Source organism: Cydia pomonella, chromosome 11 (assembly GCF_033807575.1).
Source record: "Cydia pomonella isolate Wapato2018A chromosome 11, ilCydPomo1, whole genome shotgun sequence".
Taxonomy (NCBI): domain Eukaryota; kingdom Metazoa; phylum Arthropoda; class Insecta; order Lepidoptera; family Tortricidae; genus Cydia; species Cydia pomonella.
In genome coordinates, this window is record NC_084713.1 from 6,396,969 (window position 1) to 6,660,160 (window position 263,192).

Consider the following 263,192-nt stretch of genomic DNA (forward strand, 5'->3'; position numbering starts at 1 on the left):
ACAACTATTAAAAAAGAAAAGCTCATTAATAAACACCCACCTTAACACAGGCGAAACTAAAAGCACACTAAAGTGTAATTGAAAAAAAAAAATACTTTGAATTAAGTCAGGTATTTTATTTTATTTTTAGTAACTATAAGACATTAATGAGCAATACACAATTCAATGTGTTTATGTACAAAAAATACTTGTATTTCTGAATGCGACAAAGTGTACAATAATGACCCTAGCCGCCAAAACGGGCCAAAAAATCAGTTCTTTTATCGAAAAGAGCCGGTCTGCGGCAGTGCCGCTCCGTCAGACGCCGCATGGCCGAGCGCGGCAAACACCGCGTCGCGCCCGCCCCGGCGCCGACCAAGAAACAATACGCGTACGTGCCGTGCCCCCGGTCCGAGGAGGTCGGCACCGAGTTCGCCCTACAGCTCCGCAGGGAGCCCGCGCCGCAGCCCTTGCCCGAAACACCACAGAAATCCGGTGAGTTGGCCAGATTGACTCGTATAAAGGGTTTTAAAAAAAATTCGGCGGGAAAAGTTTCAGTGCAGTGAAAAAGTTTGGTTGTAAAAGTGCGGAGTAAGCTTTCATTGCCATTTTCGGTAAAAGCAGGTAAGTGATTTTTTTCTTAACCGGACGTACAAATTGTGCTGAACAAAGCTAAAATAATCTAGCGGATATTAACATTCGCGACTGTTGGGTATTTTTATAACGCTGGGATGCGTAATGTAAACAAAATAAAACCGGTAATTAATTTGGTTGGAGATTGTTATGACAGCACTGAAAGACCCCTCCAAGATGGCGTCAGTGTCATCAGCTGTCACGTCTTTTCCCGCCATCGAACGTGTGCACTTAAAATATCTGCGTTCAACATTGCAAAGTATTAATTTATAACATCGGCAATGAGTGAAAATAATGAAATAAAGATTATTTTAAAGTAACAGATGCACGAGTAGTTTGCTCTGGAAAAAACTTTGATATTTTAATTTTCATGAAAACTTGAGATGAAGATGAGTTTCAAGAAAACTACCTACAAGAATTATCTACGGCTTCAAAGCGTATTTAAACTTTAATAATCTGTTGTTTAATTATTATGGTCCATATAGTTTTAGAAATATTCTGTCCTGCATAAAATAGACGTGAAAGATACACTGGAAATATTTAGGATAAATAGTTCAAAAGTCATGCCATGTAATTTTATCAGATGTTTTACAAAATATCAAAGACAAATAGAAAATTCATTATTAAATAGAAAAGATAATAAGATAAATAAATTTATTTTGAGATAATCCCAAAAGTGAACAGTTTATAAATTCACTGCATCACCCTTTGCCGATGCCTTCCTTGATTTACTTTCCCTTAGATTGCTTAGATGTTCAATAAAAATGAAAAAAATATGATTTACGTATAATATAGAGAAAGTTCCGATTGTAATCAATGTACACACAATTCATAAGAAATCTTATTTAATCAATCGAACCCGTTGACTAATAATAGCATGCTCTTACGCACGCACAGTGACCCCAATAAAATTAGTTGTCGTTTGGCACAGCGCTGTGCTGCTTGTTGCACTATTAATGCATTTCAATAGAACTAATTAGGTAATATATGCATATCCTACATTTACTTAAGAATGGCCGGTAAATAGAAATCTGCTACTGAGCAGATGGTTTAGAACTTGAATGATTTCTATTTCTAATCGTGTTTAGGTAAATTTAGTTTAGTTTAGTAAATTTAATTTAGACGCCTTTTCTAAGAATTTAATATGCCTAGAAAATTGATAACCAAATAGTTATTTCGTAGATTAGGCGCTATAAAAACTTTTTACAAAAAAAGTAACCGACCTCAAAAAGGAAAAAATAAAAATATTATCCTTTTTAAGTATATGCGTTACCAACTGATATGTTTGAAGTCGGTGCCAAGCCAAATTTATAAGCATACCATGATTTTGGTGCGATTCGATAAAGATGCGGCCATAGATTTATAATTAGCCTAGATGCCTAGTCTGTACATCCCTAGTGAAGCCATTTCGAGTACGACATTATGTCGCCCTCGTGTCATCGTATCCGAACGGCCCTCGCAGTACTCAAGGTCGAGTTGGTTTGTGTACACCTCCCGGTTATAAATTAAAAAATACAAGAAAGATGGTTGTTTGTGCGGTGAATGGGTGTCACAACACATCAGTGAATAAAAACAAACCGCCTGATATAACATTTCACGCGTAAGTATCCAGTTTAATGTGATATTTTTACGTAATTGTAAATACAAAAATCCAAATTTTCGTCAGCCGCCATTACTTATAAATGTTGCCAGGTGATATAAATCTTTTTTCCTCCAAATGAGGCATGACGATTACTTTGATAAAATAAAATTAATATGCTTACTATACGTTCCTTGTATGACTATAGAAAATATTCTTTTTTAGTTTTTCATTCTTTTATTTCAAATTATGTTTTGTCTTTTATAAAATTACAGTTTAAATTCATATTTTTATTTTGTGTGATATTCGTTTTAGATTTCCGACTGATCCGCTTCTGTCTGCGAGATGGAAGGAAAAAATTAGATTAAATTGGAACGATGCAATATGGAAACCGACTAAACATAGTCGAATATGCTCTCGCCATTTTGATGAGCAAGTAAAGTAAATTGTATTTGTGGAACACAGGTGTTACAGTTAAGGTCTGTAAAAACGAAACGCAACTGTCACTGTCGCACTTATATGGAAGACTGATAGAGAGAAACAAAGCGTTTCGTTGTCGAAGCAATAGCGATTGCAACCTTGGCTAGGCCGGCAGGTACAATTACTAGTACTGACGATAAATAGTTATTTGTTTTACAAGAGGGAAAGTTGTTGTTTAACCGCTCGTGCTAATTAGCAATATTATCGAGCTAAGTAGATAAAGATCCCAAAATTTCTAAAAATGGAATCTTGAGCGTTGCGAGGGTTTCAAGTTACGAGAGTTAAACAAATTTTGCCCCAAGTGAAACACAAAACTTTTCACCACACCAACCCGAAGAAAATATTAAATGTAAGATATCAAATAAAATCAAACCAAATCGAATCCAAATGATCGTCATTAAATATTTATCATTTAAAATCATCATTCCAAAGTCAATTCTACCAGCTATTATCTGTGCACATTTGTAAAATAAAAAAATAAACATTTTTTATTAAAACATTATTTCACAAAGTACAGAAATGCAAAGTCCTTAAAAGAAACATTGAAAGCTTTTGCTATAAATTTAATATTTACTTACACACTCCCAAATGATTGATAGCCAAGTATAAGGATGTGGTTAAAATCCATCTACTTTAAGGGGAATAAATGAACTCTGGCAACCCGTTTTTGTATATATGTGTGTGTGTCGCTGAGCGTAAGACACGAGCGTCGCACGCACACATCGATCGTGTTTCTATGTGTGACTAACTGTCTATGTGTGATAGGTCAGTGGATGCGGCTATATAAATATGTACAATACGTTGGATTGCCTTACTACGACATCAATGAACATACTTTCTATAGGTAGGCCTTACACACGGTCGAACCTTCTTAGCGCAGCGCGCAGTCCGTACCATGTTTGCCGGTATATTAGTATAGTATAAATCCAATGCATTTATTTGCCGTCGCAATTTTTAAAGAGCTATTTTCGAACTGTCTATAGTACTCAAGTGTGGAATTGAGATTGAGTTCTTCATTTGAGTGACAGATTGAGAACTTCATTTCTAAATATAAAACAATTCAAAGACTGTCTTCAGGACTTAAACTTTTTACCTTCATGCCAAATTTCACCTAAATCGATTCAGATGTTTAGCCGTGAAAAGGTAACAAAGACACAGATATAATTTATTCCACGTTTAAATACGCATTACTATACAGTTGTAATGTGATTTATTGACATAAAGCTATTATTATTATTTTTATTTTTGACCGATATTGTTACTATTTGGCTTGGCACCGACTTCAAACATATACTTAAAAGAGGATAATATTTTATTTTATTCTTTTTGAAGTTGGTTTACTTTTTTTGTACAAAGTTTTTATTTTTCCATTTATAGTTTTAAGGCATTGTTAAGAGCTAAGAGTGACGCGTGACGCATGAATGAAAAACACAATCAAGTTTAACACTAAATTCGTTAACTTTAATATATAATCAAGATTTTTCTCAAGTCCATCTGATCATTCCTGCCACTTCTCTAAATCTAGCCTCCGCCCCGCCACTGACCCAATGCCTCGCAACCTTCCGATCAAATAAAAAAAGAAATACTCAAATCGGACCACGGGTGTCGGAGTAATCGGTGAACATACTACATAAAATCATCATCATTATTATCATCATCAGATTCACTTCATCAAATTGATAGTTTTTGAGAGAAAATGCTCGATGCTCGATTTGCAACTGAATATAGCTAGTCTGAAATGTGACGAGTGGTCATATATGGTCAGGTGTGATCCTACGGTTAAGTCGGACACTCACGAAACGACGTACTCGTAACATGCGTCTCTGAAAGACTATTAGTATGCCGTGCGTGTAAAGGGTAGTGAGTGGGCGCCTTTAAAATATATTCACCTGTAGGATATATACTATCGTTAGGTACTATAAATAAATCAGAGTACGATGGACTAGGCCTTTCTAAGTGTCTATTATGTCGATGGGCACGTAGTGCCGTTGAAATTACCTTAAAAACTTTCTTATCTTGTTCTGTTTAGTTATTATAAATGAACGGCTCAAGGAATGAAAACGCTATATGTTTTTGTAGGACCTTTGACGAAAAGCGCTCTAAATATTGGATGAAAACTTTATAACTAACTGCCTATTTATAGGAGTTTACTATTTTATTTATATATTTATTTTTTATTTTCACCTCACAAAGGATACATTTAACAATTACTATTATATAGAGCAAAGGCAAATTCGATTTATACCCTTTGTGACAGACTGGAGTCTGAACTAGGCGTAAACCTGTAATACAGATCTCCAGGCCCTCACCCCGGAATAAATTCCGGGGGGGGGGAGTAAGATTTACTCTTAAGAAATAATTTGCAATGTATTAGAATTACATTAGTGAGGTTATTAACAAGTGAGGTTATGATGTGAATAACAAAAACATCTAATTGGTATAAAAAAGAAGAAGAAAAAGTTAACTAGAAGGAATTTGAATTTGCATGCTAATGTATGTTGTGTGTGTGTGTGTGTGTGTATGTGTGTTTGTGTGTGTGTGTGTGTGTGTATAATTATATGTGTGTATGTAGGTGACGATAAATATGGCATATTTAATTTCATTTTACAAGATCCCCCAATTCATCTATGGTTTACTAATACAAGCAATTTATCAATTACATTCCGGGATTTGGTTTCTTTTTATTTTCACACAGAAATAAAAAAGTGCCTATATGAAGTGTATTTTTCGATAAGGATTTTCATAATACAACCTCATTAACACCTATCGCATCTCACTTGCCGTTTTCGCTGGCATGTCAAAGTCGTCTCAACGTCGAAGAAGAAATATTTAAACTTTAAAATATATGTCACATCAAATGTTCATCATAGATGTCAAATAATAAAGAATCATAGATAAGTATATATACTTAGATGTCAAGCAAAATAAATATCCTATGTTTTTGTATAGAATACTGAATAGATAGTGAGTGTGGTAAGAAACAAAGCTGAAAGAAAATCTAGTTAGCAGCAGCTACAGAAGAACTTGACCACGAGTTCCAGGTAGGTCGTACCCATAGTACAGATGCATTTTCCTTCACATCTAGTCTAAGTCTAAATATTATCATCATAGCAGCCTTTTATCGCCCATTGCTGAGCATAGGCCTCTCCTCCAGTACGTCACGTATCCCGGTCCTGATCCAATCTCACCTAGAAGTGACCCACAATCTTCCGAATGTCGTGGGCGACGCCAGGCACTCCTTTCGTCTGAAAGCGGCCACTATTCCGTTGACATTTTGGCCCACCTGCCATCACTCTGCTTGGCAACATGTCCTGTCCAGCTCCATTTTAATTTGGTTATGTCTAAATACAACCTTTGATTTCCAGGAGCTACAGATTTAAGATAGTCTAAACAGATGTAGGCTAGACTGAGCTTTTCATCCTTTATAGAGTTCTTTTAATAGGTATTCTTCTTCAACCTAGCATTTTCCCGGCTTAGTGCCAGGGTCCGCTTTCCTACTCAATCTTCTCCACTTTGCCCAGTCTTCGGCATCCTCAGGTGTGAGATTGTTCTCTTCCATGTCCGCTATCACGACGCCCAGCCAGCGCTTCTTAGGCTTACCGCGTGATCTAGGACCTTGGACAGTGAGATCGAGCCATCTATTTGCAAACGAGCAGACGAATCGACTGTTAAGAAGCGATTACCGTCGCCCATAGACACCCGCAACATCAGAGGGGTTGTAAGTTGTACCTACGCAGGTATTTATGTATGTGTCGAATGACGTGGTGTATAGCGAATGTGTGGACTCGGGAAAAATAAACCTCTCGTCAGGTTGCCTTTGAGAGGAGACGAGCGGGAACCAACCAATAGCATAGGTTGTCTTCAACGCTTCGCTGGATTTTGATCCTCCTCTCATTTCCGCCTCAATGAAAAAGCTTCAGCAGCCGTAGGTGTAACCCCTATTATCCTAGGGTTAAACAAAACAATGCAAAAACAACAATCTTTTAATACGAGTGTTTTTTTAATAAAAGCATACCTAGTGCTTGATGCATATCAAAGTTCAATACTTAGATATTTTACTCAATCACAGTCATTTGATTCCATGATTGAAAGTAATGAAATACCAGTAATGATGACAAAAACCGATGTCGCAAGTCAAACTCCACGAACGTTTTAAAAGCGCTTGGTATTATGAAATGAGCCCGAAGGGGAATCCGCATTGCGTCGCAGGCTTTGTTATCTTTGCGCTAACTACCACAAATACATCGGTCTACATATACTAAATTTTATGGAGCCTATTTCTCTACTGAGCAGAATGTTAGGTAGTGCCGTGGACACCATAATTATGCTAAATTTCTAATTGGCTTACCAATTACTATTAAACTTAATTAAGTTACATTATAAGTAGGTACAGTCAACCAATTTGAATCCTAGGCCACTATAGAACCTTGTCGCTTTAACTACTCTATACATGACATGCATCCCTCAATAAGCACTGTCGTAGAAGTCATTATGACATGGTTCTATAGTGGCCTAGGAATCAAATTGGTTGACCGTACACACGTAAATTTTGAACAAATAATTGCCGCGATTGATACCTTGCCAAAGTGACAAAATTCTTCAGGTAATATAATTCTTAAGTAACCACATAAAGTGAATTCTGGTAAATTCGAATGCTTCAGAATGTCAGTGATTCCGAAAATTGACTCTAATATGACGGAATTAGGGCTGATTTTTGTAAATACCGGACGTTCTCAAGCATTACTCTACAAAGTTATCGGTAGTACTAAAATTAGTATAATGTTAGTTGAAATTCAGACTATTGAATAGTAAAATCCGTACTTAAATATGCATGTCTACATTATATTCTTTTATAGGAGTCTACATTATATTTTTATATTTTTATATTCTTTTATTAGAATATTCGATTATATCCTTATCTAGTCTTGGGACCTGAAAGTTTAATAGGAACGGTCCCCGTGGGTCGTGTCAGATTCGATGGTTTAAAAGGCTACTTGAACTTTCAAAGTAACAGTTTGCTTGATGGGTTGTTTTTGAGGCGCGCACAAAAATATGCACACCTAGATACGTAGATAAATATCAGGCTAAGTCCGATGCCGGTAGTCATGAATATATTATCTGGAAGAATAACAGCTTGCATAAAGTTAAATCTCAGTCAATCAGGCTGTGTAGCAAACATGCCAATCGTTTACGCTCCGTAGCGAAGCGAACGAAACGCAACTGTCACTGTCGTACTAATAAGGAAGAGTAATAGAGAGACACAAAGGGTTTCGTTGTCGTAGCGCTAGCGATTGTCATCTTGGCTAATAGGCACCCTAATATCTGCGGGCTATCTAACGGTATAGGATGACTTTTCAACGTTTAAGTAGCCGTACCTACTTGACTACTACAACCTGCTCTCCAACCCCTAAAATGGCGAAAATAGCAAAAAAAAAAACGGTGATCTCAGGAGTATTGAACTTACTAATAGAACATATACAAACAAAATGTTTTCACCACACTAACTTGTAAAGGCCCTAATGATTGTTCAAAAACGAATGAGAAAGTTGCATTTTATCCACATGTGGGGCAAAGTAATCAGATGCAAATTTTGAGTTGTTTCCTTATGTTAGCTGGTAGAATTGACTTTAGATGAAGAAATTGAATGATTTTTTTTAAATACGTTCATCTAGATTTGATTTGGTTTGTTTTTATTTTTTGGTATTTTATTTTTTTTTTTATTTTTTTTTATTTTATTTATTTGGAGATCCAACAGCTGTGACATTAACATAGAAAAATATAGTAGATACAGGAAGCCAATTATAGGAACTCACAGGTAGTGACATAATACTAAACTAAGATTACGCACTATTGCAACCACATATGTGAACAAAGCGAATACAAATGATACTTAATAAGGATAATGTGGGAGTTCAAAATACTAATTAACTTAGTAACATAATGAGGTCTAAGGTAAAAGTATAAATAGTAAATACGTAATTATAGGTATTCAAGAAGGCGACAACACGCTCACTCAAAAGACTCAAAGTATTTCTTATTTTATAGTAAATATTTTCCTCGCGTTGGTGTGGTGAAAATTTTGTGTTTCACTCGGAGTCAAAGTTTGTTTAACCTTCGCAACGCTCAAGATTCCACTTCTCGAACCACTCGCTACGCTTGTGGTTAAATTTTGGAATCTTTCCCTTGCTCGAGTTTCAATATTAGCACTAGCGGTTAAACAACAACTTTGCCCCCTTGTAAAACAAATATCTCATTACAAACCCTTATTATGCACATACCCAACAATTTCCTACGCTACTTGTTAACACAATATCATCCTAGGACGGAATATGTATAATATTATGACGTCATTGCAGTAAATGGCATCTGGCGCCTCATATCAGTTAACCGGAAGTGGACTATTCCAGGATGTAATGAAACTTCCCCGTTTCCGTTTCCTGATTCCTATTATGTAATATATAGTATAGTATTATGTGTAAGAGAATATAACCACTGAAGCTTTGTCTGTGTGATAATAGGTTTTGTATTGTTTTCAAGAGAGTGAGAATAATGCTTTCTGAAGCTGACTTTGGTTTAGCATGTAGGATAGAGTACCCTTTTGTTGGCACCTCACCAGTGTGGTAGGCGATGTAAATCTTATTTTAAGACTGAGGTCTAAATTTCTACGAAAATAGGCACCAAGTGCCAATCATTGGATGTTTTATCTTATGGAGGGTTTAAAATACAAAGTTGGTTCCGCGTAAATCAAATTAGTGTTAGATTTTTTTTTTATTTAGCCTCTAAATTTCTACGAAAATAGGCACCTAGAAAGGTTCAATTTCAATCATTGGTTACTTTATCTTATTAATTGTTTAAGATACAAAGTTGGTCCCGCGTATATCAAATTAGTGTTAGAAACATTATTTTATTTTATTTTTATTTAGCCTCCAAATTTCTATGGAAATAGGCACCAAGAAAGTTTCAGTGCCAATCATTGGTTAGTTTATCTTATGAAGAGTATAAGATACAAAGTTGGTCGCGCGCTCCCGCGTATATCAAATTAGTGTTAGGAAATTTTTTTATTTTTTTATTTAGCCCGTAAGAGTGTCCCGCGGCAAAGGCCTCCCCTCTTTCTCGCCATTTGGTCCTATCACTGTCGCACTAATATGGAAGAGTGATAGAGATGACTATTACTACGCTACGCTACGAAGCGTTAACGATTGGCACGTTGGCTAAGCACCCTGTAGTATCCGAGACTGAATTCGAACCTGCATCTTTAGATTTGCGGCTAAAACGCCTTAACATCTACTTAATAGAAGACTTGATCTCCTTTCCTTCAGCATATATTTTAGTTGGTAACTACTCTCTGCGGGGGCAGCATGATTGCGTTTTTATCACCTGTCACTATGCTATGTCACTTTTGCACTTACATACTTGTTAGAACGTGATAGGGTCAGCAACCCCGCTGGTTAGTAAAATGTATTATATTTGAAGCCCAATGTTCAACACCTTTCACTTAACAATGATGAAGCGCTTCTGAGATTAACACATTTTTCAAGCAAGGCTAGGCAAGAAAAGGTCTAACTCCAAGTGGGTAATTTATTTGGCGTCAACACCTCGCAAAATACGTGGCCGTTTATAAACTTAATACCCGTTATAACTTTGTAAGAGTTGCTGTTACTCATATCGTAACGATACTATTTTTTTGGTACATATAGTTAGATGTTTTTAGATTATCGTATTCCTTAGTAACAACCGGACCCATAAAAAATTCTAAATTAAGATACTTAGTAATTTTTCTATGTATAGGTAAATGTAGTGAAAGCAAATTGAAATCAAGCGAAACACGTAGTCGTTCAATGTCACTTTGAATTTGAATATGTAATTTTCTCATTGACGACATAAAACTAGGTAAAAATTAAATACCTAATGAATGAATTTCCCCATGCACAAAAGTGCAAAACACACGGATGCAAATTAATATGTTGATGTTATCCCTTTGACCTCTTTAAAAATGTAATCCAATTTGCGTAACTTAATTACACTTAAGGTTCGCGACTAGTCTTATGTCAAAGTTATAGTGTAATTGCGTTAAATATGTCATGATAGGGGTTTTGCGACCTACTGACCCTTATTTAATCGACAATTCAATGTAAATTGCCGGGTCGGTAAGTAGAGCGAAGATCAAAGACACTGCCGTAAGTATTGTGCCGAGAAAACAATAAGTACTGTGGCAGTTGCTTAAGAGGGAAGGTCGTTCGATTTGAAGCTGGCCCGAAGCGGCTAATCTTTTGTCTATTGTTAACTAAAATCGCGCGTGCCACTACCTGCAAAAAAACAGTCCGCCGGAAAATAATAATAAGCGGTTGCAAACCAAACAAAAAGAGGCTAATTCAGCAGCACAACGGCCGTAAAGTCTTCATGTACCTACCTACGCAGATGAGCTTTTTCATTGTGACCCCCGCGGGCCGTGGACGTTATGTAACTACGCCGCTTTGATGAAAACGTGTACTATGTCGTACTAGTACACAGACGGGCAATGAAATGGGGCAATTGGTAAGGAAAATCATAAACAAAGTGAACCCTTTTAATTGCTCTTGTGTGTTACCAAAGGGACAGTTACGGTTGGTTGTCAACTCAGCTTTATAAAACGTTATGACTCCACTAATAGTCTTTCATGCATTGATAACTATGACTATAAAAAAAAACTTTAGTTGCTTACGCAAACATTGAGTTGACATCCCGAGCTATTGAGGCTCACTGCAGTGCAGTGTGCATGTTCGCTGAGTTGCGAATAACTTATACTTTTGTACGGTTTTAAATAAAAACGGTCACACAGCAACGAAACATAGCAATAGTCCCGAAATATTGGGAGCTCATTGAAAAAATATACTTTATAAATATCCCGTTTTTAGGGTTACGTATTATTAGTGGATATTATTTTGTACCCTTGGATCAATCTTTGTTTTACCGCAAATGCAGTTGATTGCATTTGATCATCACAACAAACAGAATAGTTTAACCAAAGAGAATAGATTGTAATAGAGAGGCAGAGGTAAAGTCAAAGGAATATAACGTGCCCCTTAGTTTGAGATCCAAAACAGATGGCGCTGTACTGCGCCATATGTTTTGCGGTCACTGAATTGTCAAACGTCAACGTTTTACAATCAGAGTTACCGTAAAATGTGTGGAGCCGTACAGCGCCATCTCGTTTACCCGTCAAATTCGAAGCACGAAATTGTCTTAGATTTTACACATCTTATTAAATCAATGTTTCTTTGGTTTAACTAGGTACTTATGAGACCTACCTACCTACGAACTATTTCAATGTGTATAAACACTTTAGTCCACTACTAGAAGCAAGAAGTAACAAGAAAAAGCTGCCGAGGGAAACGTTTCAGTCCGTGTATATCTAGTAGATGAACCAGCTGATTTATGTGTTAATGTTGCTGCGAAGCTTATGTTGACACAGAATAGAAAAAGGTACAGTACAGTACAAAGGTGCAGATCTAGTTGGGAGTTGGAATGTCATTTAGCCAATGTAAACAACTCTAGATAAATCTTCTCGTTACGGAGCGAAATACATCGAGCTATGTCTCATCTAAAAACTTTAGCTCATCTAAACTTAATTAGTTATAAATGTTATAATATAAAGTAATGATAATTATTTTTTACGGCGCAACTTGTTTAGAATTCAAAAAGCTACACGTTTTGAAGCCCTTTTAATACTATTTAACCTCATAAGTCCCAGTGTACTTTTAAAAGGACAAATTAAAAGCTAATTGTCAACTATAATGGATTAAAGGAAAATTCCAAATTCAAAATTGCAAAAATGACACTTTGACTTTAGCGAGTAAAATGACAATCAGCAGCGCTGAAGTTGCGAAGCGAGCAATGTGTTCAATGATCTGACACCACATGCTGTTACCTCATCATCCTCTTATCTACTTCGGTTGCTTTTTGTACTTGAAATTTCGTTTTTTGCTTCTCTATCGCTAAATATCCAAGAGTCATAGAGGCAGCTAACGAAATTTGGATTTTCGTGTGTGGCGCTAGGCCCTCTGATGTCGTGTCGTAGACTTTGAGAGAGTGTACCCATGGTGTAGTGTACGATTTTAAATTATCTACTCTGTGACGCAAGATATATCACACGACAAATGTAAATAAGCTGAGTTTCACTTGCGTTTACTTTAGTTTAAATTAACGGTAATGTCAAGGCTGCGTTACTTTTTGTCCCTCATTAATTTTGCACGTGCAAAAGTTGCTCGGGGCACTTTCGTGGCTTTGCTTAGGTTACTAAATTTTCTTGAATTTACCCATCCCGAACATGGCGGGGCGTTTGTGTATAGAGCGACTACGATAGTGATTTTGAATTTAATTATTATTGGCATTTAAATATAATTTTATTAAATACCGGTAAAACGGGGTGACCTTAGAAATATTGTTACTTTAATCGATCTTTAATGAAACGGCCACAAAATTGCCATTATTCATTACAAATATTTACTGAAACTGTTCGTGTAACTAGTTAGATAACTATACTATTGATACTATTGAATTCAAGAGGTTAATAACTATGTAACTATTAAACTCTTGATTTCAAAGTAGCAATAGTCGAAGCCATGCACAAATAGGAATCGGAAGTAGCATGTTTTAAAAAAATCGTAAGATTACAACCGGTTGCCCAATGATTTGAAACTAATTGAAATGTCTGACACCATATTCCTAACCAAGCTCAAGTAGAGTACTTATTAGAAAAAGCTTTTTACTCGGTAGATGAATTTATAAGTAAATCGAATAGATAAACACGAGTATAATATTCCCAATACCTGTGACATATGCCCAATATTATAATATTAATGATGCCCAATAATTTAATTTGATAATGTAAGTTGATTCATGAATGAATAATGATATAAGTAATTCTTAACAGAAAATGTTAAATGACGTGTAACACTTGTTATCAATAAACGATTGATTGATTGATTGATACGACACACAAAGATGAAGAGTGACAAAAACTATAGATGCTTTCAACCAAGCTCACAAGTTAAAATGCGATGAGCCGGACATGTGGCACGATTTAAAAGCCGCAGATGGACGAAAATCGTCACACTATCGAAATGCCCTTATGGAAGCGACGCACTGGAAGACCACCGTCACGCTGGGACGAGGACATCATAAAAATAGCTGGACCAAACTGGCATCAAACCGCACTAGACCGATTAAAATGGCAAAGTTTGGAGGAGGCCTTCACCTGAGAGGGGTTCCTGATACATAGAAATTATTTAGTAAATATTTATAAACAGACTAACAATTACAAAATAAATAAATTAATTTACTAACCTTCATAAAGTATGAAATCGTTATCTGTAACAATTTATAGGGAAATAAAAGGCTTTTTATTTATATTATATATTAAGTATACGATTGATGTTGACCTATTGAAAAAATCCCGCATAAAAATATACATATTATGGGTTCAAAATTGAAATGACAAACTTGCCCCTGCATTTCAAAGCCACCCCGTTTTACGGTAATCCTTTTTGTTGAGAATAAAAGGGTAACAATTAAACGACATTGGTCCGGTCACTAAAGTGATTAACACTAACTGTATAACCCGTCTGACAGCCTTCCCAATGCTTCAATCGGCATCACCTGTATCGCTACCTATACTAATCCAGAAGGTCATATCTATTAACAATTTCTTATAGACATACGACGTTTTTGCCCTCGATATGAATATGGCTTTACTAATCCGAAAAGTCATAACTCCCAACATGCTTCATAGACATACGACGTTTTAGATTGGAATATGAATGTGGCAGTCCCATGCGATATCGCACTGTCTGTTTGTGTCAGTTATATACGGCGTAATTGTTCGTGGTCGCAACCCTTGGGGTAGATAATTGGTTTAATCTCGTAAAGCGTGAAAAAACGTTTCATTAACGGTTATGGAACGTTATATTGTAACATTGTGACATGACTGTTATTACTGCAATAATTATATACTTAGACTCTGACCGCGCTAACTTTGCACATTGGCGGTAAGAATGCATACATAAGCTCCATACTCGACGTAGCACTCGGCATGAAAACTTAACGTGGTCCTAGTCCGGCTCTATCTCTAAGTAAATAAGTTTTCTCTGATAGATAGATGATAGTGTGATGATTGACTGTCAGCCAAAACTCTTAAGCTAGAAAATTACAATTTGTAGAATAGGTTACTTTTACTTTTATATCACTAGGTTTGGTAGAGATAAGCATTAACAAGTGAATTTGCTAATTTTCACGTCGAGAAGCACCTCTTTTTATCGGAACAAAATAAAATAATATAAGTGTTAAGTGCTTGGTTAGGGCATAGAAAAATTTGAAGTGATTTACATTTTAAACTAAACTAAAATACATTAAAATTAAATAAATAGTACCTACTTATTTATTTAATCACGACACGTTGTCATATTGCCTCTACGAAGCATTTCCGCTACGTACCGGGACATCCATGTTATCGTCTACGACTTAGCACTACAACCGTAGCTGAGCGGTGAATATGTTAGCTGTTAACTTAAGGGACACAAAGGCTAACTGCCAAAGATGAACTGGAAGAGATCCTTTGAAGGCATAAGTTCGCCTTTGTTTTGTACTAATTGATGAGTGTTTTTTCCTGTTTTGTTTTCTATTGTGTACTATAAAGTGTTTTCATAATCCTACTATTAAAGAGACTGCTTCCGTGCGTGCTTTCTCTAGCTGCGGTTTGCAAAAGCAAAGTCACCGATCCTCTTTGTGCTACGCTTGGAATATTTTAATTTATCCACACTAAAATTTAATACATTAAATTAATATTTAAACTTGATGCCTCTGGCGGAAAGCAAAAAGTGAAAAGTTCAGTCTTTAATCATAACGCGGACGACAAGCAGAAACAAGTGACTTCGGAGATCAAAGCTATCATAACAAGCTGCTCGTGTATTGCCATTGACGGCGTGGGCGCGGGTTTGAGCTTTTATGCGGACCAGCATAAAGTGATCTCAAGTTTACTTGGCGGCTAGTACCCAACTCATTTGCAGTGCATCTCGCTTGTACTGACAAACTGACATATTGGTGCAAGTGAGATGCAGAAAAAGTGAACTTACGCAGTCGCTAGCGCATTCATTTTGAGTTTGCACATACTGTTAAATGTCCGTTTATATTTTATATCAACAGACATTGAGCGTACCAGACAGTTACAGACGTGAGCAGTTACAGACAAAATAATAACATTTTTACAGTGTAACACGGCCGCGCAGACGCCGACGGACACATAGTTGACGGACTAGTGGCTCTGTGAGCTGTAGACCTCGGGAGAAGCTTAAACAAAAAAAAACTTATTCTTTTCGTTGAACCATTATACAGCGAAATCACAATAGTCTTAAGTGCCATAAATGCTGGCGCTTAAGCTCTTTAGGCCAATTTCCGCCATTTAGAACATTTTCAAAAAAACGTAACGACAGAAAAATTCTATCTACTTAACTATCGAACTTGCTCTGAGTAAGTTGCTCATGAAATTTCATGAGAAGCGGTTAAGAAATGCGACATGCAGAGGAGAAAATCCGGACATACGAATGCATTTTTGCCCAAGCTGAAACGGAGACCTGCGCTAACGCTCGTTCAAAAAAATATTTTGTCGGCCACGGCACGTGTTGGCAGGCTCAATGTCTATAGACATAAACTGACCTTGAAACTTTTAATACGCGACTCACGCTATTTGCTCTGTGCATGCGAGTATGCGCAAAAATGAACATGCATGCAATACAAAAAATATTTTGTCTGCCACGGCACGTGTCAGCACGCTCAATGTCTATAGATATAAACTAACCTTGAAACTTTGAATATGCGCGGCTCACGCTATTCGCTCTGACATGCGAGTATGTGCAAAAATTAGCGTGCATTGCAGGCTCGAAAGCGCTAACTGGGTTAATTCGAGCGTAACGAGGGGTTTGTTCGAGACAGCGCGAGCGTAAACCTGTTTGATTTATATTGTGCCCGGACAGCTGAGAACATGATCAATGGCTATTGGTTTATTTACTACCAATATATTACCTACATACTAGGAAGTGGAAAAGGAAACCTAGTGAGACTGGGTAAATATCGGGGAAAGACAAACTCTGGAAACTCGTAGGTGTCGTCTGTTTGTAATACCAACCCCTATATACTCCAGAAAATAAATGATGTTTGTCTATTATTATTAATGTGGATTGGATTGGGTTTCAATTGTTATTGTTATTTTCAAAAATAACGGAACTTTTATATATTCTATTTAGATACTTTTTTTAGGAATATTTAAATTAAAGGTCAACACGAACCCAAAACGCTGTTCTAAACAGGTCTTCCCTGCTTTTATAAGGAGATCCGTAGTTTAATTCAGAACACGGAAGCTTTCTTGCACTGCGCTTTAGTTTCACTTGACTTTAAAACTAAAATTGGTTTTGAAGATAATTATGTTAAGTGATATTAGTTTGATTTTTCCTCATTCTTAATATATTTATTAGGGTCAATGAAGTAGTATGTCAAGTATGTGGTTGAAAAGAATTCTACACATGCATTTAGTGAATCTCTCATACTTAGCTTGTATACTAACTAATATTAATATTAAGTACTGGTTAGGCTCAGTTGGTGGAATCACACCTGTTCTATTACCGAAATATTGTGCAGGTAATTTACGCGCGCAAGTGTTTGAAAATGTTACCCTACTATTAAAAAGTTGGGGATAGACAAACATGCCTTCCCTAAAATTCTGACATCTTAAAAAATCTAACCATACCTATTTCATAGTTTATAAAGCCTTTTTAAGATGTTGTTAGCAGGTGCTAACACTAATATTGCTGGTAAAGCATCGAAGGCTCGCTCAGTGATCTCTCTCACTCTTAGCAGCAGCAGTACTGCTGATATTGATCTAATACTGATTTAAACTTTTTAGATTTATACGTACTACAATTTATCAACATCTTTCAGATTTTGCAATTAGGTTGATGTTGATCTACCTATAATATTTTATGAATGAATGACTGATAATGCCGGTTAAGCATTGAAGTATCAGGCTGCAGGACTGATATTTAATAGAGTTAGACCAAGCTAAGTTGGCAGCGATTTTAATAGCCCAGTTTCTAAGATTCTAAGAAGGCCCAACTGCTGGACTGGCACCTGGTTGCTATCCGTTACTAAAGCATTATAGGTGGGTAATATCCCCATTAATAGTTGCAGTGTTACAAGGCACAGACGTCCTATACTTTATAAGCAGCTTGTGTGCTAACATTATTAGCTGGTTAAGCATCGAAGGCTCAGCTGCTGGACTGACACCTGGGAGCCATCCGTTATCGGGGCACTCTGGCCCGGTAACATATTACTGTGTATGTGTTCAGGCTAATTTAAGCACACGGTAATGGCGGTAATGGATGCCTAGGAGATTTGGTTGCATTGAATGCATCTACTTATATGATATGTCTTGGACTAATTCATTATTTCAGATATTTAATGGTATTAGTTCGTGTCGTTACAATTATTAATGTGGTACCAATGAATTACACAAAAATCGCATAATGCTATCCATGAATCTCGCTGCAAGATAAAATGCGTGTAGGTAATATTATGTGAAATCAATATAAAATCATTGATAGCCAGGCCCTCTTCAGCCACAACAATTGTCACCTATTAATGACAATTTATGGATCGACAAATAATGCAGTCATTCCATTTTCTACATTGGACAAATGTATAGCGTAGCAGCTGAGGCAGCTCATGTTAAGTGCTCTCGCTTCTTCGTAGAATTTATCCATCCCCAGCCTGATCGAAGCCTAGAGAATTCTCGTTAAATATAAAAGGCACTTCTAAAGACCTCACGCGAACCTCGAAAATCGATTTGGAATATATATTATTCAACAGCCCAATTGTTTCGAATCAGAAAGCAAACTACGATAAAAGACAAGTAAGTAGTAAAGACTGGTGACAATTTTGTATATTTTAAGAAGAACGAGTCACAGTCTGTCTTTAAAACTGGACACCGTTTTAGCGAACAGGCGTTCTATACTTACATAGTTAGTTCATCCCCATCAATAGCCAAGTAAATTTAATACACCACTCAGCATTAATAGCTTTTACACTCTGGCTGCTTCCTACATGCATCCGCTCGATGTTCTCCATACCTATATTTCGTTAAATTGTCTAAAGCCTGTATGTAGATTTTGGAGTTGTCTTCATTAAACCTTCCAATTGTCTGAGAAACAATTACCCAGTGAAAACGATTAGATATGTAGGTTTCACGTGTTCGTATATTTTGTAAAACATTTTGACTATAAATTAAATTTTTTGCAAATAAACTGGAAAAAAATAATGGGCCCTGGAAATAAAATGCCTTAAAACCTTGGTTAGCTTAGGAAAAAACTTAAAGCAAACATTTTATTTTATTATTTTCGAAATGAAACAACATTAATTTTTTTTAAATTTATTTGTCTCGCCCGGGAATAGAACCGACTAAAATTCCAAAAAATAAACATCGCTATTTTATTCCGCTAGCCGATTCAGTTAATGTTAATATTTAAATTTCTCTAAGAAACATTAGGTCTTACTGTTTAAGAATATTTCTTAGACAAGCGAATTGTAAATTAATCTAAGAAATAATATAATTTTATTTCTTTTTAAAAACATCTAACGTTTCTTTTGATTCAAATGAGCTAGCTTAAGGTTTTAAGGCACTTTTCCTCCGGGGCCCATAATTTTTTTCCATCATGTATACTCAAAATATAGTTTGCTCACTAAATGGCGCTTCAGTATTAAGTGTGACCTGTTGGCAGAAATTGATAGTCTTTATTAATAAATTGTAATGGCAAATTGCGATGGAGCCTATTATGCGACTATCACAAGACGGTGCGAAGTGCAAGTGAATCTGGCTGCAAATAAAATGCAGTGCCGCAAGGTCGAGTATGTATGTAAATAAATGAAGATTCAAGTCAAGTGCATTATTCTTATTGCGACGTTGTAATTGTTTGGGTAACCTACCTTGGCCTGAATTTTGACAATTATGCAGGCATAATCTTTATTAAGATATTAACAACATTGATATATATCTAAGGACGAGCCTTACGGGCACGAATTCGAGCCAATCATGCAGTCTAACGCTACAACGCGATTGGTTGATGAGTTGGCATCACGCGCGTGATTGGTTGTAACTAGTTGCGATTGGCTCGAATTCGTGAATGACGCCGCTGAACTAGCACCATTCTTAGTGCCCGTTTTTATATATATGACAATGATTAACAAATCTCGCTTCTGACGTAGAGTTTGATGATTGGCTTCTATTTTTTATGGTACTTTTATCTGGCTGCTCTTTCTCTATAGCTGGCACTGTTATACGTTTATTTATGTATGTGTATTTTAATTTTGTTTATTTCTATTTGCATGGTTTTTGTGTATTTCGTGAAAGATTTCGTTCATTGTATTTGCAACACCTACTTACATATATAAATTTATTCATTTCCGCTTCCCAAAGGTTGTCTGGAAGAGATCGCTTTAGCGATAAGACCGCCCTGTTGTTTACCTCTGCTTCTGTTTCTGTTTCCTTTTATTGAGGTGTGCAACAAAGAGATTTGCACCTCCTTACTTTTGGAAACATTCTTTCAACCCTTAGCCATGAAATGTGAATTTATAGGACTACTGAATAGACTTTTACTATAGGAATGAGATGTGACCAACTTCAAAATCGCGAATAAAAATTGTCAAATTCATGCATTTTCGCCGGTTCACGCCAAAACAAATAAAAGACGCACAAAGCAAACAAAAGTACTGTCGTTCGAAGATTACCTAGCAAATACGTAAAGTGTCGGCGTAAGTGCCTCGGAAAACAAGCGTACTCTTTCAAAATGGTATATCTATAAACAGTTTTATTTTGTCAAAAGTATGATTTACAGAATTATTTTCCGTTTTATAAGTTATTACTAAAATCTAACAGTCAATTGAGTCAGTTCATCATTTCCAGCCAGTATTGTCTAATCGATTTATAATTGCCTTGGCAGGCATTGTCTGTACGTCGACAAATTGCCCGCTAACAATGCCTGCGATGAATTTTTAAATTTCATTCCGTGAATTTTTACTGCTTCTTTTATACGCTTCCGAATTAAGAAAGTTCGGTTCCGGGGTTTGCGATGGAATATTCAAAGCTTAAAGCTTGCTTGAGTAGGAGAATTGGAAAAACTACACATTCACTGGGAGTTAATATCGTTTCGAAACTTTTAATTAGATCAAATAGATGGAAAGGAAAAAAAATAGACAATGCTGTAGGGCTAAGATGGACGGCTCCTTATTATTTGTCACCATGCCTGTCACGTTCTAACAAGTATGTACGAGCGAAAGTGACGGACATAGTGACAAGTGATAATGGCTCCTCTACACGATGGACCATCTTAGTGGACCACTAAGCTGGGCCAGCGTGTAGAGAGGGTAGTGCTCAAACGCGGTCGAGTGTGGACGTTCGTGCTGTGTATTATTTTGATTAAAAATGACGAGTACGTGGCTGCATCACGAAACGATAAAATTTTTAGAATTATATTGGGAAGAAAGCGTAACATGGAACCCCAAACAAACATAAAGACCACAACTATAGTAGGGTTTTAAATTATTAAACTACTGCACAATAATTAAGTAAATAATATACTTATTTACTTAATTATTGTGCAGATTAAGAAAATGTTGGTACGTGGCGTATAAATAAATTGATGCAGCGGCTAATGCTTCCATATCCATCATGGAAGACGAATAGATCGCAACTGAATGTTGCCATCGTGTAGTTGTGTTTCAACCATCGCATGGCCATCTCGCTGGGCCAGCGCTGGGCCATCATGTAGAGGAGCCATAAAAATGGAACCGTGCCGTCACCGCTAATGTAGGTAGAACTTTGTGAGAACTCTACGAATTAAGGCTGCGGTGACTGCTTACTATCAGGCGGGCCGTATGCTTGATTGCCGCCGTCGTGGTATTAAAAAAATAGTCCGTTTGCAAAGCAATAGAATGTAGTAAATAAGGTAGGTAATTCCAGGCTTCTCCATATGCATAGCAGTACAAACAAGAGAAGAAAATTAAGCATTACACGAACCTAACCACATATTACGCGCTTATTTACATAAAAAAAATCGAATCGAATTTTCTTAATATAACATTTTTTGCAACAAAAACTATTACCAAACATATATGTTACTGATAGTCTGTGAAGCCATCAGTAGAAAAAAGCGGCCAAGTGCGAGTCGGACTTGCCCATGAAGGGTTCCTTTATGACGTATTAAAAAAAACTACTTACTAGATCTCGTTCAACATTTTACCACTTTGGACACACATTTTATCACTTTGGTAGTGTCTCTGGCGCAAACTATTCAGTTTAGAAAAAAATGATATTAGAAACCTAGATATCATTTATGAAGACCTATCCATAGATACCCCACACGTATGGGTTTGACGAAAAAAATTTTTTTTTTAAATTTTATGACGTATTACAAAAACTACTCACTAGATCTCGTTCAAACCAATTTTCGTTGAAGTTTGCATCGTAATGTATATCATATATTTTTTTTAGATTTTTCATTCTGTTATTTTAGAAGTTACGGGGGGGGGGGGGGGGACACATTTTACCACTTTGGAAGTGTCTCTCGCGCAAACTATTCATTTTAGAAAAAAATGATATTAGAAACCTTAATATCATTTTTGAAGACCTATCCATAGATACCCCACACGTATGGGTTTGATGAAAAAATATTTTTTGAGTTTCAGTTCTAAGTATGGTGAACCCCCAAAATTTATTGTTTTTTTTTCTATTTTTGTGTGAAAATCTTAATGCGGTTCATAGAATACATCCACTTACTAAGTTTGAACAGTACAGCTCTTATAGTTTCGGAAAAAGGTGGCTGTGACAGAATCGGACAGACAGACGGACATGACGAATCTATAAGGGTTCCGTTTTTTGCCATTTGGCTACGGAACCCTAAAAAGCGGCAAATGTAAGCGCGAAGAGTTTGAAATTTTAAAAATTTGAAATTCGCGCCTTTTTCTACTGACAAACTTGTTTGGCCGACTATAAATGTTAATGCTGAGTTAAGAGCGTAACTTTGATTGTATGGAAGCACTTTATGGCGGGGGTTTTTGTGATTTTTACATTCGTCAAGAAAAGCAAAAATACGTAGTAAACAAAGTAGGTAAAATCAAAATAAATCGTGATTAAGTTCATAATCATAAACATCGAATTGATTTGTTCCTGTCTGCTGTGTGTTTACATTTTTACAAGCCATATCAAACATCAGGATCTTTGGTACTACTGACTGTCCTTAATTGATTTGCCTCGCAGCGGTGCCAGGCGCGCGCTCGACTTACCATTGGATTTATTACGTACTTACTAATTCCTTAGTATGTTTACTTTAGGTATCAATTCGACATCGATTTTAGGCTCAGTTAAGATATTAATTTCTACTTAAATTGTCTCAGTAAGTCTGGTTAAACCACAAACTACTTTCGCGGTTTGGCTTCAGAACTTGTGTGCCTGCCCCGAATCAACTAGCAAAGCGGCCGTTCTAAACATCAAGACATGTGAATCTGTATGTTTTGCTTATAGCACAATCGAATTAAGACCAACTTCGAAATCTCTAGAATAGTCATGAAATTTGGTATGTATATTAAAGGCCCCTCGAGGAATCGCAGCCATCTTCGAAAATGTGTACCATCCAGGAGAAATTCGCGTTTTACTCTAAATCTTCATTCTTTATGAAAATATAGTATAAGGCAACATTAAAGCTTATTAAATTCTGCACAAATCGTAAAACAAAAGCTTAATAAATACTATCAATGATAAATATGATCGGTCCAGCCGGTTTTGGGTTATTACAAAAAGTCTTCTCTTCTTAGAAGCGAAGGTATTACTTACTCCCTTATGCTTGTAATGTAGGTACAGTTGGGTTCAAAAGTGCATGGACAAGTTATGAATGAAATCATTCATAAATTATCCATGCAAATTTGAACTTGATGGCACTTTAATGATATTTACCCCGTTTAGCGTATTCTGACGGAGTGGTAACTACGGAACCCTATACTGAGTATGGCCCGACTTACTTTTGGCCGATTTTTTAAGATACATAAATTACTAACAGAGCCGCGGGTCAATGCACGCGCCAGACTCAAATACTCAAATACGTACACAGTTGCGTTTGTGAATGTGCGCGAGCATTTGTCAATATTTGCAAAGGTCGAGCACACATAACAGAACATCAGTGGGGCGCTGCTCGTCAATTCGAACGCTTGTGCGTGTGTTGACGACAAAATGGATTGGACGACTGAAAACATCATAGAATTCCTCGAGCTACTACAGACCGAACCCTCTATATGGAACCACAGGGCAAGGACTCATAGAAATAGAACACTAGTGAGTGAAGCATGGAATCGAATTCAAAATAACTTCTCTTTGTCGTGTCCGGTGGAAGAATTGAAGAGAAAAAGGAACAGTCTGTTAACGCAGTACAGAGACATTTTGAGGAGAATCAAGGAATCGCAGCGGAAAGCGTCCGAGGGCGACGGACACGAGATATATAAGCCATCTTGGTTTGCTTTTGATGTCATGAACAGTTATTTAAGCCATTTGTACGAAAGTCCTGTCACCGTAAAACCAGAGGTAAGTACAAACCAATAACGACTATTTGTTTTAATTTATTTACTTAATTGATTTAATTATGAACAAACCAAATTACAACGACAAGTACCGTTATACATAAACTTGCGAGTTTAAGTTGTTATCGGTAATTCGACAAAACATCCGACCCTCTCTTATCAAGGCTATTCACACATGTGTACATAACATACATTTACACAGGAATGTGCACAAGTGTGTGCAATCCGCGCGCAGTTGGTGGGCGTCTGACGCATTTATGAAGTCGCGTCATCTTCAAAGAAGAATAATTTTGAACTCTCAGTGCATAACGGGTTGGCTAATTTCGATATCTAGGAAAATCGATTTCTAATTTTAGGAATACTTCATTGTTATCAATGCTTATAGAGCCCAGCAAATTATTGTTTGATTGTGTAACTTTAGTATTACCTCTCTAAACCCAGCAAAACTATTTTTTGCAGGAATTGGCATCATATGACGAAGATCCGCTGTCAAATGATTCTGACACATACAACGAATTCGATAAATCACACATTCACATAGGTGTAGAGAGAATAAACCCAAACAAACGGTCTGTGGCATGGGAGCCAAGAATTTTGCATACTCGCCGTTTGTCCCATGATTCTACCCCTAGCGAGCAGGATTATTGCATTACTAAGAAACAAAGAGCAATGCACGAATTAAGAGTCCCTGCTCAAGACCGGGAGTTTCCCAATGTCAACGAGAGACATCGTGAACAAGACAACGTAAGAGAATGTGACTTATACGGTCAACTATTAGCCGAGAAGTTGAAACCACTGGAGCAAGATGATAGACTGCAGTTGATGAATGAGATTGATAACCTTGTTTTCAACTACTTGATGAGAATAAGGAAACGGAAAGCGTCTCAAAATAATTTGTCAGGTGACCAACCCATGCATTTGCCTGGACCGTCTAGTAAGATGCCTACCCTGAATTTAGTAAACAATCTTTCAAACGAGTGATCGGGTTTTTGTCGAGGTAAATCTGTTCCATGGTAGATTGTTCATAGTACCTAACCTTTTTAAGTCAAAAATAAAATTATTATAATTAAACGGCATTTTGTTTCTTTACTATTCTCCCTTACAAGTACAATCCCACAGTTGAATGATGATCCCTATGAAAGGTACAAAAGGAACCCTTATGGTGCAACTCTGTCCGTTTGTCAGTCTGTCTGTGACATTGCTAAATATCGCGAGACATTTTTTTTAAGTTTAGAACAATCCCTTATTTAGAAATGTAACATTTAAATATTCAAAATAGAGTAAAACATATTTTGAACTATTTTTTAAATGAAGCCCCACTAAAAGATACGAACTGTTAGATTTATTATAATAATAACTAAATCAACGTTTCGTGTTAGCTATTTGGCTTGCACAATCAACCATTTGATGTTCCAAATCAACCAAATGTAAATATACATATTTGAGGGTCTACCGCGAACACCGAATTCGCTAACTGCGGGTATCTTTCGCTGTCGCTCTAATTACGCCTTAGCTCATTAACAAGGGCGTCGCCAAGGGGGCAGCTGCCCCCTGCCCTCCCCTAGAGAATGAAATCTGTAACTAAATGTATGCCCCCTTAGCCCATCAGCTGGCGACGCCCTTGATGATTGATAAAAACTATCTATGTCCTTCCCCGGGCCTCATACTATCTCCATGGCAAATTTCATCTAAATTGGTTCGGTGGTTTACGCGTGAAGCATAACAGACGGACAGAGTTTATCTCATTAACAATATTAGGAGGCACTGTTATGCTCCGTAGACTATAATGATCCTGCATGTTGCTTACTATTATGTAACAATAAAATAAATTATAAATATATTATGAAACAATTTTACATAAATTGAGCTAGTCCCGTAGTAAGGTCAATGAGGCTTTTGTGAGGGTTGTGGCTACTATGTACTATCTGGAGTCGCTTTATAATTTTCGGTTTACACTCATTAACTGTTTAGAATTCTGAGAGTTTTATATTTACACCTGTGATATATTTTATGCCACACTCAAGCCTGCTACAGAAAAACGTCGGACACGTATGTGATGAGGGTTAACCCCGTTGCTCAATAATACTTTTAGACCGCGGGCCAGGAGCATATATCGTCAGTCATTGCATCCCGCCTGATATTTTGTCAGATGATAGTTTAGATACTATCTTAAATAAATAAAAAACCAACAGCCGGTTTATCGCGGTGGAAAGACCGTCAGCGGGTCACATGAACATGTAAAAACTACGCGCCTTACCACGTATGTCCGCAAAGTATGCGTAATGCGTGATCCGTTCCGAACTGTTTATTTGAAACGCCTGATGGAATGCTACATGCAAAGTTTCATATTTTCATATATACTACTGACGCTGACGTTCTGACGTTTTTTTTAATTAACAATACTACTATATAAACTATCATCTGATAAGGTATCAAACGGGAGGCGATGACCATTTTTTTTACGTATTTCTGTGGCTGTTATTCCTCAACCCACCAACAGAGCGGCAGCTGATGTCCACGAGAGTTCATCATACATAGCCCGTTAGTTAAAATCTGTTCCTGGCTTGCGGACTATTTCCATTTATTCCTATTCTTCGTGTTGTTGCTAGGTGTTGGCACATTTGCGTTTTTGAGGATATATGTACCTACTACTTACCTATAACGTATCACGGCTGTATATTCAGGGATACATTTTTCAGGACTCGTAATAATTGTTACACTGCAATAAAAAATGTATGTGATTGCCATTGCTAAATTACGTAGGTATATGTTTTTGTATTACTAAATAATAAAAGGTAAAAGCTATAAATGTTTACCTACTGACAATACTGACATATATCATCAATTTCCGATTCTTGCATGACGTCAAGACGCTGACTCCGGATCTGCATGACACATGTTAAAATTAGGCGGAAATTATCGCATATCCGGTAGGTAGACATGTTTACCCATTGACCTCTTTTTGGCGTCGTATTTATAATTTAGGGTATTTACATTTAGACGAATTTATATAATGATTTAGATCTCAAAAAAGAGCAACACCTTTCACAAGTTTGTCATATTACTACTCGCATACAAGTATCTATATCAAGACCAGTTCTGAAATCTGGATGCTTTTTCTATTTTCGATCGATTTCAATATGGAAGGTGGATGTCAATTCGTTGTTATCTTTATGGTATTTATTTAGGTGCTCTCTTTCTAACAATCAAATACTATTAGTAAATAAATGATCATCTTCTTAGCATTTTCTCGCCTGTTTGCCACGGCTCATGGGAGCTTGGTGTCCGCTCGGCAACTAAAAGTGACATTCGAATGGCAACTGAATCTGCATTACTGTTGTGATATCACTGCGGCGGCAGCGGCGAACGTCACGCATTTTATAAAGGAACTTGACACACAACGGCGGTATCAACGCCGCTACAGTAATTCGCAACATAAATGCAGCTGCAGATGCCATCAGAAGGTTAACTTAAACCCATGAACTGGCTGGAATACAAGCAAGGAATTTAATTACCTACCCATTTCGTTGAAATGTCGTTAGACTTTCCCAATGCATTAAGGTCGAAAATTGCAACATGACAAAGCAACATCGTGCTATAGCTAGCTCTTATGGTGACAGTTTGCAGTACGATATTAAACCTTACGTGGATTGGAAATTAAATTCCTTGACTGTACGTATGAAAATTAGTTTCTACGAAAGCTACTGCCATCTGTACCCCTAGTGTAATAAAATTCGATTTCCAAACGTGACGTACGCGTTTGCGTTTAGTCTCATTTTGTATTGGATTTCGAAAGAGCGCGCCAAGCGGGACGTTTTGGAACCTCAAAATCCTATACAAAATGGGACTTAACGCAAACGCGTTCGTCACGTTATGATGTCGATCAAAGTTACACTAGGGGTACTGATCTACAAACCCAGACGATAAATTAGGCTTTGTTATACCTATCAAACAAAATATAGTTCCAAACTTTTGCTGCAATTATTAATTAACCTTTCTTCGTTATCTACGGTCTACACGTTACATTCCGTTTTATATCGCTAAAAGTTAAACGTTGATAGTTTCCTCATCTAATCTATGTACTTACTTTATCACTCGCATTTAAATAAAGCGGTAACTATCGCGCGCTACTGAAACTTTAATGTCTGGTATTAATGCATTAACAAGTTGCGGGCGAAAAGTCGATAGTTTGCTTAACTACGCGAAAAGGAAACATTAACCTGCAACGGTTGCCAGCAATCAATTACGAACCTGTTGCCAGTGTTGCCGCTATTTGCCTCTCATCGGTAAATAAGGGGTGGTTGTTTGGGTGTAATGTAGTTTGTCTGATTTAGGACTTACACACCGGTATTTTTTTACAGGTATTCGAGTAGAAATTACAGAAATATTTATACTCATGTGGGCTCTCTTGTTTATGGCGTCAATTAATCCTATCACGAGAGTCGAAGTACCTACTCACTGCTAGAGATGTATTCAGATTTTAAAAATATGCTATCACAACACAATATATTAATGTGTGAGAGCCAAGGAAACATACATTCACACCATATCTTTTAGTTAGACATTAGATGTTAGACATTTATAGTTTTTAAATCTCACCGTGCTTGCATCTCCAGTATCGTAAGGTACGAGTACTTGCGCTAATTTTTAATATAAACTATCAGTTTTGTCTATGGTATTGCATTGTATTCTACCTATTTATTTACTGCAATGCACATGTAAATTACAGGTATTAGAAGTATTTAATAAGAGTATAGGTACATGGATGGAACGAACGAAGCGAACATGGACACAAAATAATTATGAACCCATTCACACTTAGGTATAAGTATGAAATTTTGAAGGTAAGCAGCAAGATTAAGAATCGGGAGTCATCGCAAGTACCGTACTTACTTAATGATACAGAGAAGTGACGTCGTTACGACATGGTGCCGTACGTTGTTACGATTTGGGTGAGAATTTACCAACACGTTTTGATTTGAATAGGAGTTCGTAAATAAATTCTGACACATTCTTCGAATAAAAATATGTTTATTAAACGTTAGTCAAAGCCAGCAGAATGTTCTCATACCTACACTTGTATTTCCTCGACAAAAACCTGCAGCGGGCCTCATTGGTCTGATGAGGTGGTGGTGGCACTCGCCTCATAGGTGAGACTTTGAGCGTTGGGTAGTGTACACACATGAACTGCATATCTGTAGCTAATTTAGATTTTCTGTAATGTTCTCGTTCACTTGTATGCCCCGACGAAGACTTGAAGCAGTAAACGCTCTTCGCATTGATGAGACAGTGTCTACTCTTCTCATAGGTGAGAAGTTGACAACTTTAATAGGTGAATAGGAAAATAACACACATTATGTTTGGATAAAATACGTTTATTAAACGTTAGCCACAGCCAGAAGAATATTCTCGTACACTAGTATGCCCTCGACGAAAACCTGCAGCGGTAGACGTTCGTCACTCTGATGTGGCATTGGTGGCACTCGTCTCATAGGGGAGAAGTTGAGCGCTGGGCAGTGTGCGCGCAGGAACCGCGCGTCTGTCGTGGCCGGCATTGTGCGTTCAATAATCGGGATGCTCCTGGGAAATAGCAAAATTTATAAATGAGGAAACAAGTTAAGTATATTTCTCGAAGAACCGATAGCCGCTGCGATAGAAAAGTTTTGTTTAGAGTAGGTACCTACATAATTACTAAGCACCGGAAACCGCAGCGCGGGAAGGTTACGAAACAAAGAACAGTCATTGGATTCCAACGCAGTGGCAAAACTGTAGGGGAGTCAAAATCATCTAATTTAACTATTAATGCTTTAAGATTAAGTACCTAGAACAAGCAATTAGGGGGTCCTTTAAATAACTATTGTTTTGTCCCCTGTAAAAATCTCTAAGTAATTAAATGGGCGTGATGCCTATTAGGACTAGCACAATTAGCCTACAAATAATGAAGAATCGTTACTTATGTTACTTACATGCTCTCGATGGCTCTTTTCATGGCGATCCAGTAGGCGTTACTCTCATCCATTCTGGTGGGCGGTACGTGTGGGTCCTTGGACTCAAACTCGGCGGTTACTCCGATGCCAGCTTCATTGCACCATCGGTTTATCTTTCAATGAAAAAATGTTTCAGTCAAATTCGTCTGTGTGTTACTCAGCATTATTGTCATATAAAACGCACGCGTATGCATGCGGCCATTAAAAGAGCGGCAGTATTCATTTTCAGCAGTCAAAAGAAGATGAAGCTCTGTATTTAACAGTTGGCAGAAATAAATTCGACTATAGAATACAGATTAATATATCACACAGACGACGTATTTAACCTCTTAAATGCCTCCTTTTACTAGTCGTGCCTAGAGCGCCATGGATTCCTATAGGTGTTATGGCGGACGCTGTCAAAAGTAACCGTCACACTTTCGAGTAAGGTTTACATTAGTTCCTTTGCGCCCGGGAGCTTGGCGTTTGAGTGATGTTTGTGTTTATGATATAAAACTTTCAAAGAGTTAATTGGCCCTAAAATATTCACAAGTTTACCATCTTTTCAAATAATTCATGGTTGACTGATGTGGCCAGCCGGACGTCGAAGGTGGCTGTAAACTTCTCTGGCACTATGTTGGTGAGAGTTCCTCCCTAAAAGATAATAAATAATAATAACATTATGGATTACCCCTTATTCTACCTATTGCAAAGAAGTCCGTGAATTCGGGAACTGGGGAAAGTGGGGAAGCGGGAAGGTGTGTGCTTCGGTTGGGTATGGCTAAGCGGAGGTTCATTTCGCTTCCAAGGACCTCGTGTTCGTCATGTTTGATATTTTTATACTATTAAAAGCACTAATAGATATAAAAGTTGTTAAATTTGAACTTATTGTCTTGTGTAACAGCCCTAACAGCGTTGTAAAGACTGTCGACAGAAAATGAGCATTGTTAGAATTGTCTCGATGAGTATTACTTGGCTTTGGAAAGTACAGTCAGCTAGAAAAGCTTGTACCAAAAATGATGTTTTTGCTAATTGTTTTTATTCAACACTAATTTAATTGTAAGTAGACTCTACATTTTCTGTTAATTTTAGTTTCTGACCACATTATATTTAGACGTTCGATAATTACCGTCCATGGAATGAAGTTGAAAACTGGATATTCACAACAGTAAGTACTATTGGAAAGCTCAATTTTCTCCGAAGTAAATGTTTAACATGAATATCTTTATCATAAACTTTCAACCATTCAGTTCCTCGCGAAGTTCACCTATTATCCAGGTACTAAAACAGCTCCGCGTAGATGCTATAACTTAACCGCAATTATCTGAAACGTGCCTGGAGCACCCACTGCCACCCATTCCTCAGTAAAAACTAAGACCGATATGCATTCAGATTTAATTGCAGACTGAACGTGAAGTGCCTTTCAAGGGAATTTCACTCAGTTTTGTTTTCGGTAAAGCTTTGGGTTTTAAGTGTTCTGGACAAGTCGACCTGTTAATTGAAACCTCGATGAAAACTGAAGAAATTCAACAATTAAAGAGATAAATATTATAAAAGGACAATATTTTATGTTATCTCGATAGCTCGTTTTAAGGCTCGAGTTGTTCAACTTTTGGCGATGCTTGTAAGCGTAGTATTAATTGACGTAGCTCCATGAACCTGTCGCAGTGTCGTAGATACAAAGCTACACGCTACACATACCTAGTTTGAGTTTGGCAAGGTTGATGGTAGTGATGTCACCGATGGTAAGGCTCGAGCCGTTCATCTTTTGGCAGTATTTGTTAGCGTAGTAGTTGTTGTCGCAGCTCTATGAACCTGTTGCAGTGTCGCAGATACAAAGCTACACATATTTATATTGGTTTTGGCGATGTTGATGGTAGTGACGTCAACGATGGTAAGGCTTGAGCCTTTCAACTTTTGGCGGTACTTATAATCGTAGTAGTAGTTGTCGTAGGTCCATCAACCTATTGGCTACGTGTCGCAGATAAAAAACTACACATACTTCGAGCTTAGTGAGGTTAATGGTGGTAATGTCGCCGATGGTAAGGCTCGAGTCGTCCACTAATTGATGGCGGTATTTGTCCCGTAGCTCCATGAACTTATTGATAATGTGTCGCACCTGAGAACAGTATAAAATTACAGATGTCATACTAGTTAGGAGTATGTGTAAACTCACGACAAGTGCGTGGTGAGGGAAACGATAGAGAAGATTACGCTATCGTGGCAAAGTACTACGTGGGCTCAATTTTTTTATACAAGTTTATTCATTTTGTCGTATACCTTAAGTGGACGCCACTGATTTGCACAAATAAATTGTGGAGATACTACCTAGATAGATATGTTACTGTAAAAGCCCGAAGTACGGTAAAACCTAGGATATACCGGTAAGACCTAGGTTTTACCGATGCCGATCGGTAAAACCCCGAAATGTGAAATAATTATTGTTCACTTCGGGCTTTTACCGACATGGATTTGGTAAATCCTAGGTCTTACCACGGCGACCGGTAAAGGTTGAATCATGCACAGGTTTTTGACATTATTAGATGAAAATCTTGTATCAGTGTAAGGGCGTTACATGTAGCGCCATTTAGAGTGATGCTTCGTATTGTTTCGGCTATTTTACTAGTCATATAGATCTAGGTCTTTCGGTTTTGCTGAAGGTGAGAGTGAACTCTACTCACTGCAAATTCGAACGCCGTGAGTAGGGATGTAGAAATCCTGAGAGCAGAGTAATGTACAGTGTGTCACATACCCTCTGTAAGCAATATGCCCAGTTGGTGGGTATTTTCGGGCTGTAGCTAGCCGCTGTAATGGGTAACAGAAACGCGTTCCGTATGTGCTTCACTTTCCAGATGACTAGGGTGCACTGCATAATGCAGAGATTATGGTATTGCGAACGATTGGCATCTTAACTAGGTACCAAGGTTTAGGTATAGTTTACAGTAAAAACAAATTAGGTATCTATTAATAGTTCTCGCTTGTTGAAGCGATCAAATAACACCCAGACGCTTTTAATTAAATCAATCAATCTTGAGGATGCTGTTGCGGCTGTCGAAGCACTGCAGCGCGTCCGGCATGTTCGCTGAGGCGCGAGTAGATGACTTTTTTGCCATTAGGCGGAAAAGAATCGCCTCCATGCTGAGACGGGTGCACGGCAGCAGCAACAGTCTACACAAGGTATTGGCCGAGCGCCTCGAGTGCCCCGTTATAAAGTTTTGGGTGGAGGTGACAATTGGGGCAGCGAAATAGAGTATGGCAACCTGCGCCCCTACTCTCCACACATCTTAGTTTTTAGTTAAGTATAAGTTCTTATTTTTATTATTCTCTAAGTACCTAATTAGCATAGTTTTAAGTTTATACTAATAGTCGTTATGGATCAGTGATCTGAAATAAACGGTTTCTTTTGTTTTTTTTTATACCCAGGGTACGACACGAAACTTAAATACGTCCTTTTCTACATATTAAAGGTTGTGCTAAACTATTTCTTTTATACCTAACATTTTATTCTGTAAGAAAAGGAGACACACTTGACCTGTCCGACGCGTCGCGTGTGATGTCGCGGTGCGAAGCTCATGAACACGACCGCACAGGACCGTACCCTAAAGGCAGCAGTACATCAGTGCTAGAGTACTCTGAACGTACCGCACGAAAGAAAAGTACGGTAAGCGATAAAAACTTGTACAAACAATGTTTTTTGTTTCCAAAAAAATACTAAATCGTACTTTTCTTCCGATTTACATAAACCAAAATTCAAGTGTCAAGTTTAGCTCCCAAGATTAAGTGTTATAAAAGCTTGTAAAAATTCAAGTATCCGAAAACTTGATAAAAATAATAAATAGTTTGTATTCAAAATACTACGGACGCCTTATAAAGAAATGTGTCGGAGAACTTTCCGGAGAATATTCTTAGGAGTAATGAGAAATTTGCTCTATTAAGTTTAAAATATTGTTTCGAGACCAAGTCGCTTTACTAATAGCAATAAAACACACATACGCATTTAATTTGAGCAAAAAAAGGAACATTATCCTAATACATAGGTACCGAGGGACCGCGCTGGAGTTCAGGCAGTACTGAGCGAGGCCATCGCCTCTTGGAACTCCAGCTTGAGTAATAATTAATGCCCTTTGCATTTTCGGGGGTCGGTGTGGGTGGTGCAACTAACACCTCTTGAACAGATGGACACATGATTCTTCGGGGCATACTTGGATCGCCATTTAGAGGCGACGGGGTTACGTCAGGGTCACGCGGGGTAGTTATTCTGGGAAGCAACAGCATGAATGATAAGCGTGTTCTCCCTGTCCTCTTTTTTTTTTGACGCAGGGGTAAATGCATTTACGCATCTCACCTCGGGCTGGGGAAGCCCATTGGGGGGTGCGCGGTGGGCTACGCGCCAAGGGAAGGCGGCCATAACTAATATTTTATGATTTTTCCTGATTTCTTCTACTTTTTCTTTAAATACAATTATTAAGTAGGTAGTATATTTAAAAAAAAACGTGTTAGGGTATATTGCATGCAAAATATATTCATAAATTCTAACAAAAAAGTCATTCTCTTACCACCCGGGTGGTATGTGGGACTCGCTCCTCCCGTAACTCCCTCTGTTAGCCAGAGGAAGGGGAAGAGAATACCCACTAACATCCCCTGCGGTGTCATCCTCTTTGCCGTTAGGGGAGCGTCATGGGATCGCTTGCGGCATTCTATCCGCGACGCCCCTCGGCAGCCCGACCGACCTGTGTTGGACACCCGCGCCAATGAGGAAGAACACCAGGACGCTTGGCTCTCCTCCCACACGTGCAGAGCCGTTCCGTGTGGGCCCCCCAATCCACTGGCTCTACGAAGGGGAGGACCTAGCTGTTGGCTAGGGCACATTGCCTACCTAGGGAGGAGACCCTCCCTCTCCGCCTACGCCGGAGCGGTAGCGCATCTGCACTATCTTCGCGCAACCGCTCCGCTGCTTCCTTTAGGGAAATCACGGTTTCGCAAAAGACCTCAACTTCCTTCCATGCCCTCTTGCTGCGCAACATGGGCGACACGACGTCGTGCAGCGAGAGGTCCCCACTCGTGATTTCCGCTGCCACCCACACCCCACACCACCCACAGTCTCTTGACAGCCTGTCGTTGCTCTCTCTTCGCCTCCTCTGGGTCGAGGCGTTCTCCACGCGCTCTGGCCTCTGCTCTCATACGGTAATTTCCAGCTATCATTTTAGCTTCCAGCTACCAGGGTGGAGTGCCTGCCAGGGCTCATGCCACCGCGAAATACACCGTATGGTATGCCTTTATTATGCGCAAGGCCACCACCCTCAGCGGAGAGGCTTGGCTTTAGCCAAGAGCCTGTCTGCCCAAATTCGTGCCCCGTATAAGACCATGCTCCGAACAACGCCCACGTACAGGCACCGACAAGCGGCTATCGGCCCACCCACGTTTGGTAATAGCCGGCTAAGGGCTGAGGCAGCACCCACGATTCGGGGCGCTAACCTAAGGAAATACTGTTCAAAATTCCACCTCCGGTCAAGAACAAGACCCAGGTACTTCATGTGTGAATTGACCGGAACCCTCTCACCTGCAACAGCTATAGTTAAGTCCTCAGGTAGCGCCCTTCCAGGTCCCCCGAAGACAATTGCTTGAGTCTTCGAGAGGGACACTTTCAATCCTAGGCGTTCGATGCGACCCACTGACATCTCTGTCGCTACCGCCGCTCTGAAAAAGTTATCGTCCATGTGCCTTCCCCGCACAGCCACCATGGTGTCGTCAGCATAGCAGATGGTGATCATGCAGGGAAGCTGGGCCCCCCTTATGGCCCAGTCATACCATATATTCCACATCAGGGGGGTGTTCTCCCTGTCCCACCTTCCGTACTCCAGAGAGAGCTGCCGCGGCAACGGCATGTTGTTGAAAAATTGTAACTAAACCTACAGCAAAACCAGAACATTAACAGTCAGCACTATGACTATTTTTATGAAATACGAGTGTTAAATATATTATCAGTGGGAGCGGGACAGCAATAAACGTAACGATGCACTACGTTATTATAATCAAAGTAAGATTAGTTTATACTGTGCGCGACTGCAGCGCGAGAGTAGTTTCAGCGTAGCAACAACGTTAGCAGTTTTGATCGCGCGGTACGTTCAAAGTACTCTGGCGCTGATGCCTTTAGGGTCCGGTCCTGTGCGGTCGCGTTCATGAGCTTCGCGCGGTGACATCACACGCGACGCGTCGGATAGGTCAAGTGTCTCCTTTTCTTACAGAATAAAATGTTAGGTATATAAGTAAATAGTTTAGCACAACCTTTAATATGTAGAAAAGGACGTATTTAAGTTTTGTCTCGTACCCTGAGTATAAATTAAAAAAAACCGTTTATTTCAGATCACTGATCCATAACGACTATTAGTATAAACTTAAAACTATGCTAATTAGGTACTAAGAGGAAAAACAAAAATAAGAACTTATAACTAAACACTAAGATGTGTGGAGAGTAGGGGCGCAGGTTGCCATACTCTATTTCGATCTCCCAATTGCCACCTCCACCCAAAACTTTATAATGGGGCACTCGAGGCGCTCGGCCAACACCTTGAGTAGACTGTTGCTGCTGCCGCGCACCCGTCTCAGCATGGAGGCGATTCTTTTCCGCCTAATGGCAAAAAAGTCATCTACTCGCTCCTCAGCGAACATGACGGACGCGCTGCAGTGCTTCGGCAGCCGCAACAGCATCCTCAATATTTTATTATATTGAACGCGCAATGCGTTATAGGCTCGTTGTGTAAACTTCACCCACTGGCTGCATGTGTAGAAAGTCTGACAGTAAGCTCTAAAGAGCGTCAATTTAACTGATGTATTACACCGTGGGAACCTGCGGGCAAGCATATTGCCTCTCACTGCTGTCGCTCTTTTTTCCCTTTCCAGATCCAGATTGTCATTCAATTCAGTTGTAAGCTATGCCCCAGATCCTTAAAGCGATCTACAACTTCGAGGGATACGCCACACAACATGATCCTCGGTTCCGTAGACGGGTTATACTTACGAGCTTTGAATATAACAAACTGACTTTGGGCCGTGTTGTATTTTAGACCATGCTGTCCGGCGTATTCCTCACAAATATTGATGAGCTGTCGTACCGCGTCAGCCGAAGGCCTCAGCAACGCCATGTCGTCAGCGTAACTTATATTGTTAAAACACACATCACCTGTATGGCAACCGACATGTGCCCTGCTGAGTGCCTCGATCAACTCGTTTACGTAGACGTTGAAAAGGAGAAGGGATGTTAGCCCTCCCTGTCTCGGTCCACTTTGTAGTTTGTACTCGTCAGACTCCTCTCCCGCCCATCTCATTTGGTTGACCTGGCTGTTGTACCAATGTTTAAGCAACGCGACATATTCAATGGAATCTCCCGTTTTTGTAAGCTTGTACTATAGCTTGTCTTACACAACCAGGTCAAACGCCTTTGACACGTCCAGAAAGGACGCATAGATCGGCGTGTTCCTGTCTTTGTAGTACCTGACAGCTTGCTTAAGACACAAAATCGCATTTTCGGTCGACAGCAGTCTTACAGAATAGAGCTGTAAGATTCCGGTTCAAATAACCCTTTAGCGGCGCGGTTCCTTTGTTCCGACCGGCCGTACTAATAGTTCCTAGGGACGCGGAGGCCTCCTTTCGCATCCACATCAGCTGTCCACGGCGCTTAAAGACGTTCCTGGCTAACCAGGAGCGGCCCTCGTTACGACCAACTAGCATGACAGGGGAGTACCAACATACCACGGAACCAGACAGGCTTATTTCTCTCCCTTACGAACGACTACCATAACCCACGTTTGGCAAAAGGTTTTTTAATTGAAAGCATCTGGGTGTCATTTGATCACCCATCCATAGTCGCTTCAACAGGCGGGAACTATTAATAGATATTCATAGACTATTTTTTTTTTACTGTAAACTATACCTAAACCTTGGTACCTAGTCAAGATGCTAATCGTTCGCGACTTGCACCCTAGTCATCTGGAAAACGAACCACATACGGAACGCGTTTCTGTTACCCATTACAGCGGCTAGCTACAGCCCGAAAATTCCCACCAACTGGGCATATTGCTTACAAAGGGTATGTGACACACTGTAAATTACTCTGCTCTCAGGACTTCTACATCTCTACTCACCGCGTTCGAATTTGCAGTGAGTAGAGTTCACTCTCATCTTCAGCAAAACCGAAAAACCTAGATCTATATGACTAGTAAAATAGCCGAAACAATACGAAGCATCACTCTAAATGGCGCTACATGTAACGCGCCTTACACTGATACAAGATTTTCATCTAATAATGTCAAGAACTAGTGGATGATTCAACCTTTACCGGTCGACGTGGTAAGACCTAGGATTTACCAAATCCATGTCGGTAAAAGCCCGAAGTGAACAATAATTATTTCACATTTCGGGGTTTTACCGATCGGCATCGGTAAAACCTAGGTCTTACCGGTATATCCTAGGTTTTACCGTACTTCGGGCTTTTACAGTAACAGATACATGAATTAGATTGATATATAAAAGATGACACACGCGAAATAATACTTATTTTATCCACATAGCAAGCTTTAATAATATCGTATTTATTTTTTATTTTTTTAGGAAACAAACCGTCACATATTAATATACATAAGCTTAGGTGATAACAAACACATTTTTAGTTCCATTGAAAAAAATAAAACATAGTTAATAAACAGATCAAAAACAGGGAAGGTGTTAAGCATCTTCTTTAAGAAAAAGACTTAACGAAAAAGAAGTGAGATCTTACGTGAACTCAAGCCTGCTACAAATATTATTTTTTATTCATATTACACACCGTCCCAACAAATTTTTAAATAACGGAATTTATTCCAGGCAAAATCTTTATTTTCTAATGCTTCTTAATGGTTATGGTCATGATTGCGTATGCTGTTAGTACAGTCTGATTCAATTTTTTCAAAGACAAAAGAACGAAAAGATTTTATAAATAAGTAAATTGCAGTGTTTTACCAGAAAAATGAATAAGGTATTCAATTTCAAGCTGTGATTGTCCTTTGTTGTGGAAACTTTGTCTTTGTGTTTGTTTATCTATGTTTTTTATTAAGTACTAACGTAGGCTAGGAATTAGGATCAACTTACACTGATTGGACCATTTGTTGTCTTTAATAGAATAATAATAAATAAATAAAATTGTTAACGAGAAGTAACCTACCATATATATCATATGACCTACATAGTCACATACTAAAAACATCTTTTACTCTAGGGAATTTACTTTGCTATTACTCCCGCTAAGCCTGCACTAAATATTACCCTTTATGAGCAAGTGTGATAAAATAGTCCATTGTGCAACGAGGGGGGTGAGTGAAATTTTGGATACGAGGGTGGTAATTCCCGACAGTCGGAGGCTGGAGGGAATTAAAAGCCCGAGTTTGCAATATTCTTACCCCCGGTAGCCATGTCTAATGTAGAAGAGTATGATCCATACCCCGGCGCCGGAAGCCTTCAGTAAGAAATGCATATACTTGGAAAAATTCGACCAATGCTGCCGTGACCCCGGTGGCCGAGTGGCTCAGGCACCTGCCGCGATAGCAGAGGACGCTGGTTCGATTCCAGCCTGGGGCACTGGAGGCCTTGGTCACTTTTTCTTGGTATATAACATTTATTTCAGCTTATAATTTATATAGTAGTGTTTCTACTTGAAATATAAACAAATTAAAATATTTTCTAAAAATAATTTAATTTGTTCTAATACTTCTAATAGATATCAGATTAGTTCATTGTATATATAGATATCAGATTAGTACCTAAATACATAAATGATCATCGGTATAAAAAAGGAAAATAACCTGCGCGACTGTACTACAAAGTACCAAATGGACGCAAAGCTTCGGATAATAATATAATTTTGGGGTATAAACCCGGCCTTAAAGATACCGTTATTAGCAAGGTAAGGTTGCATACATAATTTACTCGGAATTACTAGTAACTTTCTGGTCATTGCAGATGTTGAGATTCGGTGTTGTACCGAATGTAGGTTTGCCGCTAACTCGGCGGAGTAAACCCGGGGTGAAATGTACTGGTAACTCCGGGTTTTACCGGTTAACACCCATTTTGTGGCTAACACTGGATGGCGCAAGTGGCCCTTAGTAAAGTATGTAGGGTCACAGACTTTAATTGTTGAGACATCTAGGGTTCACGCTAATTTGGTTGTCAATACTCACTGCATGAAATGCCCAATGTAAAGTAAACCATAATTTAAATGGGTCCACAATTAACGGCCGTGACTGCACAAAGGGTTTACTCGTACGGGTGTACTGAAGCCCATTTCACTAACTCTAGTAATTTGGGATGACTTAAAAGTCTATTTCTACGTTGGTCAAATATTATTATTTAAGATTATCTTTAAAAGCCCAATACGTTCGTGTTCTTCACTCACTCTCTCTGAGCGTAAGCGTGAGTGGGAGGATGTGTGTGCTCGGGACCGCAGATATCATGTTTTTTAATTTTAAATTGTTGTTAGTATTAACAAAAAAGATCGATCGATCGATGAATTCCCTCAAAAATAAGTTAAGTTACAAATTTTAAAAGTGCGTTTTAGACCTATGTTCGTGATTTTTTTCTATTAAGCACATTATTTGAATTTTTTAAATTTTCGAATCGATGAAGTCACCAGATGAATCGATGAAGCAACCGTATTGTGAGCTAGAACAGCGCTACGATTTTTCAAAATCGCCGTTTTCTGAAGCGCACCTTAAAGACAGCTTGTGATATTCAGCGGGTGGGTAATGTCATTGGCGTTTTTGTAACTAAATCAAGTCGCATAGTACTAATCACGAGTTTATTTCGTGGTGTCAAAGATGTCACAATGGAGGCAGAATTATCACAAGCTGTTATTTGAAACTTGTGGAACGAAGCTCGTAGAAGATATTAAATGTTATGACGACTCAGTCATAAATTGGCAGGTTTTTAAAGGGTCAGCAACGCGCATGTTCTCAGGCATGTGTCATTAAATAGGGCTGCAAATCTTGTCTCTTCTCTTAGGAAGAACCGTCCATCAAGCGTTATCTCGAGATAATCGTGTCAAGAACTAAGCCCTTGAGGCCAGTGCTTAGCGGTTAGCCTTCTTCCGCTGCAGCCGTCTTTGATTAATGTGCCATGTCCATAACTAATAAACATTTACATATTTCTCATTCTCAATCCCTCCTCACAAACACGTATTATAAAACATAATATTACTCGTACCAACAATAAATAACCTTTTTCAGAATCGAAATTCGAAATTGAAATTAAACAATGTAAACTTTGAAGGAAAAACACGAATACTTACTATCAAAATAGTTATCCGTACATAGTTGTCTATATAACTACTGCACCTGTCTAAAATGTAGACAGACATACAAATGTACAGAAGTGAATTGAACATGGACACGAGAGTTTTTAGAAAATGGAACGAACCATCTGAAAGGCACAATTGACACGAAGGCACACGGCACCAACGCGCTCTTATTAGGATTGCATTCGTATCTAAGTAAGTAAATAAGTAAACATATTATTGTACGAGAAAAAATAAATATTGATTACATCAGATAGAATAAACTCGTAAAGTAGGTATCTACCAACCTGCCTACATCATCCAATTAAAATTTTATCTGTGATCTATCTGTGTCTGTGTAATTTTATTCGTTTGTTAGAAATACATGGCTTAGTAGATTTGAAATATAATGAGCGTAAAAGTACGTATAAGTATTCAAATTAATTAACTATTACCAGATGTAGATACTTTAATCGTAATGGCTAAATTTAATTGTCTTCATTGGCGCAATAAACACAAACCCAACTGGCTGCGCGCCAGTTTTATTAACTGCGCTTCAGACTCTATTACTTAGTATATTACATGAGTGTTACTACTTTCTTGTAAATAACACGCATAAGAGCATACTAGCTTTTGCCCACTACTTAATCTGCGTAGAACGATGATTTTAGTGACGAAAATTATCTTATGTCCCTCCACGGTACTCAAACTACTTGAATACCTACCAAATTCCATCTAAAGCGCTTCAGCGGTTTAGATAATCGTGAAGGTCCGGACTGGTCGACTGGACGCACGCGGCGCGCGGTGCGGTGAACCTGTTTTGGACGACAGCGGCGGCAGCTTGCCGCCCGCTGCCACGCTCGCCGCGCCACGCGCCGCGTACGTCCAGTCCGCGGCCGAAGTGATAACAGGCAGGCAGACAGAGCTTTGTATTTCTCTACTCTCTATGTGTCTAAACTGCCTTACTTTGTTTTATCATTTGGGATGTTTTAATATGGCAACTAGTTGAGGTGCATTATAGAACCAGACAACTAACTAGTAAAACAGCGGGTAACTAAGTAATCGAATAAGTAAAACTGAAGTTTTGATACTGAAAGGTTAAAATAAATTAAAAATAAAAACTTAATCTGACTCTAAATCACTTTTTGCGAAATTCCGCTGCACACAGTAGAAACACGTACCTTTTCGCCGCTATTTTCTGGGAGGAGCATAGAACCATGTCCTGCCTTTCCAGTGCACACTATCTTAATTTCTGAAAATAAAACAAAAGTACTTCAAGTTATACAAACAAAATATCAGTGATATGCATTTATATTTATACCCAAATGATTAATGTGATTATTATATTAATCGTTAAAATCACGTCAACATGTATAATCTTAATCAAAACGATGAGAATCGCATGTAATATGAAGTGCATATTGACTAATTCATTTATTGATAATTTTATTGCACGGAAAAAGGTACAAAAGGCGGACTTAATGCCTCCTGGTGTTTTCTACCCCACAGTCTGTTTCGTTTCTACAAATATTTGTATTAAGGTATCTAAAAATTTAATACCTAATTAAATTACTGCCTAATTTAATACCTAATTAAAAATTTAATACCTAAATAATTACGGCGATAGGTGTCTCCATAAACGCCTACCCTATATATGTAACAGCCTGCCCTCTGACATCAGACAGGAAGCCAACAAAGTTAAGTTTGGTAAAAAGCTGCACCTTGTAAACTGCATAAAATAATTATTAAGCATATAGATATAGAAACGAATTTCATTGTAATATAAATATAAATATAAGAGAGTAGAGACTGCACGATCCTACAGTCAAACCGTGTAAACTGTTTTGTGGGACTCTGTATCTGTTTGAGATGTATAATTTTATGTTAATAATAAATTATAATAAATAAAAAAACTAACAGCATGTTATGTTGAAATAAAACGTGGTATTATAAAAGCACATGGTCATTAAGATTTAATACCTACCCTAAGATTTACCTGTATTGGCAACAACTATTTCTTGTTTCGAAGTTTTGTTTAGAAGGTTTTGGGGTCAGCCTCGCAACAAGTTTGTCTAATTAGAATTGGATTCAGGTCCCCAGGCGCAAGAAAACGTTTCTACATGGTCTTTCCTTCCAATAATTTAATTATTTCAGTACTCAGTCAAAAAGTTCACAACAGACAAACAAAATACATATAGATCTTGTATGCTTACTTACAACATTTTGCGATTCAATTAAAGCAATATTATTTTCCGAGTACCTATAACTATATCAAGGTCGAACATCATCAACAAAAGAATCATAGCCAAGCCACTGGCACACTATTAATAATAAATCGTCAATAAACAGAAAATAATGTTACCAAGGTCTATTCAGACTAAGTGCTGATTGCTTTTAACTCTAAATAAATTTTGAACATGTTGTCGAAGTTTATCTGGCAATCATTTTTGGGAATCCATTATTTTAATAACTTTCGGAAAACAACTTTGTTCAAAGTCGATACTTTATGCTATCCCAGTCTCAAGTTGGGCCAATAAATTCAAGTATTTTATACCTAACGCCATTTTATAGCGGGCCTGGCTCGTAAAAACTCTTGTCTTTACTTGCTATAAAATAAATAAATGGCCAACTGTGAGTGATAGCTCACAAACCAGGACTACTGAAACCCTTTATTTTATTCGATAACTTCCACTACCCTCGTCGCATTTATTTAAGACAAAATCAAGCATCCTATTTTTACTACAATATTTTCTGTACAGCCGAGGACACAGGTGTCTTCAGATTTTATTTATTTTTCCGCGTTTACTAGACGAAGGTGTATATAACACCAAGTCCAAACAATCTATCATACCTTTTAAAAAACAGTGGACCAATATATAATATATTTCAGGTGTTCAAGTATACAAGTTGCCCTCGTAAGGAATGTTACTTGGCGCAGCCGGTAGGATGAATATGTAATGTAATGCGCTCCTCTTCATTGCGCTGCATACTGCGGGCCGTTCCGCATTGCTCCTTACTTTAGCTCAATCACATATTTATACATATAATTGCTTTTTCTCTGATTCATAGTAGTAGTTATCTGGTTAACAATTTACATAGAATTTAAATTGCACTGGTTGAAACTTTAATCGTTATTCCACATTAATGTTTATTGTGGTCGTAATATTTCGAAAGTAATCCAGATGGAACCTGAAAATAATGAAAAAGTTTTATCTATATTTGTTATTGAATTTCCCACATAACAAAAAATTAAAAGGAGAACAAAAAATATGAAAGAATGACTTTTTTTGTACCCATAATAATTATACATAAATTGGTAGGAAACCTAGGAAAAAAATTGGAATGTTATTTTTACGAGTATCAGAGCCCATATAAGTTTTAATTTTCAAAATTTAGTTACTATGCCCCGTTTTCTATTTCCTTCTTAGCAATAATAATTTCTCCATGAGCTAATCTCCCGGATTAGGTGTCGAGAACACCTATATTCTTGGAAAGTTCTACATGTGCCAGCGTAAAGTAAATTATTGCCTGAAACCCGACGAAAGGTGTACTTTCCAATAAGAACTTTGTGAAACTTGATGGGTTAGAAATACGTTAATAAAATAAACTGCAGAAGAAAATCACCTTCACAAAGTTTACCAGTTTAATTACTCTTGCGTTGGTATGAAATCGACTTAAACGTTTTGACGTTAGTTTGTTGATCGCTTTTATGTTTTTAAATTTTTACTGTTTTTATTAAGTGTCGCGTTGGACATAAATAGTGTAGCTCGATTTTAGTTGAATTACATAATTGGATTCAAAAGTATGTCGCGTGCATTATGTGTTTGTTATAAATCTCTAACATTCTACTAGAAAAACACGTTAATAAAACCTAAAACATTGGAATCATGCATTTGCATTAGGGTCCCCAATAAAATCTGCCGGCACCATTCCACAATAACAATATTTCAGAAAAAATAACTTATGAGATCTAGTATTCTGGGTCCGTAACAGAAGACGTGAGATTGCTTAAGAAAATATCGAAAATACAATGTTATTCATCTGATTTCGATTTTTCATAAGAGTCCTTATTCCTACAGACGAGCGTATTTTGTAAAATGCTTCCTTTTTCATTCAAGATTACGACGTAACTATTAGTATTTATTCAAAAACTGGTAACGTACTTAAATAATCGTTTCCTAAACTAGCGGCTCCAACAGTTCAAATTTTCATTTTCTCTTTTAAACCTCTTTTTTAATGAGTTTTTTTGGGAGTCTTTTCCAAATTTTGCAGTGAGATGTGGCGTTTCGGTTCTCAATTTTGCTGTAAACAAGAATCATTTGGTACATGAATGACTACAATTTGATTCAACATATCTCGTACGAGGGGCTGGAATGATTAACAATCGAAGATTCATTTGAAAAAACTGATAAAATACCTTCCGAGTTTTCTTCATTTTTTGGGCGTAAACAGGGTTTTATTATATTTTTTTTCCGCAAATTGTACGCATATTTTGCTTTAAAAATAATATAATAGCAAACTGTAACTTTATGTTAACCTATAAAAAAAAAATCATAACTATGGGACCTACATTGCCGTAAATTTATATTTTTTTAAAACACGTATAAATCACGCAGCAGCGACGCCCCGCTCTCAGTCCGCGCGGAGCGCGCTGAGAGGACGGACCTGTGCTCGATTGTCAGGCATTCGTTGCGATCGTAATCAGCTACGGAGTTCCGAGAAGTGCTATATACTGCGATTAGAAAATCTTAATAAAAGTTCATTTTTTACACTATGCTTAACAGACTCTCGCTTATTGATGGATTTTCAGTGGTCCTTTTTTTTATACTACGTCGGTGGCAAACAAGCTTACGGCCCGCCTGATGGTAAGCAGTATCCGTAGCCTATGTACGCCTGCAACTCCAGAGGAGTCACATGCGCGTTGCCGACTCGAACCCCCTCCCGCCCCTCGTTGAGCTCTGGCAACCTTACTCACCGGCAGGAACACAACACTATGAGTAGGGTCTAGTGTTATTTGGCTGCGATTTTCTGAAAAACGCATTTTTACTTGAAATTACGTTAGGGTTTGCATTTGCATTATTATTTTTGACCCGGATGAAGTCCAAGTTCTCATGATGGAGTCAGGAGTTGGTCACCAGAACTCCTAATCTACTCATCATAACTCCATCGTGTTTGGGCTCAATAGATTTGCCCTGACGAACACCATCGACCTAGATGAGGTCCAGGGTCTCATGATGGAGTCAGGAGTTGGTCACCAGAACTCCTAATCTACTGATCATAACTCCATCGTGTTTGGGCTCAATAGATTTGCCCTGATGAACACCATCGATCTAGATGAGGTCCAGGGTCTCATGATGGAGTCAGGAGTTGGTCACCAGAACTCCTAAACTACTCATCATAACCTCGTCGTATTTGGGCTCAATAGATTTGCCCTGACGAGCATCATCAATCTAGATAAAGTCCAGGGTCTCATGATGGAGTCAGGAGTTGGTCACTAGAACTCCTAATCTACTCATTATAATTCCAACGTGTTTGGGCTCATGAGATTTGCCATGACGAGCACCATCGACCTAGATGAGGTCCAGGGTCTCATGATGGAGTCAGGAGTTGGTCACCAGAACTCCTAATCTACTCATCATAACTCCATCGTGTTTGGGCTCAATAGAGTTGCCCTGACGAGCACCATCAATCTAGATCAGGTCCAGGGTATCATGATGGACTCAGGAGTTGGTCACCAGAACTCCTAGTCTATTCATCATAACTCCATCGTGTTTGGGCTCAAAAGATTTGCCCTGACGAGTACCATCGATCTAGATTAAGTCGAGGGTCTCATGATGGACTCAGGAGTTGGTCACCAGAACTCCTAATCTATTCATCATAATGGTAATTTGATGGTGCTTGTCGGGGTAAATCTATTGAGCCCAAACACGATGGAGTTATGATAAATAGATTACGAGTTCTGGTGACCAACTCCTGACTCCATCATGAGACCCTGGACTTCATCTAGATCGATGGTACTCGTCAGGGCAAATCTTTTGAGCCCAAACACGATGGAATTATAATGAGTAGATTAGGAGTTCTAGTGACCAACTCCTGACTCCATCATGAGACCCTGAACATCATCTAGATTGATGGTGCTCGTGAGGGCAAATCTATTGAGCCCAAACACGATGGAGTTATGATGAGTAGATTAGGAATTATGGTGACCAACTCCTGACTCCATCATGAGACCCTGGACTTCATCTAGATCGATGGTACTCGTCAGGGCAAATCTTTTGAGCCCAAACACGATGGAATTATAATGAGTAGATTAGGAGTTCTAGTGACCTACTCCTGACTCCATCATGAGACCCTGGACTTCATCTAGATTGATGGTGCTCATCAGGGTAAATCTATTGAGCCCAAACTCGATGGAGTTATGATGAGTAGATTGGGAGTTCTGGGGAGTTCTGGTGACCAACTCCTGACTCCGTCATGAGACCCTGGACCTCATCTAGATCGATGGTGTTCGTCAGGGCAAATCGTTTGAGCCCAAGCACGATGGAATTATAATGAGTAGATTAGGAGTTCTGGTGACCAATCCTGACTCCATCATAAGAACCTGGATGGACTTCATTCGGGTCATAAATAATAATACAAACCCTAACGTGATTTCAAATAACACTGAAACTCTATAGCACTAATGTGCGCAAACGATTGGCATCTTGACTAGGCAGCATGGGTGCGTAGCCACCATGCCAATCGATACGACAACGAAACACTATCTGTCTCTCTCTCGTACTAATATGCACAAACGATTGGCATCTTGGCTGGGCAGCATGGGTGCGTAGCCAACATGCCAAACGTTTACGATACGACAAGGAAACACTATCTGTCTCTCTATCGCACTAATATGCGCAATCGATTGGCTTCTTGGCTAGGTATCATGGGTGCGTAGCCAACATGCCAATCGTTTACGATACGACAACCAAACACTACTGTCTCTCTATCGCACTAATATACGCAAACGATTGGTATTTTGGCTAGGCACCAAGCAAGTGTGTGGCCAACATGCCAATCGTTTACGATACGACAACGAAACACTATCTGTCTCTCTATCGCACTAATATACTTTATTTATACCTGCAGTCATTTACTAACTTCTTCATTTTCCATTGGTGTGAAAGAGACAGAATAAAGAGCAAGGGTTATAGTACACTCTGTAGTCTCTACGCTTAGTAGTAGTGTACATAAAAAAAACTACTGTGCATATAAAATAAAATAAAGAGTGCCCATATGATATCATATAACACTAAAATTAATGTTGCTTGAAATTATATTGAAAACCAAGGCCTGTCGACTTCCTTAGAAAGATATGACGCTTCATAATTGCGCATGTGTGGTCTGACGCTCTGGACATAGATACCAGTTATTAATAAAAAAATATTTTGCTACAGCAACATTGCTCCTATCTGACTTTGTCTATTCAACTTTGGGAACAAATAAAATCATTTTTATCAAATATTTTGATTTATGTCACACTACCATATGTAAATTATTATTATTTTATATAAATTATTACCTATTTCAGTTTGTCTTTGTCTATGTTCATAAAATCTATGGAGGTCAGAGGCACATATACCCTCCATAAAGCCTTGCACTTGGGTCTGGCCGGTTAGAACATAGACAAAAGTCTGCAATGTCAATGCTGTCAAAGTCATTGACGCAAAACTATTTTCATTTTCAAAACTATCAGTTTTCATATAAAATGATTAAATAACGATTTATGTTGTTGAAATAGATTTATTGATTAATTTTTAAAATTAAAAATCCACCGCACAGTATCTCCGCTCAAACTCGGTTAAAGTTTAATCCTTGTACTAAACTAAGAAACAACAATTATTTCAAGGTAAGAAATATTTTAATCTATAAATAAAATAAGTGTACTATTGCCAAATTCAAATATATAAATTTAACCTTACCACCCTCTTAAGTCGCACGGCCGCCCTATCGCGTCCAAAATTACAATCTAAATTCATCATAGATGTAAATTCTAACATTGTTTTAGCTGGCAATTTAGAACTCTGGTAGCTATTAGCAAGGTTAGTATTTAGGGACATAGGTTATAGTATTGTTTAAAATGTGACTGTTTTGTTTTAGAGGGTGAACGTGAGCAAAAAATCCTTGGGCGTCATATCATTTCCTTGGAAAGGCTCAAAATCAAAAGGCACGGATCCGCCACATAATTGTGACTAGTTGTAGTTTCCCGGTGACCATCAACAAGACCGCTGCACTGAGCTGTGGAGCAGAAAGTGTCCGACAATCGGATAGATGTAATAACAACTTTGTCTGTCATATATTCATGTAATTTTTAGTTTTTTGGGCTGATATATGTGATATGATTACAAGTTACACTAATTGCAATTGTAGAGTAAAATCAGATGTGCCAAAGATCATGTTTTAGATATATAAAAATCTATATTAAATGCAATAAATAGTATATGTATATATATAAAATTGTTTTTATCATGAAAATTTTAATGACTTCTATTTATTGTTATGAAGGTGATCTGGGAATTAAAACATGCGCTAAAAATAGACGACCTAAACAAAAATAACTCCTTAAAAAAATCAAAAGATAATCACACGCACAGGATAGGTTAACTATTTGGTACCCACATCAATAATGAACCGAAATTACCGACCTGTGGTCTCATTGAATAAAATTCATATAGGTATGTAGATATTATATGGAAGTGTCACAGTTAGTTTAACAAGGCCCCGTCCGATACATAAATTTGTATAAAAAATGACTTTTTTCCTGCCTATTGTATGTTTTTCGAACGAATTAAGCTCTTTTGATCCTAATATATAGGAATAAAAATATTTATAACTTGATAATAAACTGTATTGTTACCTTTTATATTGAATAAACTTCAAAATATAGATATCATTATCTCTTAGGACAAAAGATGCCTGTGATTTTGATTAATATGTAACATAATATTTTTTTATTTGATAAATACTAATTTAAAAACCTCACCCCAACAAAAACAAAAAATGAAAAAATACAAAAAGAAATTCCGTCGCCGGGATTCGAACCCAGAACCACTAGCTAGAACTGGATCAATACCTACCAAAACCCGCCAGGCTAAACCGGTTGTCAATTTTAGTACTGAGATACAAAGAGAGCGCCACTAGTATAAACGAACTTTTGAAAGGGGCATTTTTTTGTATGTAGTTAGCGTTCTTCTCCTAGTGAGTATTATATTCTTTGTTGAAAACTATCAAGATTATTCTAGTCTGCATTGAAACGCGCGTCGCGTTGCCGGCGCTCGCGTACCGAGCGCCAACGCCATCTATCGAGCGTTATTTCGTGAAATCGGAGAACGCTCCAAGGATTAAGGGCTCTTAACTATTATTTTACTTGGTTTATATGTGAGTGAAACGTGGATTTGTAAGCTGCCGGCAATGTTGCAGTGTATTTGTGTGAGCTTGGTTTTGTAGGTGGCTTAGGGTGGTTTCAGATTAGCGTTTTATACGAGCGTATAAGCTCGTTTTTAGGAGCGCGCGTAGGAACATATACGCTCGCGTACCATTCGTACGAGTTCCTGCCGTCCGAGCTGACACGCACCGGTTCAAGCGCACACGCCGGTGTAAGCTCGTATACGAGCGTCCAGAGTTTTGAAGCGCGCGTATACGGTCGGTAAAAATACGCTAGTCTGAAACGCTAGTTGAAAATTCTTCAAAAAATAAGAATTTGACGGTTCAAGTAATTTTTACAAGGCACGTTCGATATTGGTGTTTTAAGAAAAATTGTTAATGAAGATTCTTCTAAACCTAAAACAATAAAAATACAAAGCTTGAACATAAAGTAACAAGAGAAGAAATTAACAAGCAAAAAGCACTTACTTTATAGATATTTACATAAGTACAGCGGAAAGTTGTTAGCAAAAGCAAATAATAACGGCTTAGTAACTCGCAAGGCCAAGAAGGTGTAAACGGGTGACAGTCACGGACTTGAAGGTCATAATACTAAGGGCTGTGTTGTGGTTGCGCGTAATGCTTAGGAAATGGATTGTCTGCACGTGTTATTATAACTTTCATAATTAAGTCAAATACTACCTATGCAGGTAGAGAAGCTTCATAAAATAATACCTCTGATAAATATAATAATACTCGTAGGTATCTGTATACTTATGTCGCGTAGACAAGCCTGGTATTGTGATCAGATGATAAATCAGGTCGACGTCAGATTAGTCAGCTACGTCACGGGTAATTATTTCAAAATTTCCTCGTGGCCTATCGTGTGTTAAGGATTTGTTTACGCACCAAAGAAAAGACAATAATTAGTTTAGAGTATGTACTAAAAAATGTTTAGGAAAACATCATTACTTTTATAAAATCTCTAGGAACTAGCAATTTAATTTATGAAAATAAAATATTCTTCCCTTAGTTTTAGTTTATAGTTAAGTTACCCTTGAGGAGTCATTGAGATTCAGCTCGTTATTGCAGTTGGTATTGGTACCTAAATACAACTATTCAATACTTGATTGCTGACTTTTTCCATACTTTTCTCTTTGGTCTCTGCTGTAGAAAATAAAAAGTCGTAAAAACAGCTTTACTAATAAATTCTAACTAAAGCGTTAATTGACAAATGAAAATAAATTCCAGCACCGATTTGCTCGGTACAACTTTAAGCCATATATTATTGGAACCGAAGTTCAAAGGGAACAAACTTTGCTCATCAGACTTCTACGAGTGATAATATAACTAAGTATCGGTTAAAACGTTATGGTTTATACTCTCCTAATAATATAAGTGCGAATGTGATGCTGTCCATTTGTTTATTTTCTCCCAACTACAGCAAAGCAAAAAAAGATAACGGTGATAGGAATCTACAAGGTGTAACACAAATAGTGGGGATCAGTTTAAGGGCATATTTGGAAAAATAGAAGCAACATTTTTTTGACGTTAAAAGTTTTTAGTCTTTGCATGGAGGGTTGGATGACTTGGACGAACTGTCCCATAGAAAAAAAAGTACGTGTCAATTTATTTTTTCTTATACCTAATCAGAACACGATACAGAATATGCCCGATCACTTATCCCCGATTATGCTGAACTTATAATGATTCTTGCAAAAGACAAGAAAAAGTTTATTACCCATTTGAATGATCTATTTAAATGTTTGCTCACAATACGAGGCATGAAACAACTTTTAAAATGTAATAAGACTCTAAATATGGGTCACAAAGTCATACCATTAACTGCCCCTTACAAGACAAAGAGGCACCTCTAAACGGACGGTTATTTCACTTTAGGGAATAAATTGTTCCGTTATCTGTAGTGAAAACAATGCTCTTTTGCACTACTTGGCACTTTTATAGCAGTCGCCTTAAAATAATGGGATGTTTACCAACTTTTTTAAACTTTCGTTGGCAAAGTTCTTATGCTAAGGATTTATTTTTTCGTAATCAATCACTCTTCCGCAATCATTGTATTATTTTCAACATCATTTATGGAAAGCTCTTAATAGACAATTACACAGTATTGGTATTTGTGTATCTCAACACTTTAACTGTCCCTCACTTTCACCGTTGACATTAATCGACTCGTCTGTGCATTACAGGTATGCATAAGTCTATTTCTGATGTCACCCAGGCGTGACAGCTAGTTTGACAGTGCAGTTTATAAATAAGTCAGAAATTTACTTAATCTACGTAATACGTCACGAGAAGGTAATCTTTGCCTGAGCGCTGACCCTGATGGTTCACTGATCGTAATTAAGTGACTCCTTCTTTTAAGCTTATAAACAGATCTAATTATAAACAAAACTAATGTTCTGACAGCCTCTCGCTTAGTAAGAACCTCGCATTCAGGCAGTAGTAGACCTCGCTTAGGGCCTGGCCACATGTCCATAGCGCGACGCCGTCATATTCATATATTCACGCCACTTATTTTTCTTCCCGTTGAACACCAGGAACTCTTCAGTTGTGTTGGCCAGTCCTTCATCCATTGCAAAATCACGGTCACATGCTAGGCCTTGATCTTCCAGAACACAGTAGGTACTCACCTCACTTGATCTTCTCCCCGTTGAAGGCTAGGAACTCTTCGCCGGCGTTGGACAGTCCCCCGTCCATTGCAAAATCTTGTTTACATGCCAGAAGGCCTTGGTCTTGCAGAACACAGTAAGTACTCAAGCCACTTCTCCTCGTTGAAGACCAGCCCGCGTAGCCAACGTGCATATATCGCTCACGCTCCGTGGCGAACGAAACGCAACTATCACAGTCGCACCAATACGGAAGAGTGATAGAGAGAGATGGCTACGCTACGGAGCGTTAACCATTGTAACGTTGGCTACGCGGCCAGGAGCTCTTCGTCAGCGTTGGACAGTCCTCGTCCATTGCAAAATCACGTTCACATGCCAGTAGACCTTGGTCTTCCAGAACACAATAGGTACTCACGCCACTTGGTTTTCTCTCCGTTGAAGACCAGGAACTCTTCCCCGGCGTTGGACAGTCCCTCGTCTAGCACGAAACCCACGTTTAGGCGGCGGTAAGCCTCGGTCTTAACAAACTCTCGCATCCCGTGTTCGCCACCTTTTTCTTCATCTTAAACAAGCAAAAACATAATTTATTTAGCGAGTTCTGCTGCTGACTGTACTCCAAGTTGGAAAAGTGCATGATCACTTTTTTGAATTAGATCCATTCATAATGTGGCCATGCAATTTTGCAACTCGCTGTATCTTCTTTACATTACATGAAAGCAAATGTATAACGATATCTCGTAAATGATAAAACAAGTGTATTTTACAATGTACCTCTGCAATAAAAGTGTACAGTAATCCGAAGCATTGATCAACGGGATCCATAAAAGATACCTACTTTAAATTTCTTGTCTAAAATTTGGGATCTATCAATTAAAATATACAATTGTATTTCTTCCCACAAACTTAGTCATTTTCCTCTCTATTATAATAATTAATATAACGAATTGAAAAACGGCGAACATAGCTGTAGTTAGTATACATCAAATTGTGTAATAACATTTTCTATAATGTCTTCAACTTTTCTCTTAAGATCTACTTTTTCTGAAGCAGAACTGCTTCACAATTACAGTGTTGTACACCTGCATTAGGAAGATCAAAGCACTTATGCCGGCCCGTTCCAAGTCGTTACAAGTCCTTTACAACCTTTATAAAATTTCCCTACTAGTTTATTAGATTCTTTTGAAATCTTATTTTACCTACTTCTATTTTGAGTTTGCTTTTTTATGTAAAAAAATGTATTGCTAATTTTAATTACCAATAGGTACGTTTTTGCATATTTCTCGAGTTTTATATTAACTTAATTATGTAACGGGAGATACCTAAGTGCATGCCTAAAGTAAAGCAATAACTTTCCCTACCTTAATTTATTTTATGTAATAAAACCCACTTAATACCGTACTTAATTTTGTCCTTTAAAATGAATGGATCTTTTATCAGATTATCAGAGCGACAGATTTAAAAGATTCTTTCTCCTATTAAAAATATGTTATATTTTCATACGTTAACGTAATAATATTGCCCGACTTACATTATACACGCTTGACTCGCGGAAATCCGGGTATATTCTGCCGGAACCACATTTTGTGTATTAAAACATCCGGATTTGCATATTTTCAAAAGATCGCCTAAATATGTACAGGTACAAGAACCTGATGCGAAAACTCTAGACTCTAGGCCACTGTTCTGTCTATTTCGCTAAATAATTTATTTCCTCGGGGACACGCGATTTCTGTATTACAGCACAGCCGTGAGCGCTGAGCTCGGAATTTAAAATACAATGCTGGAACAGTAAGAAGACGCTGTTTGCTTACAATTGAATCTTGGTAACCATTTTTCTATCTCGTGAGATACCTAACTAAATAGAGAAGAATATAATACTAATGGCTAATGAAAGTACTTAACGATGTACTATGGCAAGCCGATTAATATACCTCTTCTTCCTGTCCCAGCATTTTGTCACGGCTCATGAGAGCACTGACATCAAATGATATTTCGTACATAAGTTCCGAATAACTCATTGGTAGGAGCCTCCCGATTACAATTCGCACGCTCTTACCGCTAGGCCACCAGCGCTTCGTTCGATTAATATACCTAATGAAATGAACAAATATTCTTTTGTCCGATTAAGTGTAGCCTCTAGATGCTGTGACTCAGACTTTATTTGCTTTAGCATGTAACAGACTTGGCATAAAGGAAAGATGCATGGCCCTCTTCAGCCGCGTGCCCTTGTTGAATGAAGGCAATCTAAATCCTCTGCTCAGATCAGTATTAACTATAATCATCTACTTAGATCAGTATTAACTTAACAAACCTGGCACGAATGAAAGATGAACAGTTCTCTTCAGACGCTTGCCCTTGGCTATGAGCCCCCGAATTGCCTCCAGGTGTTGAATGGAGGCAGACTTCATGTCCTGCGCGCCGCGTCCGTAGATCATACCATCTTCTATCTCTGCTGCGAATGGAGGGTGCCTCCAATTTCCCTAAAATTTTCACAATAAAAACTATATTGTTTAACCAATTAAAAAAAAGGAGGTTATTATTTAGAAAAAAGTAATTAGTTTAAGATTGTTAAAAGCGTTGTGCTTGTTGATCGTATATTATTTGAAACAAGATTGATACCATTCGCTTTTAGTAGTGATGTTCATATTAAATGTATCTTCTTAGTATTCTGATATTTCAAGCGATATTTTAATTCTAAGAATATCTTATGAATACTAAATCTGACAGTGCCGCTGCAGATAATTAAAGACCCGTTTTCTGTAATTCAATCTCGTCGTGTTTGCATTTTTCTGGCATCTCCTTTCAAAGCCGTAAAATTAGTTTGAAGGAAGAAAATTACGAGTAGATTCTTAATTTAAAAGGAAGTTACATTTAAATAAAATGAAGCTCTGGAACCGAAATTTATTTGAGACAGGAGCCTGGAATAATCATTAGGGAATTATACTATTCGTTGAATATACTTGTTACGGTATTCTTGCATATTTATCTCGAAACTACACTGGTCATACTTGAGGCAAAGCGCTTATTAAGTACATCGACCCTTTTTCAAGTCACTTTCGAAAGGGAAAGGTACACCGGCGTACCACAGACTTTTTCGGTGGTTGGGTTGAGTTTTCCGTTTCACGAAATATCGTTAAGAATTATTGCAATGTAAAAAATACTTTATCGCGAAATGCAAAAAACATTCATTGCTACACTTAATTTATATTTTACACTTAAATTCAACTAGACTTTTGACGAAACCTGAGGTGGATGAGCTTTCTGTAATGTGACTTGAAATGTCGATCGTGGGAGTTATTTTTATTTTGACGAATATTGGCAACGGTGTGCTGAAACTACGTCGAACAGAAAACTGCCGTTGACCGGCTTACAGTAAGTGTTCGGCAACCGTATAGATGCAATAAGCGATATACCCGTCACTTAGCTCGATTTATAGTTAAACAACAAAGAACTGCACATCTACCAAGAGCTGGCATTTGACATTTACATAGGTTAGCTTCTGCGTGAACTCGATCGCATTCCCTCTCTATCGAACCAATTCATCAGTGCGAACGAGATGGACTAACTTACTTACCTTTACCGGCACATGGTTGGCAGCTCAGGCTTTCCCTAGTTACTACCACTACGAGGTTGTTTGGTGACGCTATGTGCAGGCAATCCTATAGCAGTCACCTGTGCCTTGAGGAAGAAGTAATTGGGTGGGACAATTTTTGTCTGATCTTACCTCTACCGGCACGGTGTCCATATGGGAGTTGAGCAGTATAGCTGGTAGCTCAGGTTGCAGGCCCTCCCAGGAATGGTGGCGCTAGTGAGCCAACGTTTACATCGTTTCCGTGCTATTTACGATCGTAAAATTAAATATTGTGCTATAAACTCAGTGAAATATAAAAAAAGTGGTGAACAAACAATGAAATCATAACATACAGTGTGGATAAAACCTAACAACGTCTAGAAAGTACAAAAAAACAGTGAAATACGGCGGTTGTGTTTTTTACTTTTACAGTGCGTTTTACGCATATACACCGAAGAAACAGAGACCAAGGAGAAAAAGACAAGTACCAGAAAGGCGAAACGTGAACATTAACTTAATCGTAGATTATTTTACATAAAATTTAGTGAAAATATCAAATTATCAAAAAATAATTTTCAAGACTACCCCAAGAAACTAACGCCATCTGTTGAAAATCTTTGGAAGCAAATTGACAACTATCGAACTAATTGATATAAGGTAACGGCTAGTATCAGCCACAAACAGCTAGTTCAATAAAAATCCACGAGAGGGCACCTGTAATATCAAAACAAACCTGAGATTATATTTAAAACCATGGAAGACATTATGGATGCACTCCGTAAAATCCAGAGCGAGCTCAACGAACAGAAGATCACAATCAAAGAAAGCGGAGAAAAAGTAACAGCAGCAGTAACACAAAATATTAACGGTATATTAGATGAAAAGTTTAAAATTTTAGATGAAAAATACGAAAACCTAAAAGAAAAACTGGAAAATCAAGAAAAACGGATTTACTACCTGGAAAAACAGGCACGAAAAAATAATATTGTAATTTTTGGTCTCGAAGAAACCGAAACATCATATGAAACGTTGGAAAACATCATAATCAACTTTGCAAGGGAATATTTTTCTTTAGAGCTAGATCACAGAGATATCCAAGAAATCAAGAGAATTGGCAATAAGGGAGAAAGATCTCGACCAATAATTGCTACATTTACCACACTTGGAACCAAAATTAAAATATTTAAACAAAGAAAAGAGGCCCTAAAGGATACTACGTACTATATAACGGAAGATTATCCGAAGCAAATACTAGAGAAGAGAAAAGAGCTGCAAGAGCAGGCCAAACTTGAGAGAGAAAAAGGCAATATAGTTAAGATTAAATATGATAAACTTGTGGTACAAGTCAAAAACAAAACTACGAGCAACAATAAGAGACAGCTAACATTATCGCCCGAAATACCCATACACGACGGAACAAAAGTTCAGGCCAACAAGAAAAATAAGCACCATACATCAATTAAAAGAACTTCCAGCCTGACTGAAGGAATTGTGAAGCCAAGCATGCTTAACTTTCTAGTAAACAAAAATCAAAACAACATGCCTAGCTCACAGCATAATACTAACGACAACTTATAGCAACTAACGCCCCCCTCCGACATAGATAACATTAAAAAAATAACAATTAAAACCAAACCACATCTTCCAACCCGGCTGGTCACCGTGGAAGATCAAGACCATAACCCTCTAAAGAAGAGTTCCCAATATATATCAACAATACAAGAAGTAACAGAAACACAAGAAAAAACGAATTCTACGAAAATAACAACAAATGAGATCTATTTACTAACTTATAACGTCCGAACATTATCTACTCACGAACGTTTAATTGAACTGAGCGAAGCAATTAAATTTATAAAATACGACATAATCGGTTTATCCGAAATTAGACGTATGGGCACCCAAATAGAAGACCATAATAATTTTATATTATGCCACACGGGCCAGACACCCGGTAAATATGGAGTCGGATTCATAATAAACAAATCTCGCAAGGAATGGATTGAAAGCTTCTCGGGTATGAGTGATAGAGTAGCATTATTAAACTTAAACATTCAAGGAAGAGTCATATCTATCATACAGGTGTATGCACCAACTGAAGCAGCTTGCGAGGAGGAGATAAACACCTTCTATACGAATGTTAACAAGGCCATCGACCAAGCATATAAGGACTACTTAATTATGGGTGATCTAAATGCAAAAATAGGACAACCACGAAAAGAAGAACGCTTAATAATGAAACCAAACGGCTACGGCGAAAGAAACCAGCGAGGCCAGATGTTAATTGACTTTGCCCTTGAACATAAACTTGCAATTTTAAATACTTTCTTTCCTAAAAAACCCAACCGAAGATGGACCTGGCGATCACCGAACGGTAAACATAAAAATGAAATAGATTACATACTGTCAAGTCAACCTTACCTTATTAGAAATATCGAAGTTTTGAACCTAAACTTTCCATCGGATCACAGAGCAGTCAGAGCAACCTTAATCTTCTCGAAACAAAAGCTAAAGCGAACAGGTTACCATAATAATAGACATTCAACACTTAAAACTGAACAAGAAATAGCAAATTATAAACAAAATATTTTATCTCACTTACAAGATTTAAGTAATTGTCAAGGGAACACATCAGTACAAAATTATTATAACATTCTTACAAACGCTATATCCCAGAGCTTACAGAATGCTCGAGTATCTAACGAATCTTCAATAAGCACTCATAAAGTTTTAAATGAGCGCACACTGGCACTTATCAAGAGAAGACAAGAACTACATCGAACTAAGACCAAGACTCGGGCCACAAGAAACGAACTATCAGCTCTCTACAAGCTAATAAGCAAATACATAAAACAAGACTATAAAACTTACAGATCGCAGATGATCGAAAATCACTTAAAACGAGCGGGAAGCACGAAAAAAGCTTTTAAAGAATTAAAAACGCATAAATGCTGGATAGACAGTTTAAACCGAGAAGGTAAAGCCGTAAATAATCGAAAAGAAATAATAGAGGTAGCAACTGATTTTTATAAATCCCTATACAGTGACCAGGTAAAAGAGAGTACTAGCCACATTGATGTAAACTCTACCATACTAAAAAAGAGTGGACATATAACACCAATATGTGAAAACGAAGTCACACAGGCAATAAAAAGGTTAAAAGCAGATAAAAGTCCAGGACCAGATGGCATTACGAATGAAGCCATAAAGATCGCCCACTCATTACTGACTCTACCCTTAACATATTTATTTAATCACATATTAGAAACTGCTGAAATACCATCACAATGGAAAGAGTCTGAAATAATTTTAATTTACAAAAAAGGAGATTCCAAGGATATTACGAACTACAGACCTATAAGTTTACTGTCCTGTATCTACAAACTATTCTCTACCATCATAAACAACAGAATAAGTACTACACTAGAAGCAAAACAACCAATAGAGCAAGCAGGTTTCCGAAAGGGGTTCTCTACAATCGACCACGTACATACGTTGGAACTAATCATGGAAATGTATCAAGAACAACAAAGAGCGCTCTATATCGCTTACGTCGATTATAAAAAGGCCTTCGATACCGTATCACACTCAAGTATATGGACTGCTCTGAAGGCTCAGGAAGTGGAGATAGAGTACATACAAATAATCAAAAATATTTACAATAACAGTACAGCTAGAATAAAACTAGAAAGTACTGGTCCTACATTTTCTATCGAAAGAGGAGTTAAACAAGGAGACCCGTTATCGCCAAAATTATTTATATCTATTCTAGAGTCAATAATTAAAAGACTAGATTGGGAAAAAACAGGGCTCTATATTAACGGCAAACACCTAAGTCACCTTCGCTTCGCAGATGACCTAGTGCTCTTTTCGGAATCCAGCCTACAACTACAAATTATGCTTGATTCACTGAATGCTGCCAGTAAACAAGTAGGACTGGAAATGAATCTCTCCAAAACAATGGTTATGACAAACAGCAAAATAAGAAAAATATCAGTGGACAGTGAAAATTTGAAATATACAGATAAATACATCTATCTCGGAAAACAAATCGGATTCGACAGGAAAAATAACGAACTAGAAGTAGAGCGAAGAGCACAAAATACTTGGAATAAATACTGGTCTTTAAGCGAAATATTTAAAAGCAGCATGCCAATTTATATCAAAACAAAAGTAATGACATCATGCCTCCTGCCATGCTTAACCTACGCATGTCAAACTTGGAAGTATACATCGAAAATTAAAAACAAAATTATTACTTGCCAACGTGGAATAGAACGAAGCATGCTTAATATTAAAAAAATTCAAAAAATTCGTCACACAAAAATTAGAAATATCACCAAAGCCAAGGATGCCTTAACTTACGCTAAAACACAAAAATGGAAGTGGGCAGGACACGTAGCAAGGCTAAAGGACGAGAGATGGACTAGCAGGGTAACGAAATGGAAGGGCCCACTGGGAAAGCGTCGGAGAGCGAGACCTCATGCCAGATGGGCAGACGACATAATAAAAGTAGCGGGGCCCTGCTGGCCACAAATAGCTCAGGACAGAGAAAAATGGAAATCTTTAGAGGAGGCCTTCACCTTCACCTAAGAGGAGGGGTTCGTGCAACAACCAAAAAAAAGAAAACACATAATATATAATTCATATTACTTTTTTAAATCATTAATTTTTGTTTTTTCTCACCTTAAAAATGTAATTGTTCTTTGCATGAAATAAAAGGCTTTTTATTTTATTTTATTTTATTTATTACCGGCACATGGTTGGCAGCTCAGGCTTTCCCTAGTTACTACCACTACGAGGTTGTTTGGTGACGCTATGTGCAGGCAATCCTATAGCAGTCACCTGTGCCTTGAGGAAAAAGTAATTGGGTGGGACAATTTTTGTCTGATCTTACCTCTACCGGCACGGTGTCCATATGGGAGTTGAGCAGTATAGCTGGTAGCTCAGGTTGCAGGCCCTCCCAGGTTACCACCAGGACAGGGTTGTTTGGTGACACTAGGTGCATTTTTGCCGGCAAGCCTATGGAAGTTGCTTGGGCGGTGAGAAAGCGAATTGTTTCGTCTGCAAAAGTAAGGTTATTTTAAGTTATTTCTTATATAGTGGTACTGTTTAAGTAGTTATTGAACATTTAGATAATATGTCACATTAAACAAAAAAAAATGGTCTAATAAATTGAAACAAAAAATATAAACAATTGAGCTATTTAAGTGAAAAATGAAACTGCGCTTAAAATAACAATTATCGCACTGCGTTTAACAAATACATATTATCGCAGTAGTATCTGTTCATTAAAGGATTTCACAAAATGTTTTATTAGTAACGAGTAGTAAAAATTACTTTTTGTAGTTCAAGATTCGAGTCTGGCTAATGAATCATTAATATCAATTAATAATATACTATAAAATTCTGCTTGCATTGCCTCAATCTGTATTCAATGTAGCTTTGTATATTTCTTTTACGTTATTTAACCGAACTTTATTAATTTGTGTGAAAAAATTGCAGTATACTCGTATATTTTGATAAAAAAATCGGACATGTGTTTTATTTTACTTTATAGTGGATATTTATGTTGAGTGTCCGGAACATTAAAATAAATCTTCGTTGTGTTGTTATGTGTTAGTGACAGGAAAGACATTCAACAATAAAATGTAGAGACAATAAACGTGTAAAAATATTAGTTAGTCTCTCTAGTCGTGAGGTGTTTCCTAAGCAAAGGCAAAGGTGGGTTAGTACTGAGTTTCTTGACGCTCCATTGTACCTAACCAGTCGCTTTTCAGTAAAGGAAAACATCAGACTCGTCCTAATAAAATTCCTTCTGAGTTAGAAATTAGACGACAGTTGCCTAGTTGACCCCAGACCCCAAAGCCCGGACAGGGGCCTATCTCGCCACGCTGACAATTGACAGTATAATTTTCCTGTCAATTTCCTGGTGAATAAGCTACGATGGTTGGTAACAAGCTAAGTAGCTTGTAATATCTATGTGTTATATACCGAATATATGGCCTAATGCAACAGTTTCATTATACTGCACCAGGATCGATATTCCAACCACTTGCAGCATCTACAATTTACTCTCGTAACATCGCTTGACGCTTTTCAGTTCAAATTTCGGCTTTAGTTCTGTGAAATAAGGTTGAATATAGTCGACCCTTGTATATATGAGATGATAATGTGTATATGAGAGCGCTGGTGGCCTAGCGGTAAGAGCGTGCGACTTTCAATCCCGAGGTCGCGGGTTCAAACCCCGGCTCGTACCAATGAGTTTTTCGGAACTTATGTACGAAATATCATTTGATATTTACCAGTCGCTTTTTGGTGAAGGAAAACATCGTGAGGAAACCGGACTAATCCATAGACCTATATATTACTTCGTAAAGACTGGCCTTACGAGCACTACGAATGGGGCCAATACATGGGTGTCAAAATCGCATTTGGTTACACCGCTGCGCTCAGTCGTGTGGCGAATTGCGCAGTGGAAGCGCGTCACGTAATGCCATTGCAAACTTTTTTAAATGCCTAATTATGTTGTGAAATTGTGTAAAAACTATTACAGAAAAATCAAATACCCTTATGACATTTCATATCATCGGTAAATCATTTCAAATTACATTTATTTCTTGCTTAAAACAAATATTAAACGATAATTTTGTTTCATCGACCTTGCACGGCGCGAGACGCGATGAGGCAGTACACAGACACATATTAAAGTAGACTGCATTCTTGCCTCCAAAAATCCTGCCGAGCGAGAGAGTACAAAGACCTCTGCTATTATCATATTTATTAAAAAAAATGCAATTTTTATTGGTTATGGAGGTTAGGCTAGTTTATTGACTCACTTAAGTAATAGTCCTTGTAAATGTTGATATTTAGTGAAAATCAAGCTTCTTTGGTTATGAAGTATTTTGTATGTAATTAAAAAATAATGTATTTATCTAACACATTTTAATATGTTTTAACTCCCACTTATTCCTACTTAATATACTTAAGTGAAGTTAATAAACAAATAAATAATTTATTTCAGACCAAGTTGATCCATAGCTTGTTAGTTACAGAGTATCTTAATAACTACCTATGTTAGTTGAACAACACAAAAAATAAAATAATAGAAAAAACTAAAACTAAATATATTACACGATATAATAATATGATATCAATTAACAGGGGCAAGCAAGGCAAACAATCTGCTCTATTTGGCCCTGCCAATCACCACTTCAACCCAGTAACAAGTGAGAGGAGAGTCGAGGCGCTCCGCCAACGCCCTCAGAAGGTCGTAATGGACTAGTACGGCAAAATTTATAAGAATGATATTTAGTAAGGCCAGGCCTGATAAAGTGTGGATGTAATTGGCACATAAGTCCTCCCTCGAGCCATTATTCTAGACACGTTTTTTGGAGGCGAGAGTGCAGTCTACTTTCGCGTATATCTCTGGCCAAAGAGACTTGATTGTATCTTTGCTCTGAACATCGGCCACGTAGTTTACGCAGTATACAACAGAGGGCGCTGTGTTTTGCTTAACGAGACTTTTCGGTCGGTATTGTTTGTATGGGCTTATCCTTACTTTTTACAATCTATGGCATATTACATTTATATAGGATTAGAGTGTATGTCAATTCTTTTATAACTTGGTTAACAAGTTGGCAGTAGGTATTTTCTCGAGCTTTACACATTTGATTGAGGTAGCTGCCACACAGGGCAAAAGCATTTCGTAAGCGATATTCTCGCGATGCAAAGTAGGTAGGTACTTACCATAATTAACATCTGGGTGCACGCATTTAACTCTCAAATAATTTTGCAAATTAATTACTGCTGTATGTTTGGTATAATCAATTTCCACACTTGTCATTTCTACTTCTGCCTATTTGTTTTGTTAAATTACTGGTTGACTTCAACAACATTCAGGGAAAAGTAAAAGCATTGTAACCACAGCAACCATTTATATTATTTAGTTTAAAAAGTACAGCGCACACAAGCAAAACAAATGTAGGAAAACAATTTATTTTAAATAATTGTATTGGGTTATGGTTATGGCTCCCTTTGCCTCAGAATGACACATATTAGAATTTTATTTAACAATTTAATAAATAAATAAAGTTTTTCCAATAAAAACTTTACAGTATAAAGAATACCTTCCATCTCTTAACAATTTTGACAAACACGTGCACCAAATATTGTAGGTTAGTATAGGAGACCTACTGGTGAAGACGAATGAAACTATTTGATATTACAAAGCTCCTATATTAATAAACAGAAATATATTTTAAATGACAACGAAAATAACGCGATTGTTTCAATACATGTCAGGCTTCAACTCTTCGAACCATAGACATGTAGCTGTAGAGTTTGGACCGCAGCAGTAAGTAACCAAAATTAAACAAAATAATTCTTCTTTACAAATAAACTGTGCGGTGTGCTTTTATGGTAATAATATAATATAAATATGGCGTATTATGTTAGCAAACGGATGCAACTTACGGCCGTGTTCAATTGAAAAATGTAAATATCATAACCACAAAATAGTGCAGTGTGTACAGCCGACAATTTCAACTTGTTTAACAACGACTCGTGACATGGCGAAAATGTTTCCATTTTGAGTGTCATCCCAAAATAAACATCGTTATGTTTGTATGTAATAAAGAAAACACTACCAAGCAAAGTAGGTATACGATATTTTAGTTACATTTCAATTCATAAATAGGATCTATGCCGCAGGCGGAAGCTTTAGAAGGGGTATTCTTTTTATAACTTATTTGTTAATTAGTATATTTTTTAGTTTTGTTTAATATTAGTTTAATTTTTAAGGTGTTTTATTTTATGGCTACTTTAGTTTTAATTTTATACCTAGGAAATTGTACTTACCGATAAATAATTATAATAGAGTCTGGCTACCGAAATATTACCCAAATTTTTGGCGGGAAATTAAAAAAATCATGGGCTGGTCACACTTTGTATAGTAGGAATTATAGTTTTGATACTAGAACATATTATTTTTGATTTTTTGTGCACACGTAAGGTACCTAAGGAAATCAGTTAAATATACGTTGACATGCACTCAAAGTCAGCTTACTTAGTTTCTACCACTATGTAAAATACAAAGATATAAAATAGAAATATATAGACATGTTTTGCCAAGATATTTTTTATATATTTTATATTCTTAAATCAAACTACTGCTGACCAGTCACTTCACTCCGCAGATTTCTTCTAAATATTGGTTTTCAATAACTCGTTACGTTCCAATTTTTGAATTTTATTGATATTTTCCAGAACTTCTAGTTTATCCGTTACTTTACACTACACACTGAACACGTTCATGAGATTCAGGTGTTAATAAATTTCACGTACTTAATTAAAGTTATAGGCAAATGTTAGAACTAGTACTTAAAGTATCAAAATAGTAATAGAGCACCATCCTACTAAATTGTATAAGACTTGTAAACATAGCAGTTTTTCGTTATTCAACGCTTCACGTCAACTTCGCACATTGTCGTAATTACGAGCTTAAATAATAGTTTGTGGACCCCACTCGGTATAGTCATTATGAATATTATTTAAAATAAACTCCTTATAAACGGCGAACAATTTGAATGAATGACATAAATTAACAACAGCCTTTAGGTTTTTTAAATCATAGACAATTAGTGACACAACAAGGGAAAATCTGTCAACAATATTTGACTAGCCAGACTTCTACTTGTGTATATTGTTATTGAAAATAAAATTAGTCCTCATTTTCCTCTCTGGATATCAACATTATTGAAAATATATCTATTTTTTAATTATTATAAGACTTAGGAGCAATTAAAAATGTCTATGAAATCTGTTTAAAAAGAAATATTCATAAATAAATATGTATAATGTCACTGACATAACTTGTAACTGAGTATACAGCATAGACGCTTCAGTTACAGGAGATACTCGTAAAATAACTTGCTAAAGGTGCTACAGTTACTCTACACCTTTTTGGAGGAAAATGTGACATAATTTGAAGTTTAAAACTTTAATTCATACATATTCACTAACGTGGATCCACGTTAAATTAATTAGAAGTCAATACTTACAGCACGGATCGACGTTCCGGCCATACGAAAAATTAATGGAAATGGAAATACTAACTTTATTAAGTTGAATCATGAATTATCACAAAAACTTCATGTTACTAGCTGACAAATAATAATATGGAATAGCGCTCCCGAGGCGACGGGAAATGGAACATACAATGGACATATAATATTGGCTTACTTTTCGATGCTTTTAAACTGGTTGCGGTAAAAGTACCGCATTGCTATCGAGTAAAAGTGCGGCAAACACTTGTGTTTTATATAATATCTTATAGTACTTACTTTGTTTCTTTATGTTAGCAAAAGTTAGAAAATCATCGAAGTACTCGGTTTTCTATAGGAAAAGAGATTTGGCCACTCCAATTAGTCGTATCTATTGTCTTTTCCATTTCCTAAAATTACCTTAATGATTATACATATAATCATTAAGGTAATTTTATACGCAATCGTGAAACCTTTTAGTTGAAATTCCGACCTAGCTCAACTCCAGATCGAAAAGAACACAAATCAATGTGGGCACACCTCACCTACATCAGAATTAAATATACAGTGCAAAGTAGATTACTATCTATTACGTTAAAAACGTGTATATTTCTACTTATACGTGTTTATTTTCTTAGCCTGTGGGCTTTTGTATGAAACTGTTTTTTGCTCCCATTTTTTATAATAATACAAAAATCGAAAAAAGTAAAACGTAATAACATAGCTATGGTTAATATACATCAAATTAGGTAAACATAATATCCAAAATGTCAATATCCAGAGAGGAAAATGGAGACTACGGTTGTATGGAGAATGACGACCGGTTTGGCCTAGTGGGTAGTGACCCTGCCTACGAAGCTGATGGTCCCGGGTTCAAATCCTGGTAAGGGCATTTATTCGTGTGATGAGCATGGATATTTGTTCCTGAGTCATGGGTGTTTTCTATGTATTTAAGTATTTATAAATATTTATATATTATATATATCGTTGTCTAAGTACCCTCAACACAAGCCTTATTGAGCTTACTGTGGGACTAAGTCAATTTGTGTAATAATGTCCTATAATATTTAACTAAAAAAAAAAAAAATATACACGTTTTTACGTGATAGTAATAAATGTCTCCTTGCATTGTATATTTAATTCTGATGTAGGTGAGGTGTGCCCACATTAATTTGTGTTCTTTTCGATCTGGAGTTGAGCTAGGTCGGATTTTGAACTAGGTATGTATAGTGACAATCCTAAAAGGTTTCACGATTGCCTACAACACAGACCCACAGATTGTTTTTGGACCCGGGTACGTCCTTAAACTACGTCCAAAAGAGAGGTATGGGCATTGTGAATGTCATCTTGCTTTGTGTGGTAGGGCACAGCCAGTGGATGTCATTCCAGATCTAGAGCAGAGCCCAACTGGAGAAGTACCTCCACCTTACAGAAAACAGCAGCCAAATAATACTAGACCCTACTCATAGTGTTGTGTTCCTGCCGGTGAGTAAGGTTGCCAGAGCTCAATGAGGGGGGGCGGGTTTAGGGTCGGCAACGCGCATGTAACTCCTCTGGAGTTGCAGGCGTACATAGGCTACGGAGGCTGCTTACCATCAGGCGGGCCGTATGCTTGTTTGCCACCGACGTAGTATAAAAAAAAAAAAAACATAACCATTAAGGTAACTACTTACAGAAAATGGAAAAGACAATAGATACCTCTATTGGAGTGGCCAAATCTCGCTTCCTATAGAAAACCGAGTACTTCAAACCTAGACGATCATTTTAGTAGGTGGTAATAAAATAATATTCTCATTTTGTTTTGTTCATTTAACAATACAAATAATCAAGTGATCTGGTACGCTATTTTCGTCAGCTCATGACAAGTCAGGATGGCCGAGCGGTCTAAGGCGCTGCGTTCAGGTCGCAGTCCACTTCTGTGGGCGTGGGTTCGAATCCCACTTCTGACAACCTTTTTTGTGTAATACTGATATTTTAATTTTAATTAAGATCTATAATTGACAACATTTCATTTTTATAAAACATGAAATTTTACACATGATTTGGAAGTATTTTGCTTCCTGAACACTGCAATATATTCATATAAATTGAATATGGCATATTACCAAAAATACAAAAGAATTTAAAAAATGTTGTGATTTTACCAATTTTACGGCACAATACGTGAAATAAAAAATAGCTGTCATAATATTGGATTTGACTTTGTGGTTGAATTTCAAAACATAGAGAAATTTATTTATATAACTAAGTTACTATGTACTAATCGTAATAAAATGGACAAAGACGTATGGATCGATGAGGTATATAATCCTCCAAAGTATAACAAATACTGTTTCGTCCCTTACCTACTGCAAAAATACCAAAAATTATTCGTCGAAAATCGTACAAACATTTAATTACATTACATTCGTTAGTGTTTATCCGTCGATCAGTCGTATCCGTATGAAAGCCTGGTATCGTATTCGTGAATTCGTAGTAGAAAAACTGGTATTTTATCAAAATTGTTTTAAAACAACAACGGACCAGTTTAAAACATTGCCGATGACAGATAACATCGGTACCCCTAGTGTAAATAAATTCTATTTTGAAACGTGACGTACGCGTTTGCGTTTAATCTCATTTTGTATTGGATTTAGAAAGAGCGCGCCAAGCGGGACTTTTTGAAAACTCAAAATCCTATACAAAACGCAAACGCGTTCGTCACGTTATGATGTCGATAAAATTTACACTAGGGGTACTGATTAATTAAGTCATGTTTTTTTTTCTATCGAGATAAAACCTAGCTTCTAGCGTAGAACTGGAGTTACGCCATTTTAGAATAAGTACACATAAAAAAATATAATAAATTAAATACAATTCCTAGTGGACAAAATAAACTATTAGCGTATTCCTCGGTTCACTTAAAATGTAGAGAACCAATAAAATTATAAGGTCAGAAAATTGAAATGTCGTCAATTAATTTCTTCAAGAGTGATACTGGCAGGCTATTGTTTTTTTCTGTTTTTTTATGCCTGTTTTAGGGTTCTGTAGCCAAAATGGCAAAATCGGAATGGAGCTCTAACAGTTTGAAGGCATGGAAACTTTCATTAGGTATCCCGACACGAACTTGACCGGTTTTTGTTTTAATATTACAAAGGTAGTACCTACCTATCCAGTACCTAAAATAAGGTATAGGGTATATTACAATTTAATAACTATTCTTGTATGTAAATATTTTTATGCCTTCTATGTGGAATTCTGTTGCTTTTATACGGCAATAATTATTATCAGTGTTCCAATGACCTTTACCACAATTTTTCGTTGGTTAACAGATAAAAAGAAAATAAACTATAGGTACACGTACCTAACTGATAGTAGCTAGAAATAAGACTTTGTCAATGATATAATGTTAAGGTTGTATTAAGAAATGTAAAGTACGAGTATGATACCAATTTGATGTAAACATAAGTATTGATATTATCTAAAATCTATCAACATTTTTAATTTTTTTAACATTAATGTTGTAAATAAGTGAAGCTTTAATTATTGCATGGCGAACCTTTGAACTATTGTTAACGACGTTTCGTTATCACTGTGTTTCTTTATGAATGAAATTCTTTCATAAAAGGACCATGCACTTTTGCGGATCGCTCTATCTTAAACGGTTGGTTAGTGGTTGCCGCTTGTCACAAAATTCACGGTCAATGTTTGTGTACCTAAGTAGGACCTACCTTGTCACTATATGACATAGTAAAAGGGTTTCACTGTTTGATTGCAGCCAACCTACCTTCTGGGCTTTATTATTGTTATTATTGTAAAATGACAAAGTGCTTCATTATTATAAAACACATGCCTAATTATATTTGTAAGTTGATATGTTCTGTATATTCGTGATCTGATTCGGCGGGACGACACGCGATTTATCCTGACCCTATAATGGGCCACGCGATGCAGTCTAACATGTCTAATATTAATGTAACCATTTGTTAAATTTTTTAGTTAGGTATATAGTTTTAATTTAACATGAAAATCATGTTAAATGTTATTATCATACAACAAATTATAGTAATAGATCACCAAACGAAGGTAAATTGAAGGGAATAAATCGTGTATAATTTATTTGAATTAACGTTTCCGCTTCTGGTTCTCTTTTTAAATATTGATTGATCCTAGTGAAAAAGTTTAGACTCTTTCTTGTAGGCAATTTAATGTAGGTTATTTATGTATACGAACATTTTTCGCGATGAGCCACCGTTTACGAGTTATTTACGAAAAACTAAAAAGGGACCTTTTATTCCTTCCACCCGCTTCCACAAGTACCTGGGTGAATCAACTTTTTTTGTTTTGTTATCCTGTCCCGTTGTCCAAGGGACAACAGTGGCACAGTTTGTTTGAAGAGACGTTGTATGCCGTTCTATTAACATGCTTAGTAGGGGGCCCATTATGGACATTGGTTATAACGACCACAAAAACGCAAGTTTAATTCATTTAAGTACCATAAAATCAGTATTTCAATGAACTTTTGTCCCCTGGACAACTAATCGTAACCATGGCAACGAGTGACGCTAAAAAGTTGATTCTCCCACCTGCACCCCCATCCACAAGTACCTGCAGTAGGTATGTTGTTTCAGGCACGTATATCTACAACTATGCCAAAATTCGCTTATAGGGGAATTATTTCCCCTGAATGGCATTTTTTGGGCTTCGTTTGGTAGCCTATACTAGCAAAGTATATAGTTATACTACATTACAGAGACACTAACCTTAGCCCACAGAGTAGATATTTAAGCACCTATACATATACGAATTAACGCTTGACATTCAAATTTTCGACTGAAATTTCCCGACCTTACTGTATCGTCTCTGATAATAGCTAAAGGGCATATATTTTTTTACGTATTTATTATGCCTCCACCATTCTCGGAATAATCTTTTCAGTAGATTTCTTCCCGTCTTATTAGACGAAAGCGCGCCTCGTATTTGAAAACGGAAACAAATGACATCTTAAGCAGCATCTATAAGTAAACTCATTCTCGCCCCTATCACATTGTAATAAAGTCTATATTACAGCGGGCGAATGTTAATGGAAATTGTAATTTACAAACCGTCAGCAATGCATTCATATGCAAGCCAGTAAAACATCCCTACTACAAGCCCGGCTTGGTAACAATGGATTTAATTTCGCAACGAACCTTCCACTTTTCTGCTCTTAGAGTTTTGATGGTGTTTTTACTCTTAGGTCAAATTTGAGAAACAACCTGCGAAGATAGGATGAAGAATGAAGATACAATGAAGCAAATTCAAATAACATACAAAATAAAGACACAGTGACGTCATGTTTCTTCCCAATAAACAATCGATAGCACAAAAAAAACTGATAGACCGCCTGATAACGAATCGATTTAATCTATACGTAGTCCACGTACCTAATGTTAAGCCAGGTCTTTGCTTGTGTTTAAAAAAACTTATTAATAGTCAGACCAAGCTAAGTTGGCAACGATTTTGGTAGCCCAGCCTGTGCAAGTCAAGTGTTAAGTAAACGTCATAATTTGATAGAAGTTTGACGTTTAAAATAACACTTGCACTGTCGTGTCCGTCAAAATTGCTGCCAACTTATCTTGGTCTGACTCTCTGTGGGTAACTTATTTGATTCAACTTATTCTAATCTGCGGAAAAAAGTGAGTATATCAAAGATTTTTGAAATTTTCGTAATTAAACACTAGGCATAACATTATGTTTTTATAATACCTACTCGAAAGAGTGTAGAAGGGATCAACTATCTCTACGGTTGGCTTTACAGAACTATGCAATGCATCAATCAATAGTAAAAAAGTAACTTTAAAGTAGGAAGGTGATTTATACAATTTTCCTATATTTATTCTTGGGTCGCCGTCATTCACAAGTCACGAAAGGCTTTTTTCAAATGCCGTTCGGGTATTTTGAAAGTTAAAAAAATATAATAATATAACAAAGTTTTTGTGACATTTTAAGTTAAGGCTTACTAAGAACGTTCATTTCCGTGATGTATTTTTACTATAAAAGATTCCCGAATTGAGACCACTGAATATCGAAAATTCCGGAATTGTTTTTAAGTAGGTACTTTAATTACATTTTATTACGTATACTACTCGTACTGAAAATCATTAAGAAAATACACTATGCTAGTATAATTAGCTGTCGCTGACAAAAGATTGAAGTCTACGTAGCAGCATGCAAATGCATTAACCATCGTTACTTTAAGCAACGATTTTTTTTTACTTTTGATGCTTCCTTGCTAGACTTCATGTTTTTAGCATTAAGTAGAAAGAATGTGAGCGATAGTGACATTTCTTTTTTAGAACAACGCGTTTGAGAAATAAGTAAGTTAATTACTTATTATGGTCACTTTTATTTACTTCAACGATACGGCGTATTTATTTGGGGAACTACGGATGCTAGCCAACCATCTGAAGCCTAATTTTTTATAACGCCTGCGTAGCCTAGTAGTCAGTGCCTCTGTATACTAAGATGAAGGTCCTGGGGTTCCGATCTTGTTAAGGGCATTTATTTGTTTTAGTAAGTTGCTAAAATAGGAGGTGCAAACACGGCACTACTCTATTAATTGATATTTCTCGATTAATAATGCTTCAAATTAATTTCCATTAAAACGATACTTTCTTTAATAAACGTAGAGTATCAGAATGTCACATTTTATGTTGTTTTTTATTAAAACATGTAATAAAAATATGAAGCCCTAATTCCGAAATTGGGACCCAATATCGAATATCAGTTCCGGAATTGGAAACCGTCCGATATTGCAAGCCCTACATTCATTGCTACTATATTTAGGGTTGCCATACGTCCCGTATATATGGGTTTGTCACCGTATTAAAGGACCGCGTCCCGTATTTATACCGGTCCCGTTTTGGTTCCGTATATAATCGATAGAATACGTAGTAAAATGGTCACAACCATATCTGTGTAACCAGTCTGTTTACCTGATAGAAGGTACAGACTGTACGTGTACAGGCATACAAGATTATTAACTGACCTTCCTAAACTTTACTACGATATAGCGTTAGGTCTGCAAAACAGTTTTTCCCTTTGTGGTTATAGTACGTATGTAGACTGTCCCTGCCACCTAGCAGCCTACGTCGACAACAAGTGATTGTCGAAGTAACGAATACACGAGGAGCTTGAAACCAAACGCAAGCTTTCAGCTTGAGTTTCAAACCCACCCGGTAGATGGCGTTAACATATTGAGAGTCGTTTTCTAGGACAGTAAAGTATTTACCTATTATTATAAATTATTTCTAGATGGCGGTAATTTTTATGTATTGTACTGAGTTACTTCTCTATGCTAACAAATTAGTAACCAATAATTTAAGACATCTCGTACACTATAGTACATTGTGCAACGAGGGGGGTAAGTGAAATTTTTGATACGAGGGTGGTAATACCCGACAGCCGCAGGCTGGAGAGAATTAAAGACCCGAGTTTGAAATATTCTTACCCCCGGAGTTACACACAATATTTTTCATCACACTTGCGAAGAGAAAACTAAATTTTAAGCGTATTAATTCTTAAATACGGTGACATATCAAACATTCGTCTGCCGTTTTGGAATTTCTTGGCAGGGGAGGCATCGAAGGCACAGACCTATTCGACAGTCAGCCACGATTGAAAATTATGTAAAAATAATTTAAACGGCTGTTAAATTAATCAAATTAAATAATTTTAAACATAAACAAAAATATTCAATTATAAACGTCAGTATTTTAAAAGTAAAACTCATTTATGCTACTCAGTTTGTATGAATAAGTGCCATATATATAAAAAAAAAGCTATAACTCCCTAATAGGGAGTTAAAGCCATTTTTTCATAATCCATAACTCCCGCGGGAACAAAATAGGCCTTTGTCCTTCAGCACACCTGCATGAATAAGATTTTTTTCGAGCAAGCGTGATGAAAAAACGATTGACTTTAAATATAAATTAAGAAAACTTTTTATTTAACTTTCCCTATTAGTATGTATGGGACAAATCTTGCAAGTTAAATTTGACCCACTTCCCGGTTTCCGATGAAGCTGGAAATTTGCATACATATGTAAGTCGGGTGACAATGCTATATTATGGTACCATCAAGTATTGTAATTTTAGGGCCGTGGAATAAAAGATTATATGCGGATAAGATAATTATATTGATTTATCTTTCATAAACACTGGGAAGCAAATACAGGTCTGTTCGTGTTCTAGAGAGGGTATATGAGAATTACCACAGTAAAAATAATGTAACTTAGTGTTGCTACATTTCAATGTATAATTCGATTTAATTAAGTATCGACTTACATTTGATTATATTATGTGATTGATTTTTGTTTATAAATTATTAAATAAAACCAACACGCCCCCTCAAAAATGAATCGCCTGTTTATATAAATTCAAGTAGCATTAATTCAGGAACCGTATATTACTTCCGAGTGTATGCTGGGAAATACATTATGATCCAACATTCGTTGCAAGGATTAGGGAAAACCCAGAAAAACCTAATCAGACCATTTGCATCAAATTAATTAATCATGTAAGGCTATAATCCTATATTTGATTTTACTCATTATTTTAATTATCAATACAGAAAATCATTTTAGCACAGTTTGCTATCATTACAATAATAACTTATTCAAGACCCATCCTGCTTCTCATCGTTTGAAAAGTAACTGCAGGCAACGGCTTCGTCAATACATCGGCCAACTGATCACCTGTAGGAACATGCATTAATTTTATTACATTATTCTGAACTTGTTCCCTTGAGAAATGATATTTGATGTCAATATGTTTTGACCTTTTGTGGCAAGTTGGATTATTAGCTATACTTATGCATCCGTTGTTGTCTTCAAAAATAATGATTGGGTCAGTTATTTTTAAATTAATACTGTTTGCAAGAGACTTAAGCCACAATGCTTCTTTAACAGCTTCATATAAAGCCATATATTCAGCTTCAGTAGATGATGCTGCAACTGAAACCTGTCTCTTTGTACACCAAGTAATTGTGCATCGCTCAAACAATTGAAATACATAACCAGTAGTACTTCTTCTGTCAATATTATCACTGCCTCCCCAATCAGAGTCGGCATACCCACTTAAAAGATTTTCATATCTACCTCTTTTGTAGGTTAATTTTAAATCCATAGTACCTTTTATATACCTCAGTACCCTTTTTAGACATTGCCACATTTCTTGATTATTATTATTTGTATACCGACTTAGTATATTTACTGAAGCACTCAAATCAGGTCGTGTACATAACATAAGATACATTAAGCATCCTATAAGGTTACGACAAGGGGCATCATAGTTTGTTTTTGAGTTTAATGCCTCATAGTTTAGTTTTGCTTCAGTGGGGGTAGACACGGGATTACATTCGCTCATGTTAAATTTACTAAGTATAGTTTGAATGTATGCACTTTGGTCTAAGGTAATAGTGTCACTGTACCGTGTTACTTTTATACCGAGAAAGAATTGAATGTCCTCAAGATCCGTCATTTCAAACTTTGTTTTCGAGTAATTTTTAAAATTATTCATTGTTTCAATTTCGGCACACACTATGACCAAATCATCAACATATAATACAACGTATATATTTTTGTTGATATCTCCTTTATCTAAAATATATATACATCTATCTACTGACGAATTTTGAAAACCTTTTTCCATAAGTGATTTTTCGAAGACTTCGAACCAACATCTTGCAGCTTGTTTAAGCCCATACAAAGCTTTGTTTAATTTGCACACGTAATTATTTTTATTCAAAACACCATCTGGAACTTTCATATATATTTCTTCTTTAAGAGTTCCATTTAAAAATGCTGTCTTAACATCCATGTGATGAATTAATAAGTTATTTTGATTAGCAAAACTAATTATAAATCGAAAACTAGCTATTCTTGCAACGGGTGCAAAAGTTTCATTATAGTCAGTCAAATATTCTTGGCTAAAACCTCGAGCTACAAGACGAGCTTTGTACCGTAAAGGCTTTCCAAATCCGTCACTTTTAATCGTAAAAATCCATTTACAATCGACTATGTATTTATTCGCGGGTCGTGGTACAAGTGACCACGTATCATTTATTTTTAATGAATTTAATTCATCCCTAACTGCCTTCTCCCACTGAGGCCTATCATCAAGGGTTTTAATGTCATGAAATGTTTTCGGTACTTTACCTGTAAATGACTGTACACTATACAAATAATCGTCATCAATTTCATTATATGACACAGGCGTACGACCCTTAAGCCTATCACTCCTTCTAGGTGCACTTAGGTTCGACTCATCAGTATTTACAGGTGTCTCGGACGTATCAGAGTTCATCTCAGTTTCAAGTGGTTCATTTGAATTTAATCTGCGAATTTTACTTGGCCTGCCTTGCTCATCAACTTTCGAATACGTTGATTTAGGAACGTGTGTATCTTGAGACTTTTGTGATACTGATTTTGGCACAAGGGCACTATCAGTTTTGTCCTGGGAATATTCAACTTTACTCCCTTCTGGCCTTGGCCTGGACACAAGAAAATTCGTCTCATCCACCACAACATCCCTGACAGTAACACATTTTTCGCATTCTGTGTTCCATACCTTATAACCGTTTGGCTCGTAACCTACCAATATGCCTTTCCAAGACTTGTCATCAAATTTAGTTTTACCGGTTTTATTATGGACAAACACAGTTGAACCAAACACTTTAAGGGTTTTGATACTAGGTTTTTTGTCGTGCCACATCTCATATGGTGTTTTAGACTGTTTTAAAGCCCTTGTTGGTGTTATATTGATTAAGTGTACAGCAGTTAGCACTGCTTCACCCCACAAACATTTATTCAATTTAGCACCAGTTAACATAGAACGAGCCTTTTCAGTTATTGTCCGAACCATGCGTTCAGACACACCATTTAACTGTGGAGTCCTAGGTACTGTTAAATGATAAGTTATACCCTTTTCCTTGCAAAAATCTTTCATGTCGGTAGATAAATATTCTCCACCGTTATCGCAATACAAATTGACTAATTTAAGATTAAACTTTGTCTCACTTTTTGCAACAAAGTCCTTAAATGCTGAGAAAACGTCTGATTTATACGTTAGTGTATATACGACACAATAATGTGTATACTGATCAACAAACAGAACAAAATAATTTTTGTTGTCAGTTGTCGGTGGAGTAATAGGACCACAGACATCTGAGTGCACAATGAATAAAGGTCGTTTAACATAACTTTTATCCTTAACTTTGTTAAATGGTAGTCGCGTCTGTTTCCCATTTATGCAAGCTTCGCACAAGTTGTCATTTGGAACAACTTTTTCAATCTGTTGCATGTCTTCAACCATATTATTCCCTTTCATTTCAAGGAATTTCGTTTTACTTATATGACCTAAACGTTCGTGCCATAATTTGTAAGAATTATTACTGCTCTGACATACTTGGGAAACAGACTGATTTATTCTGGCAGGCAGATCAAAATCTATAGCAATTAAATTGCGCGAAGGTTTACCTTTCATGATGACCTCACCATCCCTCGTGATGCGGCAGGTCCCATCTGAATCGAATATTATTGTGAAGCCAGCCTTCTGCATCTTCGAAACTGACAGCAAGTTGTATGGCACCTCCGGGCTGAACAGCACGTTCTCCAAAACACCAGGGACGCCGACATTGCTGACGACATTGATATGGCCTCGTTTTGTTGCTGAAATAAATGTATTAGTTTTAGCAATAGACATTTTTACAGGTGTACTTAATGTTTCGCAAGTATTAAAAAAATCATCCCTGGTTATAAGATGTTCCGATGCACCGGAGTCCAATAAAAACGTCAGTTTATTTGCGTTATTTTCTTGCAGGTGCGCGCCGGTCATAAATGCAAATCCAGAAAAATCATCTGACGTTGATGCTTGATTTAACTGAACATTTTGAACTGTTCTCGTCCTGTCCGGGTTATTTTGCTGGATGTTGCTCCTTTTAAAGTAATAACAATCGTTCTTAGTATGTCCTTTGCGACCACAGTGATGACATTTTACAAATTTCGATTTGAACTTTCCTTTGAACCTCTTATTATTTTGTTGAGGGTAGTTATGATTTGGATGTTCATCACTTAATTTCCGTTTCTTGCTGGTTTGACCTTTGTTCTCAACATGTAACACTTTAAGACTTGTATCACCTCCTTCATTTTTCAATTTAACTTCATGATCTAACAGCCTAGTTTTGACAAAAACTAAAGTCAAGCTATCTTCCGACAAAGTTTCAATAGCCGTTATAACGCCGTCATAAGATCCAGGCAGTGTCAGCAGCAAATGCGCAACCTTGTCCGTCTCGTCTAATCTTGCCCCTGCCGCAATCAACTCCGTGATTAAATCATCAAATATAGTAAAATGTTTTACTAGGGACATGTCACCCTGTAGCTTCAAACATAAAAGTTTTTTTCTTAAAGCCAATTGAGTTGCTAAACTTTTGCGTTCATACAACGAATCAAGATTTTTAAACACTTCTTTGGCTGTAATTGCGTCATTTACAAATCCAATATACGAATCAGATAAATACTCAACTAGCATGTTCTTCGCCACTCGATTGTTGCTCACCCAGTCCTCATTTTGAATCTCAGGAATTTCGTTGTCAATAACATCAATCACATTTAGTTCGCTGAGCAACGATCGCATTCGAAATTTCCATATACTATATTTTTCACCATCAAAAGGCTTAATGTTCCGTTTTTGTTTAAACTTGTCCATTGTTAACGGTTATCAATTTTTATTACTACGACACTTTTACTTCACACTGATTTTACACTTTTACAACGATCGTACTACTTTATAAATACTGGACACATAACCTATTGTAATTTTAGGGCCGTGGAATAAAAGATTATATGCGGATAAGATAATTATATTGATTTATCTTTCATAAACACTGGGAAGCAAATACAGGTCTGTTCGTGTTCTAGAGAGGGTATATGAGAATTACCACAGTAAAAATAATGTAACTTAGTGTTGCTACATTTCAATGTATAATTCGATTTAATTAAGTATCGACTTACATTTGATTATATTATGTGATTGATTTTTGTTTATAAATTATTAAATAAAACCAACATCAAGCTGATCTGATGATGGAGACAGGAGGTAGCCATAGGAACTCTGTGATAAAACAACGCAACCTAATTGTGTTTGGGGTTTTTAGAATTGTCTCGAATATTGTATTAGTTGCCTGTGGAAAAAAGTACAGTCAGCGATAAAAGCTTGTACCGAAAATGATATTTACCGACAAGAATAAATAAATAATAATTAATAGTAATAGTAGTAGTAGTAGTAAACTTTTTATTGTACAAAAATACATATTAAAAGTAACATACAATTAGTAAAAAGTACAAAGGCGAACTTTGAAGGATCTCTTCCAGTTAACCTTTGAGTTGAGAATTATATCTAAAAATAACCATGTGCATTGCATTTAACGGACAAGAAGTTTAACACTTTGTTATATAAACAATTGTGACGTTTCCAACTAACAGGTACAACATTGTCGGCTGTCGATTAGGTTGATTTAATTTTGAAGCTATTTGGAAATAGCGTCTTATTGACAACTGATAATCGACAATAAGTACTTGTGGCCGCCGTGCAGGTCAGGATGTCGACGACTCAAATAAAACTTTGATTTATAATGAAGTGAAGTATAATCTTCCAAAAGGTACAGTACCCCTAGTGTAAATACATTCGATTTTGAAACGTGACGTACGCGTTTGCGTTTAGTCTCATTTTGTATGGGTTTTTGAACAGCGCGCCAAGCGGGACGTTTTGGAAAGTCAAAAATCTCATACAAAATGACACTTAACGCAAACGCGTACGTCACGTTTCGCTGTCGAAATTAGTTACACTAGGGGTACTGGTTTGCAAAGGGTTCTTGCCAAAACGGTTAAATGTGCATACCCCTAAAAATTAAATTCTTTAACTACTCCTTTACTTTTATTCCTAAATTAAGCACAATTTACTATCAGGGAAGCCACCTCGTCTCATTTTATAATATAGGTAGTAACAGTTGTATATATTATATACGTGTAAATCAGCACATTTGTCTTTCCACCTGTGTGTATGTATAGTAACACCTATGTATATAATAAAAGTAAGTATAAAAAAAAAACTATATGAACCAACAGGACTTGATCCCGCTACCTTGGTGACCTTCATGTTCCTAATACATACTGATTTTATACTTTTATTTACAATAACAATATACATAATAGATATATACAGAGGATTACTATAACTATCTTAAATCTAAAATAGGCCCTTGAGGCATTGTACCAAGGATGCTGGCGGCATTTCCTCGTTGTATCGCAATACTGATACGTTGTGCGAGGAAGCCTCTTCGGTCACCAGTTACGTCAACCAGACGCTTCGCGATTTCTATAAATAACTTATATTTTAGTTTGTTTATATGTATATTGTCATAGCGAGATTTTAATCACACCCCGGGCCCCTTTAAACTTTGAATAGTGCGAGGACAGTAAAACTTACTATAAGTCGATGTCGATAAAATTATGATGTAAAATAGTACCTTGATGTCATTTTCGTATTGTCAGAATGGCTAGATTCAGTGTAAGATGTCGGATATTTACAGTCGCGATAACAATAGATACTTAAAGACCTAATACTTTCAATAAAAAATGTTTACTTCAAGAATGAGTCACATTTCTAATTATGATTTACGGCACGATTAAAAAAATGTATAAATTCTGGTTTAGATAAGTTTTCATTTAGATATCGTTTGTATGTCGCAGGTAAAATTGACAAAAGCAGCTCGATTCGGGCAACCAATGTCACTTTGACTTTAGAAATATCGTAGATAGATCTTATTGGGATCACAGCGGAATCGAAATAAACGTCAATTTTGACATGTCGTTTAGTTATCGATCTTTCCAAGATCTTAAACGTGTCATAATCAATGATAAAATCGGGCCGTTAGAATTTATTTGTTATAGATAACACGAATTGATATTTATTTAATAACTAGAACTGGTGCGATTTTGTAGCGGAAAAACCAAGCTATTGTTACCTATAATTTGATATTCAAACCCCAAAGTTCCAGCCATATAATATCTGAAGTATCCCCCGGGTCGCGAAAACGTGCAAGTCCGCGTCGTTCGTCACCCCAACTTTTGTCACACAATACATTATAATAAGAATATAGTAGACCGGAGCGAATCGTCTCACAGGGCGAATATCTATATTTCTCTCTTCTCTTGTATATGATCAGACTAAAAAATGACATGATATTTAAAATCTGATCTAATAGGGTTGTTTCCAATTTTTTTTTCCAAACGTTGCCCTAAAATTTAACTTTTACCCCAAAAACGGCTTCAAATAGGTATATTAAATTAACAAAATATATTTTGATCCATGCTTTCGCGCCCAAAACGCTCTTTCAAAATTGTATGACGTCACAGTTTACGGTTTGACACATAACTACCAAAGAGTAAAGTAAGTATATAGGTACATACACACGTAACACCAAGGCCCCCCGTTGTCTATTCTCAGTACAAAATTATCGAATTTTGAGTCGATAGTCAAGCCGTAGCCATTTAGGTGGTGGGCAAGCTGTGTATGCGTGCGTGTGGGTTTTTAACCAACTAATAAAATATGTTTTCTGTAATAATTGAGTTATTATATATCATAAAGTATTCATTATCCATTAGCATTTTTATGATGTTAATTTTTAGTGCAGATATCGAAGCTTCAATTAATTGCCCACCACCAAAATGGCAACGGCTTGAGTATTAAATTTTGCACTGAGAATAGACAACCCTTGTTTAAAAACCCTCAATAAATAAAAAAAGATTTAAAAAAACGGGGAGCCTACCGCAAATATCGAAAATAGCTTTTTTCTCTTTTAGGTACTTTTACTAAGACGAAATTTGAATGACAGAGAAAAATGCCCGCAGTGACGAATTTCGATTTTCGCGGTTATAGCCCAGTGTCAAACCGTGAGTTGTCGTCACACATGTCATCAGTACCCCTAGTGTAAATATTTTCGACAGCGAAACGTAACGTACGCGTTTGCGTTAAGTGTCATTTTGTATGAGATTTTTGACTTTCCAAAACGTCCCGCTTGGCGCGCTGTTCAAAAACCCATACAAAATGAGACTTAACGCAAACGCGTACGTCACGTTTCGAAATCGAAATTATTTACACTAGGGGTACAGAATCTTCATTGTCGTTTCGACTTGGTGTTACGTGTGTTAAAAGATATTTTAATTAAATATTTACAAAAATATGCTCATTAATGGTCCACTAAAGGTAGTTTAACATGTTCTTATAATCCATAAGAATTTATTGGGATACTATTCTGCCCTAAGATTTGTAGATAGAAACAACACTATCGATGTCTCTGACCTAATTATTACAAATATTGTAGTTTAACTTTGTATTATAAAAGTTATAAAATCTGAATTGGGCTTCTTTATTCTAACTTTACAAACTGATCACCATTTGAACATCACTAGCATGCGTCTCGCTAGTGTCGGTGACCGTGTTCAGCCTTGAGTGATATGATATCAAATAAGATCAGATTGAGATCAATTTGTAAATTCCGAATATTATTAGCAATTATAAAAATTGCTGATCAAGGTCCTGTTTAAAAAAGTGATATTTGACAGTTGAAGGTTTTCGGTAAAATATAATCTCATCAAAAACATAAATGTGAATTGAGAGCCAAGTTCAATATTAAGAATATGCGTCGTTGTTGACTTCGCAGGCAAAATAATTGAGATCTATTTTGGTGCCAAGTTCTATAGTTCACTTGGGATGTAATTAAAGTTCAGAATATGACTTGCAAGTTTGCATAGTCTGTCACGCCAACTTTTGGTAATAGGTTACAAATGATTATAAATCAGCCCACTGGTACCTTTCCTGCGTCCTCCACAGACCAATAAAAGTATCGAGATGACAGATGCTACGAATAGTCACGTGACTATTTGCTGTCCATATATATATAAGGTAGGAGGTAAGGAATTAAATCTCCATGTACCAAAACGTGTCATCATAAAACCTTAAATAGGTGGCGCTACAATACATAGAATTTTAGAATTAGACGACCGGTCTGGCCTAGTGGGTAGTGACCCTGCCTATGAAGCCGATGGTCCCGGGTTCAAATCCTGGTAAGGGCATTTATTCGTGTGATGAGCATGGATATTTGTTCCTGAGTCATGGATGTTTTCTATGTATTTAAGTATTTTATAAATATGTATATATTATATATATCGTTGTCTAAGTACCCGCAACACAAGCCTTATTGAGCTTACCGTGGGACTTAGTCAATTTGTGTAATAATGTCCTATAATATAAATATAATATTAAAAAAAAAAACAAATCATAGACTCCGTCAATAACGCCTAGGTTCTTAGCTACTCTAGCGCTACTCTGGAGAGATTTTGTACTATTATTTATAGCTGACAGCTCGACACTTTTGCAATAGCTCTACCATAAGCTATTTCACTCCTTTTAAATCTACACTCCATATGTCCATACATTATTTAAGATTCGATTGGCGTATTCTATCGATTGTCATCTGGCTTGGCCCCTAGAGCTGCGAAACTTGCAAGTCGCCGTCCGTCACACCGGCCTTTGGCAGACGGATGTGTGAACTTGAAAACAAAATTACGAGTGCCATCTATTTCAGGAAGCTTGACGTCGTCGCTACGTCATACGCGTTATATTTCTGCCGGAATTTATTGTTTTACTGCATCAGCTAAATAATGTTGATACTGCGACTTTTGTACTGAGGTGTGGAATGGCTTCTAATAATAACTTTCAAATTATAATAGGTGTTAGGTAGGTAGTTAATTGGTCTGATAGATCGTAATGTACTTGAGCACTTTTTCATTTTTTGTGCTGTGATAGTGCAATAACAGCACAAAATCAAAGGTCCAGTAGTTGTGTTAGTCCACAAAATAGTTAGTGGAGGCCACGATCCTCAGCAATGTTACACGACATAAGGAGGGTGAGGAGTGTAATAAAATGTATACTGATTTCCAAGTAAGTGATTGTAATGTAGGTAATGGGGATCTGGTATCTCAACACATTCACTGCCAGAGATCCGCAACGTGGGATGTCTGTTCATGGGCGTTTTTCGCTTCAATGCGAAAAAGTAACGGTATTGGCTATAAACACGTAGCGCGTAGCTCGCGTTGGCAATGGGTGCATTAAGAGAAAATTTAGCTTACCTACTACATTAGAAAACGCACAGCAAGTGGCTCAGGAACTCTTCATACCTTCTATAACTTAAAATGTTCGATACATTTAGATAATATTTAAGGCATTGAGGAATACCTACATCGCAGTATTCGCAATGTTACATCGTAAATACACATAAACGCCTTACCAAATTAGCTTCAGTTAGAGAACTTCTAAACCGTCGATAGCCCGTTATTAAAATGTCAAAACAATTTGCAAGACGCGACTGCAAAGTAAAGCCATTACAGAACTCGAGTCGGGGCGTGATTCTCTCGCTGTTAAAAACTAATTGAAACTAGGTTATTTTTATTGTTAGTCAATGTTTATGTTTGCATTGTGTTTTAAATAAGAAACGAACCTTATTTTAAACGTTTCTTGTGCTACCAAAAGTACCAAACTCTCACGTTTCACCAAATTTAAGATGATAAGTAGATATTATTCACTGCACCCTTTAAACGTCAAGAATCCAAAAGTAAAAAATCGTTAAGTGCCAGTGGGTTCAGGTTCTTCTCTCACTCTTACCGAAAGTAAGCGTGAGCGAGATGGCGATACGTGCACGGGATCGCGGATACCATGTTTTTGTATTTTAATTAACTGTAAGTTTTAACGAAAAAGAAAACGGTGAGTTTTCGATCAAAACTAAAACTGCGCATATTAAGAATCAATTTTCATATTGTTAGCCTTTGTGCAAAACTTGTTACGAATTTTTAATGTGTGTTTTAGACCTATGTTCGTATTTTTTTCCATCGAGCGAAACACAAGAAATTGGGTTTCGAATCGACGAAGTTACTATACTGAGAGGGCAGCAATTGCTTTGGCCTTTGAAGGGTCAATGTCAAGTTTAAGTTTCCGATTTGGGTCACAAGATGGCAGTAGTTCCAAAGTGCACAGTCCCGACGCCTATACCCACGTCAAGATTTTTTTTAGAATTGACCTCCACCTAGAGATTCTAGAGTGTAGGCTAAGTAGGTACGATTGATTGACTGAAGGAATTTGAGGTCGTCTACCTGTACTGAATAACTTTGAAAGACAGAATAAATGAATACTAATGCTAACGAGTAAAAAAACTTTTACATTATCAACTAATTTCAATTACTTTTGACTAGTCTAGAATGGCTGGGAATTTCAGGGTAATTTGATTATTTAACGAAGCTAAGTTTTCTTTTTTTTTTTAAATGAAACGATCGATTTTTAAAACCACAAAATATGAAAAATAAATAGGAATTTTAGCCATAAAAGGCTACAGGTAGTAGTTAGTAGAATAATAGGACTTGAATTAGTTTATACACCATGTATTTTTGATACGACCGCATAATCAAAGGGTAGTTAGTTTAGGTTTTAATGAACACTCGTAGATTTTATAATGATGGACGACTTTAATTTTTTCATATACAATAATTCAGCAAGCAATGTGTCACTACTTTGTTTTAACTCAAAACGTCGCATTTCATGATTTTAATGACGCGACGTAACAATTATCACACGTGACCTTACGAAATACATTGCCGCTCAGAAAAATGCAAAAAAATAATTGTGCTCTGGAAGTTACGACTAGACTATAAAAATCCTTCAGAATTGTTTTATAGCACTAAAACCTACATCCAGTTTTAGTTTGCGGCTGTATAGAAATACACACTGTATTCACATTTTTACCAAACAACTCAGCTTCATGCAACCAAACCTTCAATTATTTCATAGTTAACCATTATTATTGAACTTAGAGCCTTTACATTCCTATTTGGCACCATGAAATAAAAAATGTAAAGCCCGCTCCGTGCCTTCGCTCTATAATACACACAAAAAATTTAAGTAGCTCGTGTTTTTGATTGTCAGTCATTCTGAATAGGCTCACGGCTCAGGAGCTAGCAAGGGAAGTCGGGTGTAAAAACTAGGTCGCCTACAATACTTACTCTCGTTCTGTGGGGACAATGTCCTGAATTATTCAAATGCGTAAGTTAAGATGACAAAATGAAAGCGAACAATTTGGATAAAAAATTACTACTCCGTAAGTAAGTATTTTTATTAAATATGTTATACTGTCCGATATTGTATAAAGTTGGTTTTCTAAGAGGTTTTTTTTCATTCAGCTATGAAGAAAAAGTGTATTTAAATATAGTGGGTCCATCAAATTAATAATCAACATTATCACATAAGTACCTATGATATTTATCATACAAATGGCAGTACAATAATTAGGGGTAAATGGTTGACTTGAATTTGAACTCGTAGATTAGGTTATTTTTGATGCTTATATTTCTTGTAAAATTCATTTAGATATAATGTCGATACCTGAAACACAAATAATCATCCTTAATTAGTATGAATGTATAACGCTCACATAAATGCCACAATTTGAATATATTTGTTACTGAAACACTAAAAAAAACAATATGTTCGAAATATGTAAAAGAAAACTGGATAAATTGACTGCGTCGGGCGAGAGTCTAATGTCTATAAATGTCTATAATCTAAGAGAGAAAATTGCCCTATGAACACTGTTGACAATGACTCTGCCGGCGTCAACGCTGCAGTATAATGTATCAATAATGGTGCTTCAATCAGAACGTTACATTAACTTACTTAATTTATCTGCACACATATAATAAAGCCTCTTCAGCATGCATTAAAAACCCCAAAAAACGGCCAGCATAAAGATTAACTGTTTTTTACAACAAATGTATTGTCTGTGAAAATGTTATTAATGCGTTATAATAACGTTTATATGGATTTAATACAGACATTTAAATTTCGAACATCTCTGAAAAACAAAGGAATTGGATTTAACCTCATTTATCAAATGCCGCAATGGCGGTCATAAAATGCGGTTCCTGAACACACCATAGAGAGCTTATAATATATGTGTATAAATAAAGCAGTGTATGTAACCGTACATAATTATGCATTAATGTTAGAACATATAAACCAAACAGGTTTTAAACTCAATGTTCTTAGCTGGAAGCGATTTTGTTTTGTCTGTGGTTTTTTATTTTGTCAGTTTACAAACAAATGAATACACGTATGTTGATGATATTCTGATTTTCAGTAGACACACCAGAGAAGAAAAAGCTGAAGGAAGAACTGATGAGAATATTTGAAATGAAGAATCTTGGTCGTGCTACGCATGTATTGGGCATGAGATTGACTCAAGATAAAAATAAAATTACTCTTGATCAGAAAAATTACATACAGAAAGTGTTAGAACAATTTTATATGGCGGACTGCGAGCCTGTGAACACACCTTTAGAGACCGGCTTGAAATTTGAAAAGGGAGAACGGACTGATCCTGACTCTAAGTTAAGAAGCCTGATTGGATGCATTATGTATTTAGCGGTATACACAAGACCAGATATTGCCCATGCAGCAAGCCTATTAAGCCAGTTCAACAACTATTATTCTGAAACGCACTGGAAAGCGGCGAAGCGAGTTCTTCAATATTTAAAAGGAACTATGGACTATTCCTTGCAATATGAGAAATCAACATTATCTGTTACAGGGTATGTAGATGCAGATTGGGCGTCTAACCCGCTAGACCGACCGACGTTCGTATACAGGTTATATGTTCAAGATAAGCACCTCTGTTGTGTCATGGGAGAGTCGTAAGCAAAGAACCATTGCCTTATCTTCAACCGAATTAGAGTACATGGGGTTATGCGAAGGAGCGAAAGAAACTGCATTCATAAGGACTTTTTTACATGAATGCCTAAGTAAATACTTACCCATTACATTACTCTATACAATTATAGTCAGTCGGCGCAGAAGATTTGTAACAGCCAAATTAACCATAGTAGAAGTAAACATATAGACATTCGACATCATTATGTGCGGCAAGTCGTAAGTGATAAAATTATTAACTTAGAATACTTGTCTACTGATCAAATGCCTGCGGATGTTTTGACAAAGCCTCTAAGCAAAGACAAACATTTTAATTGTGTTCTTAATCTTGGTTTAAAGTGTTCGGTTTAAGGGCAGGTGTTAGAACATATAAACCAAACAGGTTTTAAACCCATTGTTCTTAGCTGAAAGCTATTTTGTTTTATCTGTGGTTTTTTATTTTGTCAGTTTACAAACAAATGAATACACGTATCGTTTTGCTGTCTGCGACAAAATAATGTTTTACTGCATTCAATCCTGGTAGATTTCCACTCCAAACCTAATAATTGAACATGTCACATCGTGTGATATTTTTATGAAATTCGCTTTCAGCTCGTTTCATAAATTCACATTCATACTTTGATGCCTTTCATTATGTAGCAGTCACATAAACTACTACTATACTACAACTTTTCGATGTATCAGTATCTCGTATCTTTATAACCTATTGAAACACTCGCAATAAGAAACTCATAATATCTGTAACGTACTTAAGTACGTTACGTAAATATTACGATACCCAAAGACACTGGAAGATGGCGTCGCTACGTCTGCGAATTCCCGCGCGTCTCCTCTATCAGGACTGGGCAAGTGTCCTAATAGTACCTATCCCTTTTGTAATATTGAAGTGTCAACGCTCGGAAATGTAATTGTAGTTACGTCTTGATATACCGGTTTGTAGCGTTAGGAAACAAAATATGATTATGTTTGTAAAATTATTTAGATACGTACAGTTTTCACTGACATGACAATACCTGTCCCTTGGAGGGAAAATTACCAATCTTAGATACTTAAATATCTAGAAAATATTTCATATTGATTATTTAAATAACTGAGTTGCAAGAGTTTTTACAGTATATAAATCCCCAACTAGATGGATAGACGATGTGGTCGAGATCGCAAAAAAACGCACGAATGGTTGAGAACATTGGGCGTGATCTCTGTCCAGAGGGCCTACCGCGAACGCCGAAGTTCGCGAATTGCGGGCATCTTTCTCTGTCACTCTAATTAAGCCTTAATTTGAGTAAAACAGAAAGATGCTCGTAATTTGCGAAGTTCGGTGTTCGCGGTAAGCCCTTAGCAGTGGACATTCTCTCAGATGATTTATATAAGCACATTTGAAGTATCTTTGAAAATTTTGAAATCTTTGACTTGTAGAATTCAATAGGCATAATCAAAATATGTGATTCCGTAGTGGCCATGCTATGATGATATATCTGTTACTGCGGAAATAATACTGTGTTTATTTTAGCTCAGTTACACATTCTGTTGGATGAGACATTGGAAATCTTTTTGAAGGGCCACTGAATCTCTTAGAACTGATAGAACTGAATTATACAACTCAAAGATTTCAAAGATACTTGAGCAGCTACTGGAATTTATTACACAAAGGAATATTAAATTCTAGCGAATATAATACTTATGTATAATAGGCCAGAGGTCAAAGGACATTGTGTGAACTCTGACGGTAATGGTTTTGTGACTAGTAGCAGACTACTACACACATGACCATGACACTAGTGTCATTGTGTAAATCGCTCTAATTTTAGTCTCCCTAAGGGGATGTCTACAAGTATTATTCTATGTAGGTCTGCGGCGATTTTATTTACGGCGTTCGTTGTTTGGGATATTGGAAAAATTCTGTAAAATTATTGGTCAAACACACTGTCACCGTCACCTACGGCCCTACAGAAGTTCAGCGCTGGTTTAAGCTCAATAAGGCTTGGGTTATTTAATGTTCTGTTTCTCTGCCTTTGCTGTCTGTACATGTTCGTACAATTTTGTGATTGTGTCTTTTATCTTTATCTAATGTACGCTTTGCTACATACACTTTGCTCACAGCACAGCAGCAGCTCGCAGTGTCATTGCATTGTCAATCTGTGTGACTCGCCTCAGAACTTATCTCGCTTAAGTTTCTCAGCCTTGCATAAAATTGTCCTGTCCTGACATTTAAGTACCATAACATATAGATACCTATCCTGCTCAGAACCTGTTCCACGCTTTACAATATCATAAATATAATCCCAATATATCTATAAAGCAATCGGAACTAAGTACCTACCAAAGGATGTCTTTATACTCTCCGAACTTTGTAAGTCGCTAAAGGCCGGAAACTTTCGCGAAACATGGACTTTTATAAGAATATATTTTGAAATGTTGACAGGGTTTTTTTTTTCATGTAAAGTAACAGTGTTTGTTTCAACTTACATACCTACTTTTAATACTTATATAAGTAGTATGTGTGTTTGTATTTAATAGTCTCCATATTTAGCTCCTTGCACTACCTGTTCACTTTTGTATGAGTTCGAAATTTCCTGCTACCTAAAGGTTGTCTGGAAGAGATCGCTTTTTAGCGATAAGACCGCCTGTTGTTACCTGGTACTATTTTCCTTTAAAATTCATTTGTAGTTTTACATGTATGTAAAATGTATAATTGTTGGTGCAATAAAGAATATTTACTTACTTACTTACTTACTACTTTCTTTACGAAAAAGCTCAAATGTCAGAATCAATATATTCTGACAAACCCAGTTTGTCAGTAGAAAAAGTTGCGAAATTACAATTTGTCTATGTGAGGACAATCCTTCGCTCCTTAATTTTTATATTTGCTTCATTTTTCTACTGACGAATAAGGCTTGCCAAACTATAAATTCACAATACAAAACGTATTTTTGTGCAACTTTGCCGCTCCTTGTAATCTAAACTGCATAGACCTTGGTTTTTGCATCCATTGTGAAATATATACGTAATTACACATACAGAAAATACACGGAAAAATTCATTTCACAGATAGAAACTGATAATATTAAAAATATATCAACGACCTCGACCTTCCTTCACTGTAATAGAGGCGGGAGGAGGATGGCGCTATTAGTTACATAAGCGCGTCTCACTCGCACTTTAACGATGATTAAGTAAGTGGATAGGTAAATACAGATTTCAAAGCTCTCACATGTCATCAGTCTCTATGAAAATGAGACAAGGTTGAATTTGGCTCAGCTCGTGATATTTTTCATTCAAAATACGTAATGTTAAATGCTAAAAACAAAAATAGAAGTGATTATTTAAGAGACCATTATTTTAGTTGCTGCAGCATTATAAGATCTCGTGTCATTGTTCTAATTATTATATTCTAATTTGAGTTAATTCTTACTGGCTTCCAAATGCAATATCATCACTCCAGGAAACAGGGCCGTGTACATAGCGCATACTAATTTATTTATTTATTTGGTTAATCGTATGACGTAATATTAAAAAGCGCTGGTGGCCTAGCGGTAAGAGCGTGTAACTTTCAATCCGGAGGTCGCGGGTTCAAACCTCGGCTCGTCCCAATGAGTTTTTCGAACTTATGTACGAAATATCGTTTGATATTTACCAGTCGCTTTTCGGTGAAGGAAAACATCGTGAGGAAACCGGACTAATCCCAACAAGGCCTAGTTTACCCTCTGGGTTGGAAGGTCAGATGGCAGTCGCTTTCGTAAAACTAGTGTTCTACGCCAATTCTGGGGATTAGTTGTCAAGCGGACCCCAGGCTCCCATGAGCCATGGCAAAATATTATTAAACGAAAAAAAAAATACTATAGGTAACTATAAGACCACTCAGCAACTTCATGGCGTCGTCGCTAAGTGTGACCAGTGACCACTGATCAGGGGGTGCATTCTGATTTAAAAATCTCAGATTTATTTGTATTATTTATGTCTAATATTGATAATTATAACAAATGAAGTATGGAATTTAAAATCGAGTAGGAGTCCTCTTTTTCAGTTCTGAATGTCTGTGGGTATACTTAACGCGTTAATGGATGACTTTTCGATGATGTGGTGGAATCTTTGCACTACAGTCGCACAGGCGCAAACTTGAGATACCTCCCATTGGTTATATGTGTAAAGTGCGAGGTGAGGTGATGAAGTGGAAGAAACCGGACTACAGTTTTTTACTATTTGACAGGCGTTAACAACAGTTCCGACAAGATATCTTAAGAAAAAAGGAGATAAAGTAATGTGACCGCTTTAGTTTTTTTAGGTTATTTTTAGGTTAATACGTGGAAGAAGTGCCACCAGAATAGGATAACAACCCAGATGCACTTTGTTTTCTACATCAGGCCGTCATCAGAGATGACATAACCTCATTCAGGCTTCGGGTGGTATTTAACGCGTATTAACCGGGTTCAAATGGTGTTTCTTAAAATCAAGACCTGTTAGTAGGGCCGACTCTGCAACATGTTCTATTAAATTCAAATACTAAAATTAGGATCTAAAAATATACCTATACCAACTTAATAGGTTTTTGATTATTGTAAAAATTAGGCGCTGTTAAAAAAATGGAATTTGTTTACAATAATAAAAAAAATGTAACAAATTAAAATGAAGGGGCTTGGCTATAGTTAATATTCAATAAAACGTATAAAAAATATTTACATAATGTCAATATCCAGGTAGGAAAATGGGGTCTATGTTGATATGGAGCAGTGGTCGTCCACTATCCTGTTAATGTGTCTCATACCCGCCGGGACGGCAACATGATCACGTACAGAGCAAATAAACAGCAGGTTTAGAAGTGACACAACAATTACAACAATTATTATTATTAATTAGGTAGGACAGCAATGTGACCGGTGTGAATGGTGCGATGATTTGGCACCGGTCCTGTCTAGGGAGGTGAGACTTTATTATTATGGAACCTGGAATTCGCTTATAACAAATTTTTGAATTTGAGTTATTACTCTAGGCGCCCAGTGGCCATTCAGCACAAATCACGACACGTTGTCGTTTTGCCCCTACGAAAATTTACGTTACATACCGGGAAACCCATGTTATCGGCTACGACATAGCACTACGACCGTAGCTCACGGTGAATGTATTAATACTTTCAGTGCCAAGCGCCCTATTTCGAATATAAAATGAACACACCTAGCGTGTCCTTGGCAGTGAATGTATTACGGGTATGTCTAGAAATTGTGAAGACGGTTGTATAGTATCTTTAATTAGTACATCTTTCTATATTTTTAGAAGAACACCGTGCGTGATAGACACGAAATATTATAATTAATTTCAGTAACAAACCTATAATTTGTATATAACATATTAAGGTGTCAAGTTCATCAATGAAAACCAAGCCAAAGAATATAACTTAATAATTTGTTTTAACGCAATCTATGTAGGTAACTATGTAGTTATTAGATACTTAAACTGTTATTCATAAAATAGATTAAAAACTTTTCAACTTTTATTTGAAACAGTTATTTCATTACTAATGGTGCTCCCATATTGGCCGTTATACAATGTTATGTTATATGTATAACATTTTATACCAGCTTAACAGGTAATGTGGGAGCACCATTGGTAATCTTAAAAACAGGGGTAGGTACTACCGTGCCGTCCGTAGTAATACCGTTGCCTTATGCCAGTAATCTTTCATTACGGATATGATGGTTTATCATGCACTTATATATTTCTTAGAAAGTGACGACCATGATGATAGTCGATAAAATTACGAACATTTACTATATTCGACCCTCCAGATTGAATAATGCCACAGTGTTGATTGCAACACTTGCAACTTTTTTACAGTCTAGCGACTCACGTCGAACGGTTTTTATTCTATTTTATTTATTATCACTTATCAACTATCCTTACAGGTAACCATAATACAATAGTGCCTTAAAAGATCGATAACTAAACGACATGTCAAAATTGACGTTTATTTCGATTCCGCTGTGATCTCAATAAGATCTATCTACGGACATTGGTTGCCCGAATCGAGCTGCTTTTGTCAATTATACGACATACAAACGATATCTAAATGAGAACTTATCTAAACCAGAACTTATCGTATCTCATTCTTCGAATCGGGCCGCTGGACTGTATCTAAACGCGTTTAGTCATTAGAATAGCTTAACCATAAAGAACGGCCCCATACGTACGTAGGTACGTTATTTCGAATGGGGGTGAACGAATGACGGCATGAAATTATGCCATTACAGAATCAATCACGACATAAGTTCAACTCTTATTAAATAATTTTGCCATTACCAAAGGGCATTCCCCACGTCATGTCAATTTTCCCCTAACAATTCACGGTCGGTAAGAATTTTCGTAAATTTTTGCTCAACATAAACACAGGAGCCCTGACCCGATTGTTAGTGGTAATCAAGATTAAAATCAACGATAGCTAGTGACCACGACGTCGCGCCGTCAGTCGGCGAAAAGTTACCGCCACGGGAGCACCATAGACGCGACGTAAACCGCCAGTACTCCACTGGCCGAAATAAAATAAAAAACAATGAAAAAAATCGAATGACGGAATCGGTCTTCTAAATTCGAATACGCACGAAATGTATTCAGAAGGTGTTGATTTTTTGCCGAAATTGACGTGTGATTGTGAGAGTGCGAAAACTTTTAAGTGAAATGTGTTAGTGTTATTGAATTTAAGTGCTCAAATATTAGGTTATGGTAAGATTTCTTAACAGGATTGCGATATCGGAGTTTTAATGTGAAATTTAAAAGTAAGTTTCAAATACCTGTTTGAAAATAAAATTCATACAATAAATGCGAGTACAGCTGACCTTTTCAAAAGATTCATTAAATATTTCTATAGCCTCGGCATACGGTCATTATCTTTGATAATATAACCTAGGGTATGTTTAATAAATCCATAGATGTAGACAAGTTAAACAAAGTTTTTGAATACGTTATATGAAATGTATTCTGTTATCAACAATAATAACGTTGCGCGCAAAAATATAAGACACGTATAAGCACGTGACTCTACAATAAAAATCAAATATTTTGTGTTTGCCTTGCCTTGTGAAAACTACTTTTCTTTGCAGGGGACTTTACACTGAACTTGTACCTCTCGCGTCGATGGTCCCTATGACAGTTCCTTAAAAATCTGTTCAACATAAGCGCAATTTCACCGTATGTCCTAGAAAATCTTCCAGTGTGTTACGGACGTATGGAATTTTCCGTAACTTTCTTTAATTTTCAGACCTTATCAAACCTACCAATTTTTATCTAAATCTGGCAAAAAAAAATCTATAAAGAAATAAAATCGACAAAAAAATGCCGCTCTTATTGTAATTGTTTATGATGGAGTTATGACCACCTGACAACCTATTATTGAACTTGTGGTAAATATTTGACATAAGCCCCCCCCCCCCCCCCCTTACAAGTGTCACAAGGGTCACATAGTTAAATTTTAAACAACACTAAAACTAAGTTTAAGCACATTGAATCAATATTTTCCACATGGATAGGGTCAGAATAGATATACAATAAGTAAGTTTTAGTGTATTGGTTTTGTAGTATATTTATGCATTGTATGATGATTAACTTTATGAAAAGAAAAACTAATTGTATAAGTTGTCAAGCTTACTTCATAGTTCTAAGTTTCTTAAGGTTTAAATCAGGTCCAAGTCCAATCAATTCCTTAACCGGTTTACCATCCAACAGATAATCCGGCAGTTCTTTATCCTCTAGATCAGTATCCTCTTTTTTTCAGTATCCTTTTCACTTGTATCAAAATCAGATGGCACTTTTTACGAGGTAATTTTTCTTTTTCTTTTCTGTCGTTTATTTCCTAATCCATTGACATAATTTCCTGATCTTGTGCTTGTACCATTTTTTGCTTCATTCTGGCTAAAAGTCTCATCGGTTTTTTCTTTTTCAAGATCATTTTAATTTTTCTTTTTATTTTCTCATGATTTTTTCCTGATTCATTGATGCAATTTTCTGATCTTGTGCCTGTGCATTTTCGTGAAATGTGGCTGTGTTACGTCATGACATACATTTGTGACTGAGACATTTCTTGCACCTGTGCCATTGATCTTGTAAACAATTTAAAATTAAAGTATATGATTATACTTTAATTCTAACAAATCGTCCCTGGTAAAATATTCACCCCAGGGAAAGCTGCCACAAATGAGGATTTTATTTTTCTATAATCAATAATTACTTTGACACGGCACAGATTCAACGTAAGACGTCAGTTTAAACTGCAAACAGATTCTGATGTTAATTTCTCAGAAAATAAACTATATACATTGTCATCAGTGCAATATTAAGTAGCAGTAATTCATCTGAGCATGAATAGACCTTTAGACGTCTAGACTGAGTTCGGAGAAAACTATTTTCAGCGTCAAACCGGAACGGAGAACCTATAGCCGGATAGTAAAAATGATATTGAGTTACTGACTGTGCATAGTGCATAGCATTGCAGAACTTGCCTTGAACTTCAAATTTCAACAATTTCTTAATAGGACACAAGGGCCCTTTTACATGTCAACATGGAATTTACATACCTATGAGCAAAATAAAGCACATCAACAATCATAAAATACAACTAACTGAAAATATCAATTCAACATAAAGTGTTATTATTACTTAGAGATGTATTTACAAATAATATTTAAAAAAACAAACAGTTACAAAAAAAACTAAAATATTTTAGCAGTGTAAATGTCTCTAAGTGTCAGAACTAAAAGATTGTATAATTTATTAAATTATCCTAAAAGAAGTATAAGATCAATTCATAACTGTCATTACATGTCAGGATTTACTTTTTAGCTGCAGCATTACAATAAAATACGAACTTATTTTTTGTCGACAGTACTAGTAAATTTACACAGACGGCTAACTTGAAGCGAACGGGGAGTATTTTGTAGTTAATGACATAACTTTCACCATTTGGACCAAGGTGTGTGTGTCAAACAATACTAGGTTGTCAAGTTGTCATAACTGAATAAATTAAAAATATTTACGTATAATACGTATAGTTAATACGTATGTGCCATCAGCTGCAAAGTGCATGGCGACTTTATCAATTATTTTATATTTAATTTAAGCCTATGTCTGGATCCAGAGGCCGTGAGTTCGTATCACCCAAGGCAGTATTTTTTCCACTTTTAATTTTATTCTAGACTTTACCAATGTCATTCACAATTTCTCCATGCAATTTCGCAGCCTTACATATGTACCCAGTTATAATAAAAGTATCCCTGCTGTACTTAAATTTGCACCCGGTCATACCTCTAAATGTTGTGCGAGCTTCACGAATATACACAAAACTTACGACTCCATCAAGAAACTGACAAGAACTGCTAATGTATTAAATGCCAAAGTTGATTTTCAACAAAGCCGCTGTACACGTGAAGTGAACATAAGCATTTTTGGCGGATCATGATGACTACATTGTTTCTGGGCACTCGTGTGAAGTAATCTTTTAAGCGACATCCATGTATTTACGTGTAAATTGTTTACAAGTTTGTATGCGTACTAAAGTCGATGTCCCGTGCTTGAATGTTAAAATAAAGTTCGTTTTAGTAGAATACCATAACAACATCGACAAGCAGTGCACTTACTGAGTCAGGGAAACCAATAAATAAGCTCGAGAACTATAACAACTAATAGTTTTATTCTAAACCACATATTTATATACTCAACGTCAAAATTAGGTCTAAGAACAGAATAAATAATAGTACTACGTACAGAAGGTTCACTGTTTAGTTATACCGAACGTGCCTAAACATTACTCATTGGGCCGAGCTCTTTCAAAACGCGTGGTATGGGCGTGGCAACCGCTAGGGTTGGCACCGTCCGCAGCGAGTACCGTCAACTATTATTATGTTATATTTAAAGTACTAGTTTAACAGATTTTGAAATGCATTTAACTGCAGCAGTATTGCAGCGCGACATTACCGCTTTAATGTTACAAATATCAAAATCGTCGTCACTGTCAGGATTTTTGACATTTGCGGCAGTAATCCAGTCGGCAGTTTTGTTTTGCTGCAATACTGCTGCAGTCGACTGCATCAAAGCAGAAAATGTCAAATACATAGGTCATTTACTTAATACAAAATCTATCAAATTTGGCTATATAAAAATAAATAAAAAATTATCCGTTCCGTAGCAATGCGTAGCAAGTGTAGCAACCACTGCTAGACACCGAAATTGGTGTGGGCCGCATGTACTTGTAGCGGCACTGTGAAATCACGGAGTGAGCCACGGCTGGTCTAAGGTGATATTCGAATGTTAATTGCAGCTGCATTACTGTTACGACAATTCTGCTGCGGCGTTGATGCCGCTACTGTATGTGTAAATTTCTTTGAAAAATAAATGATGGCTTTGATAGACGGATTTGAAATGAATGAAAAAAAATTGGGAGATTCAGCGCCCGCGTGAAGGCCGCAGCAGTAATGCAGCTGCGGTTGCCATCTGAACGTGACCTGCTGTAATAAAGCCAAAACTGCTCTTTATAGTCGGCCTGTATACCTTTATATTTGAGATTATAAGACATTATTATCCGATTGGTCCCGTGCGAAGTAATTTTACGTGGTATTCTGGTAGTAGTTGATTTATTTCGCGAACCAGCCAGCTCTATTCCTGGATAACATTAGCATATATAAATTCGGAAACAAACGTGACAAGCGCTTGGCGACGCCCGAGGATGCGAATGAGAATGTAAAGGTAAGAATAAATAGATTTTTATTGGTGCTGGCTTTGGGTTTATAATTACCTTTGTAATATAATCCGCTTAGGATTTCAGATCATATGGGCTAAAACTCGGCATCTGATTAACAACTCCAGTATACAATAGGGATTTTTAGCTTAACAATCCATATTTAGGTTAATTAGGTTTGCTTATCTCGTGTTCAGTTAACTGAACAAAAAATCGGCCAAAATTTGACGATTAGGTACTTATCTCAAACTTTAAATTTAAAAAACACGGCCGATCTAAAAATTACGTACTTATTATTGCTTCTGAGAGACCGTAGTGTCTTAGGAAGTTGAAATACCTAGGGATACGTAATACGTACAGACACATCCACCCGATTTGTCTGACAGACGTTTGTTTGACGGACAACACTGTGGCGTACAAACGTATTCGAATAACTGTACCCTCACCATGTTTTACTCGTCCAAAACGCTAGCGACTGCGACAACTCAAACGCAGTGCATCTCGCTTGCACCAATGTCAGTACGAGGGAGATAAATTGTGAGTTAGTTAACGCAGTCGCTACCGCACCAAGACACTTTGCGAATACTAGATTTGACTAAAACATGCCAGATAAATTTAGTTTTCACCGAGACCTTACGGAAAAATAGTTTTAATTAGTGAAAACCAGTTTTCACTGAGGCGATGCGGAAACCTACTTTTAACTAAGGAAAACGCGTTTTCACTAAAAACGGGTCTTTACGGTACTTTACTGTAAAAGTGTCAGTGATATGGACCATTTTTCAAAGTCAAAAATGTACTAAGAGCTTCGTCTGCTCCGTCGCTGGGTATATGCCCTATATGCATAGGTACTTATCGGCAGAACATAGCAAAAACTAGTTATTTACGATTCAAGTGTGGAAAACGAATGACCTATTCGCACGTGTATCGTACAACATTTTACAGTACATATGTCCCTTTAAACTTTCGACATAAGCACAGAAAGTGTTCATTCAAAGTAGCACCATATATACCACTACATATGTACATTACGACACAAGTGCGAAAAATGGGAAATTCGAAACGAGTGGCGAATTGCCTATTCGCACATGTATCGTACAGCGTTTTACGGTACATATGGCCCTTTACATTTTCGACTTAGTTACGTAATGCGCTAATTATCGCACTAGTGCGGTAAAGTAACACCATATATACTGTAATAGTGTGCTAAGTTGGTCATTACACACGAGGCGCGAGCTGTAAGCGAGCGCGCAATAAGAAAGCCGATGTGGGTAATGACCAATGCACACGCGTTTCATACGACGTTTTTCAACACACTTGCGAGGTAGAAACAAAATTTATAATTGAGATTTTTTTTGTCAAAACAGTAAAAGTATACTTTTCAAAGTGGTGGCTTACAGTTTTAACATCGAATAATTGCACCAAAGCGTGCTGGGCTTGTAGGCACTTATTTGCCAGTTTATTGAAGTAAGCTACCGACACGTTTTCCAAAAAAGACTGGACGTTTTTGCTGATTTTCCATTAAATAAAAGTCTCATATGCCAGCAATTATTTTTCACCCGATTTTGATGGTAAAAGGCTCCTGCCTCTATTAGTATTACGGGCAGCGTCAATTTTATGTGTTCTTCATTTTCAATGCTTGAAAATGACATTTTCGTCAATATATAAACTAAAAACTATTCCAATTTCATGACAACTACGGAAAATGGCTGGCGCGTTATTTTTTTTACGCACGAGTCCATTACGCGCAAGGCAAAGGCGCGAACGAAATCTACAAACAGCCAATAAAAAAAATGTTAAAAAGCTAATATTTTAGTATTTCTATTTGACGGATGCAGATCAAATCGATAAAATGTTGTTTATTTATTAATGTAATTTACAAGATAAATAAATCTAAAAAATATGTTTGGTGTGATAAAACCTCTTTGAACTAAGATTTGAAAACTAATAGTTGGTTAAAAAAAAGTTTTACTCGACCAAATAAAGAAGGCTCCGTTCCCATGCATACGAGTATTATTAGCAATCAGTTACCTTTTGAACTCAGTCGGATGATATAATGAAAAAGCACGAGTGTTATAATATACTGAAAAAGCACGCGTGTTTAATATCTAGGATTATGAGCCGAAAATCGGTGGAATAAAAACATCGTTTTGAGCAAGTGTGTTGAAAATAAATTAAACGAATCGTTATTACGTAGGTAGATAATATACAGATTTCTTTCACCGTATTATTAAGATAGTAAAAAGCTACTGGAATAATACTATAGGTGTTTTTACTTACGAGAGTTCTTAGATTTTCTTTCTGTCTCATTATTTACGCCAAATAAGAGCGGGACAAAACTTCAGTTATTTATTACTCCGACTATATTCCTGTCGTCGATACATTTTTCAGACCGTAAAACTGTGCACTTTATTATCTATTTGCTTCAATAAATAAACAGTAAAGCAGGCGCTTGATTTTAAACTATGACGGTTTAAGTTTTTTTAGTTAAGATATAATACTTTATTTCCATTAATAATTACTTGCGGGTATTATTGAGCTTAAAATTCGTAGTAATTAGAATAAATGAACTGCTGCTGAAATATGTGTAAAAAGAAAGTGGAATAATCATTGGTCCGTCAATGATTATTCCACTTTCAAATTCGAGTTTTAGTTTTTAAATCTCATTTCAATATGATACTGATCTGGTACTGATCTGTCAGTGTCAAAAGTTGCGATTTTGGTTGAAGGTTGACCTTATGCGCAATACAGCAGGATCCTCTAAAGGAGATAAAGATAAAGGAGATTGGAACCATCTCATATTGGAATGATGACAGATCCAATTTAATACCGAAATTTGCGTTAAAATTGGTCTCAAGGAAACAGGTTATAGACTTGAGATTTTTTTAAATCCCCAGAATTTGGACGCATTCATACGGTACTACGACTGCTTACCACCAATGGACAGTTTGTTTCTTTACCTCCGACGTGGTATAATGATATTGTGATTATAGTGCAATTAATTCTGAATGCGGCCCTTGTCGTTAATTTGTCGGCATGAGTGATGGACCTCTAATTGATACATCGCAGTAGTTTGGTGTTTCTGCCACCGCAGAACTGATTTCAGTCGTCGTTATACGCCAGATTACTGTTTGATTTGAGTACACTACACGACAAAAAATGTACAACAATCGTTAATCAGTTGTTGCTGTGTCCCACTGCTGAACAAAGGCCTCTCACCTTCATTTCCACGACTCCCGTTGTTGTGCTTTTTCCGGCCTGTTACTAATGAGTGTAATGAGTGTCTATAATACTAAAGTTATTGTCTAGCATGCTTTACTTTACAATAAAGAGAAAAAAAAATGGGTGACGTCAATTAAATCTAAACCAATTAAAAGATCTCATTCTGCTATCCGATGAACTTCACTGTGAACGATTCGCCAAGCTGCCCTGGTAGATAAAGTTCTTAATTCTTAGGTTTTGCTTTACGATGAACAAGGTACCCGCTACCCGATGGGGTAAGTAGCCAAGCAGTTGCCGTCCGGTCTAATACTTAGCTACTGTTTGAATCGTGCATGTCGGACTCAGTGAATAAACATTGTTAACTTAGCTCCTCATCCAATCATCAACTATTAAAGGTATATTTTGCAATCGCACCTATTTTTGAGAAAAAACAAATTCATACGATACATGACTATATATCGTGCTACGACCACGCCTTGCTCATTAAAACCTTTAATTAAACATGCGTGAAAGAAGGCCTTCGCATGCTAGGCGTATATATCACCCTATGTAAAATAGTACAGATAAAGAGAAAAAACTTTCACCCATCAAAATCTTTTTGCTACTGACATAGAGTTTAATTTCACCTGGCCTGAGTCAAAGGTTTATTTGTACACTACAAAATGGTGGAACGCGAAACTGACTTTTATTTTTCACCATAGTATACTGTAATATGTGTTCTATTGTAATTAAGCAGCGTTTCCCATCCCTCAAAAGCGGCCCTTAAGGCAAAATGCTGTATATAAGTTAGGATATATATGACGCATTCCTTTGATCTTCTTTTTTACTTCGTAGTTTTTATGCGGAATTCGTCGCCATATACATGGGACAAACGGACGTTGAAGAGATCGGTGGATATAATTATAATGATGAGGAGTTATTTAAACTCTTATCAATAATTATATTACATAAATATTGTAATAAATAATAAAAATCAATATTAGGGGGACATCTTAGACAAATCAAATTAGCCCCAAACTAAGCAAAGATTTTACTAAGTGCCGGGATTCGAACCCAGGACCATCGGCTTCGTAGGCAAGGTCAGTACCCACCAGTGTTGGCCGGACGTTAATTAGAATTAAATATTCACCATTACAAATTGAACCGTAAACCGTAGCGGACGCGCTACGGTTTACGGTTCAATTTGTAATGGTGAACTTTCAATATTTTCAATTCTAATTAACATTCGGCCTAACACAGCTACCCACTAGGCCAGACCAGTCGTCAATAATAGTAAAAATCATAAAATCAGTAATACAAGCGTAAAGTTTTAGTTTATCTTAAGGTAGATAATTTAATGGTTTCAAATCATCTGTCAACCACGAACTAGGTCGTTCTACGGCAAGGGTAATTCGTAATTTTATTGTACATATTATACATATTCTTTTTATTCTTGGCATAATATAATTGTCACTTTAGCTACAAATTTCTAAATAAATGTTACTTTTAGTCCCTATTTTGACACTTAAATCTAAGTAAGTAGATCATTATTAGACATTGAAACCTTGAATTGCGTTACACTTTCGTGGAATGACCCAATCACCTTTGAATGTATAGCGATTTGAAAAATATAGTCTTATATTTAAAAAAAGTTTTAAGACGCTATGACATTAAAAACTTTGATTATTAATTTCCAGTTTTGAATACCTACCTGTCGAAGTTAAAATATACACTTATACTTATCGTAAAAATAAATGGAGTATAAAAGCTTAGACAACTGACTCGAAATTCAGATTTTACAAATACCCTTTATAGCTCTAAAGCTCGTTAGCGCCAGAGAACGAACGAATTCATTCATTCGTTCATTCGTCAGACAATTACGTGAATACTTGATCCCTTTCCATTGACTGCTAGCGTCAAGGAGTTTCCGACTATGAGGTCGATTCTGGTTTAATCATTTCATATAGTTTTCATCTTATTTTCGCACAACCTTGAATCGTGCCATCAGCTATCTCATGCGCACCGATAATTATGAGCGAGATGCCTTATGTGACGATACGATCAGCGTGACCCATCGAACGCTGATTGATCGTGGTCAATGTTGTAGGTGAGAGCTATATCAAATTGCTACAACAGCATCGGTCTCTATATTTTTTTCAAAGTACCCCTTCTAGAGGTAAAACCGCCTGAAGGGAGAACAAATAAACAACTTTCAATACGTGGTTTGGTGAACCTTTAGACAAAGTCAATTTTCAATCTACTTATTTGCCCACGTTGGTACTTGTCGCCCTTTTCTTGTAGAAATTTACATATAAATAATAAAAATAAATATAATCTATTTTCAGATTCCTCAGATCCATAGATTGTTAATTACAAGACTCTTATAATACTACATTTGTAAACTACCTTATATTCACAGGTTCCATAAAAATACCTATTTCTTAGTTCGTATGACATGAAGGTCGGTATATCGGCGGAGAATATCCAAATCCCACCGCTCTGCTACCATTCTCAACATGCTATTTGCGCTCCCCCTCATCCGTATCACCACAGATGCCATGCATTCCTTACTATGGCACAAAGTCCTTTACACCGGCATCGGCAAACATCCCTGAAGCGCTGCAGAATATAAGCAGCAAATAAACAACTTTCCGATGTCTATACCTACCTAGGCAGATCTAAAGTTGAGGATAGGAGTTTAAAAAAAACTAGTTGATGATATGATAGCAAAGCTGAATGCTGGCGAGAATTCGCGCAAGACCGGGTAAAATGGCGTGCTCCTGTGTTAGAGGCCGAGACTCTTTTTGGGTCATCGCGCTAAACAAGTAAGTATTGATATGATATGAACTGTATACAACATGGACACGAATCGAAGCAGATTTTGAAAGCAAGATTACCTTTCTATAAATATACCTATTGTCACCATTCATATATAATATGTTGTCTACCGTAGGTTAATTTGTATGCCATGTTTCTTTGATTTTGGTGAACAATAAAACAATGGCGTGCTCCTGTGTTAGAGGCCGAGACTCTTTTTGGGTCATCGCGCTAAACAAGTAAGTATTGATATGATATGAACTGTATACAACATGGACACGAATCGAAGCAGATTTTGAAAGCAAGATTACCTTTCTATAAATATACCTATTGTCACCATTCATATATAATATGTTGTCTACCGTAGGTTAATTTGTATGCCATGTTTCTTTGATTTTGGTGAACAATAAAACATATGTATTTGTACAGGATGTAACAAAAATAGTGGGGATCCGTTTAAGGGCATAATGAGCATCGTTCTGATTAGGAAAAAGTAGAAGAAAAATATTTTTGATGCGAAAATTCTTGGCCCTTGTATGGAGGGTTGATCCGTGGCCGAATTGGACAACCTGCCCCAAATATCGCTACGCTCGTGGTTCAATTTTTGAATCTTTCGCTTGCTCAGGTATCAATATTAGCACGAGCGGTTAAACAACAACTTTGCCCCTTGTAAAACACAAATTTTTTCACCACACTAACACGAGGAAACTACTAACTATGAAATACCAAAAAATTTAAATGAAAGCAAATCCAAATGAACGTAATAAAAAAATAATCATTCAAAATCATCATTTAAAAGTCAATTCTACTAGCTAACATAAGGAAATAACTCAAAATTTGCATCCGATTACTTTACCCCACATGTGGATAAAATGCAACTTTCTCATTAGTTTTTGAACAATCAAGAGGGCCTTTACCAGTTGGTGTGGTGGGAAAAATATTTTTGCGTGAACATTTTTTTCTTCTACTTTTTCCTAATCAGAACACGATACCGAATATGCCCTTAAACGGATCCCCACTATTTTTGTTACATCCTGTATATAGAATACCTACTATGGTATTATGTTCTTAACTCTATGTAACTGTTAAAACTGAAACGTATTCTTTAATTTTTGTAACAAGTCGGGTAAAATGATTTAAATGATACAGTTAAAGTCATGAAACACATCACCGCTAGTAGGGAGGATATGCCGATTCCAGCTCACTTTAGGTATTTATCTCCCCCTCCCCCCCCCCCCTCACCCCCCCTCACCCCCCCCCCTCCCCTCACCCCCCCCACTCCCCACCCCCCCCACCCCCCCTCTCCCCCTCACCCCTCGTAAATGTAAATAACAATACCTCCAAGTGTATGATATTCTCGCCAAAGTATGATATTCGCTTTGAATAACCAAACAATGACCCTATGCTGTTTGGTTTGTCAAAGCGAATATCATACTTTGGCGAGAATATCATACACTTGGAGGTATTGTTATTTACAAAGATATCCACCAATTTTTCACCATCACCTTTAGCCCTCTTTGTCATTTCCTCGTTCAAGAGGTGTATTATACTGGAGAGCTCGTATGAACCTTCAGGAATTGCGATTACATCATCCCCATAGTGAAACATATTATTGCTCTTATCAACATTAGGAATAGTGTTGAAAGTCTTAAAGTACACGAGAGCACACTCGTAAAAACCATCATTGTCCAATTCTAGAGCCGGTTGAAAGTCTACATTCAACACAGGCTCGTTACCGCTCAGACTTATTGTGAATGATGTCATAGACATGATACTGACGGGTAGACGATTAATGTAAGAATGAAACTACACATGTAATGCTCATGATATTTATTTAAAACAAACGCTTAGCATTGGTACACAGGAAGGCCAAACATAAGTGTCCACAATTTACAGTATTACATTTCTGTAATCGATTGTAATTATACTCTACTCGCATGTTGCGCTGTTGTTTGGTACTAGCGGAATCATTTATATAATCAATAAACTCTCGAGGTGGTCTCAAATCACCAAAGCTATCAAAATATAGACAATAATCACCCTTTTTCGCATAGGCACACCAATGTGTACCTTCACCCTGCTGAGAGTCTAAATTGATAATACCAGTTTCATAATAGTGAGGTTTCTTTGGGAGATTATCTCGCATGAAAACACCCCTAAAGTAGGGGATTTTCTCTCTACGTGCAAATCTCACAATGTCCACATCGGTGAGAGCTTGACCAATCGGAGGTAAATCTAATTTCTTGTTTTTTTTTTTTTTCGCCACTTTTGCAGTTGCCGATACTGTTGCTGCTGCTGCTGCTGCTGCTGCTGCTGCGTTATTAGCCGGTGTAATGTAGAGTCCCATTCCACGTTTATAAGGTGCTAAATATAAACCTCTACCGACAATCTTGCTTTCATTATTATTATTATTATTTCTATTCCTGACCATTTCATAAATATTTTTAGCAGCAGTGGTAACACCGCCGGCCAAAGTTCCCGTGGCTGCTAAAGCACCCAGTAGCGGTATCAAAGCTGGTAGGAAACCGCCTTTCTTAGGTATTGGAATGACTCGCTGTTTCTGTTGTCCCTTAACAATTTTCCCTTTAACAAAATGTTTAGCAGCTTTTACACCCACTTTTAGTAGTGTATTAGTAGCTGTATCCTTCTTTTTCGCAATGTGTTTTTTTACAGCATCACGACTTGCTTTAATGACTTTAGATATGGGAATCATACCCATACCGTGTTTAACTTTATATTTCATAATCTTATCTACCGCTAACGCGGCAATACGTTCACCAATTGAATTGTTACCACGCCAACGATTTTCAGCAGCTTGGGCCAATCGCAAATCTGCTTGATGACGTCCCTCCAATGTTTTATCACGTGAGTAGGCAATATCGTGTAATTTACAAGCTTCGTCAAGCGGATTCACACCGGGATCGTTGCGAGCCAATCTCTCCTTCAATCTAGTACCGGGACCGCAATAATTGTAACCGGGTATGTGCGCTTCGAATGGTAGATTATTAATTAAATTATTTATAATACCCCCACCGCTACTATGAGATCGCAGTCGTCTAGGTCGTTTGGGATTATGCTTAACACTAACCCCGCCAATGTGTGTTATCATCTCAAGTATCTATACTTGACTGTGTACGTGAGTATAAAGTATGCCTATATATCTATATAATATTTAAACCTTTGAAATTTGATCATGTATGTGTGTATGTGTGAGTATAAAATACATGTCCTAACGATTTGATACATCACAGTGAAATGAAGCTTAAAAAACAAAACACGTCACTGGCTATTAAAGATTGGAGTGTTGTGCTAGATGATAATGTGAAACCAGCAATGACTCGTCGCTCCCTTAAACATGGCTCGTTGCTGGCGAATAACATTAGATGTCTCATCTGTGGACCTTCCAACTGTGGCAAGACAAATGTTCTGTTGTCTCTGCTCTTACATCCGAACGGTGTAAAGTTTCATAATGTTTATCTTTATTCGAAATCATTGAATCAACCTAAATACAAGTTTCTGAGTGACGTTTTAGAGCAAGCGGGTGACATACCGTTTCACACGTACAATGATAAGAGTCAAGTCGTCCCACCGGAGGAAGCTGCGGAGGACAGCGTCATTGTATTTGACGATGTGGCTTTGGAAGATCAAGATGCCATTCGTCAGTACTTTGCAATGGGACGTCATCGTTGGTTAGATTGTTTCTACTTATGCCAGACATATAGTAGGATACCTAAACAGTTGGTACGTGATAATGCCAATCTTATATTGCTATTCAAACAGGACGAGTTGAATTTAAAACATGCCTATGACGATCACGTGAACACCGATATGGGTTGGGAAAAGTTTAAGGAAATTTGTCGCGAGTGTTGGCAGAAAAAGTACACTTTTTTAACAATCGACAAGGAGAGAGACATTAATAAGGGTCGATATCGTAAAGGATTTGACGTTTTCATTATTGTATAAAATTTAGTGTCATCTCCGGTTTATTATCAGTTTTATGTTGTCAGCTACTGAAGAACAACGTCGTTTAATTTATATCCTATCAACATATTAGCATCGGCCGTACCAAAAGCAGCAGCAGCAGCAAAAGCAGCATCAGCACATACACTATAAAATAAAATATGTTTGGTAATAAAAAGTTGAAACGGAAACTCGTAGATTCCATTGAGAGTGTAAAGAGAAAAGTAAAAGCGTTGCGAGCAGATAAAACTTTGCTTGACACTTCGCTAGCTCAAACCTTTGAACCAATTACAAAACCGCTCAATGTTTTAATGACTAAAGCTTTAGAATCTAAAGGTAATAATAATAATGATGACAATGCTAAACCAGCAGTAATGAATAACCCCCAGCTCCCTTTGATAAAGACCTCCACACCATTGTCAAAACATTCACGTAAAAGGAAATATCTGATTAAAACCGAAGAACCCAATAGTAAACTGATTAAGTGGAGTAATAATCTTTTTACAAAAACACAACAGTTTGATGATGCTGCTGATGATGATGATGATGAAGATGATTCTAATGATGATGCTGATAATGATGATGATGATGATGAAAGAAAAACAGAGGGAGATGAAGAGTTTAGCGATGCTGAAGATATGAAGTCGGCTCTTGAATTTGATGAAGGTGGTGGTGGTAGTGGTAATAGTAGTATTGATGATCTACAAAATAAATATATGAAACATCTTTTAAAAACATCAAAAATACCATTTGGTGTTTATCTCAAGGATAATAAAATGCATATTGGTAATAGTCGGGTTAAAATCATTGATGACGTGTTACATATTAAAGATTCACGATTCAACCTAACTCCTGGACTGTTGGAACTTATCTTTAAAAGAATACCAAACAAGAATATAGTTTTGAGAAAAGATGTAGAGGATTACAATAATATTTTAGACATTACAAACGCTCATCGTAGAGGATTCTCGCCAAACGGCCAATTGAGTGGAGATAGAAGTGTAAAATATCAATGTTACATTAAACAACCACAAGAATCAAAGAAACATAAAGAAGGTGGATGTTTGAACTCTGGTAGAAGAGATGTATTAACAACTAAAACTTTTTATCCTAAAACTGATTATATCTATTGGGATGATCCCAACGAACTGGTGAGCCGTTTACAGCTTTTGATAGCATCACAGAATGCTGGCAACACCTCTCATTCGAACGAGATCAATGCAATCGTTGAGGAACTGACTGAGAGCGGTATAATTTTAAAGTAAGAAAACAGACCCTCTTCTGTTAGCTGTTTTTAAACCTGTTCTGAGCTGTTATCTAATAAAACAGACATGTTTTGTAACTAAGCCTCTCCCCCTTTGCTACCTTGTTATAAATACCGATGAGACCTCCCCCATCGTTCACTTTCACAATGCCTCTTAACAAGTTTGGACAATACTTGGGTAGCGAGTCTACAATCCGTGACGACTTGAAAGTGGAACGAGATTTAGTAAATTTTGAAAATAGACGGGTGGCAGGAATTCATAAATCTTTTCTTAAAACTGATGCTATTTGTAGGGCTGAATTGGATGAACAAGTAGTATTTTTAAACACAAAGCTAAAGGCAAATATTAAAGATATAAAAGATTTACGGGTAAAGGTTGAACAATTATCAGCTAGAATTACTACACAAACACACGCACCACAACCAGCCCAAACACCATCAGCAACGGCAATAGCTCCAGGAAAGCGATTGAAGAAAAATGAGTAAAGCTCAAGTGGTCAACGAGATACACAGGTATGCGAGAAAAACATTTCCACGTCGTCGATTCATTCAGAGGGGGCTCGATGACACATGGCAGATTGATCTAATTGATATGCAAAAGTACTCCAAGGATAATAACAACTACAAGTACATTCTAGTGTGTATCGATACCTTTTCCAAATACGCTTGGATGCAACCGCTAATGTCTAAGAGCGCTGAAGATGTTACAAAGGCAATGAGCAGAATTTTGAGTGAAAACGGGAGAAAGCCCAAGAATATTCAATCAGATGATGGAAAAGAGTTTTTCAATGTCAAATTTAAATCGCTCATGAAACATCATCATATCAATCACTACTCTACCTATAGTGTCATGAAAGCTTCCATAGTGGAAAGGCTAATTAGAACCTTAAAACATTGGATTTGGAAACAATTTAGCATGAATGGTTCCTACAAATGGATACAGCTGACAAGTGAAGTGGAACAATATTACAATAACAAACTGCATCGTACTATCGGTATGGCACCGGCGAGTGTGAATAAAAACAACTCTAAACAGTTGTTACATAAAGTCTACAATCACATTAAAGTCAAACCACGTGCCAAGTTCAAGGTAGGTCAACATGTGAGAATTAGTAAATATAAATCCACTTTCGCCAAAGGCTACACCGGCAATTGGACTACGGAAATATTTACAATAACTAAAGTGCAAACTACTAATCCAGTGACCTATTTACTTCAAGACGCTAATCACCAACCCATCTCTGGATGTTTTTATGAACAAGAGTTGCAGAAAACTAAACACAATGACATTTATCTAGTGGAAAAAGTTTTAAAGCGTCGTGGAAATAAAGTGTATGTAAAATGGCTTGGCTTAAATGAAAAAAGTTGGATAGAAAAAGATAACATTGTGTAACTATTTTACTAAATAAATATTCATTTACTCCAAATCAATGAGGTTTCACTCAATAAAACATTCCTATATTCAGTAATATGAATTTATTATTAATACGTGTACATTAAAACATTTACATTCGCAGCGAGCTAACAATTTAAAATTAAACAATGACAAGGAATAAATGCATCATCACCTTAATATGTACGAGCATTCTTACATTTAGGTTCACATTCATAATCACCGGAAGCTATTATGTTTGGACCTAGCACACAAAATATTACATTGATTAAATAATTAAAAGATTTAGTATTGAACACCACGCGTGAAAATAGTTCCGCTGTAACGCCACCTAATAACGCAATCCAGTCTTGATAGTTGATTTGAGCATCTCCCACTATCTCTTCTACGTCATCGTTTAAATCGTCCCACATTACAATTAACGGGTAAATATGACAATCGTCATGGTGACCTTCGATATACAATCGTTTTAACAATCTCGCTACTTCCGCTCTAAATGTGTGAAATGGCATGGGGAGGCGCCATCTATTAATCAGAGTATTGTTCTGGAACGCTTTTATCCACTTGCTTTTACATCCTTGATAAAAAGATTTCATTTCATCGCTCGTATCGCTCTCAGAAGCGCTCTCTAGGCAGGGGGTGGGGGGGTGAGGGGGGGGGAGGGGGAGATAAATACCTAAAGTGAGCTGGAATCGGCATATCCTCCCTACTACCGCTTGTCAAGTCACGTAAAATGCTGAAAGAATGTTCAAAGAAAATCTACATTTACGAGGTAAACTGCCGAAGTTATATTTGTTTGATTTGGCGTCGCAGTCGTCGCACCATACTTAACGGCTTCTTTCAAACTTGACTCAGCTAGCAAGTATCTAACTATCCCATATAACCATTCCGGTCGCAGAATTATCAAAGTAGTAACTAAATGGATGTGTCGTAAAGGTTTCATAACAGTTACGGCACTTTGCGACTGTGTTCAGTTTGTTGTATTGAATTGATCCAGTGTAGACTTCTACAAGATACCTACTTCGGGAATTATTCTTTTGAACTTGATTGATACAAGCTTGCCCTGAATTGGAATAACGGGGGAGGCCATAAACACTAAGATCTCTTATTTTAATGGCGAGGCCGATGGCGTGACGAGCTGGCTGACTTCGCGGGGTTAACATGGAACTGACAGGCTACTGACAAACGGAATTGGAATAAGATGGTGGAGGCCTTTGCCCAACAATGGGATTCTTTGTAATACCTTTGTATTACTAGGCTAAAGAAATAAATAAACAGTAGAGAGAAAAGTGAGGACTAAGTTAAGAAAAGGCGATTTTGCGTGGAGGACGTCCAGTTTCGTCTTTCGGACACCTTAAAAAGTTCCAATTATAAGTTGCGTGCGTCGTTTCTTCCGTCGCGTTCTTGGATTCTTTTACCTCTATTATGCCGCTCGCGTTCGTCACAAGACTGTCGATAAGCTGACTCGAACAAAGCGGAGCGCCGCTAAGTGATGATCGCATTACCTTCCTGCTTCCTTTGCGATATTACCAAGTTTTACGACTAAAGACAAAAGTTGTGTACGATATCACTTCATAGCTACAAGCTTTTGATTAGCCAGTGAAGGACCATTCTGACAGCGTTAGGTTTATTTCCTAAATTTAAGGAAATTATAAACAAATGTAACTCTAAACAGAAAAATAACTCGGGTAAATACTTGTCAATGGAAGAAGGACAAAAGATTATCAAGGGCTTGTAAGGCTTGACAAGCGCTTTTGAATAAAGCCATTGGGTATTATATAGGCATGTTATTTAATAAGGAAATGTAATATCTTCATATCATCGAGCTATGCTTTTCATTTATAACTTTGCTCGTATTTTGTTTTCTGCGTACTTAAACTGGTTTACTTTTACTTAACGATACCTATTATCTGTCAGTACCCCTAGTGTAAATTTATTCGATAGCGAAACGTGATGCGTTAAGTCTCATTTTGTATGGGATTTTGAGTTTCCAAAACGTCCCACTTGGCGCGCTGTTTCTTAATCCCATACAAAATGAGACTTAACGCATCACGTTTCGCTATCGAATAAATTTACACTAGGGGCTCAGAAGTGTACATTCAAATATATGTATTCTTTGGGCAAGCTTGAGCGGCTCATTATTATAGGGAACGTGCAAGAACTGTACGGGACAGTACAGGAGCCCCCCCCCCCATGACTCACGCTAGAACGATCCGGGTCCGGGCCAAGGCGTCCGACGTTTCGTTTTCTGTGATGACTGATTGGAGATCACGTCTATAGAAAACACGCGTGTCAGACGCCTTAGACCGTTCTAGCGTGAGTCATACTTAACGCGATATAATTTCACTATTTTTACCTTATCACATCACCAAGGGTCGGAAATACGCCCGTCCTTTTGAAAACATGACCCTATTCCATACAACAGAGACTTCTTTATATCAATGTAAACGATTAAATATGCCCCAATGACGTCCGTAGACTGTGAACGAACATTTTCGACTCATAATTGGGACCTAAATTATTGTTATGTTTTGAAAATGACGGGCGTTTTTCCGAGCCTTGCAGTGCACATCACAAATCCGTGACCACAGCTGAAGTGCATCGGATAACGTAAAAATTATTAAACTTAGACCCACTAAATATATGTACAAACACGACAGTTTAAAGTGTTATGTTACCTTAAAAAGTACCGAGACGATAGCGGATGCACGAACAATGAAAAGATAATAGTTTATGCTCGTAACCGTGTGATGATATATGACCGCGCTAAAACGATAATGTGTAGCCGGGAACCGTGCCAACGATGACAGGAAAGTGTGCTAATATGTTTAACTGTCAATTTTAATATATTTGAATCTCACATAACTAACCGTTTAATGAGCTAGGGATCTCATGTCCACGTACGGCTTACGAGTAAGACGACGCATTGTAAATTTTGGCGTCAGGTATCTCGATTTTCTTAGCAATTACAAAACTCATGAAAGTATTGTTTATTGAACTAGTTATTCATGGCATTGATTTCATTTCTATAGTTGCCGTTACACGATTGGTTAACTTTTAATAGGTGAGAAAATCGTATCAAAGATGCCTCTTTTTAAACAATCATTTTCATTGTACAGGCAATCGGGACCGATTAATTTTCCATGTAAATTAGTCCAAACACACACTCGATTTCGTTTAATTCTTGTTTTTATATATATTTTAAACGGTAAATCCCGTTTTACCGCATACGACCTTATAGAATAAGCTAGCACAAAAGCAAATTCACTACGCGGGAAGTATCGGCATGAGCGCGGGTTTCGGGAAGCAAGCAAGCGCTGCATTTTTAGATTTTATTGTTTAACGATGCGTCACCTTAATAAAGTCTTCTAAATAAATCGAATTATTTTTATTTAGTAGAAATACAACAGGTGAGACGTTAAAGATTGCATATACCTACTCGAGAAATTTCTATCGGTACTACCGTGGTCCGGGTGGCCTAGTGGTTATGGCGTCTGATGCGAATGCAGAAGACGCTGTTTTGATCCAATCCCTGGGGACTTGTTCGTATATTGATCTACATCTGTTTAAAACAGTTAAAAAAAATAAACACGAAATACTCAACGGATAGCATTAAAAAGTCTATTTTATGATAGATGCCTCGTTAAGTCAAATAATGTTAATCTCAACTCTGTTGTACAGAGTAAATAATTCATAAAGATCTGTATTCATCTGTCTAAATGGAAATCAGGTTGTTTTGCGAAGGCTTGTCTTGGAAACAGAGGTTGTTAGTTCCGGGAGCGGATGAATTAATTTTCTATTACATTAAACTTGGCCAGAACGGCTGATTGTTGATAGTCAGAGATGTTTCCGTTATAAGTTAGGTGACACATAACTGGCAAATAAAATACACTGAGCATAATATTTAAAGATGTAGATAAGTTTATTACATCAAATGAATATGCAACTTTGTAGGATTTAAAAAGATTCATTTTTATTCTTGTCATCTTTTGTTCAAATGCTCGTCGTTGCTCGTACAATATAATCATGTTTCATACCGAATTTACCTACGTAAGAAAATACTTTTTCATCATTATTTTTATCTATATATTTTTCTACCTATCTTATCATATTCACCATCTCTATCGGATCTAACGTCCGCTTAAGCTGCGGCACAGACAGAATATGTAGAACAATGTGAGGAGGGTCATTATATACGTCATGCTTTCGTCGGAATATGACATTGTCACACTTTGCTATTGCAAGTGGCATGCAGAGTTAGCCTGATCCGACTCTATACACATTTACGCGTGTGTTTATGTATCGTGTGCGTTTTAAAGACCAAAAGTTAGATCAAATTTGGGTCATTTCTGAAAAATCTCATTCCGCTGGCCCATTTCTACATATGTCATGTTATTTAATTTTGGTCTATTCGCAAATGTCCAGGAGATCCCGCTTTATTAGCATCTCATTTTTGGTGGCTGTATAACATCACCCATGCCAAGTCCCATCTACAACCAAAACTGCTTAGCGGAATCTCCTGGGAATTTACGGATTAGTACAGCCACTGCATGGTCGACGTGGAACTCAAAGGCCTGAGATTGTTGAGGAATGATCCATTTTTGTACCTATTTCAGAACAATTTTTATAAAACCAACTCTCATGAAACCCAGACTTGATTACATTTAGTAAGTGCCAAATGATGCCGTATCACGCGACTACATACAAGTTCGTATGGCCAACGGATTTAGTCCAACAGGCTACGATGTAGACAGATAAACTCGTATAATGTAGTTACTGCGTAGTAAAACGCAGATGGAGCCCTTGTGTTTATACGATCGTGTTTGGAGCTGGCGACAGAGAGCTTAAGTGTGATTTACAGATATGATATATGTGTCGATATTGTAGAAGGAAGAGAACAAGATAAATGGCACGCAATAGTCAATAGTTTCACCAAAAAGGGTGCCTGAGAGAAAAGTAACTGCATGGACCCTGGGCTCTGATTGTATTTAGGAGTGGACAGTAACACTCTAATTTTAGCATGCTAACTATTCTAAATATCGACATGTCTAGAGCGGCCTTTACTATTTGAAAACTGCCCACCTATCAGATCTTTTTATTTTATTCTATTCAGCTCTTTTGTCAGGAGTTTTTCACCATTTTTGTGATATAGCCATAGCACTATTAACACGCAAAATTTCTATTCAAATCACGCATTACATGCCAATGCCTCATCTTTTCTAGCAGCTTGCTTATTATTGCTATGAATATAAAATAAGGGTAAGAAGATTTGACCGATTATTCGATCGGATCTTATTGTAAGCATCTTGTCAAACCAAGTACAGCTAAGAGCGTTGAGATAAGTTATACGGTATTAAAAACGAGTTATTTTGTAAAGAAATGCTTATATTATTCTTATTGGTCTTAAGTGTAAACTATTGTAAACAATAAGAACCTACGATCGATAGCTTTATGAGATATTGGTAAAAGTAAAAAAAATACTTTAAATAAGTGATATCAATCCGTTGTTCAATCTTAGATTTTCGTGTTCTTCGACTATTTATATTTGTTTTTTGATATAATTTCGTTACGTTATTTTTCAGTAAGAGGAAAATTCGTTTGTTGGGTCTTGAAAGCCTGGGCCTTATTTTTATCTATTATCTTGTAAAACTAAGTAATTCGTTGAAAATATGTATAAATATGTGGGTCACTTATTGCCTCGCAGACAATGGCCATATATTACCGTACATGCGTACTGTACTTTTTGTAGTGGAACAAACTTCCAGCAACTATTCCAATTAAATGCTGTAGTTCTAATAACGAATGCTTCTTTTCCCTCTTCCTCGAAAGGAACGCCGCAACTGACGATGTTTTTATTAGCCGCGCCGAGCCCAAACATAAATAACTTATTAAAACTAATTCTAACAAAAACATTTTAGGATTGGGGCGGTGAAAGCGGACGCTTAATTATAATGTATCCTATTAGCCTTAATTGTTAAAAGTTTATAGCGGATTTTGAGGACAAATATTATTTTACCCTCATTGTCATGTTCAATTGAGCGCCGCCTCTAGCAATGTGATTGTGTGAAATAGTTATTCGTTACCCTCTTAATTAGGTACCTATATTTGACTTGGTCGTCTGAATAAATTCTGATAATTCCTTTTAGTTTGAGATGCTTTCTCACTCTTTTCAGTAATCCTTCTATAGATAAACAGAGTACAAAGCAAGATTTCTCCAATTCGGAGACGAAGATTTCATCCCTGAAATTAATTCAGTAGCGACCCATAATCATTCTTCATAAGTTAGAAATACATTTAGGATCTTAAATTTAGAAATGTCGACCTTATCAGCTAAATATTAAAGTATACTTCAGATTTCTACGTAGTATAAATTAAGGCCGCTAAATTTAATATGCATTAGGTCAAATGGAATATGGTGTTGCGAAGTCTTATAGACGTTTAAAAATAAAGTTTTGTAGTAGACGTAACCTTTACCGCGTTGGGATACTGTATCGTTTATTATTATAATTATAAATAAGTCGATATTTTAACTAGTGTAGTGTTAACATAGAATAATAATTTAGTACTTTTATACTATTAATTTTACTATATTACTCGTATTATGTTATTTTTGTTTATTTTTTCCGTAGCATTTGTACATTATATTAAATCTCACTAATATTTTATATAAATATATATTATTATAGGACATTATTACACAAATTGACTCAGACATTATTAAACAAAGTCCCACAGTAAGCTCAATAAGGCTTGTGTTGAGGGTACCTAGACAACGATATATATAATATATAAATATTTATAAATACTTAAATACATAGAAAACACCCATGACTCAGGAACAAAATATATCCATGCTCATCACACGAATAAATGCCCTTACCAGGATTTGAACCCGGGACCATCAGCTTCGTAGGCAGGGTCACTACCTACTAGGGCAAACCGGTCGTCAATATATTTCTTATAGGTAATATTTCTTCTTATAATATTTCTTTAGGCTTCAGGGGTTGACTACTTCACGTAAACAATACACGCGTCCATGTAAAAAATATGAAGATACATGGCGGGCTCATACCTATTTCCTCTCTACCAAGCTTGGTTCGGTTCTAAGAGATTAGAACGTTCCTCATCATTTCTCCTACTGCCACTAAATATATTAATACTACAATAGTTTTATGTATATAAATGCTCAGTGTGGATACCATTCTTTCAGAATAGGCTAAACGGGGGTAATAGGGGTAAAGGTAATTTGGGTACTAATAAGTAAGTACCTTCGAGTTTCGCAGCGCTTTGTCTTTTTACTAAGAAGGGAACACTTTTTGCAATAACTCAAAAACAGCTGGACCGATCATGTTCTCCCTAGTTTTCATTGAAAGTCTTAAGTAAGCTTTACTTTCATGACTTTTTCATATTTTTGGTTTCATGGTTCAAAAGTTAGAGCGGGGGGGGGGGGGGATATTCTTTTACTTTCGGAGGGATTATTTCCGAAATAATATGTATTATTACTATGAATAAAATCGTAGACTTAGGTACTTTTACTCTTTGCTAGCTCGATATAGTTTATAGTCTTGAGTTCCATTTTGCTAAGTGTATTAAGTACCTACGTATGCCAATTACTTGGGTGCATTACTTTTTATATAATTAATTTTCATGTATTTAAGTTTGATGTACGGTTATTTGGCATAATGTAATAAATGGCATACATCTATATTAACTAATCATAATCAACGGCATGCATAATGTTTATCTTGATATACTTTATGGCCATAGAGTATATTTAAATTTCATTTAATAGACACTGCTATAATTATATCTAGTCCCCAGAAAAGTAGGTTAGGTTAGGTTAAAACTGCGACCCCCGCAGAATCGAATATTTAATAAAAAGTAGGGCTAGGTGAGAACTGCGACCCCCACTGAATCGAATATTTAACAAAAGGATATAAGTAAAATAATTTAACAACGTATAATAAAAATTACGTTTTGCCATTTTATAATGTTAATACCAAGTGGCATTATAACAAGAGTGTGATAGTTTTTTAATTGTCATATTAAACATTACACACCCCAATTACTTAAGAAGAAATTGTAATTACTATAAGAGTTAGAAGCATTAAAAAATTTGTATTTAAATCTGTTTTTTCGCCCCTAATTTTTACAATAAGTAATGAAAATATCGGAAAACGTCAAACCTAGGGGCATGGTTAATATACATCAAAATGGACATTTAGTGTAATGTTCTATAGAAATCATCACGTGATCACCGATCATCCGTCATAGAAAACGAAGTGTCGGACGCCCGGGCCCGGCCCCGGGCCGGTCTAACGTAAGTTATCCTTTATTCGCCACTGCCATTCACCGACAAAATTCTAACTACATATGAACTTTCTTTCCTTTTATATTTTACCTACCTTTTTGCTCTTTCCATGCTCAAGTCGAAGATTGGCATAACCTATTAGAGTAAGAGTAGAAGCGCCGTAAGTCCAGTATTTACGGAGGCCGTGGAGATTCCGGCCCACTCTGCTTTGATACCGAGATCAAACGATTACGCACATTCACAGCAATAACACAGGCGTTAATCTAAATAGAGGTCACATGTTATGAAATCTCGTGCCGCTCAGATACTGCGAATGACAGTTGTGACAAGTGTGATGTCTATCTGTTTTTAATATCTCTAACTTCAGAATTAGAAATGACACTAAGGGCGTGTTTCACAATATCCAAGTAAAGTCCGGAATAAGCCACTTATCTGACAAATAAAGTCATCGTTGGCGTTTCACAATCTTCAAATAAGCTCAGCTCAACTGGTAGATAAAGTGCTAAGTTTTGTAGGAGTTTCATCTGGCAGTTAATTTATTTGGCGATTAGGTACCCAATGCTTTTCCCAGACTTTGTGAATCAGAATGAATACATAGGTTCCTAATTGATTCTAGATTCCACAGTTGTTCGATTACTTTCGAAACATCATCACAGGGTTTATTTTACGAAAGCTTCAAAAACCTCTAGCCCCTCCGTATTTCTCGGCAACAAGACAAACAATGTAAGCACCCCATGCACCATGACCTCGCGTAATGGACCTTGGGACACTGTTTACCCTAAGTGGGCTCTGTAATGAGGCGGCTATTCTTATTGGTCGCGCGGGGCGCAGGCTAATCGGGTTACGTTTTATGTCAAGGGTCTACAAACCCTTCGTAAGGGTCACGAACCTATCCAGTGTCTTCGAGCTGGATTGGAAGGGCTCGTGAATAGACTCGGCTTGTGCGCCGGAGTTTCGAGTCCCCTGTCATAAGGCAAACTGTTTCTTTCGAGTTCAGATATAGCCCATGGAATTGGCACATTTTATCTAACATCAAATGAGGTAGTTCTGTTTTAATAATATATTGGTAGTGATGAAATGGTAATAACAAATCCAAGTTTTCCACCTCGAAAGCCCTTCTACTACGTCATTTGATGTAAGGTAACACCTCTTTTTTGGTATGATTTCCATGTATCTTACGACGTAACTTAACCCGACCTTAAAATCTGCAACAATGGCCCGTAATTAGGGAGTGCCTATAATGGTACAGTGGGGTCCGTTTATTATGACCAACCGCTTACTATGACGTAATTACTGTGCGAAGTTTGGTTTTCATAAAAAAATCTTTGTAACAAAGTCGGATAAGATGACTTATAGTAGACCGCGGGTCAGGAGCATATTTCGTCAGTCATCGCCTCCCGGTTGATACTTTGTCAGATGATAGTTTAGATGTTGTTTTAAACAAAAAAAAACGTCAGCCGGTTCTATCGCGGTGGAATGACCGTCAGCTGTAAAAGGAACATGTAAAAAATATGCGCCTTACCACTTTATGTGTGGCAAAGTATGCGTAATGTGTAAACTGCCTAATACGTTGATGGCTTTTCAGGCGTTTACGCTTGATGAAATGCTACATGCAAAGTGTCATGATTTGTTATTGCTGACATAAAATATGTAGCGCTTATTTTTTTCATGTTCGTGCGACCAGCTGATGTTCTTACCACCGCGATATAACTGGCTGACGTTTTTTTTAACTAACAACAGCATCTGAACTATAATTTGACTAAGTATCAAACGTGAGGCGATGACCATTTTTTTTTGTTTTACGTGTTTCGGTGGCTGCCATTCCTCAACCCACCAACGGAGCGGCAGCTGACGTCCACGAAGGTTCATCATACCTAGCCGTTAACGACTACACGAGTTTTCAGCCGGGAGGCGATTGGTCATGGAAATTGTTCCTGGTTCCGGTTTATAGTGACAAATCGCTTACTATGACCTAAAAATCCTATTTTCGTGAAATTCTGTCCGATTATACTGACACATTCATTGGTTTTCGTGGCCGTCACCACTGCGAATATTTCCCTGCGAGGACGTTTGGTGCGTTCGCGGCGTGTAAGTTGTTTTAGTTTTGAGTCTCAGTGACAAGTTGATAATTATTACAAGTTTAATAAAACTCATGTAAGGAATTTGAGATTAATTTGTAAATCTTAACAAAAATAAAAAGTGGTACAACTATGCTTTATATGACATCCGCTTAATATGACGTGTGTGTGACTTCCCTTCGATGTCATTATAAGCGGATTCTACCCTATTATAAAACTGCAAGTAAAGTGAAAAAATTACTTTCGCTTGGTATACAGGAAATCCCATTATTTCTAGAATTCACTTTATTTTTTTCTTTCTTAGAATATTTAGCACTTTCTATCCAAAAAATACAGTAAAATCTATATTTTCCGGATCGACGTACAATGTTCATTTGTGCACACCAACAGAAACTTAATTTCATTTGTAGAACTCATCGCGTCTCTGACTTCGTCGGTTGTGTCGTAGTAAGCCTTGTGAATTACGGCTTATTTGTCTAGGGATTTCATTTACTATGGGTACTGCTCGTAAAACTGTTATCTGGAGTTCTTTTCTACGCAATATATACCTACATACATATGTATGTGGAAAGGAAAACATAGGCTCGTCCTCAGTGTCCTCATTTGATATTTCAGGAAGGGGAAATTAGGTAATTCTTTATTCGATACTATTTCGGGATTTTTATACCCTTCCCATTTTGATCGCGGCAAAATAATGCTTCTGTGTTCATTATAACAGTAATAAGAGATATTCACTGCTGGACTTATACCCTCGGGATCAAGAATATCCACAACGGTGGTGCGTTGCCACGTAAAAATGCGTAACTCGCAAAGATCACGAAAAGTTGAGCCTTGACCTTATAGCCTTTGAAACGAAAAGTTCAGCGCTCCGGTAGTTAGGTGTTTGATGAATGATATCTTGGTGGCTAGAAGTTAAAGTTCACAGTCCATTCCCAAATAAGTTATTTAAACAGATTACAGAAACCAGGACGCTGAAAAGTACTACTATGCATTGAATCATTCGAAAAATAATAAATATGACAAAGAAAACGAAGTCGAAGCAACCTCTTAATGTATTCCTAAGCTGTTCCACAAATATCGAACCACAAAAGACCAGTTCCTTTCTAAAAGTCTCGATTCCATTATTCAAACAATAAATCATTATGAGTGACGTTTACCCGCTTCCTTTTCGGTGATGGAACTCTTTTCAAAATGGCGACCCAATATGGCAGTCAAAATGGCGCGAAATTAAAGAGTTGAGTGCGGAATGCGGATATTTGGTCAAAGTCGTCTTAAGATGTATAATATTTTAAAATTTTTCAAAAGAATGAAATGGTTTTAGAGCATATACTTAAACGGAAAACAAATACTTCAAATCTGGCAAAGACAACTTGTCAATCAGTAAGAATCAGGATAAATTATACTTCTTTTTTTCTTTTGAGTGCTAGTACCTACTAGTGTAAGACAAAGATAGTATTATTCTCTCTGTTTATGTTTGAAATGAGACAGTCCTGGGCTAACCTTATCATACTTTTCTTATTAATTTACATGACATGACATTGAGACTGATTCTCATTTAATATTTTGATACAAGCATATAGGTCGCTCACGCTGATACGGCTGATTATTTCGTGCATGCGAAATACAATGTAAGTAGAGTCTGTGCGGAAAGAGAAGAGTCGTGGAATGTATGGGGCCCAATACATTTCACGACTCTTCTCTTTCCGAAAACAAGACCAAAACCATTACTAATTGATAAATCAGAATTAGCCTACTGACTGTCACTCCTAACGAGGAACTGAAATTGAAACAAATACCGCGTTCACCGTACGCAAGAAAACATTTAAAAAATATGTCATCACCTTAAAATATGGCGAAATCTGACACAACCCTGCAAATACTACTTTTAATAAAAATAACAATGCAAATTATGTTGTTTAAATAAATGCAACGCATTTATACTGTCCCGACATGTAATTCTGATATTCTAATCTGTAATGTATTGTTGTTGTTGTTGTGATTGTTTTTTTTTTTTTTTGACGACTTTATTGTGTACCATATTATAATTGTATTTGCATGCATTTAAGAATGTTGCACATAAAGTGATTGATGATAATCAAAATACAATTTTTGAAAGCCTAAAAATTACCTACCTCACGCAATGAACGGATACTCCCTAATAATTTATAATGCATGAGCCATCTCATCACAGTTCACTTACACATTATGAAATCCATCACTCATCAATTTATTTTTCAAAATAAAATAAATAATACTTCAGGTTCGTCAAAAGAAGTAATCAAATTAAAGTGAACTAGCCTATTAATAATATTGATTCTGTTGAGAAACGAGATTTAGAAAGCAATTAGTCGACTCGTATTTCATAACCGTCGTGGCACAGTTTTCGGAAATAGTTTGGCGCGGGTGCCGTTAAAAAACAAAAGAATAAACATTGATGTGGCGAGGACAGGTCTACCCAGGTGTTATCAGCTCCGGAATATTTGTAGACGAAGCTCTTTTCGACGAAAAACGATCCATATGACTAACACTTACGTATCTAACACATACGTTGTCAACATAGTGTGCAGTTGAGTTGCTCGCAAGACAATTCCCGCGCGGTCATTTTCAAGCTATAGATACCCAAAAATTATCAACTAAATACGCTCTTATCAACTCAAATTACCTGCCTTTAGTTGGTAACGGTATGATGACGACAACGTAAAATGTAGAGGCACACGCCACACATGCTTATTCATAAAATAAAAACATCACATTAAAGTTATCATAAATATCTGAAAAAATATCTGATATACTTATTGATTATATTGTATTTTTACTACTTTTTTCTTTATTTTTATTTTTTTGCACCACCCGTTAACTTCGCTTCGTTCGCCATCTCACTATCTGAAGGTTGTCTGGAAGAGATCGCTGTTTAGCGATAAGTCCGCCTGTTGTTACCTACCAATGTGTATATGTTATCAATTTCTGTATCTGTTTTTTATGTAGTGTGCAATAAAGAATTTTATTATTATTATTATTATTATAATGTTGGTTGCAATGATACACCTATATAATGAAGACAGTATTCACAAATAACGACCTTAATTAGGATTCTCTGTAACTCTGGTAAATACGTAGAAACACCCTAAACGCTAAGACAAATACAAGATTTACTTTAACGAGGGTATAACACCCGCTTATAGACTTCTTAAGACAGAACACATATAAACAGAACAATTTGACAAAAACCAATTAATTAGCCCGCCGCTGCTCTGTAACTTCTCCACTTAAGGCGGTCTTCACAATAAATGCAAAATCCGCACGCAGTTAATTTTCTCCATTATTTCATCATCATTCCTATTCATATCAGTTATTATTGTTTTGAAACATTAAATTATATTTCAATGACGACCGAACAAAAACTGGCACTGACTATGTAAGTGATAAGTAAACGTCATAATTTCATATAAAAGTTTGACGTTTCGTCTGTGCTATCAAAATCGCTGCCAACTTAGCTTGGTCTGACTCTGTCAAAACTTTATGTTCAACCTCATAGCAAGTCTCATAGGTTTAACTTACATTAAATAAATACGATTCATGCCATTATGAAGGACGAAAATCCTAAGTGGTGAAGGCATATTACAAACGGTTAACATTTCGAGCGGGAGTCGCCTAGTGTTCTACTCGGTTCATGTAGAGCACCTGTTTTCTAAAATCTCGGTGTGCCCTTATCCTTTTACACATAAACTAAACTTGTAGCTGCATATTTCTTTAGGTACTTCACTTTTAACAAGCAGGTTATATTTATATCTAAATTGCAGTAAAAATATTCGTACCACTTCTAGACACCGTGTGAACGGCCCTTTACGACTGGAAGCTCGCCAGGACTGAAAGAACTACCCTCTAATGTAGACATGAATAATTCGACTCGTACTGCAGAGGGCCTACCGCGAACACCGAAGTTCGCAAATTGCGGGCATCTTTCTCTTTTACTCCGAGTAAGGCATAATTAGATTGATAGAGAAAGATGTCCGAAATTTTCGAACTTCGGTGTTCGCGGTAGTCCCTCAGATGTCAACACTCTTATTCCCTTACACTTAAGGACGACTTTATCGCTACGTCTTGGCAAGACTGTGAGGAAGCGGATTAAGTGTTGAGATCGTTACGCCGATATTTGTAGGGGCGTAACTTTATGTTGAAGCACTGGGGCATTATTTGACGGGGCATTTTGTTAGGGTTTTATAGATAGTGTCGTGATCGTGATCGTGTGTGTAATATATCTGCACAGTTCCACTTTTATACTTACTATAAGTACTGTTGAAATTTTCTGGTTTTAAACAGAATTTATAAAACGAGTAATACCATGTTTATAGCAAAATAATAACTATGCCTTTAAACGCAATATTTCACTATGCAATATTGAATTTACCTACTTATTTTCCACACATTGAATAAATCAAGCACTGCATTTGAACTACAAGTTTATTCGTATTAAGCCATATTACACAATATGGCAATTAGCCATTTTAAGTGATTAGCAGTAACACAACGGTTTACTGCGGCATAAAACCATTGCTTGTGTCGTTATGCTGCAACGAAGTGTTGGAACATTTACCGCCACCAATCAGAAATTGCAAATCCATTAAGGTTTTATAACTAAGCGGACATAGTCAAAAATTTATATTTGTTAACTCTCTCTCTCTCTCTCTCTCTCTCTTCCTTTCTTACACATTTCTGTTTCTGTTCCTGTTCTCTTGCTATTCTGTTCTATTTTAGTTTTAAATCTTAGTTTTTAAGTTTGGGTGCCTTGAAAACCAGTGCCGCGTCTACGTCATCCTAAATGGTGTACGTGTAATTATTTACTTTGTTGTTTTTGTGTTTGATTTTATGCCAAATAAATATTTTTCTACTCTAGTCTATTCTAACAAGATCACTCTAGTTATTTAAGTAGATAAACACTCCCAGCGTTTAACGACATTCCGGCCGACATGTCCGGTGTTTATAAATAGGACCAACTAACTAAACGAGAAGAGTTGCCGTAAAAAACTTACTATACTATATGTCTACTAACCTACCCCATAAAAAATAATTGTAATTTTATGGCAGATTTTCATCCCAAATTAAATTTGAGAAACCATTCAGATGAATAACATGAAATAATGAAATTTTGCAACTCCGATTTGAATTGCCATTCAAAGAAGATAAATTTTAAAACTTAAATATTGCAAAAATATTAAGATTTAATGGTAACAAAGAAAATAAAATAAAACAACTAAAAATGGTAAGTACATGAAAATCAAAAGCTGCGAAAATTACATTTTGATTATTAATGATATATATAATAAATGCGTTTCGTCGGTACGAAGATATGCATACATATATTATACACGAGTACACAGTACCATCCGCTAAGTGTCAACCCACGTGCAAAAGCCCGAAATATCCGGCATGCAGTCTGGACGCTTACAAACGACAGCTATTAGTCGCGAATGCGAAGAATAGCGACAGTATACAGGAAGATATTTTTAGTAAGAAAGTCCGTTCACGAAATTATAAGTTAATACTACTTGAAAATGTATATAGCGTACGAAGCCTACGTTATAATTTTCGGTATTCATCAAATTAGCGCAAATTTAATTGATGTATTAGCCTTAAACTACCGATTGTTTAATAAAATCCTATTTTTGCTTAAGCGATGCATGCAATATTGATTGACATTACCTTAGATCATTGATTTACTACCAACATGTAGACAACATTGCGTGTGACATGAGCAAGCACGATTAAATCGAGTATCACGACAACGACATCGCGTTTGTAATTTGTACTGACATCCACACAATTCACTGACCATTCGTATACCTTACCTCGTTGGAGTACGGTTTACAAATGGTCAATAATCTGCGTTGATAATAGTTCTAACACAAATAAAAGAGTCAGCAGAGAATACTATAAGGTACCTACATAATAGCAGCGCGTTTCAAACAATTATTTAAACTACAGTTGTTGAGCTTTGAATAATTTGAGTTTCAATTTTAAAGTTATATTGTACGTATTCATTACAATTTAAATCAAGCTCTAACACTATTATAATATCGCACAAACACTACGTAATCTTATTGTATTTAGTGACGAATTATCACACACACGACGCTTGTGTCGCGAAAATCAAGGAAAAATAATTAACAGCAACACCTACACCCAAAGCCTATTTTGCGTTGACCAGGTAAAACAGGTACAATAAAATTTAACATCACCTATCCACAAACTCCTAAATTTACCACTATTACCGAGATTAAATGCGTTACTCGCCCACATCTTCCACTTTGTCACGTTCTACCCATCCTCGAGGGACATCGCTAATAAGACAAGTAACAAAACCCTTTGTACATTATGTGTCCTATCTTTCGCCCTAGGTTTATCTCCCATATTATTCAGTTTATATCTAGAAGTATAAAACTCAGTCACAATGGCTTCTAACATAGTTTACACCCTACACTTGTAAGTTTTAATCTGATTAAAATAACGTATGAATTTTAGAGATAAGAATCAAACACCTGTGCACTCATAATGTCTTACCTGAAATACTAACACCGGGCGGTGGTGGCTTCGAGTAAAAAAGTAGGTATCATAATGCAGTCACCTTTCTCACCTCTATGTATCTTTATGAAGGTGCGTATATCTGTAAGATCAAACCATACGTACATCAGAGATAAAGTCAAACAGGAAGATAATAGGATCGATAAAACCCGTGAACAACTCTCCGTGAATATCTCGTTATTCTATTATATATCCTACCATAAAATACATTGAGCAGAAAAGACTTCACATGACTTCCGAAAACAGATAGGTGCCTACTTATCCAATATATGAATAACAGGATAACATTCATAACGATTTACCATGAAATCTGTCAAGACATTTTTTTCATTACGAATAATACTCCAATACCCTTTTTATTTTCACCTGAGAACCTAAGAAACATAATTGGATGCCAGTGTTCATGCTTTTTTGAACTATAACGCTTAGGTCAATAAGGCACATCATTCTATGAAAAACATAACCGTCTTGTATCATTGTGGCTTGAAGATTCAGATTTGCGTACTGGTACGGTGGGTCCTCTTGAAGCAGCATTGCGAATGCTGAAAGACATCCCATTTACCGCATGGTTGATCGCGACCACTTTCGCCCAAATCGGATTGACCCGTGTCTTTTTATATTTCTTGAGTGAAGCGATCCTGAATGGGTTTGGGGGAACCATTTCATCTGGAGAGACGGCTCACAATCCTGTGCCTATTTTGGGATAACAAGTTGACGTCAAGTGTTTTGAAAATATATACATGCCCTCTAGGAGCTGCCTACTTTAACTTTAATATACCCTGCTAGCCCGTGCGATGGATTGACCTAATCAAATTTGCTGTAGGCGGATTGTACAACAATCTTACCAGAATTACCTCCTACCGTGAAAAATGGCGAGCAATATCTAAAATTAATTAATAAACATCAAACGAATAGAAAAAAATCTATAGAAATGACACGTACTACGAAAAGCGACGTGACTATTTTCATACACTATTTAAGTTTAGATTTCTATCAACGATTGTCAGCTTGGCTAGGCCCCCAGTTGACCACGACACTGCACAATATAAAACGACTGAAAAGAAGGTATACTCTGTAACTGTGCTATAATTTAGGAGAAGGTTTAAAAAAAGGTAAAGATATAACGTAATTTAGAGTGATCCGTTTTCGATATAAATTCTGTACGCAAATGTAGGTACGATTTTCTTTCCATCGGACGACCTTGTAATAAATCCAATATATCTCCGCATTTTGGTAATAATATAAGTATATTGTGAACGTGAATTTTTATTTTTTAATGTGCAATCCTTTTGCCGGAGTTATTAAGATATTACTTACTTAATTTATTTTTGGGATATTTTAGTTTGAGCTCACGATGTCACGATTTACAAAAAAGCGCAAGACTTAAAACAGCCTTATACGGTATTATAAGTTAATTATTACATATGTATATTTTGGCTCAAAGCTAATGACTCTCTTTGGTTCCCAATAGTTTTTGGGTTACAATTCACTTCTAAGCTTCGCTCGTAGAGCTATGTCGTAGCTTATAGCATAATTTTGCTGGGGTGTACCGAAAATACTTCGTAGAGAGCAACGTGTTGTGGTTCTTAGCTTTGAATGGGTTAAAATATTCGGGGTAAAATCGGGAAAAAGATGACATTCAACTCATTGTCGACAGATCACAGCCTCTGCTGACAGTTGGAAGGGCTCCAAACGAACCAACACTCGTTTAAAACATAGGCTCATTTTAATTTCGGATCATTTTACTGTTGCACTATGCACATTCACTACCTATTTAACTTATTTAAGTAGTAAGTCTTAAGGTCACAGTGCCGCACACTGGTGGAATCCCGTCTTAACGATAAATAGACACAAATAAATAGATAGGTTCACTGGTAGATAATACCTTAAGGCGTTAAGTCCGCTATTTGTACTCTTTTGTGTTTCTAAATTTATGCAATAAAGTTTAAATATATGAAAAATAGAATACCCAATATACCCATGATGGAACATTCACAGAGAGATTGGTACAGTCGCCATCGGATATATCAGAGCGGAGCGGCTAATGTGTCCACAAATATCTGAACAAGCACTTTAACGCCTTGATAATAGAGGCGTGTTCAGATATTTGTGAGCACCTTGGCCGCTCCGATATATGTGATGGCGACTGTACTACCCACTTATTATGTGGTTGCGAATTCGTGTTTGTTTGTTTTAACTCTGTATATAAAGAGATAGGGTGGTTTCTTTGTTCTTTCAAGAAAGCCGTATAAATAAATCGACAACGATTACAAGTGAAATGGCAGTAATATTGATTGACTGAAATTGCAGGCCATTTGTTTACCTCCAATTCTGAATCCTTTGTGTCAGTACAAATACTAGAACACTGGAATTATTTTAAGTGCCGATTTACTTTCATTTGATGACTATGCTTTATTGTTTTAACACTTTGAAGTAAGCTTATATTTGAAACAATAACAGTTGAGAGACTAAGGGCCTGTTTCACAATGTCGAAGTAAAGTATTGGATAGCTAATTAACAAATAAAGTAACTGCCAGGTAGAACTTCCTACCAGTTAGGCTTATTTGAAGATTATGAAATGCCAACGATGATTTTATTCGTTAGGTAAGTGGCAAGTAGCTTATTCAGGAAGTAGCTTATTGAAGAATATAGGTAAAAGTACCTAAGTATTTTTTATGATCGTTGTACCTTAACGTCAACTTACCGTTCGTTTTTTTATTTTTAGGCTGATTTTTAACGCGCAACCTATCCATAAGTTTCAGGGTTAAGGCTACGCCATGCAACACTGGCAAATACTGGACACATAAAATAATTTCGCTCACCAGAACATTATTTAGGGCGACCACACGCGACCTGATAAGTTTGGTAATTAACGCATTTGATTAACGATTATGACCTTTATACACTGTTTTTGCGGTTACCGAACGAGCAATTAAAACATGTAACTGTTTTTAATTATACCATGATTAATAAAGAATGTATCATGTTGTTACTACACCGTTTGTCAAATTTGAATGGCTCCTATGATCATATTTCTATGACAGTGGGCCACAATCATAGAAATCCTATCTGACAGTAATCATATACGTCGAATCAGTTAAATTGCACCATCATAGGTTTATCATTTTTCATTGACTTCTACACACACACATTTCTATGATAATGTAATTGCGGCCTAATTCAGGTCTAACTATCATTTTTACTTTCCTACAGCTTATTGCAAAAACATACTCATTATCAGTTAAGAATTGCTATTAGTAGGTACTAACACTTACAAACATCTCGTGAGTTTCCTGTTACTTTTCTTCGCATGTAGCGCACTCTAGTATCGACTCCCCGAACTCCTTTCCCCAATAACAAACAAAACATGTGCCGGTTCCCGCCACAGACCACAGAACATAACACGATATCTCGCAGGGTTGGCACCCGGCCAGACTTAACGGCCCTAGTAAATTCACCACCAGTGCCGATAGCGACTTGTGCATGCCCTGGCTTACACTCGGGTCTGGAAGACGAGATATGGAGAGATAATTTGGCAAACTATTGTCAGTAGGAATGTAAATGAGAAAAGGTTCTGTCGAGACTCAAAAGCGTTATCAGACAGATGCGCTTTTCATACATAGGTATAGCTATTATAGCGTTGTCTTCTTACACACCGTCGTCGCATCCAGATGCAGAGCTAGGGTGATAACCGCCAGACTCTAAAAAACCTGCCAAGTGCGAGTCGGACTCGCACAGGAAGGGTTCCGTACCATTATCTATAAAAACGGTCACCCATCCAAGTACTGACCCCGCCCGACGTTGCTTAACTTCGGTGATTGGATGAGAACCTCAAGATTGGAAAGAAATATTTATTTTATTCTGTTTTGAGTATTTGTTGTTATAGCGGCAACAGAAATACATAATCTGTAGAAATTTCAACTAGCTAACTATCACGGTTTATGAGGTACAGCCTGGTGACAGACGGACGGACGGACGGACGGACAGCGGAGTCTCAATAATAGGGCCCTGTTTGACCCTTTGGGTACGGAACCCTAAAAAGGCAACGAACTTAAGGTCACGGTCAGGTGGGGTAATAGGAACACAGTTTACTTTGGTAGAAGCAAAAAGAACACCATGAAACTTCCAGATAGGTAATCTCTTGCCCCTTGTTACTTTTACGCCTAATTTAACGTCCATATCGAGTTGTTTTTCTACATTAATTACGAGTACTAGAATGGATACTTTATAGTCGAACCATTATAGCTGAAGTAATAATAATTGTACGTTTTTCATTTACAAACATTTGGCTGGTTTGTAAACTATGTATACTCGTATTTATAACCTTTAAGTACAAATCGTTTTGAACTCTACTGCAATTTTAACCCGGAGTTCGATTTGGATTTAATAGCTTTTTACAGTTTTGATCATATTTGGATACGACCTTGGAGATCGTTCACGTCGGTTGGTGCAAGCGAAATAAAGTTAAAGCCGTGCGTGAGATGCGCGCCAATCACCAAGACGATCGTGAAGGTCGTGTCAAAACCAGTTTAAAACAATCGCAAGTTGTTAAATCTGTATCCCTAGTGTAAATTCAATCGACATCATAACGTGACGAACGCGTTTGCGTTAAGTCTCATTTTGTATAGGATTTTGAGTTTTCAAAACGTCCCGCTTGGCGCGCTCTTTCTAAATCCAATACAAAATGAGACTAAACGCAAACGCGTACGTCACGTTTCGAAATCGAATTTATTTACACTAGGGATACTGTATCGGGATCCCGGACGTCTTACAATATACGAAATGTTATACTAAATTCCCTCCGAAATTACCAAATTAAAATAATCTAAATGGCTCTTTCACAACCTAGGAAGCAATTTTTATTTCGATCTAAATTCTACTAATAGAATTGAAAACGTTCGTATTTCAAAACATGCATTTCGTCGTTTTCCGCAGATTTTCGAGTGACGAAATCGAGCGTTCGTAAATCAAAAATCGGCTCCCTGTTTCCTTCATGTCACTTTCACGCAATAAAGTATAAGGCTAAAAAAAAGTTAGGTACCAATAAATATTCACGATCAGAAGTCAGACTTATATTTTATATACTGATTATTTATAAATGGAAAACTTTATAAATTACTGCCCTGTAAATGGATAAATAGTGGGGTTTTTAGGTGCACTCAATGTATGGGAACCAATATTTTTCTCATTAAAGCATGAGACTTGGCACACTTGTTACTAAGGTGGACTAGAGTCGAAAACGCCCGGGAGGCAGCGGGAGACACCCCTCTAGGGGGGAGGGGGAGGGGGTGAAGTTTTCCTACGCCGCGCGCACTGTTGGTCGTTATAACTACTAAACTATAGCTACTAGGGCAAGTGTGGTATCATTTTCGGATAAATAAAAGATGGTCAATCATTTTCTAAAACAAAAAAAACACCTTTACATAGAAAAAAATTGAAATACGGCCCAAAATCTAAAATCTTTTGAGTAAAAAAATCTTTCAAGGTCAATAAATTTTTAATGATTACCGATATCGGATTAAAAAAAATATATTTAAAAAAGCCGCATTAATACAGATTCCAAAAATATAAGTAACATTGCAAATATTTAAGAAAAAAATTGTTTAAAAAAATATAGAACACCGCGCGGCAGAGTCGTAAAAAATTCTTAGCCAATTATGAACATCAAAAACGAGTTTTATAGGTTGCTAGTGTCCTGTAAGCTGTAACATTAGCAATAAATAATATGTTTTATATAGCCCGCCTAGCGTTATAGTCTCAGTGCATTCTATTCTATTCTAGCTAGTGGCTAGGGCGTAACGTAGATAAATACAATTTATAATTATTTTTTACCTAGAGTTTTTGCTATTTCGTGACAAGGAATGTACTGGTGGTGTTTACCAGTACCTACGTGTACCCACAGCTCTTCTAGCTCAGGTACTAGGCGGGCTATATAAAACATATTATTTTCTTTTACAGGGCCACAAAAAGCGAAAGTCCTCCCCCTGTTCCATGCCTTCACAGGTTGTGATACTGTGTCCTATTTTAACGGGAAAGGAAAAAAAAGTGCAATAGATGCATGGAACGCATTTCCCAATGCCACAGAAGGGTTTCTGGCAGCATATGAGGGGAGTACTAGCGAGGCGTTTACAGTAATCGAAAAGTTTGTCGTCACTTTATATGACAGGTAATAAGCACTTTTTAAAACTAGCAATACAATAAAATAGTCTAGTAACTAATTTTTTTGTTTTGTTTTAGAGCCAGTTCATTTACAACCGTAAACGAAGCCCGAAAGGCTATTCTCGAAAAAAGACCGCCAATTGGAGAATATACCTCCGACGAAAGCTGCTCTATACCAGCATTTCCTGCGGGAAGTGTTCCAAGCAGTCCATGTATGGGGTCAGATGTCACCGAATCAAAATCTTCCCTGTCCATCTAACTGGGGATGGAGAAAAGTCAGTGAAAGCTGGCAACCTACATGGACAGACTTGCCCGTAGCTGCAGATGCATGCCTGGAAATGATCCGGTGCAGATGCAAAAAGAGGTGCGGCGGCTCGAGGTGCCGGTGCTTTCAGCGGCAACTTAAGTGCACGGAGCTTTGCGATTGTGGGGGACAATGTAAATAATAAACATTTTTAAGTCAAATTCTATACTGTTTGTTTATTTTCTTTATAGATTTTGGGTCACTTGAAATCGTGCCCAGCTGAGCCATAAGTTTAAATATGCTTATACACACGATAAAAAATGTCTTCTATCAAATAATTATTAAAATTGAGCTATATACTATATATAGAGAGCGTCGGTGGCGTAATGCTTAAGACTCCTGCTTAAGACTAATGCTTAAGATTCGAATCCTGGCCGCATACCAATGTGTTTTCGAATCTCGATTTCATATGTACGTTTATTCGACGCTCTTACGGTGAAGGAAAACATCGTAAGGAAACCTGCACACGGCTGCGAGGAAACTCGAAGCTTGTGTGTGAAGTCGACCAACCCGCACTGGGCTCGCGTGATCGACTAAGGCCCGATCACCCTAATGCAGGGTAGGCTCGAGCCACTCGGTGGGGACATATATGAGCTGATATGATGATATACTATATCTAATGAAAACTCCATCCTTATTAGTTGGGTCTCTATTGGTTCCCATAAATTTTTAGTTCCGATTTTCTCAGTCCATAACGTTTTCTACCATAATTTTTATTAGTCATATTGTTAATAGTCATAAAATTAAACGACATAAATTGTAGATCCGATTTTTGCAGGTCATCATTATTGTTAGTCATAATATTTGTCGGTCATAATATTCAAAGCTCAGATTCTATATCATTACATAATGTAGAAGGTAATAAACTTGTTTATAATAATTGTACTAAGGTCTATTTTCGCAAGGTATAATTATTTTCGCTCTGAGGGACACAAGGTAACTAATGAACCTACCTGGGGAAACATGATTTTTTGTTTGGCTTACTGACTTTACCTCCGTTTCCTATATTTCATGTAACTTATTAATCCATTTCGTGCCGCCAACGAGTCGACGGAGCCCCGCTTCGCGGGACTCCTATTTTCGCTCTGAGGGACACAAGGTAACTAACGAATCTACCTGGGGAAACATGATTTTTTGTTTGGCTTACTTACTTTACCTCCGTTTCCTATATTTCATGTAACTTATTAATACATTTCGTGCCGCCAACGAGTCGACGGAGCCCCGCTTCGCGGGACTCCTATTTTCGCTCTGAGGGACACAAGGTAACTAACGAACCTACCTGGGGAAACATGATTTTTTGTTTGATGATTTTTTGTTTAGTAATTAAAACTATAGGAATAATAACCATTAGTCCGTTAAAATGTATGCCTTAAAATATTTCTGAATAATAATGCATAGGCCTTAGAATGTTATACTAATCAATTTTATAACTTTTGCGATTATAGTATTTAATATTATAGAATGATAATGTTCGAACTATTAAACGTTATGCTTAGCAAAAATTATGACTATTGATCTTTATGTTCTTTAATTATATGGATATCAATTTCTGACTATCGAAATTCGGAACAATAAGAATATGGGAAAGAAAGGGATCCCTTATTAGTTACAGCTTACAGGACACTAGCAACCTATAAAACTCGTTTTTGATGTTCATAATTGGCTAAGAATTTTTTACGACTCTGCCGCGCGGTGTTCTATATTTTTTTAAACAATTTTTTTCTTAAATATTTGCAATGTTACTTATATTTTTGGAATCTGTATTAATGCGCCTTTTTAAATATATTTTTTTTAATCCGATATCGGTAATCATTAAAAATTTATTGACCTTGAAAGATTTTTTTACTCAAAAGATTTTAGATTTTGGGCCGTATTTAAATTTTTTTCTATGTAAAGGTGTTTTTTTTGTTTTAGAAAATGATTGACCATCTTTTATTTATCCGAAAATGATACCACACTTGCCCTAGTAGCTATAGTTTAGTAGTTATAACGACCAACAGTGCGCGCGGCGTAGGAAAACTTCACCCCCTCCCCCTCCCCCCTAGAGGGGTGTCTCCCGCTGCCTCCCGGGCGTTTTCGACTCTGGTCCACCTTAGTAACAAATGTGCCAAGTCTCATGCTTTAATGAAAAAAATATTGGTATTGTCCTATAACGACCCCACTAAAAGTAAAATTAATGTGTACGCCATTGCTCAGCAACCCGCAATTAACTTAAAACGTTTCGTTTTGTTGAATATTATAGGCATTTCATTGTTTTATTTTCTACTCCATTATTTAGTAGGCGCAATAAACAACTTAAATGTTTCCGTGGCATTTTCAAATACCAGCGTCGGTTCTAGTTCCTAAAAGCCAGAAAGTACTAAGTATTTGTTTCATTGGCAAAATGTAATTTTTTCCCAAGAGATTTGATAATTAATTCAACTCGAGATCTTCACGCGTTTTTGAAAAAAAACGACCTCTATATACAGTGATGTCTGAAAACATCGACACAATCGAAGTGCCAAAAATATGTACGACCTTATGGCCCATATATTAGGGTAGTGTACCTATACAGATTTTTGACACTTTTTCCGTATCGATATTTTCAGACGTGACCGTACAGAACGCCGATCAAAGGAGCGTCCATAAAGGACGACTCACTCTAGAACGGCCCGGGTCCGGGCCGAGGCTTCGTTTTCTATGACGGGTGATCGGTGATTATGTGATCCTTTCTATAGAAAACTGAAGTGTCGGACACCTCGGCCGGACCCGGGCCGTTCTAGAGTGAGTCATCCTTAAGGCTTATTTCAGTAACTTTTTATTTACAAGCTTTATTTAACTTTCAATGTATGTATGTACTTATATGTAACTAGGTATGTTTGTATGTCAAGTCTTGCAAGTTAATTTAGACTCATTTCCCGGTTTCCAATGACTTTATAATTTGCCTACATATGTGAATTGAACCACAATGCAATATTATGGTACCCTCAGGCTCATCTGATGAATTGTGTTTGGGTTTGTTAGAATAGTCTTGGAGAGAACTAGTTGCCTGTTGAATGAAATTTCCACTCAGCGGTTAAGGCTTGTATCAAAACATTCAAAACCCATCCCCATACCCATACCCATCTGGGGTCAGATGTAACTTTCCTAAAAAAAATTAGATACTGAAGTATAAACTCAGTGTTTTAGCTTAATTAGGTCATAAATAAAATACTTAATTTGGTTCAAAAAATGCAAGTGAGTGTAACATTCGCCGATAAACATAACGTCTGGCCAAACTGACATGATTGTAAATTGTACCATGCTTAATGTAAAAAAAAAAAATTTTTTTGACAAGAAACTTATTTCTTCGTGGCATTATACGTATATAATATACACACTCACAGTTCACGTAGAGTTTTCGCTGGAATTGTATATAATGTAGCAACGATATACGCAGAACTTCCTTCCTTTACCTGATTAATGTTTTTGTTTTTGCAGAAGTTTTATTCGAGCAGTTGATAATTGGTATCGAAATAGCGCTGGTATAAAATGGCGCAATGTACAAAATTATTGCAGTAAAAACGATTATATTTCGGTTACTTAAGCACTGTGTTAATTTAAGGCTATCTTTGTATTTCTTTGAAACACGAGTGACATAGTATAAACTTGGCAAACCAATTTTGAGTAGAAAATATGCTGATATGAGACCATTTCGTGGCACTTTCTCCTTTTTATGTCTCTCTGTCTTGAATAATTTTCTATTTTGTGTTTTTTCTTACGCATAAATCATTTATATTCTATTATATAGGTATTCTAAAATTGCCTGAATACATAATTACTATGAGGCGATAAAAATGGAACCATGCTGCCACCGCAGTACTACAACTATATAATTCACTAGTTCAATACGTAATTAAGTATAAAATACCAATGTTCTTTTTAATTTTGTATCAGATTTTTCTTACATTTTTAAATATATTTTGTCTCAGAACTTGGGTATTAAACCAGGGAACCATGATATATAAGAGTTAGTCTTGGACTTTGGGAGCTTTTAGATTATAATTATTGGTGATTTTACGGTATCTATTTTAAGCAGTTTTTTTTCCTATTGACAAATTAGTTTTCCAGATATATGTATTGTCAGGTGCGAGTATATGTGAGACGTCAATAAACAGTAGACAAATTATTAACACTGGTTTTATAGTATTTAAAATAATCAAAAACACATATTTATGGCAGTATAAGCACTTTCCATAATGGGTCATCTGCTTAGCATATGAATAGAACGTAATTTAGGTACTCGTAACATTTATTTTTACATAGTATTCTACTATTGACGCCTGGCTGATGGGACCACAAAAAAAGTTTATCCACCCTTCTAACAAAATCGAGCTTTTAAATCGTGTCAGGTATCGCCATCTAACGGAATTAGTCTGTACCAGCTTATAACGCATCAGCTGAGAGGGACAACACCCTCTATCGTATTTAAAGAGCAATAGTATTTATTTCCGTCCTGCATTAACGAACGTAACAAACGCATACGTAACAAATTTAGTTATTTCAGTACCATGAGATTTAAGAAATCTCGATTTTTCTATTGATTTGACATTCAAAAGCAAATATCGCTACATCGTGCGTAGACAAGATGCCAATCGTTCACGCTCTGTAGCGTAGCGCATTTCCCTCTCTCTCTCTCTATCACTCTTCCATATTAGTGCGACACAGACAGTTGCGTATCGTTGGCTACGGAGCATTAACGATTGCCGTCTTGTCCACACACCTATCAAAATCAGAATATTAAGATTATCTTCGTACAACATACACCTACTTAGGCTAATATACAGTATTTAGTTATATAAAATAAAATAGCAATCGATTCTGACCACGCTAACTTTGCACAAACATGGCAGTAATAATGGATCATATGCCTGTAAGCTCCATACTTAACGTAGCACTTGGCATGAAAACTTAGCGTGGTCCGACTCTAGCACATTAAATTGAAATAACCCATATATAATTGCAATGACAAGACGCACTCGGATACGGGGCTCAAATTCCCGATGAGAGAGCTAAATCGCCAGCAACATGACTGTATTATATCTATATTCCCAATTTGGGGAATATTCCCGGGAATGACGTAATATTCCTGCTAATAACCATTATGAGCTAACTACGCACTTTAAGTGCATTAAGTGTACGTGAAGTGTGCTAAGACGCAGATAAATTACTACTTTAGATTCGCCAAAAATAATATACAATACCTACACTAACCAATTCATCTATCCTCCTAAGTCCCAGAAGCTTAAGTTTTGTTATTGAATTTGGAATCTTACCTTATTTAATAAAAGTTTTCTTTAAACCTTTATAAGGACCTCTGGGACTCAGGAAAACAAACTAACGACCGACATCATATTACTATCTCTTTCACTCACGACTATGCAAGTGTGTGTGAGTAGCTATACAACCCCGATCGTTAGTTTGGTTTCCGGAGGATAGTATAATGCAATTCAATATGAAGCAGAACAGTTAATTGAAGAATAATTAGTGATACAAATTAATACTATGAAATTAAATTTATCATTATTTATCATTTAACACATTCAGTGCCAGTGACCCAATAGTCGGGTTCTCTGTTCGTAGGCGCTGTTTTTATATACGGGATTTTGCATACTATCGGCTACGCTCGTTGTGCGACTTGTGCGTGCACTGATTGTGCTAAAGAAAACTTAAAACCGTTATTATGAGTGGTGTGTCTGTTCTTAAGTCATGTAATCTGTGACCAAGGCGTGTTGAAGAGAGATAACACTGATAAGTGATAACCATAAGCATGATGATATGAGATGGTAGCGTTATATGCCTAATGTGGATTCAACTGGGTCTATTATGTGATTTATGTGTTATGGCTTTAGAGCTTTGCTAAATGCCTATGTTAAGTAATATAATATACACTCACGAGCAATTACCAATGAGTCATTTTCATAGAATCTTCAATAAAAAGTGACTCGTTTTCATTGCTCGTGAGAATAATGAAGGGCGTCGAAAGTATGTACATATATACATTTTCTAAGCACTTGATGTGACGTTCCACGGATAAAGGTACCTTATGACAGTCGGAAACTTGTACGTTAAAATATCTGATGGAAACTACGTAGATAAAGACTTGGCCGTAGCAGATGCTACGAAAGGTTTACTCGTATATAGTTGCTACGCCAGCGTAGCACCTAACCTATCACCCGCCCGATTCGAACTTTAAGATACGTTAAAAAATTCCTATTAGCACGTATCTTAAATTTTGAATCCGGCCGTTTAACACATTCACCGCTGTGCTACGGTCGTAGCGCTACGTCATAGCCGATCACATGGGTTACCCGGTATGTAGCGGAAATACTTCGTAGAGGCAAAACGACAACGTGTCGCGATTAGTGCTGAATAGGTTAAGATACGTCAAATATTAGACCTAGATACGATATGGATCAGTCAGTGTCAAAAGTGATGTTTCTGCAAACAAAATCGTCGCTTTTAATACTGACATATCCGATCCTTATCGTATCTAGACCTAATTTTTGAGGCCGTTACAATTTACAATGTACCAGCTACAAAAGAAGTAGTAGTACTTCGGCGGCAAAACTATTGATTGCAATACTTATTATAGCAGGCCAATTTGAGTTTTAGTTCTTCTTCTTTTTAAAATTATGGCTTGAGTCCAGTGGGACTATTTCGCCAGTATCAAGGTCTTAGGAGCTTTAAATACGAATAAAATTGTACGGTTAGTACAAGACAGTGTACGGTAATTTTATCAGCTCTTGTAAAGCAATAGCTGGACATTACAAGGAGCACGAGAACTACTGGCCGTTGACTGGAAAATGGTGGTTAAACGCGTTTCAAGATTAATTCTCCATTCACTCACGGCACATTAGTTTACTGTTCAATAAGCTATCGATATTACACTTTAAACAATATTAATGAGCAAAAAACAAAGCAATTAATCACGAGGAGCGACTACCAATATGGCGCTCGAACCGGAACTCCTGAGTTTTAGTTATTCGATCTGTTTCCGATATGATACTGATCTGTCAGCGTCAAAAGTGACATTTCTTCAACCAAAAACGTCACTTTAGACACTGACAGATCTGGCCTGTATCAATCGTAGTTTAGTATTGAGATGAGACTATAAATTTATTCGCGACGCTACGTAGACTATGTAAGAAAATTACTCACTAAAATCAAATTAATATTATTTACATAAAATAAAGAATTGAGCCGAATGGCATGCAATACATATTATAAATATGAAAACTTGGTAACCATAACTACTTTTAAACTTCCTAATTAAGGGCCTACTAAAGCCGCGAATACCGGTTCGTAAGCCACGCCCGCTAGCTTCCTCACTCCCCGCTAGCACGCACACATGGAAGCGCTCCGCGGAGTCCGCGGCGCACGTGAAGGTGAAAGCTCCATCTAGCGTTACAAAAGTTAACTACGATTATACGCCAGAAACTTAATTCTTAGAAAATAAAAAAGATGGCGTTATTACTTGATACTAGAAAATAAAAAAATATATTGTTGTAAATTGTAATAAATCTAAGACTACAGTATAGCCAATTTTTATTGTTGATTTTTTTTTATTTTTTTTTATTTTTTTATGGCAACAAACAGTCATTACATGAAAAGATATAATAAATGGACTACGGAGAATACAAACAGTGCCGAAACATTTTTCAAGTTATATTGTGGAAACATAGGAGTTGATACTGAGTGGTAAATAGATTCATCGTGCAACACAACAGACAGATTTTTGGAAGATGTTAATAGTATAGTTAATTGTAAGTATAATTTGTTAGTTAGTTACATTGTTAGTTATCATATTTTATTTAGTAATATATTGTTGAGGCAGGAAATACAGGGTGCCGTTTTCCGACGACCAATTTTTCGGATGATAGTGAATCACAGTTGTCAGTGGTAACTACCTACATATAAAAAAGGAAAAAGTAAGTAATATGGTAACAACGAAAACTACCAAAAAAAGTGAAGTAAGTATTTTTATTACGCTGAAATATGTAATATTCAACTAATAACTTTTAAACAATTACTCAAACAATCAGGGTGATTCTTAAATTGTGTCCAGAAAAATATTTTTTCATAAAAGCTTTTTATTTTTCACATATTGTTACGTATAAAAAGCATTTTTTGATGCATATGGTCAAGCTTAATACCCTCAGAAAAGGTAAATAAAATGAGTACATAATCACGGCTGTCACAAAGTGTCCCTCAGTCGTGACGTTTCGGCATTTTGGCGGCCAACTCCACTATTTTGAATTATACAATATTTTTAATATAGCCTAAGTTACTCCCATGACTAAGACACATCGAATGACAGCTCATACGTTGAAATTCGTCAAACTAGCGCTGTAGAGCGTGACAAAGAATCGGATACACATCATACATCCACATACACGCGGAAACCATTTTTCTGCTTTGGCAGTTGGACAATAATAACAAATGAACGTAGCTAAAAAAATCCATTTCTAAAGAGTGAATATGCCTCTAAATTAATCAAACGAATTGAGAATGTCACGACCACGTGTCTATATGTCACGAACGTGGATTCAAAAGTCCGCGGCGGGGACAGAATTGAGGCCACTGTCGTGACAATTTGAAACATGTTCGGTATTACCTAAAAATTACCTTTGACTTTGCAAATATTAAATAATTAGCTCAATCTCGAATGTATTAAGTATATCTTATGTTACAAACAATAACGTGAAATGAGTACAGACTTTTAAAACTCAAACACGGCGGTGACGCGTTAAGGTTGACCTTTTTTTTTAATTAACACAAATAAATAATTTTCGACAACACTTCTCCCTTCAGCCATTTGCAAATATGACACCAACACAGTATTGCTGTTCTAAGAAAATAGCGTTAAAAAGGCTGCCAGACGTAAAGGTAACTTTCTACCGAGTACTGCATGTTTATGTTACCACGCGCGGCGGTGACACGAAAACTGATCACAAGATGTATGTTATTAAAATTGTTATAAAGTCGTTATATATCCATACAATTTATAAACCGTATTTTGGAATAGGTGTAAGTGTTAACATTTGATATAAAATTCTTCCAAAATCACTTTCAAAGAAAAATAAAATATCATAAAATCCGAGGAAGTCACACTACACGTTCCGTGACATTTCGAACTTCTTAATATGTTTCTAATAAATGCTCTTAGGATATTAGGTTGACATAAAACTAGAGGTAAATTACTAAGTATATTGATATTCAGTTTACTTATAATCTTAAAAATATATGCTATTCTTACAGGTAAAACAAAATTGACGTATGTATTTATGATTGTTATTTTGACTGTTTTTAATTTAAGTTAATTTGTATTGTATTTTCGTTTGTTTGTGATGTAATTATGGGTCTTTCACCTGAAATAAACGATTTCATAATATCGTTCCCCTGGCTTTGGTTCACTGTGATTTTCATTCCCGTGTGTTTTGATATAAAATGTATTCTTCATGGGCATGTACAATGTTAAATCATATGTCAAGTAAATGATTATTTACTTTCATGGATTAAGTAAAAATGATCGTAATCATAACAGTTGATCAAAGACATACTTATTACTTTTCCCCTGGTTCTCATTCCATGCCTTTGGACTGGGGTTTCAACTAAAATCAACGTTTGGCACTTCGTTCTATAGATCTTAAAAATAACATTTCCTTGTCATTCCCTTATCGGTTTTTTTCATTCCCTCGTCGCTTTTACTTTCTTTTTATCGATTTTATTATTCCCCTGATATATTGAAATTATATTTAATAATCTGATTTCAAAGAACGACCCTTCAATGCCCGCCATAAGCTAATTGGTTGGCTAATGGTTTCAAGAGCATGGACAAATAAAGTATAGCCTAACATTATCAACACAGAATCGCGTTCCTCTGAAATGAAAAGTTTGGTCGGGATATCCATAATTGCACAACGCCGTCTATTAGGAACTACTTTAATTATCAGACAGTTAGACAAGAGGTTGAAGCACCGAACCAAGTGTAATGAACTGAGTGCCTACCGCGAACCACGTTCGACGTGTTGCCTCCCTGTCACACTTACGTACGAATTTACAAGTGCGACAAAGAGGCAACCCGTCGAACGTGGTTCGCGGTAGGCCCTCTGATACTGCTGTTAAATGGTGGTATCTGCTATAGCAATTGCCTAAACTTACAGGAAAGCGATTTTATAAAGACATTGTTAGTAAGCGAAAACTAAGTATAAAACTTTAATAGTCTTTGTCAAGACTAAGATATATTAAATTATTAAGGTATAAAAGTAGAGCGGTATAATTTTAAAATCAGAAAAAAAAAGAAATTAAAAACAGTTTAAGTTCTAAGATGTACATTATCGAAAACCATCCTGTATATGTTAACATTTATAGTATTTTTCAAACTCGATGTGGAGGGTGACAGGTGTTATCTCTATATAATTTTAAACCTAAAAACGCCAAATCTCGCAAAATCGTATTGAAACGACAGCTGTCAGCGTACCCAAATAAAAAAAGAAAGAAAACTTTACTCTTTGCTGAAAAGTCATATTAGTCATTGACGTTTTGACAGTATCCTGTTAAATAAATTATGTGAATTGTTCTTAAGGCATGCGGATTACAAATCAGAGGTTGCTGGTTCAAACCCCGGCCCGTGCATACGAGTTTTTTTTTTTCTAATAAACGTGTTGATTTTTTTCGTTTTTTTTTTTATATAATAAGTAAGTATATTTGTTTTACATAAAGATTACCTAGGCTATACAAAAATTGGTATGAATAAAATAAAATTATTCGTGTCATTAAAATATGTTTTTAATACACATTTTTAAAAGAATAACTTTATTTCTGTATAAGACAGACAAGATTTACTTTTACAATAAAATAGAAAATAAGGAATAAAGATATTATATAGGAACAAAAAAAGAAAACAAAAAGTTACGATTAGATTCGATGGGTCTATAGATGTCTCGCATTTTTTCTTTGGTGTCTACACGACCACACAGCTACCGATACATTACAGAAGCTGTCGAAATTTCCTTACCCGTTGTAATTGTTCAAAGAGTATTAGACTTTGACGTAGCTAGGCAAACACGCACACATGCGTAACGTATAGGCCTGTAAAGATAGTCCATTCGTAGTAGACCTCGGATTCCGTTACTAGTTAATAGAGCTACGACTCAACGTTTATTGGATATGTCGATTTTACGTAATTTGGAGCGCTGCGCGATTTGACATAGGTCTTACCTCTTTGAGGCACCACGGCCATCTAACATTACTGGCATAAAGGACGCATTTATGACTTTGACGCATGACAGAAAGAGAAGCCGAACTGCGTAAAATGGGCGTTTTCTGTTGAATTCATAAAATCAAAAACGAGAATAAATCCGTTTGTATAAGATAATAAGTTAATATTTAGTTGAATGATGTTTAAGACGAGATGAAAACCTTTACTTTAATGTGGATTATGCTGGATGAAGATGTGTTTTCTAGTTGCACTGAGGTAAACACTAAAAATGTAGATGTAACTTTGGATTTATATTCTATCGAGGAAATTTTAAGCCTTTTTGTTTCGACTAGTATCATACCTCTTATCATATAGTCAAGATACATATATCCGAAAATCACGTCTGTTTGTTTCCGGGGCTAGCCACTGCCACGCTTCAAAGATCCCGTTATTTTTCGATGCAGGGCCTTAAGTCCACTAAACACCTCATCACGGCTACAAACAGATTTTTTTGTCTACCCCTGTAGCGATTATCACTTGAGCGATCTTTATATCGAGCGCGTTCGGGGCGTGGCTTCCGTTTCCGGTGGCCAGTAATGGATGGTTTTATCGTTTCCGTGGGGCTACAGCCTTAACCTAATTTTGAATATTTCACTTTTAAAGTTACGTCTTTTGTAACAGGTAAGTATAATATAGGTCAACTCAGAACATTTGAGACAGAAATATTTTTTGACAAAGGTAATGTTTACGAATATGTGTCATGAACGCTATTGTTGTGACAAGTCAACTGGTGTTGCCAAAGTGTGTTTGCCTTTAGTTTCCAATTTCATGTCCCACCGAACGTTCACTCTTAAATGAAAATACTACTTTGAACATAAAGTCCAGTCGCTATTCGGTGAAGGAAAACATTTTGAGAAAACCGGACTAATCCCAATAACGCCTAGTTTACTGAATTGGAAGGTCAGATGGCCGTCGCTCTCGTAAAAACTAGGGCCTACGTCAATTCTAGGGATTAGTTGCCAAACGGACCACAGGCTTCCATCAGCCATGGCGAAATGTCAGGACAACCCGAGGAAGATGATGACTATAAATGATATAAAAGTGTGCTTTAAAATCAAAACATTTCTTTAAAATAATTTCATGTTCCGAGTACGTGGTCCACAGCAGGTGGCTGCAGTAAACCCAGCGGTTCATATGATCTGTTTGGCTCTCAGTCTGGATGTTTACGAGTCCAGTTGAAAACGCGCAGGTGCAAGCAACAAGAGGTCGATCCTACCTTACTAATGGTAATTTCATGTTATTTTGACATCATTCGTCCGCGCATATCGGTGCGTAGAACATATTAATAAAAATAACAATGTTCCGCTCCGAGAGTCTAACTACGGAAATATAATATGAATATAGACTGACTAGACAACATTTTGAAAGGGAATCAGGAGTGTTTATAAAACATTTATTAATACTAAAGAATACCTTCTAGAATTAGATAAACGGAGCTGACATTTGCTGGCGTGTATTTAATGAAATCTCGTTAAATCTTACACTTTCTGAATTAATAAGTTACTATTCTTGGTATGATTCCTACACCTTCTCATACAGGTATGTACCTATATTAAGGTAAAATGTCGCAACCACAATTGCATAAATTGTAAAACCCCTAACGCAAATGAAACGGTTGAACTGATTTTAATAAAACATGTTTAAAAACCACCGCTGGAAAACCTGCTATTTGAAAGCAGTTTCCGCATCGAAGACGGTTCCCATGTTTAATAGCTACGGCGCCACAGATAGGACACTCACATAGTGGTCAAACTTATTACACCCCTTTTCTCCCCTTTTTTCTCGGGGGTTAAAAAAATCAAATTAATGTCACTACCCTCACGTATCTTGTTTTGGATACTCGTACCACGGTAACTCGTAACTTGGACCCCAGTAAGTGCCTCTTCTCTAGGAAAGCGTTGTGTACTCGAGTTGAGCGCCAAAAGCACTTAACAGTATTGGTTTTTGGGTCAAAAATGGGTCATAAAATAGCTCATTGGGGATCTGTCCTCATAAATACTGATAAGCACTGAAAATGGGTTTCTCCAAAGTTACGATATTAATTAAGTAGGAGGTATCTGAGATATTACACTTTAGGAGTCTAATTATTTTGTGTTTAACATTATGATTATTTATTGTATATGCATAAAACATCCAGTTTTTCAAAGATATAGATAAAGATAAAGATAAAAAATATTTATTGCCCCAACTACCAAAGATACAAAATAAAAAATAACATACAACAAACAATTTAGCTTCTAAATTTTTAACTACTTATCTGGTTTTTTGGTATAGGCAATGGGTACCTGTCTCAGCTTTATTGCTAGATATATACCCAGCGCTGATTTTCAGACGGGTCCCTTTTTGACAGGTCGGTCATTATATATCCTAGTCATAATATCTAATATATAATATATGCGATCAAGGTTTAGTAAAAATAAATATACTCGATAGCAATTAAAACTGGTTTCATTTTTATAACTCCTGCGAAAATCATTAGCTAAGTGCTTTCACATTCACAACTGAAATGAAACCAACGTCACCGTTTACAAACCACACCTTAAAATCCGTTAAGCCTTTTGGTCTATAAGGGTGTGAATAATGGGAGTACAAACATTAATATACCTACAAGCTTTGGACTTGTGCCGAAGACGGGAGCTGACCGCTCTGCTTGAAAGAAACAAAGGCTTTTGTTTAACAGATTGGGGGGTTCTTCATATCATATAAGAACGCTAGCAACCAAATAAAGTTCGGCCGCTTACGCCGTTAGGAGAATTAGACAATTGACCAATGTTGAGACGGCTTGTCTTGTTTATTATAATTATTTTCATAGTGTAATGTCATATGGTATTCTGGTTTGGGGCAAAGCAACTGACATATAGACTATATTTGTCTTACAAAAGAGAGCCATTTCGTTCTATATATAACTTAAAGAGGACGTGAATCATTAAGAGGACTTTACAAAGAAATTAATATTTTAACTGAATTCTATTCTTCCTTTATTCATTCTTTTATGTTAAAATACCTCTGTAAATTCCAACTACACATACGTAACCTTGAGTAGGTGTCTACATAATATATGTATGTACACCCAAAATCCATTGCCCTCCACAACAATTTCGACCACCGCTAAGTGAACTAGGAAATTTGTAACGTTTGGATTGCGTGCGATTAAAATGTCAGCCCTTTGCGTAAGTACGCCGGCATTTCGGGGCGATAACGATGATTCGTTAGGGTTTGTAGAAATAGGCTAAGCCTGGTTTTAAAGTTCAACTGCCGCATAAAAACGAAATCAAATAGAAGCGAGCTTAGGTTTATTTTATAGGGCTTTTAGGGTTATGTTCCACTACCTAAGAAATGTTTGTTGTTTAAAGTTTGTGTTCAATTTGCTACAGACTTTAGAGGTTAGATTTATTGATTTTTGAATTATTTAAACTGGAAGGGTTTTATTTAAATAAATAAATCACAATTTGATCAATGTAAGATGACCTAAACATAAATATCTCATCAGGCATCTAAATATTATAAACATGACGTGACGTAAAAAATAACTTACACCTATTAGTCATAAAACTTTATCCTTACGTGTACAAACGGACAAAAGAGCGGCAAATTATATAGTTCGAATAACTATAGTTATAATACTTTGTGTTACTGGATTAATATAAAACTTCACAAGGTGTGTCACAAGGTCAAACAGTAAAACATACTAATTTTCGAAAATGTAGGTATGACTCCTGCGCATCATCTATTTCATTTCACGAACCATAGACTAACAACGCCATAAGCCATAAAGCAATCAGATCCGTGTCCACAAAAAATACCTTAAACCATTAACCCATAATCTTCATCCGCGCATTGCTCAATAAAACACTGCCAAGTATTGCGGATCATTAGTTTTCTCGTAAAAAACGTCTTTATGGCGGCGGATTAGTCGGGCTGTAAATTATAATAGACACAATTGTTGGCAGTAAAACCGTGGTTTACTGCTTTTCTAACTTAGTGGACGCCCACAGTCTATACCACAATTATTTCGAGGGCCATGATTACACGTGTCTTTCCCAATACCCATATTATGATTACACGTATGTGTCATGGGTCTACGGAAACTTTTTAACTTGAGGCCGATTTTGATTTAACTAATTGTTAAGGTTTTCATCTTGTTTTGATATTGTCTTGAATCGTACTCGTACTTGTTAGTGCACGTGAGGTGAAGCCTGAGCTCACTCGAACGTGACATCAAACCGATATTTGAATCATATCAGTTAACTGTAATTCGCTCATTCATTTCGCTCTGACTTGTCCGTACATGTATAAGTGCGATCGAGACGCTCGTGCGAATGATAGCTAACTGATATGATTCAAATATCGGTTCTATGTTAGAAAGTGCACGTTTGACTTGGCCTGTCTGTACTACAAAACATACATATTCAGTACTACAAAACTTTGACGACCGGTTTGGCCTAGTGGGTAGTGACCCTGCCTACGAAGCTGATGGTCCCGGGTTCAAATCCTGGTAAGGGCATTTATTCGTGTGATGAGCATGGATATTTGTTCCTGAGTCATGGGTGTTTTCTATGTATTGAAGTATTTATAAATATTTATATATTATATATATCGTTGTCTAAGTACCCGCAACACAAGCCTTATTGAGCTTACTGTGGGACTTAGTCAATTTGTGTAATAATGTCGTATAATATTTATTCATTTATTTAAAAAATCTTGTGCCGTGCCGCACACTGCAGTGCCAACTTTGCAATGACAGTGTGGAACTGCCACTATAAAACATTGTTTTTTCATAGAAATTTGAGTGTTATTTGGACAGTGCTACACTCCGTCAATGCAGTCTGTGCAGTATTAGCTTGGTCTGACTGTGGCTTTGCTGCAACGACATTCGAACTTTAATTGTGATTTTAATTCAACATTACCTACAGTTTAGTAATTTTTCTGGCCTAGCGGCGGTCGGTTACAAGTTTTGTCAGTTCTTTGATCGAAATTCCGTTATTTATTTCTCTATTACTCGATTATGAAATAGTGTTAGAAGCAGATAATTAAATTTCGATTTTTTATTTTAGCGGGAGGCCCTCAGCTGAACCACCACATCGAGGGACTGATTATTGTCACTCGCCAGGAGAAGCTTAAAAAATTGTGGCTTTCCGATACTTTGGTTACGACTTCCTTCTATTGAGTACTTCTACTTTTTTAATTTCCTTTACTTTTCTGGTTCGAATTCATATTTATTTATATTATATATTGAATATTTATTTATTTTTATTTATATATATAATAATAATAATTCAGCCTATATACGTCCCACTGCTGGGCACAGGCCTCCTCTCATGTGCGAGAGGGCTCGGGCTATAGTCCCCACGCTAGCCCAATGCGGATTGGGGACTTCACATACACCTTTAAATTTCTTCGCAGATGTATGCAGGTTTCCTCACGATGTTTTCCTTCACCGAAAAGCTAGTGGTAAATATCAAATGATATTTCGTACATAAGTTCCGAAAAACTCATTGTTACGAGCCAGGATTTGAACCCGCGACCTTCGGATTGAAAGTCGGACGTCATATCCACTCGGCCACCACCGCTTCTTTATATATATATGTATGCATTATTTTATGGTTATTTTTCTATCTATGTATATTTGTATCAATGTGTATTCAAAACGTGCATTTCATTAATTTCAGTGAATGTACACTTTTGTTTGTGTTTGTCATTCATTCACCGTTACTTCTGTTTTACTCATTTCCTCAAAGGTTAACTGGAAGAGATCCCATACAGGGATAAGTTCGCCTTTGTTGTATTTAATTTACTCTGTAACTGTGTTTTTCGTGTTTTTATTTCTATGTACAATAAAGTATATACATACATACATACATACATACATACTATGACACTTCCCATACAAAAAGAGTTAGCGAACGTTTTAACGGTGACATACGGTTCGGCGCAGAACCTCATTGTTTTCAAATACTTTTCAAGGTTTACTATATGTAAGGTGGACGTTCGAGTGATCGTCACTGTCCCAATACATATCAATTTTAAACTTAAGTGATTATCAATAGAGTTGATAGCAGGGTGTCATCTATTGGGCATTGGCATGTCGAGCTCTAGGACGTTTACCTTACAAAGAGTTCAGAGGCTAACCGTGTCTTAGCAAGTAGAGCACTTGTTGCGCGTTCGATCCCCACTGCTGAAATATTCACGGCACGAATACTCCATCGATTTTGCCTGACATTGAAGCGATTTGCATCTATTAATGAATTTCAGACAACAGGCGGAAAAGTACGGAAACATGGAAAATTAAGAATTATGTGAAATTTTAGTTTATAGTAGATCTGCGAGTATTCATTATAGGTACTCCGCGGATCATTGGTGGTTTCTGAAAGTACTTCAAGTTGTCAGTGAGCTTACAGGACTACCCTTTGTTGGCTTTATTCTCCAAAGGAATGTACTTCCAAACATTGATGATCCTTGACAAAAATAAATTTTGTATAGTTGCCCCTTAGCACTGAACGGTCAAAAGTCGTTCTCATTTTAAAACTACGTGTTGGATTGTAATGAAACTTTGCACATACAATGACATACAGTACCCCTAGTGTAAATTTGATCGACATCATAACGTGACGAACGCGTTTGCGTTAAGTCTCATTTTGTATAGGATTTTGAGTTTCCAAAACGTCCCGCTTGGCGCGCTCTTTCTAAATCCAATACAAAATGAGACTAAACGCAAACGCGTACGTCACGTTTCGAAATCGAATTTATTTACACTAGGGGTACTGTATATCTAGTTCTGTAAATAGTTTATAGAGCTCTAGTTTATAAAACAAAAGAAATAGAGCAAAAACAAGTTTTGTATGAAAAACTTAAATTCGATGTATTTTTCAGGGTGCCGTACCCAAAGGGTCAAACGGGACCCTATTACTGAGACTTCGCTGTCCGTCCGTCCGTCCGTCCGTCCGTCACCAGGCTGTATCTCATGAAGCGTGATAGTTTTTTAAATAATGGTACGGAACCCTTCGTGCGCGAGTCTGACTCGCACTTGCCCGGTTTTTTAACTGTGGTATCTAAAGGTACATAAACTAATTCCAGGCATAGATATACCTTATCCTATTGTAAATACAAAGTTACAGAGCAATCTAGTCAGTCGTTTTAAAATGAGAGCGTAACTACGTTTTTATGGAGAACCGAGCTTGTGCTGAGGACCCTTAAGACGAAAGTGGAGGCCCCGCGCGAAATCGCCTTTTCATACAAACGTAGTCCTCATTTTCCTCTCTGGATATTAACATTATTGAAGCTATTTTGGCACAAATAGATACATATCAACCATAGCTATGCCTCTACGTTTGAGTTTTGTAGAATTTTTAGGTATTATTAAAGTTAGGAGCATTTAAAATTTTACCATAGAGAAATAAGCTCATTTGGTACATCAGTTTCCTTACTTAATAATAAGTTGTATGGGAGGTATGGTAAAACATATTATTAATAAGTTAAAACTCGGTTAAAACTTAATACTTGTCAAGCATAAATCTTATAAGAAATAGGTTTCCGCAAAGCTCGTTTAAAACTTATTATAAATGGGTCTTTATTTAGTATGGAGTGAGCACTCAAAGATTACTTATTTCTTTAGGACTACATTAGAAAGTGTTTCTAGTTTAGCAGATATTTTCCATTTTCTAAATTACACGTGTTTTTAGGGTTCCGTAGCCAAATGGCAAAAAACGGAACCCTTATAGATTCGTCATGTCCGTCTGTCTGTCCGATTATGTCACAGCCACTTTTTTCCGAAACTATAAGAGCTATACTGTTCAAACTTGGTAAGTAGATGTATTCTATGAACCGCATTAAGATGTTTACACAAAAATAGAAAAAAAACAATAAATTTTGGGGGTTCCCCATACTTAGAACTGAAACTCAAAAAATCTTTTTTCATCAAACCCATACGTGTGGGGTATCTATGGATAGGTCTTTAAAAATGATATTGAGGTTTCTAATATCATTTTTTTCTAAGCTGAATAGTTTGCGCGAGAGACACTTCCAAAGTGGAAAAATGTGTGTCCCCCCCCTGTAACTTCTAAAATAACAGAATGAAAAATCTAAAAAAAATATATGATATACATTGCCATGCAAACTTCCACCGAAAATTGATTTGAACGAGATCTAGTAAGTAGTTTTTTTTTAATACGTCATAAAATTTAAAAAAAAATTTTTTTCATCAGACCCATACGTGTGGGGTATCTATGGATAGGTCTTCAAAAATGATATTTAGGTTTCTAATATCATTTTTTTATAAACTGAATAGTTTGCGCGAGAGACACTTCCAAAGTGAAAAAAAGTGTGTCCCCCCCCCCCTGTAACTTCTAAAATAAAGGAATGAAAAATCTAAAAAAAAAAAATGATATACATTACTATGCAAACTTCCAACGAAAATTGGTTTGAACCAGAATTAGTAAGTAGTTTTTTTAATACGTCATAAATGGTACGGAACCCTTCATGGGCGAGTCCGACTCGCACTTGGCCGCTTTTTATTTTCTACTATCCAACTAAACATTATCTGCAAGTTTAACGTTTCGGTTCCTGTGGGAAAGTGCAGCTGATTGCGATTTCATTAATAAAACATAGCATCGACATCCGCACGTTTTCCAGGTTTACATTACATCAATACACTCATATGCATTTATGATGCATTTCTATTTAGTACTCGACGGAGGAAGGCCGACAATGCCAATTAAACTAAATTAATTAACTATAAAGATTACAATATTGTTGTCTCGAAAAAGTTTACAAAGGTACATATTTGCTATGCAGAGACAAATACAAAATGTGTGAAATGTGTCACATATTCAAGATTACAACGAATACATATTGGTCGTTATCTTGAACTCGCAAATCAAACAATATTGATGAGTTAAATCATATGTCCTCTATATAATTCTGATATATGTCTGCGTCTAATTAACTTGGGATTAGGTCAATGTGTCTAAGATTGTTCACAAATAAATATTTATATGTATATTTACTAGTGACATGATGTTCAGTGATTTACATATATATATATATAGTTCTGAATTTATTATACCTAGCGATAATTTCTTCATGATAGAGTTGATTTTACTATTTAACAATTTATAACTTTTTAAACAGTTTAACCAAAAACCCGTAACACGAACCGCAACGTTGCACCTGTTAAGAAATCAACCATAACCAACTATTTCCAACAAGGCATAAACCCAGACTAAACGCACGACAGAGCGGGGCTAATTAGTTTGTAATTAGTGCGAGAGAGACCGCAGTGGCACCAGTCCAAGATGAATCTGATGTTTCGGAAGAACTTCAGCGGGGAGAAGAGTGCGAGCAGCGGTGGCGGCGGGGGAGGGGGGAAGGCGAGGGGGGCGCTCGGGGCCGGCCGGAACGCGAAGCGCCGGGACCGCGAGCGCTACTCCTGTATGGAGGAACACACTCACTACAGGACGCATCTCTTTTTCTCGGCGCCGAGGGCCAGTACTCAGTACAACGAGGGCTCAGGTAATGGCGGGAAAGTTTGTTTGTTTATGTGTTAGTGGCTTCCTGTTGGTGGAGTTTTTAAGTATGTTCCAGAAGTTTTCAAAAAGTTCTTAAAGAAATATCGTAAAAGTTGCAAGAAAGTTTAATAGTGAGAATTGTGAATTTTAATTATATGCATATATATAATACCTGTGTTTTGATATATATATGTGGTCTGTGAAGTTAGCTGAACAAGTAAGTGTATCGTAAGCTTGAAGCTTTTTCCGAAGCGTCAAATTAGGCAGAACTTAAATCATTATCAAACTTTCTTAGAGAAACCATCACAATTAGTTGTTTGTACGATGTTTTGCTTGTTTTCGTAGAGTGGTGATCATGTTTATGGTCTTCTAGCCATTGTATTCTCAATGTCCTCATAACTCAGCCATGTTTATAAAGGCATGGACTAAATAGGTGGTAATTATGGTGGTAAATAGGTGGTGGTGGTGTTTATTGATTTTTTTACGAATACCTACTATTAGCATGATTAGTTTTAAACCATTTGGATTTTTGTGTCAGATACAATAAAATTGTATTTAACATAGTTTAAAAAAACATTTAATAAATTATAGTTTTTGCTTCTTAAAGTTATTAGTATTCAACAAATATCAACTCATGTGTTATCGATCTCGATACCAAACTACAAAAAATGTGATTCCTTTAAGTAAATACCTACTTCCAAGCCTATTTAATTTATTCTTATTCTCAATTATATTTTTTTCTCATTATAGTTATTAAAATTGCATCTAATAATTATAAACATGACCCCGCCAAAAACATTTTCATCTAAAACGTTGCCAAGACGAGACCATATGGCTCACTCTGTCAAAAAGTTATCAGATCTCACGTCAAGCCAAGCTTTGAACTCTTCTGGGTGGGCCGTTTGTAAAGTTTTACGAAATATGTAATGCAAAAAAATCCTAATTTAATGTAGGTAGAGCACGAAAAAAATAATTTAAAAAATCTAGCTATATACTTTTAGCCATCTACCAACGATTAAATATAAAAATATTAAAGTATTTTTGTGAAATATTTTTTTTTTTTTTCTTTTATATATATAACAATACCCTTAGTATTAGAAATGATTTTCATTTATGTCTAAAAAAAAATCTGGGAGCAGTAGTACCATTAGACTGCGTAAATAGGTATTATGCCGAAAAAGCTAATTGATATAGTCACGTGCCTTGACTTGTTCTAAACATATGGCAGAAACGTTATCAATCAGAATAAAATGATAGTACAGTCAGCGTCAAATACTTTGTAGCAGTCAAAGTGGCCAAATAGTTCGGTACACCATACTAAATATATGGTGTACCGAACTATTTGGCCACTTTGGTTGCTACAAAGTATTTGACGCTGACTGTACATAAAATTACATACATAACAAATATTTTGGCTAAAACGCGTGAAAGTATGTCTAAAATCACCTAAAACGTCACAATTTATTACTTTTGGCCATCGTGTAAAAATAGGAATGAATAACAATAATGCATGTTAAACCAATGCATGTTATGTATATGACACCGTAAGATTGTACACCCGTTAGTTTATAATCTCACGTAGGTTAGGTTAGTTTGTAAAATAAGTGATTTTTGTGTTGTACTTGAATTATTGTGATATTATTACATTATTACACAGCATTTTTTTAATAAATTAAAACATTATTATGGTTAGATTCATTTAATTACCGGTCCTTTTATGCCTTACTTTGATAATCGGAAAAGAAAATTGACATCTACCAAATTTAATAGATTTTTTAATTTTGCCTTTTTTTCTTTGCCGGCTGGTAGAGGGCTAAACGTGGTACTTAATTTTAAATTAAATTACAGTATTACGTATTTACCTGCAACTTTTGATACCTATTGCATTATGAATTATTATTTTTCTCCATACACCAACGGCCACCCTATTCTACACGCCGTAACTTTATATACAACCTCAAATTTCACAAACTGTACTTCATAGGTGTAGTCCTTAGTCAAAAAAACCTATTGACCTTAATTAAAATATGTGGCTTGGTCGTTTCGTTACTACAATAACTATTGTATAACAGAAAGTAATGAAAGTTAAATACATTTTTCATCTTATACCCATATGACGGCGACGACACCGAAAAGCGCTTAGAGAAAAGGTATATAGCTAATGCTCTTGCGTTTCGCTTGTCTCAGTGCCCCCAGATTATAGTTTTTAGTATGTCATATTCGTGGCGATACGTCATAATTTTATCGACATGGGCCTATAAAGTTGGTTTTACTAGTGATCACACTATTTTATCTGCCGAATCCTACACCGGAACACGCAACGCAACAGAAAACTGTATCGGCGAAATGATTTTTAACTTTATGATAGTTATTATTGTATGTATTTAGTTAGTTTCTAAGGTCCCTACCATAAATATGGGCTTAGTTGTCTGACATGATATATTTAAATTAAACATGCCCCAGTCGAACCAGGGTATATATGGTTATAATTTATTTGTTTACATACTTTAGGTACATAGGTCTACATACTACATTATTTTTCCGCTTATCTGAATTTAAAAGGAATCCTCAATATTTTGTTCGATTCATACAATTTATATATCGAACAAGCTATGGTTCATAACACATGTGCTTGCAGCAACGTTCCGCTGCGCTTTGGTATGCAGAATGCAATTGGCACGTGCTGAATGATGTTTCTAATTCGGGCATTTTCGATAGAAATCTAAACCCTGGCTACATTTTACGATTGATAATAATTGACATCGACTACGACCTACTGTGAAAATAATACGGTAGAACGACCTACATGAGACTGACTTAACAGACACGATAATATATAGTTATAATGTAGGGAGTTAACCTATACGTTACTCAGCATTTTTTGTGTCAATCGATTTGATGAAAATTTGTGATTTTTATTTAACACATATGCACAGATAATATTAAAATGTAGATATTGAAGAAGCTTTTTAGTTAAAAATAAATTAATTGGGGTTTAGACAACCGCCCCAAGCGAGGTTTGAACTCGCGACTCTACCAACTGAAGTAGTGAAACTCATCATATTTTTATTTTTTTACGTGGCTGAAGGCGTGTAAATGTAAAGCTGAACATGAACGGAAGACGCTGATTTAGATTGACCGCGGGAACTAAAATTTAAGTAATATTTTAGTCCCAATTATAACGAAGTTCCAGGAAAGCCAAACGCATTAGTTGCCGCTAACGCTAATAACAACATGCCAGCAACGCGTCAAGTCACGCATTATAAATAGCGGACAGACACGCTGCAACATGACGCGCATCACAAGCGGTTGAATGAACGCGTGACAACACTGACGTGAAAATTGCTACATTAGGGGTGACGTTATGCTGATATCTAATAAATAATGTAGTACCTACCTGCTGATGTCAGGTGAACTTTATTTTATTTTTTATTTCAGCTTAGCCTGGTAGAGTGAAAAAAGTTCAACTCATGTGAGCTCTACTACACACCTCACACCTACATATGTGTGTAACTAGTTACTTGATTTAGTCACGCGAATAAATGTTACATGGTTTTTACGAGTGATTCATGCCCGGAGTTAGGTTAGGTTAGGTTCAAGTTTACCAGTTTGAAGGAAATATGTTGAAGTTTTATGTATATGAATATCAGGCATGTAGGTGTTTTTAATATTGAGGTCTAGACGCCTGAATACTAACAACTTTGGCACTTGTGGCCTCTTAATTTGCTTCTGTGTCCCTGAAAGTTTAATAAGAACTTGGTCCTAAATAATTGGTGAAGGAAAAGCCCACAACCTTGGCATAAACACAACAAGAAATTAAACTCAAGTACGCCCAGTACTCCTTAACGTTTGGGAACAGTAGATAATTTTTCCATAAAATAGTAAATAGTTATACGATTCGATATGTAGGCGCGTGAACAGTCTAACAGGCCAATTCAAGTTTTAGTAATTAAATCTCATTCCAATAAGATATTGATCTGTCAGCGTCAAAAGTGACGTTTTTGGTTGAAAGTGCGCAATTCAGCAGATCGTCTAAAGGAGATGGAACCATCTCATGTTGGAATGATGTCAGATCCATATTGAACCAGTATCACATTATGTTGTTGGAATTGGCATGTAATTCGGGTTAACTTTTGCCCATGCCATCTATACACTTAGAATATCGGAATTCGTTCCACGGAGCTGGCGCCGATATGCATGTCGACGACAAAAAATGCCTAAATGGAGAATCAATCCCATGTTGGGCTGAATGCATTTTTTCTACTGTCTCTATCCGATCCGCTATTTTAGTCTCTTTCTTTCCAATCAGTTCCGCGAGTGCAATCCCTACAACCCGCTCAAACCGGCTCAAACTGACCGTTTTGGCTGTAAACACTTCCCGGCTATTTTCAGCGAGGCCAAAACGCAACATTACAAAAACACTCGTCTAGCGGAGCACAAAGTTCTGTGATGGCGGCGGATACAAGTAATGTAACGTGTGAGTTGTACTATCGCCAGTCATGCTCTCAAATTAATGACGCAATGACATTTTCATTTCGTAGTTCCATTTAATCTAAGAATCAATTTTTTTGCTCACTTTGGCACTTTGTAGGGGCGGTTCACAATTACACGACACCATACCCTCATTAAACAGCAAACAGTAATTGTCCATTAGATATCTATCTTCTTTTACAATTCTGTCGGTTAGGAACAGAAAACTAAATCCGTAGTAAAACTAATTTGAAACTCCGCAACAAAAGGGTTTTTGCGTCGTCGTATTACCATTAGGGGCATTATATCACTTACTCCAAGTGCGATAGTGATACCTAAACTTGATCGTTCATGTTGAGTGATTTGAACCTATTCTTGGACACTAGTGGCTTAGTAGTTGACAGTTTGATAGGAGTGTAGGTACATACAGCATGCACTCAGAGCGAAGATTAGCCGATTCAATTTGAACTAAAGCGCCATCACGCGCCAGCAGCTATAGTGCAACGAGAACGTACGAGTATAACCTTAAGGCCCCTGAATATTATATATGCTTTAGTCGTAACTAATAACCAACACGTGAGTTAACCTTTACCCTTGTTGTTTCAGAACGATGCGGGCCAGTGCTCGGCGGAGGCTCCGGGCCGGAGGCGGAGCCCCCGCAGCCCCTTGTCACGCGGGAGCCGGGGGTGTCGCTTCTCCGCTGGGACCGGCCGACGGACACCCGGGCGTCCGAGCGGGTCAGCAGGAGGGAGACGAGGACGGAGCCCGTCTCGCTCGCCACGCTCGAGCGCGACTGCTTCGTCATACCGGCGCACGCGCTGGATAGGTTCCTGCCTGATGGCGTCCCTGTAAGTATATTTCTTCCTCCCATTTCCATTAAGCAGGGACGGCTCGTTTATTTTTCTGCAGCATGCTACCCATTGTTGGCTCAGTCAGTCTTTCTTCGAAAAGCTACTATAGTTTTACTGGTCCACGACGTCACTGGGATTGATCCTTTTACATGATAGTATTTACTCGTAATCATTTCCAATTATGAGACCTTATAGCCCGTGTTTGAAAAGGGTATGACTATTTTTAGTCCTTTGTCTTTATTGTTACAAAATGTATACTTAAATAAACGTAACTTCGCTTAAGTACATGAAAAATACAAGCTAGTTCAGTAAAGAAACTAGGTACCTACAACCACATTAACTTCCCCTTGTAGAGTTATCTACTACCAGGTAACTAATCAGGCAACCAAATCAAGAAGCATTTTTTTCTACTTTTAAAAACCCCATATTTTCCTTATTTCAGCTTCCAGTCCCCCCTCCAACGCCAGAGAAAGGCCAAACTACGAAGACTGCTCAGAACTCACTTAGCATCCTCGAGGTTGCCGATCCTAAGCTCTGCATACTCGCCCACCTGATGAGCCCCCTCGAGCCTATCGAGCCAATACTCGAATCACCAATGGCCAAGCCCTTAATCAAACAGAAGGCTGCCGCAGGGGAACTTTTAACAGAAGTAGCTCAGGCGAATACAGCAGTAGGAGGGATGCTACTCGCAAATATGGAAAGGAACGCAGAATTCCCGTTCATATCATATTATGTGATAAATACTACACAAACTGATCCTTTGCTTTTCTACAATAACATGAGGTGCGCTTCTCTGAACAAGTTTGATCCAAAGGCGATACGGTATTCGGCGGCGCATACGCTAGACTTGTATAGCGAGGTGGCGATGATATGTCGGCCGCCATTCACGGACTTGGCCGGGGGACCGAAGAAGTCACACACGCCGACTACTGGATTCATTATTAGTGTTTATAAGGTCAGTACATTACCTTAACTACGCAGTCTAATATTGACACAGCGGGATTGTGTTTCTAGAGTCTAATGTATCCAATAACGATTCTTCAATTGCAAAGCAAACTGCCCTTATACATATAGACGTCAATCCTTTTTTTAGTCTATCAATCATTTTGATAAATTGTACTCGTTAGAATAAGAGAGAAAATTATTGAAAGCTATTACATAACACAGAGTTAACATGTGTGATAACCTACGCTAAACAAGATGTTTACTCGTATACGGAGGTGAAACTTCTATGAAATTACGTCGTTTAAAATAACTCTTGCACTCAAGGGTTCTTTTACAAGTCAATACAACATTTGGAGTAACATCATAATAGTGACATGAAAAATACATATCAACATTTATAAATACAACAGCCAATACCTGGGTAAACATTACATTACGAATATAATAATCTTAAAATAAATAATTACTACAATACAATAGAGATGTATAGTCTCTATGGTTAAAAATACAACACAGCACAGCACAGTCTATGCTATCAAAGTTATCTTGGTGTAACTCTACGCCTACTTTGTAACTACGAGAACAAATGCTACATCGTTCGTAATTTGGCTCCAGATCTTTATTAAACTTTCGATAAGTTGATACACCTTGAATCTTAAGGGACCGTGCCAAGATTTTTGGAAGGCAACCAAATGGAGCACTTAAGAAAAGTGATCTGCCACTTAACTCATTTCCGCCCTATTAAAACAGCCATACGGGGCCGTCTTGGCAAAGGGATTTGTCTAACTGCGACTTTTGGATCGTCTCTAAAGACTACAGTGCATTGAAGTGGATGATAAAATAAAACGAGCGAACGCCTACCTACTTCTAAAAGTGGTTTCTTAAAATGGATTTTTAGGGCGAAAGTTTTCGAATTCCCGGGTTTAATGTCCCTTTTAAGGATAAAAGGTCTATAAGAATAATTTACAAATTTAAATTCACATAGAACTCGGTGGCGTTTTGACTTTCAACTATAATTGGTGCTAAACGAACACAACTGAAAGTCACGTTAGTGGTTAGAGTGGTTCATATTGTTTCAAAATAAAAAGTGAACCGATAAGATTTTAAAGACTTAGACTAAAGTTTTATGTATTAAATCTATGGTCCAATAGTAATGAGCGTTTGATTCAAATAACTTTGGTCGAGGAGTATTTGAAGACTTGGCGGGTTGGCTTGGCGACTTTTTGAAGGCGTTCCCGATTATTCGTATCAATTAAGTACTGAAATCATCATCTTCCTTTTTTTATATGAAAGATATATATGCGCTACAATGACTTAGGGCTCTTTCAGCATTACGTACCTACTCGTACGTCTTCCTACCCATTTACAACGTTCTTGCACAGATCGCAAACTTGACCAGGATGTAGACCTTGTTGGATGCTTCCCCACATTCTTCTACTTCATTGTCGTTTCACTCTTGACAGAGCGGTCGTAGTTGTCACCACCAATGTTTCAGCTTTCCCATATTAACTGCTCTTAAATCATCTTCCAGGTATTCGAAGGCGACGATGGCGAGCGCTTCGAACGAAACTGGCTGTACTGGACAGGCGCGCGCATGCTCTACCGTCATCTCCCTCACTCCGTCGGTATGAGGAAGATAGCGCTACACAAGTCCGTCGCCACCCACGGCGACAAGATGTACCTGTTGGTGTGCGAGTGTGCCAACTTGTTGGACGACTTGTCGGGCGCGGCGATGCTGATCACGGCGCTGCGCGCGCGCCTTTGTGGATACACTGGATTGTATAGACCCATACAGACGTTCTAGCAGAGGGATGGGGCCGTGAGCCCTGATGTTTAGTGTATGCTAGAATAAAGTCTAAATAGCAAGCTATACTTGGTCAAGCAAATCTTGTCAGTAGCAAAAGGAGGCAAATTTGAAAAATTGCGGGTTAGCAACACAGTTTTCGAATAATTCCAAAATCGCGTGTCATCTGTGGAATGTGGATAGTGAATGGCAGCCATCATGTTTGTTTATATTCTGAATCGTTGCTATTTCAAGAGAAATTTCTACTGTCACCATTAAATACCAATATATTAAATAAGCTTGTGCATGAACTTAAGCAAAGTCAAGGTGCCTACAATATACAATCACGCTCGTTGATCGTAAATATTTGTAAAATTTTAGGTTATGAAAATTATATGTTTTGGTACTATGTACATTGCTGCTTTTCTTAGCGCAATATTGGTAATAGTGCTTTTTGAGTGTTGCCCTACTTCACTTTGCTGTACATTGCTACTGACATACTTTGCTTGACAGACTATATTTTGAGAGATAGTTGTTAAATGGCACAACTCGATATAAAATCGAATTGCAATAGTCGTACGGCTGATCGATGACATCGTATAGAAAAGTCTTAACTTACTTAAAGGCAAAAGAAAAAAGCAAAGAGTTTAACCTCTGAGAAAGGAAGTAAAAGGATTGTGGCGGCGCCTTGTTACAGTTGTTACATTATGTGTCGATGTGTCGTCACCGTCGTCACTATTGGTAGTTCATCGAGAAACCTCAGCAAGCAGTTCCTTCCATAGCCGACGCGTTCGTGGAAGGAAATTCCTGTCAAACCGCACAGTACGTGACCATTTAGGTTTCAGGGTTTCTTAAGTAATTTGTATTCAGAATTGTGTCATTTAAAAACCTTCAGTTTCTTGAGCTTGCATTCATTTGTAAATGCGTATAAGATTGCTCGTCCTAAGATGCTCCTGATTGGACCAAAGTATTATTAACAGCTGTGACGTGTTCAATATTCAAATAGGGTGCAGCATGAATTTAGTTAACCACGCAGAGAATTCCTTCTCACGAATAAGGTGATTTTAAGAACAACATTTTTTGAAATAAAGGATTAATTGAAAAAACTTCTAGAAAGGCGCTTAGCGACATCTACCGTATCATAAAAGAATTATAGTGACGTGATTAAGATCACATATTTGACCCTTATTGTTATGAATTGACCCTTATGTATATGAAGCTAAGGTCTACCGTTTAACTGATATAAATATTAATCTGAAGAGTAGGTACTGCACCCTATTCTTACAATATAACATTCTGATTAACATTTTCAAAGTGTTCAATAAGTCGATTTGTGAATATCTTGAGTAAAGCGTTAAAAATAAGTTTTTAAATTATAAATGCACTAAATACTGTTACAAAACCGGCCTTAGGTTCCTAGAGGGGTTTGAGGGTGAAATGTATAAAGAAAAGGCTGCTTTTCGACCAGAATTATAAGTTATAATGTTATCATACAAATCGATCAAGCTAAGCCACGAGGCTATGTGACACCTGTACCTACATATGTAAATGTAGTTCAACTTACCTTTGTTGGAAAAGCAGCCTGAGAATCGTTCACTAGCTATGCGATATACCTCACATATTTAAATGTGCAATCTTAACACTGCAAAATAATGTTTGCATTGACAATTAAATAAGAAAATATTTTTTCCTATAAAAAAAATTGTGTGTATTAAAGTCACAATATTCAGACTAATTTATATCAATTATTAAGAATAATTATCACTTTGAGCTGTCCTCTCTTCCTTTTACAGACAAAATATTTTAACATGAGCCTCCGTATTATGTGTAGTGCTAATGTGTTCTATACCCGCTAGGGCGGCGCCACAATCATTCACAGAGCACAGCAGGTAAGAAGCTTAGCTAGTGGACGAGGGAGCGACCAGATCATAAACAATGATCAGTAAGGATTCAGTAAGAAACCCTGAATCAAAACTCGTCTTCCAAAGATCAGAAAAGCGCAAGTTAATTATGATATTTCTCACTCTTATAGTTCCTCACATATCCTGACACATATCATATAAATATGACTTAGATTTGTAGACGCCCGTCAAAAGTCAATACCAATACACACCAAGTGGGTATGCAGAACAGGCGCTTGTCTACGCTGTGAGCTATCGTGCTAGCATTTGGTGTGGTTCGCCTTTAAAATTCCCACATAATCGGAAACACAACTGGTTTTTGTTCATTTTACCTACTCAATACGAACATTTTATTTAAACATTTTTTTTGTTTGAACTTAAATATTTGGTACCTAAACAAAATTTTAAATAGTTGGGTACTTAAAATGTATCGGTTGTGTTTTCGGTAATAAATGTTGTATTAGTTTGTAGACCGTTCTATCTTAGCTATTATCGAGGCCGGTTACACAAGCTATTTTCGACTTTGTAGACGTGTATTAAGGTGGTTTTTATGATCAGCTCATAAATTTGTGTATGCTTTTTTCCTGCACAATATCTTACGGTCTCTGTTACTGCCTAAGATGTATACAGGAAGTAATCGTAAAGTGTTTACAAGCGATTATTTTGTAAATATACAATATATCAAAAAAAACCTTCAATTGTTGTCGATAGTACGCTACTCAATGAATAAAAACACATTTGTTTCTTATAAAGTTTATCAATATCCAAAATATTAAGTTTAAACGGTCCCATGCATTTAATGCGACTATCGCAGAAGCTTTAACTTAAAAGGCCTAATAATTTAGCCGTTATCAATGACAATTATTGATGATTCAGAAATTAATCTATGACTTTTACTTTTACCTATAAAAATATGTTTGATTACTTTAATAAAGAATAATCATTTAAACTATATCTCTTACTATAGACAAAAATTAACCACTTAGGGTGGGGGCGTTTAAATTTTGAATATTTGTAACTGTATTAAAAAAAGTAATTGTTGTAATTTTGCTCACCGGGTTTTTGTATACTTTCGATGTCAGTATTTTTTTTATTTTTTATATCTGATATATTTACGGAATAATCGCATGTTAACACTTAACGATTCCATCGTGTATGCTCGTATAAACTAAAATACATATATTTTCTTATTTACAGTATAAAATCTTTATCATAAGCTTTTTTGAAAACATTTCTGAGCTGATTAAAAATGTAAAACTGAGTACATTTCAATTAAGCACCCAGTCGTTTATTAAGATAGTATAATTAAGTAATAGATACGCCGCTAAACTGTATAAGACAATACAACATGGAAAGACCCGCAAAATTAAATTTCTTAGGTCTCTTATAACTAATTTTGAATAGTTGATTCGCGTCTGCCGTCTTAAATTTGCAATTCTTATTTCGTTGACTCGCATAACTACATAATATGCTTTATTTTAATTTCCAAAACGAAGATTTCTGTCACTTTAACTCAGTGGCGTAGCGTGCCTTGGCGGGGCCCCGTATAAAAATTTGTTTAGGGGCCCTTAGGAAGGGTAAAGATTTCTCACAATAACGCACGTTGGGGCCCCCGTAGCCCGAGGGCCCCGTATAATTGATACGGCAGATACGGCGGTAGCTACGCCCCTGCTTTAACTTCGTGTCGACTACTTTCTTTGCCAACAGTACGAAAGTAGCGTAGATTTTTTTTTAAACCGCTCCTTGGATAGTTCAACTCGTGCAAAATAATTAAGCAATTAATAAATACATTGATAATTTGGGATTCGAAAAATATTTGCGTTTACAATAATAAAATAAGAACTTGTCTAGGCAAATGTTTTCCTCCCAAATTATCCATACTTTCAAATATAATAGATTTAAGGTTAATAATATTTATATATTACATAATAATGATAATTCACTATAATGTGCAAAGCTGGAACTTTATGGAATCAAACAAATTATTATATGTAAAATATTTTAGCTCTTGAATTATTAAAATAAATAGATACCTACGCTTCAAAGCTGTAATGCACAAATAATAAATTAATTAAGCGTTGAGATAGATTACGTATAATTTTATTTATTTATTTATATGTAAATTGGATATTTTTTCTAGACAATTACCATATTCTACGAGGCTAAAAAACAATACGACACTGTTTAGACATTTTTATTTGTATTAGTATTTATAAATTTTGTAATAATACTTATGTATTTTGATTGATTTAATATTGAATAATGTTAAATATTAATTGGTAAATAACAACTTATTTAGACATTTCAAAACTAAGAAATATACGTTAATTAGAGGTTAATTAAACGATAACCTTGTTTTTGGTTCATTTAGGTCACCGGTTTAACAGAAAAAAAAAACAATAATTGCCAGAGTTATGAAACCACTTTTTTCTACTCGTCGACTGTAATGGTTGAATTAAGATTTCATATACCAAACTCAAATATAATATTCATTTCGAAACGATTTAGTCGACTATAATGAAATGGACCAATCACAGCTCGCCGCAGTCAAGAGGACGAAACAAAACGATAGCTCAAATTAATTATTTATTTTAGGTTGTATAGTAGAAACAATTGCTTCATAAGTCATACACGCACATGTGACACCCTTAATATAGCAACATCCTTAGACTACGAAAACCGTTTACCGTTGCTTGTTAGTCTCCATAGGCTACGGTGGCCAAAATCGGGAAAACTGTCTAAAAATTGAATTTAACAAGGAGCAAGTACCAGGGCCTCATGAGTTACGAGAAGGTGTCGTTTACCAACCCGCCGGGTCCCAGCGGCTGGGGCGCGTACGAGTGTGAAGGTATCGCGGCTGCTCGCTATCTTAAACAGCTGTATACTTTTGGCTTGTTTACCTGTATGATTTTATTAGTTTAAAGTATTATTTTTATAGACTCGTAGAATAAGTATTGTAAACAATAGTGATATAATCAAGATTTTCAATCTCGTAACTCGACTAACAGCTCTCCATTATATCACGATTGTATAAAATACTATTGGCCACTGACCAAAAATACCTAATAAATATTGTGATTCAATTTATTAAAAATAGATAGTGGACATAGTGCTCATTTAACATCTAAAAAGCGCAGTTATCGAAAAAAATAACTCATACTTATGCTGCTCCAACATTGGCTGTTATAAAATATTATATAATATCGTGTGACAGGGACAAGATGAGAGTAATGGTAGTATTTTACTATGTTGTCCCTGTCACACAATGTCATATAACGTTTTATAACAGCCAATGCGGGAGCAGCATAAGTATGAGTACACACTAGGTACCTACTCAAACAAAATATCAACGAAAGGTTTATGACAAAAATAAATACTGGTTATTTTTAAGGCACGGTTATTTTTGCTATGGTGCTAAATCTAGTTGATATGTAGGAAAGCAATAAAGGCTTGCATTTGTTAATTATCTAGGATAATTATGGCTTTATATATTTATCACAGGACTACCACTTAACTCGGTCTGTTCCCTAGGTAAGTTTAGGGTTGCAGGAATGGTGACATTTTACATATATAATTGATACATTTTTGGTATATTCCCATCTGTGCCTGCCCCCTGATATGGGAATATGTTTATTCCGCCGGGGACAGATGGGAATGCATCCTTCCAATTTGTGCCCGGCGTGAACAGATAGGAATGGATCATTCCCATTTGTGCCCCCTGATCAGGCACAGATGGGACTAATATGTTTGATAGTTACAACCAGATTTTCAACTGATAGCCAATCAACTGAGTTAAGTGGTCAAACTGGAGTAAGATTGTTTGGGTATGAATAAAATTACAGAATTATGTAAGAATAAGTACAATTTAACTTTTGCCAATTAAATAATTAGTGTGAGAAAGATTTGGACATTCTGAAACAATTTGAATTAAATAAAACATTAGATAGTTATAGATTTATCCCTAGAAGTAATATTAACCTTTTCAAAGTTTTTAAAATTACTTACTTCCAAATGGTCATTCATTTTCGTTATTAAATTTTAACAAAATATTTTAATTCACATCCCTAATATTTTTATTTTAAGTTGGCAACAATATCTTAGACATTTTTCTGCTGAATATTTTTTGTACCGTTTTAAAAATGTATTGAAAAAAATGTGTTGAATAAATGTTTGGAAAGCAAATAGATGATTAGCAAATTGAAGGAATTTCAATTATTTTTGTAATAAAATTTAAAATTATACAATGGTTTTATTTTCTCCTGTATTTAATAACTACTTACTACTTAGGTATTTAGGTACTGATTTTGGCTGTAAAATAAAATTTTATTTACTTTACATTTTTTTGTTAAACATTAAAATTTTTGAGTTAAATGTTGCAGAGTGATCACATTTTTCTTTAAAAAAATCTCTAATTCAGTATTTTTGGTAACTTTATTGGAAAACTAGAATTCATATGTAATACTACATGTTTGTTGTTTTAATAGTAAAATAATAAACTAAACTTCAGTAATGAATTGTCATACATAGCTTCAGTATCCTCTGTGCCCTCGAAACCTTCTTCTATTGTCCAGCTGAAATAATCAAATAAATAATAAGATATTTTAAAATTACTTACTAAAATTGTATTTGATTATTACATTCATCCCTTATTAAATTTAATATCATAGTATAGTTAGCATCAATGGTAGTGGATAGAATATATCTCTACAGTTTGTGTTAAACACTGTGATTGTATTACATCTCTTATAAATATTAAATGCTTTTAACACATATTTTATCCGCTACGATTACAGCAGACTAAATATTGAGACAATTTCATACAGATAAAATGAAGTATAATAACTTAGTTCTGTAAACTAGTCTCTACCTTTATCAGGCTAAGAAAAGTTTACTTTATTATTCATAAATGTAAACCTATAAACTTTATTTGAGCTTACTAAGGATCGTTTGCACTCGAAAAATGCTTGTCGCAGTTGCAGACATTCGTCTCCAACTTCCCCTGACTTTAAACATTCTCGAGGTGTTTTCTTGTCCTGAAAATTTTAAAAATCTTATTATCCTTCAAGGAAAGCCCTTCTAACATTCAACTTTCTGAACAGTTTAAAAACCATTTTCTGAAATGTAATTGTTAAAAACAATTTAAATTGTAACCTTTTTGCAGCAATCCGTATTTAACAAACACATCTTGAGATCAGCTCTGATGCCAGCACAGGGTGACTTGTCAGCAAGTCCTATTTCATCTGGAGCGAAAACAACCATTTTCTGTATTTGATTACAATTAAATCTGCATGAATCTTCTTATTTGCACCTTTTTGTTGATTTCTCTATGTAAGTAAGTACACGATTATTTCAAGAACTAACAATAAACGTCAGTCGTCACATATGACAGTTGTCAAATTTGTCAAAGTCAAATTGCATATTTAAGACTACTTTTACCCGATGGATGGTAAAACAATGGGTGTTTTTATAAGTCTCAAATATTTTGCGTCAAGGTTCAAAAATCCAATCAGCTGTTTAATGACAGATTACACATTTTGATTTGTTCAAGGTCACTTGCAATGAATCTATCTAATAATTGTTTGAATTGAATAATAAGTCTTTGTTTACTCGTGACAGTCGTGATTGTACACAAATTAACAATGAGAAAGATTGTACCAGTATTCTCCAGGAAATTGTCCCATGTTTGCTCCTTAAAGCCTTATAAAGAGACGAAATGGATGATGCCGAATGGAAATCCGATCGGGGCGTACGTGTACAACTGCGTGGCCGATCAAAAAGTGCCTGTGATCCTCAACGACCCCAACATCGCGACGTGGTACTCCTGCGGACCCACCGTCTATGACTCCGCCCATCTAGGCCACGCAAGTTGCTATGTTAAAATTGATATTCTACAGAGAATACTTAAAGAATTCTTCAAAATTAAACTTGTCACTGCAATGGGTGTCACGGATATCGACGATAAAATAATTAAAAAAGCCAAAGAGACTAAATCGGACTTCAGGACCATAGCAAAACAATATGAGCATGAGTTTTGGCTGGACATGGCCAGTTTGAATATTGAAAAACCACTCATAGTTGTGAGAGTCTCAGACCATGTTAACACCATTGAAACTTTTATCCAGAAAATCATTGAATCTGGAATGGCTTATGTTACTAAAGATGGTTCAGTGTATTTTGACACTGTGAAATACAATGCTTATGGTAAGTTGCAGAAAATGCAAGATGCAGGTGAACCAGCAGATCAGTACAAAAGGAACAAGATGGACTTTACTCTGTGGAAAGCTCACAAGCCTGGGGAGCCATCTTGGAAGGCCTCATGGGGTGAAGGGAGGCCTGGCTGGCATATCGAGTGCTCTGCCATGGTGAGCAAGTTCTTTGGTTCTCAATTAGACTTTCATGCCGGAGGAATTGACTTGCAGTTCCCTCATCATGAGAATGAGGAGGCCCAGTCTTGCTCCTTCCATAACACCAGGCAATGGGCCAACTACTGGATACATATAGGTCATTTACAACTGAAAGGTGACAATAAAATGTCTAAATCCTTGAAAAATACTGTCAGCATACCACAGATGCTGTCTCAACACAGTGCTGACACATTTAGGATGGCTTGCCTTATGTCCAACTATAGATATCCAATGGAATACAGTGATGAGTTAATGAAAACTGCAGAAAGTGTCCTACACAAATTCAAATTCTTCCTAAAAGACGCATACAATTATGTCAATAACAATGCCACAGAAAATGGTGACTATAAATATCAATTACTTGATAGCTTGCAGAATGTTGAAGAACTAAATCTAAAAGTTCTGCGATCAGATTTTGATACAGCCAGCTGTATTAATAACTTGTTAAACTTAGTTATAAAGACAAATAGATTGATGAAACTGGAGAATTCTGAGTTTTATCCAATTCCAGTTTTACTGATAGCCGAGTATATCACTAATGTTTTGACAAAATTTGGGCTCAAATTACAGGAAAGCTCAGACAATGAAGTCCCAAACAATCTCATAGACACCCTGGTAGAGTTCAGGCATACTGTGAGGCTAAATGCTTTGAACAGAAAAGACAAGGAATTGCTGAGCGCCTGTGACATTGTGAGAGATCAAATGAAAGCAATAAAAGTACAAATTAATGACAGTGAAAAAACACCTTCATGGGTATTGAAATGAAATAATTATCAGTATCCGATTTCTGGATAATTATCTCTCTAACAGAATATACCATGTATATTGTGTAAGATAATGATGCAATTTGTTTACTTAAGATAAATATATTCATTTTAATCTTTGATAAGATTTTTTTATTATCATTATCACTTAAATGCAAGTTAATCCCTACTGATTTTGTAACATTATTGTCAATATTACAATCATAATGGTAATATATTCGCCTTTTTTTTTGTTCATGCTATTTTTCCAATTGTAAAATAACATGCACACGCAAACATCGTTAGCACAGGCAAGCCGATATAACCCTTACCTGATAGCATGAAGGTTACTTTGACAATGTATGCCTTAACAATTATAAGTATTTGTGACTTTGTGAGAACTATAAGGATCCTTGGCATCCAAAGGGTTCATTATGATGTAGATGTTTCGACAAATAAATACACAAAATATGGCAAGTAATCATATAATTGTTAATTTACCTTACAGTCATATGAACTTTTTTGCACTAAGCAAAGTCATTGTTACCTATATCAAGAGCATGATAATGAAATATAAACAGACTGACGGATACAACACTATAAATAAACGGTCTCTGATGTATTGAGCAATATGAATGACGAAACAGATAGTAACTATGTTATCACCAACATAAAACATTAGTTTCCATCGTATTTATGTATAAATGTAAACAAGGGATAAAATTACCAAAGGTCAGTTAACTATGTTGTCAATCGTACTTGTTTGTACCGTATTGTAAATTACGAACGAAAATTAACGAAGAAAAATTCTTGCCCCCTAGTTGACAGTCCAACTAGACAGCGCTACACGAAGCCTTGCTTTTTGGTAACTGAGGGCCAAAATCGAAAAATCGTTATATGCCTCTATTGCATATTAGATCGACAGAGGCAGATAGCGTTTTATGATTTTTCTGTTGGTTGTTTTCCTCTGAATTTACAAACGTCAACTTTTGGTAACCACAACTATAGTCCGTGTCATACACGATGACGCGCAGATTTGTCAAATCTAATTAAAAATTAAAATTAAATTAATTTTAATTTTTAATTAATCTTAGCGATTACACATCTTAACTTATACAATGAATGAATCTTTGCATTAGCATCATTAGTCGGTGATACACGTTACAAGACTGGCCCTGCAATTCTTTACTAAGTTAACCATCATTACCACTTCCAATTCAACTCTACAATAGGGTAACCTATACCATAAATTAAATTTATTTTCATAGTTTTACTAAGATACACAAATAAATACATTCAGTGGTTATTTACTTTTGCACTAAAACAGTTTTGTATTTCGAAGTTTTAAGTTGATTTCACTCGTCAGTAAATTTGAGATAGCAATAATTAGAGGGCACTAAAATACACTGAAAAAATGACATATTGATATCAATGAAACCTATTTTACTTTGAAGTTTGGACAGATTGTTGATTTCTGCAATTTACATATGTTTATTACCAGATTTTTATCTAACTACAAAATGAATCCCGGAAATATAGTCCAATCCATTTAAAGTGTCAGGAGTGGAAGAACATGCCAGTCGAAGTCAGTCTTTTAAAATTCCATATATTATTCTCAATAGAGAACGTTGTCCAAAAACTGAGAAATAGAAGATTAAGTACAAAATTATAAGAATTCAATAAGACTTATTGTGAGACAAAATTTTCAACAGACAATAACGCTACTTAAAGTTAACCTAACTGAACAGATTCTCAATATCGTGAGTCAATCCTAATAAATAAAACTCACTACAAGAAAAATAAACATTAAACTTTTACCAACCAATGTGGCTTTGCTCCTAACATAGGACACACGGAATGACTTTCATCAGCACTTAATTGACAACAGAATTCTTATCCTGTATCATGTTCTCCGCTTTATAGACCTTCCAGGAGACTAGATAGTCCCTAGCCATCTTGAAGAGGGTGTAATAATTGATGAAGAGCAGTAAGATGGTGGCGAGGAAGTTGTGCCAGGGCGCGGAGCTGTACAGCAGGCCCAGCTGGAGTACTATCAGCGATAGTTGGAGGCAGAGGAGCAGGCAGAGCAGCGTTGACGGGTTGGAGAACACGGTCTGTGGATAAATATAGTACATTATTGTCGAGGCTCGGAAGTAGCTACTTGCTTGCTGAGGATTAATTTTAAACGGACGACGACGTCATATATAGTGCTTTTTCCAAAAACACTTCTTCCAGCCGAGTCATACATAAGTAGTGCTTTTGTCAAAAATGGTGCAAGAAAACAACGAAAACAATTGAAAAGACCTGCTTTGCCGCCTTTTTTTTAATTAAAATATATTTAAAGTATATTTTTCTGCGGAGAATATATAGAATACATAATAATAAGAACTGATCATCTTTTTGGCTGTTTAATCGATCTATGCCTTCATATCAACTTTCTTTAAAATTTGGAACTTGACAAATAATGGAATTTGCATGCAACATTGCTGTCGCGAAATCAAGACTGCAGTGCAGGGCCGGATTTAGGGGAGGGCAACCGGGGCTACTGCCCCGGGCCTCCACAAAAGAGGGGCCCCCCACAATAGAGAATTCGGTAAATTTACCATTTTATTTGGAAAAAATTTGGGGCCAGGGGGCCTCCACACCTTTATTGCCCGAGGCCTCCAGACCTCTAAATCCGGCATTGCTGCAGTGTTTTTAACTTTTTCATTTTGGGCGACAATGCCGACCATATACGAGAAAAAAACTTAAATACTTGGGTCGTTCGATTATGGAAGGTAGGCGCAGTGGCGTAGCGTAGGCGACGCGGCAGCTCGCCAACGGCCTCGCATCGCACTTAAGGGCCGGGGCCCCTGAAAGCCAACCCTTTTTATTACCTTGACAGAAAAGGGCTTCGCAGATGCGACATCGCTCAAGGCTAGATTAGCCAAAGCAAAGCAAACAAAATGCAAAGGCAAAGCAAAATGATTTTTATAGTGTAAGATTTTTATTATTGTATATATGTTAGTCTGTAAGGTATGTATATATGGGCCTTAGTTGCCTGAAAATAAATATTTAAGGCGCGGTGTATAGTATAATGCGCTATTTTTAAATCGATATTTACAGGCTTGTACAAGGATTTCATCGATTATTTTCTAGTATGTATAACTTCAGTCTTTGAACTAGCCGTATGCTTGTCAGAAACACGATGGCTCATCTTTTTCTCGATAGATTTTTGCTTTGAAAATATGCTTAAAACTGTATTTATTTCGATATTTTAGAAGTACTATGATGAATATCAATATGAAATTTACTTCATTCAATAGCTTTTAAGTAACTCTAACATTTGGCTTGTCAGTTTATCGATGCGTTAAATTTTTCATTCATAATTATGAATTCAACATTTTGTCTACTAAACGTTACCCTGCGCGGCAATACCGTCAGTACGCCAGTACGCCCGTGACCACTGTCAGCGTCGGGCCTGTGCTAGTTTAGCGGACGTTACATAAAATGGATAATCACACTATAAATACACAAATATGTTATACACACAATGTTTTCATCACTCTTACGAAGAAAAAACTAATTTTTAAGCTAATTGATTCTTAAATACGGTGACATTTCAGACATCCATCCGTCATATTATCTTTTTTGACAAGTTTTACACACGCAAAAAACCAAACCAACGCGATTAACCAAATGATGAGATGGTGCCTTGCACCCGAGTTAAACACTCTACTTTTCATTTTTAATACGAGGAAGGTAAAATACATGTACATTTTAAAAAACACTGCTAAGTATAAAATTCAGTAGTACTTATTTCGTGAGAGGTACCTACTTTTAATTATCAATTTAGGTAAAATAATATTTTAAATTGCTATTACAGTAATAATCAAATTGAATACCTATTTTTAAACGTAAACAAATAAAATTAATCCGCTTGTTTAATTTATATAAGTCATTATATTGGAACAGCTTCGTTTTTAACACATACAGGATGCAGGAGATATACTGGATTTAAATATGTGGGATTTAAATAGTGCTTAGTGAAAGGTACCATTTCACGTTTTTGTGGAAGTGCTCAAATGGCTGTAATAGTTTATGTTATAAGTGTTGAATTTGTTTGGTATTTCTGGTTTATTAACTTTCATATGGTATACATTTAAGACTTTATTTACAACATTTATCAACTATTTTACCCTTCAAATTTCATTCAAAATTTTGCAAGTACTCGGTTCGGAAGTTCGTATATATTTGTACCTCTCGCCAATATTTTTATTTCACTGGTTAATTATTCTGTAAATTCAAGAATGTTAATAAATTCCATTTTTGATAATGTTAAACATAAAGTCCTTTGTAAAAGTTTGGTAAATACTTTTATACCATGCTATTTCTGTTTTGTATGAAATGAAAACTGGTGACATTTTATTTCTTTTTCAAGTATAAATTTCGATGACACTCTGCCGTCAATTTCAGGTCTCAGCCAATTTTACCTTCTTCTTTAAAACCTTGGACCTTGTTATGTCTTTGTGATATGCTTTTACTATTTTTCCTGCCAATACAAAATATAAGTGGAAAAATCGATCGAAAGTTTCGCAAAATATATTTTCTTCATTTTTGCATTAGGGTGCTTATGTGTAATATGTATATATTAAAATAGTTTATTTTGAGATGAATCACTAGTCAAGGCCTATAGTATATCCCTTCAAGTAGCAGAAGCCAAAACGTAAAAAGTAGCCACGTGGCGGGGCCCCGTCGGGTGTTCAGCGCGGATTTAGAGAATATTACAAATTCAACTATTTAAGCTTATCTATGTATAAAAGTATATATTGAAGCATATATCGTTAGAATAAGCACTAAATACGCTATTCGAATAGAACAATTAAATTATTGTCTTCTTCTTCTTGGTCCCTCAATGCTGAGGATCGTGACATCATGTCCTTCTGTTGAAGTTGTCCTTGTTGTTGTTAAATTATTGTAATGTTTATGCATTTCGCCACATGCACCTAACTAAAAACCTAGCAACAGTGACAGTTTTCTAGTTTCCTTATTAAAAATGACTACCACCACAAAAGAAAGTTATGATTGGAGGTAATTGTTAATTAATTTTCTTAACGTAGAGCTTAAAATTTAAAGGTTAAGTCATAAAAAGTGCCCGTGAGGAAACGGATTTTTTTTAACCACGTATTCCTGAGGTCATAAGAAGAATTTCATGTACAAGTTTAAGTCAATTCCGCAAAAAAAAATTGTTTTTTTTTTTTACTTTTTGTATGTTTTTAAACATATTTAGTTCATGTTCTTGGAAAATTTATGGATTAATATAAATTGGTACATTTTTTTTCTTAAAAATTAGTCTATTCAAATGGTACCTTGTGACTTTGATATCTGTCAAGAAGGTAGTCTAGACTTGGTCCCAAAGTGGCGACTGGCGACATAGCCATCAAAAAGGCGTTATGCACTAAAACACAACGAAAAATATATTTTTTTAATTGGTATTAACTCTGAAACTAGGCGAATTAAAAAAGTTTATATGACATTTTTGCCTCTAAATACGATGCGGATTATACTGATAAAATATTTCCGTTTCCTCGAGGGTACCGTGTATTTACAAAATAACCTCTTTAAAAATCAAGACAGAACTCGACCTAGGCGTTCGATCCCGGATGAACGGTCCTTAGCAACCAAGCGTTAACAAGCGTGTGTATGTATGTTTTCCTTGTCTAACTTGCTAGCTACTTTTGGGCGCTAGAAGAGCGTAAATATACTTCAAAGCCTTTAATTTTGCCACTAAATATGGCAACACCTCACTAACCACCCTCTGTTGGCCGACAGCTTTCTGGCTATCGCATCGACCCGTGAGGGGTGGGCCACCACTTGAAGGGATAAATAATATAGTTGACGATAAAATAATTTTGTTCATCGGAAAGTTTTGTATGTTAATTAACATTACGGAACAGGTCTTAACTGTACTTCTTTCCAAAGGAAAACAATACTCATTGAGACAATTCTAACAACCTCAAACGCAATTTGGTTGCGATATTTGGACACAGAGTTCCTATGGCCACCTCCTCTCTCATGCATCAGATCAGCTCGATGGTACCATAATATTAAGTATAAGTATAAGTATAAGTGCAATATTATCACATTTACACGTAACAAAAATCCAATAACACATAATTATAAATTATATAATCACCATATAAACAGGGTTGACAAGGTCCGTGACCTCGGGGTTATAATAGATAATAAACTTACTTTTAATAATCACATAGATATCATTGTTCAAAGGGCTTACAAACAACTTGGTTTTATATTAAGGGTTTGTAAGCCTTTCCAACATCTTATACTACAGTTTAGTCAGATCAATCTTAGATTTCTCGTGTATCATTTGGAACCCTTTCTTTAGGTGTCATATCAATAGAATAGAACGTGTACAAAGGAAATTTCTCAAATCTATCGACTTCCGTATGGGACGGAGTCGAAATTCATATAAAAATAGTCTTTCTCACTATGGATTGCTGACACTTGAAGATCGCCGAGCACAGTTTGATATAATGTTTCTTTACAAAATCATTAACAACTTTATTGCCCCCCCCTCAATTCTTGGTAGGTTATTATTTAAAATACCTCAACGCACTGCACGCCACAAGAAATTATTTTCTATCCCTTTCGCTCGTACAAAATATTGCTCAAATTCTTACTTCAACCGTTGTCTCAATTATTACAATATAAATGTATCCCACATTGATATTTTTCCTTATAAAACCTGTGAAAGTTTTAAAAAACAAATTATTACTCACTTAAGATCGAAATTATAAACATTAACAAACTGTTTCTTTGGGTAGGTAACATTAATAAAAGTAGTTATACTTACACCTTTGTAATAACCTCTGCATATTAGTACTTATAACATTGTAACATTGTAGGTATTAACTTATGTATATAATATTCTTGTGTACCCTTGTGGATGTATGTACGAGTATCAACGAACCTGCCCGTACATACATATACATGGATGAATGAATACAGATTCACTCAAGTTACTGATAACTTTATTGTTACTAACTGATAACTTTGTTTTCCGCTTACTGCTCCTAGACTAGCTACTTATTATTATTAAGGTAGGGCACTCAAGGTCTATTAACACATTACTTATGCTTACATTGTTTTTTGTACAAGACTGTTTGTTGCCTAAATAAATAAAAAAAAAAAAATATTTCATTGTCACCCTACTTACATATGTATGCAGATTTTCAACTTCATCTGAAACCTCAGTGGGTCAAATATACTTGTAATATTTGATTACAGACAGAGTAGACAGACAACAGACTGATTCTTTATTAGACATTAATTAAAGTCAGTCAATTATACTCATTACTATATAACTTCGAAGTAGTAGTAGTATAAGTGCATTTTTGCCATTATAAACTTTAAATAATAAATAATAATAGCAGTTTTCTCGACCTTTGCATTTAAAATTTATAATCGTCTTCATTGTCGTCAATTCAAAAAATAATATAGAAATAGTCGTTACAGTTAGAGTCATGGTTCTTTTTTGAGAAGATAGCATAATTTATCTTCTTTTTGGAGCTACATATGCTTGTGCATACCTTATGCTTATGTTTTCAGTTATCTCAATACCAGCAAAAACATGCTACCTTTTTACGTTCACTTCCACAAATTACTTAGCTTTGCTAGTATTCTTCCTTTTTTCACTACTTGCCCGAAATTGACTTCTATTGCATTTTTAAGGTCAACTAAGTTTTAAATAGGTATCTATATATGATTTAAAGCAGACAGTTGTAACTTATGTCTGAATTAGTAAGTAATATTATTTCGACACAAAACGATTTGGTATCATTTTACTAGGTTCTCAATTTGCCGCGGTATACTCTAGTATTATATATAATTATCAAATTTTTAATTTCATTAAGTTTAAATCATAATCAATATAAATTTCCGGAAAAGATCCCAGAACTAACAAACCAGAATACGGATGGCGTCAGAATAAGGACGTAGGCTTGCTGCGAGCGCGGCGCACGGGGCGCCCGCTTGCCTGCTTTACCACTTCGTCTGCTTCACCCCCTCAAAAACCTAAAATCTGTCTATAAGAGCGCCTTAATTTCATTTAATTTAATTAGTTCACGCTACGCCACTGGGAAGGTGCATCTGATATCTGATGCAGAAGCAAATCAGGGGTAGGTACGCATAGTCTGTTTCCATATTTATCATTCTTGCTGTATTGGAGCGACAGTTAGTGGTAGCCCACTTCCCATTGTAAAGTGTAGTTCAATAGAAAATACATAATGTAAACAAATATGACAAATTTTGTTAGCATTTGATGTACCTATAACCTAATAGTTCTACAGTGGTACCTATTTTACATTGAAATAATCTTTTAACCGCTTGGATTTTTTCATCGAGCGTGCTCGTGTCGCCGAAGGTAAGAAGTTACACTAAGATTTGTCTTATTTATCAGACTGCGGCAAAATGAGCTGGCTGGATATTGTATGTCTTATATATCAGACCAAGGCGATTAAAAGGTTAATAGGTAATTTATATTTTAACCAGTAATTGATATAAATAAAGAGAATTTGAGTATATAAACTATTGATAAAATCATGGTTGTCCACAAAAAGTGCGATATTATGAAAAAATTAAGGTAAATTAAATTCGTTTGTTTACATTATTTGTCTTTTCTATCGAAGTCCACTTTACTATTTATGATGTACCTAGGTTTAATAGGTAAATAAACATGTCTATTAAAACAAATTTAATGTACCGTGGCTAAAAAAGCAAATAATTTAATAAATCGGCGGGGACTTTAGGTATAGTTCCCGTCAATAATAAATAGTAATAAAGAAACATTAAATTCACATCTACATTTTATACATAGGATGTTACAATTTCAAATCAAGGTTTTTGTTGTTACCAGAGTAAGTAATGAAATAATTATACATATAAATACATTTGAGTGGGTTTTTTTCGCTTAATTACCGTGTACTTAGTAAAGTAGTAAAACCAGCGTAAGTACATGCTTCTGTTTAACATGACGTGTTAGTTAGTGGATACATACAATTATATAATAAAAATAATACTAACAAATAATCAAAGAATATTTGATTTAAATTGAATTTTAAGTAATTAAGGTCAAATTACAAGATTTAGTATAACTATATGAAATTAATTATTTCGAGGTCGCTCCCATTGCAGCAAAAAATGGCTGAAAGCCGTATGAGATGGTTCGGGCATATGATGAGACGCGACAAAGAGTATACGATCAAAAAGGCCTAGGCCATACCAGGAAAAAGAACGGCAAGGGGAAGCCGCTTACCACGTGGTGGACAACCGCTACCAAGGACATGGAGCGGGCGCATATCAACACACAGGCAACCCAGGACAGAAAAACCTGGTGCCTTCGAACGAGGAGGGCCGACTCCAAATAATGAGACATGGCAAAGAAGATCTATATGAAATTGATAATTCACCCCAAATATGAAATTTACTACATATATAGATTAATGATAAATCACCCTGTAAATATAATTAAGTATTTATATTATTATGTAGTCTGTCTAAATCACATCTTAGTTAAAAATAAATAGTCATCAGTACAGCGCGGTGAAGTATGTAAATTCGATTTTGATAACATCATAATTATCATAAATCTGGCAATATGGTCGCTCGTAGCTGTGTGGGTTGGATAGCAATATTTTCCTTGGTGGCAGATATTTTGGGTGCAAATGATGAGGTAAATACCTATTCGTTTAATCCATTAAACTTTTTATGTAGACGTTTCAAAGTCTCAAGAAAGCGTGTGAATATAACAAGGATGCGCAGAAATAAATAAACACAATTGACAAGATGTTTTTTTGGCCACGTTATGTTTTAGACTGATGGAGATATGTAAATATAGGATTTTTCATAAGGAGAAGCCAAAGCCTTTCTAGGCTAACTTGTGGATAAGTTCTAATTCCATATATTTCTCTGTTTATTCTGTACTGACATGATTGTAAAATTGTTATGGAATAAATTATCTTATCTTACTTGTAGGCAAAGAGAAATTGAAATAGAGGTGGATTGTGAGATAAACTGTGTAGCCACAGTAAATTTACTGCCATCTTTCGACACATTATTAAAACTTTTAGAACGCCATTTGACTTTGATCCTTATTCTTTCGTTAAATATCAAAAAGTGGCGCCATCTTACCCAACATAGGCCAAAGATATGCGGCATCTTTTCGAGCGATGGTGCCATACCTTTGGCCTATGTAGATAAGTACTTGTTTTGTAAAGTGTTTTACTTCGACTAAGTAGAAACACTTCTATAGTATATTCGGGTACCTAATTTCAGAAATTGTAATGAATTTAGAAATCACTCCTATTCCGTTGTAATAAGAGTCCGTCGTCGGAATTATCCGCCACTTTTTTAGTGTTTTTTCTTTTCGAAATTACTCGAATAAAACCGGCCATTCGGACTCGCGCAAAAAGGGTTCCGCACTGTCTATAAAAACGGCAAAAAAATCATGTCTGTCGTATGGGAGCCCCTTTAAATATTTATTTTATTCTGTTTTTAGTATTTATTGTTATAGCGGCAACAGAAATACATCATCCGTGAAAATTCCAACTGTTTAACTATCACGGTTCTGAGATACAGCCTGGTGACAGATAGACAGACAGACGGACGGAGTCTTAGTACTTGGGTCCCGTTTTACCCTTTGGGTACGGAACCCTAAAAGAGTGACCAAGGTCCAAGTGCCCATAGCTGTTATGGCCTCTGCCACGAATGCAGAAGACGCTGGTTCGATTCCAGCCCTGGGCACTGATAGCTTGCACACTTTTTCTTTCGTATATGACATCTATTTGTGGGTGTACTGTGTATCTCTTTTGCAGGTGTACTATGTATCTCTTGAACACGCCAACGTCACGTATTACAATCCTGAGTATTTCTCGCTATTCAGCGCCACGTCATCGAGGTTGAGTCGCAAGGACCCCAAGTACTACGTGAATATACATACAAAACAACTCAGAACTATGGATAACAATATTACGGTAAAAAAACAAACATATATATAAAAATCGGCCCCGATGGTTCCGCACCATGCATGACACAAAAAAGAAAAAGTTATGCGAATGGTTATTTGCTTATTTAATACAGCATTAAAAAGAGAAAAAGTTTATATTATTAAGTATATATTATCGTAAAAAAGTATTAAAAATGTAGCCGAGTCATAAAAACGGGTCGATTGGTAGATTTCATTATTCACATAAGATTGGTCCAGTAATTTTAACGCTACAGTAACATACGTATGTGTTAAAAGTATACATATTGCGTAGCTAGGAATATCAGATTTGTGTGAGAGAGCCGTGCAGTCTATCAAATGTCTGGCTGCCGACTGTTTAAAAAGGCTGGGATTCATCATTAAGAACGCTCGCGACAACCCAAAGGCAATTAAATTACTAGCCCTAGTTCGGAGTAAGCTTGAAGCCGCTAGCATATATAGTGTGGAGTCCCGCTGAGAGTACGCATGCCTTGCTTCTAGAAAAGATACAGAAGGCATTCTTAAATTCCTGTACATAAATTTCTGTTAGGATCCCTGGGATTCAACTCTCTGCAAGTGAGGCGTAACTATAATCTTCTGGTAGTGGCTTGTGCAACTTTGTGCGGAGATTCCAACTGCCCTGACCTAGTGGCACAGATAGTGAGGCTCTCTGTGCCTTTCCTATCCAAGCAGGATAAAACCTAGACACCATGATCTTCTTGCAGTACCAGCAACGCCTGAAATCTCCTCTCATTCGCGCTCTAAAACTTTTGAACGCGCGCTTCTGCGTCATGCGCCTGTCATGCGCCCCTGAAAATGATTTGTTTGCAAGGCGATGGGCAAGTATATGTAGTATCTGTCTGGAGTATTGCAAGGCGATGAATGGTAGTGGTATTTTATAAAACTGTTTATGTAAAGTGTTGTGTACCGTAGCGTATAAATTGACTCTAAATTGTACAGTGATTTGGTTTTGACTTTCAGACTGTATAAATTTTGTTTGAATAAATAAAATAAAATAAATATCACCTGAAACGCGTTATTAGCAATTAATATTATCGTTTGAGGAGTTTAGTACGGTATTGCCACTTGCCACAGGTCGAAGCTCTCCTGTACTGCCGACACTTGCATCCTCCGTTCACAGATCCAAACAACCGTTCGCCATTATATTCAGCTCGCATATCGCTATAATTGCGTATTTTTCATGTATGAGCCCACTCAACTATAAGATTCATTTCGATAAGCTGTAGTCAACTATCAAAAAAAATTGACCAATCGCGTGCCGCCACGCTCCCATAGAAAATACTAAACGGGCGCCGGGCGCGGGGGGCGGGGCGCAAGTCGCACGTTTATGTCTACATCTTTGTCTACTGAGATACTTACCAATTTTCATTAATTATTTATATTTTATAGTAAAGTAAAAAAAGTATTATTTTAGACGAGTCGCAGAAAAAGTATTGTATACAATAGTGATATAATCAAGCTTTTCAATCTCGTACCTTACTTTGGCAACTCAGCAAGCTTCGTGGCCTAAACACAGTACTTGACTGAAAAGCTCTCTCATTATGAAGCGAAACGTGTCGAGCAATTTACGACTCAAAAACGTGAGTTACCCATATTAATAGAATACATTTATTTAATATATATATATATATATATGTGTGAAATTTCTAGGTGGACCTAGTGTTTTACGAGTTCCGCAGCAACGAATACAGGCGCGGGTTCGTCGAGATGCACAGCCGATATTGTGATTTGATCGAGAAAAACATATTTTTCGGACCTGCACTAAGGGCTAATTTGCCGACTTGTCCAGTCCCGCCGGTATAGTATTGTTTTCGTGTTAGGATTTGCCAAACGCTTAAGTATGCTTAAAGAAAACACAATGAAAATAGAAATGTTTTCGAGTAAAACATGAAATGTAGTCGATAATCAATTGAACCGTCATGATAGTTGTGATATCTTTTTACATTTCTAGTTTTGCGGTCATGCGCATTCGCAGCCAAGTACCTTTTTTACTATTTTTTTTAAGCTGCTGAGGTAAAACATACTGTGTCACAAAGCCTAAAACAAGTTGAAACTTTCAGGGGTCGTATGAAATAAATAACATTTGGATACCGGATCTCCCTGTCTTGAGCACGTTCCCGTTTAGAAAAGGACGGATCTATGTGACGCTTTCTGCGAAATCTCGTGTGGTCGAGGGTTACGCGAACATGGAGATCAAAGTAAAGAGGGAAATATCACCCAAATTGAACAACACAGATATTCCTAATAAAAAACCATGAATGTACTAGATTTTTTTTCTGAGTGCAATAAGCAATTGTTTATCTTTAGAACCTTAATTCAATATATGTCAATATCAAATTCAATCTGTATCTGTGGGAAACTTTATGAAAAAGTAAAGTAAAATAAAAAAGTTTGTATGAAATATTAAATAAACACTGCATAAAAAGCACAATACCTTTATCTATATTCTATATTAACATTAGCCGAACGAGCGGCCGCTGTTGACGTGACGCAAGTATAGGTGGGTCCGGCAAGGGCCTCCACCGCTCCACTGTTGTATAACTACACTCACATGGAACCGCGAGTGCTCCGCACTGGCCGGCCGCGCGGCGGCGGTCGCCGTCACGCACGTGTAGGCGGCGCCGTGGAGGGACACCACCGCCCCACGCTGGTATAACTTCAAGGGGCTCCAGTCATTAGCTGTCCCCGTGTCTGGAAGTAATCATTTTTGTTTGAGTTTTTCTGAGGTCATCGTTAATATATTTAACCTCTAGCCGCCCTAGGAACCAGAATGACCCGAAGATCAATTTTATTGCATGTGAATGTGAATATGAATTTGTCCGAAAAAAAGATTCAGATTACAATGAGTCGCTTTTAGCGATAAGACCGCCTGTTGTTTACCTCTTCTTTATGTGTTGTATTATTTGTACTGTTTCTGTATTAAGGTGTGCAATAAAGAGTATTTATATTGTATTGTATTGTAAATCGAAGGCCTCTTAAGCTTCAGGGCGGCTAAATGATAACGATGACTAATTAGGTGACCCATCCAAATGTAAACCGGCAAATACAATCTGCATTATTTTAGTCCTCACAAATCCCAGCACGCTTCGCTGGTGGCGCAGTAGTAGGATCGTACGCAATCTGTAGCGGGACCCGAGCATAAAGGGCTTCACACAACTATCTAATCTACACGCACGCGCGCGCACGCACGCACGCACGCACGCACACACACACACACACACACACACACACACACACACACACACACACACACACACACAGACAGACACGCACACGCACTCGCACTCGCACGCACGCACGCGCACACACACACACACACACACACACACACACACACACAGACACGCACACGCACACGCACTCGCACTCGCGCACGCACGCACGCACAAACACACACACACAGACACGCACACGCACACGCACTCGCACTCGCACGCACGCACGCACGCACACACACACACACACACACACACACACACACACACACACACACACAGACACGCACACGCACTCGCGCACGCACGCACGCACGCACGCACGCACGCACGCACGCACGCACGCACGCACGCACGCACGCACGCACACACACACACACACACACACACACACACACACACACACACACACACACACACACACACACACACACACACACACACACACACACACACACACACACACACGTACCGTCCTGCGTCCAGCGGCCCAGGTGGCGCGCGGCGCGGTGGTGCGTGTCCACGTAGGCGCCGGGCAGCAGCTGCGCCGCCAGCCGCGCCGCTAGCGCGCCGCACACGCACGCCGTCTGCTGCGACGCGAGGTACACATCGTAGTACACATACGACTGCAAATACGATAAAAAATTAGTTTTCTGCTCCGATAATATCAACATTTTACCGAAAATAATCTTATCAGGAGTCGCCTTGACCGGTGAGTCTTCACTTTATAAAGTGCGCTAGGCGGGCTCTCTGTTCGTAGCTCGCGCTGGCAATGCGTTAACTACGAATGGCATTAATATCATCATAATATCTGGGAGACCGAGCTTTGCTCGGAAAACATAAAAACTCAAACATTTTTTGCCCCCGAAAACCCCATAGAGCAAATTTAATCGAAAACGTTAGAGCAGTTCCGGAAACCCCGTAATATACAAGAATTGCTCGTTTAAAGGTATAAGATACTACGAAAAATACTTGACATGCTTTGATTCTACATTAAGATTGTGTCCAATACATTTGCTTATTTGTGTAAATTTACTATTACGATTCTTCTTTATTTCAAAATAAGTTCTGAGGTTCAAAAGTAAACCCAGAACAACCTTACATTTTTTCTAATAAATGCCTAAAAAAGTTTACTACATATAATATCAAAATCTACTAACCTGTACCTGGCCAAGTTTCAGTGAACCCAAAGAGAATAATAATTTATGGACAATTATTTAATTAGCACAAATGCCTTGAAAAGCTACCAACCTGCGCAAAACAGCACGGTATTAGACTAGAGTAGTACGCCCCGACTACCGCGTTGAAGATGATCTTCTTGACCCTGAGATTAAAATCCTGCCGCAGGGAGTCCACCTCGGCTCGGATCTGTTCGGGGTCGTGCGAACAGCAGTGCAGCGGGGTGTCTGAATTGCTGAGCTCCAGGAACGGGCTGGATTGGAGCCCAAAGAGGATGAAGTATACCACCGCGCTGTGGGGAATGGTTAAGATTTAGAATGGTATTGGTTATAATATAACGAGAATTGGCTACTTGACTGTTTTTTGTAAATAATGTCAAACGATCTTGATTTTCCTGAGGATCAAATGTCTATATAGGACTCATGGCATTTAAGCAACACAAAGATCAGAAATGAGAGTTAAAGTCTGACGCTCGCACTCGACGATTGAAACGCCTCTAACAAAATGATAAGGTGATGTGACGTCACATCATATAAGTCTGTCCTAAATGTATGGAAGGTCAAAGAAATTGCCATTTTGGCCCTGAAATATTGCGTTTATGTGTATAGTTGTCATACAATTTATTTTTCAATGAAATGTAAGGAATCGAATGGTACCATTTCCTTTTCTATTTTTGAAAGTAAAAAAAAAAATTTTTTTTTGAGACTTCGGAGCCTTGTATTTTTTTATAATCTCAATATAATTTTTTAAATTCCACTTTTTTATAATGGATGGCTCATTTCCTATCTATTTAACTAAATTTTGTTATAATATTCAACATGTGTCAAGTACCCAATTAGATGTCAATCGATTCTACTGCCCGTGAGATTCAAATGTTTCCAATAAATCTACTATAGGTATCTATTGTACCCCCAAAACTTTTTGTACCGCCAGATGGCAAGCAGTCACCGTAGCCTATGGACGCCTGCAACTCCAGATATGTTACATGCGCGTTGCCGACCCTTTAAAACCTGCACACTCTTGTTGCGACGCTACACATCATAGTACATGTACGACTGCCAATACGATAAGAAATTAGTTTCCTGCGCTGAGAAAATTAAAATTAACCTGTCTCCTCCCTTCCTGTAAACTTCCAAATAAATGTGACGCGTGCATCGCGAATAAAAACGCTCCATACAAAAAGTGCGCGCCCTGTGCCTTCACAGCACACACGGCTGCGCCAAAATGCATGCAAAAGAATCATGAATAAATAATAAGTTTTGCGTTATTTACACCAGGGCGAGAAATTGCGCTAAACTGAACTCAATTACTATGAATTAAATGTCACAATCACTGCGGGAAATATATTCCATCAGATATGTAAGTAGTGAACATAAATATGTAAGTTACGTACGGATAGCAGAGGTAGAAGATCTTGACAATGGGATATTTGAGGGCGATGAAGTACGCGCACCAGGCGAGCGCTCCTATCACCATACCCAGGATGAACATTCTGCAATAGACACAACTTGCTGTTATAGCGGCAAATAAACACAACTATTCCATAGAAATCACAACCTAATTGTAATACCAAGTCTGAATGGAATAAAATCTTTACGGAACTTTATAAGTAACAGAGAAAAAGCGCTTTTATCGCTTGTCTTTGATATAATCTCACTTTAGATTTTTGTCTACTTCGAGAGTCCTAAGTGCCAAATCAAATCGGTAGATTTCCTGTTATGAAACACCAAAGCTCGGCGGGCAACAGTGACCCCAACTAAATTAGGTACGTAGGTTGTTGTCGTATGTCCTCAACAATCTTAAAATTGTTTTTCATTTTGTCTTGCATATGTTCTGTCCCTCGCGAGCCGTAACTCTGGCGGCAGTTCTGTGGCCGTCGAGTCAAATAATATAGAGAAGCAAGCGTAGACGTATGTGTAAATCCTCATAAACGATGTTACACTAATCGCAGGTACACGCCACGCAAGTTATCTTCATAATGGACCTACCTAGCTGCCACAATGCCATGAGGCAACGCCGGCGGCGCCAGCGTGGCTTTCAACAGCTGAACTACTAGACTCAGCAACAGACGACGGGACAGCAACGTCACTATAAATGCCACTAGGTGAGGATCTATGAGGTAGAAGTTCTGAAACATATTGGTATTTTAAGTCCATATCTTCACTAACTAATCGACAAACAACAAACAGACAATTTAAATAGACGAGGTATTTTCATTGGGCACATTTCTTATATATTAGACCCTCTTTTTAATTTTTTTTTGCGCAAAACAAATTAAACATTTTGTCACCGGCTATCTAATAAACCATGCTCCTACTCACCATAGATTGATTGGTGTATGAATGTGGAAGCCACCAGGCCGTCCTATACAAGTTGAGGAACTGGAGCCCCGTAGCCACCACTGTAAAGATGAACGTCATCGCCTCAAACAGCAGCTCAGGGTCGTGGGGTATGTACGGGAACGGGATATGCTTGGGAGGGGAAGGCCCGTCCGCAAGTTTAGTGTCGAGCGTAGCCGGTGTTGGGGATAGACGGGCACGCCCCACTCGCTTTCCATTGCTGTTTACATCCTCTTCCTGAGGTGATGATGTCCCCTGAAAGATATTTAGTTTAAGTAATAGAAAGAGATGGTTACCACGAGGAATTTCGTACATATTACAAGCGGGTTAGCTTGTTCGTATCTCTATTGCACGATGCACGCTCATAATTATATTGCTGTCCCGCTCGCACAGAGACATTGACCGCCGTTCTCAGAAGACCTGAACATGTCAATCACCACACCGCTAGGAGCCCAAAACTCGGTATTCCAAGCTGAGTGCATGGGCATCTTAAACGCGGCGGCTGCCATCACTAAAAAAGGAAAGAAGGAAAGGAAGGAAGGTAGTAGGATCCTCCATCTGCATACTCTCCGACAGTAGAGCAGTCTTAATGGCTCTAAATAGCCATTTAGTTACATCCAAATTTATACACGAATGCCACGAACGACTAATGGAGGTATGTCATAATAATAATAAGATCGCTTTATAATGGATCAAGGGACACAGTGGATACCGGGGTAACGATGCTGTGGATGAGCTTGCCAGGCAAGGTTCGGGTGCGGGGACGATTGGACCGGAACCGATTCTTCCGATACCGTTTAGCAAGGTACGCTCAATGCTGCTGGCACGTACAGGGAAACTACACACAGAACACTGGCTGAACCAGACTGGATGCAGACAGGCTAAAGAAGCCATGCCTGGCATCAACGGAAAGCTCACAAGGGCGCTCCTTCAACTAAGGAAGGTCCGACTGAGTATGGTAACCAGTGTCATAACAGGTCATGGACTATTTAACAAACAACTTTTCATAAGAGGTGTCACAGACAGTCCCCCATGCCGAGGATGCATGGAGACAGAAGAAACAGCCTCTCACGTGGTGCTGGAATGCAGCGGAGTGGCCCCATACAGGGCAAAACATCTTGGATCCGCGAGAGACTTCCATGAGGTCCTACTCAACATCAAAGTTTTGATAGGATTCCTCGCGGATCCCCCTGTCACGCAAAATAGGCGCCAGTCGTCGAGTTGCGGAAAATCGCCCATACTACAATACAATACAATACGCGCGTGCGAAAGAGATAAGAACAGGCGGGTCGATGTAAGAAATTCCTTCTGCTAGGCGTCAAAGTTTATATGTTTGGAGTATTCATTAGTGACCAACCCAAAACAGGATTTTATGCCACAACCGACGATTTTGTGTTTGCTCTAGTTTCGGCGCGCAAACATAATCTTTGGCCGAAACATGATTTTTATCCGAAACCGATACTTTGGTCAGACACTAATGTTTGCTGTTTGGACATACTTCGTGCAAAAATGGCTAAATGGGTTTTGGTAAAATTTTGCATATAATCCAGATAAGATGTAGGATAGGTTTCGCCCTAGTATTCTTCCCCTAAAGAGGCATGAGACAAGTACAAGAGTACTAAGAGGGAGGGTGTGGCTAAAGTTTAAATACTTCTATGTGGATGAACTTGCGTCAGTAGTTAGCTATAAATAAAAAAATAGTCTGTACCACTTGATAAAAAAAGGGAACAGGTTGGCAACCTGGTCTTACTGAATAAATAAATAAAATAATAAAATAAAATTTATCTCGTGAAAAAACACGTATACAATTGTTACAAGTGTTGAGCCCTCCTAGTAGGTATGAAGACACCTAGTACGGTCGCCAAATCTCAAAAGCCCTCTAGAAACACGATTTAATTGACTCGGCTCGGCCTTACCCACAACCGGTATCAATGTGTTCGGACAGTTCTCCTGATCACCGTACATGCGGTAGTAAAGCGGAAAAATGGTGGAGGGGATAGTAATGACGTCACAAAGATGGCGGCCGGACCTATTCTTTTTGGCGGTGTATCTCGAAAACCACTTAACCGATTTTAATCATCGAGGTGTCAAATAATAGCTTATATTATGGAGATTATTTCCTTTTCTACAAACATTTACGTGAAACCTATAGGAAAAAAAATAATCACAAAAAACAGTTTTTTTATAAAATTATTATTTTTTATTTTGTAAAAATCTCCGTAAATATTAGCATTTCGCAAATTTTGTTTAATATAAAACATATTGCTTCATTATCAAGGAATATAATGAGCCTTAAAACATACAGATCGAGTAATAAACAATGAAGCTACACTCATTTATTTGCGCATGGGTAACGATAACTGGCTTTTACCGGTCGAAACTGTGGTGACTGTTACGATACGTATTGAATGGAATTTATAGAGTATCGGTTTTAATTACTGAAATTATAATGACAATTATAAAAACCAGACACAATAATGTTACCTTACTTCGACGTTTAGTCTCTTTTTTCGTCTTAATCATAGGTAGGTACATATTTCTTTTTACTTAAAAATTTTATACAGGGTGAACTTTTAACCACCATACTCTGCGCAGCGACTTTATAGGTCATACTGAACAACTTTTACTATTAGTAGTCCCCAAGCCGCTCCGAGGCCAGATTTAATTGACTCAGCTCGGCCTTACCCACAACCGGTATCAATGTGTTCGGGCGTTTCTCCTGATCACCGTACATGCGGTAGTAAAGCGGAAAAATGGTGGGAGGGGATAGTAATGACGTCACAAAGATGGCGTCCGGACCTATTCTTTTTGGCGGTGTATCTCGAAAACCACTTAACCGATTGTATTCGTCGAGGTGTTAACTAATAGCTTATATTATGGAGATTATTTCCTTTTTACAAACATTTACGTGAAACCTATAGGAAAATAATAATCACAAAAAACATTTTTTTTTATACATTTGGTTGGTAGGTTTGTCTTATGTTTTAAAGCAGTAAAATCTTTCAAGTCGAAACACAGTATAAATATACATTTTGTTGTCTAATCTAAAAGTATGATGTTCTATGTTTAAGACTGATTAGTGATTACTGAATTAAATAACATGCTATTTGTTATTTTTGTTTTATTTTTTAAATCAGGTATTAATTTATTCACTATGTATCACTATACAGGCAAAACGTGTATCATAGTTGGTCTGTAAGTACTTACTACTTGTGTCGAATATAGGTATAAGATGAAATTTTAACCACCAGCCATACTCTGCGCAGTGACTTTACAGGTCATACTGAACAACTTTTATTATGGGACCAATGCCGAATCACGCAAGAAAATTTGGATCTGGAATGACACCCACTGGCTGTGCCCTACCACACAAAGCGAGATGACATTCACAATGCCCATACCTCTCTTTTGGACGTAGTTTAAGGACGTACCCGGGTCCATGACGCGTGCTCGCCACACCGCTGCTTAAAATAAGCTGACGCACCGTAAATTGAACTGCGTAAAAATCGCAAAAAATATTACACGGAGATCTTATGGCAGACACCGTACCGGTGACGTAAAAGACGCAACTGTTTTGCGAACAAAAAAGATTCGCGTGAAGCACGTCACTGCGATTCCGTACCGTCACCGTTTTTTAAACAGCGGTGTGGGGAGCATGCGTCAAAAACGGTACGCATACGACGCGTCACTGCAATTCCGTATCGTGACCGTTTTTTAAGCTGCGGTCTGGTCGCACCTTGTATTGTATTGTATTGTATTGTATTCGGGCGATTTTTCCGCAACTCGACGACTTGCGCCTATTTTGCGTGATATGTTGGGGGTGGGCTAGTCCTGCCAGCCCAGCTCCTCGAGGGATCCTATCAAACCTTTGATGTTGAGTAGGACCTCGGGGAGGTCTCTCGGAGATCCGAGATGTTTAGCCCTGTATGGAGTCACTCCGCTGCATTCCAGCACCACGTGAGAGGCTGTTTCTTCTGTCTCCATGCAACCTCGGCACAGGGGACTGTCTGTGACACCTGTTGTGAAAAGATGTTTGTTAAATAGTCCATGACCTGTTATGACACTGGTTACCATACTCAGTCGGACCTTCCCTAGTTGCAGGAGCGCCCTTGTGAGTTTTCCGTTGATGCCAGGCATGGCTTCTTTTGCCTGTCTGCATCCAGTCTGGTTCAGCCAGTGTTCTGTGTGTAGTTTCCCTGTACGTGCCAGCAGCATTGAGCGTACCTTGCTAAATGGTATCGGAAGAATCGGTTCCGGACCAATCGCCCCCGCATTCGATCCTTGCCTGGCAAGCTCGTCCGCAGCATCGTTACCTCGGGATCCACTGTGTCCCTTGAACCATTGTAGGGTGATCTTGTTATTATGACATACCTCCATTAGTCGTTCGTGGCATTCGTGTATAAGTTTGGATGTAACTATATGGCTATTTAGAGCCATTAAGACTGCTCTACTGTCGGAGAGTATGCGGATGGAGGATCCTTCTACCTTCCTTGCAGTGATGGCAGCCGCCGCGTTTATGATGCCCATGCACTCAGCTTGGAATACCGAGTTATGGGCTCCTAGCGGAGTGGTGATCGACATGTTCAGGTCTTCTGAGAAGGTTCCAGAGCCCGATCCGCTGTCTGTTTTGGACCCATCAGTGAAGATTCTCAGCTCCCGGGGATTGAGTCCTTCATGATTGTCGTCCTCATATAACTGTATTTTGTACCTTTTATCGAAGATAGCTTGTTTGTGAATCCGGTCCGTGCCTGACCTAAGCACTGGAAATTCGTCATACACCTTACACCTTTTCCAGGCATTTTGTGTGAAGAGCTCCTGTGATGTTAGACCATATCTTGAGGGTTCGCAACCTTACCGCTGAGAGACTGGCCTCTTGCTGTATGTGTAGGTGCAGCGGTGGAAGGTTTAGCATGACCTCCATGGCTGCAGTCGGGGTAGACCTCGTGCAGCCAGTGGTGGCCGCGCATGCGAGCCTTTTAAGTCTTTGTAGTTTGTCTCGTACGTTGCCTAGGTTTGTTCTTGGCCACCAAACCAGAGCACCTTACTCTGTGTAAGGGGCGGATTATCGTCTTATAGAGCCAGAGGGTAATTTTCGGGTTGAGTCCCCACCTCTTACCAATCATCCTTCTGCACTGCCAGAAGACAACTCCCGCCTTGTCTATCCGTTTGTTGATGTGGTTGTTCCAATTGAGTTTATTGTCGAGAGTTAGTCCTAAGTACTTAACTTCATCGGACAGCTGTAGCTCAGTTTGGAAAAGTGTTGGTCTGGTAAAGTTGGTCGCACCTTTATATGGGACAGTCAAAATTTTTTTCGCGATTTCGGAATTGGTCCCATAGTAAAAGTTGTTAAGTATGACCTATAAAGTCGCTGCGTAGAGTATGACTGGTGGTTAAAAGTTCACCCTGTATAAAATTTTTAAGTAAAAAGAAATATGTACCTACCTATGATTAAGACGAAAAAAGAGACTAAACGTCGAAGTAAGGTAACATTATTGTGTCTGGTTTTTATAATTGTCATTATAATTTCAGTAATTAAAACCGATACTCTATAAATTCCATTCAATACGTATCGTAACAGTCACCACAGTTTCGACCGGTAAAAGCCAGTTATCGTTACCCATGCGCAAATAAATGAGTGTAGCTTCATTGTTTATTACTCGATCTGTATGTTTTAAGGCTCATTATATTCCTTGATAATGAAGCAATATGTTTTATATTAAACAAAATTTGCGAAATGCTAATATTTACGGAGATTTTTACAAAATAAAAAATAATAATTTTATAAAAAAACTGTTTTTTGTGATTTTTTTTTTTCCTATAGGTTTCACGTAAATGTTTGTAGAAAAGGAAATAATCTCCATAATATAAGCTATTATTTGACACCTCGATGATTAAAATCGGTTAAGTGGTTTTCGAGATACACCGCCAAAAAGAATAGGTCCGGCCGCCATCTTTGTGACGTCATTACTATCCCCTCCACCATTTTTCCGCTTTACTACCGCATGTACGGTGATCAGGAGAACTGTCCGAACACATTGATACCGGTTGTGGGTAAGGCCGAGCTGAGTCAATTAAATCTGGCCTCGGAGCGGCTTGGCGACCGTACTATATAATGCATTCCCAAAAATTGAGGGAGTGTGGTTTATTGCTCTGTAGTTCCCACAGTCTCTCAACTGTAGGAGACCTTTGTTTTTGAAAAACGGCACTAAGTAGCTACATTACATCTCCATTAATCTGGAACACCATCTGTCAGAATACCATTAAATATGTGGATAGACTTGCAGTCAGTAGCTATTTAAAAAAAAATGTCAGTACTCCTTGAAAACAAAAATAGTGTACAGGTTAGCAACCTGATTTTAGAATTAAAATCACAAAATATAAAAACATTAGTCAATTTAGTCAGCTTTTTGTAATGTTGTATTTTTTTGTTAAGTTGATGATTGAGGTGTATTATTTATTTTATTGTCAGAATGTATTCATCACATTCTGATCACATCACAAGTCATGTGTAACTTTACAATGTCATCATCATCATCATCATATCAGCCTTTTATCGCCCACTGCTGAGCATAGGCCTCTCTTCCAGTACGCCACTTGTCCCGATCCTGAGCTAATCGCATCCAGAAGTGTCCCGCAATTTTCCGAATGTCGTCCACCCAACGAGCCAACGGACGCCAGGGGCTTCTTTCATCGAAAGCGGCCACCATTCCTTTAACATTTTAGTCCACCTGCCATCACTCTGCCTAGCAACATGTCCCGCCCAACTCCATTTTAGGTTGGTAATGACGCAACTCACGTCTAGCACCTTGGTGCGACGACGGATCTCGACATTCCTTACTCGATCTTTACAAACTTTACAATGTAATAGTGAGTAACTGTGAATGAATAAATTGATTTTTATATTCATGCTAACAGTTACTCAGTAGATCTCCTAGCTTAGTATTTCTACATAAAGAGTAAAAAACATGGAAAAACAATGTAACCTCCTATGTAAACACTCTTAAGGTCAGTTATATTATATAATAACCTATAAATACCCCTGCCTATGAAGCTGGAAGTTCCAGGTTTGAATTCTGATAAGGGCATTTATTTGTGAATTGATCACAAAGATTTGTTACCAAGTTATGGATGTATTCTATGTATTTCAAGTATTTATCTATATGTCTAATATTCACAACACAAGCCTTATTGATGCTGACTGTGGGACAATCTACCAGTTAAGCTTATTTGGAAATTATCATAATGATGCATGACAGCATTTTTTTATAATTATCCAAGAGGTTTATACACATTATGATTCATTATTAATTTAATTTGAATGGCTAAAAATACTAAGTAAGTTATAAATACCAAGTAAAAGTATGTGTACTTGTAAATTAGGTTTTGTTTATGTAAACCTTACTAACTGACGTGCCTGAAAAATGCCCCCTTAAGTGTGATGTATGCTTATCACTATTTTTTGGACTGGCTCAATGACAAGGAGTAGCAGGGGTAGGCAGCACCTAAAGCTAAGCTATCTTTGAGTTTACTAACAAGTTTGTGTTTGCTGGATCTCATTAAAAAAAAACGAATATAACGTCAACCGAAAACTTTGAAGTAACACGTTGTTTCGCGGTGTATACCTTTTTACTGACGCCAGAAGACTTCTTGGCACCCGGCGGAGTCATTTTACAAGTAATCGGCGGCAAGGGCCGCTTCACGAGCGGGTCTTTGATGATTTTCCGTCGTCTAGAGATCGCTGTGGACGCTGTGTTGTTCACTTGCGCGTATGCCCAACGTCTCGCCAAGAGTATAGTCAAGCAGCCGACGACCGCTGGCAGGAAGAATACGACAAAAGGTCCACTTTCATTTTCGGTACAACTCATCACTCACATGTTAAAATGTTTTATAAAGTATCACGATTAATTTGTTTGCGATACACATACATCAATTGCACGTACGTAAGCTGAAGACGTCAAATCGGATCGGAGATCAAATCCAATGTTACCAAGTTAAGATTTTAAAATTGATCGCAGCATTCGCGGCGAATGCTATTGCGATCAAAAAATACGAATTACATTGTTTAACTGATAACAATAAATATTTTTTATTTATTATTTATATTATTAATCAAATGTTGCTAATTATCGAATTTAATAGTAAAAGCATGCGATTCGAAATTACAAAATCGATTCGATACTCGATATTATTTACTACTGGCAAGCTCCACATGCGTTCCAATTTATCAAATCGTCGTACGTTTCGAGTCAGAGGGCCTACCGCGAACCACGTTCGACGTGTTGCCTCCCTTTCACACTTAGGTAGGAATTTACAAGTGCGACAAAGAGGCAACACGTCGAACGTAAAATGCCCGCATTTGACGAATTTCGATTTTCGCGGTAGGCCCTCAGGGCTATAACCGCGAAAATCGAAGTTCGTCAATTGCGGGCATTCATCTATGTCACTCTAATTACATCTTAGTGAGAGTAAGAAGGAAAGATCCCCTCAATTTGCTAATTTCGGTTTTCATGGTAGGCCCCCAGGGTCCCGGGCCTCAGTTTATTTTACACGGTACTAATCACTAACGGTGTATATTATGTAATAAAAATAATTGAATCCTGTATTTAACTTGAGCTTATTATTTTGTTTTTGCATCAAAGGCTCAAGTGGAATGCTACTGTCAAAGTTTGTTGCCTCTGTTTTTCTAGCGTTTTAAAAACCAATCATATCGTTACCATTCATGTCTTTATATTGTATGTCTATGATATGTCTATACAACCACGCTTTTATGATTGGTTGGTCAAACAAAATTAATGAAAACAAATTTAATTTGACAGGAGTTGTGCTAAAGATCTAAAGCTCAGCACCGGTCAAGACAAGAAAAATAATAACAACGAGATAGAACATTATTTTAATTAATGACGCGAAGATGATTTAAAGACATACAAACATTTCTTCTGCAAAAATGTCTTTCACAGTTTTATGTACTTTTGTTGTGGCCTTCTATGTAGTAATATGGTTTTTCGATTCATTCTTCAAGGTATGTATTTCCGGCGACGCTGTTGTTATTAAAAAATGCCGCAAAATAATATTGTATTGTCACTTAAAATAACAATTCTTTCCACAGAGTTGTATGCACTATCCGTACTACGCGTTCCTGGACGGCACCGGTTTAAAAGTGGGGATTTTAAATTTCTCATGGGCTACAACTGCGTTTAATAGGTTTCTCTACCGCTGGAGCAAGAATCTGACCCACGTTCTAAATAAATGGTTCGGTTTTGGCTACATTGTAAGCATCTGGATATTACTACCATTTTCCTTATGGACACTGATTAATTTTATCTATCAACATTTTAATGAAAGTATTCACCTAAGCACTGTTCCAGAAGTAAAAGCCATTTTGCCTGGATTTAATATACCCGCATCAGATTTCTGGGTGTACTTTTTAGCTATGTCTATGAGTAGTATTTTCCATGAGTTAGGGCATGCTTTAACGGCTTGCCAACATGATGTACAACTTTTGTCAGTAGGAATATCTGTTTTTGCAATCATCCCTATAGCATTTGTCCATCTAAATGGGGATCATGTAGTGGCTCTTCCTGTAGCTAAACGATTAAGGATATTCTGCGCCGGAGTATGGCATAACCTTGCCCTAGCTTTTTTTGCTTTAATGATTTTTATGGCTACTCCTATTTTATTCAGTGTCGCTTATGAAACTGATTTAGGAGTTAAGGTTGTGGGATTCACTCATGATTCTGTTTTAAAAGATGTCAGGGGTTTAGATACTGGTGACATAATTAGCTCTGTTAATAACTGTGTGATTAAAAACTCTAAAGATTGGGTTCTATGTCTCCAAATGGCTCATGAGCGATATGGGATATGTACAAGTGCAGAATATGTAGCTCAAAATGATGAAATCATGATGGAGACAATTAAAGAGAATGATGTTGTCGAATGCTGTAGAAAAGATGATCTTTTCAGTTTCTGCTTTGAGTATATGGAACCAAAAGTAGGTGCCGACTCGGTCTTACCAGGACAATATTCATGCCTCAAACCAAGAGATATGGTGAAGAATACTTTTAAGAAATGCACAGAAGCTGGTGGGTATTCATGTCCGCGCGGCATGCACTGCCTTCGGCCATCTCTTAACAACCACACTTATTTAATGGTCATTGAGCGTAAAGATAATAATGCCGTCCTGTTCCTAGGGTTGCCATATGAGCTGCATAAAACTGTTTTTGTAGATCAGTATTTCCCTAGAACTCCGATATTTTCATTATTCTCTCCTACAGAAGCTGAGAAGCTACTGAAGTATATATTCATGCTTTCAATGGGTTTAGCATTTTTGAACATATTGCCTTGCTATGGAACTGATGGTTCTTTCATAGCTAAGGACTTGGTCACTATATTGGCCAGGTACTTGAACAAAAGTGGTGATTTTGTCACTTTTTTTCATATTTTTACTATTGTTATTGGCACTGGGATGACAGTTCCAATTTTAATCTATCTGTTCTATCAAGCCGTTTTTGTGGATAAATAGATAATGTACCTATAGTCTGCTTGGTAGAACTTGTTAGCATTTATTTACTTTTAATGTGACAAGTCTGATTAGTCTGATGTGTGTACCTATAATTGAATTAGGGTACAATTGTATTTAGCTTAATTTCTACTTGTTACTTATACTTAGTTTGAACAAATGGTATAAGATTTTATAGGCTTACAAATAAGATGTGGTAGATAATTAAGACTGTACACCTTAGTTGCCATGTTTGTAAGCTGGTGAGACAAGAGACACTGTTTATAACTTGAAAGTAAGCAATTGAGAAACATAAAATCAATTTCTCATCTCACATTTAATTGTTTTATTAGAAATGTATACAATGCTTGAAAGCACAACAATTTATTTAAGATTTGTACATAGTGTAAATAGTTCGAAATTAAAAACTAAATTTCATTTACATCGGTAATTATTTATCTCTATCTGTACCATCAGAATATCGAGCGTAAACTTTACTACACAAATCAACATGACCAAATGGGAATAAATAAAATCTCATCATAAATAAAATAATGCTTTTAAATAAAATATATTATTTTTATTTCATAACATCTAGCTCTTCAACTTTCTTAACAAAATAATTCCCTAAGTAAAATAATTATGCAGTCGTGTTTACTTTGTTTGGTACTGACTAATGTGGAATTTGATATCAAAAGTTTATTTTCATGATCTACTTAGAGCTAATGATTTTTCTAAATCCTGCAACGATTTTTTCCCGTAAAACAACATAGATTTTATAGTGGCTTCATCGGTATGATGTTTGTTTTTCCTGAAATCAGTTCTGGCCCATTCCTTCAACTCTTGGCGCGTCGACTCGTCAGACACATATCGTAGTGTTCTAAATATATCCCTGTATAGCTTCAAAACTTCTTGGCGTAGCATAAACTGTAAATTGAACACAATATACACACAAATCAAAACTCCAAGTAGTTTATATAATAAGATAATATTTACCTGCTTGAGACTAAGTGCTGCTTTTGGTAGTTTAGATGACATTTTAAATATCCTGTTTACGAAACAATGATCATAAAATTGTGAACATCATTGGCTTTATTATATTATAACCGCTTAAAATATGTAATTTACGAATGCTACTATCAAAACAACGAGGGTTACAAGGAAGACTGACAGTGACATACTGACATTACTGATTTTTTTTTTTTTTAATTTATTACGAGCATTGGCAACTAGGCCATCAGCTCAAGCATGAAATACAAAAGTAACATAAGTACTTATAACTAATTCACATAAAAATGAGACACGAATCTAATAGTTACACGAGATATTTACAATATTTACAAACTACCTATAGTATGAGTAAAAAATTGATAAATTACAGGATATAATTGTGGATATTTCAAAAGGCCCTGTACTGAATTTGGCAGAACTTGCAAACCAGTATCCATACACATAGCAACAAACAATAACCTTTGTAAATTAAATGAAGGACAATGGAAAAAAATATGTTCAAGATCACATACATCAAAATTACAATGTGCACAAACAGCAGAATCACTTAGCTCTAATCTAAAAAGATGTGCCGGAAAACGAGCATGACCAATGCGCAATCTACATATAGTTGTAATAAATGCCCTTTCTACATATTTTCTTTGGTATTCAAACCACGACTTGGAGCTGGGTGCCGGCACTATTTCCCTTTGACTTCTTTGGATTTAGACCATGAGTTATTCCAACGTCTAATCATAAGTTCTTTAACAAAAGGTACTAAATCGGATTGAGGTACTCTTAAATCACAAACTTGTATATCTCCTGTAGATTTGGCAAGCTTGTCTACTAGTTCGTTGCCAAAAATTCCTGAATGTCCCGGAACCCAGCAAAATTCAACAGTAATATTTCTATTCAACAAAGAACTTAAACAACTTCTTAACTTATAAATTAAATAATTTACAGATGCACTTACACATTTACTTTTAAGCGCTTGTAAAGCGCTCATGGAATCAGATAGAATCAAAAACTTATTTTTAGTTATATAATAATTACGAATATGTTCTAAAGCATAAATTATGCCTAATACTTCAGCCGAAAATACTGAAAAATAAGTACTACATTCAAAAACTTTTCCTATGTTCAAAAAAGAGTCAAAAAATGCAAAACTGGTCCTATCTTTAGTTTTAGAGCCGTCAGTATATAACTTAACAAAATCAGTCTTATCATCAAGAAACTCCAAAAAGTCATATTTCGATTTAAATTTGACCAGTTCAACAACCACGTCTCGCATAATATCATTGTAATCATGTTCAAAACAGGGAAGCAAATTAGACCAATACACTATATCTTGAAATTCAAAGTTTAAATAAGTTATAACATCACTTATGGAAGAAGAATTAGGAAACGGTATTAAATTATAATTTGCTGACATTACTGACATACAGGTAAGACAGCTGTCAACGCTGTCATTTTTTTTTTAACATGGCATTCTATACGTCGTTTCATTATACGAGATATAGGAACTTGGTAATGCGTATAAACGACAAAATAAAGGATTGTTCACTGCTAATCCAAAAAAACTTGTCCAGGTGATTTTGTTATATAGACGGCCTAACAGTGAAATCTTTTCAGTGACAGGTTTTTTTAATGCTGAATGTTCGAAACGAGAGGCTTATATTTGACTATACCGTGAGAATAAAATACCTATGCACCTATGTATAATATAATATAAAAAATAGTAGTATGAATTAGACGAACGTAGAAATAGACATGGTACAGATTAGTTATTTGGATTTGTCGTAAGATGGCATTGTAGTTTCAATGGTTAAATACTTGCTTTTTAGGGTTCCGTACCAAAAAGGAACCCTTAAGGTGTGAGGTGTCCATTCGTCCGTCTGTATGTCACAACGCTCCCCTTGAAGTTTAACGAAGAAAAATTATGTTTTTTTTAATAAGTATGTTGGGTTAACATTGGACTAATTTTCGACACTTAGGTAAGGCCGCTGGGTTTATTTTTTTTATTAACTTATCTAACGATTCCTTGAATTGTTATGGTTTGTTATAAATAAGTATGAAATAAATTTTCAATACATATTTTTAATTCCGTCATATATGCAACCGTTTTTATTTAAAATATTTCTTAAGTTGGTACATTGTATATTTTTTTCATCGTTAAAGATCGGACGTACTCGGGATAAGAACGGACTATGTTAGTAACTGGGCGGCTACCGAGAAAATCTAAATTCGTCAATTGCGGGCATTTTTCTCTGTCACTCTAATTATGTCTTAGTGAGAGTAAAACAGAAAGATCCCCGCAATTTGCGAATTTCGGTTTTCGCGGTAGGCCCCCTGAACCCTGTGCAGTTACGCGTATGGTTCACAAAAATAAATATCAAATCTACAAGCATTGTTTTTTTTGAAAACATGTTAAACACATCTTTACCATGCCAAAATAAAAGTGAATCCACGATTCTCAAATTTTTATTAGAAAAATTGAATGTTGGAATGCCATACTGTTGTGCAGCAGCATAATTCGTGAGTTCTTCACTTTAACCCTATTAACAGGCTCTTGCAAATGTTGTTGCGAATAATTTGTTGATCTATTAGATTTTCTAACGTAATTCCGTGGCTTGATACATCTGAAATAAAAAAAGAAAGCATTTATGGCTAATGTGTACACAGAGTGGAATTTTAATACCACGTGGAGGGAAAGTACTCTAGACAATGGAGATAGAAAATTCCACTCAAAGGAAACCTTCCTTTATTTTTTAAAAGAAACAAAACTTCATTAATATATTTTTATAAACAGGCTTTCCACACCCAAACATCGACTAATTTTTTTTAAAACAACACTACTTTTATGGCATCAATATGATAGCGTCAATCATTATGCGTAGGTATTGCATGAATATTATGTATGTGATTGAGATTAGTTTCAGACACAAGTGTAATAGGGTTGTTTCCATCTACAAATCTTAGGGCAGAATTGTATCCCAATAAATTCTTTTGGATTATAAGAACATGTTAAACTACTTTTAGGGGACCTGTAATGACCATATTTTTGTAAATATTGAATTTAAAATACCTTTCGTCACGTGACCAACCTCGAAACGTCATTGAAGATTCTGATGACGTCACAACTCTCGGATTGACACTGTTGACAGTTAGGCGATAAACAACAAATGACAAATGTCAGTTGGAAAAGGGCGGGAAACTTCAGGCGCGGTGGACGCGGTTTTTCGTAACTAGTTTTTGAAATTGTATTTTAAAGGATTGGAGTCTGTATTTAGTGTATATATTTGTAGATTTAGATTCACTTATTAATTATTTTTAGTAGTTAGGTGTATATAGTAATCGGTAAGTGATAATTATATGTAATTTCTTATGGGGGATGGCCAGCCCCCTGACCCTGGGGGAACGATTCCCTCAGGGTCAAAAACACCAATGGATATTTTAATTTCTGCGATAGAGTCATCGATGGATACTGATGTATCAAATACTACGGACGTAACTTTAAAGAGGAAAATACTTTCACGAATGTGTACCAATTGTAATAAAAGAAAACGCAAATCTGGTTCAAACAAGATAAAAGATACAGATTGTGTTTGTGTAAACCAATCAAAATTGAAAGATAATGCCAGCCATCCACAACAAACTGAAAAGCTGAATCCCATTGTAAATTCGAATTCTGAAAATACAAATACACTTAATAACTCCACACCTACTCATGTGCCCATTGGTCGTGACCGCTACCAACAGTCAGATGTTGCACCTTACGTTGTACATGTTCAAAAAGAAGCCAACACTGATGGCACAACTTTACATCCAATAACTTTTGGTCGCTTTATGCGACAAAATAACGTGCAAGGCGTTGTGAACGGCAGTCTTAAACGAATAGGGAGAAATCGTGTCAGCATTGCATTTGCTACATTCACTGATGCTAACAATTTTCTATGTAATGAAAACTTAGGAAAAAACAAATACAATGCTTTCATCCCAACATTCAATGTCACACGCATGGGAGTGATTAAAGGTGTACCACTTGACTTGACTGATGATGAAGTACAGACTTCTATTAACCTGCCAATTGGCTGTGGGCCAATTATTAAAATAAGAAGAATAAAAAGGAAAATTGTTGTCAATAACATTACTCAATTTATGAATACAGGTACAGTTATACTTACTTTTGATGGGCAAGTATTACCTACCCGGGTGTACATGTGCTACATGGCCTTGCCAGTAGAACTCTATATATATCCTACGGTTCAGTGCTTCCTTTGTTGTCGGTTTGGACATGTTAAAAATCAGTGCCGTTCAAATCCAAGGTGCTTCAAGTGTGGACAAGGTCACTCCGGTGAATCTTGTCATGTAGATGAGGATGACTATCAGTGTTGCTTGTGTAAAGGTTCACATCAAGCCACTAGTAAAAAATGTTTAGAATTTAACAGACAAAGAGCTATTAAAGAAACTATGAGCAAAAGTTGCATCTCTTACATGGAAGCTTCCAAAATTCACCCACCTGTGTCTAAGGTGTCATATGCTGAGGCCTTGCTTGCAACACCATTGTCATCTTCCTCACAAACACAACATGATTTGCAGAGTAACCAGGATATAATACCAATGTTAAATAACCAATCTTATAAAAAAACTGTTTATCTTAAACCCAGAGCTCCTGTAAAGTTAGGCAAAGGGTATGATAGAAATGCACATTCAGAAATAATAAGACAACCAGTTATCCATAGGGAAAAACCTGTGTTTAATAGTAACAAAGAAGAGAAGCCTAGTATTGATGATATAGTAAAAGCTCTTATGAATTTAATGTCCCAATCTAACGCAGTATCACCGTCCAACGTTGCAGCAGTTATTAATGCTTTATACCAACTCAGAAACAATAATAATGGATCAGAGAGCTCTAGTGGTTCAGTGGAACGTTCGCAGCCTAATCAATAGGAAACAAGATTTAATACATGTTATTAATAAATATGATCCCTTTCTACTTTGTCTTCAAGAGACATGGTTGAAAAGGGATTCATTGTTTAAAATACCAGGATATGTCTGTCTAAGAGAGGACAGGCCTGATGGGTATGGTGGTGTGGCCATACTTGTCAAAAACTCATTAACATATGATTATATCACACTACCTGTACATAGTGATGAACTATCTGTTATAGCAGTAGTTGTAAATAGCATTTGTTTTGTATCATTGTATTATAAAAAACCTAATAACAATATTTTTAAAGAAATTGAACAACTTTTTAAGTTCCTGCCTAAACCATTTGTATGCTTAGGAGATTTTAATGCTCACCATGAGTTCTGGGGCTCTGCTCAAACTTTATACTATGGAGAAAAATTGCTGGAACTAATTAGCTCACGTAATTTATTCATATTAAACACTGGATCTCCAACTAGGCTTGCACGAAATCCTAGTGCAATTGATCTGTCCATTTGTACTCCCGATCTTGCTTCATCTCTATCTTGGTCAACTGCAGTTTCCACTTATGGTAGTGACCATTTTCCTATTCTCATTACCTTTCCTTTTTTCAAGAAACCTCAAAGACATGTCAGACATCCCCGTATAAAACATAAGCTGAATGATGATAGATGGAATCAGTATAGAGAGGTTGTAGAGCAAAAAATTAATAATTTATCTGAAATAAGCAATTTAAATATATTAGACAGTTCACAAGCATTTGCCACAGCTTTGATTGAAGCTGCTAATGAAACCTTTCCATTAAAAAGCAGCGGTCCAGAATCCATACCATCCCCACCTTGGTGGGATTCAGATTGCACTCTTGCAATTAAGCAAAGAAAGGAGGCAGAGAGGAAGTATTGTCATGAAATGACTGATAATAACTTTGATAATTACTTAGAAGTTGCTAAATCCACTAAAGAGTTACTTAGAACCAAAAAGTTTGAAGGATGGCATAGGTTTTGCAAATCATTAAGTCCTAATGTTTCTCCATCAATAGTTTGGCAAAACATTAGAAGGTTTAGATCGGCATTTAAAGTCACAGTGAGTAAAATATCTTCACTTTTAGCAGAACAAGTCATGGATCGTTTGGGTCCTCCTTATGTCCCAGAACACCCTATGATTCTAAGGCCACTTTTGCTAGGTAATAATAATGCTGAAGATGTTTTAAATTCCCCCTTTTCACTTTTTGAACTGAAAGGAGTACTTTCATCAACTAAAGATTCTGCACCCGGTGAAGACGGGATTCCTTACTCTTTCTTGTCAAAACTTGATGATAACAGTCTTTGCTACTTTCTTTCTTTGATTAATAATGTTATGATAACAGGTTTTGTTCCTAAAGAGTGGAGGACTCAAACATTGATTTTAATACAGAAGCCAAATAAACCCAATTCAGATCCCACATCGTATAGGCCCATAGCTTTATCAACTGTACTAGCCAAAGTTGCCGAACACTTAGTAAAAATTCGATTGGAATGGTTTATAGAACATAATAAACTTTTATCATGTAATCAATTTGGTTTCAGGAAAGGTAAATGTACTCTTGACAGTTTAAGCATTTTTACCACAGATATCAGAATAAGTTTCTCTAAAAATGATTCTTTAGTTGCTGCTTTTTTAGATATAAATGCTGCGTACGACAACGTCAATATTTCAGTTTTAAAAAATAAATTAATTCAACTAGATGTTCCTAACTTTTTGATTAATTTTATAATAAATATGTTACATGAAAGGTATATAAAGTATCCATTAGACCAGTCTGGAAATGAAGTCATTAAAAGAACAGTTTGGAAGGGTCTGCCACAAGGATCTGTCTTGAGTCCTTTACTATACAACATTTATACTTATGATTTGGAACTTTCTGTTGAAGGGCAGGTTAATGTTTTTCAATACGCCGATGATTTGCTCTTATATGTTTCTGGGCGATCTTTAGAAAACATTAGTAATATATTATCATCATCTTTGAGTGCCTTAAATAATTGGTTGAATAATAATGGATTAGATCTTTCGCCGTCTAAAAGTTCTGTTGTAGTTTTTTCACGAATGAAAAATATTCCACCTATTAACGTGCATTATAATGGTATTCCATTGGTAATTAAAGATAGTGTAAAATTTTTGGGAGTTATATTAGACTGTAAACTTACTGGACTTCCTCATTTTGAAAATATTGTATTAAGATGTGAACGGAATCTGAACATTTTAAGATGTCTGACAGGAGTCTGGTGGGGGGCTCATCCTTTTACTATGAGATTGCTGTATAACGCTTTGATTAGAAGTGTTTTAGATTATGGCACTTTCCTTCTACACCCTGGAAATGTTAAAGCAATCAAAAAAATTGATTCTATTCAGTCTAAGGCTTTAAGATTGGTCACAGGTGCAATGAAATCAAGTCCAATAAGTTGCTTACAAGTAGAATGTTGTGATCCACCCCTTGCGTTTAGAAGACAGTTCCTCTGTGATAAATTCTTTTTTCGTACTCTGCAATTAGATTCTCATCCACTACTTTCAAAAGTAAAACAATTAGCAGAACTGGTTGGAACCTGTAATTATTGGGCCCATAAGGATTCTCCTTGTCTTGTTAAGAGCTATAAAAAATATCAAAGTTTAGAAGCACCCACTTACAGAAGCGCGACACTTCCTTTATATCAACACGACTACAACAGTCTCATTATAGATCCAGATATTAGATTTAACATAGGCTTATCTAAAAACGATATTAATCCAAAAATAGAATTTATTAACCTTCTTAACATTGAATGGGCTAATTGGCACTGTTTATACACAGATGCCTCCAAACATGGCGATAGGAGTTGTGTTGGTGTTGGAATTTTCCATTCACAATACAAAGGATTACAACTTATCAAACTGCCACCTGAAACTTCCGTCTACACTGGTGAATGTTATGGTCTACTTAAAGCTATAGAATATATACTTATGCTGAAGATACCTAAAACCATAATTTTTTCAGACTCTCGCAGTGCTTTAGAAGCCATAACGAGGTTCCCATTTAAGACTCATAAACAATCTCCAGTTGTCTTTAATATTAGGAATCTTTTATATAAATGTTCACAGAAGAGTTGTGCTGTCGTGCTGGCTTGGATACCAAGCCATGTGGGCATTCCTGGGAATGAAAGAGCGGACCAATTGGCAAATGAGGCTATTCACGTGGGAGACATTGTGCCATACCATAATTATTGTCATGACTTAATAAATTTGTCAAAAGTGTATTTGTATGTGGATTGGAATGAGATTTGGAATAAAGAAACCGCAAAAGGTGTACATTATAGGCATATTCAGCCGTCAATTCCACGGAAACCATGGTTTAGCAAAATATTTTTTTCGAAAACTGTAACTTCTATTCTGTGTAGAATGCGTCTGGGGCATGTTTGTTCTCCGGCGCATTTACACATAATAAATAAAAAGCCGGATCCTCTTTGTTCTTGTGGTGACTATGGGGACCTGAACCATATTTTTTTTGCATGCTCTCTTCATGATCGGTCTGATTTTCTTTCCAGCCTTGAATCATTACGCATCCCATTTCCTACATCCATAATTTGCTTGTTATTTAGTAACTCGTATGATATTTATAAAATCTTATCTGTATTTTTAGAAAAGAATGATATTAAAATATAGTATATAATAATTATAATTATATATATTACAGTAAATCCAATCCTTCCCTTTCCAAATTTTCGTCATATCCGTACTTCCTAATTCCTAGTTTCCCTAACTTTTAATCCCACCCATTACAACTTGACATTGGCTAATGTAACAAAAGCCAGATAAAAAAAAAAAAAAAAAAAAAAAAAAAAAAATGTCAGTTGACAGCTCATATCTTCTACGTGTGTATGTAGTTATGTGTCAAACCGTAAACTGTGACGTCACACAATTTTCAAAGAGCGTTTTGGGCGCGAAATCATCCGTCAAAATCAATTTTATTAATTTAACATATTTAAAGCCGTTTTTAGTATAAAAGTTGAATTTTAGGCCAACTTTTAGTTAATATAGAACGTCATACAAGCGTTTCAAAAATTGGAAACAACCCTATTAACTCTATGTTCATTTGTTAGTTTGCACCCGTGAGCGACAATTTGATTTTATTTACAATTTTACAATTAAAATTTTAATTTTATTACACTAAGTATATTTCATTCCTTTAATTCCTGAGTTAAGTAACAATAACATAACTACTTCCCACGGAAAAAAATAATTTCTTGCGTTTTCTAGTAACAAGTTGGGTGTGTCAGTACAATGATTTTAATTAAAAGATCTTTTAAAATGTCTATTTGTCTGGCTGATTAGCTCTGAAGTTGTTGGCGGGTCTTTGCCTATTGGCGGGAATGCGAAAATTAAAAAAAGTGAAACATAAAAAAAAACCTGGGTAAAACGGAGATTGGGAGGAGAGGAAAATACTTGGATGTATTGTTTCGGAATTGTAATTATTAAGAATAAGTTAACTGAAGTTTTACTGGTGATAGACATCTACAATAATAACTGTATCGACAAATCTACAATAATGCAAAAACATCCCTAATTTCGTGTTACTAACTGCAAACTAGTGTGTAGCTGGCGATAAAACTTTTGATCAACGTGTTGTATGTAAGTACGTGCAAATTTAAATAATAACAGTATTGAAACTCAACCAAGTGTTTATCTAGAATTAGTCGACAATAACCGATCTTTGAGATATAACCATTTTTAATTCATAAATCTCGACTAAAATACATTTTTATACTAGATTTCTTTCCAATTTGTTGCGACGTAGAACAAAACAACAAATCTGTCTGAACTGTGACGTCACGTGACGTTTCGACCAATGGCATTGCGTTTCGCTCATTAGCATTTTTGTAAAGTGAAAGTGGCCAAATAGTTCGGTACACCATACTAAATATATGGTGTACCGAACTATTTGGCTACTTTGGTTGCTACAAAGTATTTGACGCTGACTGTACATGTAAAATAATAAAACCACATGTCATCCTCATATACTAGTCCCTGCTTATTATCATGTCACAACTGTAAACAACCAATCATGTTCATTGACCAAAATGTAATTATACAGGGTGGGTCCGAATAACCCGACCAACATTAAGCATTCCCATTGAAATGTATAATGGAATTTATTTTATATTTATTTATTTTTTATTTAATTAAATTCTTAACAATATACATTAAATACTTTAAATAGGGTCACATTAAAAATAGTAAATTCACCGGTAACAAAACAACAAAAAATCATTCTAATACTAAATTAATGACTTCTACAACAATAAGAATAATAAAATTATAATAATAATGTCAACAATTGATAGGTATATCATTTACAATGTATAAAATAATTAACTAAGTAGAAGAACATTATTAAACTTAATAAAAAATTGTTACTATAACAATATTAAAAAAAATTAAACTATGTCATTTACAAATTCATTTATGGAGTAATAACATTTTTCTACAAGAAAAGCCTTTAACTTGCGCTTGAACACCTTAAAGTCAGATATCTGTTTATACTCTATCGGTAATTTATTAAAAAGATGAACTGCCTGGTAGCTTGCTGAATGTTGTACAATTTTGAATTTTGGGACTAAACTATTTTTAAGGTCTTTTCTTCTCGTTGCAAGTGTCAAAACTCTGTCGTAATCGCTTTCAGTTTCCTCCAAATGTTTGACTAGACCTGACTGGAGAACTGAAATATAGCGGCAAGGCACAGTCAATATTTTAAGTTTTTTTAAATGCTCCCTGCACGATTCCCATTGTGGTATTCTAACTATAATTCGGATAGCCCTTTTTTGCATCAAGAAAGCACTTTTAGTATTATATTGGTAACTGTTACCCCACAATTTAATACTATATCGCAATTCAGATTCTATGAGGGCATATAGTAGACCGCCTTAAGCTGCTCAATTTTTGTTTTTTCCCGTAAAATTCTCAAAGCAAAACAACCTTAACTCATTGAATTATTTAACCCATGTAATTGCGGCTTCCAATTTAGGTTAGAGTCAATCAAAACGCCTAAGAATTTTACTACCTCAACTTGTTCCACTATTTCGCCATTTATATTAAGAAATAAGGAATCAGGGCATCTAGGTCTAGTATTGAATAAAATCGATTTAGTTTTGCTATTATTCAATGTAAGATTAGTTACTGAGAACCATATAGAAAATGCATTAAGAGCGCTATTGATTACCTCATTAAGTTCTGCTATACAATCAGCGGACACTATAGCGTTGGTGTCATCAGCGAACAATACTAACTTCAAATTTGGAATAGAGTCGTCAATATAACTAATCAAATCGTTAACAAATAATACATAAAATATAGGACCCAAAATGGACCCTTGAGGAACACCTCGTCTTACATCAATCATACGTGATTTATGCACCGTTTCGCAATTATTATCTATGTATTTCAAATTTCAATTCTACAAACTGTTTTCTATTGGTTAAATATGATTGATATAATCTAAGAATGTTTCCTCTCACACCATCGTGTTCTAATTTACTCAACAAGGTAGAATGATCCACAGTGTCGAAAGCTGCGCTTAAGTCTAAAAATACACCTGCTACCTTTTGCCAGTGTTAAGTTGAAGTAAGTACAGTATCTTTAATTAGCTCATCAATAGCTTCACTCGTCCCAAATCTCTTGCGGTACCCAAACTGTCTTGAGTTTAGTATTTGGTATCTATTGATATGATTTAGCAATCTGTCTTTTAATATTTTTCAAAGATTTTGGACAATATTGGTAACAATGAAATATTGGCTGGTCCCTTTTTATGGATAGCTATTTTTAGCTGATCAGGAAATTTACTCAATTCATAACATAGATTGTAAAAGTTGGCAAGTGGCTCTGCTAATAAATCAATATATCCTTGATAATCTTGATCGGTATGCCGTCATAACCTACGGATGACTTAGACTCCATCATCCTAACTAGACGAGATATCTCATAAGGAGTAACTAAGCTATTGGTCATGTCATGAGTTATCCTAGCCACATGTTGATGGAGAAACTTGAGCGCTGCTTGTTGGTCGGCTATACCTCTACTAGTGTGATCAAATATTCTACAAAAAATATTACATTGCTCTTGTGGATCACTTACAACTTTGTCTGTTTTTAATAACAAGTTATTAGTTGAAATGGAGGGAGTCTTGTTTCTATGCTGGTTCACTATTTTCCAGATAGCTTTGGTCGAATTTTTTGCGTTATCGAATTGCGTCTGGACAGTTTTTTTTTTTGGAATTTCGGATTACCTGCCTGTATAGTTTTAAGTACACTGCGCGATATGTAGCTATTGAACTGTCAAGGTGTTCCTTGTCAATGAACGTTAGAAACCGTTTCATTTTGCTGGAAAATTTTAAGCCCTTCGATATCCACTTACATTTCTTGTTTACCTTTGATACTTTCTGAGTTTTCTTAAAACTACTTTTAAAACAGTTCATAAATGTCTTAATAAAAATGTTAATTCCTAAATTGTTCCAATTTTGATTCAGCAGCTTAAGTCTAAATTTATTGTTGTTAATGGCGTTAAAACACCTTCGCGCTTCGTTCTCTTCGAATCAATACTTGTGACGTCGCAGAACCAGTGGCGGATTAACCGAACAGCAGAAAAAGCATATGCTAAGGGCCCCGCGCCTAAGGGGGGCCCCGCGCTCCGACCCTTACCATGCGATTTCGGCACGTGGAACCGGCCAAGTTCAAGTAGAACTCGCACTCCGCGGATCCTGTACTATCACATTATATTTACAATGTATTTGTTTCGTAAGTCAGTAACAATATTGATCAATTATTATTGTTTGTTATTATCCTGTAAATTTTTCTTTATGACGATACCAAATTTAAATAATTTTTAGGCTTACGCAAAGACCAAGAGCAGAGTTTAGCATAAAACCGAAGGTGCAGTGTCTCAAAACTTTTGTGCATGGCTAAGCTGCAGGAAACAGCAGAGCTCGGAAACGAACAAAAGAAGATACTGTGTTAAAAAACAAACATATTAGTGAAAAGCAAGGAAGGATGATTTATTTATTATTTCAAATAACAAATTTCACCTTACCGCTAATGCCTATAATGATGATCAGCTTTGAACCCGTAGTAGGCCAAAGGACGCGCTCCTAAATATGGCGAGTTGCTGCAAAGCCGTTGTAAAAAGAAAACAGCGGGGCCCCTATGCAGGGCTTTGCATTCGCGTAGGCCGCGATTTTTTTTATAAGTAGTTTTTATTTTACCGTACTGTCGCAATGCATAATTTATGTATCCATGCCAAATTACAGCTATCTAGCACTAACGATCACGGAGCAAACCCTCGGACAGACGGACATGGCGAAACTATAAGCATATACTGCATAACATGTTACAAACTAATCGAGAACTAGTCAAAAAAAAATTAAGACATCGTAAAAATGTTGTGATGCTACTGAATCCTCGGGGTGCGAGTCCGACTCGCACTTAATCTTTTTTTTTTCAAACCAGGGGGCCCCGCGAGCTATTGTGCTAGGGGCCCCGCGCCTTCTTAATCCGCCCCTGCGCAGAACCCATAGAATTTGTTTCGATTCTACAGAGAAGACCAGCGTGTCCATCAGCTAGACCGTTGTGGTCTACGTCCATACTTGATACCGAGGACTCTGGCAAATTTGTAAACACTTTATCAATGCAAGATTCTGAGTTATTTCGCAAGAAAGTGGAAGCTGTTACTAAAGGTCTAAAGTTATATCGCTTTAATAATGTTATTAAGCCTATACTTCGACAGTCATTTAAATTAATGAAAGTTAAAAAAATCGTTTGAACGAAAAACACTTATTATTGAATTAAGTACGAGTATGTAGTGTAAACAAACTGTAATTAAATTCATTGTAATAAATCGAATGCCATTCGCCGCCCCGCTGTCAGTTATCATTTATTTTGTTAATGCCGTAGCACATTCAAAAAAGGTACTAAACATAATGGAAGTAAAAAAAAATTAAACTTATGTTTTATTCTACCTAATTAAGTTTTTAATATTTTTACTCTTAATAAAGCACAGATAAGCGTTTACGAAAGCTCGCGCACGCGCGCTGAAGCCCCGCCCACCGGCGAGCGCGCGAAAAATGTGCTTTTTCCGGCGCACTCCCGCATACCGGCCAATCACAGCACGACAGTCGCGGGGCAACCGACGTCCGTGCGACACGCGTATCTCACGCTGCGATATGTTTACGCGTGCGCTAAACTTACGCGACGAAAACTTTTAAATAAAAAATAATTGACTGTTGTTTTAGTGCGAAGCAAAGTGGAACTTTAAAAATGGACTCGAGCACTAGCAAACCTTCGTCCCCGCCAAAACCCATAAAAAAGGAAAACGAAGAAGAAATCAAGGTATGAAATTTTATATTTGTATTCAGACATTGATGTGAATTTCCGTTGTTCCCGAGTTGGCTTTGGCAGCGCGATCGCGTAAGAGGAGACGGCGAGTCGTATTTTTAAATTCGATATGCTCACGTCAAGGGGACCTCCACAAAAGCGCGGGGTTACGCCGAATAAATTATAAAGTGTACGGTTACAATATTAATTACAATTTGCGATACACAATAAAACTCGTGTAATATCACGTTTTCGAGGCCTTTTCCAGCCATTAAAGTGTGTAACACGATCTCTGAAGCGCGCTCGGATCGCTGTAACCGGAGCCGCTGGATGTTTTGATAATAGATATAGGCGGCGCTTCTGTCTGCGTGTGTACCGACACCGACCGGGGTGTGTGTGCGTGCGGGGTAATTTTAGACGTTCCTTTGCTCAAAACGTAACCCGAGACCGTCCCAGGCCGCAAGTCGACGCTTCAATTTATTGTTTTCATCTGATAATCGCACTTTGCCTTGTATAATTGCGTAAACATATTAAAAAGTTGCGATTGTTGACTATGGCCGCCCCCGCTGCTCGCGCGCATTTATTTTGGCGCCGCAGAAATAGTTTGACATGTCAATAACCTCATTGGCGGTGTCCACGCGTTGTGACGTCACGGGATATGTGCGATTTCTTAAAGTTTGAGGTCAATTGGATTTATCACCCACTCCTATAATTATGCGTGTCGGCCATTATGTCGTAAATTAATGAATTTACTGATCGCCTTGGTTAAAAAAAAAAAAAAATTAAATTTTGTATCTGTGTTGTATTGCGCGGTAGAGATAATGGTAGCCTCTTGATGTATATTTAGGTGTAATGTTACGATTGCCAAGCTTCTCATGTGCTCGTCTAAATTTCCTTGTTTCCCGGTTATAAAGCGGCTAGGGTTGCGCTTGCGTCATTCTGAAGCGTCGTAATCGTAAGTCGTCACATTCTCTCGATTTAACAATGAGTTCTCACGTAGTATTAAATAGGTAGGTACGTCAAACGTATTAAGTTTCCGAAGGGTGCATTATTGAGTAATATTCAGAATTTGACCAGGATTTGTAACTCTTCGAGATTTCTGTAAGGAATGCCCAAGAAGAGTACATTATCGCACCTAGCCAATTAGTTAAATGTTCATCCATAGGAAATAGGATGTGGGTAATGGGTGCCACCTATGTTCCCATATTATACGAGTACTAGGTACTTATATTTTTACACAGCTAAATTTAAACACAGTAGTTTTCCAAAATCCGCTTATATTTTGTTCGAAAATCAAAAATCCAACTGTTTTTCGTGGCCCTTGGCGAGCAAGCCTGGAAGGTGCGTGTACGGTGCGGCCGGTATTTCCCGCTCACTCTGTGAAAAATATTTACTTATGCAAATTAACTTGGATTGTAGTTACAAAAGTAAAGGTTTTGTTCAACAAAAGATTTCATAATAACTTCATCAAAACTCAATAACTATAAACGGTTCATGTCAGAACCAATCTTGATGTAATACGGTTAAAACGCCGTTTAAATTATCCAGATTACGGTACGAAAATACGAAATGATATCGTTTTCGTTCTAAATGCAAATTCAACTGCAATTTTCGGACGTCACGTGCATGACTCGGGGCGAACATGCATATCTGAAAATAATGACAAGTTCGCATGAACATGTACGATATGATAAGAAACTGATCGGTCCTTATTTCATAGAAATTCTTTACGAAAATCCGGTATAGATAGACAATCCATTGGGTACATAATAACCCTAGATCCCGATTTCAATTCTAAATTGTATGAATGAATGGGCCCATAGATAAATACCTTAAAACTAGCATACATATCATAAAATATATCTTGAAAACTAAAACACACACTATGGCTGCGATGCATATACGAAAAAAGGTTTGGCTTAAAAACTGTCTTTTCTTTTAAAGTACGTTAAAAATGTAGTCACCCGCGTCATAAAACTAAATCTATTGACACCTCATTTACAAAAATTGGCAAAAGAGTTTAGACGCTACGATGGAACAGATGACACTAACCCACATCTGTCTCACATACATAAATAGGTAGGTATATACATAAAACAGTTAAAATCATAATTCTTCCCGAGGTCGGGTAAAAAAAACGGTAAAAGCGAAATCGTTTAGTTATGGAGATGCACGCAAAAATAATTAATTTACTCGTTGCCTTATCGCGATCTAAATATTAATTTATTTGATTTGTCTTGTTCTAGATCCATAATAAATTAAAATTCTGAAATTGGACCGACTTTGATAGCATAACTTTATTTAATCGTAATACTGTATCAAACTATAGGGTTAATGAAATTGATCCAAAAAATGCTAAATATAGCTACAATAAAAACTTAAAATAATTTAAAACTAAAAATCTAGATCTAAAGAGGGCTCCTGGGGCATAGTGCCAAAGATGCTGGCAGCATTTCCTCGTTGAATCGCAACGCATATTTGTTGAGCAAGGAAACTGTCAGCTCTTTTGTCCCCCAGTAACATCAATTGGCCGTTTGGCCAAATCTGCAAACAAGTAATCGTAATACTGTTAGTTGGTCGGGTTATTACATAACCCACCTTGTATAGTTAATCAACTCTTTTACTTCGTGCAACAAGTATTTCGTTTTACTACAAAGAGCTGCAATGCGAGGAAAACTGCTCAATAAATTAATCCGACGTTCTTACATTTTTACAGCAATGTAATTATTGCCAACAGTTAAGAGGGAAGAATAGCTTTGCGATCCTAGCGAAATAACTGTATTTTTTTCTATTTAATTCCATCGGGAGAAAACGTTTTCCACTAACTAAATCTTAACAAATCGCTTTGATTTGGATGTCGATCGCTTCAGCATAATATATTCCGGGTTTATAGAGATTACGCTTTTAATAAAAAATAATTTTTTGTTTTGCAAATTTTGAGAAAAATGGAAAACCTATATATCTAGTTTTTCATTGTGTGAATAATATACTAAAAATCATGGAGAATGGTAAATATTTAGAATTCGAAAAACGTTTTCTTTTTTTGTATGGACGATATCGTGGTAAGTATTTTATTTCTCTCAAAACATAACTTATAGAACAGTCAACTATGATCTTTATGCAATTATGATAACTGGAATTTTTTTTTGTATATATCCTAGGAACCAATATAAATACCTACATGGTGTGCCTAGCTGGTTTGAAATTAAAAAATATGAAAACAAACAATATCCCTGAAAATTCTTGAAACAGAACACTCGTTATCCTACTAAAAGCTGGCCAGCGAATTTAGTTCATATTACCTTTGCGATAAGACACTGGGATCTGTTTACGCGCGGTGCAACATGCATGCGCGCACGCACTTTATTGGGCCAAGGCTGTGACGTAGTTAAAATATTATCAGTATCTTATTTTAAATAATCGGCCTATTATTTTAAAAAGTTTTACACGTATAACCTGATATTTCCTGAAATGTATACAAGTAGAAAAAATAATAATTACTATGCATTTTGACGTTGTTAGGCCGCTACATACATAATATATTTTATTCATGTTATAGATTGCGATAGCAGTAGATACATAGTAGTAGTGTGACTAAAGACTTTAAAACCCAAATCAAAATGATTAATAAAATCATTTCATCTGTTCCTTTATTGTACTTTTTTTTTAAATAACTAACTGACGCAATGAAATGACCTAAAATGAATCCCGTCCTTCGACATCTCAGGAGAACGCTGTTGGAATTAACAAAACTAAATATATCTTACTCGAACAAGTATATTGCTATACTTTCTCATTCACACATGTAAACTATTGAATTCGGTAGCTATGAATAAAGGCGCACCTTGCCTTACAATATTGCGATAATAAATTCCAACTATCGCATAAAAGACACTGTTCAGGCATTTAGATTCAGGGCGAAAATACTGTCACAAAATCTCAATTCTCGTGTCATGACACGGTCATCAGACACAATTTCACTACAGGAATATTATTCCAGTAGCTTAACGAGCCTAAAATGAACTAGTGTAATAGCGTTTTTCGATGTACAGTCAGCATCAAAAGCAGCGGATCAAACAAGGTCTCAAACAAAAGTATCTACCTTTCTGTAATTACTTAACAAACAGTAATGGTTTTATATCTAGAACAATCAAGACTGTAAAAGATATACTTTTGAATGAAAATTTTAGAGATTTATCTATATTTGGAAAAGTTATCCGGGATGTCAGATACTTTTGGCGCGTTGTTTCATCCGCTACTATTAATGCTGACTGTACTTGGGACCTGAAACTAGAGCAAAAATGTTTACAGGTGACTCTTAGACTATATCCAGTTACACTCAAAATCATAATGTTTTACAATTCCCCAATACGGAAACATTATGATTTAGGACATTTAGGTAAACATCTAGGTAGTTCATCGAGCACTAAATCATAGCAGCGTGCGTATTTTCGGGCTTTTCACGCGTACCAAGTTCTTACTAAGTTAATGAGAAGACAAGCTTGTTTGTTGTATATTTTCTAAATCATTTATCGTAACTCGGTGAAAGATATTTTAGGGCATACGGTGAAATTTTCCCTTTATATTGTCCAGAATAAGGGATTCTTAGGGGACAGGGTTAATTCGGCCGTACCGGTACCTCACATTTTAAACATCTTTGTGGATGCATCGACTCGCTCAGATGCGATTGTGGCGCTGAATCTCAAACTGTCCAACACGTGGTAAAGGAGTGCCCCCTCAGAGCTTATCCTGGAAGCCCCGATGATCTGTTCTCACTTATTCCTGACGCAGCTCAATGGCTGAAAACCTTGCATATACACTTGTGACATACCTGATATATTTTCGATTTATTTGTGATTTTTTATGCCATTCGATTAATTAAAATCGAAATCTGACGAAAAAAATGGCCCAAACAGTGTTCAGATCATTTTGAAGACCTCGCTTCTTGGCTATTGTTGCTGTTAACTGCACGTCCAAGAACTCAACTGCCTAATGAAAAACGAGCAGCATCTTCATCATGTTGAATTGTTGGTCCCTTGAGTTGACGCATGCGTGAAGCCTCAATGCCGGCGCTTTGGCCAGATGCGTTACTGATTATATTATACTGAAGTGACATAATGTGCGCAATGTCTTACAACTCCGCCCGATTGTAGTAATGTCTGGAACTGAATGGTCGCTTTTATAATTTATCGTGTTAATCGTGTACCTACATCTCGACGAAGCTGCGGAAATTATGATGGACGGGGACGGGGTATTGTCTATATGTTTATCTTTTAACTGAGGTGTGCCAATAAAGAGTATTCTATCTATCTATCTATGAGCCCGGTAACGATTTTTGAGCAAAAATGTGAAATTGATAAATTTAGCCGTTGAAATTGTACACCTTTTGTTACGTAATATCTAAATAACAAGTATTGGTTTCTATTAGCACGTCTTCTCATCTTGCCTTTTAATAATGAGGTCGCAAGCGTGCGTCCCCGGTAATATGTGACGAGAACGAACAGGTTTTAAAAATCGTAAAAAAATTATGATGGTAGATTATACAAAATGATGTATAAGAATAAGAATAGTTTCAGCAAATGTTGTAGATTGTTTAAGTATCAAAATTACGTTGAAATTAAGTCGATTTGTCACTTGTTTTGAAGTAATTTCTGGTGAAAATTGATTTCGTCTAACTTTCATTTACACTACTTCAAATAGATAATAACAAAAATGTAGTTTATTAAAGTTGAAGTACAGGATATGTGTAACACAAAATTACCATTTTTAGCAGTCCAAACTTAACGAAATTTACAAATAAGAACCTTAAAATCAGTGCTTTACGTTTACCTAAACGTCCATCAGAAAACAATCATTACTAAATGAGTCTATTTTCAAAAAAACGATGTACTCAAATGAAAAATAACAAGACATTCTAATAGAAACTATAGTACTTGTTATTTCTAATAGTTAACAAAAGGTGTACAATTTCATCGACTAAATCTATCAATTTGTTATTTTTGCGATTAAAATCGATAACGGAGGCCGTTAGCGCCGGAGGCGATTAATAGAGCAGATACTTTTACTATCACCCTCATCAAGCCAAGTGCCATCAGCATATCCGTATTCGCAGGAAACCAATGTATGAAACTGAATAACTGAATATTTAATTTACCGTGGATGTAATTTACTTTGGCAAATGGAAAAAAATATAAAAGCGATTATCATTAATAATTTAGCTTAGCGCTTCTCTTCTCGTCTCACGGAAAAAATGGTTTGTGTTGTGATTTGAGATGTCTCACCTCTTTTTAGGGTTCCGTAGTCAACTAGGAACCCTTATAGTTTCGACATGTCCGTCTGTCTGTCTGTCCGAGGCTTTGCTCCGTGGTTGTTAGTGCTAGAAAGCTGAAATTCGGCATGGATATATAAATCAATAAAGCCGACAAAGTCGTACAATAAAATCTAAAAATTTAATTTTTTTGAGGGTACCTCCCCTACACTTAAAGTGGGGGTAAATTATTTTTTTGCTTCAACCCTACAGTGTGGGGTATCGTTATAAAGGTCTTTCAAAACTAATAGGGGTCTTCAACAAATATTTTTTGATAAAGTGAATATATTCGGAGATAATCGCTCCGAAAGAAAAAAAATGTGTCCCCCCCTCTAACTTTTGAACCATAGGTCCAAAAAATATGAAAAAAATCGTGGAAGTAGAGCTTAAGAAAAACATTAAATGAAAACTATAGCAGATATGATCAGTTTAGCTGTTTTTGAGTTATCGCAAAAAGTTTCCCCTTCATAGTAAAAAGACTTACTTTAATTAGGTACTGTAGGGCTAAGATGGTCGGCTCTTTATCATTTGTCACCATGCCTGTCACGTTCTAACAGGTATGAAAGTGCGAAAGTGATGCATGACATGACAGGTGATAAAAATGTGACCATAATACCGCTGCTGATTATGCAAATTTGCCTATTTGTTTAACTCGCGTGAAAGGTACCGTTTCATCCCTTGGTTAACAATTGACTATACTTTAAGCTCCAGTTTAGCTTATTGTGACGGAAGAGTAACTACGGAACCCTACACTGAGCGTGTCCCGACATGCTCTTGGCCGGTTTTTTAAGTTATGGTACGAGTATATTCTCCTTTAGGGTTCAAAACCAAATCATTACGTTTCGTTTTGCACGGAAACACCAACACTTCATTTTCACACCATGCATTTTCAGCCGCACGTTTTTTCTACAAAACGAATTCTAAAGCTACTCAGCCAGATTGATTGTCCAGCGGGCTTCACAACAATATAGCCCTTACGTCAAGGGAAGAAGGGTCACAAAGGCCGTGTTAGTTGAAACCGATATGGTCACACGATACTCGCATGCACGCCTCCTGGTGGAGGTGTTGTTTATTCACCCCCCTTGTATAGATCGGAGGGAGAGCGCAGAGGTGTAACTCTTTTGACCGATTGGAGTAACGCGAGAGGTAGGTCGGCGGTGCAACTGCGTTAATGCTTTTAATTCATACAGAACGTATGATTTAGGGGATTTATTACTACTTCTATTCTCTCAAAAAGATAGGTGCGATGGACAGCATGATCCCTTAATCCCTTCGTTCGCATCTACAAACGTCACTGATAATCGAATGAGATTTGCAATAATACATTGCGGCAGTTTGTCGATCGATTAGCCAGCAATCATCTAAAATCGCATTCCATTTGTTGTAGAAGCCTACTAGTATTAGTACTACTAGAATAAAATGGGTTGTCAAAATATCGCTGTTGTCGAAGGATGTGTTTTGGAGGACCTTAAGATTCATCATCTAGTCACATCACTGAAAGTCTGTTACCTAGTTATTTAAAAGACGATGCCTTGTTAGTCGTCAGTCTCGGCCTTTCTGCATCATATTACTAATATACTCTTTAAAAAGAATGCATCAACACCAACTCACAGGAATTCGTTGCACTTGCAACGGTATCGCATGTCATTCTTGTACACAATTTCTTCGAATGTTAATTGTTGTTTATTTTTTTAAGCTGTTGGCTGGGTCCTCGTTGCACTTAAATCTAGACGAGTTACAGATATATTACAGAATTTGATTAATAATATACGGCAAATTTGTTCCTTATCGTCAGGGACACTCGCAATCGTGCCTCACGTTAATCTTTATTTTAGTTTCTACTAAAGATTTATTATAGGTACTACTAATATTAACTCTTTTCTCTACAAATGGTAGCCTTTAACCCATTATTAAGGATTAGATCTTGATAGGCGGTGTCTGTCTTCGTGGTATAAAATAGAATAGATTTTTTGTTGTATAACTGTACATACGAGTACAAAGGTGGTCTTTATTACATTATAAGTTTCAACAGTTGCCTGCTAGGACGTACAATTTTATTATGGTATTAGGTAACCTAAGTACCTATCCTAAAACTAACAAGGAAAGGTACCCAACTGTCCGGTTCCGATTTGATTTATATTTATATATGTTATAGAGTAGTCTAAAATAACGGACACGTATTTTTTTTTAGCTGCCCAAACTCAACCTATTGGGAGAAATTGTCCTCCAAATTACAAAAAAGTCACTAAATCTTCTAACTCTTATAGAAAGTGATGCTCAAGCAACTTATACTTTTAGCCGATATAACAAAACACGTGCTCATTATTTTTTGCTGCTTTCAAACATATACTCAAACCAGCCATTAACTAGCAGGTTGCTTGAGCATCACTTTCTATAGGAGTTAGAAGATTTAGTAATTTTTTAGTACTTTGGAGGACAATTTCTCCCAATAGGTTGAGTTTGGGCAGCTAAAAAAAAATACGTGTCTGTTAATTTAGACTACTCTATAACATATATAAATATAAATCAAATCGGAACCGGACAGTTGGGTACCTTTTCTTGTAAGCTTAAACTTAAGTCCAGAGGTATAGCCGGTAAAAAACTCTGCCAGTAGAAAAATATAGAATGACTGTGCAATAATATACTTCCGTAAGTACTAAACATGCATCGGGATCTTGTTTCAACCTACCTGTCGGTCCATCGGTCCTGATGTTAACGATAAGTCGATAACATAACGGTACCAATGCGATACTCACAATGAGTTTTCAAGTGCAGTTTATGAATCCTAAATAATACCTGAGTGTCTGGGCTATTACATTTGCCTTCTTGTCCAGTCTCCGTCGCTACTCTCGGCAAGATGTACGATGCAACGCATCGGGATCGGTTACAACGGGCTATCGCGTGACAACGGGGATGTTCGCTTAATATGTTGAGAGTTGTCAAGTGCTGCTGTTCGGCTACTGTATCTGGACAATTTAAGAATTACACTATGACCACGCTAACTTTGCACTCATTTGGCAGTAAGAATGTATACACATCCCTGAAAACTTAGGGTGGTCCGATTCTCTATCCTAAGGATTTTTCCTAAAAGCAAATACTGTAAAAACTGAAAAACAACGTTGCAACCACTAAAGTTTAGCAGAACTAGCAGAATGATACTACGAGTAAGTTTGAACACACTTGTTGTTTAAGTTATTTATTTTCCTTTTTGAAATTTCGCGTCAAAACTTTTGAAATCGAATTACTGCAAACTTTTTGATCAAGGAGCCAAACTGCTCCATGTAAATTCTTGCTTGCCAAAATTAGGCTTAAAAGCTGCTGTAGCATTATGGGTTGGACGTTGGACAGTCGATTGAACATCCCTGTTTTCATCAAATTTTTGTGACCTTGATTCCACGAAGAGCCACCGTTACTGGAAGGCGACTTGCCGCTTTGTGTTATATTTTTATACGAATAAAATATAAATATTACATGTACATATATACATACAGAGGATACACTATAGGTAAACTATAAAGGGTGTTTTATGTATGTTGCGGTGTGTTAACGCCTAGCATGTGTTTGTGCAAACTATATAATATGATGCACCACTCACACACGCATACGCCAAGAAACCTGCCCGATCGACGCGAGCCTACGGCTTTACCGACAGCGCCGCGTCCTTCACTCGTCCTCAAGCCACCAAATGGAATACGTGCTATTTAACCTATAATTTTTTACACCTTGTATTTTTCTGGTTATTAAACCAATTTTTTATTGAAAAGGTATTAGCACTCATTTCTCCGCCAAATCATCCCAGCATTCAAGTACCGGCGTTCACATTTTTGGACCTACGACCCCGGATATTTTACCAGCGACGAACAAAGAACAAAGGAAATACTTCGCTGACGTGATTTTGGCTGTGACTACGTGGAAGTTTTCAATCATTTCAAACATCGGATTCACTGGAAATAGGACGAGTCATCCGATTTTATACCCATCTACAACTTCTACGTGGCTTGAAGATAATTTCTACGAGGACAAATACGATTGGGAGAAGAAATCTGAGAGTGAGAGTTGGGAGATAAGTAGATCGACGGCGCCGACACAGGGAAATATCATTTATAAGTTAAGTTCTAAGTGAGACTGGCAAACCGTAAGTTCGTTCCGTTTGTTCGTTCCGAAATCATTAATTTCAAACACAATCCTTTATTTGTGTATTTACTTCCCAAATAATTACATATTTGTCCCGTAACCCTTATTCTGCAATTAACGTCCACGAATCCGTTATTTTGTGGTATCGTTAAAAACGTATTTCACGTTATACTTGCAAACCCTTCATTTTGCAAGTCTTCTCACATTCATATACCTTTTAGTAACGTTAAGGTTAATAACGTTAACGGATATTTCTTAATAACGCTCACAAATCCATTATTTTGTGTTGTCGTTACATTCGTATTACACGTTTCTTGCAAATCCTTCATTTTGCAAGACATATCATATTCATATACCTTTTAGTAACGTTAAGGTTAATAACGTTAACGGATATTTCTTAATAACGCTCACAAATCCATTATTTTGTGTTGTCGTTACATTCGTATTACACGTTTCTTGCAAATCCTTCATTTTGCAAGACATATCATATTCATATACCTTTTAGTAACGTTAAGGTTAATAACGTTAACGGATATTTCTCATTAACGCTCACAAATCCTTCATTTTGTGTTGCCGTCACAAACGTATTGCACGTTATTCGCAAATCCTTTATTTTGCAAATTATTCATACTTATACATACTTAAATACGTTAACGATCCGTTATTCTGTTAACGAGTTATTTCTAATTGCACTTAGCAACAATATTTCCTATTCGCATTCTCATCATAAACAGGTTAATTCTGTTATCTTTGCAATCACTTCATTTACGCTTCGTGCATTATTGCTCATATTTTCCTTATTGTTAAACAAAGGTTGGAATACCTTTTGTTCGTTAATAATTAACATAATTCTTATAAATTGCATTTCAGAGTGTTCTAGTTTTTTGGCATCGCTTCGTTGTGAGTGTGAACTGTATATAACAACGTACTTAAATAGTGCTATTTCACGTGTTCTAGTGCATTCCGATATCCGCGCTGTTTGGCTGGCGCCTGGCTGGCTCGGACACCGCGCGCTCGCTGCGAGCTGTTGCTACGCGCTTGCACCGCTTGACTTTTTGCAGTTTTTACGCGCACCCTCACTCCGCTGCTTTTGTACTAATTTAAGTAATCGTTTCAAATCTTTATTTTTGAACTTAATTGCATTGCAACTGTTGTTTTTCTAGCAACTCATTTCATCGCATTGGTTCGTATAAATTACATTTTAGCTATAAACAAGCTGTCAGTGCCAACTTACACTGACACATATACTCAATTAATTAACTCATTATTTTGCCGTTAATTTATAATTTTTAAAATGGTTGATATTAAACCTTTAATTAAAAGGCGTGCCTCATTCAAAGCTAAGCTTACGCTGTTTGAAAGCCATCTAACAACTGTCGAAAGTTGTGATCGCTTGAGTAGATTGCAAATTTCTGAATTAAATCACCGTTTATCAAAAATTGAAGAAATATATTCAGAATTTGACTCCGTTCAGTGTGATATAGAGAACGAATTGGAAATTCCAGATGAGCAGTATAAAGAACGCGAGGCTTTCGAGAGCAAGTACTTCGGGCTCGTCGCGCGCGCGCGCGAGCTGCTGGCGGCGGCCGCGCCGGCGCCGGGCGCCTCTGCGGGCGGCGACGGCTCGGAGACAGGTTCTTGTGTTACTGCAATTGGAGGTGGGACAAAACTTAAACTTCCTACTATATATATGCCTAGCTTCTCGGGCCATTATCATGACTGGTTGGAGTTCCGTGACACATTTAGTAGTCTCATACATTCAAATAATTCAATTCCAAACATTAATAAATTTCATTACTTGCGCGCCGCGCTAAAGGGTAGTGCCGCGGTAGTGATTCAATCTTTAGATTTTTCCAGCGATAATTATACATCAGCTTGGGAACTACTTTGCGATCGTTTTAATAATAAAAGATCTTTAGTGAACAATCATGTTCAGGCAATTTTTGACATAGAACAATTGTCAAAAGAATCGTCTAGATCAATAAGAAACCTTATTGACACGATAAATAAAAACTTAAGAGCACTCAAATCACTTGATCTCCCTACTGAGCATTGGGATGTTCTCATAATTCAAATAATATCAAGCAAATTAGATACAACTACACATCATAAATGGGAATCGTATAGGAATAAATTAAAGGAGCTCCCTACACTTCAAATGTTTAACGATTTTCTTAAAGATCGGGCTGACTTACTAGAATCAACTGAAATCTCTAATATAAAACGTCGGTCTAGCGACACTATGCACAGTCGACAGAAGGCGTTGACAGCTAATACTTATTCCCCCACTACTTCTCGCAAGTATGCTTGTCCGTTTTGCAACCAAGACCACGCACTGTATCTATGTCCTAAGTTTAAAACATTAAAATTACAAGCTCGCGTTGATAAAGCTAAGGCACTCAAGGTTTGCTTAAACTGTTTACGCGTGGGCCACAATGAAAAAACGTGTAGGCTGAATTCGTGTCGCACATGTGGATTACAGCGCAATAGTCTGTTGCATGAACATACAACTCCTGCGCCTTCGCCTTCGTCAAATGACGTCGCGCTGCATTCTTTGCCGCAGCCTGACGACGATGAACAATTTTCTAGTCCAGTTCAAGAAATTTCTATGTCAGCCGTAAATAATAATAGCATGCTACTGTCAACGGTCTTAATTCAAGTGACAGACCACAGTGGTAAAAAACAAACAATACGAGCGTTACTCGATAATGGTTCAACCGCGAGTTATGTTACTGAAAGTTTATGCGCAAAATTAAATTTACCTACTTCTTCAGCTCCGACAATAGTCGACGGATTAAATTATCAAACATCACATTTGTCAAAAAGTTGCGACGTACTTATATCGTCATTACTCAATGATTATCATGAAAAGGTGCCCTGTTTAGTAGCATCACGTATAACTCAACCGTTGCCAGTGTCTCGAATTGACCGTACAACGTTAAACATACCGCCACACATTAGGTTGGCAGATCCCACATTTGATGTACCTGCTCCAGTAGACATGCTACTTGGATCAGGAATATTTTGGTCAGTACTTGGTACTCATAAAATTCCATTAGGTAAAAATAAACCAACTTTATGGGAAACCAAATTGGGTTTCTTATTTACAGTTTCATCAGAACAAACCTTACCATCAAAATTTAATACAGTCCATTGCAACCATAACATTAATTTACACTTACAACATTATGATAAACAAGTAAATGATCAAATTTCTTAATTCTTTGAATTAGAATCAGTAAGCTTCAACGTATAATCGCATACGTTCATCGGTTTATTCACAACTGTCGTAACCCGCAAAACAAACACACTGGTTACATAAATCTTTATGAACTAAATTTGTCCTTGAATTCAATGTGCAGATTCGTTCAGCTTGAAAGTTTTATCTCAGAATATGACTTATTAAAAAACAAAAGGCAATTGTCTGCCAATAATAAATTGCTACAATTGAATCCATTTTATAACACAAATGATAAACTGTTACGAGTAGGTGGCAGGCTCTGTAACTCATTTTATGATTATGACACTAAACACCCAATATTGCTTGATTCAAAGCATCATTTAGCCACTTTAATATTTAGACACTATCATACTATGTTTTTACATGCACCTCCGCAACTATTACTTGCAATATTGCGTCACAAATTCTGGTTTATCAATGGTCGTAACCTGGCGAGAAAAATCGTTGAAAATTGCATTAGATGTCGTCGTTATGCAGGCAAGAGCATTCAACCCATAATGGGCAATCTGCCTTCACCACGGCTACATACTGACTATGTTTTTGCTAATACCGCGTGTGACTACGCCGGACCAATCATGATACTGAACCGAAGACGTCGAGGCAGTAGACTGATAAAGTCGTACCTCTGCATATTTGTTTGTCTGGCCGTAAAAGCAGTTCACATAGAACTTGTCACCGATTTAAGTAGTAACACTTTCCTCTCAGCACTAGATCGATTCATCGCCCGCAGAGGAAAGCCTCAAAATATTTTCTCAGACAATGGGACTTGCTTCACAGGCGCATGTAATGAGTTGTCTAAATTCTTAAAATCAAACAGTAACTACATCAGCTCAAAAGCATCTGAGTTGTTCATAAACTTTAAATTTTCACCAGCATATAGTCCACACTTTAATGGATTGACCGAGGGTTCCGTAAAATCTGTAAAATACCACCTAAAAAGGGTCTTAAGTTTAGCCCACTTAACATATGAAGATTTAAATTCAGTTCTCACTTCCATCGAGGCTACCCTTAATTCTAGGCCTCTCACCCCATTATCATCCGACCCTTCAGACCTTACAGCACTCACCCCCGCTCACTTCTTAATCGGACGAACGCTAACGATGTTGCCTTCTCCTCAGAGCTCTGACCCTGCGGCGATACCTACTCTCTCACGATATATGAGGACTCAACAATTAAAAGCCCATTTCTGGTCCCGATATTATATAGAATATATTACAGAGCTCCAGAAAAGACAGAAATGGCGCAAGCAAGGCCAGCAACTCCAATTAGGAGAGATGGTGCTGGTGAAAGATGACCGGCTGCCTCCCAACCGATGGCTGCTGGGGCGCGTGACGCGCCTCTACCCCGGCTCCGACGGCGTACACACCACCTCGGGGACTCTTCGACGAGCCGCGCAACCGACTGTGCCCGCTACCAGTCATAGACACGAACTTCGTTCCTGAGGCCGCAACATGTTAACGCCTAGCATGTGTTTGTGCAAACTATATAATATGATGCACCACTCACACACGCATACGCCAAGAAACCTGCCCGATCGACGCGAGCCTACGGCTTTACCGACAGCGCCGCGTCCTTCACTCGTCCTCAAGCCACCAAATGGAATACGTGCTATTTAACCTATAATTTTTTACACCTTGTATTTTTCTGGTTATTAAACCAATTTTTTATTGAAAAGGTATTAGCACTCATTTCTCCGCCAAATCATCCCAGCATTCAAGTACCGGCGTTCACACGGTGAGTTGGCAGTTGACAGTTGACACTAAGTTTTGTCTCAATAATGACGGATCGGGTGACACGGCTCGGGTGACAGTGGGGAGACGGCCAGATGTACCTACAAAGGATCAAACTTCCAATGGCAACTAAGATTATAATTTATAAATACGAATCGAATTTTGTTACCTAAAAAGTTTTTCAATTAAGTACCTATTTTTATTTTTAATCTGTATGAATTATGTCTGCCACTGCGTAAAATTTTTTGGAGTAGATAGGCTGTTATCATTTTGATCTCGAATTTTTTTCGTCAGTTTTGGATAATATTTGGCTGGTTTGAAGAACTCCTCATTCCAGGCCCACCCAGAATGTACCCGTACAGAACCACAATATTTCAAAAAAATGTGGGTATGTATGTATTTTTCCATTGTGTTACGAAAATACCATACTTTTTCGTAACTCAATATAAGTTTTTTTTAGGACATCCGGCGAAATTGAGGTTATACAGTCCAGAATAGGGAACTGTATCTATCCCCCAAAAATTTATCGAAATATGACGAGAACCAGTATTCGACAACGAAATGAAAATCGGCCCAGATAAGTTCTATCACATTTACGAGCAGACAGGTCTGAGGCAACGCCCCCTTTTCTTCAGGAGCAATTACCGCTTTACCAATAATACTAAATTTAAAAAAGTAAAATTGATAGGCACGATTTCAATAGAAAAACTGATAGCTACCTATTGGTTTGGTTTTTACAAGCTTTTATTTAACTTGCCCAGTTAGAATTGTAGTTAGTTAGTGTGGGTCAAATCTAGGAATCTAAATTTGACCCACTTCCCAATTTCCGATTGAGCTAAAATGCGCACATATGTAAATCGATCGGATTACAATGCAATATTATGATGACATGGAGCTGATCTGATGATGGGGACAAGACGTGGCCATGGGAACTCGATAAAACAACGCAAACGAATTGTGTTTGTCGTTATTAGAAGTGTCTTAGTTGCCTGTGGAAAGAAAAATACAGTCAGCCATAAAAGCTTGTACCAAAAATTAAATTATTCTCAAACAATATTTTTACCTTATTTTTTTTTTTGAAAGAATATGTATATTATAACATCGGCTAGCTTACAAATAAAACCTATGGATATTTGAAATGTTGACCGTATTTGCTAGAACATAAACTAGGTGTACAATTGTACATCCAAAGGTAAGTATCTAGGCATGATTTATACGGAATCAATAGCAATATCGCGTACCCATGAACGCGTGCGTAACCCACACCGTGAAACGTACACCGCTCATTTTTCTCACGCAACCCATAAAATAATTAAATTTTAACAAAGCCACCCGATACGCCGCGTAATTTCGGGAAATACTTAGAAGTACATAACCTCACGTTGCGTAACTGTAGAAAATTAATTATTCCTGCATAAACAGGCTGGTGAGGTACGGTAGAACTATCGTCGACAGTACTTTGACTTGAGTAGTGGAAAAGTATGACGCATTGCCGATATTAGTGTAAAAGGCCTGAGTGGACGCTACCAGGGATCGGAAACCGGTATTTTTTGTATGGGAACGAAAACGGTATTTTTTCGTTCTTTGTTAATTATTTCATTCCTAATCGGGCAATCTAATAATACGAAGTCGTTATCTAAAAACACAACTGAGTCCTACGTTTTGAGTATAAAATAAACCGAAATATATGGTTATTTCGATGTTTTTACAAAAAACCGGTTCCGATCCCTGGACGCTACAGTTGGGTGTGCAGCGGTGCGGAGCGTGCGGCGTGCATGTTAAGCAAATGCAAACGTAATGGAGCGGCCGCGCTGCACGCCCCGCCGAATGCTCGGCTTCGAAAGTTCACTCAGGCCTTACATTTACCAGTAGGTAGGTACCGTAAAACCACGCAACAATAATCCAGTAGGTACTAGTTACAATTATGGTCCACAAGTTCAATACATAATTAAATTTAACGTATTAATTTAATACGTAAAGTATTAATACCAACCTTTTTTTTGTGTTACATAGTTTTTAATAAAAATCAAAATCCTATTATAAAATATTTAGTTAAGAACAGAATAATTAATAAATATTGAAGCGAAAATGTCTTGTTATAATTTCAATTTATTAACTTTAAAAACCGCTTTTTGCGAGAGCTACATCCGAGAAAAAATATTTATCCATTTTCTAACGTTTTTTTTTTCAAGTCAAAATACTGGCAATCCCTGATTAAATGACGGCCGCGGCATGGGATACCGCGGCTCCTCTTACACTAAAATTAACGACGATACCGCGTCGGGTATCGGCAACTTAGAATAATTAAAACGGCAATCGAACCCCCAGGCTCGAATTATGTAATTAAAAATATCTGGGGATTAAATAATGCTAGAAGCTGGGAATAGAATTTACACTATAGACTGAGACAGTTCGAGTAGTTTTTATTTAATTGTCAACTCCGATACTTAATCCAATTTTAATCAGGCGCGGATACAAGGGGGGGGCCATAGGGGCAATGGCCCCCCCCTAAAACCCTGGCTCTCACATTACTAAATTGAGTAAATTTTTTTTTACCTTATTTTCTGTGCAAAAATATATGATTTTCTCAAAATGGCCCCCCCCTAAGCCAAATCTTGTATCCGCGCCTGATTTTAATTAATAATTTCCGATAAATTCTTTGCCATCCACCACACATAATAACTGTAAATGACATTGGAAAACATTAATAAAGAAAAAACTTCTCCAAAGTTTGAAACGCCATTAAAATTATTTATGACCATAGGATCTCATAACAATTGATAACATTTCAGTTTTATAACACCTGAAATTTTACATTATGCTTTCTGAACAATGCGATATTTTAATATGAATTTAATATCGTTTTAAAAAAAAATTGCATGTAAAAGAATAAAAAAATGTTCTGATTTTACTAATTTTACGATACAATAGGTGAAATTATGCCATTGCCATTCATCACGAGATAAAATTAGCTATCATAATATTAGATTTGACATTCGGCTCGATTCGAACGTTAATATAGGTCAAAAATTAGCTCTTGATACGATATTTTTTTTATTATATACTACGTCGGTGGCAAACCAGCATACGGCCCGCCTGATGATAAGCAGTCTCCGTAGCCTATCTACGCCTGTAACTCCAGAGGAGTTACATGCGCGTTGCCGACCCTAAACCCGACGATATGATCAAAAAGCAAAAATTTGCTCTATAGTATCGAATGTATCGTAAAAGAAATCCGATATTTTATCAAAGTTATCATTGTCAATGTTTTCAGTCAGATTAATTAAACCATGTTTTTTTTCGATCGAGACAAGACTAGCTTTTAGCGTAGAACTGGAGTTACCATTTTAAAATAAGTACACATAAAAAAAAGGTAATGAAAGCCCTAGCGAAAAAAAACTATAAGCATATTCTTCGTTTCAATTTAAATGTAGTGAACCAATAAAATTATAGGGTCAGAAATATGAAATGTTGTCAATTACAATTAGCTTCAAGATTATAAATACCTAAGTAGGAACGTGTCGTTGAGATGTTCTATTCTGGTCTTCATTAGCAGTTCCCCTTCATCAAATGTCACTTTTTTAATTTTGATTGCTGAATTAGTCGATGAAAATACTAAAATCACTAAATATACGCCTATAAGATTTGGAAGTTCACTCGATTTCTTATGGAGCCCATCATCAGATTTGACACGGGCCCGATCTGGAAGTATAAATATTATAGGACATTACTACACAAATTGACTAAGTCCCACAGTAAGCTCAATAAGGCTTGTATTGAGGGTACTTAGACAACGATATATATAATATATAAATATTTATAAATACTTAAATACATAGAAAATACCCATGACTCAGGAACAAATATCCATGCTCATCACACGAATTTGAACCCGGGACCATCAGCTTCGTAGGAAGGGTCACTACCCACTAGGCCAAACCGGTCATCACCAAACATGAACGTGACGGAGTAGTCATATATTTCTTTAGTAGCTTAGCTTGCCAACTGCTTAGCAGACGGTCCAGCTTAAGTGACATTACAGAGATTGTTACCTCTGGATCAAATTATACTAGTTACGATACAAGTATGGGTAACAGTCAGTCGAATAATCGAATTTGGGGTAGTCTGACTAATCACGAAAGTTAAGGATCTACGTGGTCGTGATCATAAGGATCAGTCGAAAGATGTCCACTATTGGACAGGGATCCCCAAGGACATCCACTACGATCGATCGAGCGCTACCCTCATCCAACGAAAAGTGAAGGATAATAGGACCTTAAAATGGTGGTCATACTTTTGACCTTGCATCAAAAGTGGACGACCGCGCGTAATCGCTTTTCCAAGTTTCCATACAAACGTAGTCCTCATCAAATATTTTGATACAATTTGATGTATATCAACCACAGCTTTTTGAAATGTTTGATTGAGTATTATAAGAGTTAGGTGCATTTAAAAATTTGTTTTTCGCTCCTAATTCTTAACAATCAAAAAATCGGATAAAGTTAAACGAAGGAATCTACCTATGGATACTTTCCATTATGTCGATATTCAGAGAGGACTACTTTTGTGTGGAGAAGGGGTCGTCCCCTTTCCTCTTAACTTTTGGGTAAAGAAAAGACAAAGAGACTAAATCCGTGTATGACCCAGACTGGTGTCAATGGGCAATTCAGTCTCAGTGCCAGTGATGTAACGTCTCTAGTGACTGACAGTTACATGCGTATTTTTAGCAGCTGAGATTTCGGCCAAGTTCATGAGTTGACTGTCTATTGCTGAAGCATTTTGTCGCGATTGCGATGCGTTCATCTTGAGTGTACTCATACTGACTGGAAATACTCTGTAGACTACGTATCATTAATCAAATGCTTCACTGTTTGTCAAATATTAAATTAATTTTATTCATATTTTTTATTGGGCTTGCCCAGAGGTTAATTGCTGATGTTTTATCCTTTCTATTCAACAACTTTTACTTTTATTAGGTGCCAGAATCTGTCGTGTAAATTGTTTATTTTATCTGTCGGGTATTTACTTGATTTAGCGGCGAGATTCGCAGCAATTGTGTGGCAGCTATCTCTGTAATGGGTATACAAAATTGTGAACTGTAGCAACCACAAGGCGTGAGATTTTTTAAATCAAAGCGAGGATTTAAAAAAACTGGTTCCTTTTTTCCCCATAAGTACTAACTTTAAAATCTAAAAAAAATATTTTGTCAAAATTATGATAGCGCCGACGGTAAATATGCTACGAGTAAGAGCCATTGCATTTTTTTGAACCGTAACCACGAAACCGTGACATAAAGACACAAATTCCATCTCATTTCTTCTCATATACCGTCTCCGACCTCCGTTGCGTAGTTGGTAATCAAATACGAGTTTGATTGCATTTTTGGCCAAAGATAAATAATTTTCCGACGACTGGCCTCTGCAGTGTCATCTGCCCAATTTATTGTCAACAAATGCATCAACATTCATTTCAATGTAATTTAAACAATGTTATATGAGATTTATTATGTTAATGTACTGCCTACACAAACACTAAGTAGGTTCTTAGTCATAGTACCTAATCATAGCAGCTCTGGTTATCTCTGAGAGGTTTTTGATCCTTCACAACAAAACTGGCGATGACATGAATCATAAAAAAAACACTGTTTTATTCATTGACTTTAGACTTAAACAATCTTTCAACGCAGTTATTTTTCTTTAAGGTACGGAGCAATTAATATTTCTTAAATGAATTCTCCCACCGAGTAGAATTTATGTTGATATATTTATTTTACTATTCGGTATGGTAAAACATTTGGCGGCCAGACTTGCGCGAAGCATAAAACGGGTCACCAGGACCGAACGTTGAAAATTGAAATTTCGTTATCTGCTTCTATCGCTCTTTCATATTGAAACGATAGAGAACCAGATAAAGAAATTTCAGTAACCGATGGTCGCAGCGGGCCATCCGTTTATTATATTCCGAAGTCTCGAGAGGACACACATTTGCGCCAGTTTGATCGGTGTCGAGTGACAGAATAAATAGCATTATAAGCTGTTTGTACGTGCAATAAAACGTCGATATCCGTGTGAACGGCGTAAAGTTTGAATTAGCGCACGTGAGGAAATTTCATGGAGTTATTCGGTTGCTACTTAAGTTAAAATGTTTATTTCTGAAAAGGACCATTATAATTAAATATGTTAACTTATAAAATACACTTTTACGACTTTTATGAAGTAGGCAGTTAATTCTAAGCAGAAAACTTTCGGCTACATCTTGCTACAAACGAGAGAGACTTATAAGTTTCAGTTTCTAATCTACAAGAGTACCTACCGTTCGCGATCTCAAACTACACAAAACTGTAGATCCATCCTGAATATCCTGGCACAGTAGCCGATGGAGAGTATTGACAAAGGCATAAAGTAAATCTCGGCTAATGTAAGATAACTTAAAGTATTAGTGAGCGCTATGCTCACGCCCAGTCGCAACCCGATCCTAATAATTACGCTCGTCTCGCGCCACCCGACGCTGCGCGTCACTCCGTTAATTTTGCTGGAACCAGACCCGTCTGCTTTTTATACTCTATAATCTTTGAGAATTTTGGAATTTCGGTGCTAACAAACCGTCTTGCCAGTTGAGGCACCTACCTAATTAAACGGAAGATTTTGTAACAAATTACGTAAATGGCTAAAAACTTCCAATTGCTTGCTTTATGTAGATGGATGGACGTACAGAATAACGTCAGGGACTAACACCACATTAGAGTCATACCAAGATAAGTTGGCAGCGATTTTGATAGCCCAGACGGTGCAAGTGTCAAGTAAACGTCATCATTTCAAAGAAGTTTGACGTTTAAAATAACCCGTGCACCGTCTGGGCTATCAAAATCGCTGCCAACTTATCTTGGATTGACTTTACAGGTTAGGCTAGAATACACCGGACACAAGATAAGCGGCTTGGAAAGCACTGGTGAAGAGGGTCCACAGTCGTCACGTCACTCACGATACGAGAAAGAAGATGTAGATGGACCTAAATCCAAGAGCTCACGGGTTCCTGATTTTTGGGCCCATATCCTTAGTTAGCGATTATGGAAACGGGACATTACGTTACGTAGCGCAAACCAGTACGACTACCACCAGTTTTGACATTGACATATTTGCTCATGTCTACGTAAATTACTTTCTATAGATCTCGCTTGCACTAATATGCGAGTACGAGCGAAATGCATGGAAAGTAAGTTACGTAGACGTGAGCGAATATGTTAATGTCAAAGGTGGTATAGCGGTGCTAAGCTAATTCACGCTTTTATTTGGCGTTCGACTCTACAGATTTGGCGGTATTTTTAACTCTTTTATTTTTCCTTGTGTATTAATTTGTGCAACGAGATATATATTTCCTTGTACCTACAAGTAATCTTTGCTTAATTTTAGGGCTGACGAGAGCCGTAAAAAGTAAGTATCCTTTACACGTGGAGTTCGCACTGCGGCTGTTTTGGCCGCTTTTAGTTCCGTCTCATGTTACCTCGCTCGGGTTACATTACACCGGCCACAGTTCCGTCTCATGATCATTTTAGTGTCTACTTATTTGCAATGTTTAAGGCGATAAAACGTGTTGGAGTTTTGTTCTTAAGTAGGAATGAAAAATTAGGTACCTATGTGTACTTAATGTGCTCAAAACTGCCGTTTTGTGTTAAAAATCAGGGCGAGATCCAAGCTTTTTAACAGTTACTAAATTATATAATATTCTAAATATTCTTGCTCACGTTATTCGCAAAAAAATATTGGGCAGACTTGATCGTAGGAGAGACTCCTAGTCCTACATTATAACATCATAAAATAATTAATCTATAATATATATATATAAATACGCGCGTGTCCTGTGTCCTGACTGATTCATCAACGCAGAGCCGAAACTACAAAAGCTAGAAAGTTAAAAATCAGCATCGATCTATATTTGTGTACAAGAAATTAGAAGTGATTTTGAGAAATTAATCCCCTAAGGGGGTTTAAGCTTTAACTTAAGCTACGAACTTGATATATTTTAAAAATGTATTTTATTAAAATTCGGCTCGTACCAATGAGTTTTTCGGAACTAATGTACGAAATATCAGCTGATATTTACTAGTCGCTTTTCGGTGAAGGAAAACATCGTGAGGAAACCGGACTAATCCCAACAAGGTCTAGTTTACCCTCTGGGTTGGAAGGTCAGATGGCAGTCGCTTTCGTAAAAACTAGTACCTACGCCAAACCTTGGGATTAGTTGTCAAGCGGACCCCAGGCTCCCATGAGCCGTGGCAAAATGCCGGGACAACGCGAGGAAGAAGAAGAAGTATTTTATTAAAATTCATTAAAATTGATTTCATTTTAAAATATCATCCCCTTACGTGGTGAAAAAGGGGTTGAAAGTTTGTACCGGAAACAAAAAATGTGAATGAGGCACTTGAAATTTCATAGGAAGACACTATATGAAAAATTCTTGTCCTAAGGAAAATTTGTGGAAAGACATAATATTAGAAAGAAAAATTTTTTTTGAGCTTTTGAAAATTCATCACCTAATAGGGTTAAAGAGGGGTTAAAAGTGTGTAACGGCAAATAAATCCACGCGAACAAAGTCGATGACAACAACCAATAAATGACCCAAAAGGAACCAATTGCTATAATATTCTGATTTAGACAACGTATTTAGTAGAGTAAGAATGTCTATTTTAAATTTCCTCATCAATTTTCCCCTAGGCCTAAGTCTCCCCAGTCTCTCGGGTCTCTCCTACTGGTTTATAAATGAATTTGTAATGAATTATTTTTTTACCCCAGCATTATGTGATTCTTTTGAACAGGTCAGATTTTCGTTATGAGAACATTAACGTACCCAGGTCGCAACTAAAAACAACCATTTCATAGCACTAAATGTATCCATATAATCCGAAAATATTACCCAAGGCACCATACGAAACCAAAGCCGCTCCCTTGTAGCGTTCATATTTGTTTCCGTACATTAGTACGTACCGGTATCGACTTACACGGCATTAGGTGAATTATAAGCTCCGCTGGCGACACCCGATATGTTTGCCGGCGGCTAATGAATGGCGATAGTTGACGCAATGTACGGTCACTGGGTCAAGGGATCTCCTGAAATGACAAATAGGGCCCTCTACTGATCATGAGAGATGGATATTGTCGACTTATAATTATAACATGACATAACAATCTGGGGGCACGGTAGTGCCCCCGCCAAGACGTGCAAAGCAAAGCGCAAGGGCACTACCTACCTTTTCTCGAAACGCTTCGTCGTTTTTTTGAACCCTCATAACTTGGGTTTGGATTATACCAGATGAACAAAATTCTCGGGATATACCTATTTAATGTCAATAGTGGACTTATTAAGTATAAAACATTTCAACTGCATAGCTCTCATACTTTAGATTTTATTAATATCTAAAAAACCCCGATTTCGTCACCGACTCACTCACTCACTGATCATCATCAGATATCTTGTAGAACCAAGCTTCTAACTCTACAAGCCCTAGAGATCTGATAACTTTTTGACAGTGCGAGCCTTATGGTTTCGTCTTGGCAACATTTTACATGAAAATGTTTTGGATGGGATAATTTTGACATAACAATGTTGTCATTTGAAATAATGGATTAACGTGATAAGAGCCCTGGGGGCTTAGCCAAGATGGCAATCGTTCGCGCCGTAGCGAACGAAACGCTGATATCTCTCTAAGTTTTCTAACACTTCCATATAAGTGCGATAGAGAGAGAGGCCTAAAAATCCTGACATTTCCTGGACAGTAATTTCTCCCAAAAAGGGGAATCCTAACATTACCATCTTCCTTGCTCTGTCACTGCTTTTTGCCATTGCTCACGCAGCTAATTCTAGGAATTTACGAGAGCGACTGCCATCTGACCTTCCAATCCAGAGGGTAAACTAGGCCTGATTGGGATTAGTCTGGTTTCCTCACGTAGTTTTCCTTCTCCGAAAAGTGACTATATATCGACCAAATGATAACATACTTAAGTTCCGAAGAACTCATTGGTGTTAGCCGGGTTTGAACCCGGAACCTTCGGATTGAAAGTCACATCCTGTTACCGCTAGGCTGGGGAAATCCTGACATATTCCTAGCAACTTTATTTATACACTCCCATCGGTTGAGCCCGAGCTGCTTTTAACCGCATCATATTAGAGTCAGATAATATTGACATATTTGCTGATAGTCCGTGTATTTTACAGAAAACTCTTAATGAACAAGAGTCAAATTCAAAGTAATACTACCCTCTGTTAGGCATGCCTTGACCGAAATAGAAACATATATGCCTACGAGTTGGTACTGTTGGTAGGCAATAGGCATGTTTCAACAATCAGTTTGGTTGAAACCCCGGTTTGTTGGGTGCAATTTGGTTTGGTTTGACGTTTCAAACATGCGAGGACACGTGAAGCTCTATAATTCGATGCCGATAAAATTATGATGTTTTCTATATCGTAAATATAAAATGACAGTTAAATTAGCCAATTTACTAATCATCTGACAATTCTTTCGTGTGTTCTTACATTAATTAAACAAATTTAAATATCCTGATATCTACCTGTAGGGCTACACTTAAAATTTCTTAATTAATGTAAGAACGCACGAAAGAATTGGTAACTGACGTTACAGTCTCGTGGAATTAGCCTGAAACAATTATGGATAAATATTTTTCGACTCAAAACATGTAAAGTTTGATGCTTTCGACATAATATAACATGTAAGTTATGTAACAGGATTACACAACTCTTTATCGTCACTACAAACTGAAACTTTAAGCCAAATAGGTATAGAACAAAATGAAAATCAACCTTAGACAACACGTGAAGCTAAACAAAAGCTTGTAACAAAATGCATAGCATCGACTGGCTCAAACGTGAAACAAACTCCATCTAGGATAGAACACAAAGGCCCGGGAGTTCTGTTACGTCTCCGGTAACCAATCGATTATGTTTCACATGCTTCTCATTATAACAGTCTGTGGAAACAAAGCGAGGGTCGGGTTACAGTGCATTACTCTTCAGCCGCCGGTTTGGTCATGCGAGCCCGCACTTTCGGGGAAACTTTGTACGCTGGCAACATTATAGTGTTTTTGGCGGGAAAACGGGAGCGGAGTAGGGTTGCTAGGCAAAACTTTTTTGTAATCGATTGTTGAGAAGTTGACATCATGATGGCCACCAAATTGCGGTTGTTGGTTTATTGCTTAAGTACTTAGAAATGCGGGAATACAAAGTCATTGTGTTTAATGTTTCATCTTTGGATGTGTATTAGGAATACAAACTTGTTTTGATTTACGGACTCGGTTTGATTGGTGTATTTTTGATGGTAAAGCCGGATAGGATTGCAAGATTCGCAAGATAGATTCTTAAGAAAATTCAACAGATTTGGCGCAGAAATTTCTCATACAATTTTCTTGGATTTAATCCACCCTAGAATTTGATCCTAGAAAAAAAGCATGCTTGCGTGCCATGACGTCACGATAGGCGACTGAGACGCTGCCCGCCGCGGGTACCTACCTGGACTGCTTGATCACACGCCTTCTACGGTAGACGACTACCACGTGTCCTGTAGTAAACTCATCTTTGGTTATCACAATCAGCTCTATCATTTACAATAAACGCCGCGGCGGGTGGATACAACGCTGCCGGTCGCCGTCCTAGGCGGGTGATCTTCGTCCGCCTTAAGTGGACGTCGCGTGTGGCAGAGTAAGTATGGCCAAACACATTAAGGTATGGCTGCGCAGTTTTATCAACTGCACAGGTAAAACGGAGCATGTGATGTGTGGCATTCAACTGTGCAGTTTCCTATCTGTGTAGGAAACTGAACAGTCGATTGCCACACATGCTCCGCTTCACAGCTTTACCTGTGCAGTTGAACTGTACAGGCAAAACTACGCAGGCAGCCAGGCATACCCTAATGTGTATGGCCAGCTTTATTTCATACTAAACTGATCTACTGTCACCCTATACATGAGAATAACAGCTCCCTCTTGACAATAATCATATATTTCTGGTCGGGCTTTACACGAAGACTTCAAGAAGCTTTTCTTAGATACAAACTCAGTTAAAATTTAAAAAAATCTAAAATTATTTAGGGTAGCTTATTATACCGAGCAACCCTGCTGGCTATGCGCCCACTTTCAGGGAATTCTTGTCTTAACTGGCAACACCGGAGCCTGGCACGCCTTTGTAAAGTTACGCCGCAGCTATAATGTGAGACTTAGGTGACACTGTTACTAAGTAACACTAAAGGTAATCAGTTAAGTTTCAGCACCAGCTTAAGAGGGGTCGTAACGGTCGTAAAGCCAGGAAATTAAGGGAACAAAAGATATGGTGCGCCGCGCGAGACTTGCGACGGCCACCTTGCTGGTTTTTAGGGCTCCGTGGTCAATGAGATGATGATGATGATGATAGTTTGTCCGTCCCTTAAGTCGGTAATGTAACGTAATTTGCATGCAAGGTCTTGGTAGTCTACGCCATGCTTTAGAACACCATACAAATATAGTGACACTACTATATAGACCTAACAGGTATTTATACAGTTTACAAATAAGCTGTGTAGTTCCAGAGATGCAACAGGATCGCCTTGACACCCGAACCGGGTTTGTAATGCAGTACGTGTGGACATTGCGAGAATTACTCAAATCAGTAATATACTGGAGCTCTATAATCCTAAAACCATGTTATACATATTAAGGTAAATATGGCCTACATTATAACAAAATGTAACGTTTTCCACTAAAAGGTGCCACATTGTAGGTTAGGTATATAGTATATACTATATACTCGTAAGGATTGATTATAAATTAAAGAAAATAGCGTCTTATTGATAACCGACAATAAGTACCCTTTTGGTTGAAATTGGCACAAATGGTGCAAATCGTGCCTAGAAAATATGCAAACATTTATTGAAACGATTTTAGGTTTGTGATTTAAAAACAGGTCAATAATTATCGCTAAAAATTGGACTATTGTTGCAGTAACTACTGAGCTACAATTATCTATGTTTATTTACATATGTACCTAAGTATGTTTTACCTATTCTCTGCGAAATTAAACAATATATATAATTCCAACTACAACTTTAACCAGTAAAACCAGATTCGTCTGCCATGAGAATCATAACTTTTAATACCCTTTACACGTGTAACCCGATCATCGGGTGTTTTGGTCGCTTTTAGCCCCGTGTGCGGCGTCGGGTTACCGCGCTCGGGTTACTCTGGCTATTTTTACACCGATCATCCTAATGTGGGGTTCGGTTCTTTACTTCTGATTGTGACTTTTTTTAGAGTTTACTGTTACATTTGTTTGTTCTAGAAATACTGAATTTCCAGTATTCCAATCCGGTTTTTGATTTTCTCGACTATAAATTTACATGTATCCATTCTAAAAATTTAATAAAAAATATCGATTTTTAATGTTTTGTAAAAAAAAAAAACTTAGCCCATCTCCGCTTTAAGAATTTAATTTGAATCCTGCTATAAAAGCAATAGTTTATTGTTTATCAATCTCGTTATCACTGTTTAATATCAAAATACTTATTTATAATGGAGTTTGCTTTTATGTTTATTGCCCATAGGTTATTTTTAAATGTTCATCGTTTAAATAAGCGAATTTCAATACATAAAAAAGTAATAAAAAGGAGATAAAATTAAGGCAAGTATCGACGAAACATTTTTGCATACACGACGTTTGCCTCCTTAAATTACCAATAAAACTCGAACCTGTATAAAACCAATAAAAACGTTTCCACGAAACACTTCCAATTTTACCAATCAGACTGCCCCTTATAATGTTACTAAGTGTTGAAGCAATAATTTCCCATAGCCACCGTTTAGTCCGTTTATTTTACACTAGCAACACTGTACTCCGTGCGTAGGTCGCGCGGTGTCGTGTTGCGAACGCTCCTAAATTTACCTTGCTAGCTGACATTAAAAGCATTTATGTTATATTGGATATCACAATATTATCGGCTGCAGCTTATGTTACAAGCTTTGACCGCTTCTTTGAAACCGGTCCAGGTGACTATTGGAATATTTAATATAATCATTATTCGACAACGTAATTAGGGATGTTTAGAGTGAAACATGACTTATTATTTAGGTACCTATAGGTACTGATTTGTTCTGTCTTCGGATGAAAATGAATTCTAAGTAAATTAAAACAAAAAGATGTTTAAAACTTAGGTACTTTGCTCTAGTGCTGATGCTGATATATAGGGGTCGGACAAAAAGTGCGGATGACGTAAAAATGACGTAATCTTGCACACAGGATGAGGTTTGAGTTTGTATTTAAACTTCCGTGTGACATGTAGTAACAAAGTAGTATTAATGAAGTAACAAAATAATCGTAAATAAATCCATGGAATTAATAATACAGGTGGTAGGGTGATGTAGTGAATAAAATAAATTTCACGAAACGTTACCATAAGGTATAATTATTTGAAATTAGTTAGAACAAGTCTGTGGGATTGCCACAATATTCGAGTAAAGATGACATTTTAGAGCATTTTCTTATACATTAGTAAATATAAATTTTAGCTAAATATAATCGTGAAGATACAATAGCTAAACAATAACGAAGTCAATTTATTGTTCATCTGATTGACAATGTGTCAGTCAAAAACGTACTTACTCATTTCAAGTGGCGATATCGTTTAATAAAGAGGTTGATAAATGATAAGTGATAATTGTTTATGAAAATCAAAAATACTATTTGAAATCATCCTATAAGTGGTTTGACGTCATCCGCACTTTTTGTACGACCCCTGCTGATATATTATGCTGTATATAGGTATTATGTTCTGAGTTTTATTCCGAAAATAAGTACCATACGTTTTCATGACTGAGAAGTTTTTTTAAGACATGCGTTGAAATTGTGTATACATTGGACGGAATAGGGAACTCTATCTTTCCACCAAGTTTTATCGAAATCTAACGAAAAGAAATCGGTTGCGAAATAAAAATAGGCCCATGTAAGTATAATAATAGTTGAGTAGTATAAACAGGTATAGATCGCGGTAAACACTGTAATATATAAATGTATATCAAGGAACCTTCTAAACGAATACTTATAAAAGACGGCTATTTTTCTTAGTGAGTAATAAGTATATGACATTTATTTCAGTTTATGACTAAAAAAGGAGTCAGAAATGAAGTGAGAAATTGCACACATTTTTGGTATTTCACATTGCACGAAGGATGTAAATGATTCATGAGATGACGGACGACATACAGAGGTAAAGAAAAAGACGATAATGATTGCACCAAAAGAGCAAAAAATATTTTTCATTACATAAGATAAACAACTAAACATGCGAAAAAAGGAAATGTAGACGTCGAAGAATATATTTTGTTTTTAAGTTTAAACAAGAGCTGCATTCGCTATCCCGCCATTGTTCAGTATAACAGAAATTCTGATTTAAATACTGTAATCGTATGCTGATTGTACCTAATAATAGGTAATTGATTATTATGGTTATGATATGATCTGTCAGGGTCACAAGTGACGTTTCTGCAAGTAAAAACGTCACTTTTATGACAGGCAGATCATGGGGCGATTTTTAAATTTTGAGCGCCGATTTTTTAATCGATTTCGTCACTAGAATATCCGTGGAAAACGGCGAAAAGCTATTTTTGAAATACGAGAGATAGAAATTGGGATTCTAGTTGTATTTGAAGACTCGTTTTCAATTCTATTATTAGAATTTAAATGCCTAAGTGGACATAGTATTAAAAGGAGAACACGGCGAATTCAAGCGATCGGAATTAAAAAATCGGCCCCCATATCCATAACAAATTCAGATCAAAGTCAGAACCTGTAATTACAATCTGAATACGCCTCCGGGCATCTAAATGTAGAACGTATGTATGTAGTATTAACTGAGGATGAAATCAGTTGGTTTATGCTTCAATTTAATGAACCAAATTTAAGAGTAGGTATTGTTCAGGCTAATTAAATTTATTTCATAATATGTTTATTTCATATATAAATATAATAAAATTGAATTGAATAATCCGCTGTTTGGATACGGCCCACGATGTTGAAATTACAATGTCTTCTAAATATACATATACGTATTTGTGTTGGCCTTTTAGCATTTTCGCAAAATGATATTGGAAATCTCAAACCATATAATTTTAAGCGTCATATTAAATAATACATTTCGCATTTGAAATTCTCAATTGAACCTAGTTGCACCATTAATTACGAATGAACCTCGATATTAATTATCAGCCCGCTGGCTACCGATGTATTTTGAATTTCGCCTGCAGTTTGATCTGGCAAAAGCTGAATAATGGCTACCAGTTTTACGTCAGACCAACGCCTTCGCTGCGTTCAGGATATCGTGTTTTCAGTGATAATTATTACGCAACACTACACTGGCAACACTGGTGGTGAATTAAAACGAGCATCCGGAGTGCAAGCGGCCTGTGTCCGTCCGTGGAGCCCATTAGAATACGTATCAGGTTTGTGTGGACGAGTAATGCACGTTCGCTCATGTTCTTTAATTAAACCACGAACCTATATCGATTTATAGCCTTTAGCTAGTTGAATTAATACATCCCCGCTGACCTTATCTATTTGAACAGTTTCAGGTGGTGGCTGCCTGGCTGGCGGTTAATATCAGCGTAACTTGTCAAACAAAATAGCTTGTAATTCTAGCCGGTAGCTGGCGTTCCTAACTAGTGATATTACTAAATGTTGACACGACATTACCACATGCCACATACACAGTTCGCTCGACAGAGAATCTAATCTAAAATATTACAAAAAGTACTTCACTGCACAATTTATCTTATGAACTTTAATGGCTCTTCTACACGACGGCCCAGCGTTGGACAGCGAGATGGTCATGCGATGGTTGTGGCTCCTCTACTTGATGGCCCAGCGCTGGACCAGCGAGATGTCCATGCGATAGTTGAAACCGCGTTCGAGCACGCCTGTGGAATGGGCCACGTGTAGATGCCTACTGCCATCGCACCTTTGATGTGCGGACGAGAAACCCACACCGTGGCCATCCCATCGCCATCTCGCCGTGCCATAAGCCATCCAAAACCGCTGCGCTCTGCACACGTGTATGGTGGCCCATCGTGTAGAGGAGCCATAAGATTGATTAAGAGCTTTTTGAAAGTAACTTGTTTCAAGTTGGTATGTCAGGCGGATCTATTAAATAAAGATCCCTAAATAGATAATGAGGGACCTTAATTTTCCCACGCTAAATATATTAATACTTTCCCTGTAACTCTTTGTGAAATCTGACCCCAATTAGACGACCGGTGGCCATCTTGCCTGAAATATAACCTGTCTGTCCACAGCCTGCACACGACATAATTAAATAAGGTTATTTAGGCGCTCGTATGACAAAGAAGCTACTGTTACTAGCTGCCATAATGAAGGTGTCTAAGGACGGTTCCCGTGTAAAGTTTACGTATGTAAAATTCCCTTTGTTTGTAGACGAGCGACATATCTTGTATCAGAAGGTATCTAATGAACCTCTAGAAACGTTATTACTTTCATTTTGCTTGTAAGAAAATTTCTCGTACAAAAACTGATTTTTCGATGGCTGCGCGTGTAATTTATTACCTCCATTTTATATAAATAATTAGTGGAACACTACCGGACTAATTTATACTATTTATCTATACGGGGTAAATTTGTTATGTTATGACTTATGACTGACAATACTCTGAGGTCATACATACTAAACAACTTCTACTATGGAGGCAACCCCAAAAATGCGAAAAAAAAAACTGGTGTTCCATAGAAAATACTGAAGTATAATTGGCCGACATGTATGAGATAGCCTTTTTTTTGTTGAGTTTTCGGGGTTGGCCCCATAGCCCAATACTAAAAGCTCATATGACCCACATATTGACCCCTCAAGGGAAGGCGTATTCGGGTAATACCGCCTACTTAATATGCAAATCACCCATAATTCCATCATTATTACGCAAATCACCCATAATTCCATCATTATTAGAATTCATTTTTAGGGTTCCGTAGTCAACTAGGAACCCTTATAGTTTCGCCATGTCCGTCTGTCTGTCTGTCTGTCTGTCTGTCTGTCCGAGGCTTTGCTCCGTGGTCGTTAATGCTAGAAAGCTAAAATTCGGCATGGATATATAAAATCTAAATTTTTTTTTTAGGTTTGCTCCCCTACACGTAAAGTGGGGGTGATTTTTTTTTTTGCTTCAACCCTACAGTGTGGGGTGTCGTTGGAAAGGTATTTCAAAACTAATAGGGATCTTCAACTAACATGTTTTTGATAAAGTGAATATATTCGGAGATAATCGCTCCGAAAGAAAAAAAAATGCCCCCCCCCCCCCCCTCTAACTTTTGAACCATTGGTCCAAAAAATATGAACAAAATCGTGGAAGTAGAGCTTAAGAAAGACATTCAATGAAAACTATAGCGGACATGATCAGTTTAGCTGTTTTTGAGTTATCGCAAAAAGTTTCCCCTTCATAGTAAAAAGACTTACTTTAATTAGGTACTGATTATGCAAATTTGCCTATTTGTTTAACTCGCGTGAAAGGTACCGTTTCATCCTTTGGTTAACAATTTACTATACTTTAAGCTCCAGTTTAGCTTATTGTGACGGAAGAGTAACTACGGAACCCTACACTGAGCGTGGCCCGACATGCTCTTGGCCGGTTTTATTTTACTGATAAAGTGGTTTGACCGGCTATAATTACCTACTTACAGGTTGGCAAAAATTGCTAAGTACATATTTTTACATTTGAAAGGGGCTGCATCACCATCTTATGTTTTAGTCAAATTAAATATTAAATAAAAATAGAATGAGTAATAATTTTTTCGATAACTCAAAAACAGTTAAACTGATCATGTCCGCTATAGTTTTCATTGAATGCATTCACTTTATCAAAAAATGTTTGTTGAAGACCCCGATTAGTTTTGAATGACCTTTCGAACGATACCCCACAATGTAGGGTTGAAGCAAAAAAAAAAAAAAAAAACACCCCCACTTTACTTGTAGGGGTGGTACCCTAAAAAATATTCCCTTGATTTATATGTCCATGCCAAATATCATTTTTCTAGCACTAACGACCATGGAGCAAAGCCTCAGACGGACAGACAGACGAACATGGCGAAACTATAAGGGTTCCTAGTTGACTACGGAACCCTAAAAAGGCGCGAAATTCAAGTTTTTGATGGGTGAATAACCTTTCGCGCCTTCCTTTTTTTAATTTGCCGCTTTTTTCTGACTGATGGAAATGGCTTGACAGACTATAACAACCTTATGTTCTAGGTGGTGCTGGTGGTGTTCCTCATGTTCTATGAAACGAATTATCTCGAGTTCAAGGTAGTTTTGATGGTGCACTGCCAAATGTATCACAGTTGTTACAAGTCCTGTCAACGTATTAGTAACTAATGTGACATCGGTTTCTCGTAACAATTTTTATTTTTCGCTGGCACAAATATTTCTTGAGTTTCACACGTTGAAGTTGAATCACGGTTTATATTATATTCTTACGAATTTATCGCGATCAGCGGCAATAAAACGTAAGGAGGTCACCGTGGCGCCATTTATTTAAAAAATAGCCTTTTTATTTTAAAATAAGCGTCTAAAATAACAGTTCAATGTCCGTTGGTCACAAAAAAATGTAAACATGTCGTAGACAGTGAAGGGGAACGTAAAAATATAATGGCCAAGGATAATTCAATGACCATCAATTGTAGCGTGGGTATTTGTTACATTGTCCGACAATAAGTAACATAAAGCCATGGACGCACTCGACATGTCGGACGCCGTCATATGTAAGGCGCGCAATGTCGCCCGGCATGTTGGGCGAAATCCGGCAACGTCGCGGCACTTCACCCGACGCCGTTGACGACACGTGTCGTTGTCCCTAGTCTATCCGTGGCTTGAGTTTTTAGGAAATCTTTTCGCTCTTTTGGATCTTATTCACGTGTGTACTTCTGTTTCAAATGTCTGAACCAAGAAATTAGGTTCAACATTAAATTCCAGTGTCCATCTAGGCAGTTCCTAGAACCAAAACGGATGAATATATTATATATGACCAGACTATACGTATACAGTCTGCAGCACAAGTAGCTAAAAGGATGAGATGTTTAAAATAAATAAATATTATAGGACATTATTTTATTACACAAATTGACTAAGTCCCACAGTATTCATTTTGATTTAGAACACCCTGCTTTACTGAGATAGGACAGTTTTGCTAACGATTGATACCAACGGTGTTTTAGTCTTTGATAAAGCGATTTGCCATTAACATTAACTTATTTCGTTTGTTCCAGGAGTTCGCCGAAACGGCAATGAATGAACTTCTGGGCTGGTACGGGTACGAGCGGCTCGAGTTACGACGATGGGCCGCGTCACGCGCGCGGGGGGCCAGCCCTGAGCAGGCCACCGAGCATAAGAGTAAAGGTAACTACATATAACTAAAATGCAGGGCCGGCATTTGCTTTGCGACCGCATTTGTGGCAGCTAAAGTAAGGGGCCATGTCGGCAGCAACTTTTGGAGGATTGTGCCTTTTTGCGCATTTTCGGGTAAAGTCTACGTAAAGGTAACATTACTCATATTAGAAACATGAACCAACTGTTATAAACTGGGCTAGTAGGTAACCCTTTATTTAACCAACTAATTTTTTCACACATTTTACGGGATATGATTTCCCGCTGGATTTTTTTTAAACCTTTGATTGCTATTTTTCTATTTTTTATTTCTAATAGGCATCCTGAACCCTAAGAATTTAATATAAAATTTAGTAGTATTTAATATCGTTTCTGGTTTTTTCTCGCTGCCTCATTAGGATTAAACACCCTATAACTATATTGTTAGTTAGATTTATTAATTTCATTATGCTGTTTACAAGAACCGTTACACCTAATCCTGCGATCACGATTATAAAGTGATAAACTACTTAAACTATGAAATTGATTATAACGATCCACCTTTCAAACGTGTTTTACTGTATTACTTTTCTCCGAAAAACTCCCATTGCCGCAGCTGTAGTTCCTTGAAATATGACGAACTGAACTGAATGCAGCCCCGCGTTTTTTTACGTTGACGGGGAAATAGGTGGGAAACGTACAGGGCAGGGGTGCCAACGATTACAATCTGATTCTCGTTAATTGATTTGATTGACCGATCATTCTTGGAATAGGGGGTTGTACATTATCAATTTATACGCAGATACGAGTATTAAGTATAGGGTACCTATAGTGCTAATCAGTAATATCAGCTAATGTTTATGAAACGTCAAAACAAAGGAGAATAAAAACATATCATCTAGCGTCACAATCATCGTAACATGATCGCTTTAAACGTAACGGTTTAATTTATTTATAGGAAACAAATCTATTGCTACTTTAATTTGTTTTTAGTGTTAAATACGTCAACAAGCCAACAAGGCGTTTCTAAAAAAAAATATTTTTACATAGGTACTTAATAATTCATTCAGACTTTTCATAGATTAATATTATTAAAAACTAAAAAAATCCACCATCGAAATATGTTTACATACGTTTTGTTACGTATGTTTTAATTAAGAATACATTTATTTCCATTTCAAAGAGTACCTATCGATATATTCAAAGGTTTCTTTCGCTTATTTGCTTTGTCGCTGCGATTGCTTTTGTTTCTTTGTACCTGTCGTACATACCACAACCTGAGAGCATAAATCGTCGTACTACACATTCTTGTACATATTCCATATGACTTGTGATTCAAACTAGGATTAATGAGAATTCAGCTCAAATTCTTTGCAACGCGATATTTACCGATTTTAGGTACATTAACATGAAACTCGGGCCTCAGGATGTTAATATGAATATGATACCGACGCGGGCTTACTATTTCTAATGAACACAGAATATTATGTATTACTTTGTCTGAAATGCGGTCGCTTTCTAAAGTTAGAAGTTCTTTTAATGTATCAAACCTGTAGGTATTGTGGTTTTAGTTACGTTATGGAAATAAAAGTAAAGTGCCTAAACCACAATATGAAAGGAAACGCTATACCTCGTTTTTTTAGCGTTCGAAAAAGGGTGATCTTGACGTGTAATTTTATTGAAAAACGCTTTTAAAATTAGTAACTATTACGTATGAAACCAAAAGAATGTAAATATCTGTCCTTGCTATATAAATGTTACATATTTATTTTTCAAAAGTGTTTTTCAATAAAAATACACGTCAAGATGTGGGGCTATGTACCTATATCCGAACATTTATATATTATGTAACCGTTGAAATATTTGTATCAAGCTATACTTATTATACCATTGGAGCAAGTTTGATCCGCCTATTATCATAGTGTAAAAGATTAGGAGCTCTAATCCTAAATAAGCCTCGGTATTCGTTTTAGAAGATAATCTAGCTGATTATTTAATGAAATATTTTTCCTGACAAACGTTTCTTTATAGCCCAGTGGGTGACTAGTATGGTAGAGAATGCCTTAAGTTAAGGCATTAAGTTCACTACTTGTACTTCTTATTTTTTGTGGAATGACATTTAAAGAAATACATATTTTTACATTAAGTTAGTTAAAAGTCTTGAAGTCCATGGTAGATACCTTAAGTCGTACAAGATGATTAAAAAAAAAACAGGTATCCTGGATATGACAGATATGATTAAGGTACGATGGGGATGACATAATCATTAAGGATTGTAAGTCCCTAATTAATAAAAGAAAAAAAATGTTAACAAAACGAATACAGGTAAGTAAAACCCAATTAGACACCGCATAGACATTTGTATGGGGGGAGGGGGGTCACTATCTCTGCAACTGAATGTACGTACGCGCCCTCTACAAATTACCCTCCTTCGGCAATCTGATAAAAAACGATCTTTCATCACACTTGCTCGTAAACGGTGTCATTGTATGCTAGCATACTGAAATGGAATGAGCTATATTTCCTCGCCTTCGGTTTCGGGCTTAAAATTATCACTTGTTCGTTAATTCTTTTTTACCGCCCTTAATACCCAATGTACTATAAAAGTTAACTGAGCTTAGGCAATGACTTTTTTCAGCTCCGCACTATCTATTGAAAAACATTCGTGTAAACTTTTTCTAAAAGTAGCAGTGAATGATCGAGCGATGTATCAGATAACCCGGCGGATAGGATTCGTTAGAGCCACGTAAATTAATAAGGCAAGCCGGCGTAATGAGAGCGGTGTTCGGTTGCTGACTAAATGTTGCTTGTTTTTTGTGAAATCTGGGATTTTGCTGTCAACGCTTTGGGTACATTAGTTGCACTGAGTCGGATTCGTACAGAGCGTGATTTGTTGTAGATACTTACATCAAATCACACTGTCAATGTTGTTTCCTAATAATAAGCTTGCACACACAAAATTAAATGTCCAGCGACACGTGTCGCCAGCGACGTTACCAAACTTCACTCGATATGTCTGGCAACATCGCGCTACATATGTCGCCAGTGTGTGTCATTCATATGTCATGCAATGTCGCCAGATATGTCAGGCGAAATATCGCAAACGTACGACTTCGCCTGACATGTCGCCGAAACGTGTCGCGGGACATTTCTCCCCTAGTGTATCCCTGGCTTTATCGTAGGTAGTTGTAGATGGCGCTACTTGCATTTAAGTTATTAAGCTTTGTGTTGTGTGAATGAAACTATTATCAATATGCTATTCAAATTACTCAATGTTGACGATCGGTCTGGCCTAGTGGGTAGTGAACATGCCTATGAAAGTATGAAGCCGATGGTCCTGGGTTCGAAACTCGGTAAGGGCATTTATTTGTGTGATGAGCACAGATATTTGTTCCCGAGTCATGGATGTTTTCTATGTATTTAAGTATTTGTATATTATACTCGTATATCGTTGTCTGAGTACCCACAACACAAGCCTTCTTGGGTTACCGTGGGACTTAGTCAATTTGTGTAAGAATGTAAATATTTATTTATTTATTTCATGTAAAATCAGACAGAAACGAGTGATCCTATAAAAGTTCATTCTCTTTTCTTTTTGAGGTGTAGAACTGCTTCATAGTTCGAGAATTTCTGTTTTCCCTATAGTTGACTGGTAGAGAAAGCCTGAATGCATTAACTCGGCCATTAGTACTTATTAGGGTTCCGTAACGCAAAAAACGGAACCCTTATAGATTCGTCATGTCCGTCTGTCTGTCCGATTATGTCACAGCCACTTTTTTTTTATTGTGCATTAATGTGCAATAAAGTTTAAATAAATAAATAACCCTAATAAAGACGAATTGCTATAGATAGGTAAAAACTTGTGGCGTCTCCTCTGTCACTGACAACGTCGTGCCACAAGATTAGATGGTAACAGATGGCGTTAGCACGTTCTACATAGCGCTTACAAAAATGTACTTAATCACAACTTCTAACCAACTCTCAGTGGACTTCAGTCCCCAACACAACACCGTCTGGAGAGACTACTCTCCATTTCTCCTCTCTACTTACTGAATAAAATTATGAATAAAGGTTTAGCACAAAATAGATAAATAGTCCGCAGCATAGGGGTCATCCATTAACCTCCCGCCCTCCTTGTCACACTTGGTCACATTTGGCAAACGGGAGGGGTTTGGTGTGACGTCACATTTTTGGAATTTTTTTTCAACAAAATCGGCGAAGAAAATTAGATTATCGTTCCAAAAACTCGTTATTAACTGTACTGTACAGCGAATAAAAAAATTAAATAAACACTGATGAAGTTAAAGTAACGTCACAAAGTTTGTGACTCCCCCCTCCCCCTTATCACACCATGTCACATTTTCTTGAACCCCTCCCTCCCCCTAAACGTGTGATGTAATTAATGGTTTGCATGCAAAACTTACAAAATTAATTAGAGATAGATATCGGAGAAGCTCACATTTTCTTTTTCCCAACTTGTTATATTCGTATAGCTATCGGATACTTCCATTTTAATTATTGCCAGTTCTTTTAGTAAATATCTATTCGTATTTTGAGCGTGGCTAACGGAGAATATTGTAGTTTAATTAAAAAATGTTTGTGTTAATAAAATCTTGTTCATCAAAAAAAACCGGCCAAGAGCATGTCGGGCCACGCTCAGTGTAGGGTTCCGTAGTTACTCTTCCGTCACAATAAGCTAAACTGGAGCTTAAAGTATAGTAAATTGTTAACCAAGGGATGAAACGGTACCTTTCACCCGAGTTAAACAAATAGGCAAATTTGCATAATCAGTACCTAATTAAAGTAAGTCTTTTTACTATGAAGGGAAAACTTTTTGCGATAACTCAAAAACAGCTAAACTGATCATGTCTGCTATAGTTTTCATTTAATTTCTTTCTTAAGCTCTACTTCCACGATTTTTTTCATATTTTTTGGACCTATGGTTCAAAAGTTAGAGGGGGGGGGACACATTTTTTTTTTCGGAGCGATTATCTCCGTATATATTCACTTTATCAAAAAATGTTTCTTGAAAACCCTCATTAGTTTTGAAAGACCTTTCCAACGATACCCCACACTCTAGGGTTGAAGCGAAAAAAAAATTCACCCCCCACTTTACGTGTAGGGGAGGTACCCTAAAAAAATTAAATTTTTTGATTTTATTGTACGACTTTGTCGGCTTTATTTATTTATATATTCATGCCAAATTTCAGCTTTCTAGCACTAACGACCACGGAGCAAAGCCTCGGACAGACAGACAGACAGACAGACGGACATGGCGAAACTATAGTTGACTACGGAACAGAATGTACAAGTTTTAGATTGACTTTTTGTCTAGTCAGAACGATAAGGGTTTTGTATCTGGTTGGTCACTAATAAGGTTTACCTAAAAATATTTTTATAACTAAGGAGGTAAGGTACAACTTGAAGACTATAAACTCACTCACTATAAAGTTAGCCTATTTCCTGAAAAGCAAGTGTAATAGTATTTTATATTTTACGAAAATTAAAAAAAAAATACCTGGTAAAAATGGTCTTAGTCTGATCTTTATTCGTCAGATCCAATTGATTAATCCCTTTTATTACAGCTCAAGAGCCCTGAAGAGACAAATAAATCTGTTTTTTTTTCCATATTCCAGACGAATGTTCGTGGTGCAACAAAAGTATCACGGACAGCGGCGCGCTTCAACAAGCCGGGGCAGTGTTTTGTTCAGAACTATGCTTCAGCCAATCGCGGCGCGCCAATTTCAAGCGAGCAAAGACTTGTGATTGGTGCCGGCATGTGCGGCATACCGTGGCTTATGTGGACTTTCAGGTGAGTTCTCTTTCACTCTTATGGGAAGGAAGTAGGACAGATAGTGTCTTGATACGACCTGATGTTTTGTTAAGAACTATGCTTCAGTCAATAAGGACGCGCCAACTACAAGTGCGGCAGGACTTGTGACTGGTGCCGGCATGTGCGGCATACCGTGGCTTATGTGGACTTCCAGGTGAGTCCTCTTTCACTCTTATGGGAAGGGAGTAGGGCAGATTGTGTCCTTATACGAGCTGGTATTTAATTTGAAGCGACACACCGTGACCTATGTGGACTTTCAGGTGAGTTCTCTCATTCACTCTTAGCTTCAAGAGCAGTACATATAGAGGCGTCCATCTCCAATGGTGAACATGGGGGTTACAGGTGTGTTCTCTGTCATTTATTCTCCAGTACAGATATCATCCTCCAACAAGATAGGTACGTGCGACAAACGTAGTTCACTCTAGTAGATCATTATTTTTTTTGACAGCAAGTAACATAACCACATGGGTTTGTACACTTTATTACTCGTATCTAAATCTCAGGGATTTCGAAATTAAGGCCACCTGGCTACCTGAAGTATGTGCTATATTAATTTTGTTCCACTCAAAAACTCGTTGAAGTTGTGGCTGAATATACTAATCCCACAAAAGATTTTGTATAAAGTAGTAAAACTAACTCCATGTTTTTCTAATTTCAGGATGGCGCCACGCAGTTGCAGTTCTGCTCCGACAAATGCCTGAACCAATACAAAATGCACATCTTCTGCCGAGAAACGCAGGCGCACCTCGATCTCAACCCTCACCTGGTGAACGCCTCGTCCACCTCAAACCTCATAACTCCTGAACTCTGGCTGAAAAACTGCAAAAGCAGATCTGCCTCTCCAGCGTCCGAACGCTCCGCATCTCCCACGGAAGCCACTAAGCCACCAGAAAGAGAAAAAGAGAACAGAACTGCAAGAAAATCTCCGTTACCTTTAATAACGATAGCTCCTTCAGCAAAACTAATGAAACCAAAAACACCTGAAGAACGTGTGCAAAAGTCACCGGAAACCAAAAAAGAATCAAGATTAAAGATGAATTTAAGGAAGCGAAGAACCTCCAAATGTTCTGCTACAGTCACTTCACAAACAGTCAAACACGCACCAACTCCTAAAGCCCAGGATTTAAGAATGCGAAGTCCATCTATGGACGGGTCATCGCCAGCATCTACAGTTGGCAACAGTGCGATACACTCACCACCGCATCCAATAAATCCTCATACTATACCTCCTCCTCAATTCCCTAATCCTTTGTACGGTATGCCTCCTCCAGTATTCATGGATAATCATGAGCATAGACCAAATATGTTCCCTCCACGATTTGGATTTTTGCCACGACCAGGAATCCCCATGCACCAGGAAAGACCTCGCATTCCGCCTCCTCTAAACTTCCCACCACTAGGCCAAGCACCTCCAGTCACAGTCCTAGTTCCCTACCCTGTAGTCCTCCCAATACCCTTACCTATCCCTATACCAATACCTTTTGCGTCTTTTCTTCAAGCACATTGCGCTAGCAAAGTGAAAACTGAGTCAATGGACGATGCGGAAGGTCCGTTAGATTTCACAATGAACAGCGATAAAAACAAAGACGAAGAATCTAAGGAAAATAAGAATGACAACACAGAATCAGATAAGAACTCAAATCATAGTGAGAATGATCGGAGTGAGGAAAAACAAGAAACGGAATCTAGTGAGACTACTAACGCAGAACAGACTCTGCCTAAATTTAAAATAACACGATTAGGAAATAAAATGGCAAAGATAGTAACAAAAGCCCGGGAACCTTCAGAAGCCTCCAGGCCTCTTAGGAAACGACGGAGACTCGTCGAAGTTGCCACGGAAGACGACCCTCTAATCCCGAAGACGAGGAAAATAGTGCAAGTTTAAATTACTTAGATGACACATAATCTCAAATTAATATAATACCGTTTGATTAAATACATATCACAAATTCATTACTTGTAAGGTTATCCGAAATACGAAATGGCAGTACATGGCGCCCAAAACTTGGATATACCTACGCTAAGCGTAAATATTTCAATGAATTTTCTTTGAAATAAAATCATATACAAAGTTATAATTAGACATATCGTGTGGCTGCATTGGGATCCTGATTGATAAAATCAAGATTCACGCAGCTGGCTCTGACACCTGGACTAGATGGCGCTGTAGAGCCCTGTATAATATTTTTACTGTACAAAAGGGAAACTAAAATTTGTTCTAATTTTACTTATCCCCTAGTTCTATTTTATCAAAATAATATGTAAATAGATAGTACATACAATCATAAAGGGAGACTAGGTGTACCACTGGTGCAGTACTCATTTTGTCGACTTTTCTACGTTAAATCTTATGGAGTAAAATAAGTTTCAACGGATGCCGCTAGCTTTAATATTTGAGTTGTTTGACATTCCTTAAGATTAGGTGTTTGTGACAATCACCGCCACGTACTTCTCCCTCAACCGAATTCCCACATTGCCAATACCCAAAGGACAAAAGGCGAACTTAATGCCTTGAGGTATTCTCTATCAGTTTATCTTAGGGCAAAGCAGAAAGGTTTGTAGGGTAGATTCTCAATCGTTACATTTTCACAGTACCTACAGTTACAAAATAGGTTAGATAAAGATATTTTATTATTCAAGTAGGCATATTACAATGCGCTTATGGACATCAAATAAAGCTACAACAGCTCTAACCCTACACCTCTGACCCGAGAAGATTTAAATCCCCCCTCAATTGGAGGAGGGTATCCCAATATGGACCGGCAAGAAACTCGGCGGGGCACATCTTTTCAAAACATTACATCTTATAATTAACATGCATTAAATAAGAAAAAATACAATTTAGATTACTATAGAAATCATGCAATTACATACAGTAGCTACTTTTCTTTATAGAATTTGATTAAATTCGATATATCAAAAAGTGGCGCCATCTTACCGGGCACAACTTAAAGGTTATGGCTTCATCGCTCGAAACGATGCTGTCATACCTTTGGCCTTTGATCTATTAGATAGCGCCACGTTTTTGATAATTAACAAATGTAACACATATCAGTAAAACAATAAGGATCAAATTCAAATGGCGTTCTAAAAGTTTTAATCATGTGTCGAAAGGTGGCAGTAAATGTATGTGGCTACAAAGTTTTCTTTGACAATACACATCTATTTCAAATTCTCTTACAGCGCAGGCTTCGTCAAAAGCATAGATACAAATCAGAATCCGCAACAAACTTCGTCCAATCTACATAAGTGAAAATCCGCCACAAGCTTCGTCATTCCATCTCTCTCTTCTTCCCTTCTTCTTCACCCTTTTCCTTTTTCTTCTTCTCTTTGGTATTCCCTTACCTGTGCCACATACGCATGTCATTTCATCCTTTCACCTCAAAAGACCCGCTACAGCCCATTATCAACCTTCATGCACGATCATGACGCGCCGCACACCACAGGCGTGGCGTGGCGTTCCAAGAACGTAGAAAGCTTTTCTTACCGAAGTAAAGCTAAAAGCCATAAAAGATACATAATAAAATTAATAAAGTTTGTCTGAGGAGTCAGAGGTGGCGCCATCTATTGACTTTTCGTGACTCGGACACCCTTAATAAAGAAACTTAGTATTCAAAACAATTTAAATTGCTAGTCTTAGTTGTAAGATGTGATGTAGCTCTAAGATCTATACGCTAGATAATAATAAACGCACTGTAAATGTGATATTAGTAACTTATTAACTGTAATGTATAAATGGAATTAAAATCTCATTATGACACGTAGTTTTGTTTTAATTCTAAAGTTGTAGAAGGAAAACAATCGTTTCACATCGATAATGTTCGATGCCAAAAGGAGGATTATGTATTTGGGCCGTGAGGTTTTGACGCTCCATTGTAAGCATTACAAGCATTTTATTATTACGAAGTACATTGTAAGCATTTTATTATTACGAAGTGGACCAGTTCGTTGGTGCGAAAAACGCGTTTGTGCACATTAATGAACGGGCCTATCTTTACTTTTGAAATCTCTGTCATTATCCTAATAAAATCCTCACATCGCGATTTAGGATTTATACTATATCGCCGCCATCATCTTAACGTACGTTTCGCAAATTAATTTAAAAAAATCATAAATGAGACCATATCCTAATTTATTACGAAGAGCACCACCATCTAGTATGCAATTTCGTAACTAACCTAAAACAATTAGTTGCGTCATTATTAAACAAAAAACTTGATAGTATTCATCTTACATTTTTTTGTACTGTAATTAAATTAATTTTGTAACTAAACAAAAACAGGTAAAAAATAATA

General features: G+C 36.8%; 9 protein-coding genes, 1 non-coding gene and 1 pseudogene across 17 annotated transcripts; 6 read left to right on the forward strand and 5 right to left on the reverse strand.

The window, feature by feature from the left end:
• Nucleotides 1–259: 259 nt before the first annotated feature.
• Nucleotides 260–170,809, forward strand: LOC133522718 (uncharacterized). Of its 8 annotated transcripts, none has more exons than XM_061858141.1 (5): nt 95,504–95,818; nt 156,239–156,619; nt 161,692–161,933; nt 162,379–162,891; nt 164,413–170,809. In XM_061858141.1, exons 2-5 carry the CDS (start codon nt 156,403–156,405, stop codon nt 164,683–164,685), a joined length of 1,245 nt encoding a protein of 414 aa, XP_061714125.1. In that variant the 5' UTR covers nt 95,504–95,818; nt 156,239–156,402; the 3' UTR covers nt 164,686–170,809. The 8 variants fall into 8 exon arrangements, with proteins under 8 accessions (XP_061714127.1, XP_061714125.1, XP_061714121.1 ...); XM_061858137.1 differs by having other exon boundaries at nt 156,317–156,619; XM_061858139.1 differs by having other exon boundaries at nt 95,504–95,765.
• On the forward strand, nt 22,655–25,710 carry LOC133522709 (uncharacterized). Its single transcript, XM_061858127.1, has 2 exons — nt 22,655–24,320; nt 24,776–25,710. Exons 1-2 carry the CDS (start codon nt 23,973–23,975, stop codon nt 25,295–25,297), a joined length of 870 nt encoding a protein of 289 aa, XP_061714111.1. The 5' UTR covers nt 22,655–23,972; the 3' UTR covers nt 25,298–25,710.
• LOC133522719 (aminoacylase-1-like) lies at nt 29,671–65,352 on the reverse strand. The gene is made up of 9 exons (XM_061858145.1): nt 64,931–65,352; nt 62,079–62,245; nt 55,922–56,090; nt 54,026–54,172; nt 42,763–42,833; nt 32,285–32,401; nt 30,841–30,936; nt 30,283–30,416; nt 29,671–29,896 (listed from the first exon to the last, which is right to left on the reverse strand). The coding sequence occupies exons 1-9, from the start codon at nt 65,025–65,027 to the stop codon at nt 29,695–29,697; spliced, it is 1,200 nt and encodes a 399-aa protein (XP_061714129.1). The 5' UTR covers nt 65,028–65,352; the 3' UTR covers nt 29,671–29,694.
• Trnal-cag (transfer RNA leucine (anticodon CAG)) lies at nt 69,090–69,173 on the forward strand. The gene has a single exon. It is a non-coding gene; the product is annotated as a tRNA-Leu (tRNA).
• Nucleotides 170,810–170,977: 168 nt separating the features above from the next.
• Nucleotides 170,978–171,936, reverse strand: LOC133522721 (cytochrome c oxidase assembly factor 5). Its single transcript, XM_061858148.1, has 3 exons — nt 171,717–171,936; nt 171,503–171,598; nt 170,978–171,136 (listed from the first exon to the last, which is right to left on the reverse strand). Exons 1-3 carry the CDS (start codon nt 171,822–171,824, stop codon nt 171,095–171,097), a joined length of 246 nt encoding a protein of 81 aa, XP_061714132.1. The 5' UTR covers nt 171,825–171,936; the 3' UTR covers nt 170,978–171,094.
• Nucleotides 171,937–172,118: 182 nt separating this feature from the next.
• Nucleotides 172,119–173,858, forward strand: LOC133522715 (probable cysteine--tRNA ligase, mitochondrial). Its single transcript, XM_061858133.1, has one exon. The coding sequence runs from the start codon at nt 172,205–172,207 to the stop codon at nt 173,732–173,734; it is 1,530 nt and encodes a 509-aa protein (XP_061714117.1). The 5' UTR covers nt 172,119–172,204; the 3' UTR covers nt 173,735–173,858.
• Nucleotides 173,859–174,181: 323 nt separating this feature from the next.
• On the reverse strand, nt 174,182–199,462 carry LOC133522716 (transmembrane protein 39A). The gene is made up of 8 exons (XM_061858134.1): nt 199,109–199,462; nt 191,469–191,741; nt 191,136–191,275; nt 190,541–190,639; nt 189,220–189,439; nt 188,441–188,594; nt 187,305–187,444; nt 174,182–175,826 (listed from the first exon to the last, which is right to left on the reverse strand). Exons 1-8 carry the CDS (start codon nt 199,349–199,351, stop codon nt 175,587–175,589), a joined length of 1,509 nt encoding a protein of 502 aa, XP_061714118.1. The 5' UTR covers nt 199,352–199,462; the 3' UTR covers nt 174,182–175,586.
• Nucleotides 199,463–200,199: 737 nt separating this feature from the next.
• LOC133522710 (membrane-bound transcription factor site-2 protease) lies at nt 200,200–202,423 on the forward strand. The gene is made up of 2 exons (XM_061858128.1): nt 200,200–200,505; nt 200,593–202,423. Exons 1-2 carry the CDS (start codon nt 200,431–200,433, stop codon nt 202,003–202,005), a joined length of 1,488 nt encoding a protein of 495 aa, XP_061714112.1. The 5' UTR covers nt 200,200–200,430; the 3' UTR covers nt 202,006–202,423.
• Nucleotides 202,424–202,524: 101 nt separating this feature from the next.
• Nucleotides 202,525–203,162, reverse strand: LOC133522712 (LYR motif-containing protein 2). Its single transcript, XM_061858129.1, has 2 exons — nt 202,978–203,162; nt 202,525–202,908 (listed from the first exon to the last, which is right to left on the reverse strand). The coding sequence occupies exons 1-2, from the start codon at nt 203,017–203,019 to the stop codon at nt 202,687–202,689; spliced, it is 264 nt and encodes an 87-aa protein (XP_061714113.1). The 5' UTR covers nt 203,020–203,162; the 3' UTR covers nt 202,525–202,686.
• A 6-nt stretch (nt 203,163–203,168) lies between these two features.
• On the reverse strand, nt 203,169–204,390 carry LOC133522711 (uncharacterized; annotated as a pseudogene).
• A 12,215-nt stretch (nt 204,391–216,605) lies between these two features.
• On the forward strand, nt 216,606–262,659 carry LOC133522714 (sine oculis-binding protein homolog). Its single transcript, XM_061858132.1, has 4 exons — nt 216,606–217,284; nt 252,968–253,097; nt 258,701–258,876; nt 259,556–262,659. Exons 1-4 carry the CDS (start codon nt 217,213–217,215, stop codon nt 260,780–260,782), a joined length of 1,605 nt encoding a protein of 534 aa, XP_061714116.1. The 5' UTR covers nt 216,606–217,212; the 3' UTR covers nt 260,783–262,659.
• Nucleotides 262,660–263,192: the final 533 nt, after the last annotated feature.

What these genes read in the sequence shown, in the direction of transcription:
- LOC133522709 (XM_061858127.1), top strand. Translation starts at nt 23,973, where the DNA reads ATGGATTGGACGACTGAAAACATCATAGAATTCCTCGAGCTACTACAG. An exon ending in CTGTCACCGTAAAACCAGAG is followed by an intron (nt 24,321 to 24,775) that starts GTAAGTACAAAC and finishes TATTTTTTGCAG; the next exon opens with GAATTGGCATCATATGACGA.
- LOC133522719 (XM_061858145.1), bottom strand. Translation starts at nt 65,027, where the DNA reads ATGACAAGTGTGGAAATTGATTATACCAAACATACAGCAGTAATTAAT. An exon ending in TCATCTTTCATTCGTGCCAG is followed by an intron (nt 54,173 to 55,921) that starts GTTTGTTAAGTT and finishes TGCTTGTTTAAG; the next exon opens with ATGAAGAAAAAGGTGGCGAA. An exon ending in CAGAAAATAGCGGCGAAAAG is followed by an intron (nt 32,402 to 42,762) that starts GTACGTGTTTCT and finishes TACTGTTCTCAG; the next exon opens with GTGCGACACATTATCAATAA.
- LOC133522718 (XM_061858141.1), top strand. Translation starts at nt 156,403, where the DNA reads ATGAATCTGATGTTTCGGAAGAACTTCAGCGGGGAGAAGAGTGCGAGC. An exon ending in TCAGTACAACGAGGGCTCAG is followed by an intron (nt 156,620 to 161,691) that starts GTAATGGCGGGA and finishes TTGTTGTTTCAG; the next exon opens with AACGATGCGGGCCAGTGCTC. An exon ending in TCCTGCCTGATGGCGTCCCT is followed by an intron (nt 161,934 to 162,378) that starts GTAAGTATATTT and finishes TCCTTATTTCAG; the next exon opens with CTTCCAGTCCCCCCTCCAAC.
- LOC133522721 (XM_061858148.1), bottom strand. Translation starts at nt 171,824, where the DNA reads ATGGTTGTTTTCGCTCCAGATGAAATAGGACTTGCTGACAAGTCACCC. An exon ending in ATACGGATTGCTGCAAAAAG is followed by an intron (nt 171,599 to 171,716) that starts GTTACAATTTAA and finishes TAAAATTTTCAG; the next exon opens with GACAAGAAAACACCTCGAGA. An exon ending in TCGAGTGCAAACGATCCTTA is followed by an intron (nt 171,137 to 171,502) that starts GTAAGCTCAAAT and finishes TGATTATTTCAG; the next exon opens with CTGGACAATAGAAGAAGGTT.
- LOC133522715 (XM_061858133.1), top strand. Translation starts at nt 172,205, where the DNA reads ATGAGAAAGATTGTACCAGTATTCTCCAGGAAATTGTCCCATGTTTGC.
- LOC133522716 (XM_061858134.1), bottom strand. Translation starts at nt 199,351, where the DNA reads ATGAGTTGTACCGAAAATGAAAGTGGACCTTTTGTCGTATTCTTCCTG. An exon ending in GGGCCGCTGGACGCAGGACG is followed by an intron (nt 187,445 to 188,440) that starts GTACGTGTGTGT and finishes GATTACTTCCAG; the next exon opens with ACACGGGGACAGCTAATGAC. An exon ending in CGGAGCACTCGCGGTTCCAT is followed by an intron (nt 175,827 to 187,304) that starts GTGAGTGTAGTT and finishes ATTTATCCACAG; the next exon opens with ACCGTGTTCTCCAACCCGTC.
- LOC133522710 (XM_061858128.1), top strand. Translation starts at nt 200,431, where the DNA reads ATGTCTTTCACAGTTTTATGTACTTTTGTTGTGGCCTTCTATGTAGTA. An exon ending in TTTTCGATTCATTCTTCAAG is followed by an intron (nt 200,506 to 200,592) that starts GTATGTATTTCC and finishes TTCTTTCCACAG; the next exon opens with AGTTGTATGCACTATCCGTA.
- LOC133522712 (XM_061858129.1), bottom strand. Translation starts at nt 203,019, where the DNA reads ATGTCATCTAAACTACCAAAAGCAGCACTTAGTCTCAAGCAG. An exon ending in CAGCACTTAGTCTCAAGCAG is followed by an intron (nt 202,909 to 202,977) that starts GTAAATATTATC and finishes TTCAATTTACAG; the next exon opens with TTTATGCTACGCCAAGAAGT.
- LOC133522714 (XM_061858132.1), top strand. Translation starts at nt 217,213, where the DNA reads ATGGACTCGAGCACTAGCAAACCTTCGTCCCCGCCAAAACCCATAAAA. An exon ending in AAAACGAAGAAGAAATCAAG is followed by an intron (nt 217,285 to 252,967) that starts GTATGAAATTTT and finishes CGTTTGTTCCAG; the next exon opens with GAGTTCGCCGAAACGGCAAT. An exon ending in TGGCTTATGTGGACTTTCAG is followed by an intron (nt 258,877 to 259,555) that starts GTGAGTTCTCTT and finishes TTCTAATTTCAG; the next exon opens with GATGGCGCCACGCAGTTGCA.